At 43.9% G+C, this 288,358-nt stretch overlaps 2 protein-coding genes and 1 long non-coding RNA gene across 4 annotated transcripts; 1 reads left to right on the top strand and 2 right to left on the bottom strand.

Annotated features, from left to right (window-relative positions):
* Positions 1–15,427: 15,427 nt before the first annotated feature.
* Positions 15,428–24,710, bottom strand: LOC128421068 (uncharacterized). Its single transcript, XR_008332218.1, has 2 exons — positions 24,381–24,710; positions 15,428–15,796 (listed from the first exon to the last, which is right to left on the bottom strand). It is a non-coding gene; the product is annotated as an uncharacterized LOC128421068 (long non-coding RNA).
* Positions 24,711–36,824: 12,114 nt separating this feature from the next.
* Positions 36,825–42,486, top strand: PHOX2B (paired like homeobox 2B). Its single transcript, XM_053402945.1, has 3 exons — positions 36,825–37,417; positions 39,174–39,361; positions 41,927–42,486. Exons 1-3 carry the CDS (start codon positions 37,177–37,179, stop codon positions 42,383–42,385), a joined length of 888 nt encoding a protein of 295 aa, XP_053258920.1. The 5' UTR covers positions 36,825–37,176; the 3' UTR covers positions 42,386–42,486.
* A 9,552-nt stretch (positions 42,487–52,038) lies between these two features.
* Positions 52,039–267,087, bottom strand: LIMCH1 (LIM and calponin homology domains 1). 2 transcript variants are annotated; one of them, XM_053403907.1, is made up of 33 exons: positions 266,637–267,087; positions 168,049–168,118; positions 144,457–144,563; positions 137,707–137,737; positions 130,946–131,056; positions 120,495–120,690; positions 116,777–117,029; positions 114,376–114,657; positions 108,743–109,027; positions 106,322–106,573; positions 104,774–104,902; positions 99,649–99,927; positions 98,296–98,607; positions 96,323–96,586; positions 95,377–95,412; positions 90,671–90,800; positions 88,316–88,473; positions 85,898–86,306; positions 84,475–84,693; positions 81,597–81,666; positions 79,848–80,029; positions 78,168–78,273; positions 74,516–74,544; positions 73,102–73,185; positions 71,183–71,275; positions 68,934–69,038; positions 68,239–68,375; positions 66,551–66,672; positions 65,742–65,865; positions 63,936–64,028; positions 62,474–62,582; positions 61,277–61,379; positions 52,039–57,792 (listed from the first exon to the last, which is right to left on the bottom strand). In XM_053403907.1, exons 1-33 carry the CDS (start codon positions 266,879–266,881, stop codon positions 57,767–57,769), a joined length of 5,151 nt encoding a protein of 1,716 aa, XP_053259882.1. In that variant the 5' UTR covers positions 266,882–267,087; the 3' UTR covers positions 52,039–57,766. The 2 variants fall into 2 exon arrangements, with proteins under 2 accessions (XP_053259882.1, XP_053259883.1); XM_053403908.1 differs by lacking the exon at positions 104,774–104,902 and having other exon boundaries at positions 266,637–267,086.
* Between the last annotated feature and the right edge of the window lie 21,271 nt (positions 267,088–288,358).

Raw genomic sequence — 288,358 nt, 5'->3', positions numbered from 1 at the left:
TGTAAATGAATAGCTACAGGAAACCAGCTTTCCACTGATACCTTAAAGGCAGCTGCTTGAAGCATGTAAAGATCATTGGCAACCCCCCCCCCCATAATATATATATATATTTTTCCAGAGGACGCCGTGGCCGTCTCTTCCATATGTACACAAACATCCGCCTTAACCCAGAGCATAATTGTGGATAATTCAATGTTCAGATTCGATAATGGATGCTCAAATAAATATGAGAATTCCAAGCAAATTTCTGCAAATGAAAAAAGATTTCCTCTGACATAATGGCCTGGTGCAAGGCTGTCTATAATGAGCCGTAATTTGCCTGGAAGAGCATTTTGAAAGGGGTTGATCCGTGCGCTGGAAGAGCGGTGAACTGCTTCGAGACGAGAAGCAATGAGCCAGCCTGCCTCGTCTCCAAGGAAATTACGCCACCAGCCAGCCAAATTTCTGACAACTTCCATAAATTATTTCGGATTTTCATATTTCAAATTTCATCTGCATTCATCATGTGCGTTTGACTGGGGAAAAAACGTCTAGGCTGAGGCTTTGCTAGTATTCAGTGCGGCAATCCCAAGAGTCTGCCCTGGGACGAGATAATTGAATTTAGTTTTGATTAGATTATTCTTCCTGCAGTCTACTGCCAATCTGAAGTATTGTGCCTTCTCTTCTACTTAACCTTCCTGCCCTACGCCTGTTCCAGCTTGCATGCAGCTCTCTGTATTGTAGAATATATTTGAACAATCAAACTTAGGAGTTATTATTTTGCTTTCCATTGTCCATCCTTATAAAGGCACACATCTCTCACTGTGTTCCCTCTTCCCAGAAATCAGATTACTTCTTTCCCTCCTTTTCCTGGTCTTTTATTTTTTTTAAAAAAAAGTTTATAATATTGTTTACCATTTTCAGTGGAAAATGCCCAGTAATTTGGGATAAGGGAGAGGGGGATTTAAAATAATTGCTTGAATCTCTCAGTGATGCAATATGCCCTAAATAAGAATCATCTTATAAAAATCTATAATAATCACTGAGCTATACACAGGGAGACAAGAGCAGATAAAGAACGAAGAAATCCGTCTGCTATAAGCAAATAATTATTGATAGCCAAAGGGATTAATCAACAACCCCTTTACCAAATGATCAGTGCTACTGCTAATAAAAACTTTGGGAATGACCTATCAAAAGTAAGGCATTAGAAATCCATATTCTGGATTTCTCAGCAGAAATCATCACCAAGATTAGCCTTACTCAAAAGCTGTCACAGTAGCAAAATATTATTGATAACTCTTTTATCCTGAATTTTATTTAAATCACATTCAAATATATGTCAAGGCAATTAATAGTATTGAGAAATAAAAATCACATCCACAGATGTTTAGGATTCTGATTATTCCTTGATTCCTTCAAAGAATTCAATTGTATTTCTACATGTTTATGAAGCAGAATGTCCACAGCTCGTGTTATAGTCTAGATTCTTAGAAACCCATATAAATTAAACAAAACTAATGTTTTATTTTAAGTAACATCTATCACTTCCCTGTTATTGGTTTATTTCTTTTAAAAAATATAGGACTATTTGATGCTGTTGTGTCTGAGCTGAGGAGTTTAGGTTCTTTATTGTTCTCCATTTTGATGAAAAACAATTGAATTGGGGGCTCTTATATTGAGTTTTGTTCAGTAAATATCCTGAAATCATATTTTTGTTAGAAACTATCAATAAATCTAGTCTAAGAAAAGTAATAAGATACAAATATGAGCAGGACCTTTGCAAAGGAAATATCAGAAAGAGAGCAAACCCATAAAATATATTAGGGAATGGGATTTCTCCCTTGTGAAGGAAGGAAGGAAGGAAGGAAAAGGGGGAAATATCTGAATTATGTGGCATTTTTAACACTGTGCTTGAAACCAGAGGAGAGTTCAAGGCAGTAATTATACAGAATGTGCCTATTTGCTTTGTCAGTAGGAATGTGTTGCTTTTTCAAAGGCTCGTTACTGACGAGTTTCTTTCATTAACAGAATTTACAGAAACAAAGCATTTCAGCGCACAATGTCTTTTGCTGAGATCACCACCAGTTCAAATATTACATAGAAATGTAACTGTGGACCCTTAACACATTTATATTTCAAGTGTATAGGCTAATGTGAAGCTTAAAAATTCATGGTGAGTTGTTTACTGAACCCAATCCTGGCAGCCTGTCTCAGTTTGTGGTTACATTTGCCTGTTGAATTCTCTGGGCAATTAAACAAAGCTAAATTGAGCAAGTTTTGCAAGACGAGGTTTCAAGTGACAGCTCTGTTAGATAATGAGAAATACAGCATTTCGACAACATCTTCTTGCTTATTTCAATCGTAAGTTTCTAACACACAAATACCATATTTTCTGCCTTAATGTTGTTCTGCATATTCACAACGCGCCCTTTATCATAATCTAAGCTATCCCATTTTTGCCCTATCAAGAACTGCTTCTCTCAAAGAGTGGTCATAAAAAGTGTTTGTTTTTCCATGTAGATGGTCAGTGTAAGGTGTGTGTGCAAGGGGCTAACTTTTAAGAATGCTGAGACTGATTCAAAACCATCTGGAACCAATGGAAAGTAATAGCCTGGTTTAAGTGCTTGCTGGCATATCTTAAGCCCATAATTTTGCCAGTGGTTTCTTTCCCCCACTTTCATGTAAGCTAAAAAGATACTATTTCATTGTGACAGATGCAAATCATTTACTGGACACACTTGTGGCCCACTGAAAGATTCCAGGTAATTTTGGAACCCTGCATACACTTAATTAGAACGAAATTAACTGCAGAGACCTAAACGGCGACAAATAATGTATTTGCAGGCTAATACACGCTTAATTCAAGCACAACACAGGCTTAATTCCAATTATTAGTGGGGGAGCCCGGAGTACATTATTATTTAAAGGCACACCATGCTAAACAGTGTATACAACATGAAAGCATAATGTGGTTAAGTGTAGTTAATTAAAATGAGTATTCATAATCATGTTCTATGAAATGCAGTAGGAAACTGTAAAATAGACTTCGGTGTGTGTGTGTGTGTGTTTTCTCATTGTCACCAAGAGACACAAAATCCTGGCTTGAACCCTTACTAGCTCTAGAGGGCAAATCATACATATCAAGTCCTGAGCCTCCTTCAATTTTCTCACCCTTGAAATCGATGGCACAGTGTGAGCCAGCGAGGCCACAATCTGAGACCTGGTTGAAACATGAATCTGGGTGTATAAAACGGACACAGACACATACTTAGGCAGGGTTCCACAAAGATGGCAACTGACTTGGGTGAGTTTGCATGTAGTGCAGACACATTGCCTCAGGATTTTGCACGTGTCAAGTGGAACTATGCATAGCTAAGGATTTATTTATATTTTTTTACACACCTGGGATTCCATTTAAATTGGACCTTGAATTTTCAGCACCAAAAGTGCTGATTATGATTATACATGTGAGGGAGGAGAAGGCCATCTGGATTTCCTGCCTCGGGCAACATGATGCGCAGGGCCCACCCTGCAACAGGGCTCACGCCCAGTATGTTTTCAAGGCTGAAATTTAAATAACATTGCAAGTTTCAAAACCAAGCTTTTGAATTTTCTCTTATACCACTTCGACAATCGTGACTCCCCTCCCGTAATATTGAGAGCTGTAATTTGCTGATAATTGTTATGATGCCGCTCCCAAAACCACAATTCTCAACATCCTTGACAAACTACAGGTACTGGGATTTTTTATTTATTTATTGGAGGGGGGAAAGCCATGGATATAGAGTGGTACCTCGGGTTACAGATGCTTCAGGTTAGAGACGACGCTTCAGGTTACAGACTCCAGTAACCCAGAAATAGTACCTCGGGTTAAGAACTTTGCTTCAGGATGAGAACCGAAATCGTGCTCTGGCGGCGCGGTGGCAGCGGAAGGCCCCATTAGCTAAAGTGGTGCTTCAGGTTAAGAACAGTTTCAGGTTAAGAACGGACCTCTGGAACGAATTAAGTACTTAACCCGAGGCACCACTGTAATGCAACATAATCAGTGCTTTCCCCCCATAAAAAAAATGTTTAGGGGTACTCTCATTTTGACTCAAGGAAACCACCATTTTATAGTTCAAATCAGGAAAAATAAATACAGTAAATGGACAAAAGTACAAAGATTCACAAAATGGTCAGGGGTATGCGTACCCCTGCGTACCCCCAGAAAAAAAGCACTGGGTATAATATTTAAATGTATGGTGTGGTTTACTAGGTCAATCTCTGCTATGCAGCAGTGCCACCCATATGGTGGCCAAAGCTGGAATTGCAGCCACTGGGACCACACAACTTTGCTCTCTACAACCCCAGCTTCAAAATGTGACCCTTAGTCTGCATACCCTCCAAGTGTCCCAATTTTCCAGGGATGTCCCTGATTTAAAGAAGCTGTCCTGCTTTCTGATTTGATCCTGGAATGTCTTGCTTTTTCTTAAAAAGGTAAAGGGACCCCTGACCCTTAGGTCCAGTCATGGAGGACTCTGGGGTTGCGGCGCTCATCTCGCTTTATTGGCTGAGAGAGCCGGCGTACAGCTTCTGGGTCATGTGGCCAGCATGACTAAGCCACTTCTGGCAAACCAGAGCAGCACACAGAAACGCCGTTTACCTTCCCGCCAGAGTGGTACCTATTTATCTACTTGCACTTTGACGTGCTTTCCAACTGCTAGGTTGGCAGGAGCAGGGACCGAGCAACGGGAGCTCACCCCGTTGCGGGGATTTGAGCTACTGACCTTCTAATCAGCAAGCCCTAGGCTCTGCGGTTTAGACCACAGCGCTACCCGCGTCCCTTCCGCTTTTCCTTAGGATGTCCCTATTTTCATTGGAGAAATGTTGGAGGGTATGGAGTTATCTAACCCCTGAGCCATCTGAAGACATTCCTGTATAGGGAAGGTTTTAAAAAAAATTCTAAATGTTTTATTATGTTTTTATATGTGTTGGAAGCTGCCCAGAGTGGCAGCTTGAAAATAGGGACGTCCTAAGGAAAAGTGGGATCAAATCAGAAACCTGCGGCTGTCCATGGAAAATAGGGACACTTGAAGGGTGTGTTGTTGTGCAAGAGAATGCATAAGCAGGTTGCTGGTAGCTTTGCTGCACAATAGATTGTGAAATCTGCTGCACGACAAGTTTTTTTTATGTGCAACAGTTGCATGGGGACCCTCGGTTTCACAACATTAAAATTAGTCCACCTGCGAGAATGAGAGCCCTTGCTCTGGCAGACAGGGAACAACCCGTTAAGCTATCAAAGTCTTCTTCACTCAAAGAACTCTGGGGATTTTAAGTCCTTGAAGCGGGATAACAAAACTCGCCCTTCCTTCGTGTTATTACAAAATTGCCACAATCTGTTGGGGGCAATGATGCCAATGAAATTAGTTTTTAAAAATGGGTCTTCGTTGCATGTATGTCTGTGTGTATATATATAAAGAGGGGGGAGGAAATGGCTGAAAATATTCTGAAGAGGAGGTAACTTCAAGCTCTCTATAAATTGAATATTTTAATATAGGGATAGCAATACAAATATTACACGTAAATACAAAAGTGTCCTGATTCAACGCATTGGCCATTTTGTTCCGGGTTCCAACATATCCCCCAGGGACCTGATTCCACCTAGCTATAGAATCCAAGAATCAATGTGTTTATTCCTTCAACAGCGTGCCCCAGGTCACATGCAAATAATTATTGCTGTTGGTCAAAATCATGTGAGTATCGGAAGCAATGACTTACCCAGACCATAGGTGTGCAGTACAATAAGCTTGCAAGCATTACGCTGACTATGCCAGATAATCAAAGCAAGCCTAACGGTGTCCTTTTATATGTCTAAAGAAGTGTCAATAAGTTTGACACCCGGTATGTCAGTTTAAGGGCTGCAATAACAGAAAAATAAGATCAACTCTGCATTAAGTCAGAATCCAAGTACGAATCCGGTTAACCTATTATTCCTTATCAACCTCCCCCCACAGCAAATACTATATAGAGATGATCGCAAGATGCTGGCACGACTAGGCTGATCCACTTCCTGAGGAAGGTTATTGTGTTCTCATTATGCAGCAGCACATCTGGCCTGGCCAACTGGGACCCTAAGAATCCCTAATATATTAATAAGACTTACACCTCCTCAAATTGCATTTCGTTTGATTAACTCTCACACAGCTGGTCTGAGACGCATTTTTTTAAAAGCCAATTTTATAAGCTGATGGCACACCAAGTTAATCCCCATCATCTTGGGAAGTGGATGGGCTGACACCGATTGCAACCCCGCAGCGCCATTTCTGGAGCACTTAAGCCAATGGCCTTTCTCCAGAGTAAATGGTCCCAGGTTCTGAATCTCAGCCTTGACTGGAACGCGTCTCAAATATCGATCTTTTGGGTCGGTGGCTAATTGATAAGATGAGAGGTAGCACTAGGGTTCAAGTTGGCTGAAGTGGTTTCACAATCTCTTGTGGTTATTCTGTGGTGAAAGGCACTCTGCACATGTTCAGAGGCACTGCTTTCCTTATTATCATCTCATATGTCTCTGGCATGGAATGCAATCTGAGATCTGAACCCTGATTAGTCCTGACACGAATTTAAGTCCTGTTTCTGACACGCTTTGAGAACAGAATGCAACCGAAATATCTACCACGAGTGCCACTTTTTCTTTTAAAATTTGTATAATGCAACCATTTACCGAGCACACACACTGCATTGCATTGCACGATCAGGGCAAAAGCCAGCCAAAGTAAAGCACTTTTAATTCACATGCTGAGATCCTCCACTGAAATAAATGAGACTTAAAATTGTTTCACCTCCCCGGAGCATTGGGAAGTTCTGAGCTATCTTCACAGAGTCAATTTCCTTTGGAGCCATAAGAGCACAAGAGACTTATGATGTCTGAACTAATCAGTTTATTTGCAAGTTGAATGCTGCGGGGAGCAGATGGAAGTGCCCAGGCAATGCAAAATTTGCAACAGCAACAGCAGCTTGGAAACAAATTTCCCCCCATAAAGTCTCTTAGCAACTTTGGGAGCAAAAAAACTAATTTTAAATTGCTGCTGCTGCTCATCATCCTTCATTTTTATTTTCATTCGATGCTATTTTGCATCCAGACTTTGTTAAAGAAACTCAGACCACAACCCAGCGGGTGGGTATGGCTTGACCCATATTAAAGATTCCTGAAATAGTCCATTTTTTCTTTATACCAATCTGCTCACCTCTGGAATGATCTCCCTCCAATCTGCAGCTTATCAAGCAATTTCATCAGTCAGTGAAATTGCAACTCTTTGTCCAGACTTTTGGACAATGTGAAGTTTATTGGGTGCTTGAATTTCTGTTGCTTGCTGGTGGTTTCATTTGCAATTGAATGCTGTGTTTTGTTTAATTTTGGATTTGGATTGTGTATATTTCCACCTCTAGCACTGTCAGGTGAAGGATGGATTAATCATCATCATCATCATTTAAAAAACAACAACAAACAAGCAAATAAATAATGCCCAGCTTTATGCAGAGGCCCAAAGTGGCTTACAAAAAATGAAGCATATGAGATCAGAACCTCCCAAAACCACTTTCAAATGCAGAATAATCCAAGTTCCTACACTAAGACTTTGCTCTGCCATAACCCAAATCCATAACCCAGTACTGTTGTTGCTAGTACTTACATCATTAGCTGTGCTCATGTGAGCTCATGGTTTTTGAGAGAGTCACTGGTGTATGGTAACTGCACCAGTTCTATAACACACAAACCAGCTCTCCAAGAACTGGACAGAGCTAGGTCTGTTTAGCTAGCATGTTGACTCACAAAGGCAGGTCCATAACTGTCTATTAACAGATCAGCAGACCACGGACCCTCCAAGTGTCCCCATTTTTGAGTGACAGTCCCGGATTTACAGAAACCATCCCGGTTTTTAATTTGATCCCAGAATGTCCCGCTGTCCCTTAGGTCTTAGGACATCTCTATTTTCATCAGAGAAATGTTGGAGGGTATGGAGTTATGCAACCCTTGAGCCAAGGAGGTAAGTAACTATACAACCTTTAGAAGACATCTGAAGGCAGACCTGTATGGGGAAGTTTTTTCAATGCTTAATGTTTTATTATGTTTTTATCTCTGTTGGAAGCTGCCCAGAGTGGCTGGCACAGGCCAGTCTGATGGGCAAGGTGTAAATAATAAAATGATGATGGAATAGGACATCCCTATTTTCATTGGAGAAATGTTGGAGAGTATAAGACCATTCTGTGATGATCTTAGTTATCATCGTCATCATCATACTAATTAACTTAGGCTGCAATCCTGTAGTCACCGGAGAGTAAGTCTCACTGAATTCAGTGGCACTTGCTGCTGAGTAGAGATGTATAGGATTGTGCTGGTAAACATTTTAATAATCTCTAGATAATTACTTTAGCCGCAATTGATTTCAGAACAGTCCTACCCAGAACTTCTGGCTTTGACATAATGCATCCGCTGACACTGATCACCTTGGTCGATGTTGCCTCTGTACCTCTAGTGGACTTTTGGAATAGCTCAGCTTTAAAAAAGGAACAAAACAACACAGCCTTAGATGCTTTGTTCCTGCAGCTGAATGGTGGTATCCAAATAACATTGTTTGCTCGAGAAGAAACACAATCTATACATCCCCTGCTAGTGAAAAATGCAGAAACCTCTTTGTCCAGCGACAAACAAGACCCGTGGAGATCAATTCTTCCTTGCCAGCCATTAGGTGTCAGTGCAGTAAATGGGAATTATAGACAAATGGTTTTAAAAAGAGAAACCATTACTAAAGAAAAGGAGGGGGAAGCATCTCTCTCTATATAAAGAGAGTGATGGTTGTTGTAGAGCCTTCTAATGGGGCCTGGCCCACAATGCATTGCCAAATGTTTGGCTCTACAAACACAACGGTATTTGCTTTGCCTCAACAAAGCCCAAACTCTGTGGAGTGGTTTGAGAAAACCCAAGGGTTTCCAGATACTCCCAGAAATTCTTTGTACATTTTTAGGAAGGATACAAAAAACTTAGGGACAAAAGGCACAAGGTGACTCCTCTGAACAAAAGAACTTCCTCTTTCCTTTGCCAAAAGCAAAGTAGCATCGGCAGTGAACAGGAATGCATATATAATGTTCACAATTAAAGATGAGGTTTCATTTTACGCCCATGACAAAAGTTCTGAATATATCTTGGTGTTTAGGAGGTTTTGTATCAAATCTGCGCATTTGTAGAACCTAAAAGGAAATGTCATCGATTGAAGGGTGTCTTCGATTCTAAGGGACTTTCCAGAACATCATTTTTTGAAAACGGAAAAATCAAAAACTGTCACCACCCAGTCTTCTCTCAACTAGGGATTTCAATGAAACTTGCTCCCACATAAGTGTGTATAATTGTACCTATGCACACTTGTCACTGCTGTGGAAACCTGGCCTGTACTGTGATTTTTAGCCAACTGCGCTTCGCAAGAACACGTATCTCACACCACAAGTGTGGCAACAATGGATGGGCTTGGCAGGAGATGATATTTTCCTAGCCCAGACCCTGCCTATGAAATTTTGACACCTGAGGCAAACCACAAAATGGCACCTGCCTCCCTGCTAGGGAAGAAGAGGTTAGTGAAGATATACATAAGGGACAAGCCGGGAAGAAAGAGCTCACAACAGGATCTGCTGCCCCTGTTGATCCTGAGGCGATCACCTCACCATGCCTCATGGGTGGGCCGGCCCTGTTCCAGCAAGGCAACTTCACCCTTTGAGCGCTGAAACAGTGCAATAGTTCTGCAACACAGAAGTACTATACAGTATTTGACAAAAGGGTTTATTCATTTAGAGTACTTCCAGAATATGGGACCTTCGCAAACCACAGTGCCACACACACAAGACTCTTCTGGCGGGTTGCTCTCCAATCAGCAGCAGGTGCCCAGAGTAATACATGGATTTTCAGGTTCGCCTGGAAGTATTTTGAGACTGATTGTACTTTACTGCATTAAATAGCAAGGCCAATGAGAAAATGCAGCGCTGCCACTTTAACTGGATTTATACTGCTTTCCAGAAGCCTCTAAGCAAACCAACTGACGTGCAGTGCTGCAGGAGTGTAAAATTATTCCAAGTTGAAAGCAATATAAAATATAAAATTATTGTTTTTTAATAACTACCAATATTTTTGCTTATTTCTTTATTAATACAAAGTGCACGTAATATACAAAGTGCCAAGATGAACCACAATACACACAAAATATAAATAACACAGGCATATTTAATTACAGTGTTGAACAAGATATGTGAACGTTAATATCAATATTATCATTTGTTTCTGAAAAATCAATAAAAGGATAGTGTTCTAGAGCAAATTTTTCATTGTGCCACCTTCTATCTCAAAATCTTAGTATCACAATTAAATCTTTTGCACAGTAAAGATGTTGCCTTTTGAGTCTTTACAGGTCAGGATTGGTCCATATTTTATTATTTTATTTTTATTTTTGCTAAAACTGCTTTAGTAGCTGTTAAGGAATTAGAAGTCATTGGACACTGGTTCAGAAATTAACAAATGGGGATGTTCAAATAGCAGGGCTAGCTGTACTATTAGACACAGCAACATGGCACCTCAGCAGATGATTTTGGGTGTTACAAAATATAGGTGTGAGAAACCTTTGGGCCTCCAATTTTTACTGAACTACAGCTCCCTTCAGTGGTCATTGGCCATGTTTGCTGGGGCTGATGGGAGTTATAGTTCAGCAACCTCTGGAGGGCCAACAGTTCCTCACATCTGTGATCTGTTCATGAAATATAATCTAAGTGCAATGTTATTATTGTGTTTCTACAGCCAAGGAGGGGGAGAGGTGCTTGTGGGATTTTCTGCCAGGTGCCAAAATAATATGTCCAGTCCTAAGTAGTGTGGACTTTGACTTCTGATGAGAGGCATCATTTACTGCTCCACCTCAGGCAGCAAAAAAACTGGTCCAACCCTGTCAAGTAGCACAGCTTGGGATAGAAAATCTGAGAAGCAACAACAAAAGACCCCCAAAAAGGAAGGAGGCAAAATGCCACCACTACCACCAAACTGTCAGCATGAGCCCAGTAGGATTTTGGATTTGGTCATTTCTCCATCGTAGGTATCTTCTGTCATTAGTTTCATCTAGCTGAAAACTATCAAACATGTTTAATACTTTATTATCAGCAAAGATCATTGTTTTCTTTCCCCTCCTTCAAAAGGAAGATCTTCTCTGCTTTCAGGCAAACAATGGAAAATGCATTTAATGAATTTAAAAGGGAAGCGGGTGGCCTAGGGCTTGCTGATCAGAAGGTCGGCGGTTCGAATCCCCGTGACGGGGTGAGCTCCCGTTGCTCGGTCCCTGCTCCTGCCAACCTAGCAGTTCGAAAGCACGTCAAAGTGCAAGTAGATAAATAGGTACCGCTCCGGCGGGAAGGTAAACAGTTTTTCCGTGCGCTGCTCTGGTTTGCCAGAAGCAGCTTAGTCATGCTGGCCACATGGCCCGCGAGATGAGCGCCGCAACCCCAGAGTCGTCCATGACTGGATCTAATGGTCAGGGGTCCCTTTACCTTTACACAGGCATTAGGGACTCAGGTCGTGCCTAGGGCTTGCTGATCAGAAGGTCGGCGGTTTGAGTCCCCACGACGGGGTGAGCTCCCGTTGCTCAGTCCCTGCTCCTGCTAACCTAGCAGTTCGAAAGCATGAAGTGCAAGTAGATAAATAGGTACCGCTCCGGCAGGAAGGTAAACAGTGTTTCCGTGCACTGCTCTGGTTTCGCCAGAAGCAGCTTAGTCATGACCCAGAAGCTGTATGCCGGCTCCCTCGGCCAATAAAGCGAGATGAGCGCCGCAACCCCAGAGTCGTCTGCGATTGGAGCTAACGGTCAGGAGTCCCTTTACCTTTACACAGGCATTAAAATCAAGCTTACATGTTTGCTTCCTCTCCCCCCCTTTTTTATTTTGTATTTTGCATTCTGTAATGGTTCTTCTTCTTCTTTTGTGATTGCTTGCATTTGGGGCAATGAAGACAAACAGATTAGACCTTGAGCAGCACATGGGCCAGTCAGATAGATGGCATCTGGGAGGACTTGAAGCTCCCTCCACATTCTATAGGGAAAAACAGAGCCAGGTGCACTTCTGCAGAAATCAAATTAGCTGCAAGATGCCACATCCAATTGTAGTAAATTGATGTGAGAGTTTGTGATGTCTATAGCAGATCTTACAACAAAGGTCAACGTGCAGAGAGATAGACAACAGGCTGCTATATAGCAACTTGTAATGGAGCCTAACAATAGCAGAGAGCCTGGAAAATGCAGACGGGCTTCTCAGAACGGCAAGAGCATCCTGTTTTAAGGATGTTGCTTAGCTGCACCGGCCATCCTGCTCTCTACATTCCCCCCAAAAGCAAAATCTGAAATTACGTTTCCTTGGAATATTTACACTTGAAACGATCTCTCATCAGCTTGAAAAAGAGGCAGCACTTAATGTAAGCACAGGCAACCAGGGAGAGTTGTGAGAGATGCTGTTATTTGGAAGCAAACATTATTATTTACTTCATGAATGTCATGTGGAAGGGGAGAACCACACACACACATTGACATATTGAATTTACCTATCATGATAGCTGCTCCACTGTCTTTCGTCTGACGCTAACAAGTTTGCCTCATGTTTTATGACACGTAACTAGCTTTCATTTTACGTTATCAAATTAACTTCGGAGACAACCAGAGCAATCCGAATGTTTTCTTAAATAATACGGAGGCAGCATACATCACATTCGTAAACCCTGTAGGCCAAAATGTTTGGGTTCTATTAAGACAGGGACAGGGTGTCTGGGGTCCTCTGTTGTTGGACTACAACTCCCATAATCCCTGACCATTTGTCCTCTTGGCTAGGACTGATGGGAGATGCAGTCCAACAATATCTGGAGGGCCAAAGGTGAGTGAGAGGCAACACGCTAGAGAGATGTGTGAAATTAAGCGGATAACATGCTTCTCTCTCCCGAATGTAAAAAGGTGAAATGCTTCTGAGAGATGATATATAATGAGTTGAAAAAAATGTTGAAATATACATTTATAAAGAAACCAGAAGCATTTCTCTTGGGTATTGTTGGAAACGATATAAATAGAAAGGAATGTAAGCTTTTTCTATATGCAGTAACAGCAGCAAGAATACAATTGGCCCAAAAATGGAAGCAAGAAGGATTACCAACGATGGAAGAATGGAAGATGAAATTAATGGACTATGCGGAACTTGACAAACTAATGGGAAGGATCCAAAACCGGTGGGACCAGAAGTTTACCGAGGACTGGAGTAAATTTACGGATTATTTGAAAAGTATTTGTGACGACCAGACGACGTTTGTAGGTTTGCAAGAAGTTCTGTGAGGAATAATATTAGAAATATTGCAAAAATGGAGGAGACGTGATATGTTAAGAATGTAAAGGCAATATTAAGTTAGGAAATGTGTATGAAGTGATTAAGACGGAGGATTATCAGAGGTGCTGATGGAAGTCCAATAAGAATGTATTTGTGATAAATTGTGTGGTATGTTTTATAATTTTGTATGTTAAAAACCAATAAAAATTGGTCCAGCGCCGAGGGCCTTCTGGCGGTTCCCTCATTGCGAGAAGCAAAGTTACAGGGAACCAGGCAGAGGGCCTTCTCGGTAGTGGCGCCCGCCCTGTGGAACGCCCTCCCATCAGATGTCAAAGCGATAAATAACTACCTGACATTCAGAAAACATCTTAAGGCAGCCCTGTTCAGGGAAGTTTTTAATCTGTGATATTTTATTGTATTTTTGGTTTCTATGGAAGCCGCCCAGAGTGGCTGGGGAAACCCAGCCAGATGGGCGGGGTACAAATAATAAATTATTGTTGTTGTTGTTGTTGTTGTTGTTGTTGTTGTTGTTGTTGTTGTTATTATTATACTCAGGTTCTGCCTACAGATTTCCCATGGGCATCTGCTTAGCCCCTGAGATAACAGGATGTTGGCTTATGTGGGCCTTTGCCCTGAACAAGCAGAGCTTTTCTAATGTTCTTATCCCCTTTCCCATGCAATGAGACTTCATTAAAACCAGAAGTAGCAAAACCTGAAGCCACACACTTGACCACTGCCAAAAAGATATGTCCATTCAATTCTAAACCCAATATAATTCATATTTGTTCTGAATATTATATCTCACCTTTCAGGAGAAAGTTCTCCAGGGATGGCTTACCAAATCAACCCCTTTCCTACATGATGGTAAACCAAGTTTTAAAATTGTAGTCCGCCTTGGGCAGAAAGACAATATATAAATAAATAGTTTTAAAACTTGTAAGTTATAAATCCATTGAACCAACATAAAATCGTTCCAGATCAGAAAATATTTTACTTACATTTCAATGCAGGCAGCAGATACAATGCAGGTAAGGAGACTTCTCAAGTGCAAAATACAAAAGTTGGCTTCAAAATAGGGTATGTGTGACTGGAAGCCCCAGACACATGTCTGCTTAGCTTGGAAGTATGGTGCAGGAGGAAGTATAAAAGATTATCTGTTGTTACATAATTCCTGCCTAGAAGAGGCGGGAAAATGACCACACAGAGGGTCCTCTCTAGGAAGTTTAAGAACTTTCTGTGTACTAGCCCTAGGCTTTTCTAGCAAACCATGCATTTGTGATTTGGCTGCAAACCCTATACTGTGAGTATGATCAGCTTCCTTTTGGGAGTGTGGCCAACTGTGCAGCGCCAGGTGTGTGTGTGTGTGTGTGTGTGTGTGTGTGTGTGTTTTTAAATGCATGTTGCAAATTATATTGTTTTCTAAACCAACAGGCTTTTGATTCAATGTATTACATTTTCCAATGACTCTCAATATCATGGAATAGGCTCTTAAGCTTTAAACATTTTCTTCAGCTGTGATCAACTTGCCCTGTAAAGCTACAAGACATCTAGCAATTTCTTCTCTTCAGCTATTTCTCCCCAATTTATTGACAATGATATGAGAGTTGTGCACTTCCAAGCAATTTAAAAATAACTCATCGAGCATGATCCTATTTGCTTAGTTTCAATGCAAGGATGATGGGAGCAAGGATTATTCCCCCCCCCCCCGTTGTAGTAAATTATTTATGGGAAAGTTGTTTTCCTTTTAACAAGTAAATCTTCCTGGACCAAATTGCATTAGGCCTCTTGAATTTCATAACGGGGTTATCCATGGATGCGTGCAGTGCTTCAAGGTAAGGTTCAAGTGTAATTGAGCTCATGCATTTGCACACTAAGAATCAAGATGAAGGGGAAAGCAATTCAACACATAAAGAAAAATGATTGCTCTGCCTTGTCAAAGTCACACTTGGTAAAATAAGAATATGTAGATGTAAGCTTGTGGTTAGCCAATAGGGTCCTTTTTGAGGAGGGGTGATGGTTGGTGAGCCACAATTCCATGGCACGCTATTGGCCAGTGTTGGGGCTTCAGTTACTTTCCCCTTACAACAACAACAACAACAACACTTTATTACGGTCGTAGACCAGCATAACCCCCTTTCAGATATAACCTTTTCCTTCTGCATTAGTTTCTGGGGAACCAGATAGCTCAGTTGGTAGAGCACGAGATTATTAATCTCAGGTTCGTGAGTTTGAGCCCTGAGTCGAGCAAAACGATTCCTTCATCGCAGCAGGGTTGGACTGGATGACCCTGGTGTCCCCCTCCAACTCTACAATTATATGGTTCTATGAAAACAAAGAACCCTTTATAGGTGCCAATGTTGGCTCTTTGTCCACCAGTTGCTGATTGTCTGGTCAAGGGCAGTGTCGCCTGCATTCTGTTCTGCATTCTGCACATGGCCAGCGCTCTGTGAAACGTTGGCTGATATAATATAAAAGGACTTATATTTATTTCAAGCATGATATATCATGCACATAGTTGGAGACACAAGAGCGATGCTGCTCTTTAAACAGCAAAACGATAGCACTTTCCACTGAAGCACAGCCTATCAGAGTACACAGCGCTTTACAAAATACAGTGGTACCTCTGGTTATGTACTTAATTCGTTCTGGAGGTCTGTTCTTAACCTGAAACTGTTCTTAACCTGAAGCACCACTTTAGTTAATGGGGCCTCCCGCTGCCGCTGCACCGTTGGAGCACGATTTCTGTTCTCATCCTGAAACAAAGTTCTTAACCCGGGGTACTATTTCTGGGTTAGCAGAGTCTGTAACCTGAAGCGTATTTAACCCGAGGTACCACTGTAATATTTGCAAAAATGACAGCACCATGTCCCAGGGAGTTTACAATCTAAAATCCAAAGTGTATAGAAGACAATAAAGGGTGAAGAGAAAGGGTGATGGGGACATACAGCCCACAGACCTTTTGTGGCACTTGAGCGCTTACTAAAGAATCAAATTTTGTTTTAAGGGGATGTCCAGAGTAAATAGTCATAAGCATATACAGTGGTACCTCGGGTTAAGAACTTAATTCGTTCCGGAGGTCTGTTCTTAACCTTGAAACTGTTCTTAACCTGAAGCACCACTTTAGCTAATGGGACCTCCTGCTGCCGTTGCGCTGCCGGAGCACGATTTCTGTTCTCATCCTGAAGCAAAGTTCTTAACCCGGGGTACTATTTCTGGGTTAGTGGAGTCTGTAACCTGAAGCGTCTGTAACCTGAAGCGTATGTAACCCGAGGTACCACTGTATATTTGTTTTGCAAGCTTTATCGATCTGATGTATTTTAATGATGATGGCCCTACATATATTTGCTGTTTTTATTGGTTTGTTGGATTTTAGCTGTTCATTAACTGCAGCTCTATTTGCACATTGCGTTGGAAAGCTCTTTGGTCAAGCGGTTTGTCAATCTTCTAAATAAATAACAACAAAGCAAACTTAAAAACCAAGCACAACTTGTCTCTAAAAGGTGACTATCTGGGGCTCCACACATGACAGCAAAACAATGAAGGGGACCCTGGAAAATAACACTCGTAGAGAATTGATATTGCCAATTTCCCCCCGCCCCTCAGTTGCTTCTTTCTGTTCTCCTCTCATTTTTCCCTTGTGTTGGGCGGAGTGGGCTGTGTTTAATAACATAATTTGCATCAGCGAGTCCCCAATGACCAAGCTACTGAGGGCTGGGAGGAGATTAGCATGGTAATCTCATTCCAGAGGATAAAATTAGCAAAGATATTTCCCTGAATGGAGAACTGCCATTGGCGAGCTGCCGTGCTTAGAATCAATTACTAAATTACTTTGAGCTCTAAGTCGACATTAACAGAAAAAAATTGCCATCGACCAAAGGGAAATAAGATCAAAAATATGTGATCATTAAATCTCTCGCTACTATTCGCAAATGTGGCACACAAGAACTGCACCAGAAATAAGGCACAATTTAATTTTTAACAGTAGCCCCTGTCATCGTTTCAGCCAGCACTCTCCATGTCTTGGAAGTATGTCTTGGGTACTTTTTCATCTTCAGATGAATAAACGTGAGAATAGAAAGGGAGGGAGGCAGAATTCCTAAACATTCTCCAACATTTATACTGGCACTAGCTCCTGATGTCGCTGTGCTAATTTCCATGTAACGCTGTTCACTTAATTTTTATTTTCATACAAAATGTTTTTTGGGGTGGATAATCTAGCTCAGGGATGTGGGTGGCGCTGTGGGTTAAACCACAGAGCCTAGGACTTGCCGATCAGAAGGTCGGCGGTTTGAATCCCCGCGACGGGGTGAGCTCCCGTTGCTCGGTCCCTGCTCCTGCCAACCTAGCAGTTCGAAAGCACGTCAAAGTGCAAGTAGATAAATAGGTACCGCTCCGGCGGGAAGGTAAACGGCGTTTCCGTGCGCTGCTCTGGTTCGCCAGAAGCGGCTTAGTCATGCTGGCCACAAGACCTGGAAGCTGTATGCCGGCTCCCTCGGCCAATAAAGCGAGATGAGCGCCACAACCCAATAGTTGCCTTTGACTGGACTTAAATGTCCAGGGGTCCTTTACCTTTTACCTTACCTACCACGACTGGACCTAATGATCAGGGGTCCCTTTACCTTTACCTAATCTAGCTCAAGGCAGTGCAGCCCTACCACATTTTTTCTATCATTGCGATAATCCTGTTTGGTAGCTGTGGCATTGGCTCCTTGACTAATGCCAACTTTTCTAGGCAATATAAGACGGGGCCAAATCTCTTGGACAAAACCAAATTTCCAGATCCATGTCCACTGAGGTCTAGGCCTGGAAAATGCTTTGATTGCCCTGTATGGTGACCTTTGCCTGGACGGAGCCAGCAGGGGCGTCCCTTGTCAATCCTCCTTGATCTCTCAACGGCTTTCAATGCCCTCCATCATGATATTTTTCTGCAGCAGCTGCCTGAGTTGGTAGTGAGCAGCACTCCTTTGTGGTGGTTCCAGTCCCACTTAGGTGACCATCTTCAGAGAGTAGCGCTGGGGAATTTTGTTCGGCCCCATGGAATGCGGGATGCCACAGGGTTTGATTTTTATCTCCCATGCAATTCAAAGTGTTGGTGCTGACCTTTAAAGCCCTAAACGGCCTCGGTCCAGTATACCTGAAGGGGTGTCTCCACTCCATCATTCAACCCAGACACTGAGGTCCAGCTCCGAGGGCCTTCTGTCGGTTCCCTCCCTGCGAGAAGTGAGGTTACAGCGAACCAGGCAGAGGGCCTTCTCGGTGGTGGCACCCGCCCTGTGGAATGCCCACTTATCAGATGTCAAGGATATAAGCAACTATCTGATCTTAGAAGACATCTGAAGGCAGCCCTGTTTAGGGAAGTTTTTAATGTTCGATGTTTTATTGTGTTTTTAATATTCTGCTGGGAGCTGCCCAGAGTGGCCGGGGAAACTCAGCCAGAAGGGCAGGGGTATAAATAATAATAATAATAATAATAATAATAATAATAATAATAATTATTATTATTATTATTATTATTATTATTAACTACATGAAAGAGTAGGGTCATCCATAGCTTTGGACTGCATTGTCATCAATATGCTGACAACACAAGTTCTATTTCTTGTTTACATCTGCAAGGAGACCTGTGGATAAAGGGCAGTATCTAAATTTAATATAAATTTATATATTTATATATTTATATATTTATTTATATAGAAAGAAAAGAAAGAAAGAAAGAAAGAAAGAAAGAAAGAAAGAAAGAAAGAAAGAAAGAAAGAAAGAAAGAGTGACCGTGGATAGACTGGATGACAGCCAAGACACTGAAGTTTAATCCAGGGACGCAGGGGTACGCATACTCCTAAACATTTTGCGAATCTTTGTACTTTTGTCCATTTACTGTATTTCTTTTTCCCATTGAACTACAAAATGGTGGTTTTTCTTGAGTCAAAATGAGACTAACCCTAAACATTTTTAAAAGGAAAAAAGCACCATTTAGGGGTATGCAAACCCCTGGCTATATCATTCTCTCATCCGCATGTAAATTTTTTAGGTTGTTTCTCCTTGTTCTTTATGTTTTTCACTTTCACTTTCCGGGGGGAGGGGGGATAAGCAGCCAGTAATAAATATAATTATCATCTTAGGGCAGTGGCATACTTTGGGCTTTCAAATTTCAGCAGCGCCCCGTGCGATGTTAAAATCCAGAGCCCTCCCACCTCTCAGGTTCCCTTCTACAGCAGTCCCCTGTGGGGTGGGGCATAGGGCGACGGCACCGGTCATGCTACCCTAAAACTGCCTCTGCTTAGGGTCACCAGTTTGCTAGCACCAGCTATGTTACCAATGGCTAGCATGCTCTTGCTCATTGGGATGCAGGTGGCACTGCGGTCTAAACCACTGAGCCTCTTGGGCTTGTCGATCAGAAGGTTGGCAGTTCGAATCCCCGCAACAGAGTGAGCTCCCGTTGCTCTGTCCCAGCTCCTGCCAATCTAGCAGTTTGAAAGCACGTCAGTGCAAGTAGATAAATAGGTACTGCTGCAGCAGGAAGGTAAACAGTGTTTCCATGCACTCTGGCACTCATCACAGTCCTCCGTGCGCCAGTGGTGCTTTAGTCATGCTGGCCACATGACCTGGAAAGCTGTCTGTGGACAAACGCCAGCTCCCTCAGCCTGAAAGTGAGATGAGCGCTGCAACCCCACAGTCGCCTTTGACTGGACTTAACCGTCCAGGGGTCCTTCACCTTTACCTTTTACCTTTTATAAAGGTAAAGCTAAAGGTACCCCTGCCTGTTAGGTCCAGTTGTGGAGGACTCTGGGGTTGCTCGCTCATCTTGCTCTATAGGCCAAGGGAGCCAGCGTTTGTCCACAGACAGCTTCCGGGTCATGTGGCCAGCATGACTAAGCCGCTTCTGGCGAACCAGAGCAGCGCACGGAAACACCGTTTACCTTCCTGCCAGAGCGGTACCTATTTATCTACTTGCACTTTGTCGTGCTTTCAAACTGCTAGGTGGGCAGGAGCAGGGACCGAGCAACGGGAGCTCACCCCGTCACGGGGATTCGAACCGCCAACCTTCTGATCGACAAGCCCTAGGCTCTGTGGTTTAGACCACAGCACCACCCACATCCCTGTTTACCTTTCATACTCTTGCTCAATTCCTATGCATCCCTGCAAGGTCTGCTCAGGAAAACTCACTGACCCCTGCCTTTCTCTCTTACACACACAAAGCAGGTTTTTCTTTTGCCGATAATATTGCCATAGTTAAAATAATTAAAATAAATAAATAGCAAATACGCTGCTGCTTTCCTGCAATTAATCTCACATGTCTCTCAGAGTGGACCTTTGGAACACGCTGTATTTCAAGACATCTTTATATGTTCTCCCCTCCCTGACCTCCGAACATGAAATTGGGACTTGAGTGTCTGGACTTGAGCCCATAGAAGGGTCTTGAACTTGTGACCTGATGGATGTTAGGGCAGCCATTCCGTCTGTGTGCCACCATCCCGCTCTGCCCAAAGGGTCCGATTGCTGAGGGACCATCCATACCTACCAAGATAGCTTCTTAACCTTGATAGGCCAGAGAAGGTCAGGCGATACTCTGTGACATCCCTAAAAAGTTTCTGGATTGGATTTGCTACCTGATCTAAACAATGAGGAGACTTGTTCTTGCTTGTCATTTTCCCTTGCACCTTCTCAACAGTTGCTTTGCACCATTCTCAATCAAATAGCACAACCAGGTCTAGCATGTTATCACAAAGGTCCAAGCAGAGAACTTTAAACTCTGCCAATGTTTCAAATCAGAAGAGCGCTAAGCAGTCTATATTATCCTCATAATATACACCATCAGCTGTCAGATATAAGGAGGTCTTGAATTCAACCCTGCTGGGGGAAGCAGGGTCAACATCATTAACTATAGATTCTGTCCAGGGGTTTCCATATAGAGCCCTTGGGCAATGTGTCTGCCAGATAGATCTCTATAGATATGCATTGCTATAGGACCAGGAGGGGGCCCTCACACACTCATTAGTGATAGACAACAAGCTTTTGTTTCTTGGAAGGTTTACTGGAATTAACCGATTAGTGTCAACTTGACACAATATCTTTTGTCTCCGATGCTGTAGATCATTTTTGATGGTTTTATTGATGGAGTGCTGTCTAATGTAAATCGTACGGGGAGCTGGATTTAGATGAAGGAGGCCACATTTCTTACCGGAGAAGAAATTGAAAAAACCATTTATAAACATATCCTTAAAAATGGCACGTTTTGTTGTCCTGCGGAGCGAGCCGCAATAAGAAGCCGGAGCGATCTTTCCTCCTCTTAAGGCAACGGCCACCCTGACATTCATGGGGTCAAGATTGCAGCCAATGATAGTAACAGGAGCAATTAAGGGGTTTTAACATTGAAAAGCAGACAGTGTGTTCATAAATTGGACCCAGAAGCAGAGAGTCTTTCCATGGCAATTAGAAGCTAAACTAAGGAGAAGACAAGTTTGACAGATGTCCTTCACTAATATATTATCCTGTTGGATGAATGGGGTGGGTCGGCTACAAAGCATTCTTATCTCCCCCCCCCCCCCACAGCCTCTAATACATTAAAAAGTGACTAATTTAGAAATAATATGGCATTTGCTCCAGTGTGATCAATATAGAAGACCACACAGTAATTTGGGTTTCATACGGATTACGGGTATAATCCAGCCAAAATTAAGCATTTTCACTCCATTGGGGAAAAGTTAAGAGCGCACTTAGATTTCTCCCAAGCCATTGGTAGGCTTTAAAAGTTCTTAACTTTGGTTAAATTGTACCTTGTTATTATTTTTTTCATTTCATATTATTTATGATGGTTTGGTTTGGTTTTGATAATGTGCTTCTTTTCTAATCTGTGGTACAACCCATTGACAAAGACTGAATATTTAAAAGCACATTTTTGTGTGTGGAGATTTACGCTATTACATTCCAGGAAATTCAATTAAAAGTTGCAATAAACAAATTCTTCATCGTCACACATTTCATTATACAATTTCTATGAGAACAGAAATTGTATAGCATGTGTAATAGCGCAGAATCTATTCTCAGCAGCTCCTAACAGTTGGATTTTATATATTGACATGATATCATAAATAGGACCGTCAACCTGGTCCCATGAGAGCAACTCACAAGTAGAAGCAGACTTCCATGTATGCAGTGTTTTGTTCTGGATTAGGTCATGCACTGGTACATCACCCAAGATCTGGCACTGCCAACCTGGTGCCCGTGGGCACAAATGCACCCATAATGATTTCCTCTGATTCCTGTGAGACCCCTTTCTGCCTTTTTCCCCTTCCTTTTTGAAGTGGGAAGGGATCAATCGTAGCTTTAAAAGGTACACAGAGCAGAGACAGGCAGTGAGAAGAGCATTGCTTTCCCCCATTTGCTTTCAACTTTATGAACTTTTCCAAGCTGGGATCTGGAGCAGAACAGTCGAACAGGAGGAAGATAAAGCTCTCTGTAAAAATGTTGTTAAAAACAGATATGAAAAGTATGTTTGTGAGTAACAGCAGCAGCAGTAACCAGACCAGATGCATTGAACAAGGGAGAGAAAGTCTGAATGGATCTGGGGCAGGCAGGATGGTGGAGGAGGGAAGAAACTAGGCAGTGGAGTGGGTCTATATTTGTATATTTGTCCATTCCCCGCCCCCCAAGGAAAACGAGCAAGGTCCCAACTAAAGAAGAATGGCAACTTAAGCTGATGGAATATGCGCAGCTTGCGGACCTAACATATAGAATAAGAGAACAAGAAGAACATACGTTTAGAGAAGATTGGAAAATGTTTATTGAATATATGGGGGGAGATTGTGTACACTTGAAAACGTTGGCAGCATTAAGATAAATTCAACAGTGCAAACAAGTTTTGTTGGATGCAATAATGGAATACTTAATGGTTTAGTTTATGTAAAATATGCAGGGGTTTATGATATGCAAAATGAACCGTGGAAAGAGAAGAAGGGAAGTCACTGATATTTTAAGGATATTTAAATGAGTATTCTAAATTGTAAAACAGAAAATTTAATAAAACTTATATTATGTATGTGAATGTGCGTGTGTGTGTGTGTACATTTGTGCTTGTTCCTCTCTGAGATTGGGCCTGCATTTTCTCTCTGTGCTGGGCTGTGTTTTATTCTCTCTCACACACAGTTGGCTGTGCATGTTCTAAGCAGACTAGATGGGTTTATAGTAAAGGTAAAGGGACCCCTGACCATTGGGTCCAGTCGTGGCCGACTCTGGGGTTGCGGCGCTCATCTCGTTTTATTGGCCGAGGGAGCCGGCGTACAGTTTCCGGGTCATGTGGCCAGCATGACTAAGCCGCTTCTGGCTTAATGGAACACTGAAACCAGAGCAGCGCACGGAAACGCCGTTTACCTTCCTGCTGGAGCGGTACCTATTTATCTACTTGCACTCTGACGTGCTTTCGAACTGCTAGGCTGGCAGGAGCAGGGACCGAGCAATGGGAGCTCACCCCGTTGAGGGGATTCAAACCGCCAACCTTCTGATCGGCAAGTCCTAGGCTTTGTGGTTTAACCCACAGCGCCACCCGCATCCCTAGATGGGATTATAAGGAACATCTAATGTTCAAGAGAAACATTATCTTGAATTGACCATTCACATATTAAGGGCTCATAGCACAGAATTTATAGAGAGACGTTGCCAGTTATCTAGTAAGCATAGCCCCTGATGTTCAAATGATATTCAGCCAATGAAAACCTCTCCTGAACTCACCCCCAACCATGTGGGGTTGCAGCCCATGTTCTCATGATGGGGAAGTGCCATTCATATAGGACACCCGCTTGTGAGTCAATCACTAACAGACACAAATTAGTGGATCCTTCCTTTGAGTCTAGCCTAGAGCAATCTTGCGAGAACTGTCACATGTGTGAACTGGCCATCTGCTTACATATTTGAAAAAAATATTTGCCTTTATGCCACGACTACAGACCCATAACTTAATGATAATAATGTAGCCACAACTCTTTTCTCCTGCTCAAAATATTCAATATTTCTTCACAGCCCCCATCATTTTATAAATACATACATACCACAGATTTTCTTGATGCTTCTGCTATAGATCTTTGTATTAGTTCTCTCTCCAGCCTGTTTCAGCAGCACTTTTCAATCCACTACCGGGAAATTCAATTAACGTGCTATTTACATTTCTGTTAGCCGGAGAAATGCCTGTAAACAAAGATCGAAAAATTTGTAGAGATGGTTAAAAACGTCTTAGGCAAAAATAGGCTTGTGGAGAGCCTTTCAGCGCCTCTGTAGACATCTGCAGAATTCAACACATTTCTGTTGAGCCCTAGCTTTATTTGAACAACCCACCTGCCAGATTTAAATGCATGCAAGAGACGCTATTTCTAGACCACGTTGCTCCAAGAAGGACTTGGAAAATCAATTGGTGCAATATAATCAATGATATCGAGGGGGGGCGGGGTGTGGGATTCCAGTACTTTATCTTTCCACAGGAAATAATCCCATTTCATAAGCTCATTAATAGACATGAATGGATGCAACATTTCTCCAATGAAAATACGGATCCCCTATTCAACATCATCATCAACAACAACAACAACTCTACTTCACTCATCTGACCGGCTTGCCCCAGCCTCTCTGGGGTGGCTTCCAATAAATAATAATAATAATAATAATAATAATAATAATAATAATAATTAAAAAAACATTAAAAACTTCCCTATTCAGGGCTGCCTTCAGATGTCTGCTAAAGGTTGTATCTCATTTCCTTGGCTCGGGAGTCGCATAACTTCATACCCACCAACATTTCTTCGATGAAAATAGGGACATCCCAAGGAAAAGCAGGACATTCCAGGATCCAATCAGAAACTGGGATGGCTTCTGTAAATCCAGGACTGTCCCTGGAAAATAGGGACACTTGGAGGGTCTGGTTTCCGAAGTTTTAGCTTTGCTTACTAAATACAAGTGAAATAAAAATAAGCTAAATTTGATTACTCTACAGAGCATAGGAGGGGAACCTCAGGCCTGGAGGGGCAGGGCATTGGAACTCTCCCAGCACACGCCCACTTTCTCCTCAGGCCACACCCCTCACGGACCATGCTTCAGGCCCAGAGTGTTTTTGCCTGGCTGGAATGTGTCCTTCAACTCTGATCTTGCTTCTTGCTTGTCAGGACAAAGGACAGAGAAGGCGGGCTTGAATGTATGTCAGAAGAACTATGTACAAAGGCAAAATGTCCATTTGCTGCTTTGAGCACTTTTGGCTCTGGTGATGCCTACCACTGGGACACGATCCTCAGAAGGTTGTGGCTCCTGATCTCAAAAGGGTTCCCTACCCCTGCACCAAACACCAGAAACTTTTCCGATGCAAACTGAAACTTCCTGATGCAGATTAACTAGAAAGGCTTCCAGAAAATGTCCAGTTCAAATGTATTTGGGCTATTCTGAAGCTCCCTAAAATGTCTGATAGGAGACTTACGTTTGATATTCCTGGATAGCAATTGGAATTTTTTTTTTGAGCAAAATTCCAGATTAAGGGACATACAGCCCAGTATTGAAGTATATTCTGCATCCCCCAAATCTTTCCTGTGTAAATACTACTAAACGTAGTTTAAGAACAGACATCCATAACTTTATTTACATGCCTGGGTAGGCTTGCTAAAGCTATGTTTATTTAGAAGACTTTATAAACCACTTATAAATCACTAAGCAGCAAACATAGAGCAATTTGAAACAATTATAATATACTTATCAAATCATAGAAATGTTAATGCAAACAGAATTGATTAATTAATCAAGTAATCAGCTAGTATTCTGTTAAACAAGTGATGGCCATGGAGAAAAGAGAAGTAAGCAGCAGTTAATTCTTAATAAACCTTAATTTCCCTTTAAGTGAAGACAAGGGAGTAGGGGAGAATGAGTGCTAAGAAGTGGATTATTTTCTAAATTGGAACACCATTTAAAGGGCCAAGTGGTACTTCAGCCTTAGCAACGGAAACATATTTAGCACAACAAACAAGGGCAAAACAACTGGAATTCCGGATTGTGAAAATGTTCCCATACAAATGCACTATACAGTTCATAATTTTGCCACGTTTTGACAGTTCCAGTGGAAAAATGAGTGGTTAAAGTGGGCCAAGTGACCTAGATTATTTTTTTTTTAAAGAAAAGTGAGACTGCTCTTAATAAAGTGTTTTGCAGTGGGAGATGTCATTCCACACACTTTAGCCATTGCCCTCTGATTTCTAGCAGGGCTCAAGGTATTTCGCTGTCAATATACCCCTATGGGCATAGCCAGGGGGGCAGGGGGGGCAGCTGCCTCCAGATCAATTAAAACAATAGAGATACTTAACTAACTGACCAATCACATTACAAAAGTCCTGCCCCCCAACAAAAATCCTGACTACGCCCATGCCCCTCCTCAAATCTAGTCATAGTACAGAGTACTCCAAACAGGCATGCATGCACATAACTATTTTGGAAATTAAATATTTCATCTAAATAAACATAGATACATACATCCCCAACAGCAGAGAACTGGTCTACCCTTTCTGGTAAATCTAGTTACAAAATTGTAGTGAGTGCTGGTCTCAAATCAACTAATGCTCTTGGTCTCTCCATCCATTGGTTTTCATTGGGTAAACCTACAGATCAACCCCTGGACGTTTAAGTCCAGCCAAGGGCGACTATGGGGTTGTGGCACTCATCTCGCTTTCAGGCCAGAGGAGCTGGTGTTTGTCCGCAGACAGCTTTCTGGGTCATGTTGCCAGCAGGACTAAACCGCTACTGGTGCAACGGGACACCGTGATGGAAACCAGAGAGCATGGAAATGCTGTTTACCTTCCCACTGCAGTGATACCTGTTTATCTACTTGCACTGGCATGCTTTCGAACTGCTAGGTTGGCAGGAGCTGGGATGGAGCTGTGGGAATGTTCTGGGGTGCAGGAGAGGATATATTGACTAATTATATCCTTATCCAACTTGTGCTAACAAGTTCCCAAAATATCAGCAGAGTTTATAGACATTCCCCTTTAAGTTCGCAACGGTAACATTTGCACAGGTTTGCTAGAACCTCTATAATAATTACTCTGGTAATTTCCCCTTTGTTCCCTCTTAAAATACAAGACACAACACAGTCTTTATAAAAGTATAAAAGAGTTTACTCACGTTCTGTTCACAATATGATCCCAGAAGGCTGACAGGCTTAAAAAGGTAAAATACATTTAGAATCTATCTTGTAGCAAGATAGTCCTTATCTCCTCTCTTGGCTGGGAGCCAAGAGAGCATCCTTAGATGTTTCCTCATGGAAGGAAGATGGCAGAGAGAGATGGCAGAGAGAGAGAGATGGCTGCCTGCCCTGTGCTTTTGTCATTTACCTGCACAGGTGAGGCCACACCCACCTCTGGTCACATGCAGAGGAAGTCCATCCCCAGGAAGTTTACCTGCTTGCTAGACAGACATCCCTCCCCATGTTCTAACATGTACACTCTAGGAATGTTGTCATTGACTGCTCCTGTGTTTACATCCCACAAGAGCAACGGGAGCTCACCCCGTGCGGGGATTCGAACTGCCGACCTTCTGATTGGCAAGCCCAAGAGACTCAGTGGTTTGGACCACAGTGCCACCTGCGTCAGGCTATGGGGAGCGCTGCAACCCCATAGTCGCCTTTGACTGGACTTAACCATCCAAGGGTCCTTTACCTTTTACCTTAGCTACCACCCCAATGTAAACCATTTTTTAAAGGAATGGAATGGTGGGACACAAATGTGATAGGTCAACAAATCAAATGCGTTCTAAATTTAGGGGTTGCGTTTATTCCACGTGAATTAATCTCAGACAGAAGACTCGTTTTGCAGGCCACTAGCATTTTAAAGTTATTTTCTGCTACTGACTCCAATGGAGCTACCAGGGCAGGACTTAGGAGGGTCCTCAAACACAACAGGGCTGGCCTGCCACATTTCAAAGTAAATGAAGCCATTTCATCACCGTTCAGGGAAGCACACTGCTCCCCAAAACACCATTAGGTCCAAGGGCTGAAATTGTCTAAATGCCCCACGGATTGTCTCTTCCAATCCTTCTCCTGTATCACTTCCACGCTACATCTCTGGCGGTACCAACTGTAGTCAATGCTTCCTCACAAATGCTTCTTCTTGCTGCCATCCCAGACACAGTGAATATGTTTCTCCAATTTCACTGCAAACAGAAAGGCCTCCTTGCCTAATTTAATCTGTTCTCCTTTGTCACAGGCAGATGTCACTTTTACATCTGTGCCTATCTTCAAATGCTCTCGTCCGTCCCCCACCTTCCATGAGCCAGCAGCTGTTCCTGCTATCAGCATAGCTCCAGCAAAAAAGCAATGTGGAGATCCCTCTGCTGGAAGAAGCTTGTCGCACTTCAGTCTTTTCCTGCTTTCCTGCACTTATAAACACACAGAACACTATAATACATAACAGGCTATCCTTTCATAGCATGGGCGTAGTCAAGTAAAACAATAGAAATACTTAACCAACTGACCAATCATGACGGTTCTGCTCCCCCCCTAACAAAAGTCCTGCCCCCCCAAAAAATCCTGGCTATGCCCATGTTTCGTAGCTAGCAAAACTGGTATCAAAAAACACAACTACATATAACAGCAAAACATGCTTATGCAGATAGGAGGTACAATTCCCAAAGCTGTGAAAACGAAGCACTAATGAGCTTTACAGTAGGCCTGTGCATAATCAGAAACAGGAAACTACTGCCCAAAGCAGGATCCCCTCTGTAACATATAGTAAAACATACCTGTTGTCGCCTGTGTCATCACACTGTCAGTTTCCTGCTTTGCCCTCCCCATCTTCGGATGCTTCTGGAGGCAACAAGGAAATGTGTTGCATGATGAACTACAGCTCCCAACATCCTTGACAATTGACCATGCGGACTAGGGCTCATGGGAATTGGAGTCCAACATCAGGAGGACCACAGGTTCCCACCCCTGGTTTAATGTGAATGAACATGCACTGCTCCTTCCCCCACTCCTGCTGTACTGTGGCCAAAACAAGACAGAGTTGTCTAACCCCAAGCTCATCCTTGTTTCCTCGCAACCCATAGTCTGGAGGAAACAAACCCCAAGGCTGGGTTTGGTTGACGAGACTTTGGCTTGCTTTGTCCAGGATATGGCAGCGCCATGGGAGCTTCTGAACAGTGTGCATGCTGCTTGTTCAGATTAAACCATAGTTTGTTTTAAACTATGGTTTAATGTGATATGCAAAGGGGGTCATTGTATCACTTGTGCAAAATATAATGCAAAGAACATGGTGAATAGCCACCAGCTCCCTCTTACTGCTTTCTAAATGTGCAGAGAGCACAGCGGATTTATTAGATTTATTAACTGGCTCATCTGCACGGAATAAAAGAGAGAGAGAAAAAAAATAGAAATATTATTCCATTTCAAAAACTTAGAGAAGATACTTTGATTGCATGCTGATACAGAGAAAGTGCCTCCTTGCTCCCTGTAATCTCTCAAAGTAACTAAAGCATCTTGTTAGGGAAAAAAATACAAACATAGTCTTTGACTACAAGGCTTTATTTGCAGAAAATTGACTTCCATTGAAGAAACAGCTATTGTCTGTTGCTTGCGTTAGTGACTCTATTATTTGTGATATTGAGTTTGATCACTAACATATTCGGAGTGTCCCTTGGCATAGGCTACAGTCTGTTTTTCTTTTCTTTCTTTTTTTGGTGAATATAAAAATCATAAATGGAAGAAAATTGGGGAGCCGTCCCGAGCCCAAATTACATTTTTGAAGCTGATCCTTTGCTTGGTGGGCATCTCTAGCGGGAATCATTAGCGGTCTCTCGCAAATGAAGCAATCAAAAAGAAAGCTCCTTTGAAATGCTCGCTGGTGTTTAATATTTGATTTGTTCCCATGTTACTACTGTGTGTTTAGCCTGCGGAAAAAACCAGCTTCATAGGAGTGAGACATGATGGGCCTGACAAGCGTTTTGCCCGTCAATTGCTACTTCAGTACAATACCGTTTTGTTTGCTGTTTTGTTTCCCTGTCTTCTGACATTCTTTCTGACTTTGAAGGGAGGGGGGAGATAGATGCCGTGGGAGGAAGGGGGATTTTCCTCTAAGAACGCCAAAGAATAGGATAGAGAAGTTTCCTTTCAACTCCAAACTGATCTGTCCTTGATACACATCGCCAACCCTTGGTTCACCTCCGTTAGCTTCTTTCCTGCTCTATCTTCCTTGTCTCTGCTGTAACCATCTGCAGCAGGAAAGGGAAGATTCACACAAACCTCCTCATCTTGTATCAATAAAGGACAGAGCAACAAACTGTATTTCTGGTTGGCTGGACCTGAATTTGTGATGTGTAGACAAAAGTCCGCCTTTTGGAACGGGAGGGAAGCTGGACAGGACAGCTATTGGGGACTCTTAATTCTATTTGTGCTGCCTGGAAGTCAGGATGGTTTGTGTGTGTGTGTGTGTGTGTGCGTCTTCTTTTTTTGTCCACCGCCCGCCCCCCTCCACACTTCATTTTGATTTGATTATTTCGTAGAGATGGGCTCCCTTTTCACCCCCTCCAGACGCGTGGAGGAAGGCTGCTGAGGCAGTTGGCCTATAGTTGCCGTAATCAAATTAAGCATTTGCTACAACTTTTGAGGAGAAGGGCTCGCGTGTAAAAAGGACGACTCCAAACAAAAAAGAGAGCAGGGGGCCTGGGGACGCCAGGGAGAGGAAGGGGAAACCCGCAGGTCCTTTCATCTTTAGAGGAAAATTTGGAGAAGGGAAAGAAAAGAATCTACAAAAGATTCCACCACTCTCCTGCCCTGCCGAAAACAACCCCCCAAATGAATAAATAAATATGAAAACAGAAGGGAGATAATCAAGTCCAGGGCATTTGCTCAGGGGGCTGAAAGAAGGCTGGGTGGAATGAAAAGAACAGGGGAGCACAGGACCCGTGAGGTCCCTGGCACCCTGAATGGAGACCAGAAGGTGGCAAGCAGGTGGAGGGGGAAACGGGCGCCGTAAGTGAAGGAGAAAGAAAACAGCTGAGTCGCAGCAGAAAAAAATGTGAACACTAAAGGCTGTTTAATGGTTGTATTTTGGAGCCTCGGTTGTGGCCTGCTGGGACCAGGGAGGTTTTTTTTTTAAAAGCCCCGCCTAAGGTCTTAAGAAAGGGACACGGGTGGCGCTGTGGGTCAAACCACAGAGCCTAGGACTTGCTGATCAGAAGGTCAACGGTTCGAATCCCCGCAACGGGGTGAGCTCCCGTTGCTCGGTCCCTGCTCCTGCCAACCTAGCAGTTCAAAAGCACGTCAAAGTACAAGTAGATAAATAGGTACCGTTCCGGCAGGAAGGTAAACGGCGTTTCCGTGCGCTGCTCTGGTTCGCCAGAAGCGGCTTAGCCATGCTGGCCACATGACCCAGAAGCTGTACGCCGGCTCCCTCGGCCAGTAAAGCAAGATGAGCGCTGCAACCCCAGAGTCGGCCATGACTGGACCTAATGGTCAGGGGTCCCTTTACCTTTAAGGTCTTAAGAAAGAAATTTGTTGTTGTTTAGTTGTTTAGTTGTGTCTGACTCTTCGTGACCCCATGGACCAGAGCACGCCAGGCACTCCTGTCTTCCACTGCCTCCTGCAGTTTGGTCAAACTCATGCTGGTAGCTTCGAGAACACTGTCCAACCATCTCGTCCTTTGTCATCCCCTTTTCTTTGTGCCCTCAACCTTTCCCAACACCAGGGTCTTTTCCAGGGAGTCTTCTCTTCTCATGAGGTGCCCAAAGTATTGGAGCCTCAGCTTCAGGATCTGTCCTTCCACTCAGGGCTGATTTCCTTCAGAATGGAGAGGTTTGATCTTCTTGCAGTCCATGGGACTCTCAAGAGTCTCCTCCAGCACCATAATTCAAAAGCATCAATTCTTCGGCGATCAGCCTTCTTTATGGTCCAGCTCTCACTTCCATACATCACTACTGGGAAAACCATAGCTTTAACTATACGGACCTTTGTTGGCAAGGTGATGTCTCTGCTTTTTAAGATGCTGTCTCGGTTTGTCAAGAAAGAAATGGTTCTCTCTTTATCTGGGGCTGCCATTGCTACCAACTGTATAGGAGGCCGGGATGGGGTACTGTCACTGCCATCCATTTCTCTGGGCAGAGACCACTTCAGCTTGTTCAACTTGTGATACGCGTTACTAGCAGTTGCTCGTTATCCAAGTGACTCCGCCATAGGCTACTTCCATACTTCCACATGTGCACAATGTGTGCCTCCACGCGCACCTCCGTCAGAATTTACTGCTCAACGGTCCACTTCTGCAGTCTCCAACCCAGCCTTTGGCTGAATCCAGGTAAAAAGAGAGATGTGCCTTGCAGTTGATAAGCAACCTTAAAATGCTACATCCAGCCCAGTGGCTCTGATAAGAGCTGCAGTAACCACAGTGCCCACGAAGAGCAGGCCTATGAGATACGAGATGGTCTGGAGCAGAACTAGGCCTTGCCCCCAAATTCCCCAAGCCTAGGACCTCCAGCCTTGTCCAATATGCTGGCAATGTTAGGATGACTATCTCTGCTAGATTTGTATGTAAAAACCAGGTGAAACAGCCATCTTTGGCAGTTGCATCATCTTAGATGTGTGCCCGTCGCTGTGTGGGGTGGATCCCCTGTTAAGAATAACGTATGCATGCCAAATGGTGCAAAAAAAATGCCAGTTTGCTTCTGACTGGCCAGTCAACTTTGGGTTTGCTTCTGAACTCTGGGACACATACTTAACTTTCCTGCATGTGGAACAGCAGCAAAATGTCACAGTGTGCAATGTTTTTGTTCAAGGTTCCAGCCAGCCAGCCAGCCATGCCCTTTCAGGACACTCCATTCCCTTCCCCCTTCCAGTTTTCTGTTCTGTCCCCAACCGTCAGTTAACTTTCTGTGTCCAAAGCTCAGACCACAGTGGACATTTTTCAGGAGGGGGGTGGTGGAATACTTCACACATCCTTGTATTTCTGCAAATCTTAGGGCTTCCCTGAAGCCTCCTAACACCTCCTTTTATGCCATTTTGGCTACATGAGGGTCCAAAGAACGAGTTTGCTGTTACTGATGTAGGAGATGTACCTTGGCCCAAGCCCTGGCAGTAGTTTTTGGCCCATAGGCATTGTCTCCTCAATGTGTCACCGATATGAGAGCTAACTAGAGCTTTCAATCTAGAATGGCCACACTGCTCACTGCAGTCCCTGGCAGGAAAAACAACACCTGCATAACCACATGCAAGAATCAGTAATGTTAGAATTAAGCTTGATATTGGGAGGAAGCATGTCTCATTGGTGGGTGTGATTTTTCAAGAGCCAAATTTGTGTGTGTGTGTGTGTGTGTGTGTGTCCCGCCCCTTCACCAAGGCAGGATTTGGGAGCAGAAGTCAAAGCCCAGCTCCCAGCCAGAATAAGCAGGCAGGCTGCCAAGCACAGCAAGCTTGACTGATTGCATTTTGAAACAAATAAAGTAATCCATGATCACTCAGTAGAACATGAGACTCTTAATCTCTAGGTTGTGGCTTTGAGCCCCATGTTGGATTGCAGGGGGTTGGACTAGATGACCCTCAGCACCCCCTCCAACTCTACGGTTCTTGCAACTAACACTGTGGTTCTCAAAGGTTGTGGCAGAAGAGGATGCCAAGTGAGGCAGGAAGATCCAAGGACAATAATTTATACATTTTAGTGTAGAGTAGTATAGTATTAGTATAGTATATATTTTAAAAATTATTTCTTTGAAGAATATGGATAGTTACCTTTTCAAAATCAAGCACTGCTACCAGTTGCTTGTCTTCCAATGCATTTCTTATCGGTGTGGCAGGCAAATATTTATTCTGAAAGTGTAGCCCAGAAAAACAAGTGTGAGAAACACTGATGTAGCGCAAAGCACGGTACTCCAGAAATACTTATACTACCGAAGGAGCGTTCCCCCGCCCCAAGCAGCCATTAAATCCGGTGTCACAGCTTACTCAACTGGAGGCCGAGTTAAAAGCGTCAAGAGACCACGTGGAGTAATAGAGGCCTTGAGAGTGGTTGCGTTGGACTCCGCCTCCGAGTCAGCTTGGGGTTGCGGGTTTTTTCTCTGCCTGGGGTTGGTATGTTGTGTGTTTGTGTGTATAATACAGATGTGTATGTATGTGCCAAAGAGGGCAAACAACCGCCCCGCCGCCTTTCGATGCGCACCATTCTGCCACTCTTTGCATGGACGGCGGACCCCTCACCCCGCGTTTGGACTCCGGAGAGGTCTTCCCGGGAACTCTGCCTCGCCACTTGAGATATTTCCCTCCCCCACTATCCTCGCCTGTTCCGGGGCAGAGTGCCCGTTTCCCCCCGGCTCGGGTTCTGCGCCGCCAAGGCCGGCGCGCAATTGCGCGCTCTCCGAGAGCACCCTCGACGGCAGCGCCATCCTGGCCCACGGACTGCAATTGGGCTGCGTGGGTTGTCCCCTCAAGAAACCTTTTCATCGGCGAGTCACAAGGATATGTAGCAAAACTAACACACACACACCCATTGCAGCCGCGTTCAGGCTTTGAAGGAGCCTTTCAATGTGCCATAAAACACTGGAGAAAGTCCGGAGGTAGTTCCGGCGCACGCGAGATTTCTCCCCACTCATTTTTCCATTCTTTTAGGCTCGGTGAAAGCTCTGCAAATACTGCGGATCGGTCTTAAAGGCTCTAAATACTCTCCGAGTGTGCTAGTTTTATTAGCTCGGGAGGGATGCAACGAAGCTTGCATCAGAAACACCCGGAGTTTGTTTGTTCCCCTCGCCCCCCTCACTTGCCTATTCATTTTGCAAACATTGCTACTCGCCTCGCGATAGTTTTGGTTTTTACCAGCTCAGTGGAAGGAAGAGAGATCTAAATGCAAGAAAATGAATGGCGTGGACTTTGTATCTTGGGCTGCAATGATCTCCAAGGAAGCACCATGCAAATCGTGAAATCCACAGACGAGAATTTGGGGGGAACTGATTTGCTCAGGCTCCCTGGGAGGAGAAATGTATTTTCTTCTAAAAGGGAATGTGAAGGGAGCTGCAGCGTTGTCAGTAAACAGAAAACGTGACTTCATCGGGAGCATCAAGACACCAACTTGTTATTGGAGCTTTGTTAAAGTAGATTATTATGGTCGTTATTGGGACCTCCACCAAGCGCAGAGAGTGAAAAGGCGAACGTAAAATTAAAAAAAATTAAGCACGTTAAAAAAAAAACCCGCCCCCGCCTCGATCTCCATGAAAGGATGTCCATATCTCTTCCGCTAAAATCCATCGGATTATCAAAATGTTAGGGTCCGGCTGGGGAAACGTATTTTGTGAACGCGGGGGGAGAAAGGATGCGGGTTTTAGGTGGGCGAGGAGCAAACCACGACGCGCGCGTGGACGCGTCCATGATTTAAACCCAGGCCTGGGCCTCACCGCTGCCTTCGAAACCCAAGTGTTGGGCGCGGGCGGGCTTTTCTCGTGGGCCCTCGGTTAGTCTCGAGAACCACCGTGGGGGGGGGGAGTTGGTGGTGGTGCGGATGGTGCCAGGAAAGGGAGACGCAGTGGAAAGCGCCTCCAGGCACGCGCGACCTTGGAAGGAGAAGCGCGGGGTGTCCCGTCGGTTCCCCGCCCCACTCTCCCTCCGACCAGGTGCCTTTGGGAAACCCCTCCATCCGCTGCCACTCCCCACCCCGGGGTCCCTTGCGCAGGGTGCCCGAGTCCTGCCGGTGTCCTCGCCCTTTATCGCATTTCACGCTCGGAAGGGGGTCTCTTTGGAGTTCAATTGAGCGCGTAACGCGCGTACAAAAGCAGGTTTCGCGACGACCCCGGGGTTTCACTCCTTAGTCCGAAGCTGCGGGGGAGGGAGGCTTATTTCTCTTCTTAGTTGGGGGGACACACCACCTCTCTCCACACACACCCTTAAAACACGCCCCCCCAGCAACAACCCCCAACCCTTCTCTCTCTTTATTCCCAGGTGTGTGGGTGTGCGTATGCATAGGGCAAACTTCTAGAGCCCCCCAATAAAATATTTAAATATTTGAGGGGGGCTCAAAGTTGATAGGCATTGCCATTCAAACGGAGTGTGGGTGTCGTGTCTTGTGATCGATTATGTGGGGCGGGGTTTACCTGGGGCCCCCAATATTTTAAGCAAGTTGGCAGCCCTGTATATAGGGGTGCGTGCGTGCGAGCGCGTGTGTGTATGAGTGAGATCAGTTAAAAAGGAGGTTTAAAAGCTCGGGCAAATCGGATCAGGGAAAATCGTCACCCAACTTTCCTCCTTTCCCAAGGAGGCTGATCGAATTAAAAGGGCAGCGAGGCTGCTTGGCGAAAACAGAGGACCGGGGACGTCGAGGGTGTGTATTAAATTCTCATTAGAGATGCAGGAATCAGCCAGAGGGAAGTTGGGCAGCTCAGCCTCCCTCCCTCCCTCCCTCTTTCCTCCCCCTCCCCTCCCTCCTTCTCCCCTCCCCCCTCCTTCCCCTCTTTCCTCGCTCCCCCCACCCCCACCCCAGTTGCCAGCCCAATAGACTGATGAGTTATTGTCATGTAAAAAGCGCCCGCGATCAGACCAACCGCTTTGCTATTGTCCAAGTGGAAACAGCCAAGTTTATGATGAGGACTATATGCTCTAGAGACCTCAGGCAAGGCAGCTCATAGGAGCCGTTTTTTCATAAAACTCGGCACGGCTGGTAGCAAGGAGGCCACTCTGGAAGCAAGAGCGGAGCTGTGCGCATCTCGCTCTCACCCCTTGCCTTGGCTCTTCTTCTCTCCCCCCTCATCCACCTCGCCCCCACCCCCACCCCCCACCCCACCTTGACCAGGAGCCCCATCTTTTCTCTCTCCCCACCCTCCAGCCCCCAAACCCGTTGGCTGGGCCATCCCCGAGCCTTTTCAATGTATAAAATGGAATATTCTTACCTCAATTCCTCCGCCTACGAGTCGTGCATGGCTGGGATGGACACGTCCAGCTTGGCTTCGGCTTACGCGGACTTCAGCTCGTGCAGCCAGGCGAGTGGCTTCCAGTATAACCCCATCAGGACCACTTTCGGGGCCACCTCCGGGTGCCCGTCCCTCACCCCCGGATCCTGCAGCCTGGGCACCCTTAGGGACCACCAGAGCAGCCCATACGCGGCAGGTAAGGACCCTGCGCCCCTGGCTGGAGACTGGAGAGAGAGAGAGAAGGGGAAAGGCAAGAAGAGAGAGAGAGAGAGGGCAAAAGAGGAGGAAGGGGGAAGAGCCAAGCCAAAGCCCGACCGAGCAGAAAAGAGAGGGAGGGGAAAAAATAGGAGAGGGAAGCCTCGCTTTGATTGCATTTGGAAAATGGCAATGTGTTTAGTATTTACCCAACGAAATTTGCTTACACAAATGAAAGAATTTATCACGTTAGGAGCGATTGCAGGGAAGGAGAGAGAGGAGAGGAGAGAGGAGGGGGGTGGGTTGGGTTGGGTTTGTGTGTTGGGGGGGGAGAGGGGGGTGTAATTCACTTACACCGTTACACTATCCGAAGTCACACCCGAAACCGCCAACAAAATTATCTTAAGCTGCCAAAATGATCGGCATAATTTATTTACTTTGCGAGGGAGACGGAAAAGCTGGGGGAAATAATTAAATAAGCCGCGAGGAAAGCTCATTACTGACACTGTCTTCTTCATCATCTTCATCTTCATCGCCTTTCCCCCCTTTCCTTCTCTTCCCTTTCCCTCTTTTAAGAAACCGCATCCACCACGGGCAACAACAGTAAACAAGTCATGGAGAGATAAGCGGGCACTGTCTCGCTGCTAGTATTTTTCTTTTTCTTTCATTCCTTTCTTTCCTTTTTTAGCAGTCCCCCCCCCCCAGGAACAACGAAATCCCGCCTGGGCGAAAGTCTTCGAGTAAGGGAAGAGGCGCAAAAAATTCAGGGGCAGCTCTGGAGGTGTCTGGGAGGGGGAGGCGACACTTACTTGGGAGCACGTCCCATTGAGCTCAATCGGACTTCCGAGTCCACATATTTAGGATGGCACCTGTCGGTGTTGCTCTATTCCGGTCAACGCAACGGGTCGATTTTGCTATCGAATTCCATGGAAGCAGCATCTCTGGTGCTGGTCGTGGATCATTATTATTTTTGGACCATTTTTTGTACTAAACCAAGCAGGCATGTAGCAGTAGCATTTTGAGAGAAAGGCAGCCTTGGCCGTCTTGTCTGAACGCTCACACCCGCATCTAGCGAGATCGCCCTGCCAATCTCTTCATTCGTCATCTCTCTTTGCGACATTGAAGGAGGAGATGGGGGGCCCCCCGCAACTACAAGATTTGCCTGTCATTCCAACGAACCACCCCCACCCCCATCTTAATTTAGCATAAATTGTCATCGCTCTCCCCTCCCCCGCAATTTCATTTTTGGAAAATCGTCGCTAAGGGTGGTATACTTTTGATCCAACCGCAATAAACAGATGCGGTGGGGTGGGGTGGAGGGGAAGGGAGGTGAATGGGTGTTTTTTTTTTTAATAACCTATATCGAAAGTGAAAAAAATAAATAGTGTTTTGGAGAATCCATCTGCAAACAGACCGTATCATTCTCCTTTCTTATCCATTTCGTTATCGAAATACACCCCTCTCCCTTTTCTGGATTAGAAACCTTAACCGTCTCAGAAAACGGAGGGGACACGGATGCGTTTCTTCTCCGTGTCTGCTCGCGAGTAAGCTCCCTGGTTATGCGGGTTGTTAGCATGGCGGTGTAGACGGTTTCGCGGGTCACGCTCCCACCGCCGCAAGCACAGTGAAACCATTCGAATCCGGATCCCCCGGACGGCTGTCCTCGCGTTCCAACGGCTTATTGCGGGGAATCGCAGCACGTTATCGACTGGCCTGTGTTTCTTTTCCTCCCACCCCGCTCCCCTTTCCCTCTTTAGTCCCCTACAAGCTCTTCACCGACCACGGGGGCTTGAACGAGAAGAGGAAGCAGAGGCGGATCAGGACCACCTTCACCAGCGCGCAGCTGAAGGAACTGGAGAGGGTGTTCGCGGAGACTCACTACCCAGATATCTACACCCGGGAGGAACTGGCCCTCAAAATCGACCTCACCGAAGCCAGAGTTCAGGTTGGTGAAGGAGCTCCTTTCGATCCGGATTGCAGCAGCCGCCTAGGCCGCTTCATCCGGAGCAAAGCATCGCGGGTAGCAACGCGCAGCTTTCAAGATTTTGCTGGACGGGAGGTGACCACCGACAGAGAGTCCCAGGGTGGGAAGTCTGTTGCTTTTGCACATTTACGTACTTCCCTTTGGAAAAAATATGAAAATGGATGCAGGGTTTTTTATGTTTATCATTCCGGGCCTCTGCCTTTTATTTTTTTAACCTCGTTTATCTTGAGTCCTTCCTCCATCAGCAGCAGGAGGCATTCAGCTTTGCATCCCACAGCTGTCTCACGTTCCTCATGGTAATGACTAAGACTCCTAAGGGCAGCAATTTCCTTGGAGAGCCCAGTGGCTAGGATATGTATTCCCTACAGCTTGGCTCACTTGCTAGAGCCACCCATTTCTGTACAGGCACCTTGTCAGTTCCTGATTTTGGCAGAGGACACATTATCATCTGGATAGCTGAACAGGGCAACATGTGGCGAGGACCATATCATTCTGAGTATGAGATATTTGCATCCCTTCTATAATTTTGATTTTTATTTTTGTCAAGATCTCTCTACTTCTGTGGGAACCATTTCTAACTTAGCAAACTGGAGATCTGAATTCTCAAAGTAGGGAGAGCTTTACACTAAGATCTCACCTGATCTGCAATCTAGGTATATATAAACACCTTTACCTTGGAGTCACTGACCCGAAATAATTATATTTGGCATACACTGATGTGTCTTAAATTAAGACACACCCTAAATCAGGGGTGGAGAACCTCTGGCTCTCCAGATGTTGCCAATGGCCAGGGATGATGTTAGTTTATATCTAGCAAAATCTGGAGGGCCAGAGGTTCCTCACCTTTCCTTTAAATACTCCATCATTTCACTACTTCTGAGCATCTCAAGAGTGCAAAAGACTGGTTTAGTATGCGCCACGAAATAATAACACAAGTCATTAAGACTACAATCCTATCCAACTGCCCAACGGAACGAAATTGAGATTTCTGAGAAAACAAGGCTGCAAACCACTCTGATATACCACGAAGCATGCCATAGGGGAGCAGTTAATTTGCAAAGCAAGCCAGGCCAAAGCATGCCACAACAGATTGTGGCACGAAGGCTTTAAGCATGGGCAGAAGAATGTTAGGGTGATGGTGCCAAACAGCAATAAATCCGAACCGAGGAGAGCCATTGGTATTGGAGCTGAAAGGGAATGTGGCTGCTCTGCTTTGGTGTTGTTTTTGTTTTTATTAGATATTTTATGGGGGTTTTCTGGATTTTATTCTGTAAACTGCCCTGAGACCCCCGGATACAGGGCGGTATATAAATTCAAAAAATAATAATAACAACAACTAGCAATTGGCCAACATGCCAGATGTGCGTGGCCAATGGTCTGGTTCCATGCTAGCACACCTGGAAGCATCTTAAGAGTTGCCATGCTAGACCCTACCAGTGGTCGCCTGTTCTTTTTATTTACGCACCGTGGCCGAGCTGATGGCCAGCAGAACTCACAGACAGGCTACATTATTCCTCAGCAGAGGAACAAGAATGCATGTTACTTTATAGCAACAACCAGCTTCTGCAGTGAAGGACTTTTCCTATCCACACGGCCCACACAATAGGGAGTAAATTACAGCAGCTCATTGTCTGGACCTATTGAAAGATAAGAGTCCTCTGCTGAAATGATATGAATGTTCTGAGATGAAAGTTCTCTTTTAGCTTGGCATGGCCAATAGCTATCCAGAGTCCGTCCATTCAACTAGGGCACATGCCATCCTTTTCTAAACCGTAAGTGGAAGAATTTGCAACCTACCATCTTTTAGACACTGGGTGTCTAAAGCCAATTTACCCAGTCGCATCCTGCCAGAAAGCAAATATAACCATGGAATAAGCCGGTCATCTGTAACATGTTATTAATCTTACTATAGCTGCTACCCCTGATTTCTCACAGGAATGGGAATTTGTAATGCTCACAGATGGGCTTGTCTACGCTCATTGCCCGTCGGTTGGCATTGACTTGGGAAACGGGCCTTTTGAATCCCTTCCTACACCCATACACTAAGGATAGTTAGCAGTGGGTATTTTCACGTACTAAAAATAGTTGCCAGTTAAGACCTACAAGGCTAGGTCTTTCCACATGTTTATTGATTGTTTTCTTTGGCTCAAGCTGGGATAGCTCAGTCGGTTTGAGCCCCACGTTGGGCAAAAGATAACGGATTGGACAGATCGCCTCATGTCCCCTTCCCATTCTACAATTCTATGATTTAAGTAGTGACCGCTGAGTTCTGGACAAGCTACCGGTATTTTGAATCCACTACCGCAAAGTGGCTTTCAAGGCGCGCTTGGGAGAGACAGAAAGAGAGAGAGAGAGAGGAAAGGGGGGTGGTCTCGCATAATGGTCACAAACACAGAATCGGTGACTCGAAGTTGCCTTGGCTTGACTCGCATATCCCGTGCATGTGGGAATAGAACGCCCGCCCCCCTCTGAACCTCTCTCTCTTTTCCCCCCTCGCTCCTTCCTTCCTTCTTTCCTTCTGGCCAGGTCTGGTTCCAGAACCGACGGGCGAAGTTCCGCAAGCAGGAGCGCGCCGCGGCGGCAGCGGCGGCCGCAGCCAAGAACGGCTCGTCTGGGAAGAAGTCCGACGCGTCGCGGGACGATGAGAGCAAAGAGGCCAAAAGCACCGACCCGGACAGCACCGGCGGGCCCGGCCCCAACCCCAACCCGGCGCCCAGCTGCGGCGGCGGCGGGCCCAGCCCCACGGGAGGCCCCGGCGGGCCCGGAGCCGGCGGGCCCGGGCAGGAGGCCGGCAAAGGCGCGCCGTCGGGGCCTGGCGGCTTGGCGGCGGCGGCGGCGGCGGGGCCCGGGCAGGGCTGGGCCCCCGGGCCGGGGCCGATCACCTCCATCCCGGATTCCTTAGGCGGGCCCTTCGCCAGCGTGCTCTCGTCGCTGCAGAGACCCAACGGCACCAAAGGCACCTTGGTGAAGAGCAGTATGTTTTGAGCGCGGGGCCGGCCGGCCGGGGCTGCGTCGCCGGGGCCGGGCCTCCCTCGACGGACGCTTCCCCAATGGCCGAGAGCGAGGAGGCGGCGCCCTCTGCAGGGAAGGGACTCGCCAGGCCTCCACTCCTGCCCTCCTCGCTCACGTCGGAGCGGCCCCGACGGCGCGGACTTGCAAGCGACCTTGCCCGGGCTACGAACAAGCGAGCGCGCCCCGTAGTGCGCATCGCTCTGCTGCAGCAGGCGCCGCGCCACCGCCCTCTCCTCCTTGCGCAGTCCCTCTCCGGGAGAAAACTGTCCACAAGCTGCCAGTGTCGTTTTGTCGGTGTTGCTGCTGCTACTGCAATGTAATCCTCCCACCCCCACCCCGCCAAACCCCCCTCTCTTGGCCGGGTTTTTCCTTGAGGCTGAGGCGCTTTCAGCGTGGCTGCACACCCATTGCAAAACCGCGCGTCCGCCTTTGCGCATCGTGAGCGCTCCATTTGGTGATTTGGCACAGCCGTCGCCTCCAAGGTGCGCGCGTTAAGAGCCACGCGGTCTCCCCCTCCCCCAGGGCTAAATTGGAGCCCCCCTGCCGCCCCACTCACTCACTCCTTTTCGTGGGCTGAGCTGACGAGGGCCAGAGAACATGTACAGAGTTGAGAGGTCTAAATTTGTAAATGTACTGAAACCAAGGGGTTGCTGTGCAAGTGGTTTGTACTGTAACTAGAGCACAGCTTCTGAATGTATCGGTTAGGCTAGTAGGACGCACACCCCTTCCTGCTTTCGCAGCTTCCCTAGAATATAATTGACACGGAGGGTCTAAAAATTACAGTTAAATGTTATGTTACACCGGAGGGGGCGGGGACATAGTTACAGAATCAGTGCAATCTGGTTATGTTTTATTCTGAACCAAATTCCACACTCTTCAATCGGGCTTACTCCCTTAATAAGCATGCTTAAGCCTTAAATTTTACAGATTGCCGTCTCGGTAGATCAATCTGTGTTTTCTAGGTAAGGGAGCGCATTTCTGAAGGCTTCCCAGAAATATTTTTGCACCGCAAAACACCAGCCCTCGTGGAAACCGCAGCTTGCCTCAGGGAAAGCTACTTTTGTTTAGCATTCCTCTTAAACAAGGTGACCTAATTTGATGTGGCAGTTGTCAGAGGGTAGGTATGTATGGTTCAAGCTACGTTAAGGTGGTTTAGGGCGGTGTGCCAAATGGTTGTGCCCGGGTACCGCTTTGTAACTGCAGCATCGGTGATGACTTGCATTTGTGAAGGTGCAGCCAGAGGAGCCATCTCCTCCTGCGAGGGTGATCAAAAGTCGTATCAGAGTTCAGCTGCCAGCCCTCAGCCACACACAGTAATCCACTGAGACGTGTGAGAAGCAGTTCTTGGACCAACTCCGTTTCCAGCCCTGCTGAGGGACAACGTGAACCGGCCCTGACCATTCAGCATAGCCAACCCTCTTATTGTGATCATTACTAGCACTGATTAGATTTTTCATTTACGGCCCTGCCCTTTCCCCACCGCAGTTGCTGCAAACCTACCGTAATTGTATGTTTCAATGTGCAGGGAGAAGTTTACAGAAGGTGAACCAACTCTCTGTCCAAAATAGCCCCAGGGGTCTTAACAGCCCTTTCTGGCAAATGGATTGGAATTCATTCTGAAGATTACGATTACATTGTCCATGCAGTTTTTAGGCATCTCTTCTTAGGGTTTTAAAAATGTTTCTTTTACAAGGCACAAGAACCTAGGTATTAGTTATGTCGACAGGTATGCTTTCGCATCTTTTTCTGTGTCTTTCTAAAACTGTGTTCTGTGACTCAATTGTATAGTGTTAATATTGATACAAACTTGTCTACTCTAGTTAGACGTATAAATAATGTTTTCTCTCCTTGTAGTCTTTATGGTGTGTCTTTATGGAGAAATGAGGTTCTCACTGGTTACATTTCTTTGCGTCTAGAGAGGTAGGCTTCATGCAATGGTATCAGCTTTGGTTATCAATTGCATGTTGTCTCTTTTTTATTATTGTTATTTTTCCTTTTGTGTTGGGATATGTTTGTGAGCATTAACCATCATAAATTATGTTTCAGGATTTTCAGATTTATTTATATGTGGTTAAAATGAATGCTTCTATTTAAAAGGGGAAATATTTCTACATGTGCATATAGTTTTCCAAGAGTGTACCATTAACTGATTGTTGATAATAAAAACGAAAAGCAAATACAGGCCCTCTACATCTCTCGGTCTAATTTACTTTCTTCCTGAAGTGTGTTTTTAAAAACAAGATTGTCGTGATAAATGGTCACTGATAGGCACTAGAGTGTGGGCAGGATCTGGGCGGGAAATAAATCAACCCCCCAGTATTGAGAATTTCCTCTGTGGACAATGTCGTAGGAACCAGGAAGTGCCGTGACCCAGTTTCTAGGGTGGCGATCAGGTTTTGAACCCATCACAATACGGTCTTCAAGTATAGCACTTCACTGCATTGTACCTTGTGGAAGTGCTGCCATTCATTCTGTGAATATCTCCTTGAGATAGTTGCTTTTTTAGCATGTCAGAAAGTTCCTTGTTGGATAGCACATCAGCTTAGGTCAGAAACAGATTTCAAAACAATCCATCCATTATTTTCCTCTGAAATCTTTTAGAGAGAGGTGCAGTTTAATTCCTCCACAACACTGCAGTCCTAACAACCAGAGAATTAAAGTGGGTTGTCCGATGCATAATAATCTCTCTGTGATTTCAGCATGACAGATCAAATACCCCAGTCAGAGCTTTTCATGTCATCTGACCCCACCCCAAAGCAGTACTTTGAGCGGAGGCCATTCACACAGTCATCAAAAAGTCGATAAACGATAAGTTACTGAGTGAATGTGAATTGCCAGAGATTTTCTTCTTCTTTTCAAATAAGGGCAATTCAGGCTTTCACACCAATACAAAAGTATTCTGGAGTCCAGTGTAAGGTGTATGTGTTGTGTGAATGGGAGGAGATGATGGGCATTAAGAAAGAAGTAAGATATTATTCCTTACACCAAAAGGTATTTAACTGGCGAGAAGAAATCAGTGTTTGTGGATAACTTACGTAATGTGCATGGTATAGGTATTATAGAAAACAAATCTCAAATATACACTTTGTTATACAGGCTAGACCTGGTCATCCCGTTTGGCTACTTCAACTCTCTTGGAATTCATTAAGCTAATCACATTGAACAGGAATTCATAACTGTGTTAGTCTTAAATTCAAGAGTTACCTGGCAGCTACGATCATAAGAAATATCCTTTTCTTTTGCCCACTTCTTAGCAATCAGCATTTACAAAACCAGATTACCTTACAAAATAAATATTAAAAGGCCTCCTTGGAAACTGCTCCAAAACATCCCAGATTGGGATCTTTCTGGAAATGCTTTGTATGGTTTTGGGGGTTTTTTTGGTAAAAAAATGCTTTATTTTTTGTTTGACTGAATACCCAAAACTTCAGCTGTGATGTTTCCCTCTAACAGTTATCCTCGCAGCTCAAGCTGATGTTCTGCTTTCTCAACATGCAATTGCATGCCAATGCTTTAAAAGGCTTTGTTGCACTTCCGCTTGGAGACATTTTCCTCTTGAAAGAAAGATAAAAAAATTTAAATGTCGCCAATAGTTCCAGTACAGGACAGTCAACCATGAACAGAGTTGATTATGCTGGAATACCAGAGCACTTTGCAGGACACAAGCGATTTTTAATACTGATTTCAACAAAGAATAATTGTTAAATGTCTTGGTGAAGAAAAGCTGCTCAGAATGTGTGTTTCTGGTGACCAAAAACATCCCTTTGGGTTAGAGATGCAAGGAACTTGGCTTGTGCATCACACTCTCCACTTCAAAACAATTTGGAACGTGCGTTATTTTTAACCATTTCAGCTACAACACCACATATTCAGTAGCGATAAATACATAAGGTGTAGAATTCGCTATTAAGAGATAATCTGCATATGATTCCAGATGCGGCAAGAGAATGTGGAACAACAAAATCAATACACACATTAAAAGGATATTTGGTTTAGTTGTTAATCTTTTAAAATAGTTGCCATTATGCTGTTTAGTTTATTTTTTGTGCTTTTGATGCTCAACAAGGCCAAAGATCTCGCAGAGGAAAACTGGATGCCACACCTGTTAAGTTGAAAGTCTTTATTAGCAATCCAGGGTAATAGATATCTCCCTCCCAAACCATAGTCTCAAGTTTTGTAGAGAGTAATTATGTGTTCCATACTTTTTCAGATTTTAAGGTTTCTGTTCCAAGTGTTGTTTATATATTTGGAATTATTTACATATTTTCAGTTTAGGGGGGCATTTTTTATATTCATTTTAGCTTAGGTGTATTTGCACAGGAGTTTCTTATCCAAACAAAACCCTACTCACTGTATTCACAGACTAATAAAACTGGATGTTTGTTGCTGGGATACACTGATTAAAAAACTGATCAGAACTGAAAAGAAAAGTCTGTTGGCAGGGTCTTGCTTGAGCCTATAATAAAGGGCTCTAAATTTATCCCCATAGTAATTAGCTAACTACCATGCATTTTAGTTTTTTAACATGAGAAATAGTCATTGTATCTGTGCTGCTAAGTTCTGCGTGTATTGTGTGAGGAAGATGTTGGGTGGTATACGTGTAGTATGGGGTTCATCTTGATTTTGAGGTGTGAGATTATGTTCAATAGGCAGCTTCTAGGCTTAAAAGTGAAGCACCATTTCTTTCCATTGCAATTCGTATTTTTATTACATATTTATTTCTCCCTTTGAAATACTAGGACTTGTATGTTTGAAACATTAATTCAATGAACTGGAATAACGCCATGCAGCAAAGAATGCCAGAGGCTCAGAAGCAACGCTATAGTCTTTTTTTCCTAACCAAAAGAGAACAACTCCAAAGAGGGGAAATGTTTCAACTAAGTCGACACCTCTAGGCAGCTTCATTAATGTGTGACCCCAAAATTCCAGATTCCCCCCAAACTGATGCCAATTTTTTGTGCTGGTTTTGTGCCATGAACCCCACATTTTGTTCAACTTCTTTGAACTTTGAACTGATTTGAACTTTGAGCTTTGAACTAATTCAAACTTTGAATTAATTTGAGCTTCGAGCTTTGAACTAATTCAAACTTTGAACTAATTTGAGCTTTGAGCTTTGAACTAATTCAAACTTTGAACTAATTTGAGCTTCGAACTTTGAAGTATTCAAACTTAGAGCTTTGAACTGAGATCCATCTCCAAGGGCCTTCTGGCGGTTCCCTCACTGCGAGAAGTCAGATTACAGGGAACCAGGCAGAGGGCCTTCTCAGTAGTGGTGCCCACCTGTGGAACGCCCCCCCCATCAAATGTCAAGGAAATAAACAACCAGCCGACTTTTAGATGACATCTGAAGGAAGCCCTGTTTAGGGAAGTTTTTAATATGTGATGTTTTATTCTGTTTTTAATGTTCTGTTGAAAGCCGCCCAGAGTGGCTGGAGAAACCATTATTATTATTATTATTATTATTAAACTAATGTGAACTTTGAGTTTCAAACTAATTCAGACTTCAAGCTTTGAACTAGTTACAATGCTCCCCAGCTAAAGCAACCAGATAATACTACAAAGCCAGCCACAGACATCTCTATTGCTGTTCTTCATTGCACGTATATGAAACAAGCAAGCTTTGGAACATTAACACTTCACCTGACATCACCACCACAGGGTTTTTCCGCAGGGTTGCTTTCAAATCCAATCACACCATGTCAAATGAGCAGCAATAACAATTCAAAAACATAGGAGGAACAATTACAGAGGAATCCTAATGTCAATAAAGCCCAATCCATAAAACGCTGCATAAAATAATACAGGAAACTAGCCTAATTTAGCAGTTGAAAAAACCAAACTTGGCAGGCACGTCCCTCAGTGCTATGTGTTGTTGTGATGGCTTGCATAGCAGAATGTGCTATCGCAATGCAAACATCACAGGAATGGCTGTCATGTTAGCTCAATGGAGCTCATCTGCACTTTCATCAAGTGGAATGGAAGTATATGGCCTGTTTGGACACACACCAGTGGCTACCTAGTGGAGAAGTCAATGCAAATGCTCAGATGTGTCCTAATTTCATGTGATTTGGTGCAGAACTCCCCAATAAGTGCTTACCTAGTGTGGAATACAGTGTTGTGCTAAGATCATTCTGTCAATACAACTATTTCTGCTTGTCAGTGGAAACAATCTCCCCTCTCCTCGCCTGCCTCTGGTAGGGGAACATGCCATGCTCCTTCTGGGGTAGTTTATCTACCTTTGTGTAATGATAACAATAATTTATTATTTCTACCCTGCCTATCTGGCTGGGTTTCCCCAGCCACTCTGGGCGGCTTTCAACAAAACATTAAAAACAGAATAAAACTTCAAACATTAAAAACTTCCCTAAACAGGGCTGCCTTCAGATGCCTTCTAAAAGTCAGCTAGTTATTTGCTTAACATCTGATGGAAGGGTGTTCCACAGGTGGGCGCCACTACCAAGAAGGCCCTCTGCCTGGTTCCCTGTAACCTCACTTCTCAGAGTGAGGGAACTGCCAGAAGGCCTTCACCCTGCACTCAGCTTTCACCTGTGGCTCCTAGAAGCTGTTAGCATGCAACAGGTGAATGGCTTCCAACTGGCCGGCTAAACTGTGGGAATGTTCAGGGTGGCATGAGAGGATGTATTGTTTATTAATATCCTTCCTAACTTGCGCTAGCAAGTTCCTTTACTTAGCAGAGTTACATTCCCCTTTTTACATGCACAGCAGATAGCTGGTTGCAGGCTTGAGTGAGCCGCTCACTATTATACAATGCAGTCTGTCTTCAGATTGAATTGTACGTTCCTGGTAAGTTCCCTTGAATCCCTCTTAAAAGAATAAAGATGTCACAATCTTATTCAAAGTCAATAAAAGAAGTTTACTTACATCAGTTCACAGTTGGATTCCTGAAGGCAGGCTTAGTTACCCCATATGGGGGAATAATCCCAGTGCTTCTGCTAGCTGAGAGCTAGCAGAGCAGTCCTAGCTGAAAGCTGGTCAAACAAAGAAGGAAGTAAAAAAAGAGAGAGAGAGGTTGCTGTGTGACTCGTCCTTCTGTTACCTGGACAGCTTAGGTCATACCCACTTTCTATCACATGCAAAAGGAAGGATGCTCCAGTCAGGAGGAACAGGAATTTTTGACTGACTGAACCAAACATTCCCTTGCATGTCTTCTCTAGCATTTCAAGGAATGTTGTACTTGACTGCCTCTCGTGAATCACATCCCACATAAACCAGGTAAGGGTTGCCAATGGGTCTCAAACCCTCTCTTCCCCTGCAAGTGAGGAAAGTCTCTGGCAGATTGAGTGGACGAGACCAACAGTGGATCCAATGGTCAAGAAGGTGGTTTCTGCATGTGCTGTAGAGGGAAGCGAGGGGCAGATGGGGCTCGTCAACCTGAGAAGGGAGCCCATCTAGGAGATGGAAAACTGATCCTAAACCTCTGCTGCCTTGTGGGTATCTTCAGGAGAAGAAAGGGCTAAGGAGGAAGCTCTACACAAATCAGGAGTGGGGCCCTAAGGAAACCTTTTACGCCTCATCCTAGCAACTCCTGCAGCCAGGCTGGTGCCAAACGTCTTGCTCTGCTTTCCTTTGGAACACATCAGCGAGGCCAAAAGGCAAGTATTGTCATCTGGGCAGCCTGGGACCCCCAGAGAGGTCACTTTGGTGCTGCTAACACAGCAAAAACATGGGAGGCAGCAGTTAAGAGTCACCGGTTTCTGCAGCCACAGCAGGCGCTGTGATTCTCCAGTAGTTTGGCCTCGCCCTTGGAGGTGCCCTCCACTGACTCTCAAGACAACAGATGCCAACAACTTAATATGTCCATAATAACAATTCTATCCGTTTTAAACCGTGTCCACAGTTATTTTGAAAGGTTCTAGTCATCCAATTTCTTTCCTCCGGTAGAGGACTGTAACGGCTAATTTCCTTTATTACCGTCATGTCCCAAGTCTCTGATTGCAGGAGCCAGAGCACTTCCCCAAGTTTGGACAATCATAACTTGAGCATCTATTAACACATGGGATACCAAAACAATTTGCATGCTTTCTGATCAGCTGCTGTACAGGAAATGTTAACATTACCATATCTTTCCATAATTGGCACCACCATGTTTTGTTTTGTTTGATCACCAGTGAGCCTAATGGTTGGATAAAAGTTGTGGCCATCCGAGACATTCATCTTAGCTGGAACCTTTCCTACGTGTAAATGGGTATCTGTGGAAGTAGCTACCTCTCATTAAAAAATTTGAAATGTATCTGCTTTACAATTTACTTTTGATTATAGCTTTGAAGGATCTCACGCTTGTTTCATCAAGAAGAAAATGTACCCATGTTTACCCAGAGAAAGTTCTATTTAATTTAGTGGGACTGGATGATTCCCATTTCATTGTGTGCTTCAAGAGGATCTATGCCCTATCCTAAGAATTAACCTTGGCTTGAGAGAATTTTTTTTCTTTCAAAAATGACTTTCAACTTTTGACTAATATTTTGGTTCACGTAGCTAATCATATTTTGAACGAGAGAATTAGTGGCAACTCATCCTGGTCTGCTTTCAAAAGGGAAAACTAAGCAGACAGTCTTGTTAATTTAGCATATAGACTTGGAATAAAGCACAACATCCATCATCTCATCAAAATTCAATTAAAACTCAGTCCAGCATCCAAGGAAAAGGAGCCAATTTTCCTCTGGAAGCAGAGCTCTCCAAACATCACTAAAAACCTTTAATGGTTCTTTCTTGCATTCTGGGAATGATTTAAAAAAAGAATAACCACTTTGGGACTTCAAATTAAGCTTTACATTTAAAAGCTAGAACACATGTCATCTTAAAGCAGAGGCCTTTGTCATTAATTTAATGCATGCTGTCAACACGCTTTGTCCAACACCAATGAGATGCATCTAGGCCATTCGAGTTCAGCTTTAAAATAACCTCATTTCTAACCGGTGAGTAGCTGGCCCTCACACTTGCTGAACATTTTGGGATTTGGGGCTGGTGTAATTGTTAATAAAGGCTTGGGCAAAGGCTTTGCTTAACATATAGTTGAAGCCAATCACCTGCATTTTCTTCACAGGCAGAGAAATCCAAACCCCCAAATCACCATTGGGACTGGGTGGCTCAGCAAAAGGTCACCCTCTCTTCTGAGCCCGTATATATTGATCCTGCAAAACTGTCATAATATATGGTAGACATTTTGGGGCAACACCTGAGTATGGCTGTCACCCAAGCCCTTTCTGGCGTAATTTCACATAATGAAATTTGGAAAGGAAAGCTAATACCTTTCTTGAATGTTCTCACACATATGCCCCTCTCCAATATGCCAGATTTCCAACGATCAAGTCATATAGATTTAATTCAAACTTGGGTATGTTCCAAGAGACTAGGGGCAGCACTTGTAACTCTGGACTATTGATTTATCAATGAGAAGTTTTCGGGTAACAATCTACAGTACACTTTTCATCCAATGGGAATTTAACTCTGTACATCACACATCTCAAGACGGAAAAGGATTTTCAATACCTGTTCTACGGCTTCTAGCAAAACGCATAGCACCAGGCACCAAACAAAATACATTTGTTTCCTGCAAAGTTTTATTGTGTTTGGCTATACCAAAACAATTAAAAGTCAAACAGCACCAGTTTTAATCAATGTTTATTTATAAACATAACATTTACTATAAAAGCTGTTGCATTTAGACAAGAATTCTCTTGCTTTCCAGAGGCATTTTAGAATAAATATCATCAATGGAGATTAGTGTAACTGGTATTCAACATTAACCCAAGCAGGACTTTCATCCTTTGGTGATCTTGCATATAAAGTAGCCCTCTTCTGGCTCACCAACTTTTATACCACTTATAGATAACTACAGAGAATACGGAATTAATTCTACATAACAAGAATAAGGGCCACTATGAAGTTTTGAAAATGAAATATATAAAAAAATAATTATGACATGGTTATGCCTGCTCTCTAAAGAAATTAGAAGCTAAATACACTTTTTGGGGTTTTTATTTTAATCCATTATGTTTATTATATTGGCGCGTCAACAGTAAATTATCTTTTGAAACACATTATTTACCATTTCAAACCAACATAGCAGTAGATAAACTCCCCCCTCCCTGGCCATTCCCTACCCTTACCCATTCCCAAGTTATTTGTGAAACAAATATTAACACGTTTATAAACAGAGCTGGAAATAATGAGGGGACTGCAGTGTGCATACTCATTTGAAATGAAATATAAAGAGGGAGAGTTGACAGTTAAAAAAAATCTTTATGCTGGTGACTAATCTATCTTAATGGAAGCGGAACGTGTGAGTGATTCAGGTTTTGATACATGTAAAGTTAGCTGCTGCCATCTTCCAGTTTACAAGTAGAAAGACGGTCAGCTACATTCGTAAGTGGATGTGCCATAAAATCCTGTTTGTGTATAAAAACGTTGCACTTGAAAAATTCTGCTAGCATGTAAATTCCGGCTGCAGTTATTCTCTTACTGAAGACTGGCAGGACTTGAAGGTTATTAAAAGCAGGATCAGAGCTACACAATCCTCATGATTTTGCATGATTTTTTTATTTTTTAAAAAGCAACCTTTGCACACAAGTGCAAATCAACGTCTTCACAAGCCACTGGGATATGCTGCTGTGCAAGACCCACTGAAAGCAACAGGACCTGCACAAGAACACACCATCTTCTGCTCTTGGGGCAAGTTCTATTCATTTCAATGGGAATCTTATCAGAGCTCCCCACTGGCTTATACTCAACAAGCACAGAGCTGTGCCCTTAAGCACCACTGGTTCCCAAAAGTCTTGAAGATACCCAACTGTAAGCTGGGTTCAGGCCCATATCCGCAGTCCTTCACATGCACTAAAGACCTATGCCAGACTGCTCTCTCAACACCTTTTAAGAGGGCATCGATGTAAACACAAATCTCCCGGTCAGGTGTGCAACTGCTCTGCACCAGGAAATAGACTGCAGTAATGCATCAGTCTGGAGACTTAATGCACAACCCAGCTCCAATTTGCAGGGAACACACTTGCTGCCAGTAGCAAGAATGCCACAACTGAATGAACTTCAGAACATTGGTGTTGGGTCCTTACGTCTGCCTTTATTTGAAGCAGGGACGGCTAAGCCCCAGTTCAAGGGTCTCTTCCACCAGAAAGCCACTGATTTTTGTGGCAGCAGCAAAAGGGGGGCAGGGGGTTAATGTAGATCAAATGCTGTGGTGGGGTACAGCTCAGTGCCCTGGTGGGGATGTAAATCATCCCTTCCTGGTCACGGGATTGATCACTTGAATGCAGAGATGGCGACAAATCCCCATCCTCAACTAATCTGCATGGGTTAGCTGAGAAAGAGTGTTTGTGCAGTCAGCAGAAGAGTGTGAAGTGGCCATGTGGCCCCCAGAGGCTTGGGTGTGGCCCTCAGGCTCAGCAGCCCCCGCTGTTTCACAAGGGAACAGAAACAACACGATAGGTTGTGCCACTGACAAGTCCAATTTGTGGAACTGACCACTTGGGCTTGCAAACTGCAGTGCTCAGATCAGAAGCCTGCCTTCCAGCTGAACCTCAAGGACTGTCTGTTTACAAGCAGAGGCCGTTTTCTGAACAGGAGGCGCCCGATTCCAACCCTTGATGCAATTTCCCAAACTTCTGAGAGCTGACACAGCCATGTCTGAATTAAAAATGGAGGCGCACATCACTGCTGCACCCAAAGCGGTTACCTTTTGTAGTGTGTGAGAGGAAGAATGGCTATCCGGGAGAAGCCAATTTCTTGCGTTTCTGCATAAGCCACTGAATGGAAGGAGCAGAAACTCAAGCAGAGATGCAATGGGAAATCTCCTTGGAGGATGCCCAATTCTGCTGCAACTCTGTATTTAATATGACGCAATGGAGACAGAGACACACCACAGAATGATCTGCCTCTAGCTTGGCTGATTGGAAGGAGGGGAGGGTGGAACACACATCATGCAGAGACACACCGGGCAGCCTCTCCTGTACTTTGGAATTGCATGAGCTTTTAACTATGCAGTCCAGTTCATGTCACAAAGCACACAAGTAATGCTTTCACAGTCCACAGTTTGGGAATGACTGCTTTGCACTGTGATCCTATACTTGCTTACTAAGAAGCAATTTTTCTTCTTCCCCCAATAGCGCTTATTCCAAGGTAAGTGTTTGTAAAAACTGCAGTCAAGCAGGGGAATAATTCAGTTTTTTTGGTGGGGGAGAAAGGTATTTACACAAATCTGTGGCTTCAGTTTTTATACTGTGCATTTCGTGTTATACAAAGAGGTATTATGACTACAGCACAATCCATTCAAACAGCAAAGTTATCTATATGTATCCCCAAACAAATCACTTCAATGACTACTCACAATGTGGGGTCAAATGGACAGTCCCACAAGGTTTGTTGTTTGCAGAACAACTTCGTTGCCAATCTCTGTCCTTAGGAATTATATTTTTTCTTAAAAAACAACACCACAATTATTACATCCATCTGTCACTGGTGAATGTGCAACAGCTTTGTATTTTCTAAGGCACAATTTTAATGAAATGTGTAACTTCCTATCAGACAATCGTATGTTTTAAGATAGACACAATCGTATACAAATGCTTTTGAGTGACAAAAGGAGACATCATTGCATGTTTGCACAACTGCACATCAAGACCCACCTAGACACATAAATAAATAGTGACACTGTGTCACCCTTAGAAAATATTTATTGCTTACCTAAGAAATGTCCACTATTTCTTTCTGCTAGCCCACCAAGAGATAACCGATGTGCAAATACAACAAGGAATCTCAATTAATTTTGTTTGTTGCTTTCATATTCTTAAGGCAGCATAAATATATTTTTCCTTTTTGAAGACCATAACTACATAGGCTTTCCAATCTCTCGCACCTTTACTCAGCCTGCAGAAGATACCAAAGAATACTGCTCACAAACCACTATTTTACAACCCTAGCACATCAGCTAAATCTAGTGTGCTGCCTCTGATCACCATCCCAGTTCCTTAGGAGTCAGGAAAATGTTAAATCAGAAACACACCCGGTGCACCTGACTTGACCGGGTTTAAATCCAGATTCAAATATAGCACCCCCTCTCTTTTATTTCTTGCAAAACTTCCATCATTATTGGTCAAGAGGGCTGGTTCTTTAGCTATCTGAAAAGCATGGTTGCTGCTGCTCCTTCCTTGTGGCCGATTCTAATGCTGCTCCAGAACGTAACATTGTGTGCACACCGAGGAGGCTGCATGTGGGGAACAATGTGGCTGCTTCCCATTCCTACACTGGGAATGCGCCAGTGTCAAAGTAACCACATCAGGTGCCCACAGTCATAGTACCCCTCCCACATTATGCATGTTACCAGATTGGTGTGGGAATCAATCTGGGTTTAATGATGAAGACCACGCTGCTAAGGGAGCACACAAACAGCCTGGGAAACATGCGCATTGATGCACTATGTGTTCAGGCTGTCTTCCTAGGCCATTGACGCTTAAGCCTTTGTAGCGCCATTTCCCTTCAGAGTATACGGCTGCAGGCGTAAGAAGCAATGTTCCAGGAAGAGCCAACACATGGGGACTGATGCCAGCACTTTATCCCTCTTTGAAGAAAAGTGTTTGGCCGTGCCCTAAATTGGTGTGCGTGTAAACATAACCAAATCCTAAGCATATTTATTTGGAAGTGCATCTCACCGGTTTTAACCTAAGGAGCTTAGGATCTCAGCTGAAATCATATGATTATTACCATTTATTCATACAGGCCCAGGTTCCCCCTTTAAATCCGATATATGCAGAACCATTGGGGTACAGAAGTTTAACCAACTCTGTGGCAACTTTACTGGAAGCAGGAATATATAAATGAGTCGTCCCAAAGTTGTACCCATCACTGAATACTCCAGCGTCAAGCATGCCCACTCTCTGCAGAATGAAAGGCTCTACAGCCCCAAATTCCAGAGTGTCTGTCCTGTTTTCTTCAGGCTGCGTGTCTCCATCCCTGCCGCCCACAAACGTCTTTCCCTACAACCGAAAATTAGCAGCCTTGGCTTGCAGTGTTGCTCCACCGACCTTGCAGAAAGCATTTGCAGTGGTCGTTCTATGATATTTATCTCAAGACGGACTTCTTAACGGTTATTCTAGGGTGCCCCAAATCCTGCATCCTCAGGAGCCATTTTATTTTCCATACAGCAAGTGGTTGGAGGTGCTAGGTGTTTATGGGTCAGACTCCATAAAAAGTTACACCCCCCCCAAAGCAGCAACACTTTCACTTTCACAATTATGGTACACACGTGCTGAGGCATAGACGGACCATCGCACACCAGCACCAAGGGAGAGAAATAACGTCACATCTTCACGGAGCTGCATTGAGGTTGGGCTAGATGATGATTTAGGTACTAACTTCCCTCTGCATCTAAGTCAAACCGTGGGCACATTTCGATTAAAACAGGGTACAGCTACCAGTGGCTGGTAAATTGCTTCAGAAAGTAGATTCATCTCATGGGCTGCCAGTCGACCTGTTGGGTATTTCTACAACCTTGAATGCATGTATTATTTAAGCTTAGAGAAAACACTTCATTCGGTAAAATAGTTTGTTATTACAAGAAACATCATTTTATGCACACAACAGATGGCATGACTGTCAGTCCAATCCTAGGCATGTCTACTCAGAAGTAAACCCCACTGAGTTCAGTGGGTCCTATTCCCAGGTCCATGGGTGTAGGATTGAACATGCAATCACTTGCTCACTCAATTTACTGACTTCCACTGAAAGTAATATAGTAAACTGTTTCAGAATTACAGGATGTTTGGATCAAACTAGTGTCTTTGTATATATATATATATATAAAGTTACCACTTCAGAAACAAAACAGGAGGGAAACTGCTTTCTGTCATGCTGTTAAAATTTTCTTCTTCTTCAAATGCAACTAATTAGATTTACACATTGGCATATTATAGAACATCTACAAAAAGTAGTGTAAACTTAACATTCTCAGTTCCTAGTTGTATTAGAAACAGGACAGGTTTATTGCATCTTTATTTCCTTGTTACTTTCATAAGAGCAGATTCAGAAACCAAACGTAACTGATAATATGGAACACGCACGCTCCCGCGAGAGGGAAAAGGAACTGAAAGTCCAGAGATGAACGTCATACATGTAATGGAAGTGAATTAAGAAAGGGGGTGGAATATGTATTGCATTGGAAAGTAGCCGATGTAGCCTTTTGTGCCTGCCTTGCAAAGATGAGATGAGAGCTATCAAGTCCATGGATATAAGCTCTGACAAGAGATTGTCCCGAAGAAGCCCCAGGAACAGAACAACAGCGACAATCCTTCTTGGAGAACACATCTGCACGCAAGACTGAAATCCATGTCACAAAGTCGTGGGCTGACCAGCGGCTATAATTAAGACAAAAACGGGTAGAAAAAATGAAAGCGCTTACGCCATTCTTCACGTCAGGAAGCAACAAATGATAAAAATAATATGAAGATGATGGGACGCGGGTGGCGCTGTGGGTAAAACCTCAGTGCCTAGGACTTGCCAATCGCATGGTCGGCGGTTCGAATCCCCGCGGCGGGGTGAGCTCCTGTTGCTCAGTCCCTGCTCCTGCCCACCTAGCAGTTCGAAAGCACCCCCAAGTGCAAGTAGATAAATAGGTACCGCTTTATAGCGGGAAGGTAAACGGCGTTTCTGTGTGCTGCGCTGGTGCTGGCTCGCCAGAGCAGCTTCGTCACGCTGGCCACGTGACCCGGAAGTGTCTTCGGACAGCGCTGGCTCCCGGCCTCTTAAGTGAGATGGGCGCACAACCCTAGAGTCGGACACGACTGGCCAGTACGGGCAGGGGTACCCTTTACCTTTTTAATATGAAGATGATGGAGTTTTTGGAGCTAGACGACCTAACCGGAAGAGTCCGCGACCAGAAGGAGGAGGAGTATCAGGAAGAATGGACAAAATTTTATGATTTTTAGTTAAATATTTAAAGTTAAATTAACTGGAAATAGCTTGCAGATACTTAATTGGCTTAGGATTTTATATAAGTTAAGTGATGAATTAATATGTTTTCATTTTAAAATTAAACATATTAATTTTAAATTAATTTTAAAATTAAAGTTATAAGGATGTTAATGTTTAAGTTAAATGTCATAAGAACTTTGATTTGGAAAACCGTTAAAAGGATATGCATGGAAATTTAACCAAGGGGAAGCGAGGAAGTCAATTAACAATGTTAATAAGTGTAATTTTAATAAGGCTATGATCTAAATTTGTTTGTTTGTTTGTTTGTTTTGTTTATAATTGTGTGAAAATTAATAAAATTTAAAATAAAAATAACAACAAAATTTTATTTATATCCCGCCCTCCCCAGCCAAAGCTGGGCTCAGAGTGGCTAACAACAATAAAAGTAACACAGCTTTCTAAAATCAATTCAGAATCAAATTAATGGCAACTGCAATGTATTTTTTGCGTACAAGCATCCTAAGACCTCCTTCCTTCTGTATTTCCAATCTTAAACAGCCGAAGAGAGGGTGCAGTGCACCACTGAGGCTTATATGGCTGTGTACATTTAAAGGAGATGCTGGAATTGAGGCTCTGAGATGGATAAACTACAGTTCCCAGAACTCTTTGGGAGAAGTGATGTGCTTTATATGCGTGGCTCGATGCAGTTACTCAACCAGGGTTGAGAGATTAGGAGAAATGCACACCTTTCTCCCACTTCTCCATGGCTCCCCCCTGATCCCCACTAAGTGAGCACACTGGTGTTTCCTTAGCATTGCAAAAATCTCAGCAGTAGTCAGCAACTGGAAACGGGAACGTGGTTTTCCGTCAAATCGCCGTCTACTTTCTGTCCACCCTTTCACAGAACAGGCTATAGCAGTTAGATTCAAAGCCGAATGAGAATGTGGGATTGAAATAATTAAAGCCACACATCTAAATGATAATTTATGCATTGTTCATTTCATTATTTACGACAGTTCCTGGCAAAAACGTGCGACTCCCTGGTGCAAATTGACTGTGAAACTATACAACAGTGCCCTCTGCCTTTCAGGATGTGGAAGTGTTTCCCAGCGCAAAAAGCAGCTTCTTAGAATTAGTTTTTTTTCCTTCTCATTCTCTTTATAACAACACACTTTTTCTTCCCCGGAAAGAGGAGAGGTACATCTGTTGTGGTTCCCTTCTTTACTCAAAGCATCTGAAGGAGCGTCTCCACCCCCATCGTTCTGCCCGGAACTGAGGTCCAGCGCCAAGGGCCTTCTAGTGGTTCCCTCACTGTGAGAAGCAAAGTTACAGGGAACCAGGCAGAGGGCCTTCTTGGTAGTGGCACCTGCCCTGTGGAACACCCTCCCACCAGATGTCAAAGAGAAAACCAACTACCAGACTTTTAGAAGACATCTGAAGGCAGCCCTGTTTAGGGAAGCTTTTAATGTTTGATGCATTACTGTATTTTAATATTTTATTGGAATATATTAATATTTTGATGGAAGCCCAGCCAGATGGGCGGGGTATTATTAATAATAATAATAATAATAATAATAATAATAAAGCATGCATCATGGAACGTGAGCAGCCATACCCTCTGAGCCAGCTGGAACTGCCTGCCTTCTGCTAAATTTGCAAATGAGCTAGGCAGTGCTAAAAGATCAGTGCAAACAGGTGAATGCAGAGAGGCAGGAACAGCCTCTGTCGTTTCCTGGCCTTTTGCACTGAATTTTGAAAGGAATCAGAGCGGTTTCTTCTGCCATTTCCCACAGCCTGTGGCTGCTCCAGAGCCAGTTTACAAACTCACAATGGTGGAATATCAAGACTGCAACCTTCCTGCAGCTACGAGTATCTTGTGGGTTCACAGAACATGCCAGCATCCCCTCTTCCACGTGCCAATGGTAGTATTTTATTTTACTGCGATCAGCCTCTTAATATCCCGTTAGCTCTAGCATTTAGTACTGTTGGTTTCGCAGTGCTAGATTATTTCAGCTCTCGGTACGACTAACCAGGAAAAAGATTGGGAGGCAAAACCTACAATCTCTAAGTCACTCTTTGTGAGGATCACTGCTCATTGTGGTGCGGTAATGAGTGTCAGACCAGGACTGGGGAGACCTAGGGTGAGATTCACCGAGTGACACTGAGCCCATCATATTCTCTCAGCCTAACCGACCTCATTGGAAATAAATTAAAAACTGTCCAATAGCACCTTAGAGACAAACTAAGTTTGTACAGAGTATAAGTTTGTACAGAGTATAAGCTTATACCCAGAACAAACTTAGCTGGTCTCTAAGATGCTACTGGACAGGTTTTTTATTTATTTCGACTGCATCAGACCAACATGGCTACCCACCCGAATCTACCTTATTGGATCGCAGTGGAATAAAATGGGGGTCTGGGGCAGGCAGGAGGCAAGGAGAAAGAACCATATTTCCTTAAAGGAAAGGTGGGATATAAATGGAATGAATGAATAAGAACAGTATACAGTTTCAACAAGAAATTAAATCATTACAAGATTATATGTTGGACATACCTGCAAATAACCACTTGCCCATTCACCTGTGAGGAGTACAAATTGCCTACATCTGATCAGTTTTAGTAAAATGTGAGGTAGGGTCGTATCACGCCATAATTAGGCACTTTTAAGTCCTACTGATCTCGGGGGAAACTTGCATTTTCTCCAAAGGCAATCATGCAAGACCTTGAGGCACCCTTGCCATGAAGTAAACCCACTAACCACAGTGCGAATTACTTCCAAGTTCATGTGCACAAGAGGGTGGTGTAAAGTGCCTCAGGGCACTTTTGTCGTTTGCACATCTTTCAGGCAACTGATGCACCACAAATGATTTATCTCAACCGGTACCACACACAGTAAATATCATGTTGAGACCAGTCCCCGGTACTTACTTCTGGATCTGATGTAACAATCATTGCAGTTGAGAAGACCACTTCTAATCCGGACGTCTGTTCCGCTTGCTGCATCTCCAAGTTGCCCCTTGCAGATTCCACACTATTTATTGACAAAGAGTGGACATAATTAAAGTTAAATAATACATTCATCGGGATATCTAGGGATATGCTGTAGGCCGCCCAGAGTGGCTGGGAAAACCCAGCCACATGGGCAAATAATAATAATAATAATAATAATAATAATAATAATAATACCCAAACTATGATGCTTTTATACCAGGTTAATTGTCATGGTGCCCATCCACCAAGAATCCTGGGATCTGTACTTTGGTGAAATATCCCTTCCCTTACTCCCTGTCACATGACTACTGTTCCCAGAATTCCCTAGAAATTAAATGATAGCTTAAGTCAGTGGTGTGGATACGCCATCTGGGTGTGCATCTTTGTTTGCTACATCTTCACATTGCTCCAAGTGTTAGGGCCTGGACTGAGGAGAAACGGTGGAGACTGCCGCCCCTTCTCCTGAACCTTTCCAAGAACAGGAGGACAGTATAGATTTAGAACAGTGGTTTGCAGAAGGGCACAGTTCAGAGGCTGCAGAGGGGAGAAGCTGGGAAATACTGGGAGAGGGACAGCAGGAAGAAGAAGAAGCACCAGGGGAGAGACAGCGGATAAACTCAGTGTCTCTGGAAAGCATTCCTGACCTCCCCTTCTCCCAGGACCAGGCGTGCATTGAGGGTACTAGAACAGAGAGCTCAGAGTCAGAAAGCTCAGATTAGCCGACACAGGGGTGATGTAGAATAGGAGAGACGGCGGGGATGGGACTTTACTCAGAGCAACGCCATTATCTTAGGGAGACTGCCTTCCTTCGTTGCTCAATGTGAATTATTGAATAAATTGCTTGGTAAGAACTTTTATTGTTTATCTGCTTCTTGGCTGCCACCCTGGGAGGGATCGGATTCCCTGAAGCCTGACATCAAAGCAGGAGAATTTCTAGTGGTTGCATTGTCTGCAGTAGCTTGCCACATAGATGGCTCAGGATGGTGGAGCATCCATCACCAGAAAGAAACAGAAGGTATAAGCACCTGCAAGGCAAGTTGCACTAAACCTCCCAACTGTGCGGAAGGGAACTGCCATGCAAAAGACAACAAGCAGGCCATCCTTTAGGGAGAATACAGTTCTGAGGAATCCTACCCTGAAGCACTGAATATGGAAATAAAGACCGAGTGTTTCGATAATCATGGCAGCGCCTTTCCCAAGAGGCTGTCCGCAGCTAGAGCAGAGTTTCTTTCCGCTGACAGACCTAAAAGAAAGAAAGAAACGACAAAACCAGATTCAAACATTTCCTCCCATGCTGTGGCCCCCGTGAAAATCCTCTCACTCACAAAGCTGATGTTTGGCTTGAGAGGAAACCTTCCGCTGCCTTGAAAAGGCTGGTTTGTCCTCCAGCTAGCCAAAGCGTTGAGGACCTAGCGAGTGCTCAAACCATTCATGGCCAAACCAGCCATGGCTGAGGGTCTCTCACACCCCAAAGGTGGGGCTCCTCTCCTACATTCTGAGAAACACTGTACTAAGGTGACATTATGGACAGTGGCTGCCTGTGGTTGGCAAGGATAGCGCATCTCCTGGAAAAGAGAGACATCTTCACCAGAGTAGCCCAATGGACAATGAACATACTGCACCACAGTTCATTTCGGTTCTCTGTCAGTTGGATGGCTCAGGAAGGAACTGTTTCTGGCTGAGACACACACAGGGCTACAACCATCATAGCTACAGCATGAGCTATTCCTCTTAGGCAAGCGCCATGTGGATGTGCTCCATATTTGTGGTGGTTTGATAGGATCCTGTGCCATTGAAATTCTACTCCGTATTGATCCAGATTCCAATGTATAGTTAGCAGAATAACAGCTGAAACTCATTGCAGGATTCCTCAAAAAATAGACCAGAGGCAATTGTATTTCATCCAGCAGAGCTTTACTGGTACTGAAGGCAAATGAGCATAATGGTCACAAATCCAATACATTCCGGATTGGCACTGTCCGTAAGAAATCCAGTTGCAGCAGACTTAACTTAAACTTACAATAGCTTATAGTAAGTCTAAACCTTAACACTAAGCATACTATGTACAGAACACCACACCAGAAGGAAAAGAGATAGAAAGAGAAAGTGAAACCCAGGCTCCTTCTGGCCTTACTTGTATAGTCAGCATGACCATGACAGAAAGAGATAACAGAACCAGTTTAAGCCAGCTGTATTCAGCTTCTCTGAAGGAATAACCCAAACAGCATGAACCTTCTGCTTGTTTCTTTCACACAGAGAAACTTCCAGAAGCTTCCAGAACCCTCCTGAATTAAGTAGAATAGGAAAGATCTCTACACATCAGATCAATACTTTTTGCACTAAGAATTGCAAACTGACATCCTAAGACAACTACCTCCTTTATGTTTTGCCTCCACTCCACATGGCATTCGAACAACCTCCCATTATCTGTAGAAGCAGCTCCTAGATATTTTCCAGGGTGATAAAATACTTTTGGGAACGTCTTAATCTATGCCACCAGTCCTACGCCTCAAAACTGCGCTCACCAGTTAGGAAGTTTGAGCTGGAATGAAAACTCTGTAAAGCAGCTCATTAGTTTGTGAAAATCCTTATTGACCTTTTGTACCTGTTGGGTGACTGGCTTTGAGTTGTAGGAGAACAGGGTGATGATGATGATCGCCCAGCTCCAGAGCTCTCTCGACAGCCTGCCCTGAAACAGAAACAAAACAGGAGGGAACTCTGGTGAAGCAAGTCCAGCCCCACAACAGAGAGTCAGGAGGGATCCTAATGGGGCAGGAAATGGCACTGAGCCTCAAGCACTGAGCGTCCTCTAGGAAGCCATTCTGTTGCCTCAGGCAGGGCTGGTGCATTGACAAGAGTGAGGATTCATGCTGCAGGCCTGAGTGGTCTGGTGCAGGCTTTGGAGGTTGAATAAGAACCTCTCTCCCTGCATCTTGTGGTGAACTCTTCTTGCACATGGTTTCTTCAAATGGAAACAGGGGAGTCGTAACTGGGTAAAAAAACGCCTCCGCGTATAGTCAGAATTATCATTGTAGGACAAAAGTGTGGCTAGTATTCCGCAGGCGAGAAGGATTGAATTAACTCATAATGATAATAAGGGGAAAAGTAAAGGTGAAGAATCGCTGGACAGTTCGGTCCTGTCAAATTTGACTATGGGATGTGGTGTTCATCTTCACTTTCAGGCCGAGGGAGCTGGCGTTTGTCCACAGACAGTTTTCCAGGTCATGTGGCCAGCATGACTAAACTGCTTCTGGTGCAATGGGACACCATGACGGAAACCAGAGTGCACGGAAACATTGTTTACCTTCCCGCTGCAGCAGTACCTATTAATCTACCTGTACTGGTGTGCTTTCGAACTGCTAGGTTGGCTGGAGCTGGGACAGAGCAATGGGAACTCACCCCGTCACGGGGATTCGAACCGCCGACCTTCTGATCGGCAAGCCCAAGAGGCTCCAGTCATGTCATGCTCCTCTCCTCACTGCTCCACACTCTGAAGCTGTACAATCCAGGAACATTTTACCACATGACCCATTGTTTCTACGGTCTACCCCCAGATGTCACACTCCCTTCCCAGAGTGGCTTACTTGTTGTTCTCGCTTAGGGAAGGGTCAAACACGAAACTTAAGGCAACCTCTTTCTCTTCCCCGGGGTCTCTGTCTCAGTGTGGTCTGTGATATCATAGCTGATTGTATGCTCTCATACTATGCTGATTAAGTCATGGAAGCCTCTGTTACCTACCTCCTTTTTATAATAATAATAATATTGGCATTTTCATTTTCAAAAAACACTGTGTGATTTTACATATCTTTACATTACCTATGGGACGTGGGTGGCACTGTGAGTTAAACCACAGAGCCTAGGGCTTGCCAATCAGAAGGTCGGCGGTTCGAATCCCCGCGACGGGGTGAGCTCCCGTTGCTCGGTCCCTGCTCCTGCCAACCTAGCAGTTCGAATGCACGTCAAAGTGCAAGTAGATAAATAGGTACCACTCCAGCGGGAAGGTAAACGGCGTTTCCGTGTACTGCTCTGGTTCGCCAGAAGCGGCTTAGTCATGCTGGCCACATGACCCGGAAGCTGTACGCTGGCTCCCTTGGCCAATAAAGCGAGATGAGCGCCGCAACCCCAGAGTCGGTCATGACTGGACCTAATCATCAGGGATCCCTTTACCTTTACATTACCTATATTCTGACTCTCTCGAGTCAATGACTCCCCCCCCATCCCTCCCAACCCAACTGACTTTCTAACTTCCAATTGTAATTTCATCCGCATATCTCATTCCCCCATCCACCTTTACTTTTGCTTTGAGATTCCGTATCATTGTAAATAAGTTTCTAATTTTAACTGACAAACCTTTAAGCCAGTCCTGTTAGTGTTGTTAAGTGTTGACAACTCTGTTACCTACCTCCTCATTTCTCTTGCAGAACTGACCGGCAGACTTAAATTATGTTCCGACGGAAAGTTTTTCTGTTTCGTGTCTGAAAGACGTGGGCTCTGTTTACTTAATAACTGCTGATTCCACGTAACATCTGGAGAGAGAGATTCAAATTAGGCAAAAATAATAATAATAATAATAATAATAATAATAATAATAATAATAATAATAATGGGGTTGTTTGACAGGGGACATTTCTGAATACGCACACACACTCAAAAGAAAGACATCCTAAAGCTTTGAAAAAGACATATAGCTACATTGCTACGGTTGTCGAGCATGGAGAGGGTCATTTTTCGAGCCTTTTGCACTTCCAGAAAACCTCTTTATTGAGCGATTTGTTTCCAGGGAGTTTAAGGGACGTTCCCTGAAGCAACTGTCATTCACGTACACACCCAGAGCATTTCTTCTTACTTTCCTTATCACAAGGTGTCTGGCTTATTTTGCAAGCACGCTTGTTATGTACCAAATTCACTTTAAATGTGGAAGCTGAATTTCATGGTACGTGATTGAATTCCACAAGTGAAATAGCAACAAGAGCCTGGAAAGTTCTCCGAAGATAATTTCTGAGCAGTGGTTTCTTTTTCTTTTAAACCCCGCATTGTATAAAGAGGTTGGATTCTGCACAAAACAACTCATAGTATTTTAATTCTTTCAATCTCCTCTAAATTTAACAATACATGCAATACCAGAAAGGAGAATAGTAGATTTTATTTTCACTGCAATTAGTTAGGAGAGAGTTGTTGTTTTGTAAAGAGATTTAAAAAGCTTTCACGTACCCTGGCACAGTGGCAAAGTCATCTCAGTGGGCTGTAGACGTTCTGTCCTGGACATCTGTGGGGGGTCTTGCTCATTTCCTCTCTGTTTACTGGTTCTTATATATTCTTCTTTATTTACAGTGCTGATAAACGTAAAACATAAAAAGGTAGGAACAATATGGAGCGATTTCATAATCGCATTTGAAATTAGGCTTGATGATGCCACAGCTACCCATATGGGAAGGCTCAGGTAGCTTTGGTTTTGGCAGCACACTCTTCCTCTGATAAAGTATTGCATCTGACATGATATGAAAATCTGTTCGCTCTTAGCCCTGGTGGCAGCTGTTTTGTACATGAAAACCAATCAGTGATGTTATCAGGTTGAATCCTGACAAGACAGAAGTACTGTTTTGGGGGGACAAGGGGCGGGCTGGTGTGGGGGACTCCCTGGTCCTGAATGGGGTAACTGTGCCCCTGAAGGACCAGGAGAGCAGCCTGGGAGTCATTTTGGACTCACAGCTGTCCATGGAGGCGCAGGTCAATTCTGCATCCAGGGCAGCTGTTTACCAGCTCCATCTGGTATGCAGGCTGAGACCCTACCTGCCCGCGGACTGTCTTGCCAGAGTGATGCATGCTCTAGTTATCTCCTGCTTGGACTACTGCAATGCGCTCTATGTAGAGCTACCTTTGAAGGTGACTTGGAAATAACAACTACAGTGGTACCTCAGGTTACATATGCTTCAGGTTACAGATTCTGCTAACCCAGAAATAGTGCTTCAGGTTAAGAACTTTGCTTCAGGATGAGAACAGAAATCGTGCTCCGACGGGGCAGCGGCAGCAGGAGACCCCATTAGCTAAAGTGGTGCTTCAGGTTAAGAACAGTTTCAGAACGAATTAAGTACTTAACCTGAGGTACCACTGTAATCCAGAATGCAACAGCTAGACTGGTGACTGGGAGTGGCAGCCAAGACCATATAACACTGGTCCTGAAGGACCTACATTGGCTCGAACTACATTTCTGAGCACAATTCAAAGTGTTGGTGCTGACCTTTAAAGCCCTAAAAGGCCTTGGTCCAGTATACCTGAAGGAGTGCCTCCATCCTCATCATTCAGCCTGGACACTGAGGTCCAGCTCCAAGGGCCTTCTGGCGGTTCCCTCACTGCAAGAAGTCAGGTTACAGGGAACCAGACAGAGGGCTTTCTCGGTAGTGGCACCCACCCTGTGGAATGCCCTCCCATCAGATGTCAAGGAAATAAGCAACTATCTGACTTTTAGAAGGCATCTGAAGGCATCCCTGCTTAGGGAAGTTTTTAATGTTTAATGCTGTATTGTGTTTTTAACATTCTGTTGGGAGCTGCCCAGAATGGCTGGGGAAACTCAGCCAGATGGGTGGGGTATAAATAAATTATTATTATTATTATTATTATTATTATTATTATTATTATTATTCTATCTAATGGCAAACATGTATGTGTCAACCTGTCCACAGAGCATCTTAGGATAGGGCAGTGACACTGGGCAAAGACACATATCACAGGCTTCCTGTTGCCAGGCTTCTCTGTCATATCCAAAATAAAACTTCCATATCTGAAATTAGACTTCGGTACCTTCCCTAGTGGGAAGATGGCTCAAGCGGTTTATGCATATATTCTTTTGGAAGAAACACCTGTGCAGGCACACCCCATGAAATGTTATTTCTTTTACACACCTCATATTCTCCTTCCATGGTTCACATTCTTTGCTTTTTGAAAAGGGAACACCATCTTGCTCAGAAAATAAATTCTTCCGAGTTCTATCTTCCTTTTGCTTATCTTCCTCTTCAGAGTAGCTCACGTCCACCATATTCTACAAAAAATAGAAATAAAGACACTGATTTTTTTTAAAAAAAGAACAGCCTATTTATTTAACAAAGAAAAAATGGGGGGGATTATTTTAAAAAAATTAAAAGTACATTATACTTTCAGGATTTGACAGAGATGGCAAAAAAAAGTGTATTTAAAACTTTTTATCCCTTCACCTCCAACAAGTTGTGCCATAGTGTTATAGTCTCATTTGATTTCACCCATTGAACAATGCCACACTACTGCCCCACCAAATCACCCTCAACGTCCAGCTATTTCAATGTCTGAACTTGTTTGGCCAGCTTCTCATTTCAGACATAGCTATATAATTCTTCCATTGCACATTCATCCTCAGCCTTCCAAAGATTCTTTCCACGAAGAGAAGGCTAAATCCCAAGTCATTTTAATTCAATGCTGCTTTCAAAGCAGACACTGCAACCAGATCCCTGAACTGCTGCGCTTGGCGGAGTTTGGATGACGCAGAGATGACACCCACCCACCCCGATCTGACTCCTTTTTTTGTCATCCCATATTTCCCCCCTCATTTCACCAGCAAACTCACCACAGTCCCATTTCCATCCGTCACAGAGGAAGACGTGGACAAGGGTTCCGCAGAGCTCGAAGTGACTGTGAATGGTACCACAGTGTCCTCAATGATCTTGCGTTCCTAAAGGAGAGGCAAGGATGTCGAAAGAACGAAATGGTGAAAGTTTGGCAACAAAACCCAGCTGCATCATTAGGAACCAGGCGATAGAAGACTCAAATGTGCCCTTTCCCGATTTTTCCCCGGGGAGGAATGGAATGCAGGGAAGAGTTACAGGGAAGGGGCTGGAAGTCAGATGTCAATGAACATGTTATAAAATAATGTGTTTTAATAATAAATGTAATAAAATAAAATTGGGCCGAAAAACAAAGGATGTAACTCCCCTGACTGGATCCCATCTGTCAGGGAACTGTCATCAGAATAGGGGCGGGAAACAGAGGGGCAGTTGTGTTACAGGGAGCCTCCAAAAATCTTGAGAAGCAGTTCCTCTTCCAGTGATGAGAAAATCCCCACCTCCAGTGGGGAAGAGGTGAAAGGACCAGAGGATGCTGGTGGGAGCCTCAGCACCACTTCTGGCAAAGCCGACCAGGAGGGAAGCACGCCCCCTCCATCGTCCACCCTGCGCAGAAGTCTAAAGCGCAAAGAGTGAAGGAAAAGGCTGGGCATAACGAGGCTTTTACGCTGGAGGAGGTCCAGGAAACAGGCACTCCCGAATTCTGTTAGTGATTGAGGCAGACATGAACTTTGGGGTTCTGCACTGTAAATAGTTTGCACCTAAATAAAACCTGTAAAAGGCAGGTCAGAGTCCTGCCTGGTTACTCGTGATCAGCCACCCTTGCCATCTGACACCATCATAGCCCAGCATTCATTCATTTATTTATTTATTTTAAATTGTTGCTACTGAGAATTTCCATGGATAACAAAGGTACATATACCATCTCATAGCCCAGCATTTTGCTTCTCATAGCAGCCAATCTAATGCCTTTGGGAGGCTTACAAGTAAGGTAAGGGGATTCATTCTGATGTGTTTGCAAGGAGACTGGATGATACAGTGCTGAAACCCCACACTTCCCAGTGCACTTTCCTTATTGCAAAAAATCCGATCTTACGGGGAAGTGGGGTCATTGCGCAAAACCTCCCAGTCAACTCTTAACTGAACAACCTGTCCGTATGTGACTGAAACGCACCTGAAAAGAGCGAGACTCTGGCAACAAACCCGGTTTGGAAATAAATGACGCTGCTTTTTTAAAAAAGCTACTGCCCAGATCATAAGAAGTCATAGTTCTGCTAAATTCCGTGCTGGTCAGGCTGCAAGTGGAGCTATGTGGCCAGTTCTGGGGTCACATTTGAAGGAGGACATTGGCCAACTGAAGTGTGTCTAGGAAGAGGGTGACCAGGAAGATGAGCAGTTCAGAAACCATTTCCTGTGAGGAACCGCTGAAAGAGTTCAGTATATTTAGCTTGGGAAAAAGAAGGTTTGGTGAGCGGATGGGGGAGGGGGGCAGCTAAAGAGCTGGACTAGAACCAATGGCTGGAAAACTGCAGAGAAGTAGGTGCCGGCTAAACTGTAGGATAAACTTCTTAATAGGAAAAGCTGCTTAACGGCGGAACAGACTGCCTCACTGTGGGAATGTCGAGGAAGGTAGGAGAGGATATATCGTATTTTGATATTATCCCTCCTCACTCACGCTAGTGAGCGAACAGCAGAGCACATTCCCTTTTCAACTTATTGGAAGCAAGTTGATGATTTCTGCTTATGGGCTCCATCCTATGTGAAGGTTGATCCATGTGCTGGCTGAGAGCCAGCAGAGTGACAATCCAAGAGAGAGATGGTTGCATAGCCAACCTTTTTATCTGGTCAGCTAGGGTCACACCCATCTACCTGGTCACACACAGGGGGAGGAAGCTCCAGAGCTGGTATGACAGGAAGTCCTTCCTGTCTGGAGCCACATTCCCCTGTGTGTCCCTTCTAGGCAACAGGAAAATGTTGTACTTGGCTGCTCTCCCACACTCAGGAATGGTAGGCTCTCCTTTTCTGGAGAGGCTAGGGGCAGCCATCTGCCAGGGACGCTCTAGTTGCATCCTGTATTGCAGATCCTGCTCTAAGCAAGGAGTTAAGACTAGCTGACTTCTGAGGACCCCATGATTCTGGCAAAAAACACACACCAAAAAACAACCCAACCCAAGGACAAGGCAAATTAAACACTGTATTACAGCCACCATGATAAAGGTACAGCCACATCAAAGCTGTGTCTCTGCCTTCGTACCTCCTCATAGTATTTCCGCTCCTCCTCTTCAACTTCCTTTTGAGCCTTTTCCCATTCTTCTTTCAACTTGTCCTGCTCTTTCTGATACCTTTCCTGCAGAGAGTTCCAACACAAGCTGTTAACTCGGGAATTACGGGAGGAGGGAAATTGTTTCCTCAACTGGGTCCAAAGAAGAGCTCCAAATGAATATTGATTTGGAAATGCAACTGCTCTTTGATCAGTAAAAGAAGAAGAAGCAAGACTCGCTAGAATCGAGGATTCCTTCAGAACGAAACAGCAATAAAAATGATATTTGAAAAACCTTAAAATTTAACATAAACCCCCCCCCCCTCAGGAGTCGCTACCCTTCCTCTTCTATAATGCCTGGTTCAGTGTTTGACATTTCATTTGCCTGCGTTACAGGATGTGGAATGGGAGTTGGGGAAAATACACTGCAATGGCATAACGAGGGACGAAGTTTATTGACTTATGCACTGAGGAAAAAGAAACATGGAAAAGGGAGGAAGCAGAAAAACTGATACAGGGAAGAACAGAGAAGGCGAAGGATATACAGGGTGAACATTGACTATTTGTTTCAGAAAGTTGCTTGTCTGTTTGCTGTGCATTCGGACATCTCTTACGGTATTGTAAACAAATTTTACGTGATGGTTCCTGAGATCACATAGCAGGTTTTTGTCTATGTTTGGATAAAATGGGCTACTATTTGGAATCAAGATGGTGGACTGAACCTTTCAAAATTGCACTGATTTTAAGGGCTGATTTCAAAACTGCACTGTTTTTTTTGTTTCATTGTTTCTTAGAATTCCCAAGAAACTGTGGGTATGAGGGTGCTAGTATAGATGCAATAGTGGGTGATAAAGATGGCATTCAGGTATGAAAAAGCTGAAACATTCTGCTTTACTTTTCACAAAGTTTTAGTGCCTCCTCCAATGACTATAACATCAGCTATAGTTCTATGAGATCTTTTGGTGTGGGCAAAGGATAAGACTCAGTGCTGTAAGGAAAATCAGCTAACTTTTAGAAATACCCACTAAAATTAAAAAAATGAAATCTCCCTAAGCTAGATAATATATTTTCAGTCCCTGGTCCAACCTTCAATTTTATATTCATCTCAAATCATAAGGCAGCATGGCTATGACATGTTTGATTAGCAGGTGAACATATTTTGATTGCTATCTGAAACAAAATCCATTCTCAGCCATAAAACAGAAGACAAAGGAGGAGGGAGGGAGGGAGGGAGGGAGGGAGGGAGGGAGGGAGGGAGGGAGGGAGGGAGAACTAACAAAAAAATCCACTGTACTTGGAAACATGGGATATACATTTTCATTTGGCTAGGTTTGCATCCGAGTTTAACTGAGGTTCATAGATATATTGACTTTGGCAGTAATCTAATCAGGATAAACTGCTGCCAGTAAAATTTTAATGAAAGATGAAGAACTATGTCTGCTTATAAGATAAACAGACAATGTATAAAGGTCTTAAGTGGAGAAGATGACAACTAGCCAAGTAGTTGATTGTTCTAGAGTGGAATTATTTTCTAAAAATTGTACCCATTCTCAATGAATACCCATTTTCTGAATTAAAAAAGGAACCCTTCAAATCGTATTCACTTCCCAACATCCCTATGCCTAGCCCTTTAAAATGTGTATCATTAAAATGCATATCATCAACACCACTATGTTGCACTTCTGCTGAGAGTTTTGTATGCTTTTCTCTTTCATGGAAAAATCTGGGAGCCAGTCAGGCTAGATGAATGGGGAGTCAAAGGATTATGTGAATAATAAGGACATGTGGCTCAAGTTTTAAGGAAAACTTCTCAACTATGGAAAGGTATACTTGGGAGAAATTTCAGAAGCCACGACAGTCCTCGAAAACCAGGTGGGATACAAATGTAATAAACAAATAAGGATGGGAGGTACCTGAAGTACACGTTCCTGTTCATGCTGCCATCGTTCTTGTCGCTTACGCTCCTCCTCTGGGTCCCAAGACCAGCAACCAAAGCGCTGAAATAAAGTTGATTGATCCCGTCAAAGGCTAGGAATACATATCAGAAAACAAGAAGTTCCATGCTGCTTTCAACGTTTATTACTTTAAAACACACACCCACACCCAAATATATTCTGAAGATGTTTAAAATAGACACACAGAGACCAAAAAAGCCTGAAGCATTTTCTTTGGGAATAATAGGAACAGAGGTCCCCCAAAAGTTGGTTAAATTGTTTATGTACGCCATGGCCGCATCCAGAATTCTGTGCCCACAGAAATGGAAAGAAGTGCAGTGGTACCTCAGTTGTCAAACGCAATCTGTTCTGGAAGACAATTTGACTTCTGAAACGTTTGACAATCGAGGCGCAATGGGAGGTCGGCAATTCCATTGAGAAAATGGAGAAATGCACCTTGGAAGCCAAGGTTCCAAGGCGCGTTCCAAGGCGCGTTCGAAAACGGAAGCATTCACTTCCGGGTTTTTGGTATTCGGGTTCTGAATCATTCAGCTTCTGACATGCTTGAAAACCGAGGTTCCACTGTACCAACGGTAGAGGAGTGGACTTTGAAATTACTGGACTATAGGGAGATGGCGAAAATTCGAGGGGAGGGGAAACCCCTCAAATATATTCACACATACGCATCATCTCTATCCAGTAAGGGACAAGAAAAGTTCTACCTATGGAAGTTGGCTTCTGCGTGCGCAACCAGCGTGGGGACAAATATGCCCAGAATGCAATTTCCACTAGCCCCATTGTCATTGTTCAAGATCTGGACCCATATATGTCTATGTCAACAGAGGAGTGCTGGGACCAATCGATACAAATGCACCTTTGCATTTAGTGTGCAGATTTTTAAAAATGTAAACAGCAGCTGATAATAGGGTGAGAACAGGCATGGAGGCGGAAATATAATCCTTTGCTCCCTTGCTGTGTTCTTGTGGAAAATTCCTCCTCAGAAGGTGGTATTGTGAGAATGCCCCACCGGTGACAATGCCCTGATCCCATTAATTCCCACTGATCCTATCTGCGTTTTTAAAACAATTGCTTATTAAATGGAAAGATGCACTGAGTGCCACATGTAGTTTGGCCATCAACAATATTTTTAAAAACTGTGTTCTAATTAGGGCTGGAGAAAGCATTCGACTTCTTGGTTTTCTTCTTTTGATCTGACACATTCCAAATGTTGTGGTTTCTAGGCACACAGAACGGAAGAAAAATGCTGAAAATAAATTAATTGATTTAAGGCTTGGGAAAGCCAGCCACATAAGTAATTCACAATTAAGTCTGGGAACAAATAAAAAAACCCAGGTGATACTTTTCACAAGAGAAAAAAACCCCCAGAACTTACATTTGATTTGTCACTGTTCTCAGTGCCAGCTGCATGGAGAGAAGAACAATTGCAATTAAAAATGCCAAAACGTAAGCTTATTTTTCAAATGAGAGGCATCATTTATTTGCATGTATTTTTACACCCTGCCCTCCAACCTTGAAAGGGTTTCCAAAGCTATCAATTTAAAACGGACAAGTTAAAACTGCAGCCATTAACCTCAGATTTTGGCAGGTTCTTGGGCAAGGTGTCCTCATCTCCCTGAATGGGCTTTTGCTTCCTTGCAGCTCTCTCCCCCCCCCCCTTGCCCTCTCCCTCTTAGGGATGCTTAAGATTTCACACTGCCTACACTATTAAGCAGGGACGCGGGTGGCGCTGTGGGTAAAAGCCTCAGTGCCTAGGGCTTGCCGATCAAAAGGTCGGCGGTTCGAATCCCCGCAGCGGGGTGCGCTCCCGCTGCTCGGTCCCAGCGCCTGCCAACCTAGCAGTTCGAAAGCACCCCCGGGTGCAAGTAGATAAATAGGGACCGCTTACCAGTGGGAAGGTAAACGGCGTTCCGTGTGCTGCGCTGGCTCGCCAGATGCAGCTTTGTCACGCTGGCCACGTGACCCGGAAGTGTCTCCGGACAGCGCTGGCCCCCGGCCTCTTGAGTGAGATGGGCGCACAACCCCAGAGTCTGTCAAGACTGGCCCGTACGGGCAGGGGTACCTTTACCTTTACCTTTTTACACTATTAAGCAGGTCTTCAGTTTTCACACTTCTCCAAAATTTGAAATGCAACTCTGAGCTCAAGACACATGCTGAAGTACATTTAAAAATCAGCATTTTGGGGTAACTGACATACCAAAAAAGTGTGATTCTTTGTGCAAGTTTCCCCTCTCTTTCTAAATGTGCATATTGATGGAGAAATGCAAAAGAACAAAGGTGTGAATGAACTCATGAGAAACTGGCACAGGCTGGAAACCGACTGATCCATCTATCCCTATTTGCCCCAGGCCCAATGTGCTGCAGAATACCGTATTTTTCACTCTATAAAACACACTTTTTCCCCTCCAAAAATTAAGGGGAAATGTGTGTGCGTCTTATGGAGCAAATGCAGGCTCCATGGCTTCAGCGTTGCTTTCGCTGTGCGCACCGACCCCTCTTGCTCTCCAGGCTTCAGGGATAGCTGCCCGGAGCCTCTGGAGCACAGCGGGAGCTCCCGCTGCATCCAGAGGCTTCGCGTTGCTTTCACAACTGGAGAGGCGCTGCGCAGCTTTCCCTCTCTGCGCTGCGCCTCTTCAGCGAAGCGGGAGGGGAAATGGAAGGGGCTCCTTTTCTCCTGCCGCTTCGCTGAAGGAGAGCTGCGCAGAGAGGGAGAGAATTTTTTTTTCTTGTTCTCCCCCTCTAAAACTAGGTGCGTCTTATGGTCTAGTGCATCCTATAGAGCGAAAAATATGGTAGGTGCCCTTTCTCTGTGATCCTGTCACTCACTGAGCTTGGAGAGGACAGGTGACAGCAACAGCAAGTAAGGGGGATGAATAGCAAGGCCAATGGGCTCAGGGTCAGAGGTAAGTCGCCTGCTTAGCAGTTGCCCAGTTCTGCCAATTCCTGACGCCGACCTCTTTAGGATGAATCCATGCAGAAAAAGATATCAAGAGTCTACAAATCTTTCCTTAACAATCTGCAACTTTTTAGAGAGAGAAACCCCCTGAGAAAGCAGACAGACAGACCTTCCACCAACCTCTATGCAGATGGAGAAAGGACAGCATCAGCATTAAGTCAACTTCAGGTTCTAAGCTACTGCTGGCTACCAACAGCTACTGCTTTTGGCCACATCTGAGTGCCACATGCTATCTAAGCTCTATTTCCCCCAATGCTGAGCCATGTGGGGAAGGGAATGTGTCACTCCAGTGCCACAGTTACCAAGAGAGCTCTTGCCATCTTTGGTGAGACGGTTTTGATCTTGACAGCTTCACAGTATTATGGAGCGAATTTACAAAGTAGATAGTGGCATGCTCTGTTATACATCGAAGGCGAGCTCTTTGCCAACTACGCGACTGGGAAAGGCACTCTCTACGAAAGCAAGGAGGATGGGCAGAGATACCAGCTCTGGACACGTTCTAGAAGACACCTATGTGGCATAGCAAGAGGGCAGGCAGCCGCATCCGAGGCCGACACTTTACCTGACTGTGAGAAAAATTGGTAGCGCCGCCAGGAGTTCCGAACCTTAAGCGGAACTCTGGGGCTGTTGGGCGACTCTAGAGTGGACGGCAGGCCGGGGGGGGGGGACGGGACAGAACAAAACAAAAGACACAACACTGTGAAAGGAAAGCAGAGACCAGAGAGCAGCCAAGAGACTCAGGAAGATGATTAACAAATCTTGTGAAAGTGGGCTGGTTGGTTCTAGCTTCCCATGGAGATCAAGCGAGGGCTGTCCCAGGGAAGATGGAGCAAGCTTGTTTTCTCCCACCTTGGAGGCCAGAATCTGAACCAATGGCTTCAAGTCACAGGAAAGGAGATTCCAACTAAATATCAGGAATAACCTTCAGACTGTAAGAGCTGTTTGACAGTGGAATAGGCTCCCATGAGAGGAGGTGGACTCTCCTTCCTTGGAGGTTATTAAGCAGAGGCTGGATGCCCCTACTCGAGTGCAGGCTCAACTCCTGACACACCTGTCATGTATTTGAGACTCCTGCATTGCAGGGGGTTGGACTCGATGACCCTCAGGGTCCCTGACAACTCGACAACTCCATGATTCCATGTTTGAAAGCAACTAGAAAATGGCAAAACTAATACTGTCCTAGGTGCAACATGTATCCTTGATATGTTACTCTCATGATTGTTTTGATTGCAATTTGGCTGCTTTACTTATATTTCGTAGCCCGTCTTAGGCCCAGAATGATGGGAGAAAAGGAAGGGGCAGAATGAAGACTGAAGAAATAATAAATAAACAAAAGGTTTCCATGGTGCTTCTTGTTGAGGGTCTGAAGGCACTCTACAGTCCCTGTTCGCCCAGTACTTCAGTCTACAGAAGTCTCCTCCTCACACCTGCCTGCTGTCAGTGAAGGAACGGTCCTAGGAAAAGGTATCAGCCTTTTTCAGGGACAGTCCTCACACTTCTGGCTGCCTGTTCTGCTTCTGAATAGAGGTTAAGAATACCAGAGCAAGGGTGAAGTTGGTTCAGTGCCTCCAGGCTGCTGAAAGATCACAGTCCCATTGTGATTCAGCTTTATTCTGCCATTGCCAACCATGGGAGAATTCTACTTGGAACACCAACTCCTTTCTTCATGAAAGCCAGCAAGCAAGTGAACCAACCAAGAAGTCCTCAGTTAACTGTAGTTTCCCCCCTCAAACTCAGAAATTATCGTAAAGAGTTTTAGAACAAGCCAACTTCAAAACTTGTCTTGTGATCCTGGCTTGTTCTGAAACTGTAAACCATGGTTCCCCCAGTTTGGATGAAAAATAAAACTGTGGTTAACGGAAGACTTCCTGGTTCGTTTGCTCCTGACATGGAGAGGGGAATGAAGAGGTTGTGTGTGTGGTCAAAAGACCTGCCATAACTTGTATTTTTTTTTTAAAAGCAAAAGTATGATGTTACAGATTTGTCCTCTACCCCTCTGGCAAATCAAATGTTCAAGGATGCACTGAGACTACACCCCTAATTCTTCCTCCCCACTTCCTGTTTCGTTTACCTTGTGGGGCAGAATTCTGCAAAACCACTTGGCTCCTCTCGGGGATTATCTTCAAAAGTGGAAATATGATTCCTCCATCTTGCACAGGGGCTTCCAAAGTCTCTACCTAGGCCAATTTTTGAAGACTAGAATCAGTTCTAAGACAACAAAATAGAATACAAAATATAGACCCTCCTTGTTAGCACTGCCTATCGATGGATTTCTTAGCTGCACTAATTAAACAGTCTAGGCTGTATAAGGTAAGCAGGATATTCTGCCTAACTTGCATTTATTTATTACAGAATATATGGTCTGCTTTTTCTAACCAAACAGATGCACTGAAGTGGCTGAAAGTCCTAAAGACAGACACATGGAAATCACAAAACAGCTTGTCTGAATATAATTGCTTTAATTTGTTTATGAAAACAAATGAGGACATCTAAACATTTATTTATTTTTTGCTTGTTTATTTGCACTGGCTGACATGATTCACAATGCATTTTCGCTTATCACCTCCTTCCTGTGTAGTTACAGTCCTACATTTGTCCGAACAGGAATATATTAGACTAAATTCCCAGCTCTGCAGATGCATAAATGAAGCTTGCTTTTTAATCTTCTAAATCTATTTGCAAGCTAGAACTGACTAACAGAAAACTCTTCTTTCCCTTTTGTGTGAACTCTTTCCCATGAGGGTACACATCTCCTTGTGGGAAAGAGGAGCACATTCCATCTTCACATGGTGGAAATGCAAAACGAAAACCAGCTGTGTATCTTGCATTTTGCTGGTCTAGACAAGACGCAAAATGTGTCATTAGGAACTATTCTGTACTCTCAAAAAAATTAATAATAGCTACGTATGGGCCCTGTTCTCTAGCGGCAGCTAGACTGGTGACTGGGAGTGGCCACCGGGACCATATAACACCAGTCGTAGGATCTACACTGGCTCCCAGTACGTTTCCAAGCACAATTCAAAGTGTTGGTGCTGACCTTTAAAGCCCAAAATGGCCTCGGCCCAGTATACCTGAAAGAGCGTCTCCACCTCCATCCTTCAGCCCGGACACTGAGGTCCAGCATCAAGGACCTTCTGGCCGTTCCCTCACTGAGAGAAGTGGAGTTACAGGGAACCAGGCAGAGGGCCTTTCTCAGCAGTGGTGCCCTCCCTGTGCAACACCCTCCCATCAGGTGTCAAGGAGAACTACACAACTTTTAGAAGACACCTGAAGGCAGCCCTTTATCAGGAAGTTTTTAAAGTTTGACATTTTATTAGGTTTTTAATATGTGTTGGAAGCTGCCCAGAGTGGCTGCAGCCATCCAGCCAGATGGGTGGGATATTATTCTTATTCTTATTCTTATTGCAGTGTGTGGCAAGGGAAAGTTTCCCTCATTTGTATTGTTGAAGGGCAGTGAAACTGAAGGGGCAGCGCTGCTTGGTCTGCTGTTCTCATCTTGATGAAAACCATCCTTGGGATGTTATTAGCACAGAAAAGAAGAAGAATTTTTCAGACTAATAGCAGAGTGCAGGAGGAGGGATTTTTATTGGGATTATGGCAGTGGACAGAAGAATTGACCCTCCCAGTGAAAACCAGCTCCCTCATTCCTGTTATCTGATAGAAAAGAATACCATGATGTAGTTTTTAACCAATGCATTAAGCCTCATGTCTAGAATCATCCTCAACTGTACGTTTTAGTGCATCACGCTACCTTCTGGATAACTGGTGCTTCTACATCCTTCAGTTGCCCCCTTTCAAGTTTCTTCGGCTCCTCATTTGAGCCCATTTCCTTGCGATGATTACTGAGGGAAGAGTTTGTGACGGAAGAGAACTCCGCCATGGCCACAGTAGGGCTGGCACGGGAAACGGTTGTGCTGCTGAATTCTTTGTGGTCTGAAGAAGGATTGGGGGAACAAGGGAAAAGCAAACCAAAAAAAATCAATCAGGACGATTAAATAAGAAAGAGAAGTGCAGCCTCATGTCAAGAACGTTGAAAATGTTATCCAATAAAAAGACACACAGAAAACATTCAGAAACGTTTATCTGAGCATATACTGTTGCTTTGTTTTAATTCTCATTTCATGTAATTGTTGCATGTCATATGTCTAAGTGTGTATAAGAGTGTGTGTGTGTGTGTGTGTGTAGACACAGAGAAGAAGAAAAATCCAAGGTAGACAATGGCCACTATTTCTAGAAAGCAGAAAGAATAAACAGGGCCACAACTTTCAGCCAGCTAGAAACACTGCTTTTTTTCCTAAAGAAAATGTTTAGGGGTACTCTCATTTTCCTCCTCATACTGAAATACTGTCCCTCAATGAGGCACAAAAGTTTTAGGGGTATGTCCCCCCCAGAAAAAAAGCACTGGTTAGAAATATGAAGTTGACTAAAGTGATGCCCCAAACTATCAGACAATACACTCAAAAGATTCAGTATTACTTTAATATAAATACTTTTGCAGATGATCAGCAGCATCTAAAAGGAGGCATTCCACCTGCTTTCACATAGAAAGGAATGCCTCTCTTAAGATGGTTCCCACTACAAAACATACCTGCAAAGGATAAAAACAAAATATTGCATGCCTCTTCCTTCAAAATTTACTGATTTATCCACACATAAAGGTAAAGGTAAAGATACCCCTGCCCATACGGGCCAGTCGTGTCCGACTCTGGGGTTGCGCGCCCATCTTGCTTAAGAGGCCGGGGGCCAGCGCTGTCCGAGAACACTTCCGGGTCACGTGGCCAGCGTGATGAAGCTGCTCTGGCGAGCCTGCACCAGCGCAGCACACGGAAACCCCGTTTACCTTCCCGCTATAAAGCGGTACCTATTTATCTACTTGCACTTAAGGGTGCTTTCGAACTGCTAGGTGGGCAGGAGCTGGGACCGAACGACGGGAGCTCACCCCGCCGCGGGGATTCGAACCGCCGACCACGCGATCAGCAAGTCCTAGGGGCTGAGGTTTTACCCACAGCGCCACCCGCGTCCCTATTATCCACACATACATAGCTTTAATAATTAAAAAGCTAATAACTAATTTAAATTTCGTTCCTATTTCCCCTCACTCTTAATTTTAGGGTCGTGGGTTCAAGCTCCACATTGGGCAAAATCTTCCTGCATTGCAGGGGGTTGGACTAGATGATCCTCGTGGTCCCTTCCAACTCGACCGTTCTATGGTACTTCTATGATACCTGGAGGGCATCATACTGTTGACCTGCTGTTGAAAGTAATGTGGGGTTTTTTAAATCAAGTTTTATGCATTATATACTTTCCAAGTTATTTTCCATGCAACATCATAACCCATCAAAAGCCTTTTAAAACCCAGGCGGAAACAAACACGATGTTCACTGCTGTAAACTGCTTAATTACAAGTTAGCTTTCTTTCACAAAACCTCTAGAGGGCACTGTTCATGTATGTGTATAGACAAAAACCCCATACAGTATAATATTCCTTAAAGCAACAAACCTGGAGACAGTATTTCTGAATCAGTTTTCTCGTTTTGGTTGATTGATTTAGCTTCTTCCGTCAAGACGCCCTGCAGAGAACATTTATATTACTGTCGATCCACAGTCAGAACAAATACAAACTTTTGTGTTTTTCCTCATGCAACAGCATAATTTGCTCCTCCAATTCAGAGTGGCCGGGATGTTAATTAAGTCACGTATTTTAGAGCAGTTACACACTGGCTTGAATTAGACTGATTCGCAGCGATGGTTATTGACCCGAACAGCAATAACAACATGCAAATGGGAATGAAGAAAACATCAAACTTTTTGTTTGGTTTTCCATCACAGAACAATATTCCAAACTTTTATATTGGCCATGCTTCCATGCCACACTAAACTGCAACTGAGTGCAATGCAATTGAGCCCTTGTGATCCACAGTAAGCCCTGGGCTTGCATATTGTATACCCCTTTCCTCTCTTCCACCTGTGTGACTGGAAAGAGAAGTTTGGAAGCCTTTGCTTCTCCATGGTCTGTCGTTTTGTATGAAATTACAAACTATGGTTACCCTTTACTCTGGTTCGTTTGAAGAAAATTTGAAACCATTCTTTTAATTTGGCCTTTACAAAACAAAACAAACATAGTTCTGTTCATCTTGCAAGAGGCTAGCAAGGACCGCCGACTCAGGCTGCAATTTATCCCATCTACGTGAAGGACCAGACAGCGCTGATTGGCTGGCCGAACCAGCCCCTAAGAGGAGGCCTATACAAAGCCCACCAGATTGGCCATTCGCTGGCAGGTAGGCAGCCAAACCCTTGCCCCTTCACTGGATCATCGCAGGGCCCGTACAGTGGCCAGCCATTTAAGGTAAGCAGACTTCCCTGTGAATGGCTCTCATGTAGAACGGGGTTCCATCTAAACGACCTTAATTACACTAATTTTATTTCCTTGTTAAAAAAATATATATACCCTATCCCTCAACCAAGTTCCCAAGAGCATCTTACAAAAACCAAGGATGCAATACAATTAAAATGTAAGTGCCATACAAACTATTACTTTTTAAATCTCAAAAATGATCTAACCCATGTGAAAAGAGGCTCTCCCCCCCCCCAAATCGACATCCCACGTAAAAGACCTAAGTTGCTGGCCCATTCCGAGTAATTAACATTGGGTCTCCTATTCTCCCTGTGGGCTCCCCAAATCTGCTCTGTAAGGGTTGCCCAGTTCCCGGAGCTGAATTTGAGGGTTCCTTGCACTGTGTGCATGTAAGTCTGTTGCATCACCAGAACTGTGGTGTTGGATATGGCCCAGCTGGTGGGATCTGCTGACAAATAAGCTGCCATGTGTCTGGGGAAGCATTTAAAGTAGTAGTAGTAGTAGTAGTAGTAGTAGTAGTAGTAGTAGTAATAATAATAATAATTTATTATTTATACCCCGCCCACCTGGTTGGGTTTCCCCAGCCACTCTGGGCGGCTTCCAACAGAACACTAAAGTACAATAACCTATTAAACATTCAAAGTTTCCCTAAACAGGGCTGCCTTCAGATGTCTTCTAAAGGTTTGGTAGTTATTTTTCTCTTTGACATCTGGTGGGAGTGCGTTCCACAGGGAGGGTGCCACTACCAAGAAGGCCCTCTGCCTTGTTCCCTGTAACTTGGCTTCTTGTAGCGAGGGAACCGCCAGAAGGCCCTCGGCGCTGGACCTCAGTATCCAGGCAGAACGATGGAGGTGGAGACGCTCCTTCAGGTATACTGGACCGAGGCCGTTTAGGGCTTTAAAGGTCAGCACCAACACTTTGAATTGTGATCGGAAACGTACTGGGAGCCAATGTAGGTCTTTCAAGACCGGAGTTATGTGGTCTTGGCGGCTGCTCCCAGTCACCAGTCTAGCTGCCACAGTCTGGATTAGTTGTCGTTTCTGGGTCACCTTCAAAGGTAGCCCCACACAGAGCGTATTGCAGTAGCCCAAGCGAGAGATAACTAGAGCATGCACCACTCTGGCGAGACAGTCCATGGGCAGGTAGAGTCTCAGCCTGCGTACCAGAGGGAGCTGGTAAACAGCTGCCCTGGACACAGAATTGACCTGTGCCTCCATGGACAGCTGTGAGTCCAGAATGACTCCCAGGCTGTGCACCTGGTCCTTCACAGGCACAGTTACCCCATTCAGGACCAGGGAGTCCTCCACACCCACCCTCCTCCTGCCCCGCCAAAACAGTAGTGGCATGCAGTGATTTTTTTTGCAGGGAAACAGGGACAGAGGAGCCAGCTTGCTGGGGCAATGGAGGGAGTAATGTCATGACCTCGCCTCCCTCCTTAAGCTTGGCAGAAGCTTCCCTTTGGGAAGGAGGCGCCAGGCATTAATGCTTTAATACTCTAATTTACTAGGGACGCAGGTGGCGCTGTGGGTTAAACCACAGAGCCTAGGACTTGCCGATCAGAAGGTCAGTGGTTCGAATCCCCGCGACGGGGTGAGCTCCCATTGCTCGGTCCCAGCTCCTGCCCACCTAGCAGTTCGAAAGCACGTCAAAGTGCGAGTAGATAAATAGGTACCGCTCTGGCGGGAAGGTAAACAGCGTTTCCGTGTGCTGCTCTGGTTCGCCAGAAGCGGCTTAGTCATGCTGGCCACATGACCCGGAAGCTGTACGCCGGCTCCCTCGGCCAATAAAGCGAGATAGCGTCGCAACCCCAGAGTTGGCCACGACTGGACCCAATGGTCAGGGGTCCCTTTACCTTTACCTTTACTCTAATTTACTGGGAACATTCACGGGACTAGCCTAGTTCCTAGTCCACTGATGGCACACTATTGGTTTGAAGGACACCTAAAATGCACTGTGAAAGAGAGACTGAAAGTGGGTCCACCCCCATTGCAAAGCACGGCCAATCTGATGGCACGGTCCTTACCGTCTGCGCTCTGTCTTTGCTGTGCTCAATGAGCCGCTTTAGGACAAGCTCGGTGCTACGGCTGTTTTGTTCCCCCTCCACTGAGGAACCGTCCACCGCACTGTTGGACTTTGGCGATCGGCTTGGCGAAGGGGCAAATATTAACGTTGTGCATTCTCTCTCTCGTTCCTCTTCCACTCCGTTGACAGCTTCTCTGTTCATGCTGACTTTTCCATCCACCTGCAGGGTACAATTTCAAAAACCACGTGGGTAACGTAAAACTGAGAGGCCCCAAGGCAAGGTGTATTATTTCTCAGCGGAAAGGAGTGAAAATTCTGTTTGTGGCATCAGTGTTTCTGGCGCAGTGAAGCAGACTTTTAGGGTGCTGTTCCCGCCAGTGTTACAGAAACAGCATGCAAGCCATTTGAGTTAGTGCAACTCCACGTGCGATTATTCTTTCCCAAGTACTTCTGATTCTCTCTTTCCTCCCCTGCTCTCTCCTCTGTTGTCTTCCCCTCTTGTAAAATTTACATTTTAAGCCAGGGGCCAGCAAACTTTTTCAGCAGGGGGCCGGTCCACTGTCCCTCAGACCTTGTGGGGGGGGCGGACTATATTTTGGAAAGAAAAAAAAAGAACGAATTCCTATGCCCCACAAATAACCCAGAGATGCATTTTAAATAAAAGGACACATTCGTGTAAAAACACACTGGTTTCTGGACCGTCCATGGGCCAGATTTAGGTGGCGATTGGGCCGGATCCAGCCCCTGGGCCTTAGTTTGCCTACCCATGTTTTAAGCGTTCTGGGAAGGGGTCTACTGTTTTGACTTGTAAGGGCAAACAGGAGGGGTGAAATAAATATAAATACTTAAAGGCTGGAATCTGATTAAAGAAATATTTGAGTTTGCATCTAACTAACTTCCACTCAGAGTTAGAAATTAAGGGACCCAGATTAGCCATGTTCCTTAATTTCAGCATGTCTGCTCTGAGTATAACAGACACTGAAGCCTCATCTTTAATCTCTGAAGTTTTATCTTTTCTATTTCCTCTTGAAAGCTCTTTTCTATCTCTCTCTCCCCCCCTTATTTATCTTTTTCATCATGTTTTAACTTACTCAGGTTAATGTGGGACAAAAAAATACATTTGAGGTTAAGTTTTGCATTTCTCTTCATGAACGCTAGTAAAATTTATTTTAAACATAAAAACCCTCATCAAGTAAAGCCACACACATGTGCATATTAACAACCGCTCTGAAGGAAAGCATGTTTCACTGATACAACTGGGGCACGACTCACAATTTACCAAAATATTTTCAGTCCATTTATCTGCTTTAATCAAAAGCAGCAAACATAACGATGAAGACCCTTGTCATATTTGAAACGGGATTCTTGAAAGCTTCCCCTTTCTACTCTCCTGAGCTACCTTTGACTCACCTAATGCAACCTACCTTAAAGGTTCTCAACACCTGCTGTGTGCTTTTGGGCTGCGAGTAAGGCTTGGCAGTCAACATAGGCACAGCCTTCGAGACAAACGGTTTGCTTGGAGAGGTGCGGCCTGTCGAGATGGTGGCTTCTGACCCGCCGGCGGGAGCGATGGTTGCCTCTACCTTGGCAGTGTACTTGGGGGCGGGGAGCGATTGTTGCCGTAAGTATCTCAGGGGGTTAGGGTCCTTGGGTGGGGACGACGAATTTGGCTCCGCTGAATGGCTTCTCTCCAGAATTTTTGGCATCTCCAAGCGCTCAAGGACAGCTTCGCTAATGGTGAACCTCTCGATGTACTGCTGGAGAATATTATCCGCTTCCTCGCGTGACCTGGCATTCTTGTACGCTTCGTGCAGAGCTCTCTCGCGCCTCTCTCTGTTTCGGGTGAAACAGAAGCAAGGTTGCAAAGGGGGACCTATCATTTTTGTCATTAAATACTGTATTTTCCGCTCCATAAGACGCACCAGACCATAAGACGCACCTAGTTTTTGGAGGAGGAAAACAAGAAAAAAATATTCTGAATCTCAGAAGCCAGAACAACAAGAGGGATCGCTGCGCAGTGAAAGCAGCAATCCCTCTTGCCGTTCTGGCTTCTGGGATAGCTGCGCAGCCTGCATTCGCTCCAAAAGATGCACACACATTTCCCCTTACTTTTTAGGAGGGAAAAAGTGAGTCTTAGAGCAAAAAAATACAGTAAATTTGTATACCGCCCGACACCCACAGGTCTCGGCGCGCCTACAACCTAAAATCACGTTATAAAAAACACAATATACAGAGTAAGTTGAATAAGTCAGAATGTGTGCAAAAAAAGAGGATGCCCTGCTCATTTCTGCTTTGCAAAAGAGTCTGGGCAAAGTAGCATCCAGCCTCAGTTCACTTAAACTAACTTAATTGCTGGCGCCATTTTATACCATAAGCAGAATCAAGATTGTCGAGCCTATACCACTTCCCACTGCAGTAAGAAATTTCCTAGCTTGAATGCAACCCTTCGCCATACTCCCTGCATAGAGAAAGCAATCATGGCGGGGAGAATATCAGGTGGAACATTTTACCCTGGCATGCTTGTTTTCTATGTGAAACACACACACGCACACCCCATGGATGGGAGATTCAGACATGCAACCCCTTCCTCCCCAGGTGCACCTATTCTTGTGGCCTGGTGTTGCACCGACCAGGAAAAGCTTTACTGTGTGAATCTGTTGATTATGCAAAAGATAATGAACAGATGATCATGAACCATATATTTTACCACACACAGCTCCATTGGACGTGTGGCAAAACCCTCCTCATCCGTCGGAATAATACAGTTGGGAGGTTGTTTGTTCCTCAGAGATCATGGCATCCTCAGTGGATACAGGGCAGCAACTCTAGAGTAGGAATCACTAAGGACAAGGTAGATCCCTGGGGCAACCAGGTGTATGTTAAATAAGTGTTTGCTCCACCCAGAAGATGGAAGGGGCTACTTCTTACCCAAAAAGGTCCCCACTGTGGAAGGGACCAAATTCCACCCCCTCCTCTGTGGGAAATTGCATTAAAACATAATTATGCATGAGTGCTAGTTTGTGCATGAAGGGATTAGACAATAGAGCTGGATTGTTAGACTCAGCTATGTCACACCCCCTCTTCTCCAATAAAGGAGGAAGTGAATCTTTCTCTTCCTGTTCCCTCTCTCTCCATGCCATGTAACCCACAAGGAAGGCTGTGTCTAAGATTAGAGCACGTGTTCAGAACTATATTCTGTATTTTCTACCCAGGGGTATTCTGCCTGTGTTCTCCTTGCTGCTGCTTCGATAAATGCAACACTCTGTCCTTTGGAACGTTTTGTAAGTAAAGCCTTTTAAACTTACTTAACGGTGTGGTCTGTTCATTGTAGGATGGGTAGAAAGAGGGGAGTGCTTTGCAAGCGGACTAAACAGGATATGCAAAAGGTTAAGCAGCCTATATTCCTAACGCTTCACTGTATTGCTTGACTTTGTGAGCTTAAACTCTTCTACTAGGCTCTCTCCTGCTGTATAGTATGTTTAGCCCCACATTTTGAATCCAGGCATCCAGCCTATTCTTTTATTATTTACCCTACACATGGGGGTCACAGTAATTCTATACCCCACACATTCTCCACCTTACTTCACTGAGCTCCACAGCTTTAAATAATTTTCTCCTAGCCAGCTCACTTCTGGCATCAGAACTAGAAAACTACTTTAAAATATTGGAGCTTGGTGAGGTGAGACGGAGGCTAGATTTTGCTCCCTGTTCTTCTTTGCAAAAGAACAGACCCCCCCATGCTTCGAACATGGCCAGCGCTTATTCGACACCCACAGAGTTGGCCTACACATCTAGTTGCACTCCAAGAGTCCTCAAACTGTGCGTTCATTAAATGAACCTACTTCTCTTCCACAATTTCTCTGTAGGTCTTTATGCTTTTCCTTCGCTCACTGGCCTCCTCAGTGCCAGTCAGTAGTCTCTCCATCTTCTTTCTCTCGGCTTCTTTTTTAAATAAGTCCTGAGAAGCACTTCTCCGGCGACTTTTCCACCTGGCTAAGTCCTGCAGGAGGAAGATGGGCAGGGGACAGAACTGTAATGATTAGGCGTGATGTTGAAAATCAACTCTGTGAGGTATAATAATAAAAAAATAGTAGTGATAATTATTTATTTATATGCCACCCATCCAACTGGGTTGCCCCAGCCACTCTGGGCGGCTGCCAACAAACCAAAGTACAGTAAGACATCAAACATTAAAGACTTCCCTATACAAGGCTGCCTTCAGATAGGTAGGTTTGGTTACTTGTCTTCCGCCAGTAGGCCGAGGCCCACAAATGGGTAGCACCCCAACCTAAGGTCTGTTATAACACAGTCATTTCCTCAGTGTTTCCCAAGCTTGCGAGTCCGACTACAATTTTCGGACTACAATTCTCATCATACTTGAAGCCTGGTCCTGCTAGCTAGGGAGGATGGGAGTTGTAGTCCAAAAACTGCTGCAGACCCAAGTTAGGGAAATCCTAGTTTAGACTAAATATACCGGTACTTGCATGGCAAGTTCCACCCCCCCCCAGTGAAATAATGACACTTGACACAATTATTAAGGTTAATGAGCTAAAGTAAGGCCACAACTTTATTGGTTACAGGTGATGAGTGGTATTGGCTTAGGCATTGCTCCTAACCAACTATATCCGACTTCAGCCCGTCCGCTTGAAGTCCAGGAAGGGTTAACCACCAGTAGGGGGAGTCCCGTGGGACGCGGGTGGCGCTGTGGGTAAAAGCCTCAGCGCCTAGGGCTTGCCGATCGAAAGGTCGGTGGTTCGGATCCCCGCGGCGGAGTGCGCTCCCGTTGTTCGGTCCCAGCGCCTGCCAACCTAGCAGTTCGAAAGCACTTCCGGGTGCAAGTAGATAAATAGGGACCGCTTACTAGCGGGAAGGTAAACGGCGTTTCCGTGTGCGGCTCTGGCTTGCCAGAGCAGCGATGTCACGCTGGCCACGTGACCCGGAAGTGTCTCCGGACAGCGCTGGCCCCCGGCCTCTTGAGTGAGATGGGCGCACAACCCTAGAGTCTGTCAAGACTGGCCCATACGGGCAGGGGTACCTTTACCTTTACCTTTAGGGGGAGTCCTGCTGAAGAACATCAACTAGGAACTCCCCTGGGGTCACCAATTGGGGGCGTGCCTTATGCCCTCACCTCCCTAGGCTTCTGACAGGGCCACGCCCCCTGGAATCCTTTATCAGACTACCCTTCAATATATGGGGCAGGTGATGGTGCTACCTTGCATCTTCCATCTACAGAGCAATACCAATGCCTAACCGCCAATACCCAGAAAGTTGTGACGCTTTGCTACGAGGTAGCCGAAAACCAAGTGGCTGGTGCCAATTGCCAAGTGGAAAAATTCCTACCAGGCCCCTTAATGGCAACCAGCCAAGGCCCATAGCAAGGTCAAGGAACGAAAACCTTATAGGGCAGAAGGGTGGGAAAAACAGGAACAGCTGGCAGGCGGCAAAGAGGGAGATCGCCGGCCACGTCCTGGTTTAAATAGGGCAGGCCACACCCCCAGAGCCAGCTGATTGGCTGGCCAGGAGGTGACACGACCGGGAATCCTCCCAATTGTGTGTTGGCTGGGTTCCAGCCGCTGTGGGCGTGGTAGGGCCGTGAAGCCCGCAACTCCACCTCCTCCGAAGGCGGAAGTGGCTCTATGAGAAAGCCGGATAGCGGGTGACCAGAGGTAAAAGAAAGGATGACCTTCCTGTAGCTGCATTTGTATAACACAGTGAAGTATTCAAAGTGGTTCACATAATCTTTACAACAAACCTGTAAAGTACCGTATTTTTCGCTCCATAAGACACACCAGACCACAAGGCACACCTAGTTTTTGGAGGAGGAAAACAAGAAAAAAATATTCTGAATCCCAGAAGCCAGAACAGCAAGAGGGATAGCTGCGCAGTGAAAGCAGCAACCCCTCTTGCTGTTCTGGCTTCTGGGATAGCTGCACAGCCTGCATTCGCTCCATAAGACGCACACACATTTCCCCTTACTTTTTAGGAGGGAAGAAGTGAGTCTTATAGAGCGAAAAATACAGTAAGTCAATAGCATCATCATTTCTAAACTGCAACTGAAATTGTGGCTTACGGAAGGCTACCAAGGGAATCTGTGGCGAAGGTGAGATCTGAAGCAAAGCTGCCGTGAAATCTGCGCTCCCACAATTTCTCACGGGTTTCCTTTCCCCTGCAAAAGAGCCTTCTATTCTCATACTCACATCTTGCCACCGGTCCTCTTCCTCTTTGAGCTGGTGGTGGATAGTTTGCAGCTTCTCGTGGCGAGCTTGGCTATGAGGTTGCATCACGGCAGCCTCGTCTGCGCACCTCATGTCAAACATGCTCACGCTCCTGAAAAGAAAAGCAAGGAAAGTATGAGGAAGGCGGTTATTTGTCATGGATAGACTTGGTGCGTTTCTGTCACAGGAGGGCGCTGGAGCAAACTTAAACGCATCGCGTTCTACAGAAAGCTCTGAAGTGGCAAAGCTGGAGGTATTTTTGCATGTGCATCCACTTCATCAGAAGCCATGTGCTTTTTTACTTTAGTATAAACAAGGCTATACTAACGTGCATGCAAATTGCCTGATTGCGGTGCATTCCAGTAACACCGCTGCAAAAGGAAGAGCTGGAGGTCTGCGCAAAGCTGCCCTTTTGCTTGGCGTCAGCCTTGCACAGCCCTGTACTTGCGTAATTTCTCAACTGTCCCTTGTTTCGTAAGGAAATACAACAATAATCATTCTTCGGGCGTTAATAGCACCGGCTGGAAAGGTTTTGGAGTGAATCAGCACCAGTGGTTTTTTAAAACTGCATTCAGGCAAACACTAGGGAGCTCAGCAGGGTTCCCCAATGAGAATTTCGGTAATGATGGAAAAATTCCCCTCGCCCACCTCTGCTGATCTTGTTTTGCAATGCACAGAGGGGAAGGCCGAATGTGGTTTAGGCTGCACTCTCAGTTCATGGGGTGTTATACAGTGGCTGTGTTCAGATGTCATGATGCGAGTGAGTCCAGGCAAGCCTGCTCTCCGTTCCTGTCTTCTCCCCCGATGTGGCCGCAAGCAGTTCAGAAGCTTCCACTTCTGTTTTTGCTTAACCACAGCGTGTCGTCCAAACTGCGGTTAACACCAACCATGGTTTCTTTGCGGGGGGGAAGCCAACTTGAAACCATGGCGGTGTAAACAGAGCATTAACATCAGCCACAGTTTGCACAAAATGGCGTGTTGTGGTTTAGCGAAACCTTCTGTACTTTTCCTGGCAGCTGCATCTAAAGAACAGATGAGAAAGGAGCGAGCAGTGAGCCCAAGGCTTACCTCGCCTTGTACACAAACATAAAGGTTAGTAGTGTGATCACTGAACACAACTGGTGGGGACTTGATAGGCCATATCTGTGCCCCAAATGAACTGAGTGTGTGCCTTCAGGTAGGTCCCAGAATCCACTGCAATGCACAAGAGCTGCCTCACACTGTTCCCCTCACACTAGAAAGTTTGAAAACCACTTATCTAAACTTTAGTTATGAAAGGACCATGAGTTACTCGGAGCAGAGATTTCTGGTTTCCTGAAACAACTGAAGTGATACCTTAGAGACAGTTGAGATGTACATACTGCAGGTTAAATGCCAACAGGCGAGTTAAGCAGTGAGAGCCATCCCTACTGAGCGCACATGCAGAGTGAATGGTCACAGGATTCCATTGTTATTCTGGTTTTAAAAAACAACAACAACCCACCAAATTACCACTTATTAACACACCATTACACAAGGAGCAGCAATCACGCCCCATCACAGTCTCCTTTGCAAAATGTAGTTAGAGGCTGGTTGTTAAAAAAGTTGGGTGAGAGAAAATGCCACAAGCGCAGCGCATGAGACAAGGACAGTATACAGAGCTGGTTAATTTTCAGCTATTTACAGACTATGCACCATATTTCTGGTTGCCTTTGGATGGAAGCGCAGTTGATTGTATAAATAAAAATAAGCAAATCAGCCTCCTTCGTGTTTCTGTATGAACACGCCCATACATGAAGAGATGAATTCTCAGCAGCCTTACTAAACTACCATACCACAATGGTGCAACATCAACAAAGGAGTCAAGTGTAGACGTCTTCTGCCATCTACCAGTTTCTGTTAGAATCCTTCATACAGCAGGCCTGTATAGCCCATTTTCTATTTGAAAGTACGGTATGTAAATTGTATGGAAATATCTAATGATGCCTCAGAATGCTACAGAGCCTCCTAGAATTGGCTTTTAATGCACATTTGCAACAAAAGTCTAAGGTTCAGGGCGGGTTGCTTTTTTGTTTTGTTTTGTTATTAAAAATGAATTCCCCAGTACATTAAAATAATAATCTCTTGTGGGAATACAGTCAAGATCTTTAGTCTTGCTTTCCTTTTCTTTGCTCCTAAGTACTTGCCCTTTAAAATGATGTAATATTACAGGAAAACAATGAAACACCTATTTATTTATTTTTAAATTTTTTAAAGGGTTTGATATTATCCTCGAGACTTCATAAATTATACGCAAGCAGTCATGTTATTAAAGCGTAGCAGAATTTTATTTTAATGAACTAAGGTCTACATTAGTTTCCTTCTGGGATAAATCTTTAAGTGACGGGATGGAAAACCAATTAACTTTATTATATGGCATGGTAAGCTATGTTTAGGGGGCCGAAAAGTTGGATGCCAAAGGGTAACTGAAAGTCAGAGTCAGGCCAGAGTTGTGGACATCCATAGAAAAATCCAGACTTGGAGTTAGTTGTCCCTAGACTAGGCATTCTAAGGTCATAGTTGGTGACATGAAGCTGGAGCCAGAATAAGTGTTTGAGGATGAAAGCAGCAGGAAGTACACTTCTGTTGACCTGAAGTGGTACCTCGGGTTACAAACACTTCGGGTTACAGACTCTGCTAACCTGGAAGTAGTACCTTGGGTTAAGAACTTTGTTCCAGGATGAGAACAGAAATTGCACGGCGGCACAACAGTTCCCATTAGCTAATGTGGTACCTCAGGTTAAGAACGGTTTCAGGTTAAGAACGGACCACCAGAACGAATTAAGTTTGTAACCAGAGGTACCACTGTACTGGGCCAAAGCCATTTAGGGCTTTAAAAGTCAGCACCAACATTTTGAATTGTGCTCGGAAACATACTGGGAGCCAATGTAGGTCTTTCAGGACCGGTGTTATATGGTCTCGGCGGCCACTCCCAGGCCCCAGTCTAGCTGTCGCATTCTGGATTAGTTGCAGTTTCCGGGTCACCTTCAAGGGTAGCCCCATGTAGAGCGCATTGCAGTAGTCCAAGCAGGAGATAACTAGTGCATGCACCACTCTGGCAAGACAGTCTGTGGGCAGGTAGGGTCTCAGCTGGCATACCAGAGGGAAGCTGCCCAAAGTGGCTGGGACAACCTTGTCAGATGGGCAGGGAATAATAATAATAATAATAATAATAATAATAATAATAATAATAGAATAGGACACCTCTATTTTCATCAGATAAATGTTGGCGGGTATGGTATCGGTCAATCCATGCAGGCTTAATATTGCTTGCCAAACACAGGGGTTGATGAGTCAAGTCTCTCATCTCTGCTGTAAAGGGCTCTAAGGTCGGAGCACCCATTGTCCTAAGTAGCTCATTAGGCTAAGTTCCAGACACATGTTATGAGGTTTCTCATTTAAGCCTGGATTCCTTGACAATGAGAACATGTTTTAAGACGGGGCCTGAATATTAGGGTGCAAAAACAAACTAAATGCCACAGGGAAGACTGATTTCTTTCTTTAAAAGCAACCACTACTAAATATAAACAACAAACTCAAAACAGACCCATCGGGCTCCAAGTCTGAACAGGGCAAGGAAAGGCTATTTAATCTTTTCCTTCCAGCTCAAAATCGCTCACTTCCTCAAGTTGATTTTCTCTCTGGTTTGGGGGCACACAATATGGGGACATCACCCCTTTTCTCTCATAAGTGGGGGGGAAGCAGATCAGGAGATGAGGTTCTGTGTAGGCCAAGTGGCAGGAAGGGAAAGAGTTGAGCCCCTTCGGCTGCAGTACAGAAGGCTAATTTTCAATTTTATTTTATTTTTCACGTTGGGGAAAGAAATGCAAAACTTACGCCAGAGATCCTACAAGGTAATTTAATTGTGCTTTGGCTTTTGAATCTCAACCTGTTGTAATAAACTCATTCCCTCAACTTACTACTTAGTAATCTACTCCTAGACCAAAAGGTAAAGAGACTCCTGACCATTAGGTCCAGTCGTGACCGACTCTGGGGTTGCGGCGCTCATCTCGCTTTATTGGCCAAGGGAGCCGGCGTACAGCTTCTGGGTCATGTGGCCAGCATGACTAAGCCGCTTCTGGCGAACCAGAGCAGTGCACGGAAATGCCGTTTACCTTCCCGCCAGAGCGGTACCTATTTATCTATTTGCACTTTGATGTGCTTTCGAACTGCTAGGTGGGCAGGAGCTGGGACCGAGCAACAGGAGCTCACCCCGTCGCGGGGATTCAAACTGCCGACCTTCTGATCGGCAAGCCCTAGGCTCTGTGGTTTAACCCACAGCACCACCCGCGTCCCTACTCCTAGACCTAGCCTATGCTTATTCAAGTCTCCCTTATTTATAATTCCAGTTCCTTTAGTCATTGCAGACGAGTGGGCCCTACAGACCCCACAGATTTTCTTTTTTTAAAAAAGGAACAAGCCACAGATTAACAGAGGTCATATCTTGCAGCAACATCCACATGCTTTATAGCTTTCTGAAAAGGCATGACTTCAGAGCACATACCATCACATCACAGTGTATATGTTAAAGCACGTATATTTCAAACAGCTCTGCATCGGAACAATGACGAGTAAGAATGGTGCATCAGCTGCATTTAAAATTAGTAATAATTACGAAAAGCATGCAGTTTAAGTTGTTAAAGCAACCCACTGAGCACACAACAACTTACTCTGCGTCATCAGACACAGGAGTTCTGGAGCCGAATCTATAAAACCAAATATAAAATTAGAGAGGCTTTGTGGGGGGTGGAGATATAAATTGCATTGAGAGGAAAGGAGAGGGGGGTTGAGGAGGAAAACCACATCAAGCAAGGAGATGTTTATTTGAAGCCAGTCTTCTCCATTAGTCCAGAGTGTGGGGTGAACATTGCATTTTCAAAGCATCGCATGTGAGATCACGCTTTAATCCTTCACACAACAACTAAAAAACCCCAAACCAAACAATTTTTTAAAAAATGCTTTTAGAATTTGGAACACCCTGTTAGGAAGCCACACTGTGAAACCAAGGCTGGGAAGTGATTCCTCATAAAAGCAGGTATGAAAAGTAAATTTCGTTTTATGAGATGAGCCACACATGCAGTTACATGTTGCACCATGCATAATCAATATCCGTTAAAAAGACATTTCAATATGCATAGTAAGTGGGCCCTGAGATGCATCCCGCAAGGTGTGGAGGGAGACCCAGAAAATGTCATTGGATCTTGCAAGTGAATACGTTTCTATGTCCATCCTGAAAGTTTATGCAACTCAATAGCAATGATTAAGTTTCATTTGGCACAGTCATATTTACATCCAGAAAAATCATAGCCATATACATGGATTGGAAGCTCTCCAAAGAATCTACCTTGCTCTCCCAAACCAGCACCTTCCCCTTCATGCCTATAGCCTGTTTTGTAGAGATTTCTTAGAATTTCTGGGAAAGAAACCAAAAAACGCACCGCTGGAAATTACTTTATTAGTTCCAAAAAGGCACACTTCCGAAGTAGCGGTACATTATGGTTAATCCGCAATTAAAATATTCAGCGCAAGAGCAAAACAGGCTTGTTTCCAGCAGGCACACACCAACCCACTACAGATGGCTTTAGGGTGCAATTTCTGGACCACAAGGTAGCTCACGTTTGTGCATGTCCATCCTTTAAAGACGTAAATCCTTGGCTGTTTCTTTCAGTAAGCTGCATCTCCGAAGAATCTCCTGGCTGGAGTGGCTTGGAGTCCAGCAAGTCCTTATGAGGAGCAGAAGAGGCACCATCTTGCCTCACACCAGGGACTCTGTCTTTCCCATCTTCCAGTTTGTGCTCAGGTTGCGCCGAAAGCTTTTGAGGGCTTTCTGCACAAAGCTTTGGATGCTTTTCGGGGACTGCCGAGTCCGTCACGGTAATGCTAAAAACGTTAATTCCTGATTTAGCTTGTAGCGAGACACCCCGTATGTACCCAACATGCACTCCTCTTAACTGACATAGAAACTAACAGATGAGATTTTGACACAAACCATGCATGGCTATGGCAAAGGCAAATACGATTTTCAGCAACAGTAGTTCTATCCTGGCGGGGGGGGGGGGGACCAGTATGTCTGGTTTCACCCAAAGGCAGCAATGAACTGTTGTTGTTTTTTGCAGCAGAGCTACCCAGCACCGTCAACTGAACTCTGGCTTCACTGAAACCAATAAACCTTTCTGATATTGGGGAAACTCTCAGCACCTATGTGGCACAATATCATGTCCCCTTCACGTGCCCCCCAAGGAGGACTCTGATTTGGGTGAATGACAGGTCCCTCACTTATGAGGGGAACTCTCAGCACCCCATTTCACACTGCCTCAGCCTGAGGAGGTGGGTCTCCCATCTTCCTCAGACTCTGGGGGTGCCTCCCTCTGTAGCTTCTCCCACACCACAGACATGCGGGAACTATGGGCCCTTCAGAACACCACAGGAAGAATAGCCAATGCAGTTCTGTGGTACCCAAAGATGGAAACAAGAAGGGCCAGAGGTTTTGAACCCTGAGTTTGGGTTCAAAATTTCGCTCGGCCGTAAAGGTCATTGGGTGACTCTGTCAGGAAATCTCAGCCTGCACAGCATGTCTGAACAAGAAGCTCTTCGTTTAACATGGGGGGTTGTTGTAACGACAAAATGGGGAATGCTACACGCTGCTTATTTGTCAACAGGCAACAGCCTAAGCTACCCGACACACTTGTATTTCAGAGTCTATAAAGAGGGCTCACTCAGAAATCTTTCCCCTCATACCTTGCCCCCCCCCCAATTATCTGGAAGTTTTGACCAAATTTACTTGGCATGAGTGTGGTGGCAATACCTGGCCTCCTCAAAAACATCTCAAAAATGTTTTTATCCCCTACAAAAGAGGTTTCCTTTTCCCATTCTCAGGGCACTTGATAACTTCTTTAGAATTTTGCTGGGTGAGGTGGTCATGGATGCTTGGGGGGTGTGTGTGTGTGTGTTTCCCATTAAACATTCTCCAGTTTTCTGCAGCCTCCCTGGCTGCCTACACTTCTGAATCTAAAAAAAAGCCCTATGAGAGGAGATATACCTCATGCCACCTCTCTCTGAGCTTTCATTGAAGTCAGGAAATCTGGCTCATGAGTGTCTGAGTTTGGTCCCCTCACTGTTTCTGCATTTATGCATGTGCTTTATTTAAAGAAATTTACAGCTGAATGTTTAAATGAGTCAACTTTCCATACTGCAGCAGTCCCTGTTCTCCTTAAATGACCACGCCCAGAATTTGGTGCTGGGGAACCAATGGCTTGCAGGGTCCCCCTGTGCTGTTTAACATCTACATGAAACCAGCATCAGGGATGATGGGAGTTGTAGTCCAATGACTATTGGAAGGCCTCATCTCTGCTCTCTGTATACCTATCTATTCAAGTCATTCAGTCTAAAGGAAAAAACCGACTTTGGTTAACCTTCCCTGCCTAATGTCACTTAGAAATTCTTATTCAGCAACCAAGTGAAAGACTACTGACAAACTCAGTGTATCAAAAGGAGACATATAGCTGCAGAACTGAAAAAGCAGGCCCTCTCCCCATGTGAAAATTAGAGACTGAATTTTTTTTAAAAAGACTGCAGAATAGTTTCCTGACCTCTTGACTTTCTGTTCAGTCTTTACAAGATCCTTAGTTGCTTCCCCACCATTCTGCTGTTTCGAGAAAGGAACTGGGAGGAACTGACTAACACTTGGTCCAGTCTGCTTCGGAAAATCTCTGGTTCTTCTCACCATCATGTCATCTTTCCCTGGATTCCTGAATCCCGCTTTGCCTCCTGCTGCATTAGTTCTGTGCTCATCTTGGTCTTTAGACTTCTCAAAGCCATCTTTGCATGTGGCAGCAGAGCTTAGGGATACAGGGGAAGGTGTTTCCAAAGAATGTCGTGTCGCACAAGTCAACGGGGAACTTCTGCTAAGGCAATCGTGGGCACTGTTATTCAGGAGACAACAGATGACCAAGGAGGAAAGCTTGCCTGCGCAATAATTGCACACGACACTCTGCTGAGAAATGGCCTTTGAGGGAACTGTGACAAGGCTAAAGCGAAGCTGATCTCCACTTGGACAGTGTGCCTGGATGAGAGCCTGTCTAAGAACTCCTTCCAGGAAACCCCAAATAAGTGACGGAAAGAAATGTGGGTAATACCCTGATGTTGGATTATGGAAATAATTCACCCACACCCACACCTCCACATAAAAATTATAAAGGGTGGAATGCAGTATACCACAGTAAGTCTCTCATTCCACCTATACAAGAATATCTCCATGTGCAACAGAACATTCTCCCCTTCTCCTCCCTCACGTACCACCTTAATTTGTTCTAGGAGTTTTCCCAACTCCCCCCAAAAAATTGAGGTGGGGGGCTGTTCTGCAAGAGGAAAACATGGTGTTTACAGGACACAGTTGTTGAATAGTGCCCATAGAACCAAAACTAGATCCAGAAACTAGAATCCAGAAATAAAATAAAAAACTTACATACAAAAGTAGCAGCCAGCACTAAAAATAATGATAAGAATAGCAATAGTCACACAGCTGAACAAAAACTGCAGAAATCCTCCAGGCAGTCTTCAACAACTGGGTTTTGTTTTGTTTTACATTGGTTTTTAAATGTCACCAATGAAGATTTCACAACAGTTAGGCAGCCTATCCCTTTATTATATTGTGTTTATAATTATATCCATGAAGCTTTCCGTAATATCCCAAAACGACTAAAATCAAAACCTTGCAGCATTGTAAACCTTCCTTCTCTCACGTCTCTTTTTAAACTAATCATGCTTATTTTCTTCTTCTGTTAAAAGACAACAACTAGCTGGTTTTTGTTGACAGGTATTAATTAGAACATGTCCTTTTCTCTCTCTTTCTTGTCAAGAAGCAGAATAATATAATGCACAGTTAGCATTTCATGCAAGACAGGCATTAAGTAGCTAATAACAACCGGTTTCCCATTTCTGACCTTTCTGCTTTCTGCAGAGTCTTCTGTTCTTTTCCTTGCTGTTTCAAGGGACGATAACTGACTACTGAAATGGGAGGACAAGATGGGCGAACGGGGCTAGTAGATTTCTGAAAAGTTCCAAATCTTCTAGCCAGCATATCATCCCTCTCAATATCTGGGAAGCTGCCATCCATCTCTTCCTCGCTGCTCTCGTGCCACTCGCTCAAACTGCTTGGCGTTTGCTTCTGAGAATCAGCACAAGCATCCGAGAGAGATGAATTACATGCATCCATAACTTCACTGACAGTACAAGACGGAGATTAGGAGAGAGAAAGGGAGAAAGGTAATGAGAACCACATGGAAGCGCTGAGAAGAGACCTTCACTTATTCATCTTATCTTTAAAAGCGAACATCTGAGTTTCTTGCTAGTAGTATCAAGCAAGGAATTCTTGCAACGACAATGGGCTGATTAGATAAAAGAAAGCCAAATAAGTGAAAATTATTGGCTGCACAGAAAATTGGGGGGGGGGAGGAGAGAGAGAAATGCACCACCAAAACAAAAGTGCAATCTGCTTTTAACACGCACACATAAAAATATACCGGGGGGGGGGCACACAAAACTTTTACTAGATGCCCCAAAGAAGTAAACTCTGTAATGCGCTGCCAGAAACAAAGCAAAAGCTAAGGCTACCACTTCAGATGGTGGACCAAAAGTTTGAGAAGCCTTGATCAGTAAGGGCCCCTCCAGACTGGTATTTTTGGGGCAGATGGATTATGTGCAATGTCATTGACACAATAATACTGAATTAGTGGTGGATTTATAGTGATTCATCTGCACTTAACTTACTCTGCCAAACCTTTATCGGGCATTACAAGTATAAAAAAGGTAAAGGACCCCTGATAGTTAAGTCCAGTCGCAAACGACTCTGGGGCTGCAGGGCTCATCTCGCTTTATTGGGCGAGGGAGCCGACGTTTGTCTGCAGAAAGTTTTTCTGGGTCATGTGGCCAGCATGACTAATCTGCTTATGGCGAAACTAGAGTAGCACACGGAAACGCCATTTACCTTCCCACCGGAGCGGTACCTATTTATTTACTTGCACTTTGACGTGCTTTTGAACTGCTAGGTTGGCAGGAGCAGTGACCGAGCAATGGGAGCTCACTCCATCGCGGGGATTCGAACTGCCAACCTTCCGATCAGCAAGCCCAAGAGGCTCAGTGGTTTAGACCACTAACCCTAACCCGCTGTATAGTATAGGCGATCATAAAACCTATATAAAAAATTAAAATATATACAAAATATATAACGACGAGGATTTTCACTGGAATTTCTTCCTGCTAAATAGTGCCATTCACCACTCGTAAGAGATACTGTTGACAAAAACTCAGTTACCTCTGGGTTAATGTCAGGCAGATAGAATCTCATATTTTCATTGTGCCGTGATGTTAAATTACCCGAAAAAGGGGATATAGCATGTATTTGCGTAGCTGGTTGTACAATGGACAGTAGAAAAGAATATGTTCTACAGTTTCCGGCGCATTCAGAGAACACCCAACATGTCTATCTTTTTCTGGGGGTGTTTGAATATCTGCCCTTGACAAAAGCAGAGGGGAAAACGTGACTCGTGCACACATCATTCCACGGTATTAAGTTTTCCCGGTGTCACCACATTTTTGTGGCGTGTGGAGGGGCACTCTTCTGCTAGAGTGCAACAAAAGTGGAACACCACCCTTATTCCCCTCCAAAAAGCACAACATTTTGGGTATGAAAACTTACAAGATTTCAGCAGGATGGTACAAGGCACGCACTGACCAGAAGCAAGGTTCTATCTTCTTCAAAAATTTGGCAGTAATGAAAGCGGGATGACATATAACTTGCCCTGATAACACCAGGCGCACAAATCGTGATGAATGAACAACTAAATAAGATGTCTGGAGAGGGCCTAAGTCAACCTGTGTCTGATCCCTACTGAAGAGAATGCACTACCACCAGCAAACTCCAGGAGAGATGGTCAGGTTTTCTTTGTCTTGCCTTGCCATTCTTCTTTGCACAATGCAGCTTAGGGCAGATTCACACAACAGAGGCCAACACTAAGTGCTTCATTAGAATCAGGAAGCAGTATCCGGGAAATGGGGAAGGGGCGCAGTGGGGTTTCATTAGGCCACACCACTTGCATGCACATGCATTGCTTGGTCTACAGCAGAGGTGGGAGATCAGTACGAACTGGGTGCATGAACATAATAATAATAATAATAATAATAATAATAATAATAATAATAATATATTTATTTACTTACTTACTTATTTATTTATTTATTTATTCCCTGCCCATCTGGCTCGGTTTCCCCACATATGGCTTGTGGGGATCTAGTATGCCATATGAGTGCAGAGGATCCCTCAATCAGGAATACACTGAGGAACCCATCCTGAGTTAACAGGACAGAGCAGGCTGGAAGTCCATATAAATAATAACCACTTCAGGCAACTCTTCCTAGCAATAAGATATATTTATTTACAGCAGAACCTCGGTTTCCGAACGAAATCCGTTCCAAGGGATTTCAGTGCAACTTCAATGGAGAAAAGTGGAAAAAACCTCAGCAGCAGCCGTTCGACTTATGAGGTGCATTTGAAAACGGAAGCAATTACTTCCCGGTTTTCGGCATCCAGAAACCGAAGCGTTCGGCTTCCGAGACGCTCGAAAACCAAGGTTCCACTGTATTAGGAAATAAGTAGAACTGGATTCTGAGAGACTTAGGGTAGAACTACATGGGGAACGACCATGCCTGCTACCCAAACATGTCTGCCATTTAAGATTAATATAGGGTTAGGAAAAGCAGAGGGTAACTGGCAGGCTCTTCTTAACTTGTCCTACATCAGTCAGCTCTCTCCTGTGTCTGTTAGCCTTCACACACACACACACACCCCACCTCCAAAGCATTTATTCTCCAGTCAGGTATCTTCATCGGGGGTGGGGGGAGGAAAAGTAGTTTAACACACATGGCACATTTATATGGAAAAGCCTGCAGGTACGGGAGGAATTGAAGAACCTTTACCTGTAGATTCTCCTGCAGCAATTAGCATCCTCAGGCAAAAGGTCGCATCCAAACCATACATTCAAAGCTCACGGACTCCCCCCAAGGAATCCCAGGGAATGCGGTTGGTTAAAGGTGCTGGGAACTGTAGCTTTGTGAGCGCTAAACTACAGTTCCTAGGATTTGTCAAAGAATATCATGCGCTCGAAATGTGCTTTGAATGTGTAAGGTGGATGTGAACAAAAGTGGGGAACTCTCTATTCGCTTCTTAACACATAGTTCTGCCCTTACTTCCAAAAACAACTTAATGAACATAAGGTAAAGGGACCCCTGACCATTAGGTCCAGTCGTGGCCGACTCTGGGGTTGCGGCGCTCATCTCGCTTTATTGGCCGAGGGAGCCGGTGTACAGCTTCCGGGTCATGTGGCCAGCATGACTAAGCCGCTTCTGGAGAACCAGAGCAGCACATGGAAACGCCGTTTACCTTCCCGCCGAAGCGGTACCTATTTATCTACTTGCACGTGCTTTCGAACTGCTATGTTGGCAGGAGCAGAGACCGAGCAACGGGAGCTCACCCTGTTGCAGGGATTCGAACCTCCGACCTTCTGATTGGCAAATCCTAGGCTCTGTGGTTTAACCCACAGATATGTATGCAAATAAGCAGGTCTTAGCTACGACCATGTAGATGGATGAAGGTCTGGACGGCACATCCAGTTCTCTCCCCACCCACCAGCCAATAATCTTCTCTTCACCGTGGCTTCCCATTGCCACTCCAATGCATTGAGCTGTTCTCTTAATAGGTCTCCAGACAGTAGTACGAGGTTGTATTCAAGTAAGTCCTAGGCAGGGTTAACCCACTGAAATTAATGAGCCTAAGTTAGTCACGTCTAATAATTTCAATGGGTTTAATCCAAAGAGAATTATCATTGAATACCACCCATGGGATAACAGATGCTGAGAAGTTTGATGGGAAATGGGGGGAAAGATTGCTCATGCATGCACACACCTGTCGCAAAAACAGAACTAGTTAGTTGCTAGAAGCTAACAAATTTCCCATCAAACTCCTCTTGCGTCTGGTTGTTAAGCAGCAGGCATTATCTCAATGGGAGATTCTTGCAGAGGGAGGGTCAGTTGTACATATAGAAATTGTGGGTTCGTGCTTACGTACATGAGTGCTCTCTCTCTCTCTCTCTATCCTATCCTAGCTAGGGCTGGGCGATAGATCGATATATCATCCCAAACCGGTTTGAAGTCTATATCATGATACCAGTTTCATAGTTTTTGACCTCGCAATTTATTTTGAATTATGATGTGTGTGTGTGTGTGCGCACGCGCACGCACGCACGCAATGCAAAAATCACAATGCAGGGGGAAATCATGAAGCCAGCCAGTGTCTCTACATAAAGGTAAAGGTCCAGTCGTGGCCGACTCTGGGGTTACAGTGCTCATCTCTCTTTATTGGCCAAGGGAGCCGGCGTGCAGCTTCCGGGTCATTTGGCCAGCATGACTAAGCCGCTTCTGGCGAACCAAAGCAGCGCACAGAAACGCCGTTTACCTTCCCGCCAGAGCAGTACCTATTTATCTACTTGCACTTTGACGTGCTTTCGAACTGCTAGGTTGGCAGGAGCAGGGACCGAGCAACGGGAGCTCACCCCATCGCGGGGATTCGAACCGCCGACCTTCTGATCGGCAAGTCTTAGGCTTTGTGGTTTAACCCACAGCACCACCCGGGTCCCTACACCCATGGCTCTACATAGCTCCCTCCTTATTTCAGATATTGTGATATATCAGCATATTGCAATGCTTAGCTGTTGATGTAGCGCGATGTTGCAAACCAGGTATCACCCAGCCCCAATCCTAGCCATTGAGCCTTTCACGGAGATACAAACTAAATACCTGGGATTAGCATGCGGCCTGTGGACATCATCAGGATGACCAAGAGAGTTGACATGGCTCACAGAGAGCAAGGATGAGGTTTCAGCTGTGGTCCCAAGAGCCCCAGCTCTTTCCCTATTGGCTGCCTCTTCCATGTCATCTTTAGGCGCAGCCCTAGCAATTGAAAGCTTCTCCTAAGCATGTAGGTCAATTTCTGTCACTGGCCCAAAGTGCACAAACCTCTGCTTGGGGCTGCTGGGCTTCTCGGACATTCTCACTTTGCGGCTTGCAAAACGGTTACGACCGGCAGCTTCCACTGCCGTTTCAGAGGTCAGAAATGAACCTGGGGCGTTCGTGAGCTCCTCGTCGCTAATGACAAAGATGTAAGCAAAAAATAAATAAAAAGGCATATAAAAGGGCAGCTACAAGACTGAGGGAAAAACAACAAACCAAACATTTAATGAGAAGGAGGAGAAAAATCACCCAATGCAAGAAATTGGTGTGTTGCGAGAGGACACTCTGGCACCCCCCTTATTATCAAAACCAAGGAAGTGTTTGAGCAACACGGAGAAAAATGATTCTGACCAAGACTGAAAACAACATTTTAAAAAGTAAATGGCACAACAGGACCTGAGCCAAACTGTATCCAGAAAATTATATGAACTTATCAAAGGACAAAAGTGGCTTGGTTCCAAGTGATGGCATAATGTCTCTTGGAAATCTGAGCAGTACATTCGCAAATAGCTACGATGGCAGTTTTTTCTTGCTTTGTAAACTTTTTGCTAGATTGTGCCCACAGCCCTTCCACTAAACCAGATAGAGAGCTATCGTCTAGCCATGATTGATTCAGACATATTCCCATGTAACCCCGAGCAGAGCTAGCAAGGCCTGTTGCCACAGCTGCTTCCTGAATGGGAGTGCCAAGAAAAGAGGGAAGCCCAACGAGTGGAAACTTGACAAACACCAAGGGAAAGAAAAGTGTTTCATTTCAAGCCTAGACTCTTAAAGATTATGATAAGGGTTATTCCTGGTTCCTGTACAGATGTGATCAGGAGACTTGTGCATGGAGCCCCTAAGATGGTCCATGTTGCTATTCTTAGCTATGTTGGGGATGGACAGACAACACTCCTCGTGGTGGCTTGGGAAGGCTCAGCCCCCCACTACCCCAAGGAAAACCAAAGACCACACACACAGATAAGGGGTGGGTGAAATCTCTTGGTTTTGGTTTCTCTCACTTTCTCATTTTCCCCATCTTATGTTCAGTTCTCCAGATTTGTTTGCAATTCCTTTTAAGCGCTCATGAAAATTCATCAGCATTCAACGCAACTTTCTGTTAACATACGCGTTCTTGCAAAGCAATTTCGCCTAATCGAATGCATTTTTTACATTATTATCACCAGTATATGCATTTTTAAAATGCACATTTTACCCTAGCATATGCATTTTTGTACACATTACTTGACTGGAGAACTAGCTGCACGGCAAAATTAGGAGAAGTGTGAATTTTGAAGGAAGGATGTGCTTTGGTTCACATGCTGTTTCATGAAGTGTGAATTAGGCAGATTCTCCCCATTCCTACACAAAGATGACTGGCAGAAAGACACATCAATTATTATTGACCAGACCTTACTGTGTACCCTGGTAATTTGCTGCATGCAGATATTATGCATATGACTTAATTGCTGGCCTTTGGTATTCCTGAGTGCCATGATTCGAGTTACAAATATTTCAGGAGCAATATGAATCTTTATTCTCTCTCTCCTTCTCTCTCTTTCTATGGAAACATACCTGGAATTCCCTGAAACTTTCAGTCGGTCCCAGGTGTCTTGATCTGCTTGTGTTATAGTAGCTCTCGCAAAACATGGCAAATCTACTTGGGAGAGGCTAGCCTGAGTATTTCGCTTAGCCAGGTCATCTCTTTGAACATCTGGAAATTTAGATTGGTCTTTCTCCTTAGAGTCGTCCTTCTGTGACTGCGGGAATGGTTTGTCTTCGCATATCACCATCGGCCTCGCTGAAGTCACACTCATCTTCTGTCCACTAATTTAATGCACATTCCAGAATCAGCAGGACAAAGAATACTTTTGAAGGACCAGACAGTGACAAGCGGCAAGCTCAGTAGCAGGAACGGCCCAAGCTAGTTTGCTGCCTGAGGCAAAGGATGAGATGGTACATTCCCCATTCTGTGCACGAAATCTGACTAGATTGGTAGTTGTATCTTACTTCAACACTGGTGATGGGACAGAGTCCTCCACCTCACCCTTCACAGCAGACCCTTTTCTAGTCACTTTCCGCCCTTCAGAATTTGCTGCCTGAGGCAGCTGCCTCACTCTGCCTCATGCAAGGGCTGGCCCCGCCAAATCAAAATATTGAGTAAAAGTGCGCAACAGAGGAGAGAACGATGTTGGAGGAAACAATCATCTATTGCTGCAATTTCAGCTAGTGGCTGGTATGCCCCATTGAGAGACAATACCCCCGTTTTTACATAGTTATTATTTACCAGTGCTGGCAGCAAGATTTTGGAAGCTCTTTGGCATGGCACCTTCAGTGGGCCTCCTTAACCTGGAAGAGGCAGGGGTGCAAAAGGAGAGTGTTCACATGCTACGTCTGACCTTCTAGAGTGCTTCAAGCAAAGCAGGAATGGTGGCAACATTGGGACAGAAAGCTCAGGTCTTGCCAAATGCCACCTCTTTGGCCAGGCCTGCTCTCTACAGACAAACAACAGATTATGGGCAGAGACAAGCAACCCCATTGATACATTTTTGAAACAATATTTAATTTATTAACAATCTCTCATTTTGACAGTTACGATGACGTCTACTTCCTATGCCGCAATGAATTCAAGTTTTGTCTCCCAATATAGCAAATCTTGGGGATTTTCTTTTACTGCTAACCATTCCCAAGCTCGGCATCCAAGGATTTGGACACGTTCTTCAGATGCCATTCCAAGACATTAGTCACCAGTTAGACGCTGGGACTGTAAATGTTGGCATTTATATTGTCGCCACAAAGGCAACACTTTTTATATGGCTAAAAGCAGCAGGAGCTCACAGTTCTTACAAAAGACTTTCTGCACTCTCCAAGAAAGCTATACCCAGTTAAAAATACTGTATGCAGATATTTCTCAAAGCATAAAGAGTAAATCACTTATGCTCCCTAAAAATGTCACTGCTCATGCCTTTTACTATAATGCATATTATTACCTACACCAGCAATGAGCAAAATGGATTCCAGTCTGGCTATGCAGCAAAAACATTTTGTTCAACATCCACTTGTGTGTTGCATCACCCACACCCAGCCCACAATTATGCCTGGAGCTCAATATAGCTATTGTAAAAAGAGAGAGAGAAAGGGCTTTGCAGGAATTCCCCACAAGGGGTTGACCAAACTGAACAAGACCTGTTTTTGCAGCTTCTTCATTAGCAGAAATAAACGTGTCCCAAGCCAATATGCAGAAAAGAAACTGACAACTTGGTGTAACACAACTTGGAGAGACAAACAACCCTTAGAGCCAAGCTAGATAATGTGTCAAGAGTCACGAGTTTTGTCTTCCAAGATCCCTGCAACTGCCGCTTTAACAGAACTGCAACTGGAATTCATCTGTTTTCACCATATATATATATATATATATATATATATATATATATATATATGCTGCAAGCAAGCAAGCAAACAAACAAACAAACAAACAAACAAACGGTTCCTTTCCCACCTGGGTGGGAGGAATTGCTGGGTCAAGCAGGAGGAAAGTGATGTTGAATGAAAAAAACAGCAGGAAGTAAGAGCGTTGAACAGCCATTCTCCCTCCCATTTCTGATTTCAGTTTCTGATGCTGCTTTTCAGATTAAAAAACAGTAGAATGTTGGGAGGGAATCCCAGAGTCTCCTGCGTATTATATCCTTTTCTTAAGCCTTGTGGAAGACTCTACCCTTAACTAGGAGACTAGGAGAACAGTGGCTGTCAAACCAACCAACTTATATTCTACACTTTCTGTTCCCAGTCCAAATTTAACCGACCCAGACACTCCTCCCCTTTCCTGCAACTTTTAAGAGAGCAGCCAGAGAAACTTTGCAGAGAGCTTTGAATTCCCCCACCTCCCCTGTGAACCCACTGAAAAATGGGAAGCTCACACTGAAGTGCCAACACCATTGCCTGGTAAAAAAAAGATATCCCAAATTAAATAATACAGAAACAAGTAGAATAGCACACCTTGAACATTCCTGCTTTTTCTTTTGTTTCTTCCCTTCTTCCACTTTACCTCGATCTTTGTTTGCATAAGATCCAAGTAGATACTGGTTAAATGGCAACGTAAGTTTGGGCTGATTTAGTCTTGCTCTGCGTATAGCAAAATCATCCTTCTCTAGGTCAGGAATCCTGTCATCTCGTTCGTCTTCGGACCCAGAATCTTTTCGCTGATAGCTCAGCATAAAGGGGTTCTCTTTGCGAAGGAGGATGTCTGGGATAAGCTCATCCATTTTGCACATGTGCAATTGACTGATCCATAGCAAAGTTAAGTGGGAAATCCAGATGTGAAATGAAAAAAGACAACACGACTCTCCATATTTCTTTAAAAAAGGCAAACAAAATATGCTGGACGTGCCGTTAGTTCAGAGGAAGCGTTCATAATTTAAGACTCCATGCTGCAAAAACCGGAATTCCATGCACACACAGTTAGTGACAATGGATCTTTATTTCCTGCTTTAATTATTTGTGGAACGAACATGAACAGAACAAGAATTGCTCCTTTCACCATTTAAAAGAGGCACTGTTATTCTCAAAAACACTTAAAACACTTCTTTTTTCCTCTAATCAAAAACTATCAGTACAGCTTCTGGCCACGTACTTAACAGAAAGACACTCTCTAGATTCTTACGTTTCCTTCTAGCACGTATAATTTCTTAAAATGAATTTCTTTTTCTTTACATTAATAGCAGAAGTCCCCGCCCATCCTCTCTGTTGGAGGTTTTGGGTTATGGTCCCATTGATGAACATCAGAGAACAGGACTGCAGTCACTGATATTCATCTATTAACCTTGAGGTGGGAAAATAAAAAAGTTCATTAAAAGAAAAGATGCGGAATATAACTGGTGCCCTTTCTTCCCACCCCTGAAACACCCTGAACCTATGGAACTTCTCTTATAAAAATGATTTAAAAAATGCCTCTTTTATAATATGGCTATCCCAGCTCTTGAAGAACCGTGAACAGTATCATCAACCAAGACTAATGTTGTCTACCAGAGGCCCCAAAAGGCAATATTGTCCCAATCCAAGCAAAACCCAAAGGAAAATGAAGTTATTTGCATTACAAGAATTTATAGCACAAAACCACTTCAGCCTTCAGGAGTTGCAGGCTTCATGACCCCTCCATGCACGCGGTGGGTAGAGGCCAGTGCCGCGCAATTGGGGGGATTTCCGGCCGTGTCACCCCCTAGCCGACCAATTGGCTGGCTTGGGGGCGTGGCCTGCCCTATATAGGCCAGGGATCTCCCTCTTTGCTGCCCGCCAGCTGTTCCTGTTTTCCCACCCTCCCACCCTATAAGGTTTCGTTCTTTGACCTTGCTATGGACCTTGGTTGGTCGCCGTTGAGGGGGTTGGTAGGAATTTTTCCACTTGGCAAATTGGCAGCAGCCACTTGGTTTTCGCCTACCTCATAGCAAATCATCACATGAACGGTCAAGAATTCTGATTTTATCCTAACAACTAAGAAGCTTATAAAGCAGTTATAAACTAGTTTAAAGTATTATGGCTTCCCCAAGGGACTTCCCAGGCTGGCTTTGCATGTTCCTATAATCTGGTTTGCATGGCATGCTTAACCAAACTATGGCTTAGCAACATCATGTACATGTGCAGGCTCCCAGAGAATTGCTCACAGCTATCTTATTCCTCCCTAGTCCCTTTTACTGCCACTGCAACTCATGGTTAGCGAGGCGAGAGCTTAACTGTATGTCCTGATTCAGAAGACACAGAGAAGTTTCTCCCCAGGAAGAAGCCTGTAGGGTCTCACTATGGAATAGTTCGGCTTACTGTATCAGACAAATCAGTGGAAAACACCAACAGGAAAGAAAAAGGAGATTTCTAGATGCTCTTAACACAATATTATTTTTTTAAGTTTCCTTCCCCCTCTCTGCCACCATGTGTATTTAAAAAAGAAGAAGAAAACTAATTAAGTTCATCTTGGGTCTTTCACAACCAGATGGGGCGCAGAAAGGTAGGGCAAAGGAAACACAACAGCACAGGTGTTTAGCCTGCCGCTAAAGCACAGTTTTGCTCTTTGGCAGGCATTATCTGCCTTCTAGCACCACCACTTTCAAATTCTGCCCCTGGCACCTAAGAAAATACAGTATTACAGGACGCCAATGGGGGAGGAAACAATCACTTACTGCTGCAGAACATCTTGCTGTACCTAAGGCAGCTCAAGAGGTCCTTGAGAAGAGAGCATGAGGAGTCCTTCAGGTAAGATGACACCAGAGCGCTTTCCCCAACCTTTGCTGCCCTTGGCTAAAGGACTGAGTAGTCCACCTGTATCTGCAGCTTTGAAGGGGAACCAGAAGTTGCAAGGCTGGAGCTGTGCATAATGATCAAAAAGCTGTTAACCTCCTCCAAGCACATGTGCTAGACCTATTAAACCCAGTGTAAGCCTGCAAACTCTCCAGAATGGGAGAGACGGACAGCATTGTGGTTTCATTGCTATTTTGAGTCATGTCCAAGGTTCTCCTTTAAGCCTCACAGATGCTGTTGTTCAAACACCGTTGTCTTGGTTATTGCACACGTTAGTCCCCGTGTGGGACTAACAGGGGTTCTGTTATTGCCTGCCATACAACCAAATACATGAGATATCATTGGAAAAGCACCAGTAAAGTGGCTTCAGGCATTCCCTTGCAAAATGGGGCCTTGCACATCTTCCCCACGGCGACTTCCAGGTGTGCCTGAAGCTCTCACGAATCTCTGCACACTTTCAGCAAATGGAACTTGAACTTTGGTTTTTACAGTTTCGGATACTGGTAGAGATGCAACGGCAGCTCTCGAAACCAGCCTGCAAAACCAGGCACAGTTGTGGAGGGGGGAACTGCCCCACTGCCAGTCCGGTCAGTTCCTCTACTTGGAATGCAAGGGCACCATCTTGCCCTTTGCTTCAGGCGGCAAAATGCCTTGGGCCAGCCCTGGCTGCTTCCAACGACGTGCCAGCATCTGACTTGAGGAATTGAATGCAATCAAGCTTGCTCATGAAAACATGTTTTTGTGCATGAGCAGCATGATTTGGAAGTGGCTGTCTCCACTTTCCACAAAAAAATAAAAGCTTCAGGCTACACTAATCTGCTGCTCTGCTACACCGTTCACATGAGTAAGATACTCATGCGTCCATTGTTTTGTTCATGTTGACCAGGACTTTCCTGACAAACAAAGCAACTCTGAATTTAGAACAATCTCTCGTGTGTATGTGTGTGTGTGTGTGCGCACCAAGCAGCCCTACGTGCAGTTAAGCCATTTCCATTAGTTTTATTACAGCTGCATCTGTAGCAAACCAGTACTACTGGGTCTCATACCAAGAATACGTTGCAGCAATCCCTTGTCTTACCAGCATTTGGCTTGTGCAATTTCAACCATATGTAGTTGAAGGCAATCTAGGTGAAGCAACTCAAGTCAAGTTCTGAGCTCTTTTCGCATTGGGTCTCCTCGGGGTTACTTGACGTGAAAAGAGGTTTTAAGCTCTCTGCCTTGCTTGTTGGGGAAAACTATTTGGCACAGTGGTTCTGAGGGTGTGTTCTCTCTCTCTCTCTCTCTCTCTCTCTCTCTCTCTCTCTCTCTCTCTCTTCCCCTCATCTGCAGTCCCAATGTTTGACTGTATGCAATTTTATGCATAACCATTGGACCTGCAATTCATCACAATATTAATACTGCACCTTTGAGAGAACTGGTAACAGTTTGGCTAGAATATCATCAAGAAAGTTTTAGTTACAAGTTATCAAGATTTCAAAGAGAGATCTTAGAAGATAATTTTAAATTGTTGACAAAAAATGTATAATTTGCTCCTGGGATGGGATACAAAAGATGAACAGGTCAAATCTGTGATGATACAATGGGCGAAAGATGTGGGACATAAGATACAAATGACAGATTGGGAGAGGCTATGAAAAATAGATCTGAAATTTACGGCATGTACTTTATTGAAAGAAAACTATAGGAAAATGATGTGCCGGTGGTATTTAACCCCGGTAAAATTATCAAAAATGTATAGAACAAGGACCAATATATGCTGGAAATATATATGCTGGAAATGTGTAGAACAAGGACTGGACGTATATTATGCTGGGACATATATATGCTGGAAATGTGTAGAACAAGGACCAATATATGCTGGAAAAATATATGCTGGAAATGTAAAGAAAAAGAAGGTCCCTTTTATTATATGTGGTGGAATTGCAATGTAACTAAAAAATTCTGGGAAATGTTATATAATGAAATGGGGGGGAGAATGTTTAAAATAACCAGAAGCTTTTCTATTAGGAATTATAGGTACTGAAATCCTGAAAGACCAGAGGAAACTGTTTATGTATGCTACAACGGCCATTCGGATGTTACTAGCCCAGATATGGAAGGAAGAGACAGCCCCAGCCAGAGAAGAATGGCAAATCAAGTTGATGGACTATGCCGAAATGGCAAAACTAACTGGGGAGCTCAGGAATCAAGGAGACAAGAAATTTAAAAAAGGATGGGAAATGTTTATAATGTATGTACAAAATCATTGTAAACAGGTCAAAACATTAGCAGGATTTTAAATACACTTGTAATGTAACAGAATGTATAGTTAACTTAGGAAGATGAAAAAATTGGAGAAGTATTGAAATGCAGTTCAAAATAGAATCAAAAGGACCCATGGAAGGGATGGGGGAAGTCAGGAGATTCAGAGTAATATCAATTTTTGGATTTTGTACTGTTTTTTTGAGGTATGTTTATTTTATTTTTATTTCTCTCCTTTTTTTCTTTGAAAATCAAATAAAAAGATTATATTTAAAAAATACTGCACCTTTGATAGGCATTCTCTCACACCCTCTTGCTGTTTTTATTCCATCAGCAACAGTTTGAAACAGATACACAAGCCTGATTTTTTGAAAAATAAACAATAAGCAAAATAAACAAACAGGAACAGTAACACCAGAAACCCCAAGCCAGACTCCTCCATGTGTCAAGCTGCACATGGATGCACAAACATGTCTGTATTCTGACAGAGTAGCCCAACTAACTGATCCACCCTGCGCAATATCCACAGGTAGAAAAGCAGAAACAAGCAAGCTACCCTCATATCAGACGTGCCTGAACAACTGAAAGAGAAGGGATGGCTGCTGATAACATTATTGTCACATGTTTGCTTACAGCAAATTGTTGAACAGTCTCCATGCTCTACCAGAAAAATGTAACGAGCTGAATATTTTTACGATTCCTGTTTTAAATTAGAAATCCTTTAATGCAACTGCTTAACCTCGTTTTTTCTTTGCGCTCACGAAAGCAAAGCTCAACCGCTCCAAGAAAATTGCACATTTAGAGCCTGTTAAGAGGGCACAGTAATTAGAGCACACAACTCTTTTCCAGCCAAAAATTCCTGCACCATAATCGCTCAGTTGCAATGAATGTGCTTAATAGCAGCTAATACTGCAGCGCGCTGGCCTGCAATTCCCAGCTATTGTTTTCTAAAACCTTGCAGTGAATTCCGGCGAGGAAGCAACAGGCGCATTTTATGAGGTTATTTTTCTTGTGACGTTGCAGCAAAACCCAGGAAAAACCACACAGCATGGCAAATACCAAATGCATGCGCTCGCCAAGTCCCACAGTGCGGGAGAGCTAACCTGCTACCATAGCGTTGCACAGCCGGCATGATCTTAATACCGGCCTGCTCAATCCTTCGTAGCTTGCCCAGTTCCTTGGGATCTTTTTCGGGATTTCTGGGCCCCGCTGCTTTCTTGGCAGAATGTGTAGACGAATGACGTAAAGGCTCTCCTTGGCTCACGTCTGCTTGAACAGGCTTCCCAGAGGGGATTGCAGTAGACACGCAACAGCCCGAACACTCTTCTTCAGATTGTGCCAGTACTTCGGTTTGTTCCTCTTCGATAGTTTCAGGGTGGCTTTTGCTAACAAGTCATACAGGGCAGATTATTTCACATCACGGTCCTACCTTATTATTATTACCTGTTGCTGCTTGCGACCGTGCAGATCAGGTTAAGATTATTCAGCACTGAATTAAAAGGAGAGGTGGCTTTTTAAATGTGAGCCACTACTAAAGGGGGCAGGATACCACCACTTTGACATGTGGATGTGAATCGAAAGGCAGTACACTCGCATTTTTGCATATATGCACACATATTGGAATAATTTAAGAACAATAATTTATTATTTATACCCAGCCCATCTGGCTGCATTTTCCCCAGACACTCTGGACAGCTCCTAACTGAATATTAAATACACAATACAGCATTAAACATTAAAAACCTCCCTAAACAGGGCTGCCTTTAGATGCCTTCTAAAAGTCAGATAGTTGCTTATTTCCTTGACATCTGATGGGAGGGCGTTCCACAGGGCAGGCGCCACTACCGAGAAGGCCCTCTGCCTGCTTCCCCGTAACCTCACTTCTCGCAGTGAAGGAACCGCCAGAAGGCCCTCGGAGCTGGACCTCAGTGTCCGGGCTGAACAATGAGGGTGGAGACGCTCCTTCAGGTATACTGGGCCAAGGCAGTTTAGGGCTTTAAAGGTCAGCACCAAAACTTTGAATTGTGCTCGAAAACATACCAGGCTGGATCTAGAATAAACTAGTTGCATTAACGTCCCATCAAAATCAACGGAGGAAGTAAATCATGGCTTAAGTTCAATGGGAACCAAGTCCAATGAACTTAGTCTGGATCAAACCCATTATATCCAGATTTAAAATAAAGGAAAACTTGAGGAAGGTGGGATATTCATTTTCAAAAACACAACGTTTAGGTGGGGGAAACACCTTCCGTCTGCTTCAGATATTCTCAGAGCCATCATGCACTGTTGTCTCCATGGATGCAGACACATGGGGCAAATGACATCTGACCCCAGGGACTGTTGTGGCTCATGTAAATCACTGCCAGAAGGCAGCATGTGTCTGTGTGACTGTGCCAAATCAGTCAGAACAGCTGCCTGTCAATGGTCAGAAAGACTTGTCACTGGGTGAGTGAGTTCCAGCTGTTTAGCCCTACAACCTTGTCTCAGACGCCTTCAGTGAGCTAGATGCCTAGTAGACAGTGCCCAGTGGCAGTGGGAGAATCTCTTGTACGCTACTTTGAGAGCCTCTCTGGGCTATAAAGTGGGATAGGAGTTCTATTAAAAAGTAAATAAATAACGCTACTTCCTTCACTATCCTTCAGGGCTCCATCAGTGCCCTTGGCACTTTACAGGATAAAATAAGCACACACACAAAAAGGAAGGTTGCTGTGTCAAGGACCTTGTGATTGAGACTTAGTTGGTAGTTCAGCAAGGGGAAAGAAAAGAATGAGGCAATAAGAGCAGAATACGAGCAACTGCAGTCATACATACAGTCAAACCTCAGTTGCTGAACGTAATCCGTTCCAGAAGCCCGTTCAGCTTCCAAAATATTTGACAACCGAGGCACAGCTTCTTATTGGTTGCAAGAGCTTCCTGCACTCAAGCAGAAGCTGTGTCAGATGTTTGGCTTCCGAAAAACGTTCGAAAACCAGAGTATTGACTTTCGGGTTTTCAGCATTTGGGAGCCGAGGTTTGACTGTAATGAGGCTTTTGTGTTAGCTAAGGATAAGTACTTAGGCCTTAAGCCAAGGGCTTCCTGGAAATGATGGATTTGGGAGGGAATTGAGGAAAGAGAGAGATGAGCACAAAACTGTAGCACCCACGACGGCAATCCGTGAGAAGGTTTTAGAGCATCTGAACCAAAGTTCTGGCTTCAAGTAACGTACACGGTACTAATATGAAACCCAGCATCTTGTTAAAAACGAAGTAGGTCAAACAACCTTATGTCCACAGTAAAACTCATTTAAGTAATTCTGTAGTAATGTTTCAATAAACTAAGTATAGCAGAGCTGTTTATGTGATGTTCTAAGTCAAACTGCATTCCATATGATTGCCATCTTGCAATTAATCAAGCAAGAGAGAACAAGGCCAGAAACCATCTATTGGTCACCTGTGAATGGGACATGCACTTGTTAGGTTTAGGTGGCTCTGGCTTGGTAACCTGAGAAGTGGCCAAATCCTTACCTGAAAGGTCTCTCTCCTCCTAGGGGAGAAGTAGCAGTACTCCAGCTCTTCCTGAACTCCTCTCGTTCAGCCTTCTTCTTCCTGAGAGGAGCCGGAATATAGGCAGTCTGGTTACTCTTATTGGGGAGGTATTGGTTAAAAGGCACAACTGATTTGGGTTCACCATAAGATGTCCGCCTTGCAGACATATCGTCTTTTTTCACATCTGGCAACTTTCGATGCGGCAAGTCAGATTCCGAATCGCTTTCTCTGCCTATGTGGAAAACAAAACACACAAAAAAGAAATTAAGAAAAAGAAAGAAAGGAGTCAAGTTTAAATGCTTAATTCAAGTGTGCCAGTAGGAGGATTACTGCAATTATCTGGTGCAAAGGTGTCCATCTCCTTCCCCCACAAATGAAGGTACGGTTTGCAGGCTTCAGAGTGTCAATTGCCACAGAACATGACACATGCAAAAGTGCTCCTTAAATTCAATGGGCAAATGAAGCATAAATTCCAGTCGCTACTTAAGAGTGAGAATCAAGTTTTTAAATTGTCAGTAAAAGCTATTGTGCTTTAAGATCCATCTTGAAGTTTCACAAAGTCACATTTGCAAACTGCTCATGGGACTGCACAAATGAGGGCAGATTTTTTTTTAATGACCCACATCTCTATTGTATTAAACATTTAAAAAAACACACAATTGAGTATCGCCCCTTGCACAGGGAAATCTTCAGTTAGCAGTGATAATTGAGAACACACAGGGACGTCCTATAATATGTTTTTCCTATTATAATCTTGAATTTGAAGGTCAGAAATACAATAACTGCTGTGTTCACACAGCTCCAAGAAAAACTCCTCTAGCTCTCTGCAGGCATAATATTTTAGCTGTCTTAAGCAGAAATATTCAACAAGCAGCTGCACTACAGATATAGCTAGATGACAACACAAGAACTGCCTTGCTGGAATTGATCAAAGCCCGTCTCATTCAGCATTTTAAGCAGCAGTCAGCCAGATGTCTCTGGAAGAAGCAGTGGTCATCCATCGTTGCTTATCTCCAATGTATGACACTCAGAGTAATACCATCTCTGAAGACGGAGATTCCTTGGCTAATAGCCATGGATACACCCCCACCCCCACCCAAGGATTTGCTAATCCTTTTCAAAAAGCCATCAAAGCTAGTCATGAACCTACAAGAATACTTGAACTCAGGATCATCCCATGGATTTAGCCACAGGACGCTCAACTTCATGGGATGACCCAAAGTTCAAGCAATATGGGAGAAAGGAAACAAACTTCTGAACAACTGTACAAAATGAACTCAAGACCTTTAAACATTTTTACTTTCTTTTCAAAGATGATAGTGTTGCAAAAGGTAAAGGACTCCTGGACAGGTAAGTCCAGTCAAAGGCGACTATGGGTGCGGCACTCATCTCACTTCTCAGGCTGAGGGAGCTGGCATTTGTCCGCAGACAGCCTTCTGGGTCATGTGGCCAGCAGGACTGAACTGTTTCGGGCGCAACAGGACACCATGATGGAAGCCAGAGCGCACAGAAACGCCAGTTACCTTCCCGCCACAGTGATATCTATTTATCTACTTGCACCGATGTGCTTTCGAACTGCTAGGTTGGCAGGAGCTGGGACAGAGCAACGGGAGCTCACCCCGTCGCGAGGGTTCAAACCACCAACCTTCCGATTGGCGAGCCCAAGAGGCTCAGTGGTTTAAACCACTGTGCCACCCACGTCCCTTGGTAGTGTTGCACATCAACATGGGCAGGGACAGAGAACCGAGTCTACTAACTGTAGCTCTCCAGATGTTGCTGAACTCCATTCGCATCAGTATCAGACAGAATGTCCAACCACAAGGGACAAGAGTTGTAGTACAATGGCATCTTGAAGGTCCCTGCCCTAAACAGCTTGGGACCAGGTGACCTGAAGGATCACCTTCATCCATATCAACCAGTTCACACCTTGAGCTCTGCATCCCATATCCCACTTGTATACTTCCATTTTCGTACAAATTGTACAAGTTTACAACATGTGGGGCACTCTCAGTGGGGTCCCCATGTCCATGGAACTGTTTCAACTGAAACCTTCTTGTCCCCATCCTTATAGGCCTTTAAAGACCCATTTACTTAAAACTGCTTTCTTCTTTAAAAAAGAAAAGAAAAGAGCATGCTATTTTTCCTATTGTGCTGCTCCATGATACAGAACTGCAATACTGTAATTCTTTTTTTAATCTAATTTTTTACACTGTGCTGCAGGTTGTTGTGACTGGTGATACTGCTAGTTATTAGTATTTTATTGTTATGGCATTTTAATGTTGCAGCCGACTGATCTGCATGCGTGCGGAAGGCCTCCTTATGTGGTTTAACCCTAAAAGGCGGCCTATACATATCTAAATAAACCAACTAGCAAATAAATGCCTGACTAGCTATATCATCTGCTAACTAAATGTTAACTTTCAAGTTTTTCCCCTACACCACAACGGCTATGCTCAGATTCCCTGGTTAGAGACAGCATGCTTCTGAATACCAGTTCCTGGGAATCAAATGTGGGGGAGAAAACAGCTGCCCTCTGGTTCTCCTTTTGGGTTTCCCATAGACATCTGGTTGGCCACCATAAGAACAAGATGATTCCTTGGATGGCTCAGTTGGTTGGAGCAGGCTACTGATAGTCCCAAGGTTGCACGTTCGATACCCATATGGGACAGCTGCTTATTCCTGCATTGCAGGAGGTTGGACTAGACGATCCTCAGGGTTCTTTCAAACTCTACGATTCTATGAAGTTGGACTAGTTGGGTCACTGGCCTGATCTAACCAGCCCTTATGTTCTTACCATGACTCCAGGTCAATCAATTTACTGTCTCTCCAAAGTGGCGCATGCTCTAGTTATCTCCCGCTTGTACTACTGCAGTGCGATCTACGTAGGGCTACCTTTGAAGGTGACCTGGAAACTACAATTAATTCAGAATGTGGCAGCTAGACTGGTGACTGCGAGTGGCCGCCAAGACCACATAACACCGGTCCTGAAAGACCTACATTGGCTCCCAGTACGTTTCCGAGCACAATTCAAAGTGTTGGTGCTGACCTTTAAAGCCCTAAACGGCCTTGGCCCAGTGTACCTGAAGGAGTGTCTCCACCGCCATCATTCAGCCCAGACACTGAGGTCCAGCTCCGAGGGCGTTCTGGTAGCTCCCTCCCTGCGAGAAGCAAAGTTATAGGGAACCAGGCACAGGGCCTTCTCGGTAGTGGCACCCACCCTGTGGAATGCCCTCCCATCAGATGTCAAGGAAATAAACAACTATCTGACTTTTAGAAGACATCTGAAGGCAGCCCTTTTTTAGGGAAGTTTTTAATGTTTGATGTTCTATCGCTTTTAAAAATATTCTGTTGGGAGCCGCCCAGAGTAGGTGGGGAGACCTGGTCAGATTATTATCATTATTACCTCCTTACACTTCAGGCCCAAGAAGTGCCACCACATAAATTAGACTCCTATGACACCCCCACCCCGCCACAGCTTGTAATTGTAAGGCAAAAAGCTTCCGCCATAGTGTGACCCCCCAAAGCTCTAGACCATAAATTGGCATTCAGCAAAAGTTCCCTTCTGACTTCAAGGGATTAAAAGGCACATCACGCTTCCAAAACCCAAGCCAGCTTCTCCAGCGACAGCACACCAGCTATTTCACACCAGAAGAGCCTCGTGTCGCATTCAAAAGGAGCCCTGGAGAGCACAGCTTACCATCGCTGCTTCCTCTCAGCACCACATCTGGAGACGGCGTCTGCTGGGAGCGGGAGCCGAAGGAATCCAGGCTGTCAAAAGAATCATCTCTTCCGTGGCGGGGAGGAGAAAGGGAATCGCTGCGTTCGGAGTCCCAACAGTCTACATAGCCGCTGTCACGGATGCTGCGCTTGGGGCTCTCAACATCCTCAGTCTCCTAATGTGGACGAAGCAAACACACACAGACATACAAAGTGTTGTTGTTGTTTTTAAAGAAATACCCTTAATGCAAACAGTAATAACATTCTGAGAATCTAGCATGCCTAGAACCTACAGCTGGGGACAGAGAGATATTTTTCTAAGGGAGTTGAAAGTGGTATCCTGGAGACATTGTTCACCCTGGTACTCACACACATTTCTTTTGTATCATGGCTGTCTCTGATCCAATAGGTTTTGCAGGTTTTCGAAACAGTAGAAAGAAAAGAGTTTAACCAAAACCACCCACGAGGCAAACAAAATGTGTACATACACTACGGAACAATGCCTCTCTCTCAAAACAGTTTTGTCCATCTTTAAAAAAAAACCCAGCCCAATTGTCTGTTTCCAATACCAGAGGAGTCAGTGTGGTAAAATGTACACATCACCACAGCCACCAACGCCATTCTTGTATCGCCTTTTTACGCTTACAAAAAGAGACAAGTCAGTCTTCCACCCAAAACTTCTCTTTCCGCCACTCTCTAACCAAAGCCATTTTTCAAGTAACTACGAAGAGACTACCGTTAAAGGCAAAACACAATCCACTACGGCAATGTGCAGAATGAAAACACACCAGAATGAAAACACACTGTACAGAGAATTGGAAGAAAGCAGGTTAGCATGTTCTAAAGAAGAGAAGTGGTGTCGATGTGTGGCACTTTAAAAGACTAAGCCATTGATTATGGCTAGAGCTCATTTCCATCAGGTATAGGTTTACATGTGTACCAAGAAGTAAAAAGAAAGGAATTGACCTGAAACATGGCTGGTTCTGCATCCAAATCCATATCATACAAGCCATTGTCCATATCATAGGAGCAAAGGCATCCTGCGTTTAAGTTAGCAGGCAAGGCACGTCTAACTCCACCAAGCTGATCATTTCCACCTAGATATCATACTGGCCCGGGACACCTGCAGAGAGAATCTGCTGCTGCTGCTTTTGGCTCAGTCAAACAACGAAGCAGCGAGCTGCAGGAGACAGCGTCTTTCTACCTCGGAGAGAAATTCCAGTTATGAAAGAGGGGATGTCTTTCTTCCCGGAGCAATCAGCAGCCGAAAAATATGCAAAACGCTTTTCCTGATGCCTCTGAAGAATTCAGTCTTGCTCTTTGTTTGTTGCCAGCTCCTGGCTCTGGGGGATATGAAAGCACTTGTATCTGACCCACATGTTCAGAGCAGTGAGAACAATGGCCGCCTTTGACAGCCTCCCGATTATAAATTCTTTCCAGAGCAAGCCACACATACTAAAACACTGAAAGCTCCAGAAGAGGGAAAAGGTCAGTAGAAGCCATCCTCAGGCTTGCATTATTAGGAGAACATTGCCCCTTGTTTCAGGCGGTATCTTATCATCGGTTACAACAGGATGAGGCCAAGAGAAACAAAAATAAGGCCCTTTGCTGAAAAGCAAACTTTTGGAAGTCCACCCAGCCCCTGCTTCTCCCGTTGAGTAAAAAAGGCAGGGACAATATTATCACCCTCAGATGTGGTCATCAGAAAAGCCCAAGGTGAGAAATGCTTCTCAGGGAGTCCTTTTGAAAAGGTGCAAAACTGCCAACAGGTGCAGAAGCGTCTGTATCATGTGGTACAAATAAACAAGTCATGCCAGAGGCCTGCTTCACTTGATTATATAAACAGATGTGGAAGACATTGCATGTGTCTGTCTCAAACCAACGTGCAAATTCAACCAGCAGAGGTTTGCAGATCCGTATGCCATAATGGCATATTTGTCAAGGAGCCATGACTGGCAAAGCCTCTGAGTTAGCTGTGCCCCTTTGGCTTCCCACTGTAAGGATGAATGGATCATTCTGTTTCCAGTTCATGTCAATTTCACATTATGTTCATTCATAAGTCCATTTTGTTTTATTTCTGAATGAATCTGTGATTTTTTTCAACATATATTTTAAAAAAGAAATCTGAATGTCTATCCTTATTTACATTTCTATTTAAATATGCATTACCACCACAAACATATGTATTTGAGTAGGTGTTTTACCTCAGTACTATATGCTTTTCTAAATATATTCTCTCTAAGAACTTTATCACAAAATTCGGAGACCCTCCCTCCTCCAGAAAAATATAAATGTTCCAATCTGAACATTCAAATGTGGATCAGGTCACATAGGATTTCATAGGAATCAAATTCCTCAGGCATCCTTACTGCGTTCTGTGTGAAATGGCCCTCAGCATTAGGTGGGGATAACCCAGGTTCAGATCCTCAGTCACGTATGAAACTTAGGCAATTTCACACATTACCCAGAGGTGAACCCAGACTTGACCCTCAATAGGGAAACAAAGGCAATCACAGCTTCCCAACAAGAGAACTGGAAAAATATATATGTATGCAAATAAGTGGTTCTTGCATCCCTGCTTTTTGTATTTAGGTGCACTCCTAAAACTTACTTAGCCTAATAAGTAAGCTGCCCAGGGCTTTCACTGAAGTACCACAGAAAACACCTATTCTCTTGACCTGTGCACCAACAGCCGATAGCTCAGACCAGCTTGTTCTGCCTTATCTACAGATACTGTATGTATGTGTTTTGGAAATGAAAGGGTCTCATGTCTCATACTGTGGTCCTGTCCCCCCCCACAAAGAGCTTCTCCCAAATTTACATACTAAAGTGGAAATAATAATTATTACAATTACTATTATTAGCAGGGCACATGTGCAGCAAAGACTTGTATGCTGCAGGATTCCTCTTGGGTATATAGGGCAGATACAAGGTAACCACTTACATGATATCTGCTGGATGGCACAAGTGAAACTCTTCCTTGTGGGAACTGTAAAGGTAAAGAGTAAAGGGACCCTGACCATTAGGTCCAGTCGTGACTGACACTGGATTTGCGGCACTCATTTCGCTTTATTGGCTGAGGGAGCCGGCATACAGCTTCCAGGTCATGTGGCCAGCATGACTAAGCCGCTTCTGGCGAACCAGAGCAGCGCACGGAACGCTGTTTACCTTCCTGCCAGAGCGGTACCTATTTATCTACTTGCAGGGACCGAGCAACGGGAGCTCACCGCGTTGCGGAGATTCGAACCGCTGACCTTCTGATCGGCAAGGTTTAACCCACAGCGCCACCCATGTCCCTGTGGGAACTGCACGCTTACATAAAAGAAAGGAAAAGGACACACTAGAGCAGGGTTTCCCAAACTTGGTTCGCCAGTTGCTTTTGGACTACAATTCCCATCATCCCTGACCACTGGTCCCGCTAGCCAGGGGTGATGGGAGTTGTAGTCCAGAAACAGCTGGAGGTCCAAGTCTGGAAAATCCTTCACTAGAGGGAGACCACTTAGGCCTTTCCTCCTATAGACCCCAAGAATAAAGCCTGTTCCTCACTACATAGCTCAATCTCATTTATGGTCACACAGACACTGCATTTCTTCCAAAATTGGCCACAATGATTACAGCCGCATTGCAGATGAGGAGCAGGGCAGGTAGAGGCTAACAGCTTGTCTAAATACTACCAAGAAAGAGGTAAGCTTTAGATCGGAAACTTCCCAGTTTGTACATCAGTCCCTTTGCTATTATGACACACTAGGCGACATCCTGGGATCAGGTCTATGAAATCCTATGTGAAACAAAAAACAAAACAAAACCAAGTACCATGAACAGCAGAGAGGAGGTTTAAACACGAAGCAGGATGATTCAAAAAACTCAAATGCCCTACAAACTTCTCAGGGAGAAAACTTAGTAATTAGGGTCACTGTTGAGTTGGTTGCCAAAAGTCCCTTAGCGTGCTGAAAGCCAAGGTCCCCTAAGGCCAAGCGTGGAGACAGCAAATAGCTGTAAGGTAAAATCACAGAGTTTAAGGAAGTTAAAATAATTTGATCAGATGAAAATGCAGCGTTTCATGGTGTCTCTTTCTTCTGTTTAGCAATGAACGACAGAAGTTACTACCAAGAGCTAAAGAGGGTGTCCTTTCTCCCAGGTAAAAATGCTCCATGAAATAAATTTGATGCGTGTATCTGTTATTCATACGGAGCTACTAGCCCAATTGCCTCTAAGTTACTAGGTTAGGTGCTTTACAAATGTTTAGCATTTTGAATTTTCCCATTTACTTATGTATTTATTTCCGCACTGACTAACACAAGTTTGTGCATAAAGCAGTCTAATGAAAATGTGGGAGGGCTAATATGACTTCTGCGGACTTTACTTGCAAGCCTGATGCTGTTAGGACCAGGCTTTGGACAGCAGACTGAAGTGAGTCAAAGGAGTTGTGGGATCAGCCAGAAGTTGAGAGCAAAAGAGTAAATCAGAGCAGGAGGACAACCCAGGAGGAAGGATCACGGAGCAAGCCAGGGACAAGGAATGATGCAGGAACAAGTCTGAGCTCAGGAAGAGCTTGTGGCTCAGGCAAGGCTCAACCAGTGTTCAAAACTCCCCATTGTTCTAGGCGCATTTTGCAACGGGGAATTTCATTAGGGTGAGCAGTTTCTGAGCTCTGGGTGCAGTACTGTGTCAAATATTTCAGATAATAATGGCAGAATAGAAGGAAAGGAGGACCTTATTCTGCCTTCCCACTTCCAGCTACTCTCTGAAGGCTGGAGAAGAGACCCTCATAAGAATATTATGGGGGTGGGCAGAGGAAGAACTAGCCCATGTGAAAAATGAACATAATATTTTATCTGCAATTCATTCATTTCCAGCTTTGTATTCTTGTTATAAAAAAGCATTCCTAGACATTCTGTTGTTGAGCCCCTAACCTATTCTTATTGTTGTTGTTATTTGGTGAATTTATATACTGCCCTATATCCAGGGGTCTCGGGGCAGTTCACAGAATAAAATCAAGATATAAAACAAAAAAATACATAATAAAAATAAAAACAACAACCCAATAACCCCCCCAACAAAAAAACCCACCTAGGTTGAGCTCCTAGCTTTCATATCTCAGTTTCTAACACTGGGCTCAACACCAACTGGAAGCCCTCTTCTGCGCTTTCCTGTCTAGGAGGAGTCAATGGCTGGCCTGGGGGGACAGGATACTCACTGAAGTGATTACCTGCAGTTCAGTGGATCACCACATAGGGCAGCTGTCCACCAATCTCAACTTTCTGACCAATGCTCTCTTAATGATACGAAAACCCACATCTTCATCCCACAATGCACTCTGCCTACCCATTTGGACTTCAGGCCTCTCTTAGCAGACTCCCTTTGATTTTCAGCTCAAAATACCAAGCCTAAAGGTAAAGGTAAAGGGACCCCTGACCATTAGGTCCGGTCATGGCTAACTCTGGGGTTGCGGCGCTCATCTCGCTTTATTGGCCAAGGGAGCCGGCGTACAGCTTCCGGGTCATGTGGCCAGCATGACTAACCCTGATTTGCTGCCAAGGAGTGTGGTGGAGTCTCCTTCTTTGGAGGTCTTTAAGCAGAGGCTTGACAACCATATGTCAGGAGTGCTCTGATGGTGTTTCCTGCTTGGCAGGGGGTTGGACTCGATGGCCCTTGTGGTCTATTCCAACTCTATGATTCTATGATTCTAAGCCGCTTCTGGTGAACGAGAGCAGCACACGGAAACGCCGTTTACCTTCCTGCCGGAGCGGTACCTGTTTACTTGCACTTTGACGTGCTTTTGAACTGCTAGGTGGGCAGGAGCTGGGACCGAGCAATGGGAGCTCACCCCGCCGCGGCGATTCGAACCGCCGACCTTCTGATCGGGAAGTCCTAGGCTCTGTGGTTTAACCCACAGCGCCACCCACGTCCCATATACCAAGCCTAGGTAGCTGTAATTATTATTATTATTTTAATTTTTGTTGTTTTCTTTTCTTCTTTCCATAAGGAATAATGATTCCACAATCAACATCAAAAATACACCACCCCCCATTCCCCATGTATTTATTTATCCTTTTACCACTATCTCTAATGAGATTCTTACAATCTCACCACTTCCCTCCATTCCCACTTCTGGTTTCTTATATACACCAAATTCTTCTGCATTTCCGTATCTCCTGTTAACCCATTATTATATCCTAAATTACCCGAGTTTCTGGTAATTGCAAGCGTTTAGTCCAAACCTGCTAACGTTTCAACTTGTTTACAATGTTTTTGCACATATACAATAAATGTTCCCCACTCTTTTTTAAACTTCTCATTATCATAGTCTCTGAGCTTTGCTGTCAGTTTTGCCATCTCTGCATAGTCCATAAGTTTAATTTGCCAAATAATTTTATTATTTATACCTCGCCCATCTGGCTGGGTTTCCCCAGCCACTCTGGGCAACTTACAGCATATCTAAAAATATAGCATGTTGTGAAGGAAATGGACTGTTCTATATTATAAATATATACAGCTGGGTTTCCTGACGCAGTGGATCACACTTAGACTGGATTTGGGAATTAAATGCCAAAACCTCAAGCGTCTTGCTTTGATAGCCAGATTAAGGTGGATCTCAGCACGATAAGGAGGAAAAACAGAAGGGAGAGATGCAACTCTAAAGTAAGATTCATTAAAATGTTACTGTCAAGGACTGTTTAATTTTCAGGGAGAGTAGATGGGGCTTAACTCTGTTTATTTGCTCTTTTGCTCCAAGTGGGAGGAATGCTTTGGCATGCAAGTAACTTTTATTGCATTTAATTCTTTTCCCGCAAGATGAACTATCATTTTTTAAATATGTTAATAAACTTTGTTTCATAATAATTTTGTGGTCTCTCTTAATTTACCACCCCATGTCAGGAGCCAAGGCCTGTGCTACTCTTGAGCTATTGTCAAAGAGATACAGAGGACATTTTTCGCCTAGTGGCAGTAGAAAGTCTAAAGATAAGAGTGGGAGACCAAAGGGGTACACTTTGTTCAGCCGGGAACTTTGCCCATACAGCAGAGTTGACATATATGTGCAACTCTTTTAACCTTCCTCTTTTAGGCATTTCTCTCCTTTCCTCGCTGGGTGTGCACAACTTTGCCAGGAAAAAAAACACCACAATTTGGGTGCCTTGAGTAAAATAAATCCACATGGTGCCAAAATGAAACTACAGCGGAACCTTGGTTCTTGAACTTGATCTGTTCCGGGAGTCCATCTGACTCTCGAAACCAGTGCTTTTTTTCCTTAAAAAATTTTTTTAGGGGAACTCTCATTTTCCTGCTCATATTGAAATACCGCCCCTCGATGAGGCCAGACTTAGATTCACAAAATGTTTAGGGGTATGCGTACCCCTGCGTCCCCCCAGAAAAAAGCACTGCCAAACCGAACTGCGGGTGGTGCTGTGGGTTAAACCACAGAGCCTACGGCTTGCCGATCAGAAGGTTGGCAGTTCGAATCCCCGCAACGGGGTGAGCTCCCGTTGCTCGGTCCCTGCTCCTGCCAACCTAGCAGTTCGAAAGCGTGTCAAAGTGCAAGTAGATAAATAGGTACCGCTCTGGCAGGAAGGTAAACGGCGTTTCTGTGCGCTGCTCTGGTTCGCCAGAAGCGGCTTAGTCATGCTGGCCACATGACCCGGAAGCTGTACATCGGCTCCCTCGGCCTATAGAGCGAGATGAGCGTCGCAACCTCAGAGTCGGTCACGACTGGACCTAATGGTCAGGGTCCCTTTACCTTTAAACCGGAACACTTACTTCTAGGTTTGCAGTGTTCGGGAGCCAAAACATACGAGTACCAAGGCGTTCAACAACCAAGGTGCAACTGTATGAGCAAGTGACAATCTGCTTTTCCTTTAATGGTAACCCAAATATCTCAACTGATGTGGGCTGTCTCACACCCTGCTTAACAGCAGAGCTGGCCACCCACTTAGAGACATCACAGCATATACAAATGTAATCACCCACACTGCATGCAAAACACATTAAAATTGTTTTGTATTCCTACAAGATGGCTGTTCAGCGCATAACGTTATATATGCATGCCATGCGTTCTGAAAAGAGAACCAGACCTCCAGACCCCAAAGTCAATCCTACTTAAACACCCTCTTTGTCCCCCGCCCTCGGCACACGCACCCTCCCCAACCAATCTGACATCTTTCCCAAATTCCCCCGAAGCTCTACATACCAACAGAATAAATTTAATCCTTTGGCAGATTGCCAGTTTTTGAGGGGCGGGGGCGGGGAGGGAGGAAGATAATATGTCTCCCTATCGTGGAAAACGCTTGACAGCAAGGTAAATGAAAATCAGATGAGCTAGACGGTGACACAGGCCAGTTTTCATTCATAAAACATTTCAAGATAAAAATTACAGAACAAATTAAAGAATGAATCAACTGTAAAAAAAATAATTATATATTTTCTGTCCTTCCGTTACTTGAAGAGTAGCTTCATTTTGTCTATAAGGAAAATGGGGACAGATGTATAAAACAAGAGCCACCACACCTCCATATTTTCTATGCCATTAGGGCAGATTCATGTTTGAGAGTGGCTAAGAGTTGAAAAGTAACCGTCAGCCAACAGCTAACAAATTTGCCTTTTGGCTTAGTAATACTGGCCTCCCTTGCAAGGCTGTTGTAAGGATCACCAAGATAACGGGTGCAAGGTGCTTTCAACACTTGAAAATGCGCTGCTGGAATACAAAGTATTATTTAGCATAGCGATTAACATGGAAACAACTAAGCAGCCTCTCTGTGTGTGTATCCTATTATTATCGCCTCATTCAAAACATGTGGTGCAATACCATTGCTTACATCTGCATTATGACATCTTTAAAAACAGATAATCTGAAGCATGGCATTCCATAACACAACAGTTATCACAGCCATCTGGAAAAAGTCAAATTCACAGACATGCAATAAAAGCAGTCATAATAGCTACACAGAAGATCTCTTTCCTCAACAATTTCACATATTACAAACATATTGGAGGCTGAGAATTTTTTTTTGAACCATCTGCATCACAACCTTTATTATTAAGCTAACCTGGTTGTTGGAAAGAGGGATATGTTTCAATATTTCTGTACATTCCGATATTTATTTGTTAATCTGTTTGTTCGAATTTTGTTGCCATCCCTTCTTCGCTACAAGGTACCAATGAAAGAGCTGGATAAATTGAGCATTTACCACGACTGTCTACTTTGTATGGTTTTAGGTTTTAAAAAAATGTGTTTGCTATTTTTTGTATACTTAACTGTTTCAATTATCTTTTAGTGTACAGTGGGCCCACCAATTTACTTACAGGAGTGTTAACCTCAGGAGCACACAATAACAGGATCACACTAGTTTTCCAAAACATGAGGAGGGAAGCTGTTTCTTAAAGAATGTGTTTATTTTTACTGTCCCTCTAAAACTACATAGGAAGAAGAACACTTTTAAAAAGCCAAGAAAAATAGGGAGGAAATGAGCAGAAAGGAAGCTGTTCTGACGGGACGGAAGACTGAGATAGTTTAAGGAGGCCTCAGGAGCCACATAAAATTTGGGGTTTCCCTTGCATAAGCAGCAAGTTGCCCACCTGTGCCTTAGTATTAGTAGCGTCACTCTAAATCAACATTCAGTCCCTCTGCTAGAAAACCTCAGTCAACTAGCTAGAGATAAGAATGAAAAAACAATATGAGCATTAAAGTTGGCAGAAGAATATGGACAGAAATTGCAGCAGGTGTACTTGTAGGGTAGGAGGGCGGGGGGAAATGCCAAGATATTTCACATCTGGCAACCAATGAGCCTCTTTGGTTTCAGACAGTACGTGGGTAGATTGGTCCAAAAAGCCAGGGATACAAATTTTCACGGCCCTCTACAGCTACAGTGGCTCATTTACCAGAAGTAATGCATTTTAGTGTTAACTCTGGGAGTGTATACAGTCATACCTTGGTTTTCGAACACCGCAAAGTGACTGTTCCGGTTTGCGAACTATTTTTGGAAGCTGAACATCCGAAGAGGCAGAAGCTTCCTGCAGCCAATCCAACAGGGTAGAAACTTCCCGCAGCCAATCAGAAGCTGTGCTTTGGTTTTCGAACGTTTGGAAGTTGAACGGACTCCATTCGACTTCCAATGTATGACTGTACTTGATTGTGACCAAACTAAGCCTCCTATGTACATTTTGCTCTAGGAGGCTTAGTTTGGACAAAGTCAAGCATACACTTCCAGAGTTAACGCTAAATGTATTACTTCTGGTAAATGAGCCAGCGTAGCCGCTAGAGGGCCATAAAAATTTGTGTCCTAGGCTTTTTCAACTCATCTTACCATGTACTATCTGAAACCAAATTGGCTGCCAGATGTGTGTGTGTTTTTCCAGTTCTCCTACCCCACTATACTGTACTTTTACTAATGAGGAAGCTATTGTTCCACTAGTAGAAAAAACCCCAACAGCAAATACCTTTCTCAGCTGCGTTAGCAATCCTTCAAACTCCCTCAGGTTGAGCGTTGCTCCACTGAAACCAGTGCTGCTGTTTGCTGTTTTCCCCAGCCAATAGATGGTGACTAAAACCTGAAGAATGAAATGAACATTAATTGTGGGGGTGATCTATCCAAACCACTTTATCAGTTGAATACAGCAACCTTGTCCAGCTCTCCAGCAGCCTTTTAAAATCTCATCAAATCATTTGTCAGCTGCTGTTTCCAAAGGCTCTCTTACAAAAGAACATGGTCACAGAGACTTTGAGGCACATGAAATCACATCAGCACTGCTGATATTTCTAATGTATGTGAAGTAGCACTGGTGGAGCTCCCTATTAAACCTTGTCCAACAATATCTGGGGAGCCAAGTAAAGGAAAACTCAAGCACCCGCACCACTTCAAGGGACAAGGCTTCAGTGCTTAATGAAACTGCTTTAATACTGGTTTATGTCGTTCTATGTTCCCAACACAGAGGTACAAATCACAAAGATACTGAGTGCCTGATGCCGAGGGTTTATTACAAGTTCTGCAAGTTTCACTAATATACCATTTTAATGGTTGTTGAGGTGGCTTAGCATTTTTAATTTCTCCACTACAAGGAATAATCAGATTGAAACTAACTCCAAAGCAAAAGTCTGCTTCTCTTGAAGCTTTTCCATTTACATGTACAGAGTTTCAAACATCAATAATCTAATTTGCTTCTTAAAATTGTACCCTGCCTTTCCAGACAAGTGCCTAGGGCAACTAATGGGAAACCAAACAAATGCTATTAAAATATCACCATTGTCTTTAGTATTTATAGAATAGTTTCCCCTAAGCTGAAGGTTGGAAGATTCAGGACAGACAAAAGAAAGTGCGTATCTCTTCACACAGTGTATACTTAAACTATGGACTTCAATCCCATAAGATGTAATAATAATAATAATAATAATAATAATAATAATAATAATAAATTTTTATTTATACCCTGCCCTCCCCAGCCAAGACCGGGCTCAGGGTGGCTAACAACCAATAATAAAAACAAGTTGATTAAAATACAATTTAAAAGATTAAGATACAACATTAAAACATTAGGGTGCAATCTCTTCATAGGAGGAGAAAGGAAAAGAAAGACGGGGAGGGATTCAAACTGATTCTAAGCCAAAGGCCAGGTGGAACAACTCTGTCTTATAGGCCCTGCAGAAAGAGATCAGATCCTGCAGGGCCCTGGTCTTAAGAGACAGAGCATTCCACCAGGACGGAGCCAGTGTTGAGAAGGCCCTGGCTCTGGTTGAGGCTAATCTAACTTCTTTAGGACCCGGGACCTCTAGGGTGTTGCTATATATTAAAGTCCTCCGTGCGGCATACTAGGAGAGGCGGTCCCGTAGGTACGAGGGTCCTAGGCCGTGAAGGGCTTTAAAGGTCAAAACCAGCACCTTAAATCTGACCCTGTACTCCACCGGGAGCCAATGCAGCTGGAAAAGCACTGGGTGAATATGCTTCCATGGCAGAGACCTTGTGAGGAGCCTCTCTGCAGCATTCTACACCCGCTGGAGTTTCTGGGACAGCTTCAAGGGCAGCCCCGCGTGGAGCGAATTACAGTAGTCAAGCCTGGAGGTGACCGTCACATGTAGAGACGGCCAGCAATTTGGACAGTTTAAAAAGGGGATTAGACAAATAAAATTTGTAGAGGATAAGGCTATCAATGGCTGCTAGCCACAATGACAAAGTCCCACCTCCCCTGTCAGAAGCAGCACATCTATGAATACCAATAGGTACAGTTGCACTCAGTTACTGCTTGTGGTCTTCCCCACAAGGATGCTGGACTGGACTGAACTTTGGCTTGATCCAAAAGGATCAAGCAATGCGCTCCAAGTGCGGCTACCTTTCAAGATGACCCGGAAACTACAACTAATCCAGAATGCGGCAGCTAGACTGGTGACTGGGGGCGGCCGCCAAGACCACATAACACCTGTCTTGAAAGACCTACCTTGGCTCCCAGTACATTTCCGAGCACAATTCAAAGTGTTGGTGCTGACCTTTAAAGCCCTAAACGGCCTCGGTCCAGTATACCCCCATCATTCTGCCCAGACGCTGAGGTCCAGCGCTGAGGGCCTTCTGGCGGTTCCCTCACTGTGAGAAGCAAAGCTACAGGGAGCCAGGCAGAGGGCCTTCTCAGTAGTAGCGCCCGCCCTGTGGAATGCCCTCCCATCAGATGTCAAAGAGATAAACAACTACCTGACATTTAGAAGACATCTGAAGGCAGCCCTGTTCAGGGAAGTTTTTAATGTATTTTTAATCTTTGTTGGAAGCCGCCCAGAGTGGCTGGGGAGACCCAGCCAGATGGGCGTGGTACAAATAAATTATTATTATTATTATTATTATTATTATTATTATTATTATTATTATTATTATGTCTTATATTCTAATAGAGATCTTCACCTAATGTAGAAGCCAGGCAAGGATCTCCAGGAAGAGCACTCAATAATTAGGGTACCGCTATCATAGGGGACTTTTCCTTGACTCCCCATCTCACATAGGCTTTGTCTCCAACAAAGATCTTAGGGTCTAGGCAGGTGTTTATGGAAAAAGTATACCGACCCCAAGGCATTTTAGAGCTTTAGAGGTCCATATGAGCGCTTTCAACTGAATCCAGATTTTTCTACTCATATTTCATTGTCTCTTAACCCCTCCACTAGCTGTATTCGATAGCATAGCTCTCAACACGTTCTCCCGCCAGCTTTAAGCATGGTTCAGGTTAACCAGGATTCTACCTCAGCCAGAATTTGCTAACCAGCTGCAAACCATAGTTAAGATGATCAGTGTTAACCATGGTTAGGAATGACAGAGAAGGTTGAGAGAATTCACACTCAAAAGGGATGTAGCTAAGGAAGGAGTACACAATCTTGAAGTCTGGTCCAGATCAGTTGATGAAAATCAGGAAATCTACAGTTGCTGTTTGTCAGAAACATTATGTCTGAATTCCACCCCCACCCCTTCCCCAATCTTAAAGATCTTTCCTCCCAGCACCCCTTTCTGAGGTCAATTGCATATATTCTTCATTGTCTTAAGAGGAAAATTAAAACCACAAGACGGGATTTCCACATGCAGGATATATATATAGGAAGAAAAATTCCCAATTAGTCCCGGGCAGTAAAGGTAAAGAATTCAGTGAAAAGTAACTTAACAAGAATGTTAGTTTAGATGAACCATAACCAGAGAGATATATTAATTTTATGAGCGCTCTCTTTTTTTAAAAAATGCAATCATTCATGTAATCGTCTGTTGTATTTATTAAATAAAGTGGTTTTCCTGTTTATTTAGTAACTCCAGGTGCAATGCTTGGAATCAGTCTAGATAAGCATCAGATAACTGACAGGAAACTTCCACTCACAGAAACAAATTCTCTGGAGACTGTGGGCTGGGGTGCACATCTATATATAATGGTGTGAACTGAAAATGTTCCACTATTATACTGCTTAGGAAGCCAAAGTTTTCATAATTCATTTCCTGATAACATATTTTTATTAGGTAGGAGTTAGCTTGGAGTGTTGATGTTTTTCTTGTATTCAGACATACTGAACCATATGTTGACAGTCCAATCTTATATGTGTCTACTCAGAAGTAAGCTCCATGGACTCCAGTGGGACTGGAGCACAGCACTGTAGCCTGAGTTATCACACTTTGCTTTAACTACAGTCAAAATTAAGAGCCCACTGTGTGACATTCATATTCATCACCTGAATTCCGTATAGTGCATTTTTTAAAAACCCAATGGCCTGGTTTGCACATCACAAGCAAACCATGGTTTACTTGTGAATGTAAGAGATCTAGCCAGCAGAACTAACCAACTACAATTCCTGGTTTAGTATTATATCCAAAATGGGGGTCATTGTTTGTTTCACTCAAACAAGGCCAACTAGTAGGCCAGGAACAAGCCTTGACTTAATACCATGGTTTGTTTGGAGTCAGACAAACCACAATACCTGGGTTTGGATATAACACTAAGCCATGGATCATGGTTTGTTGTTCCCAGTGACTAGAGCAGGGGTTGGCAAACTACAGTCCCTGGGCCAGATCAGGCCCACCTGGGTCCTAAATCCGGCCCGTGCCACAAAGCCGGAACCCGCTGCAAAGCCGAGACTCCCGGCAATGGCGACAGGAGGAAGAGGCCGAGCAGCAGCGGCTCTGCCACTCAAACACCGTGCCTGGTTTACCTCAGCGTGGCTCGGGGACCTCTCTGCCAATCAAACACAGCGCCTGGTTTACCTCAGCGGCATTTAATTGGCAGAGACATCCCCCGCCCACGCCACGCTGAGGTAAACCAGGTGTGGTGTTTGATTGGCAGAGCCCCCGCCACTCAACCTCTCCCTCCTGTCGACGCCACCGCCCTGGTGGTTCAGAGAGCGGAGCAGACGAGCTTGCGCTGCCTACCCACGAGAAGCGGCGGCAGTGGTGGCGGTGGTGGCAACCCCTGGGAAGGTAAGCGCAGCGGCTGGAGCTGGGGCTAGGGGTGGGGAAGAGGACTATTTGCCCCCCCTCGCCTCTTCTTCCAGCTCCCCCCCCCCAGTGCTGCTTCTCTGGCCCGCCACAAGGTCTGAGGGATAGTGGACCGGCCCGCTGCTAAAAAAAAATGCCGACCCTGGACTAGAGAGAAAGGGACTACAGTGGTACCTCGGGTTACATATGCTTCAGGTTGCATACGCTTCAGGTTACAGACTCTGCTAACCAAGAAATAGTACCTTGGGTTAAGAACTTTGCTTCAGGGTGAGAACAGAAATTGTGTGACGGCAGCGCAGCAGGAGGCCCCATTAGCTAAAGTGATGCTTCAGGTTAAGAACAGTTTCAGGTTAAGAACGGACCTCCGGAACGAATTAAGTACAGTGGTACCTCGGGTTAAGTACTTAATTCGTTAAGTCCCAATGGGATTTAAAGCAGAATCCTAAATTTATTCACTGCCGTTTACTTGGAAGTAAGCCTCAATGGGTTGATTCAAGTAAGCATGAGGTTGTAGTTTACACAACCCAACCATATGTTTGTTTACTGATTCACTAGTCCCGATTTCAATGGGGATCACTTCCAAGTAAACATACAAAGAGCTGCACTGCATGGCTATAACCATATAATAGTTAAGACACGTGTTCTAGACGCTCTTTGACTAATAGGTGTTTCAGAAAATCAGGGCTGTGACACAGACGTAAGAAGGCCAGACCTCCCACACCACAGTTGCTTTTACATACAGAAAATTGGATCAGGTGCTCCAAACACAGAACTCCATCAATGCCTGGTTTGGCCTACCATGGGAATAGAATCATTGAAACATAAAACTGTAGAGTTGAAAGGGACCACAAGAGTCATCTGGCAATGCAGGAATCTTTTGCCAAATGTGGGGCTAAGTCACATTGAATTCAGTGAAATGTCTGTGTAAATAAGCATACCTAGGATCAGGTCCAATGTCAAAATATTCAGAATGGGGCTTTAAAAAAGAACTAGCAAATAACATTTTTAAAGGTAAAGTATAATGTCATTATCTAATTAAAACAATAAAGCAGCAACACTGGAAACATAATTATGGAGTTTCCTACCCAAAGGCAACAGCTTGGTGACATCATTTCAAAATATTAGAAAGTATTTCCAATTTTTTATATATTTTTTTTTAAATCTCACCAGGCTTTCAAAGGAGTAAATAATGTCTGCTGCTATTACTAGGCTTGGATTTAGGCTTATATTTAAAATGGAAATGTTTTAATCACAGGTTCTTATTTGGTAGACTTGACTGAGAATCTCTTTTGGTTGGGAAGGATAGTTAGATGTATGTATTTTATATACGCACATCTATCTTTATGAATGTCTCTTTGAAAAGCAATACACCTGCCAATGAATGGCTTTTAGTAAATCATGTTTACAGCAACTTCAGAATGCAACTGTTCCAAAAAGGCTCATGCACTGTTAGAGGAAAAACAATTACAATACTGATGACAGGAAGGGCAGGATAAAATGACAGTGGACTTTTTACCTGTGGCTGTGATTATGGGCTCGAAAAGTTATTACAGAAAGTTCTTGGCATTTCCCTGGAGTCTCCAAGGATGTCAGCCAAACGCAACTTGAATTCTCTGTAGTTTACAATTGACAGTATGAAAACCAGAAGTTTTGTCTGGCTTTAGATAGTTTATCTAACTCTGTGACCAACTGAATTTAAAGTTTCCTTCCTCACTGTACAATCCCCAAACTGTTCCTGCTGTCACTGGTTTCAATCAACAAGCGACTGACTAGAAAAGGCTGCTTTGAAACTACAATCCCTGAAGGACAACACTGAAACAAAGGGAGGTTTGCTGTTGTGATGGGGGGGGGGAATGACAGTCCTGCAAAGTTTCTATAGCACTACAGTATTTAGATTTAAACATCAAAGCTTTTTCTTGAAGTGTCAGACACATCTCTATTAACCTAACAAAAATCCAAGTTAGCCTTTGCAACAAAAGCAGAAAGGAAACCAAACACAGTTTTGTTTTTTTAAATATGGTTTAAACAAAAGCAGAAAACCTTGCTGATGTCTAAGGGAGTTACGCTATTTCCTAACTGAAGCGGGAGCAAAGATAGCTTTCCACAGCAGCACCACAGATCATGAATTGCAGCAAGACAAAGTACATGCCAACACACAAAAGCTCTTTTCAGCTACACAACCACATCTGCGTTTCAAGCTCAGTCTGTGGCAACAAAACCATCCATAGCTGCGAGCGGGGGAAACATGCAACAAGTACTTACATTTTTCAGCTTTCTGCTACAGTCAAGATTCCTGGATGTGCAGGCACAACAAGAAAGGAGAGAGAAATAATCAGAAACGAGAAACTCTTTCCAAGAGCTTGTATTATGCAGTCGGTCACATGTTCCCCCTAACAAAAGCCTGCAGGATGTGTCTGCTGGTTAGAAACACATGAAGGGAAGATAGAGAGCAATCATTCATTTGGTTTATAGCATGAAAACATGCTCCCAGTGTTACCAGAGTCAACAAAGCTACAAAATAATGCAGGTTAGCAGCCCTTCCTCAATGGAACTAAACCAGTGCAAACACACACACACAGCCAAATTGTGCCCAGTATCTCGCTCAATTTATTAACTTTTGTTTGTGTTTACTTGTTTATAGGGTTGACAAATCAGGTGGACGGCGAGAGAGAGGCTATCAGACTGGAATCCATTTGCGGGTTTGACACTAACTCCACTGACTCAGATTGGTTTGCTGATATACAAAAGGGAACATGTCCCATCAATGGCTGGATGTACCCATCTCCACCGTCTGCCAATGAAACAGGCTCTTTCCTAACGTAAACTCTTGAGAAATGCGTTAGTCTTTCAGGCGTCGTAAAATCCAGCTTGCTCGTGCAACGCTAGTGTAGTAGCTGAGTGAGAAGTCCCTGGTGCAAATCTCGCCTCAGCCAAGAAGTCTGCAGGTGACTTTAGGCAAATCGCTATCTCAGCCTCGATCTCCTATTTGCAATAGAGAGATAACACTTAGCTACTTTCAGGGTTGTTGCACAGATGAGGATGAGAATGTACCCTATTCAGGTGTCAGAGCTACTCCTATAACATGGATAGGCAAACTAAGGCCCAGGGGCTGGATCCGGCCCAATCGCCTTCTAAATCTGGCTCGTGGATGGTCCAGGAATCAGCCTGTTTTTACATGAGTGGAATGTGCCCTTTTATTTAAAATGCATCTCTGAGTTATTTGTGGGGCCTGCCTGGTGTTTTTACATGAGTAGAATGTGTGCTTTTATTTAAAATGCATCTCTGGGTTATTTGTGGGGCATAGGAATTCGTTCATCCCCCCCAAAAAAAAAAATTTAGTCCGGCCCCCCACAAAGTCTGAGGGACAGTGGACCAGCCTGACCCCTGCTCTAACTCAACTTTTACTGCTGAAACCAATGTCCACTATACAGCTCTTACAGAATGTATAAAACATCTTCATTTTTTCCAAAATATAGTCCGGCCCCCAACAAGGTCTGAAGGACAGTGGGCTGGCCCCCTGCTGAAAAAGTTTGCTGATCCCTGTCCTATAACAAAGCGTACATTGGAGCAGAGGGCATCTGCCAAGCCCTGCACTTACCTGACCTCCCAGCAAGCTTACCAGCTAAAGAAGAAGCAAGGGCCAGATGGCAGGCATGGTACAAGCACACCACCAGGAAATCTGAATTGGCATTACTGGTGTGCTTGCCCTGCCCACCCTGACACTTCACCCCTCCTGGTAAGAAGCAGGGGCTCCCCTAGCAGGAAGCTGGGTTAAGTGCCACTGTTGGACTGGTCAGAGTTCAAAATTGTACAGTGATACTTCACGTGCAGAGGAATATCCCAGCTCCAGATCTTTGCCCTGAAGCTCATGGAAGGCTGTAAAAATGTAGTCATGGCTGGGGAATAGCTATTTTCCCCACTCCACTGTTGGTTCACACAAATATAGCTAGAGTGGTGCATGCTCTAGTTATCTCCCGCTTGGACTACTGCAATGCGCTCTACGTGGGGCTACCTTTGAAGGTGACCCGGAAACTACAACTAATCCAGAATGTGGCAGCTAGACTGGTGACTGGGAGTGGCCACTGAGACCGTATAACACCGGTCCTGAAAGACCGACATTGGCTCCCACTACGTTTCCAAGCACAATTCAAAGTGTTGGTGCTGACCTTTAAAGCCCTCAACGGCCTTGGCCCAGTATACCTGAAGGAGCATCTCCACCCCCACCGTCCACCCCCACCCTTCAGCCTGGACACTGAGGTCAAGTGCCGAGGGCCTTCTGTCAGTTCCCTCCCTGCGAGAAGTGATGTTACAGGGAACCAGGCAGAGGGCCTTCTCGGTGGTGGCACCCGCCCTGTAGAACGCCCTCCCATCAGATGTCAAGGAAAGAAACAACTAATCTGACTTTTAGAAGACATCTGAAGGCAGCCCTGTTTAGGGAAGTTTTTAACGTTTGATGTTTTATTGTGTTTTTAATATCATGTTGAGAGCCGCCCAGAGTGGCTGGGAAAACCCAGCCAGATGGGCTGGGCATAAATGATAAATCATCATCATCATCATCATCATCATCATCATCATCATCATCATTACTAACAACTGGCTAGGGCAAGTAACATTTTGCTAAAGCAATTTGTAAATGCTAAGGATTAACCTCGATCCTCATCGCCATTTTGCACAGTCATGTTTTGAGGTTATTCTGCCTCCTTCAAGCGGCACTGCTCCCATCCCTCCCCCCCCCAAAAAAAATTCACAACCATTGTGCCCCATTCTATGTACTTTGCCTGGAATGGCTGCTTACCCAGTCATGGGGTGAGCAGCTGCTTCCTTCAGTGGCCTAGGAGGGTCATCTGTGTAGACCTGTGTCTTGTGGAGAAACCATTAATCCTGGGCCTCACCCTGTTATGAGCAGCCCTCCACCAGGGGGGCTGTGAGGGATATACACCCAATGCCCCCCCCAAGTCCAACCTACATCTGAAATCAATAAAGTTGTGGCCATGTTTTTAAATCCCAGAACGTTGTCCTGTCCAGTTATCTCACCTTCACAGGCTAGGCCCTGCTCCCTGTGGAGGGGTCACTGCAACTGGGTCCGCAATGAACTCTCACATCCACAGACATAAATGGGATTTGGCATGCCATGGCAGTATTACATGTCAAGTACAGAAGTGCACAGGCTTGGGCCACAAGTCAGGAATGTGAGCATTAGACAGAAGACTACTGTTCTTTGACAGTTCATCTTCCGGGAAACAGCTGGGTTAAGATTTTGTGGGAAGTCACAGCTAGTCAAGAGGAACCTGGGATGACGTCCGATGTCAGTGCACCTTCCTCTAGCAGCCAATTTGATTCGATTTGGCTTCTACTTGACTCTTGAGCAAAGTCTAGATAAACAACACAGCCTGTGACCCTCCAGATAACAGCATTTACACTGCTGAGTGAAATCCAGAGGTTGCGCTGACGGGTGGGGACACATTTTTAAATGCTATATGAGCAAATAAAGGGCAGTCGCTGGGGTAACAGAGAAACAAATAAAATACCATGGTTCTTAGCCATTTTACGTTCCTGAATCAAAACTTGTTTAGAATGCAGAGACCTGAAAAGAAAGCTGGGGAGAAGGGTCCCTTCTGCTGGCCTAAGATACATGGAAGGTTCAAGGCCACCAGAGCACTAGAAACAGGGGAGTGTTGCTGTAATCGGGAGTCCCAAGAAAACTGCTTTTGGTTTCTGGGAGGGACATCCAGGGACCTCATGAAGGATCTTTTAGCAAGGGTTGGCTTCATGGGTGACCATACTATGTGCAAAGGAAGCTAATGTTGCTTGCTTCCAATTCCTTCTACAGTGGTACCTTGGTTCTCAAACAAAATCCGTTCTGGAAGCCCATTCAGCTTCCAAAACATTCGAAAACTGAGGCATGGCTTCCCATTGGTTACAAGAGCTTTTTGTACTCAGTGGAAGCTGTGTCGCACGTTGGGGTTCCGAAAAACATTCGAAAATAGAAGCATTTACTTCTGGGTTTTCGGCATTCGAGAACTGAAACGTACGACAACGGAGGCATTCAGGAATTGAGGTTCCATTGTATTCTTAAGGAGGGCTCATAGTTCTAGGTAACACAATCATCATGTTGCCAAAACTGCAGAGCCCACTATAGGCAGGATCAAGTGTTGGGAAAATCATGCGATTTGAAGTAAGAGCAGATGAGGTCTGCTATGGAAAAGATGAATTCTTCAGCCAAGTATATGAGTGGGTGGGTGGCAAGGGACAGCTATTTTGCTGAATTCCTTCTCTCTCATGCACACTCAGACGCACAGTCTACCATTTTCATCAAAAGCTAAACAGGCTGATGGTTTGTTTAATCATAGGGCCATCAAGCTTTTGAGGATCCTTTAATGAGCACTATAAACCATCTTGAAAGCCCCTTTAATCTGCAACAACAAGGTACTTAATTTCTCTGCCTACTTAGAAGCATTGGTAGCATAAATATGAACAAGTGCCATAAATTTAAGCTGCTTTCCCCCCCCCCCCAAACAAATACTTTAATCTCAATACCACCCTAGCATACATTTTCAAAGCATCAGGTTATATTTTAATCAAGACTGGAATTTAGACCTTTCAGTGCCCCAGGCAAAATGTTAAAACTACAGTAAATATTTTGCACAGGATTCTGGTTCCATTGAGCTGGGCAGCCCTTTTCGCTCATCTCACTGGGATTTTCCAAGCCCCATGTGGGGAGGAGGTCCTCCTTCACATGCCCCATAACATCTCAGACATGCCTGACTGCTTGGTATTGCCATCCTTTATGCACCTCTCTGGGAACCCATGAACCAGCATTTTGATTATGGGGTTCTGTCACCCACCCAAGCACCAATCCTACTCCTGTTTGGCCTGCTCATCATTTTCAGCAGCTTCCGAGTCCCCTTTCTTGTTACATGCATCTTCCAATGACATTTGGACCTTGTTCCTTCCTGGATCAGTTCCTGTGCTCCTGGGCACAAAAGAATTCCCTGCCTTTGCTACAACAAGGAGAAGTGCTTCACTGGCAGCAGTCTAGGCAGGAGAAGAGGAGGTGGGGTGCGGTGGGGGCAGACCGCTCTGGGTGTCGTCGCTGAGGGGGGAGACATTTTGCGCACTGCCCACCCGCAACTCCCAAGCCTACCCCAAGCCGTTGGGGGAAGGGGGAGCTGCACCACTTTGCCAGCGGCATTACCTCCTTTCCCCTTCATTTTGACAGCTCGGGGGAGGCTTGGGAGTTGCAGGCGGGTGGCGCACCGAATGTCCGCCATCGGCGGTTCACTCCGCCCCCGGCTGCAGGAAGCGTGCACTGCTTTGTGCACCCGAGTGGTTATCCCGTACCCCTCAAGTGCGCCCCGTCCTGGGCAGCGCGGGCATATGCTCTGCCGCTGAGTCCAGGGTAGAGTGTAGCGCACAGATCTTTTTTAAAAAGCCAAGAAAACTGGTGCTCCCTTTAGTGATCCTCTAACTCATGGGTATGGGGACGCGGGTGGCACTGTGGTCTAAACCACAGAGCCTAGAGCTTGCCGATCGGAAGGTCAACGGTTCGAATCCCCACAACGGGGTGAGCTCCTGTTGCTCTTTCCCTGCTCCTGCCAACCTAGCAGTTCGAAAGCACATCAATGTGCAAGTAGGTAAATAGGTACCGCTCCAGTGGGAAGGTAAATGGTGTTTCCATGCACTGCTCTGGCTCGCCAGAAGTGGCTTAGTCATGCTGGCCACATGACCCGGAAGCTGTACGCCGGCTCCCTCGGCCAATAAAGCGAGATGAGCGCCGCAACCCCAGAGTCGTCCGCGACTGGACCTAATGGTCAGGGGTCCCTTTACCTTTTAACTCATTGGTAGGCAGACTACGGCCCCAGGGCCAGAGCCAGCCCAATCGCCTTCTAAATCCAGCCTGCGGATGGTCCAGGAATCAGCGTTTTTTTACATGAGTAGAATGAGCCCTTTTATTTAAAATGCATCTCTGGGTTATTTGTGGGGCCTGCCTGGTGTTTTTACATGAGTAGAATGTGTGCTTTTATTTAAAATGCATTTCTGGGTTATTTGTGGGGCATAGGAATTCGTTCATTTCCCCCCAAAAAAATATAGTCCAGCCCCCCACAAGGTCTGAGGGACAGTGGACTGGCCTGACCCCTGCTGTAACTCAACTTTTACCAATGTCCACTGTACAGCTCTTACAGAATGTATAAAACGAAACAAAAAATTAATTAAATAACACAAATGCTGCTAAATAGGGTGTGAATCATGGAATGCACAATTCAAAAGTCAGTTGCCACCATTTCTATTTTTGTTCATGCAACACCATTCTTTTCACATTCTTTTTACTTTGGGTCTTGGGATCTGCTGTTAATCTCAAACTGAAACAGAAGGCCCACTTTTAATCTTATGCCAGTAGCAGCTCACGTGTTGGGATGAAGCCATGGTGCTGCCCTCTAGCCACTGGCATTGCTGCAGTTTACCTGGACAAGGCTGGGATGGGGAAGACTGGCAGGGTTATGCAGGTGCACAGATGCAGAGATGAATTGGCTCTTCTGGTGCAGAACCCCAGAGCATGATTTTCATTCGGATTCCGCACTCCTCCAAATTTCCACTACTGTTCTTGGCTCAAAACAATAATAATAATAATCCGAAAATTTGTGGGGTTTTTAAATGATAAAATGTTTCAAAATGCACATATTGAAATAAGATGTGCATTTAAATATCATTTTGTGATAAAATACAAATTTTTGAATTGTCAAATGGATCTTTAAAAAAAAGAATTTCAGTTTGAGGAGAAAATGGGGGCACAGCAGACTTCTGAATGAATGTGAACCTGGCATAGACCAGCTAAAAAAATGATTCCTCCATTCCTTGTTAGGAGCTACCACTTGCACAAGAATACGGCAGATAGAGTAGGCTAGAGAAAGCCATGAATCTTGAAATTCTACACACCTTTCCACATAGCAAAAAATATATTATAGATATAATGCAGACATGTAATTCCAGAAATGTAGGTGTTGTGTTACTTACCTGACCGTTGCTTTGCTTGAGTTGTCCTGCAGGTCTACTGGGTCAAAAAGCTGAGATTCTTTAAGCCCCAATTCCTTACAGCCTCTTAAGAACAAGGCAATATTGTCCTGAAGAAGCAAGCAAAATTGATGTCGTCTTGTAATCAGAGAAGATTATCTCCTTCCCCTTCCTAACCTAGATCACCTGGATGATTCCTAGTTTACTTAGTCTTCCAATTCTGGACCCAACATGTAGCTTTCTTATGTAATAAAGTAAAGTTTTGAAATATAAACTCAAATGCATCATATCTATCCACAGCTGTAGGGGTTTCACTGGTCCTCATTCTTTGTAGAAAAAAAGTGTGACATTTTTGTGACTAGCTTATATAAAAACCACAAGAACCACAAGACATATACCCAGAGATCTATGAAGTTTGCAAGTGAGGAACAGGAGGTCACAAATTTTACCTATGAACAAGCAAAGGACCCACTCGCCCTTTTGCAGAGAGGGTTGGGCAGATTTCAGGCCTGCAGGATCTACTTTGTTTTTTACTCGAACCTTGAGATGCATCAACTGTACAAAAACATAACAGGCCTACGAAGGTGACATCCTTTGTGGGGTGATCTGAAATATCTAGCTCAGTGAGATATTGGAAGAGATGGTGCAATAAGAGTGCTTGAGTTACAGGTAGGCCAGAGTGGGGGCTAGTCCCCTTAACTATTGATTTTTGAAGGTATGTGGGACTTAGGTTGGCTAACAGAAGAGTGGATTTCATTATGTTTTCTCTCCAGAATTCAAGTACAGTGGCACCTCGGGTTACATATGCTTCAGGTTACAGACTCCGCTAACCCAGAAATATTGCTTCAGGTTAAGAACTTTGCTTCAGGATAAGAACAGAAATCAAGCTCCGGCGGCGTGGCGGCAGCAGGAGGCCCCATTAGCTAAAGTGGTGCTTCAGGTTAAGAACAGCTTCAGGTTAAGTACGGACCTCCGGAACGAATTAAGTACTTAACATGAGGTACCACTGTACAAGTGTGATACTCACTCAACATAGTGGCGATAATGAGTGTCACCACGACACTTTGACTAAATAAATGGCATATTTTTAGCTTTTGCTGCTTGTAAAATTATAGCACAGGTAGATACTTTATAGGTTTGGTTGATTATTCATGTCTGTATTGTGGCAAAATGTAACTTATTTGCAAACTTGCATTCTGAAGCCACTTCTGTTTTATCTCTGCCCGATGGCTAGTGCAAAATACAAATCAGATTTGACAACAGAATAAGTCAAACTCATATTGTGATATTTATTTTCAGCTGGCCCGCCATCTATTTAATGTAAATAACCATCTATTTAATGTAAAACAAAAACGAAACAAATACCCAGAGGGAAGACAATTGTTAACTCTTCTTTAAGTCTCAACTACCACTGGGATTTCTTTTGCATAACCAGGGACTTACTGAGGAAAACTGTCCCTCCTTTCAAGCTTGTCTGTTCCTTTTCAACCTCATTGTTTGTTTTGTACTTCTACGGTTTCGCAAGAGTTGCACTCTTTATTATTTCAGTGTGCAGTGATCAGTTCACTAATCGCAATGGCATTTGGCATGCCAACATCAGCACACTCACAGCTTGCCGTCACTGCCAGCCTCATTGCAAAAATCCTAGACTGAACTTTTACAGACTTCCATGTTCTCTGAATTCAGCCCATAGCCCAGAAGCCGGAAAGTGAAGGCAAGGGCTAAAAGAAACAAGTCCTTCTCCCACAGAAGGAAGTGTATGCTTATGAACTTTTGTCTATTTTCCACCTTTCCTCCTATACCTCCAAACCCTGCAGCATTCTGCAAGGGGGATGACAGCTACACTAACGTCAATTGGAGAGGGGGAAATGTTTATTACATTTCGTTCCACCCATCTCCCAGTGCAGCTTACTCACAAGCCATCCCGTTTTAGTTTCACAGCCACTCTGTGAGATAAGTGACACCCAAAGACACCCACAACAAGATTCATTTATAGCTGAGGTGGGATTCAAAAAACCCTAGGCTTCCTGTTGAAGTCCAACGGGTTGCCCTTAAACCACAGTCAATCTGAAGGCTTGTGGAAAGTGTCTCCCTTTAATGTATAATTTCTCCACTTTCCCCAGGCTTCCTTCTTGCTATCTGCAAGAATTTTCTAAGGACCTTTATGCATGAAAATAGCTTTCTGTGTGTATTTGTGCAGGGAGGGGGGGTGCTTCCTTGGTGATATTTTGAGTAGAATGGTCAGGTTTAGATATTTTGCTGATCAGAACCAACCTAAAAAGGGAATAAAAGTTAGATACAAGTGTGTTTACAGCATTAGTTGTTATTTATTTTATCATGATTTAATGATAAATTAACCAACAGGTGGGTCCCATCATACACTCCATATATATATATATATATATATATATATATATATATATATATATGATTTTCAGTTATATACATTTCAATAGTTTTACAATTATTTTAACATTTTAAAACTCCCCTTCCCTCTTTCTGTGGTTCCTTTTTTTTTTTTTTACCTTTCCTGCATATTCCAAATTAACTTTATTAACTTACTAATAAATGAACAAATTATTTATTCATCTACTTGAAAGATATACTCTAATAAAACTGCAGGTTACTACAATATTCCTGCCAATGTTCTTATCAGTTTGCAGTTTGTTTGTAAATATTCAATAAACCATTTCCATTCTTTTATAAAAAGTTTGAAATCTTTGATTTCTTATTTCCCCCCTGGTAAGTTTTGCCATTTCTGCATATTCCACAAGTTTTTGTATCCATTCTTCTTTCGTTGAGACTTCTTCTTCTTTCCATTTTTGGTCAAATACCCACCATACACACTTGAGCAGTTGGTGTTCTCAAATGGGGAACAAATGGATAGGGATGGCTCCCATTCTTTCCTTCCACCTATAAGGAGATCTTGCAGACATTACCACTGTGGTGCGAGAGGTTAACTACCCCTCACACTGATACAGGAATGTAGAGTTACAGAGGTTGTGCACCAGCCCCAATCTCTGCCAAGTGGTAGCAAGAGTCCAGGGAGTTTCAGACACTCACTCAGCGTTGTGTTTCCATTGGGAAAGCAAGGAACAGCAGAATCTAGTGTCTTTAAGAAATATGGTTTATCGTACACATCTTTACAGCTGGAAGCCTTTGATGCAGGGGGTGCAGAACATTATGGCCTAAGATAATCCCTCGTCACTCCTCTCATAGCTTCAGCAAGACTGGCTCCAGGGCAGCAGTCAGTCCTGATGACCCCTGGTCTCTCGGTGCTGCCTCCTCCAGCCATCGCCACATGGAGTTCTCCTACTTCCTCCTACATTCTTCCCAGAATGCCTTGCCAAACGCAACCCCTCCCCTTCTGTAAGCTTGCCCCCCTTCTCCAGACCTCTGTTTTTTAAATGGGTACCATCACACCCCTGTTACCCTGGCAACCTCCGTTTCCCAGACCCAAGCATCTTCCTTTGATGGGCTATCAACACATTTGCCATGCTAAATAAACAGCATTCCAGGGGAGGACTCTCAGCACTGAGTAATTTCTAGCATCCGGTAATTTCTAACATCCACTAACTCCTTAGAATCGTGGGCACTTTTGCACTCCCAAACACTGGTACCCCAAACCTGTAACAGTATAAAAGGGACCAAAATCATAGATCATAACAGACAAAGCAACCACACAAAACCACCACCCACAACAGCAAGCTCTCCTCGCCATAGCTGTCAACGTTTCCCTTTTTTTAAGGGAAATTCCCTTATTCCGAATAGGATTCCTCGCAAGAAAAGGGAAAAGTTGACAAGTGTTGAAAAGTAGACATTTCAAGATGACAACGAACACCACATCAAATGCTTGAACATGAACTGTATCGCCAGCCGGCAAGTTTTAAAAAGCTTCTTTTAAAACACAGGGCTGTTATTAACGCAGTTATATTTCTTCCTTCTCGCCTTGTGCTTCCCCCCCTCCCCATCAAATGAAGCAACGTTATCTTTCATTTGACAGCCAACCTTCACACGTATCCATTATACCCACTGAAGATGGTCTCCTCAAGAGCAAACCAGAGAGGCCTGCCAGTAGCCACCACACGCCTACCAAATCGTTATTCCCAAATGGCAAGCAGCGAAGTAGCTACAGCTGCCCAGAAAAAGAAGTTGGGTTCATTCCTGCTCAAGTTCACGACCTCCGAAAGGGAAGAGCAGCAGATTCCTTTCCTCTTTTAAAATTAAACATCTACTTCTTACAAGCCAAAGAATGCGATCCATAATCTCTTAATAGTTTAGGCACACTCCACCCCTGCCAATTACAACAAAACAAAATTGTGTTGCTGTGGGATAGCCACACTTTCAACATTTTCCACTCAGGGTTTTGCAGCTTTTGTGTGTGTCAGCGTTATATAAAACAAAGCCTAAGGGAAATGTCGTCAAACAAACATCTTCTTGTTCAATAACAATTTTCTTACTACTTTTTAAATAACAGCAAAACTAAAGATACTTTCATAATTCTTGTAGCAATATGAAGGTAATTAACAATTACAGTACAGTGATACCTCGGGTTACATACGCTTCAGGTTACATACGCTTCAGGTTACAGACTCCGCTAACCCAGAAATATTGCTTCAGGTTAAGAACTTTGCTTCAGGATGAGAACAGAAATCGTGCTCCAGCGGTGCGGTGGCAGCAGGAGGCCCCATTAGCTAAAGTGGTGCTTCAGGTTAAGAACAGTTTCAGGTTAAGTACAGACCTGAATGAATTAAGTACTTAACCCGAGGTACCACTGTAATAATAATAATAATAATAATAATAATAATAATAATAATAATAATAATATTTATGCCCTGCCCTCCCCAGCCAGAGCCGGGCTCAGGGTGACTAACACCAGTAAAATTTAAAATTACAGTAAAAACATAACAGGGGGGAAAAACACCAATTTAAAATACAGGTTAAAATGCCATTTAAAATGCAGCCTCATTTTAAAAGTAGCCCATAGATCAAAACCATAAGGGGAGGGAAACATAAGGGTCAGACTGCATACAAACGAAAGGCTAGGCAGAACAGCTCTGTCTTGCAGGCCCTGCGGAAAGATGTCAAGTCCCACAGGGCCCTAGTCTCTTGTGACAGAGCGTTCCACCAAGTCGGGGCCAGTACTGAAAAGGCCCTGGCCCTAGTTGAGACTAATCTAACCACCTTGCAACTTGGGACCTCCAAAATGTTGTCATTTGTGGACTTTAAGGTCCTCCGTGGGGTATACCAGGAGAGGAGGTCCCGTAGGTACATGGGTCCTAGTCCACATAGTGCCCCCCAAAATCACTGTCTTTTTGCAACCAGGGTTAAAACCAGTACAGATCTTCAAATTCCATGGCATCTAGCTGCATTCAGACATAGGCAGAACCAATCCTTGATCTCAGGAACCATCCTGCAAAATTGGGTTGTGATGACTTTAGTAGTGCCCACATGCATGGCAAACAAACAACTTTCTAAAATGGACAGCGGATTCTACAGAGCAAGAATTATAATCTTCCTATGTTCCTTATGTGATTTATGAATTATTAAGTTTTTAAAAATATTTTTTGTACTGAAGATTTGCTTACACAAGTCTTTTCCTGCGGAACAAAGAGGACAGCACCCAGCTTTTACCCCTTATTTTTGTTTTCGTCTTTTCAAGGGAAACTTTCCAAGGTATTGTGATCTTCTCCTGAGAAGCCTCAACTAAAACAGTTCCTTCAAAATCATGTCAAAATCTACTCTTTAAGCCTGTTCATATGTCTAAAACAAGCATTAAAACATTGGGGGGGGGACTGTTCGAGAGATTGTGTAATGGCATTCATGAAAAATTAAGTGCTTAATTTGTGATCAGATAAAAACTATGGACAGAGAGAGAGAGAGAGAGAGAGAGAGAGAGAGAGAGAGAGAGAGAGAGCATTTGAGGCCAACCGGAACAAATTACCAATTCAATCTGATGCTAGCTTGCTGGCAGGATGGATGGACCAGAAAGCACACTCACAACTGTGACCAACAAGGTGGGGTGAGCTACACCCCACAGTCGTATTTAGATTTGAATCCCACTATCAAAACATTACAGTGAATAAATAGTTTTCACAGGTGTGCCAAGAGTCAAGGCTCCAGCTAAAGGGATGCTTTTGGATCTCATTGCATAGAAAGTAAGGGGAGGGAATTTAAAACAGGTGGCATTTCTCCTTCTATAGCCCCTGAAAGCAAGTGCTAGCATACTACTGCCCTTGTGGGGCAGCGGAAGGAGTGGGCAAGAAGGGTCAAATATTCCCTGCTAAGAGCTGAGCCACAAACATTTGGAATAAGTAAAGCTGCTGGGACTGTACCACTTCAGATTTCAGGGGGTGGGGGAGGAGAAGAAGAAGAGAACTGCACTTCCCAATCTAAAAATAAAATAATTATAAAAAAATAAATGCCTGCCCTTAGGTTCTGCTCCAGCATCTCTTGACTTTCTAGTTTTCTACATGCAAGAAGTGCTGGAGAGCATCTTAATCTCAAGGCTGTGGGTTTGAAGCTCATGTGGCACAAAAGATTCCTGGATTGTGGGGCTGGGCTAGAGGACTCTGTGCCCCTCTTCCAACTCTACAGTTCTATGATTCTATGACACGTCATATGCATCGTAAGATAGGGTTGCCATAATAATAATAACAATTTATTATTTATTCCCTGCCCATCTGGCTGGGTTTCCCCAGACACTCTGGGAGGCTTCCAACAGAATATTAAAATACAATAACCTATTAAACATTAAAAGCTTCCCTAAACAGGGCTGCCTTCAGATGTCTTCTAAAAGTCTGGCAGTTGTTTTTCTCTTTGACATCTGGTGGGAGGGTGTTCCACAGGGCGGGTGCCACTACTGAGAAGGCCCTCTGCCTGGTTCCCTGTAACTTGGCTTCTTGCTGCAAGGGAACCACCAGAAGGCCCTCGCGCTGGACCTCAGTGTCCGGGTAGAACGATGGGGGTGGAGACGCTCCTTCATATATACTGCACGAAGGCCATTTAGGGCTTTAAAGGTCAGCACCAACACTTTGAATTGTGCTCGGAAACGTATTGGGAGCCAGTGTAGGTCTTTCAAGATCGGTGTTATATGGTCTTGGTGGCCGCTCCCAGTCACCAGTCTAGCCATATTCCAAAAAATGAAAATCTGGACAAAGTTGTTGAGTTTTTTTGGGGGGGGCATTTCCCCTCCCAAAAAATTTCATTTGGGGGCTTTTCTTTGATTTTTTTTTTTAAAATCACCCTACTTGCCATACGTCCGGGTTTCACCAGACATTTTGCTTGTTCAGCAAAAATCCACCCGGATGCCATTTTTCTGAGCAATTCCCGGACATGTCCTGGAAAACCTGGGCTTATGGCAGCCCTATCATAAGAGGCTCTCTAGTGAGATACACCAGGGACTGAAGGCAAGGACCTGGCTGTAACCTAACAGATGGTCTGTAACTCAAGTTAGAGAGTCTTCCCCAGCCTGTATCCCTATAGATACTTTGGATTTTCAACTCCCAACCCCTAACCATTAGCCATGCCGGTGGGAACTGATGGGAGCTGTAGCCCAAAAGATCTGGAGGGCACCAGGTTGGGCAAGGCTGGTCTGTGGAGTGAAGCAAGGCAAGGCAGGCAGGAAGGCAAGGAGGGTAGTAAATCTAGCAACAATTCAATATCTGCTTTACATCAACACAAGTATAGATAAAGGAAAGTACCGTATTTTTCGCTCGATAACACGCACCTGACCATAACACGCACATAGTTTTTAGAGGAGGAAAACAAGAAAAAAAAATTCTGAATGAAACAGTGGATGTATCATTTTTGTGCTTCATGCTGCGGCCACAGACATGTGATTTGATGGTGAGTTTGGGGTAGCCCAATGCAAAGATCCTGAGGATCCATGTGGATCCATGCTTTGTAACCACGTTTTTGCACCATTGCAGCCCCAGGCAACAGTGGGTGCGTGATTTTTTTGGTGCAGGCTGTAGCCATGGACATGCTATGTGATCTGATGGTGAATTTGGGGTGACCCAATGCAAAGATCCTGAGGATCCATGTGGATCCATGCTTTGTAACCACGTTTTTGCACCATTGCAGCCCCAGGCAACAGTGGGTGCGTGATTTTTTTGGTGCAGGCTGTAGCCATGGACATGCTATGTGATCTGATGGTGAATTTGGGGTGACCCAATGCAAAGATCCTGAGGATCCATGTGGATCCGTGCTTTGTAACCATGTTTTTGCACCATTGCAGCCCTGTTTTTGCATCAGATCATTGCTATGTGATCTGATGGTGAATTTGGGGTGACTCAATGCAAAGATCCTGAGGATCCATGTGGATCCGTGATTGGAACCACGTTTTAAGTAGGGAGGGAAGGAAAAACATAGAAGCGACAAGGAGAGGGGTGTGCAGAGAAGCAGCTGGCTAAGAATGCAGGAGAGGGGTTTTACCGGAGGGAGGAAAGGAAGGCAAAAGTCCCCCCCCACACACACACAAGCCAACCAGCTCTCTCTCTCTCTCCCCCCCCCAACCTGCATGTTGCCTTCGAGTCCCAGACGCACGGAGAGGAATTAGAAGGACGCTCTGCTGCTTTCCACTCTGCTTGCCTGGAGGGGAGGGGTTTTCTCTGCTCTTTGTTCCGTTTGAGCAAACACAGTAAGGAAACAGAAGCGGGTGGGCAGTAAGACCCTGAGGCAGAGCTTCCTCCTTTCAAGGCTTCCCTTCTCCGGACAATTTGATATTTGCCTGATTTTTGCCTTCACTCGCGCTTGTCAGCTCCAGGGACCACACATTCGCTCAATAACACGCACAGACATTTCCCCTTACTTTTTAGGAGAAAAAATCTGCGTGTAATAGAGGGAAAAATACGGTAATAGCGCCACTCTATTCTGCCTTGGTCGGACCACACCTGGAGTACTGTGTCCAGTTCTGGGCACCACAATTTAAGAAGGATGTTGTCAAGCTGGAATGTGTGCAGAGGAGGTCACCCAAGATAATCAAGGGTCTAGAAGCCAAGCCTTATGAGGAATGGTTGAAGTTTAGCCTGGAAAAGAGGAGACTGGGAGGAGATATGATTGTCACCTTCAAATATCTTCAGGGATGGAGCAAGGCTGTTTTCTCCTGCTCCGGAGGGTAGGACTCAAACCAATGAAATCAAGTTAAAAAGAAAGGAGATTCCGACTAAACATCTGGAAGAACTTTCTGACAGTAAGAGCTGTTCAGCTGTGGAACAGGCTCCCATGAGGGGTGGTGATCTACTTGAGATTCCTACATTGCAGGGGGTTGGACCCTCGGGGTCCTTTTGATTCTATGAAGAAACAATCTGCACAGCTTAAGGAGATACGGCAGGTTTAACAGGAGAAGATGGAGCACCACTGGAGTTGTCCCTTCTGTTTTGTGAGCAGCTGTTGAGCTAGCAAGGTTCAGCCTGATCATCCCACTTGGCATTCTGCAGTACCTCCTTCTAGCCAGCTGCACCAGGGAGCTGACAACAGAATTAGGGCATCAGTGGGACTTTCCACCGGCAGGCGGTCAGTCCAACATGCCTTGCACAAGTGATCCCTGGTACATGGTTTGCTGCTGGCATGTGGAGAATAGCCATACTCCTCCTGGATGTTCCTGTCAGCAACTGCCATGGGTTTTTAGTGTGCACCATCAAGAATCCACAGGCTATACCCTGACAGTCACAAAACCATGTTTGTGGCTGACCTCTCCAGGCCAAGTGTAACATACGCAGCAGCTCTTAAGACTATCCAGAGATGCTGCAAAACAATGAAGCTCACTTAATCACTGGTAGCATAAGAACAAAGGAAGAACTTGGGGCATTTCAAGCTGTGCATTTCATAATACTGTTAGCAGCTCCCATCAGATGTTTTTCTTCATTAGGCTCTTCCTGTGACCCTTCAGGAGGCAGGAGTGCCAAAATGATCAGGGCAAAGCAGCCTGAGTTGTTTTGCCTTCAGCTGTGTGTTTATCACTTGCCCTGGTCTGCTCTTTCTCTTTACCCAAACGCTTCCAGAAAAACAGCAGTTAACCAAAAGCCCTTATAATCTAAACATGGTTCTCCCATATTGGAATTCTCTCCCAATATCTGAGCCAGTCGAATTTGCAAAGCAACAGATGGAAGCAAAGAAGGGAACTTGAAAGTGTAGATGAGAACCTTGGGCTGTTCTCAATGCAGAAGCTCCGGTTATCAAAGAGACAAGCGGCTTTCGTAAACTAGGAGAAAAAAAGGACTTGGGTTTTTCTGCAGTGGGAACTGCTGTTATGGAAATGGCCGGCCAAACTCTGGATGTGTGGACAAGGATCTCTCCCCCTCTTTCTCTCTCATGCACAGATTTCTCTTGGTTGGATCTTAAAAGTACAGATTATCTAGAAGTAAGATTTTGTTTCTTTCTTGTGGAAATGGGATTGCATATGCATGCACACACCCTCTCACACAGACTACACAGAATGACCAGCAATAGGAAACCAAATGTCCAGAAGGCGCGTGAAAACATGCTTAAGGAATAAGACTGTTCTTTCACTCTGGTTCAGCAAGATCGAAATTACCTCTCCAAGTCCTGCTCAGTGAAGCATCAGTACCAGATATGGGGATTCTGTGACCCACCAGATATTGTCAGACAGTAGCTCCCAACAGCCCCAGTCAGCATAGCTGCTGGTTAAGGGATGATGGGTGTTGGAGTCCTACAACATTTGGAGTGCCACGGATTCCCCATCCCTGGTCTATACAGCTGTGAGGCTGACTGTTGCTCACTTCTGGCTGTCAACATTCACTCCTGACCAGTCATTCCCACATCTCTTACACAAAACCACTGCTATTTTTTCCTAGAAAAAGAGGTACTGCAATTCACCTTGTTCTCTTATAATGGCAACGGCACCCACCTGAGCTAATAGTCCAAACTTATGAACAGCTTCACACTTTCACAGCCTGTGCTGCAACAAAAAAGAAAGTGGGGGATAAATGTCCCTGGTATCTTCTGGGGAAGGGAAGGGTGGGAATTAAAATCTACAGGAAATTCTGGCATTTGTACTCCATGTTACTTTGTAAAAGGGCTTTTCTGTGCCGGAAGTGAGGTCCGGTGAGTTCCCGCTGAAAAAAAGCCCTGCACATAGCAATCATTAATCCTTAGCCATCAAAGCATGGATGCTTCCCCCACATGTAACACAACATTTAGATTATCAATTAGAATCATAGAGTTGGAATGCAATAATCTTTTTGCCCAACATGGGGTTCGAACCCCCAACCCTGAGGTTAATAGTCTCATGTCCTACCAACTGAGCTATCCTATTAGTGCTATATTTTCTTTAACGCTCCTGCTATATCCAGGGCTACAACTCATGAGCAGATAAGTCTGAGGTGTCCATCCATTGCCAAGCAACCTTTTACTTTAGCATCATGTCAGGAAGCTACTCATCAATTCGCTCCGGGGATTGTGATCAAGTAAATGTTGTGAGAAGACAGAGAGGTCTGGTGTAAGGTTCCTGATACGACAAAGACATTAAAGCCTCCTGATGAAAGTCACATTTCTGTGGGGTCTTCCCCTATGAAATTCCAGTGGGGAAGCAGCAAAAGCAAAGGATCAATAGCATTGTTCCCTTCCCCTCGCTAAGGGGCTAGGAAAGTAGTTTAGGAGGAGAGGGCAGGTGGACAGAAGGAGATGTACAAAGGTGCAAAATTGGACAGGCAACACAATTTCTAGTTACTCTTCTTTTCCTTAGTTTGCTTTTCTTTTTAGTCATCCTTCACATGTGCACAGATAAAAGCTTTCTCAAAGTAGCCATGCATTTGCTGACATGAAGATTAAGCAGCATTAAGCAGCTAATAGTCCAAATTTAGGAACAGCCTCGCACTTTCACAGCCTGTGCTGCAACAAAAAAGAAAGTGGGGGAATGTCCCTGGTATCTTTTGGAGAAGGGAAGGGAAGGGTGGGAATTAAAACCTACAGGAAATTCTGGCATTTCTACTCCATGTAACTTTGTAAAAGGGCTTTTCTGGGCTCATATCCATTATGAAAAAAAGACTGGGACCAAGAAAGAAATTTGCTTTGAGGAGTTTTTCTGACAAGGCTCCTTTTCTGTTCAAAACAGCTGCTGTCAGATGACTCAATGATTCCCCCCTTTTCTCATTTATTTCCATAAGCTGAGTCCTAAGCAACAGTGAAAGGCACTGGCCACAATCCAGCACTAGGTTAGTTAAATAAATGGGATTTAAGTATGCATAACCATATGCTAGATTGCAGCCATTTTATTTTCTCAGCGCAGGGCTGAGCGGTGCGTATTCCATGCTTAACCTTAAAAAAAAACACAACAACAACTCTTGCTATCTGGTTTGTGCAAACTGGGCATATTTTCACACCTATTCTTACTTTGAATTTAATTCTACTTTCAAATGTAACATTTTTTAAAAAATTATGAAAGCTGTTTGGTAAAGACGGGGGTGGGTAGAGAGGGAAATGTAGAGAGAAAAGGGGCTGGGGGCAAGCAAAATCAGCAAAAGGGTTTTAACACAAGTCTTTTTTGCTGCTGTTTATTTGTAAAGAGCTAAAAAGAGTGAGGGGGAGAGAATACCAATTAGAAATGAGCCAGGACAGAACAATGGCTGCCTGCAAATGGCAGTTAGCAAACCTGGAGGCCTGCCTTGGGAATGTGCACTCCTGCCCCAAATGTATGACCCCTTCCCAGGAGAAAATCTCCCCTCCTTTCTTAACACCCACCTCAAACCACTGTTAACATCAATGCCGACAAACTACTTACAGACCCTCCAAGTGTCCCTATTTCCCAGGGACGCCCCTGATTTAGAGAAACCATCCCGGTTTCTCATTTGATCCCAGAATGTCCTGCTTTTCCTTAGGAAGTAATAATAAAAATAATTAATAATAATTTAGTATTTATAGCCCGCCCATCTGGCTGAGTTTTCCCAGCCACTTTGGGAGGCTCCCAATCAAGTGTTAAAAACAGTACAGCGTTAAATATTAAAAACTTCCCTAAACAGGGCTGCCTTCATTTGTCTTTTAAAGATAGGATAGCTGCTTATTTCCTTGACATAAGGGTGCTTATTTCCTTGAAGGGAGGGTGTTCCACAGGGTGGGCACCACTACCGAGAAGGCCCTCTGTCTGGTTCCCTGTAACCTCACCGCCAGAAGGCCCTCGGTGCTGGATCTCAGTGTCCGGGCTGAACGATGGGGGTGGAGACGCTCCTTCAGGTATAAGGACCGAGGCCGTTTAGGGCTTTAAAGGTCAGCACCAACACTTTGAATCATGCTCAGAAACGTACTGGGAGCCAATGCAGATCTCTCAGGACCGGTGTTATGTGGTCCCGGCGGCCGCTCCCAGTCACCAGTCTAGCTGCCGCATTCTGGATTAATTGCAGTTTCCGGGGCATTTTCAAAGGTAGCCCCACGTAGAGCGCATTGCAGTAGTCCAAGCGGGAGATAGCTAGAGCATGCCCCACTCTGGTGAGACAGTCTGTGGGCAGGTAGAGTCTTAACCTACCAGGTGGAGCTGGTAGACAGCCGCCCTGGACACAGAATTAACCTGCGTCTCCATGGACAGCTGTGAGTCCAAAATGACTCTCATATTTTCCATATTTTCACTGGAGAAAGGCAATCCTGTATGGGGAAGTTTTGTTTAATGTTTAATGTTTTATGGTGTTTTGATATATGTTAGAAGCTGCCCAGAGTGGCTGGGGCAACCCAGTAAGATGTGTGGGGTATAAATAGTACAATTATCATTATGGAATGGGACGCCCCTATTTTCATCGGAGAAATGTTGGAGGGTATATAATTATAGTTGAGGGGTGGAGTGGGGATGTTGCTCTAGGGAAGAGACGATCCATTGGGTCTGTATTCCCAAGACTGGCTTCAGATCTGTTAAAAGTGTGGATAGCCAAGCTACAATCATTATGGAAAACTCCAACAGGGATCCAGCCGTGGTCTACACAGCCGGTATCACACCTGCAAGAATAAGATATTACCAAGAACTGTGCTGTTGCAGATAAAGACAGATTTTGTGTACACAAAAGATCCTGGGGAAAGGGAGTCGATGATAAGGGCAATTTAGTTCCTTTATCTTTCCAGAACCATACACAAGGATAAATATAAGCCACGAGGGTTAAGTTAGGATTTGCAAACAAATGAAGCGGGCATTCATATATCACGTCATCTTTCCTTATCTAAAGTCAACTTGAATGGCAGCAATGGGCAAATACAGAGCGTTCAATTGTCACAACTCATCTCGGGGTTCCACCCCCTTCAGAACCCAGATGCTACACAGCAAGCTTTTCTGAATGTTTATATTAATGACCAAAAAAAAAAGAGGACGGTGGTACCTTGTGGACCCAATATTGCGGGTAGTAATGGTGAATGCTTTAAAAAGAAGCATCCTTTGTTTAGCACTGTGCACCAGCCAGGAAAGCCATCGTGCAGGGAAGTAGTTTAACCCCAAAAGCAGGTTCATCTTACTGGTAGCTGAAGGTGCAACTCCTGCTGCATCAAATGCATTTGTGTCAAATCCTACAAAACCGCAACAAATTTTTCAGCAATGCCAAATGCATTTTCACCAGCACAACAAGCAATATTTCCACTTTCCAGAAAACAGTAAACAAGAGCGAGGTGCAGCTCAATGAAACTGCAGGCTCTTCCAATATACGAAACCATGGGACTCTCCAGAAGTTGTTGAACTCCCGTTCCCATCGATCGTCAGTAATGATGGGTGATGCAGTGCAACTTGAGGGCCACAGATTCCTAACCCTGCACACAATTAAAGGTTTGCTTTAACTGACATCATTCACCGTTCACAGAGGCAAAACTGCCTGTTAACTCTTGCTATAGTTGCTATAGTCCTCTGAGCTCAAGACTTTCAGAAAGAAAGGATCCCGCTATTAGGTATGTTTTTATTTCCAACCCAAAGAGAAATAATCAAAGAAAGCTTTTTCCTGAATACTTCTGCCCTTTTCATGCAATAGCCCCTAAGTACGAACACACAACTTACAGCTCAACCGAGGAACGAAGAAAGATCCCTCTCTTAAGGCTGCTCGTCTCTCCAAGAGCCATAATTCAAATGGAAACAGGATGGGGAAATGGAATGGACAATAAATCTGTGAGATGAGTCCAGAGAAGTCCGATATAAAATGAGCAGGCACACGTACAAAACAGAAACTCATTTGGGAATGGGATGTGCTTTAACCCCTTCCCTCCCAGAAAGCTCTGTTCCAACTATAGCTGTCCAAGCATTGTTCCAGCACCCAGGGTCCTGACCGCAGTTTTGGCTTTCAAGTCCAATTTTGAGAGGTTAGCTCTGGGGTCAGGCCATAGGAAATAACCGGTTAGCTATGACAAGAGTCTACACCGCAGAAGCCACAGCCAACTGTTGCAACACAGTGGTAGAGATGTTTCGACATTCCATCTTCACTCTCGGTCTGCAAAAGTGCTGGGGGGATATCAATGTGCACAGAATACCATGATTGTCTCTTACGTGGTTTTCAGGAGGAGGCTAGGAGAGTCCTCTTATGCCCTTCCTTGCACAACTGCCCTGGGAGCAGGCTGGCAGCATCCTGAATCTTGAGTTATCTGATGGGAGGCAGTGATGGCCACTGTTAAGTTGTGGGTGAACATATCAGACGACACAGCGATTCTTCAAACAGCTCTTGTTTATTCATAGGCCAGAACAGAACTGAACTGAAGAGTTCAGTCAGCCTGCTTATATAGAGCTCCAGTACAACGTAACTGTAACAACTTTCTGTAACTATCCAATCACTGAACGTCACTTTCAATCCCTTATTTGCATATGTGGACCTGAGTGAAAACTATCTACAGTATCCCCCTGCTGGCCCAGGGTGAGAACTTCAGTACATAACAGCCACCAACATGGATGTCTTTAAAATAGACAAATATGCAAAACGGGCAAATCAATGGACAAGAGGGCTATCCAAGTCTCCGAGCCTTGACGGTTATGCTCTTCCTCCAAAGTCAGGGGCAGTAATGTTGCCAGAAACCACAGGAAGCAAAAGGGCTCTTGGGCTCGAATCTGCCTAGTGGGTTTGTCACAGGTTGGCCACTGTGAGAACAGGGATGTTAATTTAGATGGGCCATTGGTCTGATCCAGCAGACACTTCTTGTGTCCTTACGTTCCCGCACTCCACATTATCCCCTACAACTCCCTCATGGAATGAATTCTGGGAGGCCAAACAATCGCTTCCATAGGGACTCAGAGACAGCACTCCGATGCTGATGCTGATGCTGATGATAATAATATTAATAATAACAATAATTTTATTTATATCCCACACTCCCCAGCCGAAGTTGGGTTCAGAGTGGCTAATAACAGTAAAAATAACACAGTTTACATCACATCACAATCAATTAATTGAAATACATTCTAAAATCAATTCAATTATAGAGCCAAATTAATGGCAACCATTGGGCTAGACTTCTATGAGGATTACAGAAGGAGGGGGTCAGACTGTGCCTTGGCCAGCTCTGCCTTGCAGGCCCTGAGGAAACAGCTCTGCCTTGCAGGCCCTGCGGAAAGATGTCAAGTCCCGCAGGGTCCTAGTCTCTTGTGACAGAGCGTTCCACCAGATTGGGGCCATGGCCGAAAAAGCCCTGGCTCTGGTTGAGGCCAGCCTAACCTCCCTGTGACCCGGGATCTCCAAGATGTTTTTATTTGAAGACTGTAAGGTCCTCTGTGGGACAGACCAGGAGAGGCGGTCCCATAGGTACGAGGGTCCTAGGCCGTATAGGGCTTTAAAGGTTAAAACCACCACCTTAAACCTACTCCACTGGGAGCCAGTGCAGCTGGTATAGCACTGGCTGAATGTGATCCCTCTCCATTTATCAGGGACAACAGGGCTAGCATTCAGCTACCTTCCCACTTTGGGCACAGTACAACCTGTTCTTTTCGCTGTGAAATCCCACTCTTTTGCCCTGTAGAACGCACCCAGAACCCCAGAGTTTGGCATGAACATACTCTAGGCCCCAGCAGCCGAATTATACCAGGTTTCATTAAGAATGGAAAAGGAAGAGAGAAGGACAAAATGGAGAAAGCAGAATGTGGAAAATAAAAAGAGCTCTTTAGCTCAGACCTACTTATGCTGACGCAGGTGGCGCTGTGGGTTAAACCACAGAGCCTAGGACTTGCTGATCAGAAGGTCGGCGGTTCGAATCCCCGCGACAGGGTGAGCTCCTGTTGCTCGGTCCCTGCTCCTGCCAACCCAGCAGTTTGAAAGCACATCAGAGTGCAAGTAGATAAATAGGTACCGCTCCGGTGGGAAGGTAAACGGCATTTCCGTGCGCTGCTCTGGTTCGCCAGAAGCGGCTTAGTCATGCTGGCCCCATGACCCGGAAGCTGTACGCCAGCTCCCTCAGCCAATAAAGTGAGATGAGCACCGCAACCCCAGAGTCGGCCACGACTGGACGTAATGGTCAGGGGTCCCTTTACCTTACCCACATTGTTTTGAGTGACAGCCAACACGATTCTTAAGCCAATCAGAGCACAGATCACGTTTGCCAGGTAACCCGTGTGACACCTTTCCAAGCATTGGGGGGGAGGGTGCAGACTACCTGTGGGAAGGCAAAAATGACTATTGCCGGTGGACATTGCCGCCCAGATTTCTCAACTTTCCAGCCTACAATATCCTGTGCTTGTGGGGCTACCCTGCCCCCCATCAACACTTAACAGTAACAGAAGGAAGTGTGGAGTGAAAACAGAAACCGTTGCCCTGACAAACTGTGAAGAAATCCGCTTTGAGGATGTTTAACAGTTAAAGAAAAACCAAAGAAATCATTATTTCTTTGCAAAACAATGGATATTCCAAATGCAGCTATAATTAATCTGCTTTGTGCCAGCATGGCTCTCTTTTAAAAACAGTAAACAAAATCCCTGATGATTTGCCAGCACCTACACCCAGGCAAATTCTTCACATTTCTTATTATTTTTCTTTGTCATGCAAATGTATTCCACTGTGAAATACAAACAGAACTCTCGCTTTTCTCACAGAAAAATTCCACTTATTTTTGGAACGAGAGTTTAACCAATTTAACTGCATTAATTTAACATTTGACACACAAACACACGGAGTCTGCAAGTATCTTCGGCTCGCTGCGTCAAAAGCCAGACCCCACAGCCCTTTCTGCTCCTAGTGACACTTGCAAGCTGAGACAGGGCAGGTGGCCTTAAGATAAAAGGGTCTTCTCAGCAGTGGCTCCTTTCAGATGGAATGTCTTCCCCATCGAGGCTCAGGTGGCACCTCCTTCATGACCTGTTTTATTCTCACATGCTATTCTTTTTTATTATCACAAACCTGATGCCTTTATTATACCAGGTCTTCACGTGGCTGCTTTATTCTGGAGTTGTTAGGTTTGTACTCCTTGCTACTTGGCGTACAACCTTCTAGCCTCATCGCTCTTTCGGAATTAGGGCTTTAGGTTTGGGTAGCTTTGCTGGTTACTGCATGGTGCTGATAATGCCAAGGTTGCAGGTTTGATCCCCATTTAGGACAACTGCATATTCCCGCATTGCAGGAGGTTGGACTGGATGATTCTGAGGGTCTCTTCCAACTCTACAATTCTATGATTCTATGATTTACAGAACTGTATCCTTACTGATTTTGTTGTTTTACATTGCTTTTAACTGTGGGTGACACCTGATATTGTTTTATTGCTGCACAGAATTGCATTTTTGTTGATTTGGCTATTTTGAGTTTTTGAAATACACACACATACAGTCCTACCTTGGAAGTCGAATGGAATCTGTTCCGGAAGTCCGTTCGACTTCCAAAATGTTCGGAAACCAAAGCGCGGCTTCCGATTGGCTGCAGGAAGGTCCTGCAGCCAATTGGAAGCCACACTTTGGTTTCCGAACGTTTTGGAAGTCAAACAGACTGCAGCCAATCGGAAGCCACGGAAGCCCTGTTGGACGTTCAGCTTCAAAAAGAATGTTCGAAAACCAGAACAGTCATTTCTGGGTTTTGATCGTTTGGGAGCTTTGTTCAGGAGCCAAGGCGTTTGAGATCCAAGGTATGACTGTATATATAGTTCACATTTTTGTTTATTATTAAGAATAATATTATTAGGAACCCACCAGTTAAGCAGAGGCCCCATGATGGGCTACATAATATAAAAATACCCCGAAAAAAACATTATAAAATCACAATGAAACATAATAAAAGCAACAGCAAATCATTGAGGGTGTGGCTCAATTTAAAAAAAATAAATCACTGCCCCTCAACCCTTGGAAATGTAGGAAACTTTTTCCATGGTTGCCCCTAGACCAGAGAAAGGAAACCTGTTGCCCTGTATTGGTTGTTGGACTCTAACGCCCATCATCCTTGACCACTGGCCATGCTGCCTGGGGCAACCATGGAAAAAGTGTCCCACATTTCACTGCTCCTTGAACTACATTTGGCAACGACACCATGAGCATGGCCTCCAGAGCTGATCTGAAGTTCAAGGAGGTCACTATTCAGAACAGACTCAACGAAGTCAATGGACTTGCACAACTATTTCATTGGGTCTATGTGGAGTGTGACTAATGCTGCCCTATATTTCTTGTTCAGCGCCTGGAGAATGACAATTATTGGACAACTGACAGAGCTTTAAAAACAGTAATATATATATTAGAACAAGACTCCAAAAGACAGGCAGTTCTCACTCCTATAACCTGGTTTCTACCAAGTTCCTGTAGATTCCCAAGCCAAAATAAACTTCCTAAGAAAATAATCTAATAAGCATCCAGTTTTCCAGGAAACTGTTCTTTATTATCCATTTTGCTACAGTTCTCTTTCTTGTACGGTTGCAGTCATTTACGAAAGGTTTGAGCGTTTTTATAGAGAATTTTCTTTCCCTGACTTCTATACACAAACTCTTTCTAAAGCATGTCTGCAAGCCAATATTGCTCTCTTCATTAGGGTTGAAACCAAGAGCCAAAAGGAGCCGTGAGCCAGAGTGCAGCTATAGTTCAGCCGCTCGGTTTCGCCTTCCCCAATTTCCTACTATTATTTCTGACTCCTTTTTCACACACCCTCTGAGGCAAATGTCTGAAATTCCCATAGGGATAGCGTTAAGGAACTGAAGTAATGCTACAAACGCCACCCAACCCCAGTCAAACAAAAGATAAGCCCAAAATAAGTTCATTCTTTTTTTCTCTCACAGTGACACTATTCAGAGACAGGAAGGAAATTTGAGGAGAAAAAGAGAGAGCCTTCCTACAGAAATGCTATCTCGAGACTTCAAAGCTATGATAGCCATTTGCCCCCAGAGTGACACATAATGTCTATACATTCGCTTAAAAAAATAAAGCATCTCCTGAAATTCTACACCATGGGGAACACGCAAGGTGATGGATTCTCTCTATACAGTGGTACCTTGGGTTAAGTACTTAATTCGTTCCGGAGGTCCGTTCTTAACCTGAAACTGTTCTTAACCTGAAGCACCACTTTAGCTAATGGGGCCTCCCGCTGCCACCGCGCTGCCAGAGCACGATTTCTGTTCTCATCCTGAAGCAAAGTTCTTAACCCGAGGTACTATTTCTGGGCTAGAGGAGTCTGTAACCTGAAGCGTCTGTAACCTGAAGCGTATGTAACCCGAGGTATCACTGTACTGTGAGATACCAGCAGCCGCTCAAAACAAAACAGGTCACATGTCAGTCCTTTATACATTAACAGGAACAAGCAGATCCAACAACCAATAAATAACTAGCACAGAATCACAGAACTGGAGAGTTGGAAGAAATGACGGCCATCTCGTTCAACCCTCTGCAATGCAAGAATCTCAGCTGAAGCATCCATGACAGATGTCCATCCAACCTCTGCTTTAAGACTTCCAGTGAAGGAGAGTCCACTACCTTCCGAGGTAGACATTTCCATTTTTCAACAGCTCTTACTGTCAGAAAGTTCTTTAAAATATATTGCATATGCATGCACTTAAAGCTCTTGTAATAACTATCACCATTTGTAAGCATTCTGCACTATTCATAGCTGCTGGTTCTTTAAAAGCTTTCCGATCTCAGCTTTGCACAAAGAGCAAATTATGGGATCCATTTCCCCATTCCCACCCAAATGGTGCAATGAACCACATTTAAAAACTCCTTTAAGAAACAGTGCATGACTGAGAAGAAATTGCCATGTATTCATGCACTGTATGACAAGCATGCACTGCTGGCTACATATTTGTATTTTTTCAAGCAAGTTTTCAGAAAGATTCCAGAACAGACATCCAGATTTCGGCAAAGCCAATGTCTAGAGTTTAGAAAAAATCAACCCACGTTTGGGAGTCAAAAATCACTGGCTTTCCAGAGGCCCTTTCCACTCCATTTCCACACAGTGAGTCATGCATATTCCTTTCCAGTATGTTCACCCTAGTGATTATAGACTGCTACACCAAGCCAATTGTAGATTATATAATAAACAAGATCTCATGCTAGATAAAGAAAGAAGTGTCCCACAGATGCATCAAACCACTAGCATAGAGAGAGACACATCTGCAAGTATACAGTTTGTATTATTTATTTCCCTAGACACACTGCATAGAATACTTGGAGCAAAGGAAGATTCTACAGTTAGAATTTCTACTCAGTTGATATTCTTAATACGCCAATAGCAGATGGGAAGCTTGATCTCTTCCCCTCGGGAATCATCTTCTTCTTCTTCTTTGGCGATCACTCATAGCCAAATCAGATGGTCTTCCATGAACATGGTCTTAACAGTGAGTCCATAAGTGACTGTGGAGACCAGTTCTGGGTCCACACATCCTTCCACAGTGGAGCATAGGTTTCCAGGTAGGAGTTGATCATGGTGAGAGTTTGCCAAATGTGTCTTCCTCTTAGCTTGTTTCTCTCTTTCGTCCTGAGTTCATGCTTCTTCAAAGTCCATAACACCTTTGATAAAGGCTGTTCTCCAATTGGAGCGCTCACAGTTCCCTGTTCCCAGTTATCAGTGTTTATACAACATTTGTTGACATTTGCCTTGGGAGCCTTTTTAAACCATTTTTGCTGTCCATCGGTATTTCGCTTTCTATTCTTGAGTTGGGAATAGAGTAGTTGCTTTGGAAGACGATAATAAGGCATCCGAACAACATCCAAAGCCTTAAGCCCCAACGTGATAGGATGGTTGCATACCCGTATGTCCGCTACAAAGCTTCAGGAAGGAACAACATGCAGTAGACACACCTCAAATTTTCCGCAGCCAATTGCATCTGCTTTCTCCAACTGTTCACTCAATACATTTCTCTTGGCCAGGCTCCATGAGGCAAAGTAAGAGAGATGTGGTTGCTGGAGAGATGTGATTGGCGAGGAGGAGGACAACAGTTTCGAGGGCGGGAAAGGGGTTCAGTTTAATTTTCCTGCTACAAAATCTGTGTTCCAAGACCTGTGTCATGCCACCATTGTGTCTGTCTCGGAACACAGATCCTTACAACTTCATCTATCTCCCTTGATATCCTCCTTAAGCAAAATGGATGGCTGCTCCTTCATGTCTCATGCCCACTCTCAACTTTACGTTCTATCGACATATCAGCCCAGATGTCTTTCACACTGTGCTGCTCTGTGTCTGCTTCCCAACCCTAAATTTATCCTGTTGAAATGGCATCATATTCACCGTAGCAATACTACTGCATCAGGCAGAGCAAAAATGTGTAAACCTTGAAATGCATCTACTATTCACTCTATAGCCCTGTTCAGGCATCCCTGGCAACTGACAACTGCCATAGCAAGGTCAAATCAGAGCAACGCATTAGAAGAGGGTGGGTAGGTAGGGTGTTCCAACAAAGAGGCGAGGAAGAGGGAACCATCTAGCTGCCCTGTGATTAAATGGCCCATGGCCACTCCCACCCTGCTGGCTGATTGGCTGCAGCTGTCCCTCAACACAGGTGACGCGGCTGGCCATGACGTAGGGGTGAGGTGGTGGACCTCCACCCCCACGCCGGAAAACTATTGAGGCACGGCCGTCTGTGCACAACGTCGCCCACCGATATAGAGGTGAGCAGATTTGGAGTACACCTCCTGACCCCAGGCATTGATTTCCGCCAATGATTTCTGACTCCCTACCCCATACATTTGCTGTATGTGTGAATGGAGTGTACCTGAACAGGGCTCTAACTGAGAACTTAAGACTGTTGTTCCACTGCCTTTATTTTTTGAAAAATCAGTAGAACCACCACATTATTCTTCAGTAAATAGTCAATACTTTAAACAAACAATAGCTCAAGATACAGTTTCCTAAATCAGCAAAAGAAATAATTAATTACGTAACATATAAAGCAGGATATAGCCTCTGCTAAATTTAGCTCTAAGACACAGTTTTCTTAGAAGTGACTTTTACTGAAGATGCAGGAGGAATCAGGGTGCACTCAAAATAAAAACGGGACCCTGGGTGCAGTGCATTCAAAAAGTCCAAAGCAGTCATATATATATATTTTAAAATACTCTGTGATTTAAAATGTTCAGATCCTAATCGGAATGCATCCCAAGAGATTCATAAATAGCAATGTGAATTTTCACTACCGCTGCACACATTTAATAAGGCAGGTGTGCTTGCATTACTCTGGAGAAAACGGCCACCACAACACCAGGATGTAAACAAGACAACCAAAACGTCTCAGCCACAAGATACTTACCAGTCCTGCAATGGGAGTTGGCAGTCTGTTGATCTTTTTGACCAAACCAGGCTTTATGGAATTCAGCAACCTGTCACGAGAAAGGAGTGTGTCAGATGAAGGATCAGTCAGAAGACTCAACTTGCAAATTGCTTTCTCCCAGCCGGTGAGAACGCTTAACGCAGCATAGACGGCAGGGAAACCTTGAGACTATTAACTTGGGGCAAAAATTACGTAAGCCTGCAAGCGCTATTGTTTTAAGTTCAGATCGGTATCTCCAGGTCTGTCAAGAGCTTCAAGCTGCAGTGCGTACTTAAGTGGAGGCCTGAGGAATTTGAGGCATGGATTCAACCTGTACACAACTGGCTGGCTCTGGTCAAAGAAGGGAAACGCAGTGAGACTGGCCACACTTGAGCTGATTTATACCAGCAGGCCAGAAGGTCATGTGATTCCCTGACCCCTATAAAATAGGGAGCAATCAGGAGTCCTTGATCTTCCCACTACAGACTGCCTTCACCTCACTCCCTGCCTGCCTTTCCCTTGCCTCACCCTCAATTCAACTTTTAAAAGGAACTGAAGGGATGTTGGCGCAAGAAAAAAGAGTGAGGAAGGGATACCAGTGCTGATTTTCTAGAAAAAAGAGGTGCCAGAACTTACCGTGAACAAACTCCCTCATTCTTTTTCAATTGAAGCCAGCATGCTCAAGTCATTGAAAACCTCCACTGTCACATCTGTGATGTCAGTGTGACATCAAAGCACCGTGGGACCTGCAACATGCGTGTATGTGTGGATTTGATAATCACTGCATGTGGCTCAACGGCTGTGTGCGAGAGAGAAACCACTGGCTTTTGCTCAACAGCGTGATATCTGCCATCCTAGGCCTTCTCCTAATCCTACTCATTGCTTTCTGCATTTATGTGGAGTTCTTCCTTGACCCCATGAGGCTGCGCACAGACCAGCACTTTGAAGGCCTGAAGAACCTGACAGATGTGTGGTTTGTGCTCCCATTGAGACACAAGGACCTGCCATTTTGGGGCGAGGGCGCCCACCTGAGTTCCGGCTGAAAAAAAGGCCCTGATGGAAACCATGTAGCAGGACTGGTGAATCTGTAGCCCCTCAAATGTTGTTGGACTACAAGGCCCATCGTCCCCCACCCTTGCTGACGGGGGCTGATGGAAATCTCACAACAACTGAAGGGTCGCAGGTTCCCCATTCCAGATCTGCATGTTCCCTTCATAACAAACTGGAACAGTTGACGCATGCCACAGTGTGTAGCGCTGGGTTTGACAGTGTATTATGAATTCTCTCCCCACAGAATTCATGGCACGACGGTGGACGCTGCCAAAGGTTGCAATGCCTGCATGGAGAGAATTCATCGTACAGAGATATTTCTGGATTTTTCCACAGGTGACATTTGGACGAGACATCTGATCAACGTTCTGGTCACCTCCCAACTCTTGAAGGCTGCTCGGGAGCTGAACTCAATTAAAGCAGAATATGGCTGCCAGAATATTAGCCAGTTCAGACTGGTGAAATCACAGCACATCAATTCTGCAGGAGTCACGCTACTGGCTGCCTCCTTGCTTCTGGGCCCAATTCACTGGTGCTTAATGCTAAAACCCTAAGATGCTTGGTACCCATATATCTAGAAGAGCGCATCTCACTGTACTAGCCTGCCAGTGCCTTAAAAGACGTATTTATATGCCTGAGCCTTTTAGGAGTTTCAGCCTTGATTGCTTAACCCGCCCAGCAGTTGACTGCTTTTAGCTCCTTAATTTTATTATCATTACATTTTTTAAAAAAAAAAATTAGATTGTTGCTATATGGTTGTTTTGTTTGTTGCACCCTGCCTTGATTTTGCCATGGATGAAGGGCTATAAATATTTTAAATAAATAAAGGGGAGAAACGACAAGGATGTGTGGCCAAGAAATTGACAAGGAATGAGGAGGCAAACGAATAGGAAGGATGAAGGGGGGGGGGAATCGGGTGTGTCTCTAAAAATGGAGATGGAATGAAATGGCCATTGTTAAAGAGATTTCAAAGCTTAAGTTCTCAGAGAGAGAGAGAGAGAGACTGCGGGCTTAATATCCCTTTGAGCCAAATTCCCAAGATCAGAGGGTCATTTTTCAGTCTATGGAAGGTTTAGGTTTATCTAGCAGCTAGCTCCTACCACAGAAATAAATTTCTAAATCCTGAGCCCCTGATTACCACTATTGGTTTTTTTCCACTCATTTATCAGTTGGTGGGGGGAGGTGTTTCTGATGCTCAGCCACTCCACATCAGATCTTAGTTTCCCTTACCTTTAAAATATCGAGTCCCAACACCTTTATCTAAGTCACTGATGGGAGGTACGAATGGGGAAATATCAAGCATAATAATAACAACAGTAATTATTTGGGATTTGGATGTGATGAAGACCTTCAGGGTATTTTCCTTCCATTCCCAGCACCTAACCATCATGGCTTACAACTCGAGTGAGCAGCGTAACAGGAATGTGAGAATGTGTGATCTGCCAATCAAGCAGCTGCTAACACTACAAGTGATGTGTGTGGAAGATCCCTTAGATCCAGGGATCCCCCCCCCAACCAGCTGGAATTCACTGGACTGCTGTTCCAGCACCTCTCAGGTGGGCGCCATTGCCATTATAATAGAACAAGGGAGGCGTTCATGTGAGTTCCGGCACCTCTTTTTTCTAGAAAAATAGCACTGCTTAGGTCCCTTAATTTCCCAGTAGTGATGTATGGAAGTGAGAGCTGGACCATAAAGAAGGCTGGTCACCAAAGAATTGATGCTTTTGAATTATGGTGCTGGAGGAGACTCCTGAGAGTCCCATGGACTGCAAGAAGATCAAACCTCTCCATTCTGAAGGAAATCAGCCCTGAGTGCTCACTGGAAGGACAGATCCTGAAGCTGAGGCTCCAATACTTTGGCCACCTCATGAGAAGAGAAGAAACCCTGGGAAAGACCCTGATGTTGGGAAAGATGGAGGGCACAAGGAGAAGGGGACGACAGAGGGCGAGATGGTTGGACAGTGTTCTCGAAGCTACCAGCATGAGTTTGACCAAATTGCGGGAGGCAGTGGAAGACAGGAGTGTCTGGCGTGCTCTGGTCCATGGGGTCACAAAGAGTTGGACACGACTAAACGACTAAACAACAACAAGATCCCTTAAAACACCGAAAGGGAAAGATTTCACAGTAGCTTCCAAAATAATAAAGCTTACCAGGGCCTGAAGAGTTTGGGTAATTTCCCAGATCTTTGTGAGTTAACAACCAAATGGCTAGGGTCTACTCAAGCTTAACATTTGCAGACAATTTGCATGTAATGTCTGTGTGGCACACCCATGCGCCAGATGTAGGAAAGAGAAGACCAGTGTTTGGGTCCCCCCATTACATATAACTTTTATGCACATATTTTAATTGACTTGGGCCAGGGATATTATAGTTCGGGAGACTCAAGTGGGGATTCCCACGCCCCATGTTGATTAACACACCCATTATGCAAAAGCGAAGAAGCAAACCATGAGAACTGGCATCTTCCCAGTTTCATGCTATCAGCTGACAGCTGCAATGAGCACACCTACTATAATTCAGTACACACGGGGCTATGTACTCTGCACTAGAAGTATTAACCCAATGGCTCCAAAAGCTGCGCACCAAGGAAAACATGGTTACTTCTGTAACCTGTTTAAAGCGAGAAAACACTGTGCATTGTGATTCTGGTTTTGATCATGATGGGGAGGGGAAACGGGATTAGACAAAATTGTGGAGAATAAGGCTACTAGTTCTGTGTGTTGGACTAGCACATGAGTGGGCAAACTAAGGCCTGAGGGCCAGATCCGGCCTAATCGCCTTCTAAATCCAGCCCGCATACAGTCCGGGAATCAGTGTGTTTTTACATGAGTAGAATGTGTGCTTTTACTTAAAATGCATCTCTGGGTTTTTTGTGGGGCATAGGAATTCGTTTATGTATATTTTTTCCAAAATATAATCCAGCCCCCCCACAAAGTCTGAGGGACAGTGGACCAGCCCCCTGCTGAAAAAGTTTGCTGACCCCTGTAGCATCTGGGAAACTGGGATTCAAATGCCCTCTCAGCCATGAAGCTCCTGGGGTGAACTTGGGCCAGCCACTGTCGATCTCAGCCTAACCTACTTCACAGGCTTGTCGTGAGGATAAAAATGGAGAGAGGGAAAGCCATGTACACCACCTCAAGCTCCTTGAAGGGAAGGTGTGACATACTTGTGCTAATAAAGAAGAGTATGATGGCTTTGCATAAGCAGGAGAATTTGATTGCGCTCATGTCCTACGTAGAATAATAAAACCATAGAATTGTGCAGTTGGAAGGGACCACATCTAGTCCAACCCCCTGCAATGCAGGATTCTTTTTGCCCGACGTGGGGTTCGAACCCACAACCTCGAGAGTCTCATGCTCTGCTGACTGAGCTATTCTGCAGGCTTTGCCTAGGCATCTGGCTGGGCACTGTGGAAAATAAGATGCTGGGTTTTAGTCTAAACTAGCAGGTCTTTTTCTTATGTACCCAGTGCTATTTTTCTATTAAAAAAAATATTTAGGGGCACTCTCATTTTCCTACTTATACTGAAATACTGCCCCTCAGTGAGGCCAAACTTATAATCACAAAATGTTTAGGGGCATGCGTACTGCTGTACCCCCCCCCCCAAAAAAGGTACCATATGTACCTACTCTATACACTGAAGCCCAATGTCCTACTGGAAATCTCAGACTTGGCTTCTAGGATTTTGGCAAGCATAGACTTTCAGAGTCAGTGCCTTCAGCCATAAGGACTAGAAACCTCCTTTTTTTAAAAAAAAAGGACTGCAAAAGGTCCTCATGAAGCACATCCACATTCTGTGCTTCTTCTGAACTCCTGCACAATTGTGGCACACACACACACAAAATTAAGGATATTATTCACTGTTGTGTCTTGAACATCCAAAATCCAGAGTGCAGTGTTCTGTAGAATCAAAGGGGGCCGGAAATTCTGATTATTGAAGCATAAGGTTAAAATTAATCAGATAGTATTTTCTAGTTTAATCCAATCTCGGATCCAAGTAACATGCAGCTTCATAATATAGTTTGAAATCTGGAAGGGAGAAACCTCCTCTGTCTTTAATATCTGTAAATATTTTATGTTTTATCCTTGGTTTCTTCCCTTTCCATATAAATTTTGAGATATCCTTTTGCCATTTTTTGAAGCATGATGTGTTACTTATTACCAGTATTGACTGAAACAAAAATAACATTTTTGGCAATGTGTTTATCTTAATGGCTACAATTCTGCCTAATAATGATAAGTTCATTCATCCCCATATCTCTAGATTTCTTTTTATTTCGTTCCAACCCTTTTCATAGTTGTCTTTATATATGTTTGCAAGTGGTAGAGCCTGTTCACCTAGCATTTAAACATTTTTCTTCCAGGCCAGCATAATGACAACGACACCAAGTAATATTTTCCTGACTTAAGAATTTCCAGAGTTAATGCGGATACTTCCACTCACTGCCTAAATTTTCCACAGTGGAAAATATTGAGGAAAGGGGAACAGAGAGGAAGAGAGCGAGAGAGTGCAGAATTTTAAGGATGCACAAACTATGAAACTTGATTGCAGGATTTCCCCCGGCATTCCAGGCGCACGCAAAAAAGCGAATCCTGGAGGTCTTAATGCAAACGCCAAATGTCAGAAGCTGCTTGAAATAAATCTTTTAAAAATGTTTGCATTGGCCCCATTGAAGGTTAAGGAAGAGGTGAAGGGGAAGAGAGAGGAAAGGATCTGGGCTTGCAGTGGGAGGAAATGAAAAATGTGGTTAGACCACCTCTATTAATGATTAGGGACCCAAGCTTATGAGGAAGAGGAAGACAGCAAAGGAAAACCTCTCCCTATTCAGTTCTTTGCCTGAGGTATCAGAATAGAGCTATTCTTTGGCATCTTTCTTTCAATGCAGGCTGGCTTTCTTAAAAATAAAATAAAAATACTTGTTTATTCACTGAAAGCAGTAAACTAAAATTTAAGAGTCTTCTGTGTGGTCTTTCAACATTTAAGTCATATAGAAACGAAAGCAAATTGGACCCTTCAGACGCAAATAAAACAAGGTTTACTTCCTACAGAAAATATAATGATACAACAAACATGCAGAGGGCAAACACGGGTGCCTTGACTTCAAAAAGGGCTGACAGGTGAGGTCACTGTTAGGTTCTGTGCTGTCGTAAGGAAAGGCATGGGCTGCAAGGACCCAGATTCAAATCTCCATTCGTCCATAAAGCACACTGGTTGCCCCAAGCCAGTTACACTCCCCCCCCCCCTCTGAAACAAACCTAATCTTGTAAAAAGGCCTTAGCTCAGCAGCATGCAGAGGGTCCCAGATTTTATCTCAGGTAACTAATTTTTTCCTGCCAACCTAGCAGTTCGAAAGCACGTCAAAGTGCAAGTAGATAAATAGTTACTGCTCCAGCGGGAAGGTAAACGGCGTTTCCGTGCGCTGCTCTGGTTCACCAGAAGCAGCTTAGTCATGCTCGCCACATGACCCGGAAGCTGTACGCCGGCTCCCTTGGCCAATAAAGCGCGATGAGTGCCGCAACCCCAGAGTCGGCCACGACTGGACCTAATGGTCAGGGGTCCATTTACCTTTACCTTTAACTATTTTTTATTTTTTATTTTTTATTGAATTTATATACCGCCCTATACCCGAAGGTCTCAGGGCGATTCACAGAACAAAATCAGAATATAAAACCACAAAATATATAATCAAAGTAAAAACAACAACCCAATAACCCCCCAGCAACCCAATAACTAGGGTCAGGGCTGGGAAATGAAGTCCCAGACAGCTGCTTCTAATAAGTGTAGATAATACTAAGCTACATCTGTAAGGGAGACACAGAAATCTAAATAAAGACTATTATTTGTGGCACGGTATCCCTTTACGTGCATTTATTTTTGTTTCAGATTTGTCGTGGCCAATAGCTAGCACAATAAAGTTATTTGGTTTGGATTGGATACTAAGCTATATCGATCAATGATGTGACTCAGTGTAAGGCAACTATGTTCCTAATGTAACCCCACATGACTGTATTGAGAGAATAAAAAGACATATTCACTGCCCTCAGGTACCTGGACAAAAATGTGGGAAAATATATTAACAAAGGCAACTTCAAAAAGTTTACTTGACAAAAGGTAAGTTCTTTCTCTGCGGGATTTATATGGGGGGTGGGGTAAAGAAAGAAGTACAACTAGGTTCAAATATTCTTATTCTTTCTCCCATGTAAAAATGCATGAGATTTCCATCTTAGGCCTGCTGTGACACAGATGGCGCTGAGGTCTAAACCACTGAGCCTCTTGGGCTTGTCAATCAGAAAGTTGGTGGTTTGAATCCCCATGATGGGGTGAGCTCCCGTTGCTCTGTCCCTGCTCCTGCCAACCTAGCAATTTGAAAGCACACTGGTGCGAGTAGATAAATAGGTACCACTGAGTTGGGAAGGTAAACAGCGTTTCAGTGCACTCTGGCATCCGTCACGGTGTCCCGTTGCACCAGAAGCGGTTTAGTCATGCTGGCCACATGACCTGGAAAGTTGTCTGTGGGCAAACGCTGGCTCCCTCAGCCTGAAAGCGAGATGAGTGCCGCAACCCCATATTCGCCTTTGACTGGACTTAACCACCCAGGGGTCCTTTACCTTTACCTAGGCCTGTTGTACAGAAAAAAATGCACAACAGAAGTTCCCTTGCGGCTTTTGGGGCAGTGTGGTGACTTCTGAAACTGACCAGAATTTCAAAAGCAAAGGGGTCTGCCATTCAAAGTGTGTTGGGCATGGGGGAAGTCACACATTCCAGTAGGCATGTCCGAGTCCTTGTGGGATCCCAGCTTTAGGCAAAAGTTATTCCTTCCCTCTGGCTATATTATTCTCAATCCTTTTATGCAGAAGGTTATTCCGGCTGCAATTTTGCATAGCTCTCACTTGATGCACTACCTTCTACTTGTCGTTTTGGTTACGGACCCCATACCGAACTATAATATTTGTTCCTCATTACATCTTGAACAATAAAAACATAGCAGGTTGCGACTCCGGCCTGATACAAAAACAGCCTCCTGTGTCCCTGCCTGAACTTAGATCTCTGTCCTTAATGAGACTCGACGTCTCCCTCCAGGCTAGACCCAAGCCAAATCCAAGAAGCCGATAATGTTTTGGCATTAGAATATACAGCACTGTAAACCACAGGAAATCGCTAGCCTTTTGTCACATTGTGGCATGGGTCACTCACATTCATTCCATAAAGGCAAAATACCTGAATTTTTTTTGGTGTGTGTGTGTGTGTTTATACACTCACAAAGCAAAAACAACAAACTCCCCTAGCTGCATAAGTACATCACAGTGCTATTGTTAATCTTAAGCAGTGACTAATTAATCAATTAAGTACGGTAATAATAATAATAATAATAAATTTTTATTTATACCCTGCCCTTCCCGGTTCAAAAACCAGGCTCAGGGCAGCTAACAACAAATTTAAAACATTTAACTGATGCAACAAAAAACAGCATAAAATACAGTATAAAACGTGAATAACAATAAATTCAGAATTCAAAAACCAATTTAGGGGGGAAATCCATCCAATAAACATTAGATGATCACCAGGGCTAGCTGGCTAAATTAGTCCTCTTTGGGCCAGTGCGCAGACCAGGGGAGAATTAGCTGTGGGGTCTCAGAGTGGGTAATCTTCATAAAAAGGGGAGGGGGAGGGAAGGAAGGAAGGGGAATAAAAGATCAGGCTAAGTTCAAGGTGAAAGCCAGGCGGAATAGCTCTGTCTTACAGGCCCTGCGGAAGGAAGTTACCGTAAATCCTGCAGGGCCCTGGTCTCATGGGACAGAGCATTCCACCAGGTTGGAGCCATCACTGAGAAGGCCCTGGCCCTGGTGGAGGATATACACTTTACCCCCAAATAAAACTCCCATGAATGACCGGGAAAGCCTTTCAAAGTTGGGAGTACTTGCAAAATTATTACATCCAAGCGATCAGCACACCAAATGCACACTTAGCACATCTTGGAAAGCAAATGCCATTTTGGATTCTGTAGTTGGTTCCAAAAACCAGTTTCTCTCACAACTGATATGACCCCAAATGAATAAACTGTGGCAATATCTTCTGCCCTGTAGTGACGTTTGGAGCATTGAAGAGGAAAATGATAGGACACAATGGAAACATAAACATAGAACTGATCATCTCTGGCATTATTTGAAAGATAGGATACCAAACTACTGGTCTATCCTGCTCATTGGGTATCAGCTAGCTCCTCCACTCCCCATTCGCACTGATTCATAAAATCCATTAAAAAACAAGTATCATAGCCCTCACTGTGAGAATCACTTCCTTTACACTGTACAAGCCATAAGATCTTACAAGGAAGGTTTCTTTCCAGAGAAGAGGAAGATAGAATACTTTACTTTAAAACTTACAGCTGTACCTACTGGTTTTTGTAATTCAAGCAAGACTTTAAATTGGCCATTTGTTTCTGCTCATTCCAATCTCTCTGAATTCTCATTTTTAAAGGGTGTTGCTAAAAGGGGTGTTTTGATCACTTCTTTAACGCCTTTTAAAGAGACTACTCGGTATTAACAGAGAATTACTGCTTTAAAACAAACGGTTGCAATTGCAAACAGCTGCTCAAACATTTACTAGCAGGTCCGGTCCGTCTAGCTGCAGCAGTTGGGCAGGCAAAACTGACAACAGTGGTTAGACTAGATTGCCACAATACTACAGAATGGTCTTCTGCACAGATCAGCGTGCCCTATGCCGCTTCCGGAACTATAGGCTAGAGAGTGGTATGCGCTTGTAATGTACATGGAAGGGAACAACAACGAATAGGCCAGACCTTTCCCTGACAAAGGGGTGTTTACTGAGACAGTAAAGTAAAAGGGTCAGAATACTTGTTGCAGAAAGGAGCAAGGAGGGTTCTGAAGAAGAAGAAGAGGAGGAGGAGGAGGAGGAGTTTGGATTTGATATCCTGCTTTATTTACCTGAAGGAGTCTCAAAGCGGCTAACAATCTCCTTTCCCTTCCTCCCCCACAACAAACACTCTGTGAGGTGAGTGGGGCTGAGAGACTTCAAAGAAGTGTGACTGGCCCAAGGTCACCAAGCAACTGCATGTGGAGGAGCGGGGAAGCGAACCCAGTTCACCAGATTACAAGTCTACTGCTCTTAACCACTACACAGGGAGCCAAGAGTGGATGCACTGTGATGTTTTGACATCTGGGGAAATGAGAGGAATAAAGCCATAGAACCTGGAAAGCTAGAAAGATGGAGAGGGGCAATACTACCTAGTTCCCCCTCCCCACAACTTGAAATGCATATTCCTTAGCCTTTTTCCTAATTGTTATTATTATTATTTTAAATATCCAACATTACAGTCAATATTATTATAGATTGGGAGGGGGAAACCCCCCAAGCCTAGAAATTAATAAATGGTGGGATTTTGATTATCTGTGATGCGAAAGGAGAAATACAAGCTGCAGAGGAACTCCTGAGCTAGCCTATGCAGAACAACCTGGCCAAGCTAGGGCCATTAAGAAACAATACAGGGCAATGCTGTCCTGCCCCCCCTTGCCCTGAGGTGTAAACAGAGACTGGGGGTTTGGAAGGTTACCACTGTAACTGGGTGTGAGTTGTCAGGAAAAGAGTGTTTTTGGAGCAAGGTGTTCTGAGAAGAAGAAGGGAGAAGAAAGACTGGGATCCATCTTGGGCAGGCTGGCTGAAGGCTGGCTGTGAGAGATGCCTTACCAGGCATGGCCAAACTTGACCCTCCAGCTGTTTTGGGCCTACAACTCCCATCATCCCTAGCTAATAGGACCAGTGGTCAGGGTTGTAGTCCCAAAACAGCTGGAGGGCCAAGTTTGGCCATGCCTGCCTTAGACTCTAGGGCTGCACTGCTATGGGGGACAAGCCCCTCTTGAAACAACCAGGCTGTAAAATCCAGATTCCCTCTATGCAGACTGAAGGTGTAAACAGGTGAATAAACCTATTTCTTAAATCTATGACAGTCTCAATTCTACACAGGAACACAGACCCTGGGTGAGTGCCTGGAATCTTGCAGAGAGCAGGGGGTGGCACACGACTTTTGTAACAATACATTTATTACACTAATGCAATCACAGCAATATTATTCTATGCTCCTTGTAATTTAGAAAAGCGAAAGAAGAACAGTTATGTTGACCAGGAGCAGGAAAGAGCACCGTGTGTGGCACCAATACATGAAGTAAGTGAAATTACAAACTGAAGTTTGGGAGAGAGTTTGATGCGGAGAAGTCATTTTCCCAAACGTCCATCCGCAGTGTTCTGCACAGCAATGTGAGAAGTGAGCAGGGGGAGACTAGGCTTCATACATGCCACTATTGATTGAGGAAAACACAGGAAAAGAAGTGTTGGCTCAACTGCAGCATGAAGAAAACCAGCAAGGCTCTGGGTGCCTGCAATCTGTTCTACAGCACCACTAACTTAAGCAAAACTAAAAAGGAACTCAATGGGAATTGCCTCTTATTCTGGCACACAAAGACAGCTCCTGCAAAAAAAATTGCTTTACGCAGTATTAGTCAATCCAAACCACTGTGCCAGAAGCCATGAAATCACTCCTTCAAAAAACGAAAGAGCTTAGCGCCTGAGCACAGCTGCATTAGCAATTGAAACGAGTAATGTTATGAAAAACAGAAGTGTTGCTTTAAACCCAAAAAGAAGAACGGCTACTCAAAAAAGGTTTTCACACTTTCAGATCTATGGCATACTTCCTTTTACCCAGTCTGTTACTATAATACGCACATTCCTTTCCAAGTCACCATGTACACATATTTTTGTTGAAGACAGATTTGATGAGAGACTCGTGTATTATGTACTGAGATATCTGGACCATAGAATGGAACGTAATAGTAAGAACCATCTCTTCAACTTTCCCTTACACTGAAAAGTTTCAACAGAAGCAAGTTGCAGGTGTATTAAACCTGGCTGCATATACTTTGGCCAGCCTTCAATTAGTCTGAGCACCTGGAAACCCAAACCAGCTTGCTTTTAGCTGGGAAAAGAGCTTCAAAATACCACGCTCCATTTTAATCTTTCTTCAGGTCCCTTCAGATTTCCCTCATGCACACCAGTTGCAAATAAGACATCGCTTTTCATCTCTCAGTGCAGTGAAAACAAAGCACGATCTGGTCTAATCAGGGGTATATTTTTTTAAAAAAAGCCTCTAACAGTGAAACAGGAAGCGCATATATCACACAAACAAACGAGAACATCAATGTGAAGCAAACCACAAAATAAGCACAAGTGAATATAGTTTTAATATAAATTACTCTGCAGTTGTTAAAGTCATAGATCATTTGAACTTGGGGTTACAAGCGACGTACTTTTTTGAGGCCTACATTTGAGACAGCAAATGTGCCTTTCCTTTCTGGTAACACTATCACAATCATACCACGGAGGGAGGAACATCTTTTACATGCCCATAATAGTTGTATGAATACTTTAATCTCCCCAGCATCATAACCTCTGGAATGTTCTTTCTCAACAGGATTCAGTCTGCCCCTCATTTTGTCCTCAGGGTTCAAGAATATGAAATCTATGAGCCTTACATGGAAGGGGAGCACTTATCCATACCTAGACGCCACATGCACGAGTTTTGCTGAGAAAATCAACCAGTTTAAAACCAGACATGCACCATTTTTTACTGGGGTGAGGCACATGTTGCTATTTTCTAACGTTGCTAACTGTAGCAAAGCACAAAATGGTAAGTTGCTTTTAATGCTGTGAAGGTAGGTAAAGGTAAAGGACCCCTGGACGGCTCAGTCCAGTCAAAGGAAACTATGGGATGTGGCGCTCATCTCCGCTTTTCCAAGAGAGTTGGCGTATGTCCACAGACAGCTTTCTGGGTCATGTGGCCAGCATGGCTAAACTGCTTCTGGTGCAACAGGACACTGTGACAGGTGGCAGAGCGCACAGAAACGCCATTTACCTTCCCGCCACAGTGGTACCTATTTATCTACTTGCACTGGTGTGCTTTTGAACTGCTAGGTTGGCAGGAGCCGGGACACCTCTGCACTTAAATGATAGGGTTTGCTTGTCAAGGTTGCCAGATGGCTGACTGAGGAACACTAGACCCCGGGCAAGCAGGATTCACAAGAGGCGATCACACTCACGCCAGAGTGCAACGGAACAATCTCCACCAGGGTAAGTCAGGTCTGTGAACCTCATTGGTCAGACAAAGGGTATTTGCAAGCAAGCAAGGCATTTTTCCCCTCTTCTTTTGTACTAAAGGTCCACAAATTGGTTAGACTGGGATTAATAGGGCAACATGAGCTGAGCGGTAACGTAATTCCCTGTTAATTAAGCACTTTTCTACCAAAGGCACTATTAGCCAAGGACGAAATGTACGACTAGAGACAGAGAAAACATAAAAGCTGCAAGACAAGCCACACCTCTAGTTTTCAAATATAGTTTTCAGTTTGTCATGCACGTATTTGGTAACACGGGGAAGTACAGTGACGGACACATCCATATGGACTTTTATATCCAACCCTTCTTCCAAGGTGCTCAAAGTGGCATGCATGACTTTTTCCTTACAACAACTTTATGAGATAGGTTAGAGAGCTGTGAGAGAACTATGAAGTTCACTGGGTGACCATGAGCCTTAGGTCACTCTCAGCCACCCTAATCTACCTCAAAAGTAGTGGTCTAAACCACTGAGCCTCTTGGGCTTGCTGATCAGGAGGTCAGCGGTTCGAATCCCCATGACAGGGTGAGCTCCTGTTGCTCTGTCCCAGCTTCTGCCAACTTAGCAGTTCAAAAGCACAGCAGTGCAAGTAGATGAATAGGTACCGCTGCAGCAGGAAGGTAAATGGCGTTTCCATGTACTCTGGTTTCCGTCACAGTGTTCTGTTGTGCCAGAAGCGGTTTAGCCATGCTGGCCACATGACATGGAAAGCCGTCTGCAGACGAACACAGGCTCCCTCAGCCTGAAAGCAAGATGAGCACTGCAATCCTATAGTCACCTTTGACTGGACTTAACCATCCAGGGGTCCTTTAAAAGGTAAAGGACCCCTGACAGTTAAGTCCAGTCGCAAACGACTCTGGGGTTGCAGCGCTCATCTCGCCTTACTGGTTGAGGGAGCCGACGTTTGCCCGCAGACAGTTTTTCTGGGTCCTGTGGACAGCATGACTAAGCCACTTCTGGTGAAACCAGTGCATGGAAACGCCATTTACCTTCCCGCCGGAGTGGTACCTATTTATCTACTTGCACTTTGATGTGCTTTTGAACTGCTAGGTTGGCAGGAGCAGGGACCGAGCAACGGGAGCTCACCCCGTTGTGGGAATTCGAACCGCTGACCTTCTGATCGGCAAGTCCTAGGCTCTGTGGTTTAGACCACAGCACCACCCACATCCCTCCAGGGGTCCTTTACCTTTTACCCTTTACCCTCAGACCTGTGAAGTAGCACCCTGCCATTACACTCCCACAATTGAACTTACTGCGTGTTAGGGGCAGGTAGCGTCAGAGATATGCCACTTTAGCTGCTTGGCTCTCTCCTCATTCCACATACAGAAATTAACTAGACTGGAAGTTAAATCTTAACTCACTAGTGGTGATGGAGTAGCATCTTCCACAACACCTGAGACAGCAAGCTAAGGGGGTGGGATGGAAAATGCCATGTGGCATACATAGCTCTGTCCTTGAAAAGAGAGGGGATGCCCAGGCAGCTTAGGAGAAACAGCAAGGGGGCTGTGCTTTCTGCTACCATCCAGCGTTTACCTCCTGTAATGGTTTCCCCACTTTGCCTAACAGTCCAGGCATAGGCAAACTCCGGCCCTCCAGATGTTTTGGAACTACAATTCCCATCATCCCTAGCTAACAGGACCAGTGGTCAGGGATGGTGGGAACTGTAGTCTCAAAACATCTGGAGGGCTGGAGTTTGCCTATGCCTGTCCCAGTCTAATGAGTAGACTAGAACTTAATTGTGCACAAGATATTGCACTTCTCGAATGTTCTGGTGCAGTTCTCATTGAAAATAAATTTTGAAGCACATTTTAGAGTACACGTAATACCTTTTGTGAGTAATATTCAGAGTAGACTACTCTGAGTACAACTTACTTTAACAAAAAGTTTTAATCTAAATAAATGAATGACTTGCAGAATAATGTAGATAGGTTTTGCCCCACAAAACTCAATGTGACCCTTGAGAGCGGAGTCAGCCTTTACCTGCAAGTCCCCATCCTGTAATCTATTTCTGGCGGCCCCTGTTAAATATGACAGAACTTTGGAAATGGTCATATATTAACACAAAGCAAAGCATCCTGGTGGACTATCTGGTCACACTAAGGCCAATTTCTTGAGCTGTGAGGAATGCTTGCTAGGCAACAGCAGAAGCCTGCATGTTAAATAATATTGGCTGATATTTGAGAGCCTCCCTCGTCCATTCCACAAAGAGGTATATTACATCAAGAATGGCAGCGTTCCCACCAGATGTGCATGTATACTTTGGAGGACGCTTGGACAACCCACCATGACCATCCAGTTCCTAAGCATGCAACACATTTGATGACGAGCCTCAATTGTTTGCTTTGGCTACACTTGTTTGAGTTGGAGGTGCTCCACACAAGAAGTTTCCTTTGGCTTGAGGTCGAATGACTCCTAACAGCAGGTCTGTACTATAATGTCTGGGAAAGTAACTTTTCTTCCTAGGAAGTCATAGCACAATGTGCTTTTTAGCACATCCGAGGGGGCCATCTAGGCAGCTGGCGAAACATTCCCAAAGCCAGGTCAACAAACCAAACTCGACAAGAAGCAAACGAACAAAAAATGGTTGTGTGAATCTTCCTCAAATCTATCTCTAAAGGACAGATAACTTGAACGCTATAGGTATTATTATGAGGACTTCACAAAAAGAACTTATAACTCATAGTTCAAGGTGCAGTTTTACTTACTCACACAGCAGAACACCGTTTTCTAATCCAGACCGAAAATCTTTATCACCAAAGGTTCTCCCCGTAACTTGCTGTAAAAGAAGGAGGTGGGGATTAGTCCATCAAATCTTAGGGTTTGGGACAGTTTTCTGAACAAAAACAAACTTCATCATAAAGCACTCCAGCTCAATATTTTCTGGCACTTCTGAAACAGCCTTAGTCACAGCCTAGAAATTTATTTTCAGCTTATGCACTGTATCCCATGTAAGACTTCAGTGGGTCTACTACTCTGAATATGAATTAATTGGATACAGCCTTATCACTTTAGGAAACACTGACCTAACACTTCATTCAAATTTGCAGTACTCCATCATTTGGTAAAGACAAACTAAAAAGCTGTATTCATGCAATTTATAATTATTATATACAATCCCCCAAATACTGATCTGCTGAGAAGTACCAACTCATGATATATTTTAACACATTTAATGAAGTAGGTAGGCTCTTTCCTATGTTTGTTGTTGTTGTTAATTAAATTTGTATATTTAATTGTTTTTCTGGGTCCCTTCAGTTGAAGATCCCAGGTCTACAAAAGGAACTGAGAGCATGTTCACACCACTTTTTGGGGATTTTTACTTTGAATAAGTACTCAAAGGGCTATCCGTGCCCAAATAAATCATATACAGTTGTTACACAAAGTATTGGAAAATACAAACCAGGAAGTCCCATTTCTGAGAAAACTATAAAAAATAAATTTTACTTTGTAGAGGTAATTAAAGTTCGGGTATGACTCAATGAACTTTTCCCCTCAGAATTTTCCAATGCTTTACATTTCACATATATATTTTTTTCCATTTCACAATTTCATTGGTAAAAATGAATGGACACCAAGCACAAATAAATAACTGGGCAAATGTGGCAATTTCCATGTACAATATTTAGCTTTGCTTACTAAAGCTAAGTCAAATAAGAATGATAATTACATCATTCTCCAGACCAGGAGTGAGGAAACTGTGGTTCAGTGTAATGGTGATATGGGGTTGCTCGTGCGAAAGTTGCCACCACTCCTGGCTAGGTGGCCTGGTTAAACCTTTCCTGGCTGGACAGCCCTTCACTTCGTGGCTGTTCAGTCGCTGGCAGAATCCGACAGTGGGCGTTTCTTAAACCTTTTCCAACATAAAAGTTGTTTGACGCCCAGTCTCCTCCTACTCTCAATGCGCGGAAGTCTTCTGCGCAGGGAGGGCGTGGGTAGCGGAGGACCTGTGCTCTCCCCGCTGGTGTCCAGTGAAGAGTCTCTGAGCCTGCTCTCTGCTTCCCTCATTGGCCCCCCTCCATCCCTGGTGTTGCGCTGATTTTCTTCCCCAACAGGAGACCTGCCTCTCTCCCTACTTGGCCCCTCTCCAGCATCGTCGTGGAGCCTCGCCTCCTCCTCTCGTTCCGATGGCAGTTCCCTGACATCCAGCAACATTTGGAGGGGACCAAACTCTCATCATCCCCAATCCTTGGCAATGTTGGTTGGGAAAGATGGAAGTTTGATTCCAGCAACTTCCAGAGAGTCACAAGTTCCCTCCTCCTGCTCTAGGGCTGCTGAAAATTCACTGACCCAAACTGAAACCTTTCCAAAGCAAATGACCCCAAATCTAAATCTATTTGAATCGAGTTAGCCACAAGTTATTCAGGTCCACTTTCCCAATGGTCAGAGAGCAGAAGCCTCCATTCCACACACACACAACATCTTTAAATGATGCTACACTGCAAAGGCACCTATGGCACCTTTGTACTCCATCCCTCTTATGCTTAACACACAGGGTGATATTTTGGGGAGAGCTGCAGGATGCAGAGCTGACAATTGGTTCAATCATTTGTGCAGTGCAGTACCAGGGGCAGAAACGGGAAGCCTTCTGCTCAAATTCCTAGCTGAAGCAAGCATTGCCTTTGCAGCCTCTTTAAGAGCACACAGAACCTCACAAGCATATCTCATTCTCTACTGATGCCTGAGCTATTTGCCAAGTCTTTGATAAGATTTATAAAACGTAGAAAAACAGGAAGAGGCTGCTTTTCATGTGATACCATGATTAAAATCAAAGAACCAAAGCTCAATGTAATTTGTCATCTACACACGTACAACAAACGGTATGATTTCATCATCTTTGTTATATTTTCCTCTTTAAAGAGGTTGTGTTCAGTCTTGGCAATGGAATGATTCTATTGCTGTTAGTTGACATACATGAAATGTGTGTTTACCAAGGAAAACAAAGACATGTGAGCACGGAGAGACTAAACTCAGTCGAATGCAGGGGTGAGGACCTTCAGCCTAAAGAGGAGCAGAGTATGGCCTGCATCAAACCTGCCGGAATGAATGGGAGATAAGTAAACAAGATAGTGAAGCTCTTCAGATTCAGGCTTGGAATCAAGAAATCCCAATTCAAAATCAGAGGCAAATTTTACACACCCCAAACATCTTCTCTGGCTCATAAGAAAATCCTGAGTGGGAAAAGAATTTCCAACCTCAGCCCGCCGCCACTGCTCCCTGTCTCTACTGTACATCTCAATCTCCCCAAGTGGTGCAGCAATAAAACTGCCAGCACATTTGCAAAGCTAAGCAGGGTCCGCTATGGTTTCAAATTGGATGGGAGACCAATGCATGCTGAGATTCCTGCATTGCAGGGGGCTGGCCTAGATGACCCTCGAGGTCCCTTCCAACTCTATAATTCTATGAAAGGGAAGAGTGGAGGTGGAGGCAATTTGCAATGCAGGAATCCTGCCCACAGCCATCCATGGGTGGGCTCAAACCACCAACCAGCTGGTTAACAGCCAGACACACTAACTGACCCATTGTGCCACTGGGGGCTTCCCTTTTGTTTATGACCAAAGGAGCACCAAAACTGTATTAACGGGGAAGGGAAAGCGTTCCTTTCTTGCTGGCTAACAGAGTGATAGAGAGTGGGAAACTATGGAGGATCCCATGGGAAAACTACATTTCCCATCTTTCTTCTTCTTCTTTGGAGATCACTCATACCCAAGTAAGATTGTCTTCCATGAACACGGTCTTAACAGTGAGTCCGTAAGTGACTGTGGAGGCCAATTCTGGATCCACACATCCTTCCACAGTGGGGACATAGGTTTCCTGGCGGGTGTTGATCATGGTGAGGGTTTGCCAAGCGTGCCTTCCTCTTAGCACGTTTCTCCCTTTCATCCTGAGTTCGACATCATACAGTGGTAACTCGGGTTACATACGCTTCAGGTTACAGACTCCGCTAACCCAGAAATTGTACATCGGGTTAAGAACTTAGCTTCAGGATGAGAACAGAAATCGTGCTCCAGCAGCGCAGCGGCAGCAGGAGGCCCCATTAGCTAAAGTGTTGCTTCAGGTTATGAAGAGTTTCAGGTTAAGAAAAGACCTCCGGAACAAATTAAGTACAGTGGTACCTTGGGATGTGAACGGGATCCATTCTGGAGCCCCGTTCGCATCCTGAATGGAACATAAGACGCGACGGTGCGTCTGCGCGTGCGCGGGTCGCATTTTGCCACTTCCGCGCATGTGCGTGACGTCATTTTGAGCGTCTGCGTGAGTGGCGAAACCCGGAAGTAACGCGTTCCGTTACATCCGGGCTGCCACGGAGCGCGCAACCCAAAAGCGCTCAACCTGAAGCACATTGAACCTGAGGTATGACTGTACTTAACCCGAGGTACCACTGTACTTCCCACCATCACCACTGAGTGGAAGAGTGGAGAATGTTTGAGGATTGGCAGTCTGGGAGACATCCTTCCTTGTTCTAGGTTTGACGCATGGATTCCCCCACGCACACCCAGTTTCTTTTTTCCTGGGGTCCAGAGACTGAAGTGAGAGCCAAAGAGCTCACTTATCTGTGTTCTTTTAAAACTACATATTTTTAAAACGGATACCTTTCTAAATTTGCCCCATTACTCACTTGAATCAGCTTCCAGCAACAACAAAAACCACTAATACAATAAAAACAATAAACTTATATATAATACGACGCAGATAGCTATATCAATAAGCCAGATCAACGCCAAAAGCCAGACCGCTAAACAAAGCCATATTACCACAATTGTTGTCAGTATGCATCAGTTCATATTACTGAGGCTTGACATGATCCCCTCCATTAGGCTAACAAGCCCCAGGTGTCAGAACAGCTTAAGGAAGGGAGGGGAAAAGCAAAAGGTTACAAATAACTAAGCAGATGCTGTCCCCAGGTGAAATTTTTCCTATCCCGCTACATATTGGAAGCCAACTGACTGGGCAGTGCCAAAGCTTAATGAGACCTTGGCTTGCTCCTGGAGGCAATTATTTGGTTTCTACATGAGATGGATAGCAAGCAAGGAAGGAAGGGGATTGCATTATGTGAAACACAGCCATGAAGAGATCGTTTGTCCTAGAGAGGATACGGGGATTGTGCTTGATAAAAACAGCCATTTATCTGCTCATTTGCGCTAAATAGGTCCCATATGGCTCTGTTTAGAGCAAAACAGTCAAAACAGATGCATTTTGGCCTCAAGCAAAGATGGCTTTTTCGTTAGAAAATGCTACAGTACAGTAAAATAGCTCCACAGATTATCTTGAAGACATGGAGAGGTTGAAATCCACAGATTTCTCGGTTTAACCCTAGAGTACGCCTGGGCAGCCAGGAGCCTGAAAGGGCCCTGAAACTCTTCCATTTTATTCAACAGAACTACTATGAAGTAAGGGGCGCGGGTGGCGCTGTGGGTTAAACCACAGAGCCTAGGACTTGCCAATCAGAAGGTCAAATGGCAGGGTTAAATGGCAGACCTTTCAACATCTCAGAAAAAAATTGCAAGAGTCCTGGGCTTCAATATGTACAGTTTATTATAACCTAATAAAATGATGCGGGTGGTGTTGTGGCCCAAACCACAGAGCCTAGGACTTGCTGATCAGAAGTTTGGCGGTTCGAATTGCCGCAACGGGGTGAGCTCCTGTTGCTCGGTCCCTGCTCCTGCCCACCTAGCAGTTCGAAAGCACGTCAAAGTGCAAGTAAATAAATAGGTACTGCTCCGACGGGAAGGTAAACAGCGTTTCCGTGCGCTGCTCTGGTTCGTCAGAAGCAGCTTAGTCATGCTGGCCACATGACCGGGAAGCTGTACGCTGGCTCCCTTGGCCAATAAAGCGAGATGAGCGCAACAACCCCAGAGTCGTCATGACTGGACCTAATTATCAGGGGTCCCTTTACCTTTACTATGAAGTAAGTGGTTCATAGACCGCAGCGTAAATTTCTGCTGGTGAACGGCTTTGAGAATTAGGTTGCTTGCCACACAAAATTAGTCCATTTATAGGGAGAGTTTGCAAAAAAGTAAGCTTCCACAGAAAATCACTTTATTTGTCCCTGCTCCATTTCACCCCCTCTCCCATAAAGCCATCTGACAAGATGAACATGTAACAAGTAGATGAAATACACCATTATTTCAGATTCCTGAGGGGCCCTCCCTCTAACCAGTATCGCTGAATCACAATCACTTGGCTGTAATTTGGCAGTAAATACTTGGTGGCAATTTGGAATAAAGGAGCATGTTTTTGGTACTTATTGTATGCGATTACCACAAACCTCTTGTGTGATCTTTTGGAAACCGCTTTGGTTTCATTCTCTAAAATGGAATCAATTGTTCCTTTCTTCTACCCTTGCTTGACTCGAATTCTCTGGGCCAGAATACTAATTATGTTGTTGTTTTCATTCAGTGCAATATTTTTCTTTCAGAAACACCCAGGGGGGACAATCTGGATCAGGACCTGGGAGATTTTTGCAGGGGAGGGTAAAAACCAGGCTTAGTCAATGTTGTGCCTTCAAAATGTTTTTTTGGGACTACATTTCCCATCATGCCCAACCACTGGCCATGCTTGCTGGGTGTGGTGGGTGCTGGAGTTCAACAACATTGTGAGGGAACCACATTGGCAAGCCTTGTTATAAACCAGGGGTCGGCAACGTTTTTGTGGCCGGTCCGGTCCACTCCCCGGCAGACCTCTCGGTGGGCCAGAGCATGCGTGCCCATGCGTGCACTCAAGCTATTTCTGGCGCTCTTCACAGAATCCCCACACCAATCCACGGAATGGCCGTGCGCCAGTTCCAGGAAGTTCATGGGCCGGAATCAGCCCACGGGCCTTAGGTTGCCGACCTCTGTTATAAACAGTGCTTTAAGACTCAGGAACGAAAAGGCCTTAGGGAGTAAAAAGATTTCTGCCTTTCCAGAAGAATTTCCAGTTCAGCACCAAGCAAGAGCGCCACAAACTGAACAAGGTCCTCTCTCAGGTCCTCACCCACCTGAGGGTAGGGGGGTTCGAAGCAGGGTCTCCAAGGAGTATCTGAATATATGGGAAAGTTCATGTGTTTTAAAGAAAAAGCAAGCTTCCAGCTCCTCTCACTGTAGGGATTGCATAAGAATACAGAATGTTCCTTTTTAACCAGGCCTTTCATTGATCTGATGCCTTTTTTGTGGGAGAGGGTATTGGGCTGCTGTTTTTATTTTTATTATGCATTTTGTGGTTTTATATTTTGATTTTATTCTGTGACCGCCCTGAGACCCCAGGTATAGGGCGGTATATAAATTCAATAATAATAATAATCATTTTATTTGTAAAAGCAAGAAAGTTCCACCTTTTCACCGTAAATGTGACTTTCTTTCTTTCTTTCTTTCTTTCCTGTTTTTCTGTCCTGTTGCTATACAGTGGTGCCCCGCAAGACGAAATTAATTCATTCCGCGAGTTTTTTCGTCTAGCGAATTTTTCGTCTTGCGAAGCATGAAATCCCATAGGAATGCATTGAAATTCAATTAATGCGTTCCTATGGTCAAAAAAAGTCCGAACAAAGCTAAATTTGGTACAACAAGAGTTTATTAAGTGCTCTTTAAAGTCACACATACTGTAAAAAGCATTTCAAAATTCAAACCCAGAAATTTTTTTAAAAAACAGCAGAGTGGCCCAATGGTCACAGAAAATCATAAAAATGCAGGAAAAAACCACACAAGCTTCCAGATTCTTGCAAGCCCCTCCCCAACACCAAGTCCTTGAATTCCAAACACTCCAACCCAAAATCCAAAACCCCCCAAAAAAGTTTTAAAAGTTTAACTTACCAAATGGCTGCAAAAGAAGTTTTGGAAAAGCTTCAAAATCACCAAAGTCTTCAAAAACCTCAAAAAAGGCTACCACACCGCTTGCTATGAGTTGCTCCTCCAAGTCAAGTCGCAACTGTACAGTATTAACGGTTTTAAGAAAAAGGAAACAAACTTGCAAGACGTTTTCGTCTTGCGAAGCAAGCCCATAGGGAAATTCGTCTTGCGAAGCAGCTCGAAAAACGGAAAACCCTTTCGTCTAGCGAGTTTTTCATCTTGCGAGGCATTCGTCTTGTGGGGCACCACTGTACATACTTTTTGTGTAAAGTTTTTCAGCAAGGGCAATTTCCCACACTTTATTGTACCAATTTTACCAAAGAAATTCCATTCAAACCCTTCCAAACTCTTGCTGCTACCAGTAAATATCCAACAAATGGCCCTGTTATTTTCCTTTCCTTTTATACTGCGGTTCTCACTATACGTCTTTATTTTTTGTACTTAAAACTTAACTCCAAGGGACCGAAGTTACACAAGTCAAATAAAGTGATTTTTTAAAAATAAACAAACCATGGTGAGCTTTTGTTTTCAGGTTCTGCCATGGTTCATCTCAAAACATCCGCTCTCTTAGGGTTGAAGCACATGGTTCACAATACGGGAATTCTCGGCTCACTTAGCCCTCTCAGATATTGGAGATATGAAGCAACAAGGCAAACCACATGTTTGCCCTGAAAAATGTGAGAACAGATCACATAAATTAAGCATAGAAGAGCCTGCCTGCGCCACCCATATCACACAGAAGGCCATCTTTACATCATCTGCAGACAGAAGAGCATAAACTGGTCCTCAGGCTAAGAAATATATAATAATGCTTGCGATTTCTTTTTCATCTGCATTCTTTCTCCCTCTGAAATCTGTTAGCAATAGCAAACAGTATACTTAGCTTTCAGTGGCTGACGTATACAGAGAAGGCCTTAGCCATCAGAAAAGTAAGTCTGAAAGCAATTACCTTGCTGGTAGTTCCTTTTGAGCACCAATTTACACACCGATGCAATAATTGGAAATAATATTTTTTTTAAAAAAAATTGATCTGTCGACAGCACCTATCTGTGACAAACAATGCAATTCTAGATGAAATGGAATTACTAATCAATTTCTACATAAACAGAGCTGGGGTGAAAACCCACATGAATTTATTTCTGGAACATCCAATTAAGATTGTAATGCGGTAAAGTGGCAATTGGTCTGTTGCTTTTATTTTTCCCTGCTGCTCCAGATACAGGAAAGGTTTTGTTCACAGGGCATGCGGCGGGGAGATGCTGGCTCAAACAATAACCGGCTCTTTTTTATTGTTAGAACACCTGCTGCCTCTGACAGCACAAACTCATCCATTATGCAATGTCCATGTGGCGATGGGACCGCAAGCAGTAATTCTGAAACAGAGTGTCAATGCGAAGAAACAAAAAGGGTAATTTCTCACTTGGCTTTTATGCATGCAATCTCTCCTTCCTTGACTTCTGTTTATATTGCTGCTGCTGCTGCTGCTGCTTGTGTGTATATAACAATTTGTGTTTGGCATCAAGGAGAGAGAGAGAGAGAGAGAGAGAGAGAGAGAGAGAGAGAGAGAATGAATGCCAACTACCTTCTCTTTGTCTTCCTTTCTTAGTTTTTAATTTTTATTTCCTTCCTTTTTTTTGTAAGGGGAGATACAATCCATGATCTATTGAAATCAGTTACTGCAGCTTCCACTATGCTCAGTGCTGGATCAAGACCCACGCCAAAGTTTGAAAGTAACAATTATGATTTCTTTTTTTTAAATTCAGGCTAATGTTTTATTATTATTATTTATATGCTGGAAGCCGCCCAGTGTGGCTGGGACAAACCAGTCAGATGGGCAGGGTATAAATAATGAACTTATTTTTCTTCTTCTTCTTCTTCTTCTTCTTCTTCTTCTTCTTCTTCTTCTGACTGAGGCAGACTTGCAAACAGCTATTCAGCAGGCACCTGTGGCAAGGACAAATCTCCTCCAGGTAATCAAAGGATAGGGATTGCAGAAAATAGACAAGAACAGCATCCAGACTTAATATGAATCGTTCTACTCGTGGTATTTCTGTTCCAGGATTATATTTCTTGGAAAGCTGCTTTGGAACTGGACTCAGGGAGAAGGCATGATATCATACTAGAGTCTCTGTTACCTCAGATCCAACTTTCTCCATACTCCCCTCTTGCTTCTGGGTTGGCAATGAGAGCTGAACACCCATCAGAAGCTTATTATAGTCAAGTAAGACAAGAAGCAAAGTATAAAATACAAATTCAGAACCTGAAAGAAGCCAACTAAATGACAAGCTAAGAACTGACAATCACAGCAGGCCACAAGACTGGACTATGTTCAGATATTCTGCCAACTGCTTGGTAATAAATGTATTGATCCACTCAAGGAAACTACCACCCTTCTAAGAACTACAGTAAAAAATGAAAAATAAAATTCTGACCTGCGGGTCAATCTTGGACCACCAGAGGATCAAATGTGACCTGTGAGACATTAAAACAAAAACAAAAAAACCCACTTCCACCTGTCAATCTGCTGAGATCACTGCAATGTGAGGTGTTGGTTCTTCATTGGCTGTGCTCACCAGTTTCGCAGCCTGGGAACAAGTGGGCACAACCAAAGCTCAGGGTGGGTCTGTTTGAAAGCCCTCTTCAGGGGTTAAAAGAGATACATAGGTCTCTTTGCAAAAGGTCTTTCAACCAGCCCCCCCCCTGCACTTTGAAGTCCCAACATTTGGGACTTCAAAACAAGCCTCATCTGATGTCCTTATGGCTCCACACACCTGTCAAGTTTGGCCCCCTAGGGATGTGAGCTTAATGCCTTCAACAAAACAAGAGATTTCTTATTCAGGGATAGGGTTTGCCACAGGTTCATATTTGGCCTTGGAACTTACAGTTGCTGATACCTAATATAGCATGCCCATGTTTCTATTAACAGCAACACATTTAACACAATTAAGATAAAATACAGGCGATAACAGTTTTCATATTTCATCAGGAGGCTTATTATATTTCTTCTCCCTTTCATTAGTACAAAAAAAAAAGGATTTTCATGAAACAAAATCTCTTTGGCCAAAGATTTCGTGCCCTTTCTCCATTTTTTTAAAGCAACTTGCATTTCAATGACTATGCGTTGGTTGTCTGACAATGTAACCCTTTTATTTTCATCTTGGTAATTACCAAGGCTGAGAAGATTTAAAAAACTGAGACTACAACATGCATTCATCATCTTTGGGGGTTTTTTAAATCATAATTAGTAAAGGCTGTAAAGTTAAAGATGTGTCATCTGTTTACAAATCTCATCCAGATAACTGTATTTTTAATTTCTCATTCCTTGTCCAGAAGTATATTGGCAGAATATTCAGAGGACTGGAACCCACTGGAAAGCTATATGTGCTGAGCAGAGACTACTATCTCCAAAAAGTATTTCTGAAATGGAACACTATACAGGGTTTTATGATGTTTTAATCATTTTACTGTATATCACCTTGATATTTTTTATGACTTGGCGGTTTATATTCTTATAAATAAATTAAACATATGTCGTCCTTTCCTCTCCAGTTCATGAATGTCCACTCAGTTCCCTCTGCTGCCCCAGTCTTATACCAGGGAAAATTATGGGACACATCTGAAACCTACTTGAAAACGGATGTTACACAACCGTAGCAAATCCACACATGTATGAGATGTACCATCACTTGCTGAATACTGCCTTCCAGATGTTGATGTTCCCTACAAAGCTCTCAGCACCATTTTTAAGCTATTACAGGCACCAGGTGGCCAAGTTTATAGTTTAGTTTGGTTTATAATTATTTACAATTGCTAGATCAAGTTTGTGAACTTGACCTAGCAGCCCATTAGCACTTTGCAAAGATGGAAGAAGTCAGCTCTGTAAACTTCCCTAGAGAAACTTGTACCACGAGGATCATCCTTCACAGCAGAATAAATCCCACCGGTATTCCAACTCCTTTGTTCTTATTTATTTCCAAAATAGGAATAATGCATCACATACATGATACAATGGAACAAAAGTGACAATCGACTTCCCATTCTTAAAAGGCAGTTCAACAAGTTCAACAATGTACAGTGGTACCTTGGTTCTCAAACTGCATTGCAAGGGGATGGAGTAGATGACCCCTGAGCCCTTTCCAATTCTAAGATTCTTGATTCTATGGTTCCCTGAACATGCAGAGAAATGAAAAGAGCAGAGGAGAGATTGGTTGTGCTCACATTTGCTAAATAAATAAATGCAACATATTGATTGGTCTTCAACCATATGGAGCAAGCAAGGCTTCCTTCCATTTCTAACAATTTGATCGTGAAGTGCTCAGAACATTGAGGGGGTAGAAGCTTATTCCTTTCCACAGAAGTTCAAACAAACAGAAAGCAACTCCCATTCATGAAATGGAGAAAGTGCATGAACCAAGAGAAAGTGTAGGAATCTGAAGTCGGGGGGAAAGAAATCTCAAAAATCCAGCATTTGTATAGTCAGCTTTTCCCCACTAGGTGTTGAGGTCTTTAAGTTTCCAAAGAAGTAGACAAAGAATATATCCATATATATGATCCCAGATTAAGTTTATAGACTTCTCATCCCCATGGAAAATTACAAATGCTAATAAATCTAAGTTTGAGGTTAACACCTGTACTGGAACAGTAGCCCTTCTCTCGACTTTCCTCTGGAAAAAAACATGGCAAATCTCCCTGAAATATAGATGGTATGTCTTTAAGGAATTCTTTGGATCGTTCTCCGTCAACATGCCTCTGCTTATGTCAGTGTATTTCCATCCCTTCTGCTTTACTCTGTATTATACAGAATAATCCTAGCAGGAGCTGAAAACATTTTGAGTTTTGAACAGCCCAAAGGGTGTTTCAGAAGCAGGCTTAAAAATCTTTTAATGATGGCATAATACGTGAATAGTTTCTGTAATGTTATATCTCAAATATAAGGGGATGGGGAACAGAAGCAATTTCAGGGGATGAGTGGAAATTTGTGTCAAGATACCTCACTGGTTTTTGTTTTGTGGGAAAAAATATTTTTGGTGCCATCTCTCCAAGGACCAAGGGGCTGTGATTTTCTCACAGGGTTAGAGTCCTTGAAAAACAGAGTTGTTCCTTAGTATTATATTTTGAAAGCCACCAAGAGCAGTCTAATGCTGCCTGTGGTAAACAATATACAGCCCAATTTCCTCCCTCCCCTTAAGAAAACCGAAACCCAAATCCCTTCAAATTAACTTCAAATGGCAGGGACTTTTTCATTCGGCTCTATTTAAAATCCATCTAACTGGGGCAGAAAGTGCATGGAACTGGCATACTGTCCTGAAACAAATAATTCGGAAAAAACACAAGCATTGCCCATCCTGATGCGAACTTGTTTTCCGCAACACCGCTTCCCTAAGCTTGTATATAATGCTTTCATTTTTGTTTGGTTCGAGTTTGGTTGTAGCTGTCTCAACTGCAACACTAAAGGCTCGATGTGTGCAAATCGCCAATCAATTCAGAGCTGTCATATCACTGGAATCTTTCGTAGTGGTTTGGAGGGAAAGGAAGAGAGGAAAAATAGCCGCTAGAGATAACAGGAGGAGAGACAAATTTTGCCAGCCAATGCCTGCCTTCCTTTAACAAGATGCTGCTCAGCCAGAAGTGTATCTGAAGCAGCTCCTTCCATCACAGGACCACAGGGATAGCAACAAGGGAACCCCGAGCACCAAGTCTGACTTGCTTGTTGGGACAGGTTGCCAAAGGAAGCCTTCTCCCTGTTGCGCTTTACTGGCCTAACTAAGCAAGTACACCTGCTAGAAATTAGATAACCTTGGAGCAGAACTCCAAACACAGAGTCTTTTTTTGGTGCTTCCAAACAGAAGTGTGGAAACAGCAAACTCATTCTTTTAATGAGAGCCAGTGTGGTGTAGTGGTTAAGAGTGGTAGTCTCGTAATCTGGGGAACTGGGTTCGCGTCTCCGCTCCTCCACATGCAGCTGCTGGGTGACCTTGGGCCAGTCACACTTCTTTGAAGTCTCTCAGCCCCACTCACCTCACAGAGTGTTTGTTGTGGGGGAAGAAGGGAAAGGAGAATGTTAGCCGCTTTGAGACTCCTTAAAAAGGGAGTGAAAGGCGGGATATCAAATCCAAACTCCTCTTCTTCTTCTTCTTCCTCATCTAGCAAAGAAAAAAGGCACAATTCACACACACTAGGGACCTGTCAATAGGCTCAGGGGGAGCCCAAAGGTTTGCAAAAGAATGAAGTACAGTAGTACCTCAGGTTAAGTACTTAATTCGTTCCGGAGGTCCGTACTTAACCTGAAACTGTTCTTAACCTGAAGCACCACTTTAGCTAATGGGGCCTCCCGCTGCTGCTGGACTGCTGGAGCACGATTTCTGTTCTCATCCTGAAGCAAAGTTCTTAACCTGAAGCACTATTTCTGGGTTAGCGGAGTCTGTAACCTGAAGCGTATGTAACCTGAAGCGTCTGTAACCTGAGGTACCACTATACTGTATCTTTATGGGAAGAAACACTAAGGGATGGGAAACCCGCAAACAGCTCATTGAAGAATGAGCGTGATGAGTGGCCATTGAAAGCTATTTGTTGGGGAGGTGGGGAAATGGAATGGGGTCTTCTGAAAGAAGGCTTGGGTGCTGGCTGACATCCTGAACAGGAGCACTTCACGTTGTAACATTTTTTTTGCAGGTCCCACTTGTCTTGTTATATAAGCTAAAAAGAGTGGCACATGACAGTTGGAACTCAGGTGTCTTCCTTCACTCCCTTGAGCTCCATTATCGTACTGATGGGTTTTCCCAATAAATCTGGCAACAAACAAGAAAGCATTTAAAAATGGAAAGAAATGTACTCTAACTCAAGAGCGCTAAATCTGCACACACTTCACGTGAAAATAAATGCACATCTGCAGTTACAAATAACTCCACTGCATTCAATGAGCTCTTTTCCCTTCCCCTTATCTGATAATGCAACCAATGCTTTTCTGTTGTTTTCTGCTGTGCCTTCCCTACCCGCTTAAGATACCAGCCCCAGTGGATTTTATTTCGATAGCTTTTAAATGTAACTAGGGTATGCAGCAGAGACATCACCTTGCCAACAAAGGTCCGTATAGTTAAAGCTATGGTTTTCCCAGTAGTGATGTATGGAAGTGAGAGCTGGACCATAAAGAAGGCTGATCGCCGAAGAATTGATGCTTTTGAATTATGGTGCTGGAGGAGACTCTTGAGAGTCCCATGGACTGCAAGAAGATCAAACCTCTCCATTCTGAAGGAAATCAGCCCTGAGTGCTCACTGGAAGGACAGATTGTGAAGCTGAGGCTCCAATATTTTGGCCACTTCATGAGAAGAGAAGACTCCCTGGAAAAGACCCTGATGTTGGGAAAGATGGAGGGCACAAGGAGAAGGGGACGAGAGAGGACGAGATGGTTGGACACTGTTCTCGAAGCTACCAGCATGAGTTTGACCAAACTGTGGGAGGCAGTGGAAGACAGGAGGGCCTGGCGTGCTCTGGTCCATGGGATCACGAAGAGTCGGGCACGACTAAATGACTAAACAACAACAACATCCTTGTTCCTGTGCATCTGTTGATGCAGCCTAGAATAGCATTGCTTTTTACAGCATCTTTTTTTCTGGAAGGCTGAAGAAAGGGTGAAAGGTGAGAGAAAGCAAGAGGCATACTTCTTATTTTCTTATTTTATTTATATCCCGCCCTCCCCAGCCCCAGCATACTTAAAACAAGAACAGGACCCTATTCCAAATCTACTACCGCAAACTGTAGATTACAGCAAAATCCAAATGAATGCTGCATTGTGTCACATTAGCATATTGAGGATGTTTTAAGAGTATGACATTGACTTTTACTAGCTCCACCTCTTTAATAAGCCCAGCACCTTATTGAACCACTGAAACAGACACAGAGCAGATCTGCACCATGATAGGAAACAGATCTGAAATGCCATCGAGACAAGGAACAGACCGCAGCCATCTCTGATGGGAAAGATGGAGGGCACAAGGAGAAGGGGATGACAGAGGACAAGATGGTTGGACAGTGTTCTCGAAGCTGCCAGCATGAGTTTGACCAAACTGCGGGAGGCAGTGGAAGACAGGAGTGCCTGGCGTGCTCTGGTCCATGGCGTCATGAAGAGTCGGACACGACTAAACGACTAAACAACAACAACAACAGGATATGAAGAACTGAATTCAACAGTTGAGTCTATCACACTATTTCATTAAAAAAAATGAAAATGAAGACTCTTGAAATATCAGAGGGATGGTGGATTCTGTATCCCATTTCCATGAGGAATGGCCATAGCGGCAAACACATTCACATGTGTCTTGCTGAACTCAATGGGGCAAGTTGGCCACAACTAATGCAAACCCTCCAAGTGTCCCTATTTTCCAGAGACAGTCCTGGATTTACAGAAGCAATCTTCATTTCTGATTTGATCCTGGAATTTCCCACTTTTCCTTAGGATGTCCCTATTTTCATTGGAGAAATATTGGAGAGTATGGAGTCATGTGACCGCCGAGCCAAGGAGATAAATATACAACCTTTAGAAGACATCTGAAGACAGTCCTGTATAGGAAAGTTATTTGGTGTTTATTATGTTTTTATATATGTTGGAAGCTGCCCAGAGTAGCTGGGGCAACTCAGTCAGACCGGCAGGCTATAAATAATAAAATTACAGTGGTGCCCCGCAAGATGAATGCCTCGCAAAACGAAAAACCCGCAAGACGAAAGGGTTTTTCGTTTTTTGCGTCGCTTCGCAAGACTATGGGCTTGCTTCGCAAGACGAAAATGTCTTGCGAGTTTGTTCGCTTTTTTCCTAAAGCCGCTTGAAGAGGCGCAGTTGTGACGGACCGTGCTTCGCAAGACGAAAAACATCGCAAGACGAAAAGACTCGCAGAACGAATTATTTTCGTCTTGCGAGGCACCACTGTATTATTATGGAATAGGACGTCCCTATTTTAATCGGATTAAAAGGGGGGGCACTTGGACATGAAGCTTTAACTGTGCCCAGATAGAGCAGAGGAAGGTATGGATAAGCTCTAAGAAGCTGTTTGAACAAATGCAAGAGGCTGAGTCTGCTTGAAAAACTTAGAAGTAAAAACCAGTACATACTGACTGGGGAGGAAAGGAGGTAGGAGACAATCTGCAGCCATATGGACTGGCCAACAACTGACTGGTGTTGAAGCCAAGTCTGTAGATCTTCTATTACAACTTGTTGATTTTGCTTTGTTGCCTCTTGATCAACTGTCCTGGAAAGTGCAATTCGAGGGAGGAACCTTTTACACAGGAAGCAGCCTTATACCAAACCACTAGTCCACTGTCTACACCAGGGGTTGGCAACCTAAGGCCCAGGGGCCAGATGCGGCCCAATCGCCTTCTCAATCCGGCCCACGGACGGTCCGGGAATCAGTGTGTTTTTTACATGAATAGAATGTGCCCTTTTATTTAAAATGCATCTCTGGGTTATTTGTGGGGCCTGCCTGGTGTTTTTACATGAGTAGAATGTGTGCGTTTATTTAAAATGCATCGTTATTCGTCCCCCCCAAATGCATCGTTATTCATTCCCCCCCCCAAAAAAAATATAGTCCAGCCCCCCACAAGGTCTGAGGGACGGTGGACTGGCCCCCTGCTGAAAAAGTTTGCTGACCCCTGGCCGACACTTACTAGAAACGGCCCTCCAGGGTTTCAGACAGCAGCTTTCCCCCAATAATAATTCATAATAATTAATTGTTTATACCCCGCCCATCTGGCTGGGTTTCCCCAGCCCATCTGGGCGGCTTCCAACCAAATATTAAAAACAAGACAGTATCAGACATTAAAAACTTCCCTAAACAGGGCCGCCTTCAGTTGTCTTTGAAAAGTAAAATAGTTGCTTATTGCCTTGACATCTGATGGGAGGGCGTTCCACAGGACAGGCGCCACTACCGAGAAGGCCCTCTGCCTGGTTGCCTGTAATCTCACTTCTCGCAGGGAGGGAACCGCCAGAAGGCCCTCGGCGCTGGATCTCAGTGTCCGGGCTGAACGATGGGGGTGGAGATGCTCCCTCAGGTATACAGGACCGAGGCCATTTAGGACTTTAAAATGCAACCCTACCTAGAAATACCAGGGGGTGGAATCATGGAACTGCAGAGTTGGAAGGCACCCCAAGGGTCATCTAGTCCAACCCCCTGCAAGGAAGGAATCTTAAGGAGAATAAGGAGACTTATTCAGGGATGGAGAATAAGGGAGAGTCCTAGCAAACATGAGAGCATGTGTCCATGCAGTTTAAAACCCAGAGTCAGTGACTGCCAAAAACAACAACACAGGGTAGCACTAATTATACTGAAACATCTCCCTGTAATAATGTATAACCTAATTGTTTTGATGTTTGCCCAAGATAGAGCAATTATCCATTTCATTAGGAGGCAGGCAGAAGGGTGGGAGGGAGGCGAAAATCCTCTTGGAGAACTTTGATCTTACAAGCGAAGTGTATCTCACCATTCAATCCCTGTTTAACCCTAACGTTTAAAAATCTGACGTAAAAGCTGGTCACAACATCTTTTAACACAGACGTTACACATGTATAACTCAAGTTATTAAATAAAACCCAGAATTTATTAGCGCTTTCAAGTAAGCTCAAACAAAACCCTGATATCACATGAAAGGAGCGGTTCAGGCTGACATCAGGCTTGTTTTAATTATACCCTGGAAAGCAAAACTTCAGCCTATTGAAACAGCCCATTTTAACCTTCATCTGTGATCATAAAAGCTATTGTGCCAGATCAGAAATGAACACTTTATATATTGAGCGCTGCAACACTACGTAAAGCAGCCCAAAGGGACCATTTGCGAAAGCAGATCATTACAAGAATACTTAACTACAACACAGACGCTAAGCTAGCACTGCCAATTAATCTAACAGGCTCAAGCAATAAACAAGAAAACTTTGCTTTTAAATACCACATGCACAAAAACATCATTATCCGTATCTACTTTTAAGACTGCTCCCTAGAACTTGGAGCAATTCTCTGGAGGCTCTTTAGCAATGGTCCTTCTGGCCCCATGAGAAAGAAAAATCTTCATAATTTCATGTCCCAAGGAACAAAGCACTGATATGATAGAATGAATTCTTGGTTTCCTATGTTCCGTTTTATTTAAAAAATCCACCTGAAATATCCATCATCTTAAGTAGTATGGATACACCTGTATGACTATCCCACCTTCATTTATGGGAGTGGGTGGCAAGCATTAAGACCTAGTGGTGGTCTGTGGGGGGGGGTCCAGGGCTGGAGGCGCTGTGGGTCTAGGACCCACAGAGCCTAGGACTTGCCAATCAGAAGGTCGGCGGTTCGAATCCCCGCGACGGGGAGCTCCCATTGCTCAGTCCCTGCTCCTGCCAACCTAGCAGTTTGAAAGCACGTCAAAGTGCAAGTAGATAAATAGGTACCACTCCGGCGGGAAGGTAAACAGCATTTCCGTGTGCTGCTCTGGTTCACCAGAAGCGGCTTAGTCATGCTGGCCACATGACCCAGAAGCTGTACGCCGGCTCCCTCGACCAATAAAGCAAGATGAGTGCCGCAACCCCAGAGTCGGTCATGACTGGACCTAATGGTCAGGGGTCCCTTTACCTTTACCTTTAAGCTACTGAAGGTAATGGGGCCCTTTACATATCCAGCTGTCCTTTGTCAACGACAAATTGTCGCTGTTTCTTGTGTTGAATATATGCTATATGGTAGTTTATGGACGTAATAGGTATCTAAAGCCATTTGCACATGTTGCCATGCAAGCAGTCCATGCAGAATGTGGGCACCCTATATATAGAAAGGAGCAAACCAGTTATGTTTTAGGGAGCAAGCTAGCAGGCGGGGCCCATTACTTACATCACAGGAGCTTACACAACACAAAGCCACTGTCGTTGTATGTAGGTTTTAGTTTATTTATTTTTTATATTATTTTTAGAAATGTACATCCAGGGTTTTTTCCTTTAAATTTTTTTGGGGGGGGGCTAAGCTATAGCTTGTTTAGCTTATACGTCAATCCAGCACTGGGGGGGGTCCTTACTTCACGGGCAAAAGAAACAAATAAGGAAACAATTCTTCAAGGCCAGGCACTCGTACACTGCATTAATCTAATCAGGTTGCCAGAACATGGATTACCAGAACATAGGTGGTGAACCAGCCAGAACTTTGGCTTCCCTACGACACCACACGCGAGCAGGAGCAGCTTGCGCACTGCAGTGGTGCCACAGGAAGAGCCTTTTGGTACCAGCAGCACTGCTTCATATTGAATTCACATGAGGATGGGCAACGCTTGCGCTGCTTTGGAATGATGAACTTCAGAACAATATTCCAAAGTGCTTTTGTATACAGTCGGGTTTTTAATGGATCTGAATGAAAATGTCCCTGCAATTTGTGGCAAAATTTGGAAGGAGGTGGTGGTTTGTGGGAGGGAGAAAAACAGAAGGAAACCTGTGCCAAGGGTTCGACTGTTTACTGTGGTGGCAGCTTCTTGGTGGCTACAAACCAATGGCCACCAATTTGCCCCTTCCAAAAATTAAAGCGAAGGAACAACACTCTGTTTGGAGGACTTTAACCCTGTGAGAAAATGGTGGCCTTGCCAAACCCTTGTGTATATGGCACCAGACCCTTAAAAAATGTCACCACAGCAATGGGGAACCTTGATACAAATTTCCCCTCAACCCCTAAAAACTGCTGTTTTTCTTCCCCTCTCCATACAGAGCTTTCAAGTCAGCATTTATTTTAAAGGCTGCATTTTGAGATTTGGAATTTTTTTATATAAAATATCACTCCCCACCCTCCCAAAAAGCTAATGAAAATGTTTTAAAAGGTCAAAAACAGCACTTTGAATCGTGCCCGGAAAAACACTGGCATCCAGTGGAGATTTTTAAGCACTGATGAAATATGTTTAGTTCAATTTTTCCCCAGTTAACAACCAAACTGTGGCTACATTCTGAACTAGCTGTAACTTCTGAGTAGCCTTCCCAGGCATCTCTCTATATAATGCTTTGCAGTATGTTACCAAAGATATCATTTTCTGTACTACATTATACTCTTTGCTACTCTTCCCCATCAGTTATTGTTCTTCTGAGTTTTTTAAAAAAATCCAAAATATACATGGTCACTAGGACACCAACTGTTATATTGAACAAAAGTCCTTTGAATTTGGTGAGAAAATTCCTAAAGGATGCTCACAGCTTACAGAGGCATTCAAAAACATACAATATGATTATGCGTAAAAAATTCCAGAGATGGAATTCTTTCTCACACTCCTCCGCTGCTTCCTTTTCCAATGCCAGCTCTTTAAATTTTGGGGCATTTCCTCACTGGAGGTCTATAATGTACAAATGCTGAAAATCTCTAGTCCTATTCAACATCTGTCAAAATAAACAACTGAAACCTGTCAGAATCAGCTTAGACATTTTGAAATCTGTACTACTGAGATGGAGAGGTTTTCAAACTATTTCAAGTGCAATAGAGCTTGGAGCTATTTATCAGTATCACAGCATTAAATGTACTTGATCCTCTTTTCTTCTGCGTTACTTTGGAAAAACAGTAATAGTAACAGTTAACATTAGTAACAGTTAAAACAATAGTAACAGTTAAAATTGAGGCTTGGGGTTGTTTGTCTGATAGTTAAAGCAGTTTAATAGATTCAAATTGGTGGAGAGAACTTTAGAAAACGGTCTGCGCTCCTTAAGGAGTTTTGAATCCACACATCTACACAACAAATGCATGACAGTTTTACACCGGCTTAATTGTCATGGCTTTCCACATAGAATCCTGGGAGATGTTGTTTGATGAGAGGCCTAGAATGCTCTGCTTTTTAATATTTGCACAAAGGCACAAAAGCAGTAAGGTCAAATTGGGCTCCTCTAGAATAATGCTGCATTTACACAACGACAGCGCCAAATATGTTTTTGAAAATATAAATAAATGAGAGTCACAGATCCTAATTTACAGATGATGTCAGGGGCTGGACTAAGGAGGAATGGTGGAACTGCTCCGCACCCAATCCTAAACCTTCCTGAGAACAGGAGAACAGTATAGATTTACAACAGTGGTTTGCAGAAGGACATAATTCAGAGGCTGCAGGGGGGAGAAGCTGGGAAATATTGGGAGAAGAGCAGCAGGGAAGAGACAGCTGACACAGTGTCTCTAAAAAGCATTCCTGACCCGCCTCCCTAGGACCAGGTGGGCATTGAGAGTAGGAGAACAGAAAGCTCAGACGCAGAAGGCTCAGATCAGCCAATGCATGGATGACGCAGAATAGGAGAGACAGAGGGGATGGGACTTTACTCAGAGCAACGCCATTATCTAAGAAAGACTGCATTCCTTCGCCTCTCTCTATGAATATTGAATAAAATATGTGGTAAGAATTCTTCTTGTTTATATGCTTCTTGGCTGCCACCCGACAGGTAAAGAGCGATAGTGGGCATATCGAAAGCATCTTTCAGCATGCCATCCGCACCAATGGCAGCTTCTCTTCTGGGACAAATAAGATAGCAGCCAGGGAGGTATCTGATCCTGTTTGAATGATTTATCTGCTTAGCTATCTTCTCTCTTTGCAACCGCATCATAAAACTGAAAATGGCATACATGTGATTCCCAGACTTGCTTAGCTTTCGCACCAGGCCCTGGGAACTCTCTCCCCATGGCTGATTAACCCCTGGGTGGATGTTATTTAAAAGAGCTTTTTATAATAATAAAAAACCAACTATACACATTAAATGCAACCACACATATATTGTACAGTTGTACCTTGGAAGTCAAACGGAATCTGTTCCAGAAGTCCGTTCAACTTCCAAAATGTTCAGTAACCAAGGTGTGGCTTCCGATTGGCTGCAGGAGCTTCCTGCAGCCAATTGGAAACCGCAGAAGCCATGCCGGACATTTGGATTCCGAAGAATGTTCAAAAACTGGAACACTCACTTCCAGGTTTGTGGCGTTCAGAAGCCAAAACGTTCGACTCACAAGTCGTTCGTCAACCAAGGTATGACTGTATTGTCCAATGGGGCTCTCATGCTAGCCTGGACAGAACCAAGGAAAGAGAATTGTTATTTATTTAGCTTTTTATTGCTATTATTTCTTAAATTAAAGACCCAAGTGGTCCCAGGTTGTGTTACAGCAAATTAAGCTACAACATTAAGACAAACCACTGTCACAAGAATAGGTTGGATCCCCAAAACATACGTTTCTGGAGGCAAAGGCCAGAAGGAACGCACAATAAAGTCTTCCACTGCTTAAATGTGAAAAAGTGACGTTTGTTCTCTTTAAATAGCTAGGAGCAGAAGATGTGCAAAAAGAACTAGGAAGTTCGGGTGTGTGCATATCCAAGCAGGGCTTTTTTCAGAGGGAACTCACCGGAACTCAGTTCTGGCACCTCTCAGGTGGGTGCCATTGCCATTCTAAGAGAAAGAGGGAGGAGTTCATAGTGTGTTCAGGTACCTCTTTTTCTAGAAAAACAGCACTGCAAGCAAAGCATTGCACTTATATTGGAAACCAAGCAGCATCAGGTACACTGCAATGAGTGTAGATAATCGTGTGGTAAAAATATTCTGTATCCTCCTGAAGCTTCTGAAGGAGTTAACAGAGACCACTTAATAGGCACTCCAGATACCGCAGGAGTATTCTCTTTTCACAATTGCCATTCCAGATTATTATTATTACATTTGGAAACCCGTGAAGTTCCACTCAAAACGAAGTGCAAGAAACATAGTGTACTCTTTATTTGAAGGGAGAAAAAAGAAGAAGATTTTCCTGTTGACCACAGCTCTCTGGAGAGTTTGCCTAGCAAAAATGTGTAATATCAACATTCATCTGCCACAGCTCATTTAGACTATTTCCCAGAAAGAAAACATCCCCTCTCTGTCCAACAGATATATTTGTGATACTTCATAACTCAACTGATCATTTTAAAGTATTCATTATTTATGCTTTATTTATAAGAAAGTTAAATGAGGGAGATGTTATACAATTTATGGAAGTGGATCAAGACATGGATACATGTGTCAGACAACTAAGGCTGCAACATTTCACTGGTGAGATTAAACAGATTTTAAAACATTTAATTGACTTACAATGCTGCCCCTATTAATCAAGCAGGAGTTAGGGTTTTTATTTAGAGAACTAATTGTTTTTAATACAAGTACCTAAGTTGCAGATGGCAAGCTCTGTTTCAAGAGCTGCCTCATATGGTAACCCACTGAAATGCAGGTGGCAACTTTTCAGTAAAGTACCCCGAGGCCTTGGACTTCTCCCATTTATCCAGGCTGGCCACTGGATATTCCTCAATAGAAAGGAGTAGAAAAATTGTTCCGGTTGAGCCTTGCTCAAGCGACTAAGGCTGTGTACACACTATATCTCTGAAGCACATTCTTTCCCTCAAAGAATTCTGGGCACTGTAGTTAACCTCTCACAGAGTTAAAATTCCCAGCAACCCTTAACAACTGCAGAGGCTAGAATTCTTTGAGGGAAAGAGCATACTTCTAATATGCTTTAAAGGTATAGTGTGCGCACAGTAAAAAATCTTCTGGGCTTTGACTTGTTCCTGTATCATTGGTTGTTCTTTGGTCCTTAATACTGGGGCTTATTCTACAGCTCCTGCTACCCAGCTCCTGGTTCATCTCATCCCTCCCATGACATCTTAAAATGGCCACTCCCCTTTCATCTCAAACAGAAAGTGATGCTTCTTTTAGAGATGCTCCTTCTAAGACTATGCCTGAATCACCTGCATCCTCCAAAAACATACACAGGGCCAAACTACACGTTACACTTCCTTCATTTAAAAAAAAGACAAGCGTATTTTTTTATTTTCGAGAAAAGCAACATTGGAACCCTGACCCAGAATCTACTCCTGGTCTGGAACCAAGTTGCATCCTATTGACTGCTGTTTGTCCCCCAAGATGCTGTTTGCAGTGGGAAGCAACCTCTGAGGTAAATAGCAGGCTAGGGATGATTTCTGACAGGAAACCAGTACCAGACTGAGATTCAGATACTCAATATCAGGGTTTCCCAAACTTGTGTTTCCAGCTGTTTTTGGACTACAACTCCCATAATCCCTAGCTAGCAGGGGTTAAAAGGTAAAGGTCAAGGACCCCTGGATGGTTCAGTCCAGTCAAAGGCAACTATGGGAAGGCACTCCGGGCCACTGAGGCCACTTGAGCCTCAAGCGACAGCAAAGGATCCAGGAGGACCCCCAAGCTATGAACCTGCTCCTTCAGAGGCAATGTAACTCCATCAAGAGCAGGCGACGTCCCACCCATCTGGTCTAGGACATTTAGCATGGATAGCCACCAAACAGGCAATAAAACATACCTAAACTGCCTGCTTTTATATAGAAAACATGTCATGGGGATCTCCAGAACAGCACTCAGCAATGTCAAATGGACATAGGAGACTGAATGCGTAGCATAGATGACATCACTCTATGCACTAAACTGGAACGGAGGATTTTACTAAAGGTGTTGGACTTTATGATCTTCAAATCTCTTCTGGACTCTCTGTGTGTGTGTGTGTGTGTGCGCGCGCGCGTAATAAAAAATGAACACGTGAGAAAGTAATTCAATTGTATTTTTATATTCAGTAGGACAAAACACACACAAGCCCTAAGAATAGTGTGGAACAGAAAGAACAGGTGCAAGGGCATCATCCTATTACCCAGGCGCTGGGCCAAAGAACCGTGTGATTAGTTCTGTGCAGCCAAAGAAGCTCCGGACTTGGGATATTTGAATAGCTTTGTGACGTAGTACAGTGACTCGCTTCAAAACAAACAAACAAAAAAAAACAGGCAGAAATCCCACTGGGTGTGTCCAATGTTTAGGCACGTAAAACGGAGCTCTTTGAATTCCAGCCAGGGTCTCAAGTGATGTAGCAGCACACCAATCCAGCAGCCAGGAACCACAATAATAGGTAAGGCTGAGAAATTACTTTAAATGTATAGTTCTTTTTTCTACACGATCTCCAGTAAAATAAGAGAAAAAGCTCAAAAGGGGCAAAAGAAAGCCATTCCGATTCAACAGGCTTGCATTATTCAGGCGAATAACCCAATACTGTTCCTAAAGAAATTTATCCCCACTGCTACCTACTGTCTCCAAAAATCATACAAGTGTAGAGTTGGGACTCTGAGGGTCATCTAGTCCAACCCCCTGCAATGCAAGAATCTCAACTGAAGCACCTGTGACAGATCGATCCAATCTCTGCTTAAAAACCTCCAAGGAAAAATCTCCACTGCTTCCTAAGAGAGTCTGTTCCACTGTCGAACAGCTCTTACCATCAGAAAGTTCTTCCTGATGTTTAGTCAGAATCTCCTTTCTTGTAACTTGAAGCTATTGGTTTGGGTCCTACTCTCTAGAACAGGAGAAAACAAGCTTCCTCCATCTTCCATGTGGCAGCCCTTGAGATATTTCAAGACGGCTATCATATCTCCTCTCAGGCTCTTTTCCAGGCTTCCTCAACCCTTCCTTTTATCCAACTCCCTCAACCATTCCTCATAAGGCTTGATCATATTCTTCGCCCTGCTCTGCACAAGCTTGTTAATATCCTTCTTAAATTGTGGTGCCCATCTTTGATGAAGTTCAACTAATCCAAGTTGAACTGTGTCGTTAGTCACGTTCTCCAGACTGGTCAGATGGTAAATGCAACCTACTTTTCCTCGTTTCTAGTCAAGACCCAAATGTGACGCGCAGAGATTTTGCTGACGTCAGGTGCCTCCCAAATGTCTCCCACTCTCAAGTCTCGGGATGCCAGAAGAGGTTAGTCATGCTGAGGTTATTTTCACTTCAGCCAGTTTGAAAACCGTTCTGGCAACAACGTCAAATCCCCATGACCAACGAAGATGAGCATAGCATTGTTAGCCTCCCCCTAAAATCCCCTTTTCTAGAAGCTCTCATGTGCATCTAGAAACTGCAAGCGATGAGACAAAAACAGAAGGCTTGCCTTTGGGAGAAAGGATGAGTTATAAATTTTAAAATATATGAATACCTTCACGATGGCTATTGGTTTTAATTGGGCTTGCACACTACTAGTCTTTTGTAACCTCTGGTGAGTAAAACCTGCCTGGAGACAAAAAAAAAGTTCTGTTTCCCTCTTCTCTCTCCTAAAGCAACACAGGTAAATTTAAGCACAGGGCAGTAAAATATTTTGTGGACTGGTTTGCAATGCAAGGCTGAGTTTTATTTTCAGCCCCTGTGCTGACCAGCAGAAGCCCACCTAAGCCAATAATAATAATAATAATAATTTTTTATTTATACCCCGCCCTCCCCAGCCAAGACCGGGTTCAGGGCAGCTAACAACCAATAATAAAAACAAGTTCATTAAAATACAATTTAAAAAAAGATTAAAATACAACATTAAAACATTAGGATGCAGCCTCTTCACAGGAGGAGAAAGGAAAAAGAGGGGGAGGGAATCAAACTGATTCTAAGCCAAAGGCCAGGTGGAACAAAGGCCAAGTAGCCAAGTAGGGAAAAAAAAGTAGAAAAAAGTAGGAAAGGGTAGGGAAAAAGCCAAGTAGTAAAAGGATGAGCAGGCTCACAAACAGAGACTTGTGGTTAAAATGATCAGATGCCTGCAAGTGGATCAGCTATGGGATGAGGAGGCATATTTGTCCTTTTAAAAGCTTACTCATCTATACAGCTATTTTTGCCTTTTCCAAAGCAGGCTAAATACACTTAAGCTCCACAAATTCATGCCACTCCCAGCTGCAATCCTAGACTCACTTATCTTACTTCTAACAAGCACATATGTATATAGGGTTCCACTTTCAGTTTCTCACAGCTCATGCTGGGCTTTATGAGGCGATATGCTTTATTATCCTTCTCGAGACTCTGGCAACTTTATCAACTGTCTCCATACCACGAATGCTTTAAGACCCAATGTGCACACACACACAAAACAACCAAAAAAAACCCCAACCATGATTAAGCAGCACACCGCAGCTTCATTTGCTCCCCCTTTGCACAGAAAACTTTTGCACAGAAAAGGCAGCTGCTCTGTATTCTGGCCACTGTACTTCTCACGAAACTTTGCAGCTTAACTCTCCCCCTTTAAAATACGCTGAAATAAAACAAAACATGAGTGTTAAAAGTCCCAGGACTGTAATGGAAGAGTGCACTGCGGAATTCACCTGGCTATATATTGAACTCAGCCCAAGCAAGGCAAATTTGCAATAATCCCCAAGGCCATACTTTTAAACGGCAGTGAAGCATTAGACACACCTATCGCCAGTTCACACACACAAAAGAAGCAGGCCTGAAACGGCTGCCAAAATAAAACACAGAGAGAGAGGGCATGAATTCACAGTAGCCTTGGAAGTACTCTGCAGCTAAATATGGATGGTTTGGGATTTTTGAAGCCCATGTTTCCAAAAGTCTTTTTTATCCAGTCTCTGCATCAATGTGCATTCCTTTTTTCTTCTTCTTTGTTTTAAAAAGTTAGGTGAAAATTTGCAGTATATTCCCCTCCACACACACACACAAAATGCATAATTTTCCTTAGATTATAATTTTGCACAAATTTTGGTATTATTATTTTTTTTGAAACCTACTCCCAAATAAGCCTGCCTAATTAAGTGTTAAGGGACGCGGGTGGCGCTGTGGGTTAAACCACAGAGCCTAGGACTTGCCAATCAGAAGGTTGGCGGTTCGAATCCCCGTGACGGGGTGAGCTCCCCTTGCTCAGTCCCTGCTCCTGCCAACATAGCAGTTTGAAAGCACGTCAAAGTGCAAGTAGATAAATAGGTACCGCTCCGGCGGGAAGGTAAACAGCATTTCCGTGCGCTGCTCTGGTTCGCCAGAAGCGGCTTAGTCATGCTGGCCACATGACCCGGAAGCTGTACGCTGGCTCCCTCGGCCAACAAAGCGAGGTGAGCGCCGCAACCCCAGACGGCCACAACTAGACCTAATGGTCAGGGGTCCCTTTACCTTTACCTTTACCTTTACCTTTAATTAGGTGTTAAGATCATCCCGGAAGGCCTTTCTCTGGTTTTCTGCCACTGGAAACCAGAGATGGGGCACCACTCACAAAATGGCCCTACTTTTACAATTCTTTCTACAAAAGGCTTGCTAGGCAACACTCCCCTTTGCCAGCAACTATCTAGGAAGATTGGCTACTTTTCTAGATTTTACTGATAGTTAAAAGCAAGAATAATCCAGTTCGATTAAATATAGAATAACTGCATAACAATATAAATCATTAGCAGAAAGTCAGATGATTATATAATAATTAAAACTGAATTGATACAAAATCAAATTTGGTAATATTTGTAGCAATCATTTAACCACACAATGTCTGCAAGTTGTTTTCTTCTGCCAGAGAACAAAAACAAAATATAATTACATTTTTTAAAGCATGTTTAGAAGACTCTATATAGAACACAGAAATCATTCCTAATAAGTATCTTAATTGTCACTTGAGTGATCCAAATCATTTTGCACTTATGTAAGTTTTTTGGGGGGGTGTGGATTTAAATGCTTGAGTGTTTGCTTTCATGTTTTATGATAAGTGATAAAAAGTTTAAAAGCAAGCATGAAAAGTCATTCTTACCAGAACAAAGTACTCTTTGAAGAAAACAAAAACTTCTTACCACATTTCACAGATGACACCATTCACTGTCATCTGTGAAATTACAGGAAAACTATTGTGCATATTGTCAAGAATTATGCAAGAGAACAATTCAAATTAAAGCCAAACTACGGTTTGTCATCTCTGTATTGCAAAAGCCACCATTAAAACTTGACTTAAGTTTTTTGGGTTTTTAACCCAGTAAATGTTAATTAAACAAAGCTCAGTGGCTTATTAGTGTTTCCGCTCGCACAGTATGTTACATCCAAACAACAGACTTTGCACATGTTAATTCTAAGCTCAGAGACAACGCACAATTTTCACAAAACTTTATTGTTTACTCAGTTGGCAGTCATTTGCTGCTGAAGGCAATATGGGGCCATTTTTAAAAAGCAAAGTTGGTGCCAGATGTTTAAATTATAAAAAAGGTCAAAAAAATTATTACAAATAGAGATGGTCAGATTCATCTTAGAAAGAAATTCTGAAAACCCTTTGAACCATGTGAGCTCATCAATTGCAAGAAAAGCACAAAACTATTCCCTGAGTTCCTGTACTATTTATCATGCTTACAGAGACTGTGTTGGGTGACTCAGACTCTTGCCACTGTAATCTTAGAATTACTCAACCCCATTGGACTGGTCATGTTGTGTGGATGCCTGATTATCATCTTCCAAAGCAACTACTCTATTCCAAACTTAAAAATGGGAAGCATAATGCTGGTAGTCAACAAAAGAGGTTCAAAGACACTTTCAATGCAAATCTTTAAAAATGTAGTATAGACACCGACAATTGGGACACACTGGCCTGCGAGCGCTCCAATTGGAGAACAGCCAAAGGTGTCATGGACTCTGAAGACACTCGAACTCAAGACGAAAGGGAGAAACATGCTAAGAGGAAGGCATGCTTGGCAAACCCTCGTTGTGATAGACTCCCACCCGGAAACCTATGTCCCCACTGTGGAAGGGTGTGTGGATCCAGAATTGGCCTCCACATTCACCTATGGACTCACTGTTAAAACCATGTTAGTGGAAGACAATCTTACTCAGCTACGAGTGATAGAAGAAGAAGAAGAAGAAGAAGAAGAAGAAGAAGAAGAAGAAGAAGAAGAAGAAGAAGAATTACAGTATGACACAGCATACCAGGCTTCCACACTGGGGCCCAAACTCAGGACAGGTCCATCATCCAATCACTTTCTTGACATTCAGGGGGTTCTACAAAGAGTTGTAAAGGCTGTACTTTCCTTTTTTCCAGTGGCTTTCCAACCTGTTCACTTCTCCACTGTACAACAGACAAGGCCATGGGTTTTCAAATAGCTGAGGCTTCCATGGGATTACCCAATAACCTCTGAACACCCAGAGGAGAAAATAAATCAAAGAGCTATTTAAAAGTAGTATTTATTTCAGAAGATGAAACCAAAATCCCCTCTTGAGCATATAAAAACAAAACAGAAAACAGTTATCTTGTCTCACAAGTTCACCAGCTTAGTTACCACATAACTTAGTCTAGAACAATACTGCAATCCTATCGATCACAACGTAGAACAACTGTGTACAAGTCTACTTAGAAGCTCATTCAGTGGGATTTACTCCTAGGAAAATGGGCACAGGACTGAAGCCTATGAATCACAGCAGATATACTTTGCCTAGTCCACGTTGCAAAGCTTGTCTTGGAGGAAAAAGAAATGCATGCAGTTTGAGATTCCAGAGATTTATAAATGGAACCTTTCCAGGCACTGAAGGCTACTTTCTCATTAAGTTCTTAGAAGTGGTAGCATGATTCCTCATTCCACTCCCCACCAGATTTCCTTTTTCAACTAACGTTCAACATGCAATGGCCACAGAGCAGGCCCAGTCACAATCAGGCTGCTTTGGTTCAAGTTCTGTCGTCGCTCATAACTTGGTGTTAGGAATAATGAAATCTATTACAGTGTGAGAGACAGAAACAATTCACACACCTGCTACCCTATCCAGCTCCAAATCCGAGAGAGAGAGAGAGAGAGAGAGAGAGAGAGAGAGAGAGAGAGGGGGGGGAGATTATTTCCCCCCTTGCATGCATAGAAGCTGAATTGGACCAACTTCAGAGCCAATTCACTGCTCATTTTGCTACGCAGGTTCCTACAATCTGCAATCATTCTTCAGATCCATTTGCCTGTGCAAGTAAAAGCTATTTTCCTATAATTATCCTACTTTATGGACTATTAGCAACTGACGGGCACCTTTCATTACCCCTGGAATCGCTATCATGTTTGGCAGATAGCAAACACTATAGTCATCCCCAATTACATTTCTGGTTTTCCCATTATTTTGTTTCTTGAAAGCACAACCGATGTTCACAGCATTTCACATTGTCCTTGAATTTGATTTAAAAGGGCGAAATAAATATTTTTCATGCAGTTCTATAAGAAAAAAAGGATTCATGGAATCAATGGTTCTTGAGCATATATTTTATACTGTTGTTGTTGTTGTTGTTGTTGTTGTTGTTGTTGTTGTTGTTGTTGTTGTTAAATTGTTTGTCACCCAAGGGTCTCCTAGAGACTATAAGGGAAGGGGAAAGGGAATGTGTCACACAACATATCAATATATTGTCTAACACAACATTTTGGTGAGGAGAGACACCCACCATATAGATAATGGCAAACACTCAAATAATAAACAAAGTATACTCCCACCCACTAATTAGCAGATAAGCAAGTCTTTGAGTCTCTCATTTCTTTTAGTGTGCCTCTACATCAGAAAGCATTCAAGAGAAAAGGCACTGGAGTTTAGCCAAAGGTTGCTTTTAAAGAGAGACAGACAGACAGACAGACAGACAGACAGACAGACAGACATAATAAAACTTGATCTATCAATATACATATATATATATCAGTAACTACCAATAGTCAAGAATTTAACAGGGCAGCTTCCTAGCCCGTGGTTTAAGCTTGGCTTGTGATGAAATTTGCAAGAGTTTGCTTTAATCTATCATGGCCCCTAGCAACACTAAGCCAGGACGAAAGTATAACAAAACTCTGCTAAAGTCCTATTCACAGTCGCAGAGACTGCAGAGGGAAAAATGTACAAACTCAACCCTTTGTCAGGCTCATTCACACTCCTTCAAAAACGTTACACCACAGTTTGGTGTTATGCATGAACCCGGCTAACTGTATATTTTTTAATATTTTATGTTTGTGCTATGATATAATTCTCAATCTGACTTTTTACTGCATTTTTATTTTTTCAAAAACTGAGTAAGTACTAGGTGGTTTTTTTTGGTTTTTTAAAAAAGGAATTAACCATGCGCATGCATACCTCCATCGTTGTTGGTTGGTTGGTTGGTTGTTTGCTGGTTTTTTTGGTGGTGAAAGTGAAAAAACATGCATGTTTTTCTATGGCAAGCAAAAGCAGAAGAAATCCTACCAGACTATTCCCCTAACACTGGTGGTATTCAATCAAGCATGTATCCCTCCAATGCGATTCCATGGGTGTGGAGTTACAGGAAATGCCAAAAAAATCAATGCTGGAAGCAAATATTAGACCCAGTGAAAAGAGGCATAAAATATTCCTAAGCACAAATGCTGTATTTAGTTGCATATTGGAAGCCAATCTTTGCCCAGGGCCATAATACATAACTGGCATGCAGAAGATTTCAGGTTCAGGCTCTGACATCTTCAGTTAAAAAGGATCTCTAGCAGCAGGCATGGAAAAGGTCTTGGCCAAGACCAAAATCTTGGAAAGCCTCTGACAATTGGAGCAGAAATTACTCAGATAAAGATGGAGCAATGGTCTGGCTCCGTTTGAGCTTTCTATATTTACAGCAATTCAATGCAACAAAATGTAGGCTTAAGGAATCTTGGGCTCTGGTCCAGAAAAGCTTATGCTCCCAAAAATTATATTAGTCTGAGACGCATCAAGAGACTTTGGGCTGACTCCTCCAGACTTAGTCAGCTGAATGTAGGACCTTTCGAAATGAATGGGACCAGTTAGGAGAAGCCATGAGTAAGTTCTCCTTGATTTCAATGGGAACTAAGTGCAACAATCTTAGCCTGCATCCAAGCCCTTTGCTGTTTTTGCTGTAAAGGACATTCTAAAGAAGATTTCAGAGCCTGAACCTGAAATTTCCTCTTCATCTGTGCAGCAATAATTGCTCCCCTGGATTTTAATGTAGCATGGTTATTATTATTATTAATTAAATTTGTATACCACCGTTCAGCCATAGATCTCAGGGTGGTTCACAACTTAAAAAGACAAGTTAAAAAAAACATTCCACATAATAAAAACAAGAACAAAAATAAACCAATAATCCCCTAGCCCCACTCGCTCCTACATTATAATCAAAAGCTCTGTACAGTGGTACCTCAGGTTACAGATGCTTCAGGTTACAGACTCCGTTAACCCAGAAATAGTACCTCGGGTTAAGAACTTTACCTCAGGATGAGAACAGAAATTGCACGGTGGCAGTGGGAGGCCCCATTAGCTAAAGTGCTACCTCAGGTTAAGAACAGTTTCAGGTTAAGAACGGACCTCCAGAACGAATTAAGTTCTTAACCCGAGGTACCACTGTAATAGTTTTAAAATGAAATATGGATATGGTCCAGTGCTATTTTTCTAGAAAAAGAGGTGCCAGAACTCACCATGAACGCCTCCCTTGTTCTCTCCACCTGAGAGGGGCCAGAACTGAGTTCCAGTAAGTTCCAGTTGAAAAAAAGCCCAGGATACAGTGAGCACAAGCCAACAGGAGTGACCAACATGGTGTGGCCTCACTGCAACCCCCCTGATGGTGGAGTCACCTGAACAGGACAGTGGGAAAGGTCAGGGTCGTGCAGGCACTATGGCAGAGCCAATCTGGTTCTTCCACTGCTGCGCCTATGCTGCTCCCCACCGTTATCCCACCTCCCCGGTTCAGAAGGAAGCAGCAATGCCACTACAGTGGTACCTCAGGTTAAGAACTTAATTCGTTCTGGAGGTCCTTTCTGAACCTGAAACTGTTCTTAACCTGAGACACCACTTTAGCTAATGGGGCCTCCTGCTGCTGCCGCTGCGCTGCCGTTGCACGATTTCTGTTCTCATCCGGAAACAAAGTTCTTAACCCGGGGTAATATTTCTGGATTAGCAGAGTCTGTAACCTGAAGCGTATGTAACCTGAAGCGTATGTAACCCGAGATACCACTTTTTTGGGGGGGGTATTCTCCCGACATCTGGGAGGTCCACAGGTTCCCTAATAGGCCAGTTATATTTTTCTCAACCATCCAAGAATCCTTTCATGACTCTTATTCTTTAGAAGCTTTTGCTAACATGGCACTAACTAATTCCACTCCATCGTTCCAATAGCAACACAGCTCAGTGGGAAAAATAGGGTGAGGAACTGGGATAGAAAAGCTAGGAGCCAAATGGCTTCTGGGACCCAGGTTGTAGATGCCAAAACAGAATGCCTAGTCGCCATGGAAGGGGTGTTGTCGGCAACATTATTTATTTGTTATTTTGATAAGCATGAACTAATACGCAATTCACATAAGTGACACATTGTTAATATCAGGTTTTTATCAGAAATTGTTAATACGTGTTTAATTTGGTGTTTACAATAAAAATATTGGTACCATACTTCAGTTTTCAAAACACTCAACTTTTTATTGTTAAACTCCTTAACATATTGTCTATGCTTAACATGTACTTTGGGGATTCAAAGCACATACATTTCAGTAATCCTTGAGTGTCACCCAGGCGCAAAAAATGGCACCCTGACTTTTTGTGGTGATCACAAATGGATAATCTTTAGGTGCAAAATGTGCCTGGCACCCTGCTAATTTTGAACCCTGGAAAGGAACCACACATTCAAAGGTTTTGTGTATGAGCTCAGCGGAGTAACAGTGGGGTAAAGTTGCCATCAGCAGAAATGCCCTCCCATTTTTACTGCGCGATTTGCAGGCAGCAAAAATCAGGGATGGTTCTGTCAGTTTGGGAGGGGGGGAGGAAAACAAAATGGAATTTGAGGGTTGGGACCTGTTCCATTCAGCAGTTACTAATCACCCTCTGAAACCCAAAACCTCTGCCCAATACATCGTGACACTGTCAGTCAACAGGAACATCTACCAGGCTGAAGCAGCAGCAGAAAGGGCAAAAGGGGCGAGTGGTTTTGCACCCTTGTTCATCGACAGTCTGCCACTGCCAACACCCAAACACACACAATTCAGGGGGAAACTACATGCCTTGGTGAAGCTTACAACATAATGGCACGGCTTAGTTTTGCCTGACAGGTGGTGCGTTTTTGCAAAATTGCAAATTCAGACATTCGTTCTTTTAGAAGCTATATGGGAGAAATGAGGTGGGAGAGGGCACACAGCAAAACTTACACCAAGTGGAAACACTCTTAAGTGTGTCATATGGATTTATTATAACAAATGGGTCACAGTCAAAGTGTGTTAGGCTTGTGTGCAGGAACATCTGTTGCTAATAACACTGAGGAAATGTATTTTATAAAAAGTTTTTATACATATAAAAAAAATTGGCAGCAGATGGAGCCAGTTCACATGACCATTGGGCATATGGTAGCTACTGGAAATCCACTTGAAAAACCTATGCATGCCAGCAATCTTACATATAGTTAATCTTGCATACATCCTATGGAAATCTATGTAACTAAAGCCAGATTCCTACGTTGTTGGAACAGCGTGGTTTCTGCTCCCAGTGCTGCTCCGGTAACATAAAAACATAGAAACCACATGGGAGAGGATTGTGCAAGAAGAAGCATGCTAATATCATAGGCTAAATCATAAGGGGGAATGTTATGAAACAAACCATACGGTGTATGTATTAGTATGTGCATTCCAAAGCCCTAAAATCTCGTAACTTCAAGAGAGGGGTGATTGACGGGCCTGCGTTGATAACATTGCTGAAGTTATTAGGGAGACATAAGAATAATTATGAGAAGAAACACTCCTTTCAAGTTAATATTTCCAAAAGCAACTCTTTGAATCGGGGCTACGTGTATGCCACAATTCCAACAGAGCACAAAAATGTGTAATGTTGGGGTAAAGAATTCCTCTTCCTGACAACTCCGGCTTTCATGTTTTTAAAGCATTTCTCATCCTTCTGGCTGAAAATACAGGTTTGTACGCATGTAAGTATTGCCTGCTGAATTCTCACAAGTTTAGAGAGACAGAAATCTGAACAAGGTTTCCAGTAACAGGGGCAAGGCTTCATTGCCCATCCCCGTGGATTAGCAAAAGCAGAATAAATTATAGAGGAATTAAAGCGACGTAATGCAGTCTTTCCTGATGTGTTTTTCCAAAGTACAGAATTAGATGGAGTACAGGCTCTATGAATCTTACCCTTCCCCACACTTACATAGACAGCCTTCCAGGTCATGTGGCCAGCATGACTAAACTGCTTATGGTGCAATGGAACACCGTGATGGAAACCAGAGCGCACGGAAGCGCCATTTACCTTCCCGCTGCAGTGGTACCTATTTATGTACTTGCACTGGCATGCTTTTGAACTACTAGGTTGGCAGGAACGGGGACAGAGCAATGGGAGCTCACCCCGTCGTGGGGATTCGAACCACCGACCTTCCGATCAGCAAGCCCAAGAGGCTCAGTGGTTTAGACCACAGTGCCACCCGCGCCCCCACCCAAAGATTACAGGAAGGTTCACAACATAAGATGATCCATGTATAACTCCAATGCTGATCGATGAAACTGAGAACTACTACAACAACTATTTCCAGACCATATTTACAGTGCTCTTCCTGATTTTATACCTCCCATAAGCTACGTTTGTGGCCTTCTTAACAAGACCTACAGGAATTAGACGAAAACAAATGTTTTAGGGATGTATCCTGTGACACCACTCAACTGTTCTTGGGCCCACAAGAGCTAAACAGTCAAGCTGCATCTGGCAAACACTGCTGGCTCGCACACATGAGAAATCCCGCCTGCGAAATCTGGCAGAAGCAAAACCAAATCTTTGTGTTACTTCAGAGATGAAAGCATTTCTTTTATCTGCTGCAAAATGCAAGCCATAAATCTCCTTTCTGTGTTTTGTTGCCCTGTTTCCAGTTCACACGAAATTGCACTCTTCCGCTCGATAGCTTCACTTCATTTGCTGCCTTGATTTTATTTTAAGAATCTCGAGTCTTGACCCGTCCTTAGAAGATAAAACCCCTGACCCAGTGCAGAGTTATGCGTATCCTCATCAGGGTCTCAGAGGCTGCCTTCCATCCTGCAGCTCCTTTTGCCAAACTCCCTAACCTGCTTTCTAAGCTTGGGAGAATGTGGATCATTATTCAGCGGTTTTGTGCGGGAAGCTGCCGGGCAAGAAAGCATACATTCGTATGTATACAGGAATCTCATGAATGTCCACTGCTATACTGCAGCCAGTACAATAATATGTGATCTTTTAGGCCCAGAGAAACTATTGAAATGCACCCATTTCAAACCAATCTTAATCCATCTCTTGTGGGAAGGGCATGTTCCTGTCCAACCACACAGCTATACTAGGATCTCAGTTTTCTCTATTATTTTCTACATGCATCTCTTGTTTTTGACCTGGGGTGGGGAGAAAAATGGGATTATCCCACTACACCTTTCCAATCTTTGTGGGTTACATCTCAATCCTGGCTGTGACTTCCCTTGCTGGTTACAAAAATACATTTTTTTCACTATATAAGTGGGCAGAATACTACCATTTAGGAATAGATGAGACTGTCAATTTTTGCTTCTTTCCATGTCTCACTTTCCAATCCTAAATCCAGTTTGCCAGATTTCTGCATCAGTTTCCTTTAAAAAAAGTCCTCATGAAAACAGTCAGCATTTTAGTGCAGGTTTGTACACAGTTTTGCTTTCTCTTCCTCTTTTTGCAAGCAAAGCATATAATGTTTTTTTTTTGTATGTTATTTTCACTAACAAGCATTTTCCCGCACACTTCCCTCTAATATATGCACCTTTTTGGGTGGAGAACTGCATCACAAAATTCAGAGAAGTGCAAATGTCATGCATTGTTTCAGGAAGTGAAAAATTGGTAGCTTCTCATTACTACCATTCTTACTATTAACACATTTTGCTTTGTAGCACACTTCATTTTAAATAGAAAGACATTCTAGTTCAATCCTGTTCAAAAAGTAACTAGTTTCAATTTGTCTTTTACAAAACAGCTGAGTTCAAAGTTCATTCAGATGAAGCTTTCGATTCAAAAAAAGGTTGACCCTTGGCCATTTTTAACCAGTAGCCATAACGTTACAAGCTGCTGTGCTGAAGTATAGGATCCGAAAATAAACCAGGTGGCAAATATATGTAATAACATGTATGACGGACAGAATGTCAGCAGATGAAGCTTTCCTCATAATTTTATTTCCACATTATAGCAGGCTTACCCTGCTTAATTTTTGCCAGCGACACAGCTGTTAAAGGCACAATGCATCATTTGTTGTTTCCCCAATACAGTGGTACCTCAGGTTAAGTACTTAATTCCTTCTGGAGGTCTGTTCTTAACCTGAAACTGTTCTTAACCTGAAGCACCACTTTAGCTAATGGGGCCTCCCGCTGCCACCGCGCCGCTGGAGCACAATTTCTGTTCTCATCCTGAAGTAAAGTTCTTAACCTGAGGTACTTTTTCTGGGTTAGCAGAGTCTGTAACCTGAAGCGTCTGTAACCTGAAACGCATGTAACCTGAGGTACCACTGTACCCGTTTCTCACTGGAAGCTGTTCTTGTTGAGGAGGGTGAATCTCTTCAGCAAGGAAGATATAGGAAATGCCTCACATTCCTTCCATCTGAATGCTAAGCAATGGTGATTGGGTGCCTAAGCATCCCTAGCAGGATTGGCGCTGATGCCCCCAACCCCGCCCACCACCTTGTGCTCTTCCACCACTGCAGCCACACACCCTGGCATGGTGGGGCTTCCTGGTCATGGGGACCTGGCTGCAGCACCAGGAGGCATGACCACACCAGGGGAGGCCATGGAAAAGCAAGGGTTTGGGGCAACCCAACAAGCTAAGCTACTCTACCTTAAAAGAAGCATAATAAGGAGATAAGGAATAAATACGAGTATGTTTCCGAGCACGATTCAAAGTGTTGGTGCTGACCTTTAAAGCCCTAAACGGCCTCGGTCCTGTATACCTGAAGGAGCGTCTCCACCCCCATCGTTCAGCCCGGACACTGAGATCCAGCGCCGAGGGCCTTCTGGCGGTTCCCTCATGGCTAGAAGTGAGGCTACAGGAAACCAGACAGAGGGCCTTCTCGGTAGTGGCGCCCGCCCTGTGGAACGCCCTCCCATCAGATGTCAAAGAGATAAATAATTACCTGACATTCAGAAGACATCTTAAGGCAGCCCTGTTCAGGGAAGTTTTTAATATGTAACGCTGTACTGTTTTTAACACTGATTGGGAGCCGCCCAGAGTGGCTGGGGAGGCTCAGCCAGATGGGTGGGGTATAAATAATAAATTATTATTATTATTATTATTATTATTATTATTATTATTATTATTATTATAATAAATAGGCCGTGTAATTTTACATGCATACTAAAGAAAAGGGGGGGGGAACGTGATTTTCACAGCACTCAGGAACAAAAACACCAAGCTTTGTGAAGAAGTATTTCAAAGCATGGAGGATTCTGGGAAAATGTGGCACCCACTACAAAATGGTGGAATCTACTGCTTCATTATATGACAAAGTACAGAGCCTTGGAGGGCTGGTCCCCATCTTGTGTATTATTTTCTTTCCGGGAGAGCAACAGAAAAAGCAGCCAAGTAATACTGTCCCAGAGGTTACTCATTACGTCACTGCAAGGCAGCAAAATTGGACTTGTCAACTGACCGACCACCTCTATATCCCACTTGAAGATCAAGATTATTTAGAAGAACTTGAAAGTCTCCAGATCAAAAGGTCCATTAATTATTTGAAAGCAGATCTTCTACCCAAGCCAATTCAAACAAAACCACACTCTTGGAACCATAATCCACTCAAGCAGGCACATTCCACAAGGGGAAGAAATGTCAATACACATTCTGCCATTTCTCCTACTTGTTTTCGCATTTCAAACCGGGCCCCATTTGTCTGAAGAAACAAGCGCTTTGTTGTTGCCAAAGAATTACACAAGTTGCTATCATTCCAACTAGTTAACCAAATTATCAGCACAAACTTCAAAACTGTGGCATGCAGGCTACTCATAGCAAAAAGGTCAAAGAGCACATCAGGCTCTTAATTGGGAATGGGGATATTATTCAACACTGTACTACAGTGGAAGCTTTTTGCCATCATATATTCACAAACTTTCTGCAGACGTAAAAGCTAGAAACAAGCTATATATATATATATATATATATATATATATCAGAAATGTTCCCAATAACTGATGTCTTATATATCTTCCTTCCTGTAGTGCACACAACTGGAAGTACATGAAGAATAGATCAGAATTCATGACACCTTGAGTATTAGGCCAGGTTAAATGGCAGCACAGCTAGCTAAACCTTTAATATTAATTGGAAAAACAGGAATGGTCGCAAGGACTTTGATGGGAACAGAATGTTTGATTGGGTAATATATGAACATATAAGGTAATACCTTCTTTTTGTATAAACAGAATCAGTTTTAAAATTGTGCTTGGAGTCGTTTGCTTATTTAGTATATTTCTGAAAGTGTCCAGCATTTTGTATTTTTCTATTAAATTAAAAGAAGAAAAGATTAAAAGGGGATTTCAGCCACCTTCTTCTGCTTCTTTAATCCAGTGGCTTTGACATGACCGTCTCTTATGGACGCTTTAGTTGAGATTCCTGTATTGCAGGGGGTTGGACTAGATGACCCTCGGGGTCCCTTCCAACTCTACAGTTCTATGATTCTATGACATCCGCCCAGGTGAATCACAGAATCAGAAGTGTAGAGTTGGAAGGGACCCTGAGGATCGTCTAGACCAGCCTTTCTCAACCTGTGGGTCACCAGATGTTGTTGAACTACAACTCCCATCACCCCTAGCTAGCAAAGCCAGAGATCAGGGATGATGGGAGTTGTAGTCCAACAACATTTGGGGACCCACAGGTTGAGAACTGCTGATCTAGACCATCCCCCTGCAATGAAGGAATATGCAGCTGTCCCATAAGGGAATCGAACCTGCAACCATGGCACTATCAGCACCATGCTCTAGCCAACTGAGCTATATATCGAGTTCATTATTAATGTCAAAACCAGTATCATCCTTGCTGTTCAGTCCAAGGAAATGAGGTTTAAATATTCAAGCATTGTTTCTGACATCACTTTGATTCCAGATATACTAGGAATCCATTTGCATTCTTTCACATTCTCTCTCTCTCTCTTTCCCTGTAAGATTTTAAGTTGCGGTAGGGATAAAGCACTTGAAGGAGTGGTAACCAATATCTTGTATATCTGTCACACAGTTAGCTCCATTCTCTTCATAATCAACAGTTGCTAGCACAAAGCCACCTTGTGCGAGTGTTTCTTGAACTTCTCAGATTTCGGTTCAGTTGCACAAAGAACCTTCACTGCTAGCATTTTCCCAAGGCTCTGGCCAAATGTTAATTTTACCTGCTTGTTTCCCATTTTTGGAACCCGTGTTCTGCTCCTAACCTCTATCATAGTAGTACTATTGTTTCCAGTTATTATTTGAAGAGGTAAGACAAGCCACCAATATGATTTATTTAGCAAACTCAGGAGCCAAGGGGGCAAGATATTAGAGTGCTCTCTCACTCAAAAACTGAAGTCGGTGCCAGCATGAAAGCTGGCTAGCTTACTCCTTCACAAGCATGCTGGAATAAACATAGATATATGCTTTTTAGGAGAAGTCACATTCCCAGAGTAAGCCTTGTCTCACAACTCATAGACGTCTATCCCAATCCCAACAATTCAAATACTGGGTCAGCACTCAATAAATATCTTATGTGTGTAAAAACGTAATGCTACCACTGCCTGGCCCCACTGAAGGATTTGAAGTAACCCATCACATTCCTGTATTTGCATGGTCAATACAGGGAAGAGGAGCAAAAGAGAAGGCAGGTTGAACGACAGCAGTGGCTGTGGCATGGGAGGAAGGAGTAAAGGACACTGAGACAGGGAAGGTAATAGTTTAAAATGGTGGCAGACGTTTGAGGAAAGCAGTGATGGAGGAAAACAGTGGTTTCAAACAACAGTGGACATCTGAATAAAGCAAGGACAGGGAGAAACTGAGAGGGCGGATTGGTGGTTTTAAGCAATGGCGGAAGTTTGAGTAAACCAGGGTTGGACAAAGGCTGAGAAGAAAAACATGGCAGTTTAAACCAGGGGTAGGCAACCTAACGCCCAGGGGCCGGATGCGGCCCAATCGCCTTCTTAATCCGGCCCACGGACGGTCCGGGAATTAGCGTGTTTTTACATGAGTAGAATGTGTCCTTTTATTTAAAATGCATCTCTGGGTTATTTGTGGGGCCTGCCTGGTGTTTTTACATGAATAGAATGTGTGCTTTTATTTAAAATGCATCTCTGGGTTATTTGTGGGGCATAGGAATTCGTTCATTTCCCCAAAAAAATATAGTCCAGCCCACCACACAGTCTGAGGGACGTTGGACCAACTCATGGCTGAAAAAGGTTGCTGACCCCTAGTTTAAACAGAAGCATATATCTATGCAGAGTTTTGAGTAGAGAGAGTTGGGGAACTATATGTTGTTTTAAAATAAAGTTGGGTTACAGCATATTTTGGGGGGGAAATATGCACCCCATCATCTGCTCCTAGCTACATTTCCTTTTTTTCTTTTGTCTACGTTTTCATCACTGCGAAACCTGCTGGATACGTAAGAGAACAGAATCAAAAGGCCTCTCAAATCTTAGAATCATGGAATCATACAAAAGTAGACTTGGAAGAGACTCTAAGGGTCATCTAGTCTAAACCCCCTGCAATGCAGGAGTGTCAACTAAAACATCCAAGACAGATGGCTATCCAACCTCTGCTTAAAAACCTCTAGTGAAGGAGAGCCCATCACCTCCTGAAGGAGAACATTCCACTGTCAAACAGCTCTTACTGTCAGAACGTTCTTCCTGATGTTTAGTGAGAATCTCCTTTCTTGGAACTTGAAGCTATTGGTTTGGGTGCTGCCCAGCTGAGCAGGAGAAAACAAGCTTCCTCCATCTTCTATGTGACAACCCTTTAGATGTTTGAAGGTGACTATCATATCTCCTCTCTGTCTCCTCTTTTCCAGGCTAAACATACCAAACTTCCTGAACAGTTCCTTATAGGGCTTGGTTGCCAGACCCTTGATCATCTTGGTTGCCCTCCTCTGCACATTTTCCAGCTTGTCAATATCCTTCTTAAACTGTGGTGCCCAGAGCAGGATACAGTACTCCAGGTGGGGTCAGACCAAGGCAGAATAGAGTGGGACTATGCCAACAAAGGTCCGTTGAAGCCATGGTTTTCCCAGTAGTGATGTATGGAAGTGAGAGCTGGACCATAAAGAAGGCTGATCGCTGAAGAATTGATGCTTTTGAATTATGGTGCTGGAGGAGACTCTTGAGAGTCCCATGGACTGCAAGAAGATCAAACCTCTCCATTCTTAAGGAAATCAGCCCTGAGTGCTCACTGGAAGGACAAATCATGAAGCTGAGGCTCCGATACTTTGGCCACCTCAAGAGAAAAGAAGACTCCCTGGAAAAGACCCTGAGGTTGGGAAAGATGGAGGGCACAAGGAGAAGGGGACGACAGAGGACGAGATGGTTGGACAGTGTTCTCGAAGCTACCAGCATGAGTTTGACCAAACTGTGGGAGGCAGTGGAAGACAGGAGGGCCTGGCGTGCTCTGGTCCATGGGGTCACGAAGAGTCGGACACGACTAAACAACAACAACAACATTACTTCCTTTTTCCTGTGCATCTATTGATGCAGCCTAGAAGAGCATTGCTTTTTACAGCATTTTTTTTCCTGGAAGGCTGAAGACAGGGTGAAAGGTGAGAGAAAGCAAGAGGCATACTTAAAGCAAGAACAGGACCCTATTCCAAATCTACTACCGCAAACTGTAGATTACAGCAAAATCCAAATGAATGCTGCATTGTGTCACATTAACATATTGAGGGTGTTTTAAGAGTATGACATTGACTTTTACTAGCTCCACCTCTTTAATAAGCCCAGCACCTTATTGAACCACTGAAACAGACGCAGAGCAGATCTGCACCATGACAGGAAACAGATCTGAAATGCCATCGAGACAAGGAACAGACCGCAGCCATCTCTATACAAATCTTTAGTTCAGATTCTTTATAAACAGGCTCATTCTGATCTATTAAGTTTCACATTCCAAATTCCAGCCAGGGAATCCAGACGATTTAATTGATTGCGTCTTGGTATTCTCCCACTCAAAACGGCAAAAAACAAAACAAAAACACAAAAAACATTTCTACAGCTCCTTACCCACCTCAAACTTTCCCAATCAAAAGAAGTTAAACAATGGCAATCATCAAACAAATAAAGGTCTGTAACTAGATTCCCTAAAACAGGTGCAAAAATGCAGCTTGATTTCAAGACAAGGTACATGTTTTTAAAGAGAGGAATTATGTGAGGAGGGATATCTTATAAGGCGTTCTAAACTGGTGATACATCTGTAGTCAATTAATGTCAAAACCATCCCACTCACGTTGCTTTAACACAGAAACGAATGGAGGGGTGTCCTTCAGTCTCAAAACAAGAATAGTGAGCTAAAAATGTTTACTTTAAGATTCCAAAGATACAAATATCCCTTCAATAAATCACCAGTGTAATAAAGTCCAAAGAAAACTGGTGTGTCGCTATATGCTGCCAGGGGATGACGGAAGGTAGACAACCATTACCATTATAAATAAATTGGGTTCCTTACAAACTCTAAATTAAGCCATTCACAAAACTTTCCTATCTTTTAGCCAAATGTGTGCCTAACTACTCGATATCAGAAGTTTCAGGAAGAGTGAAGATAAGTTATGGGTTTGTAAGGACCAGGTGATCTGTGTGTTTTTCCTCACCTAACCATTCTGAAAATGACACGTATCTACAGTTACCTATGGTAACTTGAATAACACAACCAGTTGAATGCAACCACTAAAATTGTGGGGTTGATGATGAGGACCTAGTTACATCTGCAGGCGCATCACTGAACGTGGAGCTGCAGAATGTATGAAGGAACTCCACTGAAAAGCACTGCGCTTGAGGGAAGCAGGCCGAAAGGCAGAGTTCATTGATTCAGATTTTGGTCAGGGGTCTAGTGGCTTGCATTCTAATATCCTAGCAGGGCCCATGAGGCAAGGGCCTCAGGTGGCAGGATCCATAGCGGCAGCAGATCCCGGTGTAGATATTTACTTTCCCCTTGCTCCTGATGTAGGTTTTCACTCACCCCTTCTTCCACAGTAGGGAGGGAAGGCGCCATTTTGTTTGGGTGCCTCAGGTGCCAAAATGTCTTGTGCCAGCCCTTTTGACCAGTGGCGTAGTGTGGGTTGTCAGCACCCGGGGCAAGGCAAGTAATTTGCGCCCCCTAACCCATGGATTTGCGCCCCCTAACCCGTGGATTTGCGCACCCTAACCCCCAGATGTTGCACCTGGTGTGGCCGGGCCCCCCTGCAGCCCCCACGCTACGCCACTGCTTTTGACTAGCTAGCGAATACCGCAATTGGTGCATTTGCAACCACGATAGTCTCATATCGCCTGGGGTTACTATTACTTCTTCCATATAAATATTTGTTCTGTAGACTATTTCTTAGCTTCTTGGTTCAAAAAGATTCTTTTGTTCCCATGATAACGGAGCCATTTGTAATGGAAGATCCCAAACCCGCAGATAACAACCGGATAATTGGTGAACAAAGGGTTGATGGGAGTTGTAAACCAAACTATCTGGAGGGCCATTGCAATGGGTCACTGCATCTTGCTGTTAACCAGAAGGTTGATGGTTCGAGCCCAATGCAGGAATATGCAGCTGTCCCATACAGGGATCAAACTTGGGAGCCCACAGTGGGCTCTGAGTGCTAGAGCATTTTCAGATACAAATAAGGTAAAGGGACCCCTGACCATTAGGTTCAGTCGTGACCGACTCTGGGGTTGCGGTGCTCATCTCGCTTTATTGGTCGAGGGAGCCGGCATATAGCTTCCGGGTCATGTGGCCAGCATGACTAAGCCGCTTCTGGCGAACCAGAGCAGCGCACAGAAACGCCATTTACCTTCCCACCGGAGCAGTACCTATTTATCTACTTGCACTTTGATGTGCTTTTGAACTGCTAGGTTGGCAGGAGCAGGGACCGAGCAACGGGAGCTCACCCCATCGTGGGGATTCGAACCGCCGACCTTCTGATCAGCAAGTCCTAGGCTCTGTGGTTTAACCCACAGTGCCACCCATGTCCCTCCTCAAATACAAATACACATACTTAAATATATGGTTTATTTGTTTGAGTGTCCCCAGCCAGCATGGTCAATGGCCAGGAATGGTGGTACTGTAGGCTAAAACAACTGAAGGGTACCAGGTTGGGGAAAGATAGAGATAATACTGAGATAGGTGAATCAATGGTTTGGCTCAATATTAAGGTAGTGCAATATGTTCAGCAAGAGAGAGTTCAGGGGATTCATTTCATAAGAGAAAAATGCAAAATGTAAACTGATGCACAGACCAACAACATCTTAGCTACCAACACACTAAATCAGAATAATAAACCCCAGCCTCAAAACCACTTTCCACAACACAGTTGCAATAAATAAATGGATTACTACTATTTCTCCACTAAGCAAATAAGAAGCATTCTCAAAAGCATCATCAGCAGGTATGTGTGTTTTTCATATACTGCTTGAGTTTAGCTTTCTGTTTGTATTTCTTTCCCAATAGCACACAGTAAAACTAATAATAATAATAAGGACAAATTTAAACACAAAGAACAGGAAAAGAGTTGTGGAAGCTGATAACAGGTATAGTGGAAGTCATTACTGATTTTGAAGCAAGAAAGGAAATAACTTGTCAGCACCTTAAATGCTCAAAGAGGTACTATAAAGACATTCTCAAATTCATCACAATCTCATGGGGTAAAGGTTTAGATATTAATTGCAAGGGCCACAAATGCTAGCCCAGGAGAAATAGAACCACACAGCCTTCAAATCTACAGCCCTCAGCATCCAACTCACACAACTCAAAAAGAAAACACAGCGGAGCTTTTTCTCTCTGCAGTCATACAAGGCTGGAATGGCTTACAGATGAATAGCATTTCCAAAATACAAGATAACTTGGCCATATCTCAACTACAGGGACAATTTCCACTTCATACACTGTACTAAAGCAATCAGGACCACAACCTCTGGATTGGTTTTTCTTGCCTTGTCATGTAATCCATCTGTCTCTATATTTTTTTCCAGGGACAGTCAATATTTTGTGGTATTGTCCCTATATAGTTTTGTTTTTGTGGTTTCACAGGGGAAATGCAATTTTATTCTACTCACAAATACATCCTGAACCTCTCAAAGTTCGAACCCTCACCTTGATTCTAGTGCGCAAGCACTTAAGGCTCAGGTAAGCTGAATATGCACGGAACATTTCTACAGTTCCTCTGCTTTCTGAAGGATTTCCTGCTATAACACAGGGTTGGACTACAAGTCACCATTGCATTCACCACCTACAATCTCCAGTCCAAGTCATTAAAAAAACAATCAAACTTTAAAAAAAAATCTACATGCTCTCACAATATAATTAGTCCTGAAAGAGGGGCAATAAAGTATCAAAGCTCATCAAATGACATAATTATCCAAACATTATTACAGTAGAACCTTGGTTTTCGAGCGTCTTGGAAGCCGAACGTTTTGGTTTTCGAACGCCGAAAACCCGGAAGTAATTGCTTCCGTTTTCGAACGTGCCTCAGAAGTCGAATGGCTTCCAAGGTGCATTTCTCAATTTTCTCCATTGAAATTGCTGACTGCCCATCGCGCCTCAGTTGTCGAACGTTTCAGAAGTCGAACGGTCTTCCAGAATGGATTAAGTTCGACAACCGAGGTTCCACTGTATGAGCTAAAATAAAACTAATAGGAATGCATACACAATGTTTTAAAGAGATGTGTGGATATTATCCCAACCATGAGCAAGTTAATGTGTCCTTGCAAAGGGAGACTTTACTCAACCAGCCTCAGGTTACATAAAAGCTATACTGTGGTACCTTGGGTTAATAACTTAATTCGTTCTGGAGGTCCGTTCTTAACCTGAAACTGTTCTTAACCTGAAGCACCACTTTAGCTAATGGGACCTCCTGCTGCCACCGCAACACTGAAGCACGATTTCTGTTCTCATCCTGAAGCAAAGTTCTTAACTCGAGGTACTATTTCTGGGTTAGTGGTCTGTAACGTGAAGCGTATGTAACCTGAAGCGTATGTAACCCGAGGTACCACTGTATGACCTGAAAGAGGTTCCAGCAGTGATGGACGAAACTTTGTTTCACTTGACTTTTTCCAGACGTTTCACCTGAAGAGGTTGAGGAACATCTAAATTCACTTAAGGTGACATTTGGTCAAAATTTGTTTCAAGTAAAGCACTATGGGATCTTGCGATAGTCATGTGCATTTCCCCCCCAAGATATTTAGGGCTTAAGGTTTCATCAATCTTCTATCCATACACAAAACAAGCTGTACAACTTGCACCCTTTACTTTTCTTTCTTGTCTCCTACAATCCATCTGGTCTACTTCCAAACTAAAATACCAAGCGTTAGGAGCTGTAATTCTTCTGAAAGCAAATCCTAACAGCTGTGATAAATAGCACTTTTAAGTGTGCAGAAGTCTACTGGCAAAGAAGTGAAACCATAGAAAGCTATTAATGCCAGTGAGTAATTGTTCCTGGGGAAAATGTTAACTAAATAAAATGTCAAAGCAAAGCAATTATTAGATACGCTAGACACTAATTACCATTGGGAAAGATAACACATTCGCGAGCATTTATTTTTAAGGGGATTGGCTTAAGATCTCTCAGTAGCTGCACATGGCAAACATTCTGTTTTACATGTGCTAGGTCAGTGCATAGCACATTTTTTTACACTTCCTATAGGTAGAAAGTGTGGTCTGAAACAAAGCATTGCAGTATGGAGCTCCCATTTGCAGTTGCCGTCAGCCAGCTAGCTACGCCCAATATATCCCAAGGTAGCTTCAAGATGGCCAAAACCCAATTCCCTCTTCCCTTCCCCCATTCCCGGTTTTCCAATTTTCTTTCCCAACTGAGACTCAACGTCAGGGTTGCCATACGTCCCGAATTTCTGGGCGGAAATCACTGATTCTTGACGTGTGGCAAACCATGTCAGAAGCCTAGATTTAGGCGAATTTCCTTAAAAAAAAAAAAGGAAGCTCAACAACTCTGCCAAAAAAACACTTTTGTGTCCGGATCTTTCACTTTTTGAAATATGGTGACCCTACTCAACGTAGATCCTAAGGATCTCTGAAACAGATCTCTGAGTAGTGGGGAGGGTTGACTCTTTTTATATCTTGTATTTCTACATGCCTTAGGATTTATCCCAAAATGCTTCTTTCAGCTTCTCAGTGGCCATGCTTTGGATATCATCCTCTCCGCCATGACCACCCAAATTCACTATTCAAGGAAGTGATGATGGCACCAAAAAGAACCTCCTCAGCCTGAGCTGCCGCTACATTCCAGGGAATTCCAGGCCCCCTTTGTGCAGGCAGCTTGCGTTTTCGAAGATTGCCTGGAAGAATCTTCTTGGCTTTGTTCCCAAAAGAGAAGCAGGTGTCAGGAATTTTACTTTTTGAAATATGGCAACCCTAAGTATCCCTCAAAGTTTTCCCTTAGACTTCCTGCTAGTGGGGAGATGGGCAGAGACAGCCCACCTCATGAATCCCAATTCTCTCCCACAGGAGAACAAAGTGATTGTTTTCACATGTTAATGAGTCATCTCTGGTCCAACTATGCCACAGGTAAAACATAGGTATCATCACAGCACACTGATGCTTTAAAATACAATAGTCTGTTTCTACAATGATTAACCCAGGGGTCAGCAAACTCTTTCAGCAGGGGGCCAGTCCATTGTCCCTCAGACCTTGTGGGGGGCCGGACTATATTTTTTGGAGGGGAAAGGAATGAATTCCTATGCCCCACAAATAACCCAGAGATGCATTTTAAATAAAAGGACACATTCTACTCATGTAAAAACACAGCAATTCCCATTTGGTCCATGGGCTGGATTTAGAAGACGATTGGGCCGGATCCAGCCCCCGGGCCTTAGTTTGCCTAACCATGGATTAACCAAACGATCCCTATGCATTTGTGAAGTCCCCACTGCTAAACTTCCTTGTGTTTCTGTGTAAGCTCATTCCTTCTGTTCTTGAATCTTCTCACGTGGGCCATTGATACATACTTCTCCTGGCTGCCTTGCGCAGGTTGCCTATCCAATCTCTCTTCACTGTTTTGTGGTGGAAAGGTCCAGCAGCTAGAGGGAGCACAAAGGGAGCTGATTAAACAGAGGCAGACCATTGGTCCAACTTAGTTCAGTAGGGTCTACATTCACTAGAAATGGTTCTCTCTCTTTTGAAACAAATTTTCAAAGTTTTAACATATAATACATAATTTGTCTTTTTTCAGCCTCCCACCCCATTTTACATGGTGTTTTTATTTCTCCCCCTCTGCTGCACACTATCTTCCAACTCTTATACCACAACAACAATAATATATTCTCTAATTGCTTCTGTTGCTCATAATTCAACTCCAGCTCGTGAATTCATCAAACTATAATACTTGTTCTAACATAGTCCATAAAGGGCTTCCATTCTTCCACAAAGCAATCATTATTAGATCCTGCTATTTTGGCTGACCACTTTGCCAATTCAGCATACAGTGGTATCTCAGGTCAAGAACTTAATTCGTTCTGGAGGTCCGTTCTTAACCTGAAACTATTCTTAACCTGAGATACCACTCTAGCTAATGGGGCCTCCTGCTGCCGCTGTGCCACCGGAGCACAATTTCTGTTCTCATCCTGAAGCAAAGTTCTTAACCTGAGGTAATATTTCTGGGTTAGCAGAGTCTGTAACCTGAAGCATCTGTAACCTGAAGCGTCAGTAACCCGAGGTACCACTGTAGTCCATCACCTTACTTATCCTAGAAGTGGTTCTCCAGGATTTGAGACAAGGTTCTCTCCCAGCCCTACTTGTAAATAATAATAATTATTATTATTATTACTACTACTACTACTACTATTCTGTTTGTTTGTTATACCCTACGCATCTGACTGGATTGCCCCAGCTACTTTGGGTGTATTCCAATAAAAATAGAGAGGGAAAGAAAAAAAGGGGGGACCAAATCAAGCATTAAAAGCTTTCCTAAACAGGGCTGGGGTTGAACCTGGGATTTTCTGCAAAGCAGATGATCTGACACCGAGCTGTAGCCCTTCCCCAGATTCAGGCAGCCTGGAAACATTTCATGATGCTCACGGCCAAGCTTGAGAGAATCTGGGCTGCTTCCCCTTGCGAGGATAAGCATCAGCAGGGATGGAAGGGGAAGCAGTTGATGGGAAAGGTGAAGTCACTGAAGTCAACTACAACGCCCCGGAGAAGAGTTTACTACAGGTCACAAGCAAAAAGCATCCTAAGAAGGGGCTCCCCGCCCCCAGTAAATCCTACAGCAGCTGCTGGCACAAGTGCACCCAGGGATATGTAAAATCCCTCTGTTCTTCAACAGATGGAACAAAGAACACACAATGAACCTAATGATTCATGATCCAGGGCTGAAGATCTTGCCCTTAATTCAACCTTTTAGGTCCCATTTATCTCCCCTCCTCCCCCCAAAAAGGTACATTTTCTCTTTGTTTTCTGCAATTTGCATCAAGGGCTATTGATTCCATGAAAGACATCCTAGAAAGGTCTCCTGGGGTGAGAGACTGGGAGAGCTAATACACTCCCAGGTGGGAAATAGGAACGTTTACGTCTCTGTATGTGGATAAATGACAGGTTATATATGATATAAATATGGTAATGGGCCTTACAGGTATTTTTTCCTCTTACTTTTAATCTTTTGGTTTTTTAATATTCTTGTTCTGTAGAGTAGTTTGATTCCTATTGCATTTTAATTCAAAAATTGTCATTAAAATATATATTTTTAAAAACATCCCAGTATTATTATTATTCCAATCAACAAGGGTTCTTTAATTCCCAGACATGGCAAATCTATTGCATCCCTTAGCAAACCAACCCGATGCATTTAATTACCATTTGCTAGTTGCCTTTCTATTTCAAATTCAAAGGGGTGTAAAAAAGCAAAAAATTAAAATAAAAATCTAGTTCAAAATTATATATAAAAGCAGCAGCACTGGTAAAATTCGAAGTAAAGACACCAAACCACAAGGCCACTTTTAAAAGCTCATGAAAAAGTTCAGGGTGCCTTGAAGGGTTTTCTGGAGCATGAGTTCCTTCTATCATAGAGAAAACCCTGCCACAAGAACCACAAAGACTTCCTAAGTAAAAATAAAAAGCAAGATCCAACAGATTATTCAGGCTGCAACCAGTACACACAGAGACCTGGGAGTAAATGCCACTGAACTCAACAGACTTACTTCCAAGTAAGTGTATAGATTTAACAGCTCCCAAAGTTGAGTAGTAAGGACTATATTGGTAGATTTGAAAAAAGATTCATAGAGTCAAGGTTTGCAGAAATCAGGGATGGGAAAAAAGCGAATAAATATAGAATCTGCAGTTGACTCCCCAAACCTAAAAGGTAATTTCAATAGGTTGTGAGCCAAAAATAAAATCTGAATCGTCAAGAAACGATAGTTCAATAAAGAGGAACAGCAATGAAAGAAATGGACAGAAAACAAGAGAACTGGGACACAGCGTATGATCTGCTACCAACTCTTATCTCATAAGAAGGCTAATATGGCAGAATGTTCCCTTGTTGACCTAAAATCCTATAGCGAAGAATCAAAATGCTGAAATTCCCTACGGAAGAAATGCAGGTAAATTAACTGGGAGTTAATCAGATGCCACAGAAAATGTTTTTTGCTACAGATGTAACAAGACCTCCCTACCCCTCAAAAAGTACACCTGTTCTTGCTTAGCATATAGTGTAATTCATTCTCCAGATTTTTTAGGAGGTACAAGAAATCTCTGGGGAGGGAACAATCGCATCCAGCAAAGGAACTTCTGTAAGCTGGTAAGTGATTGCTGGCTTGATTTACACTGGTTAAAAATGGATACTACTTGGCAAGTCTATAGGACTAATTCCAGCAGCTTGGCCGTCTTTATTTTTAAACATCCCCTGCCCCCCCACCCCCACTTCTTCCCACATCTAGCACTCCTCTGTTTGCAAGCTCCCCAGCTGTGATTTGCCAGTCTGGAGCACTCTGCATGCCAAGGATCACTGGGGAACAGCCGCTAAGTCCAGTTTTAGAATCGTCCTGCATGCCTGGGCAGTTAAAAATGTTAGCCTCTGAACATTCCCTAGACTTTGCACTTCCAACAAGTGCCACTAAAAATGTTGCCGTTTCGAACTCAATCTGAAAATCGCTATGAACCTCAAGTCATGCAGTACAGTGGTACCTCGAGTTACATACTTAATTCGTGCCGGAGGTCCATTCTTAACCTGAAAGTGTAGGTCTTTCAGGACTGGTGTTATATGGTCTATATGGTTAGAGGAATCTGCATTAGACCAATCAGTGACATAATGCTTTCATTTTTATAACATTATGAAATTACTCGTATTCTGCTACTCACTTTATGTACACACCTCGTGATCAATATGTTACTATACCTTTAAGACTGACAGACTCTTATAAGCAAATACATCCGTTAACTTGTTCAGATAGAGACAGTTCCATTTGGTGGATGGACGTTTTACATATAATGGGTGTTTGCTTGTTAATAAAATGCAGAATCTGTTCTAAATGACAAAATTGAATCCGTAACTTCATGTAAAAGACAACGCATGCTACCAGGAGTGAAATATATTGTGGAACATGTGAGGTTCCGCATTCTTTGTCTCTCTCATATGTCACAGTTGAAGAAGGGGAGAAGTTTGAGCATAATGAGAAGGGGAAGGGGCTGTTTTAAATAATAGCAGAAGTTTGAAATACTGAGAGGGAAAAAGGGGTGATCTCAAACAATGGCAGAGGTTTGAGCAGAGCGAGTGAGAAGGCACTTAGGGCGAAGTGGTGGTTTAAAACAAGGTTTGAGCACGGCAAGAAGAAAGTTGGGAAAGGCTTTGTTGTGTTAACTTATTGGTGTTAACACAACACTGGGCCCATCACCTCCTGGCAAAAAGAAATGGAGGCAGTGAGAGATTTTACTTTCCTGGGCTCCATGATCACTGCAGATGGTGACAGCAGCCACGAAATTAAAAGACGCCTGCTTCTTGTGGAGAAAAGCAATGACAAACCTAGACAGCATCTTAAAAAGCAGAGACATCACCTTGCCAACAAAGGTCCGTATGGTTAAAGCTATGGTTTTCCCAGTAGTGATGTATGGAAGTGAGAGCTGGACCATAAAGAAGGCTGATGGCCAAAGAATTGATGCTTTTGAATTATGGTGCTGGAGGAGACTCTTGAGAGTCCCATGGACTGCAAGAAGATCAAACATATCCATTCTTAAGGAAATCAGTCCTGAGTGTTCACTGGAAGGACAGATTGTGAAGCTGAGGCTCCAATACTTTGGCCACCTCATGAGAAGAGAAGACTCCCTGGAAAAGACCCTGAGGTTGGGAAAGATGGAGGGCACAAGGAGAAGGGGGCTACAGAGGACGAGATGGTTGGAGAGTGTTCTCGAAGCTACCAGCATGAGTTTGACCAAACTGCGGGAGGCAGTGGAAGACAGGAGGGCCTGGCGTGCTCTGGTCCATGGGGTCACGAAGAGTTGGACACGACTAAACAACAACAACAACATTACTTCCTTTTTCCTGTGCATCTATTGATGCAGCCTAGAATAGCATTGCTTTTTACAGCATTTTTTTTTTCTGGAAGGCTGAAGAAAGGGTGAAAGGTGAGAGAAAGCAAGAGGCATACTTAAAGCAAGAACAGGACCCTATTCCAGACTAAACGACTAAACAACAACAACAAAATTGGTGTTACAGTCTGTGTTGTATCCATCTTTCTTTCCCCTTGTTAAAACTTTTTTCTTTTAATTAAAAGCCTGTGTCTCTCCATCCCTGCTTTATTCAAATTGCTCTCATTGTTTTAAACCACTCACTTTCCCCCTCTCAGTGGGAAAACTGTCACACATAGAGAGACCCTTCTCCCACCCCACCAAGGGGTCCCTTTCCTCTAAAAATCATTTATTACAGACATGAGCACCCTCCTTTTTCTTCCTGTCCTCTGCTCTTTTCCCTGACGTGCCTTTAGCTTAGAACCTTGGGAAACAGCCAATGAAAACAGGTTGATGACAGACTAGTGCAAACACAGTATAGAGAGATACAGCCTTATAAGTTAAATCCAGCGTATTGTGAAGTTTCAAGTCTAATTACACGTATTGCACCTGAAATTTCCATCTCCTTTCTAAAATTTGAGAGTGGAGTTTAAAAACTGTTACTCTGATTAATCCCAATACAATCCTGTTGACTTCTTGATATAAGTTTTTTTCCGGAAAAGAATTTGTTTCCACAATGTTTGCTCGTAGCTTTTTCCATGAATCAACATATTGGCAAAAAAAATTATTAGCATGTGTGATCGTTTGCTTAAATCAGACCTTTTATTCTATTTCCAGATCACATGGTTTACATTTCGTTTCTGATTATTTAAAAAATGGATGAATAAAGCCAGGAAAATTAAGAGAAGAAGCCAAGCACCATACAACCCACAACGCTGTAGCAATAATTTGTTTTATGTTGAAAAAATGAAGACCATTCTTGCAGCACACACAACTTCACATCAACAGGACTTGTTTATTGTGGTGAAATTACACATCCTTTTTAAAAAGGAGGTAAGATACATGAAAGCCACAGCATCTGAACCAAAACACCTTTTTCTTTAACTCAGATGTGGTTCAAGAATAAGTTTCTAGAACATCAGAGGTTGCACGGCTGCCATAAAGGAGAGAAATTCTGAATAAACTGTCAGAAGGAGTGTCAGCATGGGCAGTTTCCATTTGATCAATGAAGGGTACGCGTTAATGGCCTAATTTGTACAACACAGTCAGCCAAACTATGGTACGTTCATGACTACAGCTCACAGTGAAGAAAGAGCCCATCAACAAAGAAACAAAAAAACAGTGAGTGGGTCAAAAATACACTTTTGTGTGGTGAACTATAAAGATCTTAGTTGGTATAATGAACCTTTAGCAAGACTGTATGCCAACTTGTACAAGTAAGGGATGCTTCAGTATTCAAATTTCTGTTTTATATTATTGTAAAATTATTATTTTTAAGTCACCCAGTTGTTTCTCATTTCCCTTCTTCATCTTTGCTCTCCTGCACATTCTGACTGCTAGCTCACGTGCTACCAAGCATTGCTATAATTTCTTTTAAAATCACTATCTGAAATCCAGCGAGAGTGAAATAAAGAACTGCTCTCGTTTATAGGTCAATGATTTAATTCTATCTGAATTTTAAGAAGGAAGAATTGATACTTCCACTAATGCCTTCTAGCGTGTGCAGACTAGTAAAAGCTATCAAGCAGGGAGGTGTTATTTTTAAAACAGGATAGTAAAATGGAAAACATGACCATGAATGAGTATTTTCCCTCACAGGTAGGAGGCATCTTTTTCTTTGGAATCTAGAGCACTTCTTAGTCATACCTTCTTCTTTCAAATTAAATATTACTGTTATCACACCACAAGATATTCATCACTGCAAAAACCTACCATGTATGAGCCCTTTGGAAAGTCTCAACCTCTTAACTAAGGGCCCTCCTTCTGGTAAAACCCAGAATTCAGTCATATAGCTGACTGCCTAGTAGCCTTTCTTTTTTTTAGGAAAGATTTGAATATATAATGCTTTCACATAAATTACCTTGATTTTATCACAAGCAGTATGACAGAGCACCATAAAACAGATGTGTTATTGCAAGGAAATGCAAGCTTCCTGAGGAAGCAAAGCCTTCTTCCTAACAGTATTTGTGATATTTTTTTTATTTGCGAGCTATTTTCAAATTCACCATTTACTTAATTGATGCCAACGCTTGTGATTTCTTAACTTGTGAGCAGAACTTGTACTGGGTTCATTTTTATTCTGAGGAACTCTTTCTAAAAACATAACCATTGACTGAACTGAACTGGAACTAATGCTAAACATAATTTTGTAGGGACTGCTTAGGAAAGATCTTAGGGATCATTATCGGTGGTAGTATTTAGCATGTAATGGTGATACTTCTTTGTGATCACATTCTATGCCCGTCTGGGGAAGATGATATTTAAAATAATATAATTCTGTGTTCGTTCTTGATGTCGAACGAAACTTATATGCATCAAATCCACCCCAAGTTATGTTACACACAGTCCATTCCTACGCATATTCAGAAGTAAGTCCCAATGAATTCAGCAGATCTCACTCCTAAGTCAAATATGCACAGAACTGCAGCCAACGTCCTGAATCAATGGAATAAGTTAGTCCCAAATGGATGGAGGCCAAGCAAGCTGACAGTTTACTTATATATAGAGTCTCTGTTTCTCATCATCAGGTCATTTTCAAGGAAGATTACAAATAGATTATACGTTTATATTTACCAGATACACCATTCAATCTTTTATATCTCGTTAGCCTCAGATTTTAACCCTGACAATCATGTGGAGCCAAAGATTAATTTAACCAATTTATATTTGCATCCAATATGGTGAGCATCATCACGGGTTAAATGGCAGACCTTTCAACATCTCAGGAAAAAAACTGCAAGAGTCCTGGGATACAATATATACATATATCTCAATCAAATTTTATTATGACCTAATAAAATGATGCGGGTGGCGCTGTGGGCTAAACCACAGAGCCTAGGGCTTGCCGATCAGAAGGTCGGCAGTTCGAATCCCCAAGACGGGGTGAGCTCCCGTTGCTCGGTCCCTGCTCCTGCCAACCTAGCAGTTCGAAAGCACGTCAAAGTGCAAGTAGATAAATAGGCACCGCTCCGGCGGGAAGGTAAATGGCGTTTCCATGCACTGCTCTGGTTCACCAGAATCGACCTAGTCATGCTGGCCACATGACCCAGAAGCTGTACGCCGGGCCCTCGGCCAATAAAGCGAGATGAGTGCTGCAACCCCAGAGTCGGTCACAACTGGACCTAATGGTCAGGGGTCCTTTAACTTTACCTTTAATAAAATGTGTAAAAACAACAGAGGTCAAATGGGTATGATCTAAATTGAAAACGATTCATATATTACCGTAGTTAGGAATGCTAGAAATAATTGGCTGCCCGGGTTTTCTTTCAGCCCTTTTGATAATATTATCACTCATTATCTCCCGACTGAGGTGCATCTCACTCCAAATTCAAATTCTTTCAGACATTTTCTACTGGCTGTTTAGCGGCTGATGGGTTAAGCGATCTTAATGGTGTTTTTAATTATGCTACTTATGTAATCTATGGAAATTGGTTCAATTCTATTGTGCATTATATCTTTCTTTTTATTTTTTTGTAAACCACCCTGTGATCATTTTTTGTGTGAAGCCCGATATAGAAATGTATTAATAAAGAAATATTGATTTATTTCACCCAAATTTTGGGGGAAGGGGAGAATCAAGAGCCTCCCCCCATAAGGAAAGAAGATGAAAAAAGAAATGGGGGGATGGTAGTACATTCAACGTGCTGCAGGTAGACATGAGAGACTTGACAAGCAGAGGTAAAGGAGGAGGAGGAGGAGGAGGAGGAGGAGGAGGAGGAGGAGGAGGAGGAGAAGAAGAAGAAGAAGAAGAAGAAGAAGAAGAAGAAGAAGAAGAAGAAGAAGAAGAAGAAGAATTTTATTATTTACACCCTGCCCATCTGGCTGGGTTTCCCATATGCTTACAGCATACAGTCATACCTCGGGTTACAGGCGCTTCAGGTTGCGTTTTTTTGGGTTACGGACCCACCGAAACCCGGAAGTACCAGAACCGGTTACTTCTAGGTTTGGGGGGTCACGTATGCACAGAAGCGCTAAATTGCGCTTTGCGCATGCGCAGAAGCGCCAGATCGCAACCCGCGCGTGCACAGATGTACTGCTGCGCATTGCGAACGCTGCGGGTTGTGAACATGCATCCCACACTGATCACGTTCGCAACCCAAGCGTCCACTGTATATAAAAAAATAGTAAAACATCAAGCATTTAAATACAGGGCTGCCTTCAGATGTCTTTTAAAAGTTGTGTAGTTCTTTATCTCCTTGACATCTGAAGGGAGGGTGTTCCACAGGGAGGGCACCACTACCGAGAAGGCCACGAGTTGTTGCCCATGATGCTGACAGAACCAGTGCCACCAACCACAAGGACCCACAGAACTTGAGCTTGTTTTGGCCAGACTCATCACCCTCCATAAGCTACAGTTGGAAGCAGTGCATAACCAGAGCAACAGCACAACAGAACTGATAAAATGGATGTTGCACAATTCACCCGGGAAAAACACAGCATCTAGAATAGAAAAGCAGCCTGGAAAGTGACTATATTAAGAAGGCAAGGATTATTTTCCTTTGGAGGTGTGGTTGATCTCTGCCGGATAGTTATTATAGGCGGAATGACACGGCTGGCATTTTCTACGCACCTGTCCTTGTCTACAACTACTAATGCAGCTTTGCGTCTTTGGCATTCTCTAGGAGAAGATGCACAAACTAAAGTTGTGACTGCACTGAAAGATTTCTTTATCTTTCAGTGGCAAGAGTGTTGTCAGCCCAGAATTGGAAACAAGAAGAAATTCCGACGAAAGACGAATGGCAGACGAAATTAATGGACTATGCAGAATTGGACAAAATGACAGGAAGGATTCGAAACCTGCGGGACCAGAGATTTACAGAAGATTGGAAGAAGTATATGAATTATTTGAAGAGCAACTGAAACCAACAAATTACGCTAGTAGGACTACAAGAAGTTTTGGAATGAGAAATATACGAAGGGTTACAAAGTAGAAAAAGATAGAGATATTGGTTAGGAGTTTGAAATGTAATAGGGAAGATAAGAAATGCATACTGAGAGATTAGATTGGAAAATTTTCAGGCAGGATTGATGGAAGTCAAAAATTTGAATAAGATGTAAAAGTATGTTTAATTACTGTTGAAAATGATATGTTAAAAAAACTAATAAAAAATTATATACAAAAAAAAGAAAGATTTCCCAAGCGCTTAGGGCAAGTAAAACCCTGCACGGACATATTTAATTCTAAAACACAATGTGCAACTTAGAAACCCAACTTAGAACCACCGCCGATAAAGAAATAAAATCAAACACAAATTGAAAATCTCAAGCACCGCTGCAATATGGGTGCTCCAACTCTCCTCCAAGTAAGCTCACAGCACCATCTTTAGTTATTGTGTACCCACTGAAAAACCAACATCTGCACCTGCCTCAAATACAACAGCTTGCAAACTGCTGAACCTGGAGCTTGCACCTGTTACTTACAGTATGTAAGTAACTCATGAAATAGCTCATTCAGAACCAAGCTATAAGCTAAGGACATGAACTATTGTGCCATATGATGATCAGGGATACTGTTTTACCATCGTTCTTTACTTACAAAGAAAAATAGCCTTCCGTGAGTTCAAAAGAGAGCAATAAATTCTGTTTTGAGAACTTACATGCTTGCATTAAGTTTAGGTTCTGTTTTAAACAGAGTTTTAAAAAGAGAAACTTGGTGAAAAAATCCACCTGAACTTTAAAACCCTACTTTTAATTTTATTTTAATTTCATCTCTCCACCCTGTTACAAGATGAAAGATCTCAGAACTGCCCAAAACAGAATTGCAACAATTTTGTCCAATTCCTACAGTGGGACAGGGAGGGTAAAACTTCAGCTTTACTCATGTGTAAATTATTGGTGATTATGCCAGTTTTAAAATAGAATCTTCCAATCGTCAATGCCTTGACTTGTGATTACTGTCTAGGTCATGACCCCTGCTCCCCTGCCAAATACAAAGGACATGGCCACAATCCAGTGAGAGTTATGTACATTTGAGTCCCATTGTAGTCAGTTGGGCTTAAGAGTGCTTAACTCTATGCCGGATTGTGGCTCATGACTCCATGAAGTCAACAGAAGTTTTTCCACAGAGACCAGCGAACGATGGTGTGGACTCAAGGCCAAATATTTTTGCCAACACCTGTTTAATGTTCGTTGACACCGGGGGACTTAGGCAACCGTGTAATGAATTGTGCTTAATCACATACTTACGTCACCATTGCCTTCGATAATTTCGTTTGTCGGTCGCCTAAGACAGGACACAGTCTCTAGGCAACTTACAACAGCTAGAAGCAACCGCTATCAGAATTTAACAATAAATCAATGCATAAACACTAGCTCCACAGAAAAACGAACAAATAGCCCAGAGAGGCAGCAACTTAAAGCCCTGACAGAGCTGAATCATTTTCCATCAAATGCTCAGGAGAAGAAGGAAGTCTAAACCTAGCAACGAAAGGACATCAGCACTTTCACCTGAAAAACCTCATTCCGAAGGGGGGCCACAACCAAAAAGAACCTCTCCTGTTGCCACTGTCCAAGCCACTCTCAAAGGAGGTATCTGAAGAAGCACCTCAGAGGAGTACCTTATGAACCAGGAGAGGTGTTCTACAAGATATAAAGCCATATATAGCTTCATGGGTTAAAAACAGTCCTTTGATTTGAAGCCTAAAAGCAGCTAGTGCAATTATGCCATTTCGATATACAGGATGATATCCACTGTTGGTCATTTTCAGAGTAGGCCCAATGAAGTCAATTAACTTAAGTATATTGATTTCAGTTTTTCAACTCTGAGCAGGGCTTAGTTCATATCCATATACAGTGGTACCTCGGTTTTCGAACATCTCCGTTGACAAACATTTCAGTTTTCGAACACCTAAACCCGGAAGCAAATGCTTTGGTTTTCGAACACGCCTCGGACATTGAACATGCCATGCGGCTTCTGTATTGAGTTTTCCGTATTGAGGCTTCCATATTGAGTTTTCGGTTTTTGAACGTTTCAGAACTCAAACGGTCTTCCGGAACGGATTACGTTCGAAATCCGAGGTACCACTGTACAACTATAAACCAAGCAGAATACATCAGACAACCACATCTATCAACTCTTTATCACCATTGAGGTCACCTAGATTATTAGCAAAAGAATTTGATGAACTTAGTGAAAAGTGGATTTGACCACAGGATAAAGATAGGTCTACATTTGAATTCTCACAATCATTTCTCTGAAATCCTTTGCCCTGCCACCTTTACAAAATCAATGCCCCCCCCTCAAAAAACAGGTGCATTTAACAACTCTTGTGAAAGAGACTCAGTACATATTAATGTATTTACATACATACTTTCCTATCCTGTTCTATGTGGGAAGCCAATACTTTAATTTCTGTGTAACAGTGGAGAATACAAAATTTCCAGCTACTTGTGATGTTTCAGCAATATTATCTTTCTTGCTTCTTTTATTCGGTTTGCAGATATACAAAAAGGAGCTACTTCTATAATGATCTTCTAGGAAGGGCCACTTCAAACTAAAAGTGTCCCTTTTAAGGGGAAACCCATACAAATGACACGCACATTAAATTACCAGCTATTATCAACATGGGGTTTGTTTGCCTTCATCGCCTGAATATGGAAGCACTGTCCATGTATGAAAATTTGCACATCTCAACCTTACAACTTGGGAGTTACTTCTATGAAAGAACATGCCTGATTCTTCCTTCTTCAGGTGATTGCTTTTTCGGTCAATATCTGTCTCTAGGGAAAACAATCTTAAATGGGGAATGTGGAGGTAAAAAAGGAAAATAGGACTTGCTCGCTGTTGCTCGCTTGACGCTATTGTATTAAGGATACATTCTTGTGACCTGGCAAAGTTTCTAAGGAATGCACGTCGATGGGAAAGCCTTCTGTCAGGCTAACAAAATCATAACAGACGTTCTGACAACAAGGATACGGCGTGACAATAAGGCAAAAAAGGGAAGTGCCATTTGTGTGCTATAACAATAGCCTCAAGGAATTTATCAGGCCTCAAGTGAGATTTTATTGCTGTATTATCTTCCTATAAATCTGTGACCCAAATAACTGTTTTTGCAGATGTTGTTTCAAGTCATGATAGTCTAATTTTTTTAATTTAAAAAAACCTTCATTCTGCCAAAATTAACATTTCAAAGTTACAGGATGCTCCTGAGAGCAGCTTGCCTTTGGAAGTGCCTCCTCCTCATGACCCTTGTCACTTTTAAGACCGGTGGGGGCCAGTCCAGTTCTGTTTTCCTTGTGGCTTAGGAGCAATGTCTGTGGATAGGGTTTCTATAAAGGTAAAGGGAACCCTGACCATTAGGTCCAGTTGTGACTGACTCTGCGGTTGCGGCGCTCATCTCGCTTTATTGGCCGAGGGAGCCGGTGTACAGCTTCCGGGTCATGTGGCCAGCATGACTAAGCCGCTTCTGGCGAACCAGAGCAGCGCACGGAAACGCCGTTTACCTTCCCGCTGGAGCGGTACCTATTTATCTACTTGCACTTTGACATGCTTTCGAACTGCTAGGTTGGCAGGAGCAGGGACCGAGCAACAGGAGCTCACCCCGTCACGAGGATTCGAACCACCGACCTTCTGATCAGCAAGTTGTAGGCTCTGTGGTTTAACCCACAGCGCCACCCACATCCCGAGGGTTTCTATAACAGCCCCTGATTCAGGGGAGAAGGGGCAGCTACACTTCACCTTAAGCAATTCTTTACATCAGACCTGCAAGGCAGAGAGGGAGCTTAAATGGACATTTCAGCACCTAGAGGGCTAAAAATTAACTGGAGTGTGAGGGACAAAATTAATCCTTCTTTTGAAGCTGGGATTTGCTTGGACAGGAAATCCCCCTGTTGCAGAATCATGTCCCAAATACATGAAACGAGATTGGTGATTTTGTTTTTTAAAAACCCCACTATACTTTTACACAGCCAGTATATTCCTTCTGTGAAATGGAGATGCATTAATTGAAAGGAGATACATACTGTCCTTTCAATAATGCAGGCTGCATTAAAAGAAACGCCTCACCCTGCCGGCGCTGTTATTTTAAAGTCTACTTGTTACAAGGAAAGGTCCTTTCTAATTTATATATCAGCAGCAAAACATACATGTTGCTAAAGCAACAAATGGCAACAAACTGGTTTTCCGTTGCTGCTGCCTAACACTTGTGCAAAGTCTAAATGGGTTATTGTGGCCTGAATTAAGTGTTTCCTAATGCAGCCGTAATCAGCAAATGAAAATAATGCCTTAACATTGTGTTAGAAGAGTTGGCTTTTGTTACAGTTTCCTGATTCACCACACAAAGAGACCATGTTGAATGTATGCTAAAAAGAAATAGCCATTCAAAAACCAAACCCCTCACACCCGATAGTCAGTGTTAGGAACTCAAAGAGATATAAACTGGGCTCCAAATGGCTCCTTATACCAGGATTGCAGCTGCCAAATGGAATGCCTGTTTGCCATTTGTGGCCCAGACAACTTGAAGATTGTATTTTTCAAGACCACTTTTTGGTTCCAGAAATTCGTTCTGAGGTGTCGTTAGTGTGTGAAAAGAGGCAAGATCCAAGGATCTCCAGGCATGGACCTCCAGATGATGGAGACATCAGCCACCATCCTGGCACCTGGGTGAATTTCAAATGCTGCCCACAGTTAAGATGGCCTTGCAAACAGCACTTGTCTGGACTGAACCACATCTGTCTTGTAGATGGCACAAACAACCAGCAGAGTACTGGAAGGCTGGGTGCTTCACAATATTGTGAGTTGAGTGCACACAGTTGAAAGATAGATTGGATAAATGCCACTTGATTATGTAGACTATGTAAATCTTACATTTTAACAACATGAGATGGAAAGTCTGTTTCCCTGCACCAGCCTTCCTGATGACTTCCAGATATTTGGACTACGACTTCTATCAGCCCCAGCCAACACGGTTCAAGTTGGGAGTCCACGACCCTGTTGCAACAGTTCAATGGAGGCCAAGCCTACAGGCTGCTGTTTTGCTCCAAGTTATCCTGGTTGGTGTCTTTGTTTTGTGCAAGGGAGCCCTCGGATTTTTCCGGTAACACCAGGACTGCTGCTGCCAACACTGCCAACGGAGAGGAATCGGGGGTGCCCGGGGCGTCTTTCAAAGGAGCCAAAACACCCCCCCACGACCTTGATTGAGCCGGAAAGGCACCCGACCACCACCCCCAACAGCCGAGAGGAGCTCCAAATCCAGGAAGACAGTGGAGCTAACGCTGAGAGGGAGAAAAAGAAAAGGGGGAAAGAAGAAGAAGAAGAAAAAGAAAAAGGAGCCCTAACTTTACCGCTGCTGCCCCCATCTCTGCCGACAAAGAAGAGGGGAGGTAGGTGAGCACGGGAAGGCAAAAGAGGCTCCGAAAAAACACGTGGCTGAGCCGACCGGAGCCTACCCCTCCATGCAAAGCCGCATGACAAAGGAGATCGCAGAAAGGAAGAAACTACCCCCTTCTTTTCTCCTTTTTTCTAAAAAAAAATAAATCCTTTTTAACCCCTTCCTACTCCTCTCCCTTTTTTTCCTTTTTTTTAAAAAAGAAATTATTTTTTATTTCCCCCCCATATACCTACTTTTATCATTTTTCTTTTTAAAAGAGGGGCCACTGCTGCTGCAGCCACCCTTTATTTGAATCTTTATTTTTATTTCTATCTTTTCTACACACTATTTAAAGACACACTTTTCCACACACACACACCCTCAATTTAAACCTCATTTTATTTTCACCTCAAACTCCCCTCTTAAGAATTAAAATGACAGTACCCAGAAAACAGCTCTGAACCATCACAGGCCATTTCCTGGGACTGCCACTTCGCCCCAGACTTTCCACTCTCTTTTACCTATCCTCTTTTACCTATACTTTACTCATTTTTTAAAAAATAAAAAGCTCTATCTATCTATCTATCTATCTAAAGACAACCCCCCCTTTTTCTTTTTTACCTTTAATTCTCATTTTTATCTTTTACCCGTACATTTTTAATTACTTTTTTACAAACAAAAAATAATAACAATAATTAGGGGGAAATATTATTATTTATTTTTTTAATTTTTTTTTTTTTTAAACCACACATTTTTTCCCCCTCTCTCTTTTTAAAGCCCTTTCTTTTCTATTTGTTGGCTTGTTCTTGAGGGGGGAATCTTTCGCACCCAGCTACGACTACCACTCTCTTTTAAAACAATAATTTCCTCTATATCACTGCTATTGTTATTGATACTCTCCCCCTCAACTCCCCCCTTTTATTTTTCTCTCCCTTTTTGCTCTCCCCTCTCTCTCTTCACCCCTCCTCATTTTTTTCCTTTATCCCACCTTTCATTTTCCATCCCCAATTTTGTTTTCTATCCCCTTTATTTTTTAAAATCAACCCCCCCCTTTTTAGCCTGTCCGTCAAGTTTGTTTTTGAGAGGGGAGCCCTTTCCCCCATACCATTGCAGCAGCTCACCCTCCCTCCCTCCTCCCCTCTCCCCCTCTCTTTTCTTCTCCTTCCCTCTCCCACCCTTCCCCCTCCTCCTCTCCTTTTCTCTCCCTCCTCCCTCTCTCCATCCCCCCCTTCCCCTAAAGGAAACACATACACACATTCATATCACCCTATCATAATTTGCCCCCCTCATACTATAGCTAAAACTACTGCTGCAATCTAATACCGCTGATATTACTGTACTATCTCTCCTCTCTCTTTCAACTCTCTTTTTGTCTCTCTCTCTCTCTTCTCTCTTACTCCAATCTCCCCTCTCCCCCCCGCCTCCCCCCTTCTTCTTTCTTTCTTCTTCTTCTTTTTCCCTTTTCTCCCTCCACCCTTTACATATAGCCTATTTGTCTGTCTCTGTTTCTAAGCACATTCCCAACCCCAATTTCCACCTTAACTGGACCCCAGTACCCCTTTTGGGTATATACAACCCCCTCCTAAACACATATTTCCCCTGGCCCCACCCCTCTAATCTCTTGCATCTCTACCTGCTAACCCCCCTCCCTTTATATGAACTGTCTGTCCGTTAGTCTACCCATCTCTGCTTACCTGCCCTCATCCCCAGCCTCGGCGACATCGCTGAGGCAACTACAGAAAACCCAAGAGAAGTTCTTAAAACACAGGCTAGAAGTGACACAAATGACCACCTAATCCAAACGCTCTGTAAAAGCCACCAGCCAACAAAGCCTGATCAGCTCAGCAACCCAACAATACCCAGGAATCACCACTGCCACAACTCCTAACCACCACACGCCCTACGCCAAGTGGACGCCAAGCCAACCTCAAACCAAAACTATCAGGGAGACTGAGATGACACCAACCAGGGAGATGGCAAACAATGCTAAGATGGTAACTCCCCTTCAAGATGATGACCACCCAATAACGAAACGAGATCTGAGGGAAATGGAAGCAAGATTAGAAGCACGATTAGAAGAAACACTGAAGGCCACAATGGCTCCCATGCAGGTACTAATCAACAATCTAACCTCCAAAGTGGAAGCTCTAGAGAACAAAAGCCAAATGCAAGAAAGAATAATAGAGCAATACCGGGAGGAGAACGCACGTGTGAACAAGAAACTGGACGAACTGTTAAACCAAATGGAAGCAGAACACAGAGAGATGAAAATTAAGCAAGCCGACCTTGAAGACCGCAATAGAAGTTGTAACATCCGCTTCCGCAACTTTCCTGAAAAAACAGAGGAGAAAAGCCCAGCAGACCTAATTATACGCTGGCTGAAAAACACAATCCCAAGCCTGAAACTTGAGGCAGATGACTTGGAGAGGGCTCACAGAGCCCTAAAACCTATGCGAAAACCCAGCGCCCCCCCCCAAGAGACATCATTGTATGCTTCACACGCTACAAAAAGAAGGAAGAGATATGGCACCACCTCAGAAACTCAAGCAACCTTCGATATGGAGAAACCCCCATTCTGGCCCTACAGGATCTATCTCAGAATACCCTAAACCGGAGGAAAAGCCTGCGCCCATGCACCCAGCGTCTCCAACAAGCAGGGATCAAATACCGATGGGGCTTCCCCTTCCGCCTCATTGTAACAACCAATACAACACAACACATGGCTACCAACATACCTGAGGCCCTGCAACTACTAAAGACCCTTGAACTCGACCTCCCACTGGAATGGCAACTGACAAACCCACCAAGTGACAGCCCCAACCACGAGGAAACAACAGCAAACAACTGGACGACGGTACAGAAGAAAAAGAAACAACAGAAGCGGCACAACAACGCAAACCAATACAGGCAAGCATCATGCTCAGAACCGTCCCGCCGGCCATACGACACAAGAAACCAGACCAAGATTAACCAAACCAATTCATCTCAGATGGACAACCCTACAACAACAACAACCCCAGCTGAATGAAGCAACCAGGAAGAAACCACAAACTGAAGGACTGGTGATTCCCCCCCTTTCCCCGTTTCTCCCCCCCCCCAAAACATAGATTTAGTTAACACCATCAACATCCCCCCCAGCCCCGCACCCCCACAGAAATACCCACCCCAACACCAGTCCAGACGACCTCAACCACATTCCCCATCATCCACACCTTCAACATCCCCATACTCCATACTAAGGAAAAACAACTCCAACCTTAATAACACAACCCACAATCAGGCTAAAATCTGATACCCAACCAGCACTATGGTGGCACCAGAGCGTACCAGCACCCACATCCCCACCCCAACACACCAACAATGTTGCTCATAACATTGGCAACATTGCTTACGAACCTTATACCTGACAGCGACGGTACAAAGTCACTTCACACTGTCTCGCTGATCACCCCCTATCGCAGACAACAGGGGGGATGGCCTGTCCTTGAACATGGCCTTCCACACCAGCTGAGACCTAGGACCAACTGGCTAAATGCCAGATGGCCCAAAATACCCCAAACAAACACCTATATGACTACATATAGGAAACTCCCTACAACTTACCCCCTACTCTTTAACCCAAATCTCACTCTAATCCCACTAGCCCCCCACCCACCACACCCTAGGTCAGCGCAACCCCACTGGTTCTTTAAACAACAAGAAGAGAGAGACACAAGACAACCCGAACGGGTTGGCAGGGAATCGCCCCACATAATAGATAAGCAAGATGGCTAACCTAAAAGCAATTACATTAAATGTGAGGGGGCTGGGAAACCCCATCAAAAGAAAACGCATCACCTCATACATAAACACCATGAAACCACACATTACCTTCCTACAAGAAATACACAACCCACCCAAAGGCAGCAAACTCCTGAGCAACCCCCACTTCAGTCAACAGTGGGTCGCACAAGGCTCAGGGAAAGCTCGTGGTGTAGCCATAATACTCAGTAGAGACCTGAACTTCACTGCCACAACAGTCCTCAAGGACAAAAAAGGCAGATTCATTTTCGCTAAAGGGACACTAGATGGCAAAATCAAACTGACAATCGGCTCCATATATGCCCCAAACACGAAACAATTAGAATTCTTCCAGAAGACACTAAACAAATTCCTCTCCTTCTCTGAAGGGGAAGCAATCCTAGGAGGGGACCTCAATCTAAATATGAAAGGTTTATCCCTGAAAGATATCCACCCCACAACCCCATGGGCAACCTTCCTCCGAAGGAAACCCCCAACAACTAGGAACTCTTACAAGTTACTAAAAATGCTAAAAAACAGGGGTCTCTACGACATTTGGGGTGAGCAAAACCCGGGAGACATCAGCCATACATTCCAATCGGGACGCCATGATACAGTGTCCAGACTGGACAGCATTCTACTCACACAGGGTCTGATCCCCTCAGTAGAATCAACAAACATAGGTAACATTAAAATCACAGATCACGCCCCAGTAGAAGTCATTGTTAAAATAGGAGAAGGAACACAAACCACCCCATCATGGTCCTTCAGTCCCATCCTAACTACAAACAAACAAATTAGAGAGAGTCTCACAAAAACCCTCCAAAACTACTTCAAGGAAAACGATGTAAACAATATAACAACCCCCCTCCTATGGGACGCAATGAAAGCGGTCACCAGAGGAGCTTGCATAAAAGAGAAAACATTCCTTAAAAAACAAACCTCCTCAAAAATTAGCAAAATAGAACAAGACATCACAGCCCTCTCATCATGCTACAAACAAACAGGATCTAAAAAACTCCTCAAACTTATAGAACAAAAAAGGAGAGAACTAGACTCCCTAGAAATTAACAAAACAATGATCAACATTCTATACTCTAAACAACGTTTCTACGAATATGGAGGGAAAAACTCCAGATTACTAGCAAATAGATGTAGGAAAAAAGCACTCAAAACAAGAATACACTGCATCACCAAAAAAGACGGCAATATAACATTCTCCCCCGAAGAAATAACCTCAGAATTTGCAGAATTCTACTCCAACCTATACACCTCCCATAACCCACCAGAGAAGGAAATCAGAACATTTCTAGCAGGACTGACCATGCCTACCCTAACTGATGAGGAACAGGAATTCATGGACAGCCCTATCACCCCAGAGGAAATAGATGCGGTCCTCAAAAACCTGAAACCACACAAAGCCCCAGGCCCAGATGGCTTCACAGCAGAATTCTATAGGAAATTCAAAGAACCCTTGATGCCCTACATGACCCACCTATTCAACGACATCATAAAAGGGGGCCCCATCCCCAAAACCTGGACCCACTCCAAAATAGTCTCCATCCCAAAACCACTAAAAGATAGCCTCAAAGTAGAATCATACCGCCCAATCTCATTAATAAACCAAGACTACAAGATATTCACATCAATCTTGGCCAACCGCCTAAAAATCTTCCTACACAAGTTAATAGCCCCAGACCAGACTGGCTTTGTCCCTGGCTGCAATATAACAGACCCCATCAGGAAACTACTGAACCTGATCGAACACAGCAAGGCAACCAAACTCCCATTGACAATTATGTCCCTAGACATCCTCAAAGCCTTTGATTGCCTGGAGTGGAAATACATATTAGCAGTACTAACTAACATGAAATTTGGCCCCAACTTCCTACAAATCCTCAAACAAATATACTCCCAAGCCTCAGCAAAATGCAGAACTCACAATATGGATTCTAATACTATAGCTATCCAAAGAGGCACAAAACAAGGATTCCCTGTTGAGAGAGTCAGAACTTACAGGGTTAAGAAGTTCTGAGTGATGACGCCTCACATTCCGAGAGGTGTGTTTAGAACACGGAAGTGGGAGTGGTCAGTATCTCTGAGAGAGAGAGAGAAAGACACACACAGTGTGCGTGTTAGCTCCGTTGAGAGAGCAAGCGACATGTCCGCTCTGTCGCCAGGAGATTTATAGATGTTGTGTTTTGCTAAGGAATAAAGACGTTAAGATAAGGAGACTGCTGCGTTTCAGCCTGAGTTATTGCCTTCACACGAAGAACGTTTCTGCTTCTGCTTCTGCTTCCGCTGTGTTTTACGCTCTGCTGAGTCAAAGGTCCCAGGGGGGAAGACCAGAGCTGCGCAAGAGAAGTGTGCCGGACCCCTGGACGTCATTGACCCCTAACATTCCCACTGTCTCTCTTCTTATTTATCCTGGCACTGGAACCCCTAGCAATCCGCATCCGAGCAGCCACAGACATCAAGGGAGTGGAAATAAAAGGCAGAACCTATAAATTAGGGCTCTTTGCAGATGACCTAATGGTCACAACACCAAACCCCATAAGCACAGCAACCTCCCTAATCAGAGAACTCAACACATTTGCAATGGTGTCGGGCCTACAGGTAAATTTTACAAAGTCAGAAGCTATGTGCTTCAACACCCCTCCTCACACCCAAAAAGAACTCACGAAGGTCACCAAAATAAAACTTTGCCACACCAGGTTCAGATACCTAGGGGTACAAATAACCAGAAACCTCAATAAATTGTACCTCCACAACTACAAGCCCCTGTGGCGACAAATTAACAAAGACCTAAAGAGATGGAATAACATGAATTTCACTCTCTCAGACAAAATAGCCATGATCAAAATGATCACACTCCCAAAACTAACCTCCCTATTCCAAACCCTCCCAACCTGGATCCCCTCAACCCAACTTCGCAGTTGGCAGAGAAAACTACACTCTTTCATCTTATCACATAAAAAACCAAGAATAAGCCCCAAATACCTGCACCTCCCCACCTCAGAAGGAGGATGGGGAATCCCCAACATAGAAGCATATTACAATGCCAACCAAATACGCCATATAATCCCATATATACTAGAAGATGAGACAAAACAATGGGTACACCTAGAGAGGGACACAATTGAAAACACCTGCACCACAACATACCCACTCCTCCCAAACAAACTAAAGAAAATTCCCACAACACTTAACAGGTACCCACAGACCATGCTCAAAGCATGGAAAACACAAATAGGCAAACTATCCCCAACCCCATCCCCACAAATCCCCCTGGCGTACCACCCATTATTCCACCATGCAGCACAAAACCTCCAGATAAAAACCTGGCGAACCAAAGGCTTATATCGCCTAATAGACTTTTATAAAAATAACAAACCCTTGTCAACACAAGAAATACAAGACAAACTAGAAGACACCCAAATGACCTGGTTAACACAACACCAACTACATGCCCTCTTAAACAACCCAACAGTAAAATCAGCAGCAACTAGGCCCCTGACAACCTTCGAAAACCTCCTCCTAACAACAAAGGGAAACGGTAAAGGGACGGTATCCGCAATATACAAAATACTACTCCAAAACCCCGCAAATCCCCTAGACGCAATCAAAAAACAATGGGAGAATGACATAGGCTATGAGATTAACCCCACTCAATGGACCAGAATGTGGTCTAAACCCCCCTTTAAATCCATATCAACGAAAAGAACTCACACTGAAACTCACCTACAGGTGGTACCTAACACCAAGGAAACTAGCGCTAATACACCCAGGAACCTCACCAAAATGCTGGAGAGGGTGCACCTCCACAGGCACATACCTCCACATGTGGTGGGAGTGTCCCAAAATTCAACTATTCTGGACAATAGCCATACAAGAAATATGTAAAATAACTAAGCATGTAATAGACATCACCCCAGAATTGGCCCTACTAAACATCTTCCAAGACAACAATGCCCATTTATACCACAAAGAACTCATAACCCACCTGCTCTCAGCAGCCAGAAACACCATAACCAGACACTGGAGAGACCTGTCAGGAGTAAGCATGGACCAATGGTACCAAATAGTATGGGAAACAGCCCTACTAGAAAAATTAACTAATAAACGGAAACTGACACGGGGACAAACAGAAGAAGACGCCTTCACCCCCGTATGGCTCCCCTTTATCACATACACAGCCCAACAGGACAATGACAATAATCCACCAACAGCATACAAATCAATATGGCTAACCTGATCCAAAACACACACACACACCTCACTCACACACGAAAACAAAGATCACCACAGCCAATCACAAGCAAACAATCAAACCCTAGGCCAACCCCAACCTCTCTCACCACCAAAGGAACACAAGTGAACAACACAAGCAACGCTGACACCAAACTCTACATACATTAAACATAATAGAAACACCGCCACCCGACCCCACCCCCATCCATCTTCCCTCTCTCCACCCCCCTTTCTTTCTTTTTTTCTTTTTTCTTCTCCCCCTAATGCCTCAACAAATGAAACGGATTTGTAAAAATGTTACATGGAAGAAGAAAAAAATACGAGGCACTACACTTCTGTAAAACAAGAAAATCCTTAATAAAAAATATTTTTTTTAAAAAAGTTGGGAGTCCACAAGATCTGGAAGGCAGTGGTTGGGGAAGGTTGGTGTAGACCAGGCATAGGTAAAATCCGGCCCTGCAGATGTTTGGGACTACAATTCCCATCATTCCTGACCACTGGTCTTGTTATCTTGGGATGATGGGAATTGTAGTCCCAAACATCTAGAGGGCCGGATTTTGCCTATGCCTGGTGTAGACCATGCATTCAAGAAACAGACCCTGTATCATTTTGTTGAAATGAAGGATGTACATGAGAGCATGTTCCTTAGAAAGATAACCAGCGATAACCAACCCGATGATGTCATACATGGTTCCAGTGTCAATGTTTTAGATCTTGTGAGGATCTAAAGAGAGCCTTAGACTCACACCTCCGCTCCAACCCAGAATATGATCAGTCCACACACTCACATTCTTCTAGGTCCCGCCCAAATTAAGCATCCCCCATCAAAAGAAAGCCACAAAAACAGGACCTACAAAAAGCTGGACCTAGTATTACATATATGTAATACTCTATTTATTGGGAGGGACAGGTGTAAGCCAAATGCTTGCTCACACTGATGCCAGAACCATGTATGAACTAACTATGGGGCCACCAACTATCATGTTGGGGTTCCGTAACACAATGTAGAATGCAGCAAACCAACCAGTTTGCTAGTGTTAGATGCTAGGGGCATCTGTAAGGACTTCTGCAGTGTTATTGGAGAACTGATACCATCCCCAGCAAGGGCTAGCAAGCATTGCTGGACAGCCAAGTAATCTGGGCCAATCCATATGACCTATTTGCTGAGCTTCTTTCACTTTCTACACCATTTCTTCATTCATTTAAGTACTTAATTCGTTTCGGAGGTCCGTACTTAACCTGAAACTGTTCTTAACCTGAAGCACCACTTTAGCTAATGGGGCCTCCTGCTGCTGCCGCGCTACTGGAGCATAATTTCTGTTCTCATCCTGAAGCAAAGTTCTTAACCCGAGGTACTATTTCTGGGTTAGCAGAGTCTGTAACCTGAAGCATATGTAACCTGAAGCGTATGTAACCCGAGGTACCACTGTATGTGTGTATGCACACACATACACACCCCGTTCCTTTATAGTCCAAGGTAGATAGCAAAATTAAAAAGGAAATTAAAAAAAATGCAACACTCAAGACTTGTCCTGAACCAAATACATATGGCAAATGGATCGTGCAAACTGGCCATTGCAAAGAACTATCCCATTAGTGATGGTGGCCAATTCATACAACAGAGTAGAAGGAATGTGTATCTGTCCAGTAAATCAGGTCAGCATAGATTTTTTAAAGTCCAACATTTGGCATATGAATTGACACAGCCTTTGGAGGAGGAAATCTGCAGATTGAACTGTGACCCCAGTTCTCCAGCCCATAGCTCATATTTAAATGCAAGTTAATTTCTCCTTTCAAAGCCCCGCATGACGGGTCCAGCATACCTGAAATGAATGCCTGCTTTTACATCAATCTGACCCCCATGCACTGCAATCAGTTACAGAGGTGCTTCTCCAGGTATTGCTGTCATCAGAGGTGAGGTGGTTTATTATCTTCATCATCCATTAAATTTATATACCACCTTTTATCCATGGATCTCAGGAATAACAAAAGGGCTGCCTTTGAAATGGCATCCTGTGAAATTGTGCTCATGATTTTTTGTGTGTGTGGCAATCTTTTGCAATCTGCGCAACTTCTTCTCTGATTTTTCCTGCTGCTTTTATTGTGCCAAATTGCTTGTGGTTTTATAGTTTGTTTAATTGAATTCTTGAAATTGGTTGTTCTTACTGTAAACTGCTCTGGTGATCTTTGCACTGAACTGAAGTTGGTTTTAAAAAACCTGATCAAGAAATAGGTCTATGAACGGTTGTGTCAACGGTTCCATGCCACACTTCTGCAGTGGAAAAGCCAACGTTGTTGACCTGTCAGAGCCTGTAACAAATTCAAATTCTGACAGTGTTAATTATTGGTTGGCAGTCGCTGAGAAATAAACACCTGTGACTAACAGAATCATGTAAGAGAGACCTACAAAAAGAGAAGACTTTTCTATTTTAATTTTCCACAATGAAAATGAATTAAAAACACTTGCACATGATGTGCTCATGTGGCTCAAAATAGTATAACTTTGCTGAAGTTGATACATAAATCCCAAATTATCAATTTCTAATGGAAATTGCCCAAATTCTCAAACTGCCTTTCAGCAAGTTCAGGACAAGATGTAGAAGTCACACCTTCTTCTTCGTCTTTTGCCATTCTTACACCACACAATCTTGAATGCCCAGTGTGAATATTTCATCTCAAGGTTTAAAACAAAAAAAGAACTTTAAAGCAACTGAAGCAAGATTATAATCCAGTTCATGCTCCTCCCCATCCTGTTCCTGCCAGCTCCCCACCCCAATACTTGGGAAACCTCTAAAAATGCTTTAGAATAAATAAATACCATTCCAGTCAGTCCATTTTATTCGCATCGGATTACTCCAGTGCCTCCCCCTACTCTGTTCTCCCAAGCCCCGCCCCACCACAAATTTTATCTCTTTCAGCCAAAAAAACTTTGCAATTTGCTCATGTCTCCACTGCTCTCAGGTTAAAATTCACCCAAAAGTCCACAGACGCTGGCATTTTCTCAGATCTTCAGTAATGGTATATCTGAATTCCAATCTCATCGATCAATTGCAATGAACAGCAGGTGCATTTTCATTCATTTATTTATTTTTAGATCTCTACCCCATCTTTCAATTAAAAAGCCTGCTATTGCTTCCCTTCCACCAAGGCTTGAGAGCAATTAGAAGTGTGTGTGTGTGTGTGTGTGTGAGAGAGAGAGAGAGAGAGAGAGAGAGAGAGAGAGAGAGAGAGTGTGTGTGAGTGAGTCAAGGACAGAAGCCAAGTAGATTCAACAACTTGTGGGAATACCTATACTGTAAATAGTGGAGAAAGGAAGGGGTGTGTGAATCAACAATATTTTACAACTAAGGAGCAGGTATTTCAATGCAATCAATTAAAGAGTGCCCCAAGCACAAATAAATGCTTTTGTACCATGCCAAGTCGCGGGTGGGGTGGGACGCGGGTGGCGCTGTGGGTAAAAGCCTCAGCGCCTAGGGCTTGCCGATCGAAAGGTCGGCGGTTCGAATCCCCGCGGCGGGATGCGCTCCCGTTGCTCGGTCCCAGCGCCTGCCAACCTAGCAGTTCGAAAGCACCCCCAGGTGCAAGTAGATAAATAGGGACCGCTTACTGGTGGGAAGGTAAACGGCGTTTCCGTGTGCTACGCTGGCTCGCCAGATGCAGCTTTGTCACGCTGGCCACGTGACCCGGAAGTGTCTCCGGACAGCGCTGGCCCCCGGCCTCTTGAGTGAGATGGGCGCACAACCCCAGAGTCTGTCAAGACTGGCCCGTACGGGCAGGGGTACCTTTACCTTTACCTTACCATGCCAAGTCACCCTTCAATTACACTATTATTTCCCATCTACGCGGAACATAAAGGGGAAACTTGCTTTGCTCCCATCCATCTAGCCATTTAACAAAAAATCTGGCTAGAGACGCACTTTTAAAATAGGAGAACGGCTACCAAATAATAAAATAAAGCTCATGCAACTCTCTCCCCTGAGTAGCCCACCTGGCAACTACAACATCATCTTTTGGGCACGAGGCAAAGAGCTCGTGAACATAATTTTAGTCTCAACTCTGACAATATTTGAGCACTCTGTTTTTACTGGGATGGCTATTTTAGCTCTTTCTGTGTGTGTGCATGTGTGTGCCTATGTATTCTATCGAATTTGATATGTTACTATTCATTTCATTGACCTTTTTGTGACTACGTGCTTTATGTTGCTTAGAGGACTAGATTAACAAGTACTCTAGTAGCAGTAGTAGTAGTAGTGTGGTGTAAGGGCTTGAGGAATTGCATCCTTGGATAATTTATGTCGCACAATTTAGCTGGTACCCTGTCCATATGTGACACAAAATCCTGCAGTTTGAAGTGTCATGAAAATAAAACATATCAGAAACAAACGGGGAGTTAGGAGAGGTAGGTTTCTTGAACAGATATGAGAAACCAGATTTATTACACCAATTGTTTAGAGAGGCCCTTATAGAAACCGACTTGTCAAAGCTCAACAAGCAAGTCAATACCCAAACGAGAATGTAGACTTTATTACAGGACCTCACACACTGTTTATTCGACCACTTTTGCTGGAGATGTAGCAAAAGACTCTATAAATACTCTGATAGAAAGATAGCTCATGTGCAGTGGTTACTAGATTAATAGCTATTTTAAGACTAGGACTTTACAGCTAACTATTATGTTTCATCTTGGGGGTGGATGGAGGCATGCAACCCTCAAGGAACACTTGACACTTTAGAATCTTCTCTAAACCCATGCCGCTTTCTTAAAAAGTGAAGGGTCTGTAGACCCCCTGGGCTACATGAAATAAAGCAAAGAAATGAATAGCAAGAAGCCCAAATATTTTTCACATATTTTGCAATTCTCACTCCTCAAAAGAGCTAAAAAAAAATAAAGATAAGCATTTACAATAATGTAAATAGCCGTCTAATAAAGCGCTAAACAATTATGAGCACTAAGATTTAAGGTCCGTATAGTTAAAGCCATGGTTTTCCCAGTAGTGATGTATGGAAGTGAGAGCTGGACCATAAAGAAGGCTGATCGCCAGACAATTGATGCTTTTGAATTATGGTGCTGGAGGAGACTCTTGAGAGTCCCATGGACTGCAAGAAGATCAAACCTCTCCATTCTTAAGGAAATCAGGCCTGAATGCTCACTGGAAGGACAGATCGTGAAGCTGAGGCTCCAATACTTTGGCCACCTCAAGAAAAGAGAAGACTCCCTGGAAAAGACCCTGATGTTGGGAAAGATGGAGGGCACAAGGAGAAGGGGACGACAGAGGACAAGATGGTTGGACAGTGTTCTCGAAGTTACCAGCATGAGTTTCACCAAACTGCGGGAGGCAGTGGAAGACAGGAGTGCCTTGCGTGCTCTGGTCCATGGGGTCACAAAGAGTCGGACACAACTAAATGACTAAACAACAACAAGATTTAATACGGCTTTGAGTAATTCAGCTCCCCGACATCATTGCCAAGTGACATAACCATCTGGTTTGTGAGTAGCACCAAACCATGGTTTAGTGCCAGATGGGAAACCTTTTAAGCCTGGGACTGCCTGGCTGATGCATGGACAATTCAAACCTACTTTTTTGCAGAGGTCTCTGCACAGCAGCCGATGCACAGGAAGATCTGTCCTGCTTTCTGAAACCAAGCTCTGCCTGCCTCGCACCTGACATCTCATATGATGACATGTGTGGGACTGGTGGGTGTCATTTTTGGAGACCAGCCTCATTGGCCAAATGGGAAGGCTGGGAGACCAGGTTTGGCTTTTGGGCCAGTGGTTCTCCACCAGCCAAACTCACACAATCCCATCTCCAGCATGGCTGTGAGGAGTGCAGAAGTTCTTGCTTCTGTTTTGGATTCCTCACAACTCAAGGTAACATCCCAACCCAGACTAAGCTACGGTTTTAAGCTGGCTTGTTTCAACAAGCCATGGTTAAGGTTAACCATGGTTTACCTGAGTTCAGAGGACATGGTGACCTGAGGTTAATCTAAAAAGAAAAAAGCAGAAGCTTACAATCTCCTGGAAGCTGCGCTCGAGAAAGAAAAAGGAACAAAGATAAAACAAGCCCAGTGCTCAATGTATCTCATCCTCAACATGCAAAATAGCATTACATGCAAATACAGGCAATAAGTCTGTATTTTTGGAGAAGGAGTGAGTATGTTCAGGATGAAACATTTCCCATAACAAATTAGTTAAGCCTTTAAGTTTTCGCATGACTCTTCATTCATTTTTCATTTGGCTCGGCCAAGTTTTTGTTTTTTGTTTTTTTTAGTTGCCCACATTTGATCTAAACTAAACTGTATCTAGAGCTCATTTTGCCTGATCACATGTTCCAATTTCAGTGAGACTCGAACTGCAACACTGTACTGTACAAACTTACTTGGGAGTAAGTCCCATTGAACTTAATGAAGTCCCAGGCAAAAGTTGAGCCTAGGCTCCACCTGTAAGTCTGTCTCATCCCCTCTTATCAGTTGGTGACATAAGGAGCTGTCACACTGTAACAAAGAAATTAAAAGCCCCTGCATTCTTGAAGACCTGGCTGACAAGTCCCTTCAATCAATCAGCACAATAAACCCACATACCTTCTGGTGAAGAATACTGTATCCCTCTTTTATTGGGCACTGAGGAACCGTGGATTTTGAATGGCTACAATGCACAGGAAGAAATAAATCAGAAGAACTGAGGGCAAAATTATGTGCAAGAAGAACAGCCACATTTATTTGATCACATATATGTCCCATTAAACTAGGAACAGGGTGTTGCATGTACATAATGTTTTTAACTATTGGTTTTAGCATCAAAAGAGATATGCAGGAAAGGGAAGCAGGAAGCTCAAATTTGTGCAGGATCTCACTGAAAATCCACTGTTTTCCCATTCCAGTTTGAGCTTAGAAATCCATACACGCTTGCACTTTGGTTGCAAAACTGCTGTTTCCCCTCCCTAGTCGTGGGCATGGGTCAATCCACAGTGTGCTTCCGACCCTCCTTTCTAATTTGCTGTTTCTTCTTCCTCCATTTGAGCACAAACAAGACATGTGCAAAGGTAGAACTTTATGTGCATGTGCACCCTTTTTTTAAAAAAAATAATAGCAAGGGAAAATGGTAAGCGATTTATTTTCATGGTGCTCCTATTTATTTCTTCAGGTACTTTTTTGTCATTGTTCCTAGCATCCAACATAGTGCGCAGTCCAAACATAGGTGGAAGGCAAAAAAAAAAAAAGAGGCCAAATTCCCAGCTCCCCAAAGCTGGCAATTCCAGAGACATTATTTATTCCTATTATTCCTATTATTATTATTAATAATAATAATAATAATAATAATAATACACCGTCCTATACCCGGGGGTCTCAGGGCGGTTCACAGAATAAAATCAAGATATAAAACCACAAAATGCATCACAAAACATTTTACAGATCAACACAAATAAGCTAAAGGCTGCTGTGTTACATGGTTTTCCTTAGTTTTGTGTATCTGAATGTTTAAACACTATTTTAAAAATCTAGGCAGTGCTCATGCCTGGAGAAGCCTACCAAGAAATAGCCACAAGCACCGCCAAATAAAAAATGAAGGTAAGGGGAAACAAGGGGACACAGAAATGGGAGTAAGTGAGGAAAAAAATGATTCATTGTTTTATTCTTTTGTAAACTGCTTTGAGGATTTGTTTGGTTTAAAAACAACAACAACCAATCATGTGGTATATGTTCTAAAATAAATAAAAATCAAATTACAGTCGTACCTTGGAAGTCGAACGGAATCCGTTCTGGAAGTCTGTTCGACTTCCAAAATGTTCGGAAACCAAAGTGCAACTCCTGATTGGCTGCAGGAAGCTCCTGAAGCCAATCGGAAGCCGCAGAAGCCCCGTCAGACGTTCGGGTTTCAAAGAACGTTCACAAACCGGAACAGTCACTTCCGGGTTTGCAGCGTTTGGGAGCCAAGGTACGACTGTAATAACACTAGAGCATTGTGGATGCTGCTCCAGGTGGCACAATTAGGTGTCAGATTTTGAACGGCATGTTGAATTATTCCCAGGTTGGGAAAATCCACATTTGCAGGGTGGAAATGAGCAAAATTGCAGGTGGTTGAAGGGGGTGTCATGCGGACGACCCCGATTTAATGAGAAGATAGGCAGATTCTAATCCACACTGAAATCAAATGCTCACAAGCCCTTTCACTTTTCTCCTAGGGCAATTCCAGAAGTGGGGTAGGCTGGAATAAAAGCACCCTAGACAACAGAGTGTGGGGAGCTAAGGTTGGAGGTGAGCTCCCCTCCCCAATGCACCCTTTTGATATTCAACTTACATGTGAGTAGCAATGTGACCCTCGAAATAGTGGCAGGTTACTCTAAAAATGCACTTTCCTTGCCTACACCAAACAATTCAAATATTTTCCACACTTTTTATAGGCAAACTATTTCTCGTCTTCCCAGGCACAGAGTGTGGAGGTGCTATATATGGCTTGAGTTAGTGTGTGCGCAAGCATTCAGGTTACACAGAACTCTGCTTCTCTGCTGGAAGAAGGCAGCCAAGGCTCAGTTGGAACACTAAAGTTGGTCTGTAAGAAGCGCCTTTGGTTGATACAGATGTTCTCAGAGAGTCTCATTCCCGCCTCTTTGTATGGACACAAAAAACCAACCACTCTGTATGGTTCCAAAGTAGAAGCATCATTCACCTTCCCCAATAGCGTGTTAAGGCCTAAAGCTTGTGCACGCCTTTAATAATATCAGTGATAATGATAACAATAGTTCACTCATTATAGGGCCGTAATTGGATGTACTAACGACAAACCCCAGTGGTCAAAAATACGACTCTCCGCTCAGGTGCGCAAAGTGAAATAGGTGCATTATTCTGCTACCTGCAAGGAGCAGGAGGGGAAAATCACTATTTATACAATGATCTGGACCACAGTACTATAACAGTATAAACTATCGGAGATTATTTGATGTGGGCCACGTTCTCCCAGCCCTCAGCTGCCGCTAAGGCAGCACCCTCCTGCACTTGAACCTGTCTGGATTATCCCATTTTCATCATCCAGACCTGGAGAGCAGCTCTTTGCTCTGAAATCCCCAAGACCTCCTCCTCCAGAGGATAGGCGAGCTCTCTGCCGAGCGCTCCCCTTGTTTACCATCTCTCGTTTCGTTTCATTCTGCCCAGAGAGGGAAATAAATGCGATTAAGAGATTAGACTGCAAGGAAGGGCGACGAGAGGAAGAGGAAGAGCGGGGACAGGGAGGAAGGAGAGAGAGAGAGAGAGAGAGAGAGAGAGAGAGAGAGACGCATCCCTCCAGCCGCCTAAAAAATGCGCCCCGCGAACTGAACCTGCTGCTGCTGCTACTGCAGCAGTTCTTTCTGAACCTCACCGACGTCCTGTCTTTTCAGCAGGCGATGGCAACTCTGCACCATCAGGGGGAAACTGCCAGAGCCGGAGATGGAGGGAGAGAGAGATAGAGAGAGAAAGAGAGAGTGAGAGATGGAGAACCTTTGCGCGCAAAATTGCGCCCACTTCCCCAAACCGGTTGCCAATCTCTCGCGGATCGGTGGCCCAAGGCACTGCAGTGGGATAATTTTTGGTGTGGGTGTGGGGAGGGGGGAGAGCTACTGCAAAAGGACCCTATGCACGAAGGGGAGGGAGACGGGAGGTTGCAGGCGCTCCGTTTACCTCGATCCACTGCTGCGCTTCAGCCAAAGCTGGCTCCGGCGAGTCCCCCGGAGGCTGCGTCGCCTCCAGCAGCCCCGAGCCCGGACTGGCCATCTGCAAAGGCGAGCTGCGCCCCCGCTGCCGCAGCACGGAGGGAGCCTGGGCTCCGGCGGCTCTCGGCTCTCTCCCGGGGGCCGCGCGGGGAAAGCCAGCGGCCGCCGTGCGTCCCCAGCAGCGATGGGAGGAGAGGGCACCGCTCCGTGCATGCGGGGCGCGCTTGGCTGGTGCGCCAGGCTTCCTCCTCCCGCTGCTCCTCCTCCTCCTCCTCGCTGCCGGCTGAAGATCTGCCTGGTCTCCTCCCACCAGCCTCCTCTCTTGCAACAGCAGCTGAGCGGAGCTGAGCCGCCGGCTAAAAATAAAGCGGCGGCGGCTGCAGCAGCAGCAGCAGCAGACAGAGGGGAAAGGCCCTGCCAATGCCCAGGACGCTGCCTCCTCCTCGCCCCCAAGCGGGAGAGCCAATCCCAGGCGCCCAGGATTCTGCGAGCTGCATCCCTGCTCGGGGACCAGAGACAGGGCAGGCCTATATATATTAAAAAGTTTGGCATTAGAACCAGCAGCATCCGTGCGCAAATTGTCAACACCAAACCAACATTAATAATAATATTTTATTATTTATACCCTACCCGTCTGCAACAGGTCTATCACCCAAGCCCTCCTGCCCAATATTTATCTTTATTTCAGTCCGGTGCCAGGACCGTGTGTGCATGCAGAAAAAGAACGCAGACACAATTCGTCACTAGAGAATCCTGGTGAAATATAAAGTCACACTCCCAGTGCTATTTTTCAAGAAAAAGAGGTGCTGGAACATATCATGAACGCCTGCCTTGTTCTCTTATATCTCGAGTTACAAACGCCTCAGGTTACAAACGCTTCAGGTTACACACTCTGCTAACCTGGAAGAGTTACCTCAAGTTGAGAACTTTGCCCCAGGATGAGAGCAGAAATTGTGTGGCGACGGCGCAGCGGCAGCAAGAGGCCCCATTAGCGAAATCACACCTCTAGTTAAGAACAGTTTCAGGTTAAGAACAGACCTCCGGAACGAATTAGGTTCGTAACTTGAGGTTCCACTGTAATGGCAATGGTACCCACCTGAGAGGTGCCAGAACCGAGTTCCAGCTGGAAAAAAAAAGTCCAGCCCACACCTATCTTCTCTTAGTTCCCTCTGCACACGCATCACTTGCAGCCAGTCTTTAAAAATAAAATAAAAGCCTGCCCTTTGAAAAAAGGCAGATTTGAGCTTAGTCTTTTTCTGCCAGCCAAGTTACAGGCTAAGTATTGAGTATTGAGTTAAATTATAAATGCGTGTGGCAATTCACTTCCTTTTTGAATTGTGTTATGTTTATTTGCATTGTCGCAGTGTGAAAGATCGGAAGATTTTGTTTGTTTGTTTGCCATTCCTCGGAGATTTATTATGTGCCATCAATAGCCCTTGGCTAACTAGTAAAGATTTGAACTTGGCCATTTCACCACTAAAAATCCCCACCAACTCCAAGTTGCTTTTCTCTCTGCAAGGGAAAGATACAAGATACACACCCAGCTTGTGCCTTAGACTGAAAAACCTTGGAGCCACAGTGCTATGTAGTAAACTGGACCATTCCACTGGTCACTTAACCAAAAATTCTACTCTGCCAGAAACTATTCTGAACCCTCTGGAGATCTAAGAGATGGAATCTAGGACCTTCTGCAAGCAGAGCATAACTTTGTATTCTGCCACTGAATTGTGGGTCCCCCATACAGGAACAGAGACCACAACACAAGAGAGGCAGGGTAAATATGCATCGTACAGGAAAATGACCCCAGCTAGATTCTCACATCCAGGTAAAGAGAGCCCAGACATGCTCCTGGATGAACCACAGACACTCTATTCCAGCCATTGTGTGTGTGCTGGGCCCAAGGGTTAACCCGAGCAACACAGTTCAGGTCCGGTCCCGAATCCAAGGATTCCACGAGGAGTCAGTCCAGCAGGAAACCAGGCTAGGTCAGGCATAGGGGGTCAGGCATAGGGTAACAGGCAGGCTCCAGCAAGCAGCAATGTTGCTCCTGCAACCTGGGGCAGGGTCCAGCAGCCTTTTATCTCTGACGGGGTAACGGCCGGTCCTGATCCCCTGGTGACTCACCTCCCTGTCTCGCCTGAAGGTGAGCACTCCTCCTGCGAGTGCTCAGGTCTCTCCTTCTCTCAGTCCTGAGTCTCTGCAGCTCGGGAGATGTCGGTGAGTTACTAGACCCAGAGGCCGCCTCAGCCTCCCCTGACCCAACCAGTAGTGGAGCAGCTGCACGTGATTGCCCAGCAGAGGGCAACAAGGTAATCCCCGCATCTGGAGCCAGGGCAGGCTCAGGCCCCTGACTCGGCCTAGCTGGTGCTTGTTGCAGGGGACCCTATGCAGACTGGGGCTCTTCAGAATCAGGCCCCAGACTCGGTTCAGATACCGCCTGAGGCAGAGGATCCGGTGCGGACCGAGACTCCTCCAGTTCCGAGCCCGAGTCCCAGGCCATCACAGTGTGCAAATGAATGAATCTTTATTTGCATCAGCCTTCGGCCATAGCAATAAAACAACAACACGATATACAAAGAATAAAAAGTCAATTATATAAAATACATTTTAGGGTTTTGAATCAATAGTCAAATAGTGGCTCTTATTCTGATTGCCCCAGCTAAAAACCTTGCAACCTTTGCTGTCACCTGCTCATCTTGATCTGCCAAGAGAAAGGAAACTGTGGCAGTGGCTGGGCGACCCAGAATGGACAATAAAAGAGGGATGATAACCTCATTCCTCAGGTCTTTATAAGGAGTGCAAGCCAGAAGGATATGTGCCACCGATTTGGTACTGCCATCTCCACAGGGACATAAGCATTTTTTGTATGGAATCTGTTGGAATTGTCCCTCAAGTACAGCCGAGGGCAATGCATAGTGTGCATATAAACTCAGGCATGGTTCTTGCAAACAACAGCCAATGTGTTAAGAACCTTCCCCGCCCTGTAACTCTTATGCAGAAGACAGAAGCTTTAAGAAATGGCAGCAGATCCCTGTGTGAGAAAGCCCCACCCTGGAAAAGTCTAACATCTGGCTGCTCCAGCAGCCCTTTCCAGGCCAGGTTGATTTCCCCTGAAATTTGAAATCCAGGCCAGGATTATTTCCTTTGAAATTTTCTGAGCCTCCGAAATCGAGTCACAGGGAGGCAGCTGAAACATCTAAGGATCTGTGAAAATTGATATACACTTTTGCCCCTCCATAGAAACCTACTTTAGTATATTTAGACACACACACCCAATATATTACCTGGGTTATGAAGGCGCCCTAAAGACGTTAAAGCAAAGATTATGGGATAATGCACACAATGACTTGCAATCTCAATCACACGCAGTCTGTAGTCTGCTGGCAGTAGGAGTACAATATGGGCATGTCTTTAAGTTAACATCTTACATTAAAAACCTGACAGTACCAAACTATTGAAGGCTTTTCACCAAAGCCAGACTAAACGTCTTTCCTTCTGCAGTGTTGGATGGCAGGTTGAGAGGAGTTCCCTAACAGGACAGACTTTGCTCGTGTGCTCAAGACTTCGATTCCATAAAACATATTTTGTTGCACTGTGCAAAATATGAGCAAGCCAGGACTGAACTGATACTACCCTTGCTGGTACCTTTCCCCGGAAAATCAGAGGCTCCCTATGTCAGGTTCCTATTGGAAGACCGGACAAATGCTAGAACATTAGCAGTGGCCAAGTTTTTATCGGTGGTTGCAAGAACCAATGATTCCTATATTCTGAACAAAATGCTTGTTTAACCTGGAGGTAGGCTGTATGAATTGTGTATTGCTTTGTAACGATTTGTTGGGTCTCTGGACCGTAATAAAGATGGATGATGATGATATTTGGAATCGATGGCAAGCAGTCTCTAGAAGTTACGCTATTAAGATTTGGAAGACTCCAAATAAATAAGCGAGCCTCAGTCAGGACTGTGTTACTTCAGAGCAATGGAATTCTCCTGTCTGTAGATGGTGACTATTGTAAAATAACTTGTGACTTGTGGATTGTTTGTACATCATCCTTAAGACAATGGGGTTTATGTTGAGGAACCACATGATAGAACACTCCCTGACATCTAGCATTTTACATGCAGGGGAATTTCCTTACGTTTATTTGCATGGAGCAGCATTTCGTTACACTGGTCCCCAACAGCAGCCAGTCTTGTCCAGATGCACAGCTGCAGTATCTGAGAATGTGGCCACAGGGACCTCTTTCCTTTCCTTTCTTTTCTTTTCTTTTTAAATAAATTTTTATTAGATTTTCCACAGTGATAACACAAACCACAAAGCAAAATGATACACAGAAAAAGAAAAAGAAGAAAGAAAGAAAGAAAGAAAGAAAGGGGGGAATAAACAGATAAACAATAACAACAAACTTAATTTTTCACAAATCCAACCTTTTAAACATCTTGGTTGACTTTCTCAAATCTCTCCCTTCTGAGTTTCCTTGTAATTAAAAGTAACAGCTTTCCAAAAGTCTTTCACCTTGGGACAAGTCCACCACATCTGGAAAAAAGTACCTTCTTTTTCTTTACATTTCCAACAATGGTTATCACTATTGTGACAAATCTTTGCTAGTCTTTGCTAGGGGTCAAGAACCATCTATACATCATCTTCATAATATTTTCCTTTAACATTGTACATGCAGTGAACTTAACCCCTTTCTTCCATAGCCTCTCCCAATCCTCCATCATTATACACAGAGACCTCTTTCTTTGCAAAGTGCATGAGATTGCAGCACTGAGTTTCTGTACACGAGGACCTGCGGTGGATTTGCGGTAGTTTCCGGGGATGTGACTGAAATGCAGTGGAATCCCCTTCTCTGTAGATGGTGCCTATTGTAAAATAATTTGTGAATTATTGTTCGTTTGTAAAAAGGAAAAAAGGTAAAGGACCCCTGGACTATGGGGTTGTGGCGCTCATCTCGCTTTCAGGCCGAGGGAGCCAGCGTCTGTACACAGACAGCTTCTCCGGGTCATGTGGCCAGCATGACTAAACCACTTCTGGTGTAACGGGACACCGTGACAGAAACCAGAGCACATGGAAACACCATTTACCTTCCCGCCACAGCGGTACCTATTTATCTACTCACATTGCCATGCTTTCAAACTGCTAGGTTGGCAGGAGCTGGGACAGAGCAACAGGAGCTCACCCCGTCACGGGGATTCGAACCTGTAAGGCAATGGGATGGCTTTGTGAAGATGACAAATTTAGGACTGGGAGCCGAGTGGCTGAAAGAGGCAGGCCTCCCGCTGAAGCAGCATGCCTCTGGTAAATATACTGAGACAGTCAAGTGTAAAGATTGAAGTGATGGCCAAGATAAGGCCTTATTTAGTTTTGCCAGTGCTAAACCTGTTTCCCTTTCAGTCATGCAGTATCTTTGCTTCCCTGTTGCTATGGCAACGTGCCTAGAAAGAGCCTAAGCTACTGACTACCTTTTTTTTTTTTACTGCCATCTGCCTGTGGCTCTGAAAGGGCTTTCCCTCACCCTATGCTCCAGAACAAATGATTTCTCCTTTATTCTGAACCACATTGTTACTCTCTCAGGTGATGAGAGGGTGCATACACTCCAGAGGAAAGAACGGCAACTTGTTCCCCCACCCAAGTTTCCTGTTTTCTGGCTGGCAAATTCCTTCGTCTGTACACGGACAATACAGTAAAACAAGGTTCAGGTTCAGCAGCAGTGCTTTTAGGACAAATAAAAGAAAAATATGAGGTGCTGGTACTGATATATTGGTAAAGATACCATGTTAGTGCAAAAGTACCATGTCAGTTTTTTGCAGCTGGGCACTGGGAACCTAGGACGCGGGTGGCGCTGTGGGTTAAACCACAGAGCCTAGGGCTTGCTGATCAGAAGGTCGGCGGTTCAAATCCCCGTGATGGGGTGAACTCCCGTTGCTCAGTCCCTGCTCCTGCCAACCTAGCAGTTCGAAAGCACGTCAAAGTGCAAGTAGATAAATAGGTACCACTCCGGCGGGAAGGTAAACGGCGTTTCCGTGCACTGCTCTGGTTGGTCAGAAGCGGCTTAGTCATGCTGGCCACATCACCCGGAAGCTGTACGCCAGCTCCCTCGGCCAATAAAGTGAGATGAGCGCCGCAACCCCAGAGTCGGTCACGACTGGACCTAATGGTCAGGGGTCCCTTTACCTTTACCTTCTTACTGGGAACCCACGCTATGCCACTGCATAGAAATAAACTCTTTCTTTCTCACACTTGCACTAAGAAGCAGCCTAGTTAAAAACTCAGCTCTTCCATTTACTGTATTACCGAGGCTGTCGTTTGCACACAGACCATTGATTCATCTTGTCCAATATTGTTTGCTGTCGTTGTAGTCCCTCCAGGGTCTCCGGCAGCCTCACCAGCAACTTGAGATCTTAACAGGAGATGCTATGTCGCCTGCGACCCTCTGCATGCGAAACATGAGTTCTGCCCCTGAGCTGTGGCCCCTCCCCTCTTGTCCCCACATCCTCCCCCAATGCAACAGAGAAACACCTTAGGACAGCCAGTGAGAACTGAGCATGCTCTGTGGCCATGGAATGCTAATCAACTGAAGGGACAGAAGGAAAGAGAATGGAGTGACAGGAATGCTGGAAAGGAGCGTTCTGCGCTGCAACATTTCATTGCAGCGTCACACTTGTTATTCCACAAAAATCTAGAATAAGAACTATTGCTCTTACGCAGTGCTTGAAGAGGACTGATCAATGTCTTCTGTTGGCAGGCAACAGGTGGCTTAATCCTGCTTCTTCCAATCCTGATGAATCCCCTTAGACTCTGTGCCCATCTTCTTCTCGGCAGAGGAAGGCACAAGCATAGCTGCTGCAGCCACTATTAAAAGTCTGCTCGTCTTGGAGAATGGCTGGGATTGTGTACTTGTGGTAGCCAAACCCAGGAGTTATGAGTTCCTCTGTGACTCATTTCTACTCATGGGAGAGAGAAAGTGCTTTTGCAGAGATGAACTCAAGCCTAGCAGACACATGGCAGGGAAAGGGGATTTTTAAAAAGGGGAACGACGAAAAGAGGGAGGACATGATTCACAGATCATTTCTACTAGCTTCCCACAACTTGAATACTAATTCTGTAGTGGAACAGTTCGTGTTTCCATTTCCTTCTGCTTGAGATCGAATACACACACCAGATTTTTTCCCTCTCTTTTTTAATGTAAAGAGAACACTCTAAGGCCTGGGGGAATGTATAAACGGTGATGTAGCATGGGCACAAAACACAAAATTTCAACACCCGGTGCTGCCTCAGTACTGCCGCATGCTTCTGTCGCTGGGCTCTGTGGAACCAGGAAGTGAACTCTACATACAATTAAATGACTCTTCTTTTCTTATCTCTGCAGCAGTGATCTCCTGGGTGACACAGACAGGTGGATGCACATGTCTACTCCGTTTCCCTCCCTGACACACAGCCCTGGGCACTGGGAACCCACGCTATGCCACTGCATAGAAAGAAACTGTTTGTTACTTTCTCACGCTTGCGCTAAGAAGCAGCCTAGTTAAAAACTCAGCTCTTCCATTTATTGTGTTACCGAGGCTGTCGTTTGCACACGGACCATTGATTCATCTTGTCCAATATTGTTTGCTGTCGTTGTAGTCCCTCCAGGTTCTCGGGCAGCCTCACTTGCAACTTAATATTTTAACAGGAGACGCTACGTCGCCTGGGACCCTCTGCATGCGAAACACGAGCTCTGCCCCTGAGCTGTGGCTCCTCCCCGTATTTTTCTTCCATCGTGCAAATAAATGCTGCAACTCTGCAACGCAATAAAGACATCTGCTGCGGTCCGCAGCATTTGCCTGCTGGCACCTGTTTGTTTATTTCTGTCATGCTGCCTTCTGTCGGAGTCACACACATCTTGATAGGCCATTAATCCTAGCTAGCATATTGTCAAGCTTGGCGTCAGCAAGCTGTGCGTTTCAAGATGCAATGTATCATCTCGTCTGCTTTTGCTCTTTTGGCACTACTCCGTGATCACTGCTCATGCAATGGAAATGTCAGACATAAAACCATCCTCAGTAGGCCTCATGAGGCCATTGAGACCTAAGAAGTGTCGTGCAGTGGTTGACGTGGTGGACTTAAAGCAGGAAGATCCAAGTTCCCATTTCTACTTGGCAATGCAGTTCACTGAGGGAGCTTTGGTCAGTTGCACTTCCTGCCTAAGCCTTCCTCACAGGGTTGTTGAGAGGGTAAAATGTGGTGAGTATACATGCTGCTCTAAGCTCCTTGGAAGAAGCATGGAGTAAAACAGTGACAACAAAATATTATTATTATTACAGCGGTACCTCTGGTTACGAACGGGATCCGTTCTGGAGCCCCATTCGCAACCTGAGCAGAACGCAACCCATGTCTGTGCGTCTGCGCGTGCGTGGGTCGTGATTTGCCGCTTCTGCGCATGCACATGACGTCATTTTGAGCGTCTGCGCATGTGCGAGCGGCGAAACCCGGAAGTAACCCTTTCCGGTACTTCCGGGTCTCTGCGGGATGCAACCTGAAAACGCAACCTGAAGCAAACGCAACACGAGGTATGCATGTAATATTATTACATATTATAATTATGAATAGTTATTATTACAGTGGTACCTTGGTTCTCAAATGCCTTGGAACTCAAACAATTTAGAACCCAAACACTGCAAATCCGGAAGTAAGTCTTCCAGTTTGCAAACCTTTTTCGGACGTGCTCCGTTTTGAGTGCCACACTTCCATTTTGAGTGTTACGCCAAGGTCTGTCTGTTTTTGCTATTTATTTTGCATTTGTTTGTTTTTTACGGCTCTTTTTTGTTTTTGTGACTGTGTGGAACCCAGTTCAGCTACTGATTGATTGTGTGACTGCAGTACATTGTTTATTGCTTTCATTTTATGGATCAGTGGACTCGTTAGATAGTAAAATTCATGTTAAATTGCTGTTTTAGGGGTTGTTTTTAAAAGTCTGGAACGGAGTAATCCATTTTGCCTTACTTTCTGCGGGAAAGTGCACCTTAGTTTTGGAGCGCTTTGGTTTTGGAACAGACTTCCAAAACGGATTAAGTTTGAGAACCAAGGTACCACTGTACTACTACTACACTTACTTGCCTCTCAAGGTGATGTACAAAATATAATAAAAATAGTTTTAAAACGTAACAAAAAACTGCACACACAAAAAGAAGTTATTCACTGAGGAAGAAAGCATTGCCTGCCATATTTCTTCTCCCTGCTATTATAGCTGCATGGAGAGCCTGCCTGGCAGGATTCGATCAAGGAAATGCCAGCGTCTTCCACCACAGTCTGACATAACATTTTCTAATTTATGTTCATATTCTAGCAGCTCGTTAAATCGTAGAGATAAAACATGAATGCAAACTTTTTTTCTGAGCATTGTTGTTTTGGGATAGTCTGAATAGCAGAGACATTAGGTAGTCTTAAGAGAGATTCTGCCTGTAGGAGCAACACACAGCTCAACGTACGTGCTGTAAAATGGCACTTAACTAATTGTTAAGTGGAAAGATAACAACCAGCCTTATCCCTGTTTTGAACTGAACTGGAACCAATCCAAAATGTCTAGCAGCATTTCCTTAAATTTGCCTTCAGAGTTTTAATGTTGTTTCCAATATTTCCTTCCTCTGAATAGCTTAGCCGTCTCTTCCCTTTCCCAACATCTCCTGCCTCATTTGGAGGCAGCCGATGCATTGAACAGCACCCAGAACAGAACTTTCACCCAGTGCCAGAAAGAATCCAGCCTCCTGTGCGTCTTTTTAAATATTTTTGCTAGTTTCATACAAGCCATTCTGCTGAGGTTACCACTGGACTTTTTTTTTTTTTTACTGGCTCCTTCCCTGTGATTTGCAGACATTAGCAGGAGATTTATTTCATTCCTGTTTGTAAAAAAAAAAAAGGCACCTGCTAAGTTTCTGCAAAACAGGCTACTGTTGAAGGCACAGGAGCTGTTATGCTGAGTTATATCTTCAGGACTTTATTAGGATTAATAATAAGCATACATACACAGCGAACCCCCATTCTCTGAGTGCTGCTCTTCCTGTGGCCAAATCAATACCATTCACACAAAAGAGGTGTACTGCAAAAGTACAAGAAAGCTTTTGAGGGGGAAACCCTAAAGGTAAAATACATGATGGGAAAGTCTTCTTTGTTATTTGTGCTGGGTTGCTGTTCAAGGAGCAGGACTGTCAAAAGAGAGCATTAAATTCCAGTGAAAAACTCAGTACAGTGATACCTCGGGTTAAGAACTTAATTCGTTCTGGGGGGCCAATAGGGGGCGCATCGGAAGATGGCTGACAATAACATCTCTCCAACCCACACGAGGTAATTTGGAGGCTATGATGGGGGTAATTAGCCTCCTTAACCCCCCCAGGATGGTGGGGGGGACGGCCCTTGCCTGCTGTGCCCTATACCACCCCCAAATTTGTGGGGATGGGGGCACTAGGCACAAAGCCCTCCTGTGGGATTTCGGCACTCCTGGACGCTGTCCCTGATTCGCGCCACTAGCTGCAAGAACTTCAAAAGAAACAATTTGGATGAAAGGAATGCACATATTTCAAGAAAGAAGGGGGAGTAAAGACTGCTAACAGAAGAGATCTCTGACAAAACAAGATAAGAATAAAACATGAGAAGATACGCCAAGACAAGGTACGGCAAATGACTGATGTGGGGGGGGGGGAACTTTCCTTTCTTTTCTTATGTATTAAACAAGAATCCCCTCCCCTTAAGAGTCAGAAATGTCATTTTAAGGACAAGCTGTGGATTTAAGGCTGTGTGGAGATAAACTTTCGAACCAAAGCATGTTTCAAGAAGAGCCTGGTAAGAGCTTTGAAATGATGCAGTTAAAAATGCCGTCGCCATATTGGGAAGCTCTGTCGGAGGTCTTGAGTCTGGGAGGAGAAAGAGAGAAACAAGCTGTTTCTATATTGTGGATTAAACTCCTCAGTGGGACTTAAGAGTGACAGTTTCGCAAGATTATGATGGAAAGAGCGATGTTATCTATGAAGGAGATGATATATGGAAACCATCTTGATTTGAGGATTGGAAGAACGGAAAGTTCACACAGGATTATTATTACTATTGGTGTTTATCGGCTTAAGGAGACTATCAGAAGAGATCATAAAGAAAAAAGAGAAATTATATGAACAAGATGTGATGTGGAAACAGCAAGATAAGATGGGATAGAATTATGAACTTTGTCTGGACTGATTTGGACATTAACGCAGTAGCAAGAAGATGATCAGAATTCCCCTTCGGATCTTGAAGTATGGGTCCCCCCAACAAAAAACAAAAAACAAAATTTAAAATTTGGCTTTGTAATTCGGAATTTATGTGATGTGATTTAATCTGATGTGATTGCCAGTTAATAAAAATTATTTTTTAAAAAAAGAACTTAATTCGTTCTGGAGGTCCGTTCTTAACCTGAAACTGTTCTTAACTGAGGTACCACTTTAGCCGCCACACAATTTCTGTTCTCATCCTGAAGATAAGTTCTTAATCTGAGGTACTATTTCTGGGTTAGCGGAGTCTGTAACCTGAAGCGTCTGTAACCCAAGGTACCACTGTACTTTGGTTGTTTCTGCTATATTATTGTGCTGCTCCCGTGGGCTACCCGAGAAACGAGGTCCAAGTCCAGTCCGTGGTCAAAGGTGCAACATGGAGGCAGTCCATAATAGCTGAAGCTGGGTGCAGGGCAGGGAGCCGGATGAAGTCAGGAGCAGGGAACCAGGGCGGGTCAGGAGCTCAGGCAGGAAAGCAAAACAGGGTTCAGGCAGGAACTAGCAACCAACAATGTTGCTCCCGCAACTTGGGACTGGGGCTGGCCGGCTTTTATCTGCCCCGAGGCATAGGGCAGCCCCAATCCTCTGGTGACTCGCCTTTCCTGGCCTGGAGCCGAGCACTCCTCCTGCGGGAACTTAGTTCCCTCTGCCTCTCTGCCCTGAGCCTCTGCAGCACAGGAGAGACTGGAGGGTTACCAGACCCAGAGGCAACCTCAGCTTCCTCTGACAGGGCTGAGAGTGGAGCACCTGCAGGCAATGGGTCCTCCCTCACCTCAGGAGCCAGAGCAGACTCAGCTGATGCCCTCACCTGAGGACCCAGCACAGGTGAGGACCCTTCAGGTTCATGCCCCAGCCCTGGCTCAGCTGGTTCTGAAGGCGGGGAATCCTGTGCAGGATTCACTGTCAGAAGCAGTGTGCCTCTGAATATCCATTGTTCAGGAGGACATGAACAGATTTGCAGGCTTCCCGCAGACATGTCCTCCTGAACAATGGATATTCAGAGGCACACTGCTTCTGACAGTGAAGGTAGAACACAGTCCTCAAAACTAGTAACTTTTCATAGCCTTGTCCTCCATTAAATTGTTCAGTGATATGTGATCTCGCCATACACGTATATATCCTTAATAGACACATTGACATCAGTCACCTTGAGCCAACACCAACTTCTCTGCCAAACCTACCTCACAGGATTGTTGTAAAGAAAAATGTGCGAGGGAAGGGATCATGTACAGCACCTTCAACAGATAAATGAATGATATAAAATTTTAGCTGTAAGCTGACTTGAGTCCCTGTCACAGAAAAAGGTGGGATAATAATAATAATAATAATAATAATAATAATAATAATAATAATAATAATAATGGAAACTGCGAGAATGATAAGGGGAGCATACCAGAGGGTAAATCCTATTGAACTTAGTGGGACTTAGTTCTGAGTAAAAATGCTTTTGACTGCAGTGTGAGCTATACAGTCTTTACCCATTTACCTGGGAGTAAGCTCTATTGAATGCAGTGGGACTTACTTCTGAGTTGACATGTGCGAGGCTCAATTTACAATAAAGGAATAAACACGCCACCCGTTTCCTAAAAAATGGATGGCTGTCAAAGCATAGCAATTAAAGAATTTAAAGTGGATTGCTTACGTTTCCCTTCAAAATTATAGGAAGGCTTTGCATGCCAGCTTCACCATTTCCCTCATTTTCAGTATAAACAGGACTCGGTTTTTGCACCTACGCACACCACTTTTAATTGTTCTCCGAGACACAGAGAGTAGGAAAAAGGCAAACGGGGACATTCCGGGATCCAATCCGAAACGGGGATGCCTTATGCAATTCCAAGACTGTCCCTGGAAAATCTGGGCACTTGGAGGGTGAAATATACTCAGAGTAGAGTGTGAATTTCATGCTCTTTATTCAGCTCATAGTAGTGAGGAATGAAACTTCCCTCAAAATCATAGCTGTCAAGTGTCCCTTATTTGAAGGGACAGTCCCTTATTCCAGCGCCATGTCCCGCTGCTGTCCCTTATTGATGGATGTCCCTTAAATGATGTCCCTTAAATTTCAAAGGAAGCAGCTCCTCTCCCTCCCTGCCAGCCAGAGAGGAGGGAGGCTCCAACTGTGTTGCTTGGCTGTGTTGCTCACCCAATAAGAAGTCTAAGAACGACTGGGGGGGGTGGAGCTTGCATGCCTTGTGTGTGGCTAGTTAATGCAAGCTGAGGGGGTTTTTGAATGCTGGATGCCATTTTGTTGCACGTGCTGCTGCAAACTTTGCAGTGCAAAGCCAGGCCGGGGAGCCATCTTAAGTTGAGGCTGCATAGGGCTTGTGGTGCATGTGATTCAGATTCTATTCAGTTGAACCTCTGGTTACAAAGTTGGTTGGACAGTGTTCTCGAAGCTACCAGCTTGAGTTTGACCAGACTGCAGGAGGACAGGAAGACTGGAGTGCCTGGAACAGGTGAGGCCGCAGGTCCCTTATTTTGGCTGCTGGTCCCTTATTTTCAAGGCTGCTGGTCCCTTATTTTCAAATCTATAAGTTGACAGCTATGCTCAAAATATCTGCTTTATATACATTATTTACACAATGGGTTGCACGTAATTGGCTAATTCTGGGATTCTCCTGTAGCCAATCAGGTTACGGATTCACTTCCACCTGGAGCTGGATTGGGTGGCTCCTGCGGCCCAATCATACTGCTGCATTGTTCTTGCACCAATCAGACTGCTGCATTCTGGACCCTATTGCTCTAGGACCAATCAGACTGCTGCATTGTTCTAGGCCCAATCAGACTGCTGCATTCTGAATCCTATTGCTCTAGGACCAATCAGACTGCTGCTTTTTGGACCCTATTCAACTCAGTACATAACAGAGGGTATGCAATTCAATGATTCTATGTGTTTAGGAATGGGATTGAGATCGTTCAACCCAAGCTGGACTTCTGATCCACTTCATATTCTACCTAGATTCTCGGTCACATTCAGAAAGTGATTGTCAGAGTGAAAGAAGACAGATGTCGTATTGCTGAAGAAGACCCCTTCCCTCCCAACGCCTATATTAGCATCAGCATTCAACTAATGTCTGCCTTCCATCATGCAGCTCTTGAACTCCTAGTAACATGGATTATGCGATAGTAGATGCACCCTGCAGTCTCCTTCCTCCCCATTCCTTGCACATGTTATCTGTGTATGTCCTGTGTTGCCGGAAAACGGCTTTGGACTAAATGCTCTGCAAAGTGCTTACTCGTGTAAACACGGCAGCTTGCTGGAAAGACGCCCAGGAATGTGGAGGAAAAGGGGTGATCTCGCCCAGCAGCCTTTCCTTGTTAGAAAAACCATCCAGGAAGAGCGGGGGAATAAACAAGCCAGGCTCTTTCTGGTCTCCTTCGTAGGATGAGGGGGACCGAATCAGGAATGAAGACTTGGGCTTATGCCAGAACGGTGTTGTTATCATTGAAAACTTGATGGAATGTGGTGTCGATCTGAGATAAGGAAATGGGAAGGGAAACTAAGATAAAAGTCAGAAAGCTTTGGAGCAAAAGGGAGGCGAGTTAAGCTAGCAGAGACAACAGGGAGAAATGCTAAAACCCAATATGTTGGGCCCCAGATCTCGTTGAACTACAACTCCCATGAAACCTACCCAACAGGACCACTGGTGATGGGAGTTGTAGTCCAACAACATATGTGGGCCCAAAGTCAAGAACGGATGTTTTAATACCTGAAGGATGCAGCATTGACTCATGGCATCTCCTGGAAAGCTCAGGTGGTTAGAGTGTGATGCTGATAATGCCAGGGTTGCAGGTTCGATCCCCAGTGGCATATTCCTGTGTGGCAAGGGTTTGGATCACATGATACTTAGGTCCCTTCCAACTCCATGATTTACTTTTACACTGTGACCATCCTGATGTTCATATGTATTTGAAAATTTATATATAAATATGTGAAAGGAGAACAAAAGCATAGGAAGACAGCATATTTTGGAAAGGAGATGTATCTCACGCTTGCTTGTGAAGAAGTGTATGTAATTCTAAACAAGTAGCCAGAGAAGACCTGCAGAATTTAAATGGGTTTGGCAGCTCACCTAGATCCATATATTCTGAAAAACTAGCGTGGGGAGAATCGGAACTGGGCTCCTTGGTCGGCCTTGAATAAATCACTTGTTCTGTCAAATGTGAACATTAACAAATTAGCTCACATGCTTGTGATGAGATGGGATGAGGTAATTATTGGCAACCATTTTGCATAGGAAATAGGCGATGGAAATGGTAAACAGAATAAAAACCCAATTATCTTTTTGATACACTGAGTGGTTCAACCTGTAACCCTATATACACTTACATGGGAGGAAAGTCACATTGAATTCAGTGGGGCCTAGTTCTGAATAGACCTGCATAAGATCGTACTGTTAATGTCTCAGAATGTTTGCTACCCTGATGGCTGTCCAGTATCACCTACGTAGCAGTCACTTAGATATAACTGGAGGAAGAATTTCTTTTTCTCAGTGAGAAGATACTGGTATTTGGGGGGAAATGTCACATCCTTAAGTAAGAACAGAAGGCAGGATTAGGCCAATGGATCATCTAGTCCAACCTCCTGTTCTCACAGTTGCCTATGCAAAGCTCAAAGACAGGACTGGATTAAGACCTTTAGGGGCTCAGCACTTTGAAGATTTGGGTGCCCCCATATATATCTAATTCAAGATATAAACAATAACAAACCGCAAAGTTAAAAGTTAAAAATAAAACAAAGCCTACGGCAAGATGGAAATTAATGCTGATCTTCATGTGCTTCCATCCACTTTATTTACATTTGAAAAAGTTTTATCCCACTTTTTCTAATGGCAAACTCTTTGATCAGATCCTGAAAACTAATCTTACGTGGCGCATCTGTTTCTATACTTAGTAGAGATAAGGCATCCAGCCCGCCTTGTTGCATAGTTGTTCCGTTGGGATTTCTAATGAACGCTGAGCAATTTGTGACCATTAATGTTCAAAAACCAGCAATGGAAAATTTCTATGGTGCTCCTCTTCCCTTGGTGTCCTAAGCATGTGCTTATTTTGCTTAATGGTTCATCCAGCCCCCCCCCCATCTATCTATTTGTCTGTCTGTCTATCTATCTATCTATCTATCTATCTATCTATCTATCTATCATCTATCATCCATACTCTCCCCATTTGTGAGTCTTAGCACCTGGTATTCAGAGGCCTACTGCCTCCATCAGTGGAGCCAGAACATATCCCCCATCATGACTAGCAGCCAGTGATCATCTTAATCTCCAGTACAGTGGTACCTCGGGTTAAGTACTTAATTCGTTCCGGATGTCCGTTCTTAACCTGAAACTGTTCTTAACCTGAAGCACCACTTTAGCTAATGGGGCCTCCCACTGCTGCCGTGCCACCGGAGCACGATTTATGTTCTCATCCTGAAGCAAAGTTCTTAACCCGAGGTACTACTTCTGGGCTAGCGGAGTCTGTAACCTGAACCGTATGTAACCTGAAGTGTATGTAACCCAAGGTACCACTGTATAGACAAACACACCCTCCAATGCACAGATCTCTGAAATGATGCATCCCTGTGGATGGTGTAGAACTCATTTTGTTGTTATTATTTATCTTCTAACTGCTGGTTTGGAATCTGTACCATTCTTGTCTCCCCTCCCCCCCTTTTTTATATTGTGTTGACCAGCTCTAGGGGGAAATTATAATTTGCTTTTGCTGAATTACTGGATGAAATAAAAGCAGTCACAACTATAATTATTTTAGTATTAGAGCTGCCTACTTAGAGAAAACCGGACAATTGTTAGCATCAATAAATGTGGGTGGTCCAACAGTGTGCCACCAGGAAGTCTCGCTCTGATCTATCTTAATAGACTTCTTTTTTTAAAAAGTAAGAAAATTCTTGCTAGACTATTTTTATCAGCTCCGTATCTTTGCATGTGTTATTCTTTCTGTATTGCTGTTTTTGCGTTAAGTCAGCAAGTCATGCCTGGAAGGCTTCCCAATCTCAGAGGCTCTGTGGCTTCTCCATAATGCCCCAATGAAAGTGTGTAGTCAACAAAACACAAATTGGATAGCCAGGAAGGACCACACTACCCTCCCCAAAATGAAGAGCTGCGTCGCTTTCAGATCAGACCAGAAGAATATTTATTTGCATCAGTCACTAGCCATAGCAATAAAATAAAATGTACTGAAGATAGAGGTAAAAACTTAACTATACAAAACACATTCTGGAGGTTTACATCAATAATCAAATAATAGATCTTATTCTGATTGCCCTTGCTAAAAAATTTGCAGTTTTTGCTGTCACCTGGTCATCTTGATCTGCTAGAACAGGGGTCAGCAAACTTTTTCAGCAGGGGGCCAGTCCACTGTCCCTCAGACCTTGTGGGGGCAGACTATATTTGGGGGGGGTGAACAAATTCCTATGCCCCACAAATAACCCAGAGATGCATTTTAAATAAAAGCACACATTCTACTCATGTAAAAACATGCTGATTCCCGGACTGTCCGCAGGCCAGATTTAGAAGGCGATTGGGCCGGATCCGGCCCCCAGGCCTTAGTTTGCCTACCCATGCGCTAGAAGAAAAGATACAGTAGCAATGGTTGAGCGACCTGGCATGGACAGTAGTAGAGAGGTAATAGCCTCACTATGTGTCCCTCCACAGTCATATTCGTGCAGCAGCTAAACAGGTGACTGGGAGTGGCCGCCAAGACCATATAACACTGATCCTGAAAGACCTACATTGGCTCCCATTATGTTTCCGAGCACAATTCAATGTGTTGGCGCTGACCTTTAAAGCCCTAAATGGCCTCGGACCAGTATACCTGAAGGAGCATCTCCATCCCTATCGTTCAGCCCGGACACTGAGGTCCAGCTCCAAAGGCCTTCTGGTGGTTCCCTCCCTGCGAGAAGTGCGGTTACAGGGAAGCAGGCAGAGGGCCTTCTTGCTAGTGGTGCCTGCCTTGTGGAACACCCTCCCATCAGATGTCAAGGAAAGAAACAACTATCTGATTTTTAGAAAGCAGCCCTGTTTAGGGAAGTTGTCAATGTTTAATGTATCATCATGTTTTTAATATTATGTTGGGAGCTGCCCAGAGTGGCTGGGGAGGCCCAGCCAGATGGGTGGGGTATAAATAAATTATTATTAATTATTATTATTATTATTATTATTATTATTTCTGAGGAACAAATACATGCCAGCTGAAAGATCAGAGAGAGCAACTATTTGTGCGCTATGGCATGCTCCAAGAGTCCTTGGGGGTGGAATTAGACATGAGGGAGACACTATAAATAAGTCAGAAATTATAACCAAAGAAAGAAATCCCTATGGAAATCAGTGTTTTAAAATGTCCTGCTCTCTGGCACCACCCGGTGTTGCATGCTTATAGCTCGCTCAAATCGCTGTTCCTTTACTAATGTAGCTGAGTCCCTTCTTTCCAATCGCCTTTCCTTCTCTTTGCGACACATAGCAATCATGTGTAGGCATGTCCAAGTTCTATTTTTTAATATAACTTGAACTGCAACACATGCACATGTGCACAAACACACAAGCAGAACCCAAAGCACTTAATACTGGACAAACTTGAGTCATTTAAGTCACTCTGCAGGCATTTCTGTCCCTTAAGCTAAAGTTGGAGAGCTACAACTCTGCAGTACAGATACCGTACTGTATTGTAGTACCCTGCTTGTGGTTAACGCTTAGCTGGAATGAAATATTCAACGCAGCAATAGAGAAATTAAAATAATAATTTATTTGTCAGACAAATAAATGAGAGACACAGTGGTATATGGTTACCAAAGCTCTGCCCACTCCAGCCCTGATGGCCAGCACTTATATTCCCTCAGCCCAGCCCCCTTGCTCCTCCTTTGGCTGCCTCTGTCCAATCAGCCTGGTTGAAATTCCTATTGGCTGTTTGCTAGAACCAATCATAAAAGATACACCCATTTCCTATTACCTTTTATGGGAGACAAAGAGCTATATTTCCTTCTATCCATAAATGGCAGACAAGTAGCCATATATCTTACATTTGCCTCGACAAGGCACCTTAATTACCAGATCACCTTTTGCCCCTGTTGCCCCTGCATTCCAAAACAAATGGCTAAAACAGATGGCTCATGGTATTACATTCTATCTAAACAGAGATATTGGGTTCACATTCTCACACACCATCAATGAAATAAGAATCTAACATAAGAATCTAACATTTCTTACTTTCTAAATCCTTTGCATAATTACATTAAGCCAACAAAATCTCATACATAACATAGATAGCTTTTTAGAAGAAAAGGCCTTTTCAAAGTAAAAAGGAACTCAGTAAAAACAGCTTCAAAGAAGCCTCTTCAGTTTACACCCCCCCTTTCCCAGCCAGCTGCTTTTCCCATTAGCTCTTGCCCTTTAACTTTAGGAAAATATGGCTAGAGTCTGATGGGAGGCACATGGTATTATTTTCTGTTAAACAATAAATCTTACTATTTACCAACTCTTAATTAGTGTTTTTGCAGCTTGATTGTATCCTGTAATATGTAGGGTCAGTATAACCCTTGCTCCCAGCCTGTAATTCCCTTTTAAAACTTTGAGAAATTTGTCTCCTGCTACTGCTATAAATCGGGGGGGGGGCTGTTCAGGAGGATAAACAACTGCCCAAGTACTTAGCCAGCTGCTTTTCTGCCTGGCGTGAAACATACAAACATTTGCAAATATATCTTTTAAGCTCATTTTAAAATACAGGCCTTGATCAGATGCCTCAGTATGGAGCTACAGTAGTCTTGAGAGAGTGAAACAGTTAATTTCTCTTTCAGTTCTCTTTCCCTTAGAAACTGCTGCAGCCTAGGATAAAGCATCACTGTTATTGTAAATAACTATTATACCATGCTTATAACCTATTAGTAGCAGTGGGTATGTGACTATTTTTTTAGCTGTATGGTGTGGTATGTTGTCATTCTTCATTCCAAGGACTCCTATATTATGATAAAATTGCTCTTCTGGGTCAGAAGAGAGAGAGAGAAATTCATTACAAATTACAGCCTAAAATCTAGGCCACTGTACAATGGATTTACCTTTAAAAAATGAGCTTTGTTCTCTAAGGACAATATTTCAAAATTAGCTGCCATTTTAAACGAGCTGTGAAATGAGTTGCTCATTCTTCAATATAATTGGCAAAAGCGTTGCCTCGGAAGACACTGATAAAAACATTTGTAGGAAATAATTTCAAATAATTGTTAGGAACCATTTTCCTCTTTCCCAAAATGAAGGCCCGTCCGAATTCAGAAGGCAAGCGGCACAACTGTGTCGCAAAACGTTTTAATTAGCTATGAAATTGCTTCCGCTTGCCTGTGGATTGCTCACAATAGCATCTGCTTCTTGGCTAAGACCATTATTTGCACTTCTAATTAGATCTGTTTAATGATGCTTGGTTGATCTGAATAGTTCCACATTATCTGCTAGTGCAGTAATCGATAATAATGGCTCGTTTTCAGTTCAGAAATTAAGCAAATAACTAGCCTTTGGCATTGGAAAGGGCTTTTGTGAATGCTGACCCTGGTACAGTGGTACCTCTGGTTACGTACTTAATTCGTTCTGGAGGTCCGTGCTTAGCCTGAAACTGTTCTTAACCTGAAGCACCACTTTAGCTAATGCGGCCTCCTGCTGCTGCCACGCCACCGGAGCACGATTTCTGTTCTCATCCTGAAGCAAAGTTCTTAACCCGAGGTACTAATTCTGGGTTAGCAGAGTCTGTAACCTGAAGTGTCTGTAACCTGAAGCGTATGTAACCCGAGGTACCACTGTACAACGCTTAGCAAACTTAGGCAGTAACACAATTGCACATTTCTTCTTTAACTAGGTTGGTGGTTCCCAGTGCCAGATTTACGTATAAGCTAAACAAGCTATAGCTTAGGGCTGCACTCTCTCCAAAATTGTTAAAGGGAAAAAACACTGGATGTACATTTCCAAAATATAAGATACAAAACAAATAAAATAAAACCTGCATACAGCAACAGTGTTTTGTGTTGTGTAGGCTCCTATGATGTAAATAATTGACCCCGCCTGCTAGCCTGCTCCCTAAAATATCACTGGTTTGCTCATTTTGATATATAGGGTGCCTACATTCCGCATGATGTATGGAAGTGAGAGCTGGACCATAAAGAAGGCTGATCGCCGAAGAATTGATGCTTTTGAATTATGGTGTTGGAGGAGACTCTTGAGAGTCCCATGGACTGCAAGAAGATCAAACGTATCCATTCTTAAGGAAATCAGCCCTGAGTGCTCACTGGAAGGACAGATCGTGAAGCTGAGGCTCCAATACTTTGGCCACCTCATGGGAAGAGAAGACTCCCTGGAAAAGACCCTGATGTTGGGAAAGATGGAGGGCACAAGGAGAAGGGGACGACAGAGGATGAGATGGTTGGATGGTGTTCTTGAAGC

The sequence above is a fragment of the Podarcis raffonei genome, chromosome 9 (assembly GCF_027172205.1).
Source record: "Podarcis raffonei isolate rPodRaf1 chromosome 9, rPodRaf1.pri, whole genome shotgun sequence".
NCBI lineage: Eukaryota > Metazoa > Chordata > Lepidosauria > Squamata > Lacertidae > Podarcis > Podarcis raffonei.
Note: the sequence above shows the minus strand (reverse complement) of the source record. Positions and strands in the feature narration are given on the sequence as shown.

Excerpts from the sequence above, each read along its gene's own strand:
- PHOX2B (XM_053402945.1), top strand. The coding sequence starts at position 37,177 with ATGTATAAAATGGAATATTCTTACCTCAATTCCTCCGCCTACGAGTCG. Across the intron at positions 37,418-39,173 it reads GAGCAGCCCATACGCGGCAG|TCCCCTACAAGCTCTTCACC; the intron begins GTAAGGACCCTG and ends TTCCCTCTTTAG. Across the intron at positions 39,362-41,926 it reads TCACCGAAGCCAGAGTTCAG|GTCTGGTTCCAGAACCGACG; the intron begins GTTGGTGAAGGA and ends CCTTCTGGCCAG.
- LIMCH1 (XM_053403907.1), bottom strand. The coding sequence starts at position 266,881 with ATGCACGGAGCGGTGCCCTCTCCTCCCATCGCTGCTGGGGACGCACGG. Across the intron at positions 131,057-137,706 it reads GTAGCAGAAAGCTGAAAAAT|GTTTTAGTCACCATCTATTG; the intron begins GTAAGTACTTGT and ends TTCATTCTTCAG. Across the intron at positions 78,274-79,847 it reads AAGCACCAGTTATCCAGAAG|GTAGAGACTTTGGAAGCCCC; the intron begins GTAGCGTGATGC and ends AAATTGGCCTAG.